General features: G+C 37.0%; 1 protein-coding gene and 1 long non-coding RNA gene across 3 annotated transcripts in view; one reads left to right on the forward strand and one right to left on the reverse strand.

Annotated features, from left to right (window-relative positions):
* Positions 1 to 17,198: 17,198 nt before the first annotated feature.
* On the reverse strand, positions 17,199 to 230,037 carry Fut9 (fucosyltransferase 9). Of its 2 annotated transcripts, none has more exons than XM_039110877.2 (3): positions 228,853 to 229,771; positions 121,677 to 121,761; positions 17,199 to 28,940 (listed from the first exon to the last, which is right to left on the reverse strand). In XM_039110877.2, exon 3 carries the CDS (start codon positions 28,930 to 28,932, stop codon positions 27,853 to 27,855), a length of 1,080 nt encoding a protein of 359 aa, XP_038966805.1. In that variant the 5' UTR covers positions 28,933 to 28,940; positions 121,677 to 121,761; positions 228,853 to 229,771; the 3' UTR covers positions 17,199 to 27,852. The 2 variants fall into 2 exon arrangements, with proteins under 2 accessions (XP_038966805.1, NP_445917.1); NM_053465.2 differs by lacking the exon at positions 228,853 to 229,771 and adding an exon at positions 229,785 to 230,037 and having other exon boundaries at positions 27,128 to 28,940.
* A 56,099-nt stretch (positions 230,038 to 286,136) lies between these two features.
* The window catches only part of LOC134478953 (uncharacterized), a 16,518-nt gene continuing 14,296 nt past the window's right edge, over positions 286,137 to 288,358 (forward strand). The window contains exon 1 of the long non-coding RNA XR_010051731.1: positions 286,137 to 286,242. This is a non-coding gene — a long non-coding RNA (uncharacterized LOC134478953). The remainder of the gene's footprint in view (positions 286,243 to 288,358) is intronic.

Raw genomic sequence — 288,358 nt, forward strand, 5'->3', positions numbered from 1 at the left:
AACAGTTCTCTGCACCCAAATCCCATGAGAGGGAGAGCTAAACCTTCAGAGAGGCAGACACGCCTGGGAAACCAGAAGAGACTGCACTCTGCCCACATCTCTGACTCCAGAGGAAAACACCAAACACCATCTGGAACCCTGGTGCACGGAAGCTCCCGGAAAGGGCGGCACAGATCTTCCTGGGTGCTGCCACCATGGAGAGCTCGTAAGCAACACCTCATGAGCAAACTTGAGCCTCAGGACCACAGGTAAGACAAACTTCCTACTCCAAGCGACCTGCCTAGTGAACTCAGGACACAGGCCCACAGGTACTGTGTTACAGCTGAAGACCTGTAGATAGGAAAAACTACACGCCCGAAAGCAGCACACTCTGTTCCCATAACTGGCTGAAAGAAAACAGGAAAACAGGTCTACAGCACTCCTGACACACAGGCTTATAGGACAGTTTAGTCACTGTCAGAAATAGCAGAACAAAGTAACACTAGAGATAATCTGATGGCGAGAGGCAAGCGCAGGAACCCAAGCAACAGAAACCAAGACTACATGGCACCATCGGAACCCAATTCTCCCACCAAAGCAAACACGGAATATCCAAACACACCAGAAAAGCAAGATCTAGTTTCAGAATCATATTTGATCATGATGCTGGAGGACTTCAAGAAAGACATGAAGAACTCCCTTAGAGAAACACAGGAAAACATAAATAAACAAGTAGAAGCCTACAGAGAGGAATCACAAAAATCCCTGAAAGAATTCCAGGAAAACACAATCAAACAGTTGAAGGAATTAAAAATGGAAATAGAAGCAATCAAGAAAGAACACGTGGAAACAACCCTGGATATAGAAAACCAAAAGAAGAGACAAGGAGCCGTAGATACAAGTTTCACCAACAGAATACAAGAGATAGAAGAGAGAATCTCTGAAGCAGAATATTCCATAGAAATCATTGACTCAACTGTCAAAGATAATGTAAAGCTGAAAAAGCTACTGGTCCAAAACATACAGGAAATCCAGGACTCAATGAGGAGATCAAACCTAAGGATAATAGGTATAGAAGAGAGTGAAGACTCCCAGCTCAAAGGACCAGTAAATATCTTCAACAAAATCATAGAAGAAAACTTCCCTAACCTAAAGAAAGAGATACCCATAAGCATACAAGAAGCCTACAGAACTCCAAATAGATTGGACCAGAAAAGAAACTCATCCCGTTACATAATAGTCAAAACACCAAATGCACAAAATAAAGAAAGAATATTGAAAGCAGTAAGGGAAAAAGGTCAAGTAACATATAAAGGCAGACCTATCAGAATCACACCAGACTTTTCGCCAGAGATTATGAAAGTCAGAAGATCCTGGACAGATGTCATACAGACCCTAAGAGAACACAAATGCCAGCCCAGGTTACTGTATCCTGCAAAACTCTCAATTAACATAGATGGAGAAACCAAGATATTCCATGACAAAACCAAATTTACACAATATCTTTCTACAAATCCAGCACTACAAAGGATGATAAATGGTAAAGCCAAACATGAGGAGGCAAGCTACACCCTAGAAGAAGCAAGAAACTAATCATCTTGGCAACAAAACAAAGAGAAGAAAAGCACACAAACATAAACTCATATCCAAATATGAATATAACAGGAAGCAATAATCACTATTCCTTAATATCTCTCAACATCAATGGCCTCAACTCCCCAATAAAAAGACATAGATTAACAAACTGGATATGCAATGAGGACCCTGCATTCTGCTGCCTACAGGAAACACACCTCAGAGACAAAGACAGACACTACCTCAGAGTGAAAGGCTGGAAAACAAATTTCCAAGCAAATGGTTGGAAGAAGCAAGCTGGAGTAGCCATTCTAATATCGCATAAAACCAATTTTCAACTAAAATTCATCAAAAAAGATAAGGAAGGACACTTCATATTCATCAAAGGAAAAATCCACCAAGATGAACTCTCAATCCTAAATATTTATGCCCCAAATACAAGGGCACCTACATACGTAAAAGAAACCTTACTAAAGCTCAGAACACACATTGCACCTCACACAATAATAGTAGGAGATTTCAACACCCCACTCTCATCAATGGACAGATCATGGAAACAGAAATTAAACAGAGACGTAGACAGACTAAGAGAAGTCATGAGTCAAATGGACTTAACAGATATTTATAGAACATTCTATCCTAAAGCAAAAGGATATACCTTCTTCTCAGCTCCTCATGGTACTTTCTCCAAAACTGACCATATAATTGGCCAAAAAACGGGCCTCAACAGGTACAGAAAGGTAGAAATAATCTCATGCGTGCTATCAGACCACCACAGGCTAAAGCTGATCTTCAATAACAGTAAGGGAAGAACGCCCACATATACGTGGAAGTTGAACAATGCTCTACTCAATGATAACCTGGTCAAGGAAGATATAAAGAAAGAAATTGAAGACTTTTTAGAATTTAATGAAAATGAAGGTACAACATACCGAAACTCATGGGACACAATGAAAGCTGTGCTAAGAGGAAAACTCATAGCGCTGAGTGCCTGCAGAAAGAAACAGGAAAGAGCATATGTCAGCAGCTTGACAGCACACCTAAAAGCTCTAGAACAAAAAGAAGCAAATACACCCAGGAGGAGTAGAAGGCAGGAAATAATCAAACTCAGAGCTGAAATCAACCAAGTAGAAACAAAAAGTACCATAGAAAGAATCAACAGAACCAAAAGTTGGTTCTTTGAGAAAATCAACAAAATAGATAAACCCTTAGCCAGACTAACGAGAGGACACAGAGAGTGTTTCCAAATTAACAAAATCAGAAATGAAAAGGGAGACATAACTACAGATTCAGAGGAAATTCAAAACATCATCAGATCTTACTATAAAAGCCTATATTCAACAAAACTTGAAAATCTGCAGGAAATTGACAATTTCCTAAACAGTTACAAGGTACCGAAGTTAAATCAGGAACAGATAAACCAGTTAAACAACCCCATAACTCCTAAGGAAATAGAAGCAGTCATTAAAGGTCTCCCAACCAAAAAGAGCCCAGGTCCAGACGGGTTTAGTTCAGAATTCTATCAGACCTTCATAGAAGACCTCATACCAATACTATCCAAACTATTCCACAAAATTGAAACAGATGGAGCACTACCGAATGCCTTCTATGAAGCCACAATTACTCTTATACCTAAACCACACAAAGACCCAACAAAGAAAGAGAACTTCAGACCAATTTCCCTTATGAATATCGATGCAAAAATACTCAATAAAATTCTGGCAAAGCGAATCCAAGAGCACATCAAAACAATCATCCAACATGATCAAGTAGGCTTCATCCCAGGCATGCAGGGATGGTTTAATATACGGAAAACCATCAACGTGATCCATTATATAAACAAACTGAAAGAAGAAAACCACATGATCATTTCATTAGATGCTGAGAAAGCATTTGACAAAATTCAACACCCCTTCATGATAAAAGTCCTGGAAAGAATAGGAATTCAAGGCCCATACCTAAACATAGTAAAAGCCATATACAGCAAACCAGTTGCTAACATTAAACTAAATGGAGAGAAACTTGAAGCAATCCCACTAAAATCAGGGACTAGACAAGGCTGCCCACTCTCTCCCTACTTATTCAATATAGTTCTTGAAGTTCTAGCCAGAGCAATCAGACAACAAAAGGAGGTCAAGGGGATATGATTGGAAAAGAAGTCAAAATATCACTATTTGCAGATGATATGATAGTATATTTAAGTGATCCCAAAAGTTCCACCAGAGAACTACTAAAGCTGATAGATAACTTCAGCAAAGTGACTGGGTATAAAATTAACTCAAATAAATCAGTAGCCTTCCTCTACACAAAAGAGAAACAACTGGAGAAAGAAATTAGGGAAACGACACCCTTCATAATAGACCCAAATAATATAAAGTACCTCGGTGTGACTTTAATCAAGCAAGTAAAAGATCTGTACAATAAGAACTTCAAGACTCTGAAGAAAGAAATTGAAGAAGACCTCAGAAGATGGAAATATCTCCCATGCTCATGAATTGGCAGGATTAATATAGTAAAAATGGTCATTTTACCAAAAGCGATCTACAGATTCAATGCAATCCCCATCAAAATACCAATCCATTTCTTCAAAGAGTTAGACAGAACAATTTGCAAATTCATCTGGAATAACAAAAAACCCAGGATCGCTAAAACTATCCTCAACAATAAAAGGACTTCAGGGGGAATCACTATCCCTGAACTCAAGCAGTATTACAGAGCAATAGTGATAAAAAACTGCATGGTATTGGTACAGAGACAGACAGATAGACCAATGGAACAGAATTGAAGACCCAGAAATGAACCCACGCACCTATGGGCACTTGATGTTTGACAAAGGAGGCAAAACCATCCAATGGAAAAAAGATAGCATTTTCATCAAATAGTGCTGCTTCTACTGGAGGTCAACATGTAGAAGAATGCAGATCGATCCATGCTTATCACCCTGTACAAAGCTTAAGTCCAAGTGGATCAAGGACCTCCACATCAAACCAGACACACTCAAACTAATAGAAGAAATACTAGGGAAGCATCTGGAACACATGGACACTGGAAAAAATTTCCTGAACAAAACATCAATGGCTTATGCTCTAAGATCAAGAATCGACAAATGGGATCTCATAAAACTGCAAAGCTTCTGTAAGGCAAAGGACACTGTGGTTAGGACAAAACGGCAACCAACCGATTGGGAAAAGATCTTTACCAATCCTACAACAGATAGAGGCCTTATATCCAAAATATACAAAGAACTCAAGAAGTTAGACCGCAGGGAGACAAATAACCCTATTAAAAAATGGGGTTCAGAGCTAAACAAAGAATTCACAGCTGAGTAATGCAGAATGGCTGAGAAACACCTAAAGAAATGTTCAACATCTTTAGTCATAAGGGCAATGCAAATCAAAACAACCCTGAGATTTCACCTCACACCAGTGAGAATGGCTAAGATCAAAAACTCAGGTGACAGCAAATGCTGGCGAGGATGCGGAGAAAGAGGAACATTCCTCCATTGTTGGTGGGATTGCAGACTTGTACAACCATTCTGGAAATCAGTCTGGAGGTTCCTCAGAAAATTGGACATTGAACTGCCTTAGGATCCAGCTATACCTCTCTTGGGCATATACCCAAAAGATGCCCCAACATATAACAAAGACACGTGCTCCAGTATGTTCATAGCTGCCTTATTTATAATAGCCAGAAGCTGGAAAGAACCCAGATGCCCTTCAACAGAGGAATGGATACAGAAAATGTGTACATCTACACAATGGAATATTACTCAGCTATCAAAAACAATGATTTTATGAAATTCATAGGCAAATGGAGGGAACTGGAAAATATCATCCTGAGTGAGGTAACCCAATCACAGAAAAACACACATGGTATGCACTCACTGATAAGTGGATATTAGTCCAAATGCTTGAATTACCCTAGATGCACAGAACACATGAAACTCAGGACAGATGATCAAACTGCGAATGCTTCACTCCTTCTTTAAAAGGGGAACAAGAATACCCTTGGCAGGGAATAGGGAGGCAAAGATTAAAACAGAGGCAGAAGGAACACCCATTCAGAGCCTGACCCACATGTGGCCCATACATATACAGCCACCCAATTAGACAAGATGGATGAAGCAAAGAAGTGCAGTCAGACAGGAACCAAATGTAGATCTCTCCTCAGAAACACAGCAAGAATACAACAAATACAGAGGCAAATGCCAGCAGCAAACCACTGAACTGAGAACAGGACCCCCGTTGAAGGAATCAGAGAAAGAACTGGAAGAGCTTGAAGGGGCTCGAGACCCCATATGAACAACTATGCCAAGCAACCAGAGCTTCCAGGGACTAAGCCACTACCTAAAGACTATACATGGACTGACCCTGTACTCTGACCTCATAGGTAGCATTGAATATCCTAGTAAGATCATCAGTGTAAGGGGAAGCCCTGGGTCCTGCTAAGACTGAACGTGATTGTTGGGGGGAGGGTGGCAATGGGGGGAGGATGGGGAGGGGAACACCCATAAAGAAGTGGATCGGGAGGGATTAGGGGGATGTTGGCCCATAAATGGGGAAAGGGAATAACACTAGAAATGTAAATAAGAAATACTCAAGTTAAAAATTAAAATAAGGGGCTGGGGATTTAGCTCAGTGGTAGAGCGCTTACCCAGGAAGCGCAAGGCCCTTGGTTCGGTCCACAGCTCCGAAAAAAAGAACCAAAATAAATAAATAAATAAATAAATAAATAAATAAATAAATAAATAAATAAAATAAAAAGAAAATATCATCCTGAGTGAGGTAACCTAGTCACAAAAGAACACACATGATATGTACTCACATATATGTGGATATTAGGCAAAAAGCTCAGAATACCCAGAATACAACTCATAGACTATATGAAGCTCAAGAAGATGGAAGATCAAAGTGTAGATGCTTTAGTACTTTTTAGAAAGTGGGACAAAATACTCACAGGAGGTAGAGTGTGGGAGAGACTTGGGAGTTAAGAGAGGAGAGGAAAAAGGGGGGCAACATGTATGGGAGAAAATAGGGATGATAGACAGAGGGTCAGAAAATTGAACAGAGGTGTGTAGCAATGGGACATGTGGAACTGGGAATAGCCATTAGAAAGTCCCAGATTTCAGGAAATCATCTGGGACCCAATGCAGATGACATTAGCTGAAATACCCAACAGAGGGAAGGGAGAACCTGTACAGACCATATACAGAGGTTAGGCAAGGCCCCAGGTTGAAGGATGGGGCCACCCCCTCATCTCAAAATTTTTAACCCAGAATCGGTTCTGTCTAAGAGAAATACTGGGGCAAAGTGTGGAGCAGAGACTGAACGAAAGGCCATCTAGAGACTGCCACACCTGTGGATCCATCCCGTATACAGACAGCAAACCTAGACACTATTGTTGATGCCAAGAAGTGCTTGCTGACAGAAGCCTGATATAGCTGTCTTCTGAGAGGGTCTGCCAGAACCTGACAAATACAGATGCAGATGTACGCAGCCAACCATTGGCCTGAGCATGAGTCCCAGTGGAGGAGTTAGGGAAAGGACTGATGGAGCTGAAGGGGTTTGCAACCCCATAGAAAGAACAACAATATCAACCAACCAGACGCCATCAGAGCAAAGAGTACACATGGAGGGACCCAATGCTCCAGCCCCATTTGTACCAGAGGATGGCCTTATCTGGCATCAATCAGAGGGGAGGCCTTTGATGCTGTGAAGGCTCGATGCCCCAGTGTAGGAGAATGCCTGGGCGGTAAGGTGGGAGTGGGTGGGTGGAGGAACACCCCCATAGAAACAGGAAGATGGGGATACATTAGGGGGTTTGCAGAGGGGAAATCAGGAAAGGGGATAACATTTGAAATATAAATAAATAAAATAACCAATAAATAAAATATGGGGAGTAAAAGAGTTCTCTTCAATGGATTTCTGTTTAAGTTGCTACTTTTTGTGGGGTTGAGAGGTGAGGCAGGGCTAGGGGTGTCACAAAAGCCTTCCATATACCCCTCTCTTCTCTGTGTGTGCAATCAACAATATCACAGCATAAGTAGCTTCCTTGCTCCTTACAATCAGCAGGAGCATGGTTCACGGACTTCTTCCACATCATTTCCCGTAACAGCACAGACTAACAGACCCTAGTCTCAGTAGACCCACAAAGCCAGACAAGATCATTAGTGGCAGTCTGGATTGTGGACATTACCATGTTCTCAGGTGACAGTGCGGGCTATTCACACCAATATGGACCCCAGAAGCAGTAGGGCCAAGAGCCATCAACATGGTTTCAAGTGACCTGCCCAGACTATGGACCTCAGCATGGCTTTTGGTCCCACAGACCATGGACATCCACACAGACTTCTCAGACTATAAAGATTGAACTGTCCCCGCCTCCCAAACAGTAGAATTAAAAACTTGTCCTATTTATCACACCCGGACTTACACTGCAAATTTTTTGTGAGAAGGGTTTAAGCTATAAACAGAAGCTCTGAAGTGCATCTTGAAATTGTAGATTGTTTTTCTCCCTTGGAACAATTTTTCTGTATGCATTTTTAAGTAATTTATTCATTTAATCTAAATAGAAAACTTTAATGATATAAAGCTGTTTATGATATCCCATGAGCAGCTCACTGATGACTCTGGGGACTTTTAGCTAAGTTTTCTTATTGCTCTGCTTTACATTTTTTGAGACCCATGAGTACTGTGATTATATTGTTTTCTCCTCACACTACTCTGCTGCCTCCAGGTCTTCCCATGATCTTCCAACTCCTTCCCAAATTAATGACTTCTTGTTCTTTAATTACCATTATTACATTTATATGTAACTATATGCATAACTAATAATTACATATCCTGTTAAGTATATTTAGTGTTGCCTTTTGAATATGGGTTGAGGGTTAGCCACTTGGATTGGGTGTCCTATTATGGGGCTCACTCTTGTAAAAAAGACTTTCTTTTAATTATCAATCATTCATTGTCTGTAGACCTTCTGCTAGGGGTAGGGTCTTGTGAATACAGCCACTCCATCCATATTTAGATACAAATGCAATTGTGTGGAGGTCTTTTTGAGGGTATTATATTGTTAATTTGTTGAATGCTTTCTTTTTGTCCTGGTACTGCTTCTGCCTGGTATTGCATAAGATATGAGTAGTAGGATATATAAAATATATATTTATATTCATAAGACAGATATCATAAAATAACATGTTTTCTACAGTTTCTTAAGTCATATTGTTCTTTACCCCTCTTTCCTCTCTTTCCATTTCTGATGCCCTTCCTCTATCCCCTTAGAAAACTTTCACCCCAGTTTTCCAGTTTTTCTCTTCATAGCAACTGTGTATTATCCCCCTCTTTAAAGATATTTCTTCTCAACACCATTGAACTCTTCTTTTTATCTGGTTTCTGTAATTGCTTCAGGCTATATTAGGATCCCCAAAAAATAGATTATGCAGTGTTTGTCCTCTGTATCTGGGTTATCTTACTCACTAACCCAGTATTACTTTTCTGCTTTGAGCCATTTACCTGAAAAATTTATTAATTCATTGCTACTCTACAACTGAACAGCATTGCATTATGTATAGGCATCACTTTTCCATTATCCACTCCTCAGTTGAATATTTAGGCTGTGTCTTTTTCTTAGCTATTGTGAATACATGGGAATGAACATGGCTGAGAAAGGTGCCTGTAGAAAGAAGGTTGAGTGTTTTGAGCATATGCAAAGGAGTGCTATACCTGTTCATATGGTAGATAGACTTCTACCTTGTAAGAAACATTCAAGTTGATTTCCACAGGGGCTGCATTAATTTACAGTACTCACCACAGTGAAGGAAGGACTCCTTTCCCCCAACATTTTCAACAGCAACTGCTGCCACTTGTTTCCTTGCTCTTGGCTATTCTGTCTAGCATGAGATGAAATCTCTAAGTAGTTTTCCTGTGCATTTCCCTAATGACTTGATTTTTTGTTTTCTATTATTATTTTTCTTTGGTTCCCATGACTAGTGTCATGGATATTTTAAGTCTCTCTCTCTCTCTCTCTCTCTCTCTCTCTCTCTCTCTCTCTCTCTCTCTCCAGCCAATCAACTTTGCTTTTCCAGACTAGCAACTCTTTCCTTTCAGCTCTAAGGTTGTTCATATCTGTTTCTATTTCCTTTTGGAATTGGTTGTACTTTACCCATTATTTACAATTATTCTCCTGTTTTAACTCTTTATTTTTATGTAATAGCCATTCTCTCAGGAAGATTGTTGTATGAATAGAGGGTATCTCACAATTATTTCTTTATATTGTTTCTGCTGACTCTCATGTTACTTGGTTGTAAAACTTGAATTGAGTATTGGTATGATATAAGATAATCTGTTCAGGTGGTCTGACTGTACTCTTTACATATAATTTTTGTGACTTTTTAATGTATATATATATATGACTTTATGGATTCCACTCCAAAATAAACAGTAAACTATATATGGTTTTCACTGTGAATTGATACTTAGGGATGATTTTTTCACCCCAAATTTTGATGACATTCAAAGTATGTAAAATACAAGGTGACTTTGCTTTTGGTGACAGGCACTTTAATAACAGTGCCATTCCTTAGCAGATTTTTCCAATTATCATATTAAAATAATTAGATTTATGTCATTTTTATCTGAATTTCTTATAAAATATACTAATGAACCAGTAAGTTATTTATAGTTTATCCAGATTTTTAGATCTTTTCTGAAGAATTTTCTCTATATTTACACCATGATTTCAGAAGCAAATAATGCGATATTGTCCCTGAAATTGTTAATAAGCAGTGCATGGTATCAGTGATGCTCTTCTTAAATCTTAAGTGTATTTATACTATAAAATTCTAAGTTACTGTAAAATTAAATACTACATTAAAACACAATTGAAATGTCTCATCGATTTTGCATGACCTGTAGGAATAGAATCCTGTGGTTGAGGGCCATGGCTGTAGAAGAGGTGAGCTTGTTCTGGATTTGCAGACATGTTCATAGACTTTACACCATGCTGTCTACGTAAGATGCCCTGTCTCAGGGTCATCCTTTGCCTGCCAATTGTCTCATCCTATTCCTTTCTCAGACACAGCATGGAATTAGAGTACATTTTATTCTTCTCTATATTCTCCCATCCCTATACTGCTTAGTATTCACTACTATCTTATGCTGATGTCTAAGCCGAAGATCATGCTCTTTTTGTGAGTCTTCCTAATTGTTTCATGCATTTCTCCCCCTGCTGAAATGAGTTTCTTCTAAGGCTAAAAATCAGTTTGAGAATAAAACCTTGAAATATGTGAGGACAGATTTACATCATAACAGTCTACCATCTTCTTTTTTTTCTTTTTCTTTTTTCTTCTTCTTGAGCTTCATGTTGTTTATTAATTGTATCTTGGGTATTATGAGCTTTTGAGCTAATATCCACTTATCCGAGAATGCATACCATGTGTGTTCTTTTGTGAGTGGGTTGCAAAACGATGATGTTTTCTAATTCATCCATTTGCCTAAGAATTTCATGACATCATTGTTTTTAATAGCAATGTTTTTTTAAATAGAGTTGTTTTGATTTGCATTTCCCTGATGACTAAGGATATTGAATATTTCTTTAGGTGTTTCTTGGTCATATCATCTTCTAAAGATGCAGCTGAATTCTATGCCTTTTAGGAACTCGGTGGGTGTTTCTGTGGACAATGATCATCACTTGAAGTTTTCAAAAAGAACTGATTCCTCGGTTTTATTTTGAATTCATAAATAATATCAAAAATTTATAGTAAATTAAAGTCTTCTTAAGCTATTATTTACTTTTCAATGAATTCTTAGAGCACCACACCCCACATTAAAACTACTTTTTTTTCATGTTTTTATTTATGCGTCTTGGTGTCTCTGTGTGTATGTGAATGTATATATATATTTTCACAGCAGGAGCTGTGGTGGTCAGCAAAATATGTTGTTCAAGTGGTTGTAAATTTTCTTTTGTTTTTTTTTGTTTTTTATTTTTTATTTTTTTATTGGATTTTTTAAAATTTATTTAATACTCCAGTTTCTTGCTTGTGTTCCTCATGAATGATGGCATTTAAAATTTATTGGAGGAAATTTGTTTCATGGATGAAATTTGATCTTATATACTTATGCTGATAGATTTCCTTTATAATATATATTAAGAAATATAAAACAGTATGTTGGTCCATTTTTTTGCTATTCCTGCATAATTGTGACTGCAATTTATTTAATAATGGAGTTCCTTTTGTGTCAAGGTTCAGAGCCTGGCACTGGGATCTGGTAGGCATCTAGTGAGTCTTCTTGATATATCATGCCTGGTGGAAAATATCACATGACAGGGTAGTGTGAGTCCACTCTGATATTCCCTTCTCTTATAAGTTCAGGCCCACCAGAAGCCCACATACATGTGAAAAGGGCACATTTACACGCACCACTCACATACAGGTGACAAAACCCATCAACTCTCCACCATACAGAGGAGAGGCTTCTGAAACTCCACCCTTGACTTTGGGTAGCTAACGATTACAGAGAGCATTGTCATTGTCTTCACTGAAGAACAGTCCATGCTCAAGCATGTAACTCCCTACTTCTCTTTATTTATCTAAACATAGATAAAACACTGTGGTTAAAATAAAAACAAAGTACAAAAGCAAGTCAGGTGTGGAAATAGAAGGATGACTTGTTGTGAAGAAAAATTCAGTAGAAAGAGAAAGGGATAAGAGAACCATGGGGGTAGTAATAAACAAAACACACTATATATTATTATTAAAAATTATTAAATAAAGAGTTGGGCTGATCCCAAGGTTGGGCATAGAATATTAAATAGTGTCACTGTGACTTCTTGAGTCAAGAACAATCAGTGTCTATCATACTTCATATTGGAATATGACTGTCTTAGTCAATGTCTTATGAATTGAAACCAGAGAAGAAACAGCAATGGGCTTAAGAGAAGGTCTCAAGGGGACTGATTTGGGATCATATTTTTCTGAAATGTTAAATGACTTTTTGAAAAATTAAAATCTTATGAATCCCTTTTGAAAATGTTTTTGACAACTATTGCATTTTCACATACAATGAGTAACAGCAAGAATGTCGCACATTCAATATACAACATATATTATAAATGATAATTTACAATATTGTCAATTTTTAAGTAAATACCAAGTGTTATCCATACAGCAATAGCCATATAAATGTTTTTAAAATTATGTTTCTGAAGTAATAGACTATACATGTGTTGAGGAACTTACAGTTTGAATAATTAAAATCTTGACTTGTAAATCTGATTGTGGGTCTTAGACTTAATATTTGGTATTATGGAAGAATCTGGCCCTTCCAGGCACATAATATCAAAACACCAAATGCAGAAAAATGAAAGAATATTAAAAGCTGTAAGGGGAAAAGGCCAAGTAAAATATGATGACAGACCTATCAGATTTACAACAGACTTCTCAGCAGAGACTCTAAAAGCAAAAAGAGCCTGGGCAGATGTCATACAGACCCTAAGAGAACAAAATTGCCAGTCCAGGAAAACTCTCAATTAACGTAGACAGAGAAACCAGGATATTACATGGCAATAACAAATTTACACACTACATTTCTTCAAATCCATCCCTACAAATGATAATAGATGGAAAACTCCAACACAAGGAAGGAAACTACACCCTAGAAAAAAAAAACAAACCCAAAAGAAGATTTCCACACAAACATAGTTCCACCTCTAACAACAAAATAACAGGAAGCAACAATTACTTTTCCTTAATATCTCTCAACATCAGTGGACTCAATTCTTCAATAAAAAGACATAGACTGACTGGATATGTAAACAGGACCAGCAGTTTGCTGCATATAGGAAATGCACCTCAGAAACAAAGATAGACACTACAGAGTAAAAGACCAGAAAAAATATTTCAAAGAAAATGGTCCCAAGGAAAAAGCTGGAGTAGCCATTCTAATATCAAGTAAAATTGACTTTCTACCAAAGGGTTTCCAAAATGATAAGGAAGGGCACTTTATATTCATAAATGGAAAAATCTACAAAGATGAACTCTCAATTCTGAATATCTAATGCAATGACACCCACATTTATGAAAGAAATTTACTGAAGTTCAAAGCCCGCATTGCATCTCATACAACAGTAGTGGGAGACTTCAACACCCTACTCTCAGCAATGGACATATCATGGAAACAGAAGTAAAACAGAGACACAGTGAAACAGAAGTTATGACAAATGGTTTAAGAGATATCTATATAACATTCCATTCTGAAACAAATGCACCTCATAGTACCTGCTCCAAATGGACCACATAATTGGTCACAGAACAGGCTTCCAACAGATATAAGAAGATTAAAATAATTCCATGCATCATATCATATCACCATGGACTAAGGCTGGTTTTCAAAAACAACAAAAACAACAGAAAGTCCACATACACATGGAAACTGAACAATGCTGTACTCAATGATAACTTGATCAAGGCAGAAATAAAGAGAGAAATTAAAGACGTTTTAGAATTTAATGACATACCCAAACTTATGGGACACATTGAAAGCTGGGCTCTGAGGGAAATTCATAGCTCCGAGTGCCTCCAAAAAGAAAATGGAGAGAGCATAAACTAGCAGCTTGATGGAACACTTGAAAGGTCTAGAAAAAAAGAAGCAAATTCATCCAAGAAGAGTAGGCAGGAAATACTCCAACTCAGGATTGAAATCTACCAAGTAGAAACAAAAAGAACCATACAAAGAATCAATAAAGCCAGAAGATGTTTCTTTCAGAAAACCAACAAGATTCATAAATCCTTAACCAGACTAACCAGAGAACACAGAGATAGTGTCCAAATTAACAAAATCAGAAATGAAAGGGGAGACATAACAATAGAAAGTGAGAAAATTAAAAAAAATTATCAGATTCTACTACAAAAGCATATATTCAACAAAATTGAAAAATCTGGAGGAAATGGACAATTTACAAGAAAATGATTAGTACAGAGGCAAAAACATATATTTGTTTCTTAAGATTATCATAAAATGCCACAGACTGAGTGACTTAAACCACAGACTTTTTTTTTGTTCAAAATTCTAGAAGTCTGCAATTACGGCTTTTGCAGGCTGGTTCATTGGTAGAGGTTCAGAGTATCTGGCCTCCTGGTTAGCGTCCCTTTATACTGACAAAGTCTACCTTGTCACATGTCACCCTGTTAGTGAGTTTTTCTCTGTGTCTCAATTTTCCTCTTTTATAAGGGGACTGGCCCTATTGGATTTAGGGGTTTAATCTGACCTCACTGTAACTCAATTCCCACTTTGAAAATCTTATTACATTCACAATAGGAGGAGAGGCTCTTGGTCTGGTGAAGGCTCTGGGCTGCAGTATAGGGGAATGTCAGGGAGGCAGGAGGGAGTGGGTAGGTAGGGAATCACCCTCATAGAAGCAGGGGGAGGAGGGGTTGGATAGGGGGTTTCCTGAGGGGCAGCTGGGAAAGGGCAGAATAATATTTGAAATGTAAATAAAGAAAATAGTCAATAAAAGGAAAAAAGTAAGAAAGAATCTGGCAATATAAAAGAAATACTGATCTTCTAGTAACAATCTTTGTCCTACCTTTCCAGACTGTGCTGCGGACTTCTATGTCCTGCAGGCTTCTGGAAATTGGGCTGTAGACCTGCATAGTGTCAACATATCAACACTTGAATATATTGCCATTTCTAGATCATTTTTATCCTTCAAGATAGAGAAAAAATAAAGACCATTACCTACCTGGTAAAAAGTTCTTAGGCTTTCACAAACTGATACTGTGTCACCAAAGTGTTGCCTATATGCCTATAAATGATAGTTACCACTATCACCAGATTCGTTCATATGTAGAAATTCCCAGAATTTCAGATGGGTTCCCAGCTTTTGTTGTTGTTGTTGTTTCAGGTATTAGACCACTGACTATAGGCTGTCAAAATTCAACATTTTTCTTGATCCTCAGCAATGTCTAGTGAAAGAACCTTCACTGTCTACTCAAGAATAGAAAAGTTATTGAGTAAATATCCTAACCAGCATTTTTATATTTGCTAGCTAAGTACTTTAAGTTTGAGCTATGATGCCCACTCTTCAAGACATATAAATAGTGGGATAATGTTCATGAGCTTGTCATTAGAAGATGGAGAACTGAGAGATGAACATGAGTAGTTTATCTCCAGGACCCAGATATTTTGGGCTTTCATATCATGAGCTTCTTTTAGCAAAGCAAAGACATTGCACATTAACATACCTTGCATTTCCATACAAGAATGACTGTGACATTTAACTGATGGGTATATTTTAAATGATGTATATGATCATAAATATGCATATTGTGGTTTCCTCATAATGTACATCTGACCATAAATTTTCAAGAACTTTTGACGCTATAGTATAAATCAAGTCAAGGTAATCCAGCCCCCATATCCTAGTCTACTTTTAATTTGTATGTCACGCTCTTCATATTCTCATCTTTTATAAATATAATATTAAAATTACAAAGCTTATTTACTGTGTTCTCTCCCCAAGACTTTGCTCAGCTCTCCACTGACGACTTGCTATTGGGTATTCTGAAACATTTTATATCTGTTGTATATGTTGGATCATAAGATATCTTCCTTTGAATCTAATATTTAGAATGCTAGAATTTCTCCATGAAGAAAAATTGCCTGGGAAATGGATGACATGGTGGGTGTCAAAGGTGGCCAGTTAGAAAAGCAAAGAAGAGTTCAGAATATTGTCAGAATACTAAATACTAAAGGACTTAGCTGACCTGCTACAAAACTAGGAGATTGACTAAAAATGGACAAATTCATGAAAGATCCCATTAAATGTGCGAGTTTTGCATGGTGAGGCAATGGAGATTGCTGGTTAGCCACACTCTAGTTAAATTTTTCCTGTGTCATATTTTTATTTATTTCTATAAATAGTGATAATATCAAGTACATATTTTGAAGCTTTGAGAAGTTTTTCAGTACAGATAAAAATTGTTTGAAGTTATGTTCTCTTAATGAAATCAATGGCAACACATCAGAAAAGAAATGCCATATTTAGGAGATTTTTTGTGATAAATTCACCAGAAGGAGAAAGAATCAGGTTTTGACTCAAAAATGCAATTTATACCAGTACCATTGCATAAAAGATTGGAGAAGAGAGATGTGTTGATATCCGTTCACAGTGGTGTTCAAGTTATTAGATGACAGAGGACAATCAGAAGCTAGAAACAGATGTCTGAAATGAAATATACACAGCAGATATACATTGAGATTGTCACTATTGTTGACTCTGTAGGTTTGAATTAGAAGACCGAGGGACTGTAGAGAATAAGTGAATGGAAAAAACAGAAAACAAGGTCTTGAAAGTTAGGATCAGAACAGAAAAATATTTTCCTGATCCTCCTGCACAGAAGTCCAGTTATTAAAGGGTTCTCTCTTTTTTGCATTATTGAACATGATAAAACAATGCTTACAACAATCTCTGTGTGCCCACTGGTTTTGATGTTTGGTTTGATGTGTATAGTGAATGTGTAACCTGGCAAATATATTTATTTCAACATTTTAATTCAGCAGCTGCAAATCTAGTTTTGCATGTGAGTGAAAAATAAATTCTGAGGGGATGAGACAGAATGCAATCATTATACATAACCAAAACTATTGTGCATTTAAATTGAATTCCTTTATTTTAAATATTCACATTACAGGAATGCATTAGGCCCAAATAGAACATAATTATTTACACATCCACTGGCTCCAGTGTTATATCCGTGAGGTATTTACATTGAATACAGTAAATCTGACATAAGGAATAGACTTTTTACAAACAGGCTCAAATTCCTTATGTATTTACTTCTGCCTTGAAATCGTTGTTCAGATTGTTAAAGTCATTAATTGCTAAACAAAATTTCACAAAGCTGTAGTAGTCACATCATGTATTTATACGTCTGAAAAGACAGCGACGAACATACAGTGTTACAGCATATTTTTAAGGGAAGGAAATTTCAAACGGCAACTCCACTTTAATTTATGGAAGGTACAATTTTTTTCCCCAAACACCTGAAAGTACAGATTTCTTATATCATGCCTTTCATGGCTTATTAAAATATTCGCTTAGCTGCCACAAAGTGATGTTATTTACAGGTTATTTAAATGAAGGGATGCATGCAGTACCAACCGAGAGCCCAGATCAGATGTTTGCTGAGTGTTACACATCTATAGTATCATGAATGGTGTAGAACGTTCATACACCTACAATGTCATGAATAGTGCAGCAATTCTTTCTGCTGCTTACACCTATGGTATCATGACTGCTATAGTTGCCCTCTCTAAGGCCGGGCAGGCTGCTCATCATTTGACTCAATGTTTTATTTTGGATTGCAGCAAGACCCAGCTTCAGGATTGTGACCTGAGATCATAACCAGAGTCAGTTTTCTTAGCATTATATTAACTCATTTGATGCTGTCAACATCAGACTTGAAAGAAGCAATTTTCTATAAATAAATACATGAGAAAAATGAACGAATAACTAGGGTTTCCATTGCTCTCATAACATCACAGTGAAATCACCTTCTAACATTACGAATGTTTATACTGGTGATTTGAGTAACTGACTGAAAGCTATGTTCTACCCATTACGTGTTACAATAAATGACTTATCATTTGGAGAAGGAACAGGTGGTCTACATATATTAACTGTTTGAAATCCGAGCTTTCAAAAACACAAGTATATTTCTGAAACAAACAAAAGACCTGGGCATATCTTTTCCAGAATGGAATGAATTTTATTTAAAATGTTGCTGTGAGTTAACAGCATGTAAAGGCATGTCTCTGTTGCCAAAATTTATATTCCTTATACATTTTCCAAATGACTAAGAAACAAAGGAGTGGGTCTGTCCCTCTAATTTGCTGTACTGATTGACAGTCTACACAGTCTGGATAGTCTGCTATTGTTCAGGTTAATGTAATGCAGGTCTGACTTGGTGTTCCTCCCTTTTGGCAGTATTACTGACTTTGGCAGTGTTTTGAAAATGATAAACTCTTCTTAATTATACAAAAAGATGCCAGAATATTGTATTCATAGAATGGAATTAGTAAAATGATCTTTTCACATCATGCTTTGTAACAGTAAGTTGCTGTGCAGTCACTTGTAAGATTTATCAGCAAATTCTTTTTTTTTTGTTATAGTTTATTGCCAACAACTTCAAGAAAAAGTTTTCCGAGAAAATTTACAACATAATAAGTTTGAAGAAAAATGAAAGCAAAACAGTATTGCATCTTGGCTCACTGGCTTATCGGCACTAAAAATCACATATCACTTTGTAAATATTAAAAAACGGACTCTGGAAAGCATGTGAAACATGCACACAGATTCAGACAAAGCTTGCATATCAGGTGGCAGTGGAAAAAATATGCCACCAAAGCTGTGTGATTCATTAGAGCATGCACTTTCACTTACAAACACAATCTCACTATTGTCATATAATATTTACCATCTTATTTCAAACATGCAGTGGCTACTAAAATAAGATTTTAAAGAAAACTGATGTTTGATATAAAATAATCATGTTTTTTTTTCAAGTGTGGAAAAATACTCTACAAAAAAATAAGTAGAAAAGTGATTTCTGATCAATGTATGATTTTATCTATAAAACCCCAGATGACTAATTAGTGTGCTTACAATAACCCTGTTGGATCTGCATCATAACAACACACCCAGGGTAAGTTAATGGTATTAAACAACTGGAACAATGCAATGAAACACTTATAAGAAATAACACGAACCTATGAACTGTACATTTGGCATTAGATTTCAGAGTATTTTAGTTTGTCCGAACATAGTAATATCATAGTGCAAATTACAATACTAAAATATTCAATTGCTTTCAAAGTAGTTTTATGAATTACTGAAAGAATTGGCACATTTTGTTCCAGTGTGATTGCTTTGCCCTCAATTCTTTGAGTATAAAACCCTTTATGAAAATTACTTAAACTCCTCAGCACAAGCATTGGTAATGGCCTGAATGGAATCAAGATGGTAGGCACATTCTCTGACCTTGCTTTGTGATGCTTCACTCACTACAACTTTCTTCTTTTGCAGCACTTAAAGTTGTATGGAAATTTCCCCTCACCCTTCCCTACCACTCATTGAACAAAGCCACCTAGAAGAGAACATGGAAGAAGAGCACGGAATATATGGCAGACCATATACTTACACCAGAGTTTCAGGTCAATGCCAATATTTTGAAGACGTTCTTATGTGGATCTAATGTACAATCTATCACCTGTAGATAACACATGAGAAATCTGTGGCTCAGAAATGCTAGTAAATTACACTACAGATGTTGAAAGCTAAAAGGATGGACTTTGATCATGAGTCTATTTCACATTTTCTTGTTTCTTCTTCATGCTTTCTTCTTTCTGAGTCTTGGTAAACCTATTTAGACTTTTAAGCCTTTATCATGTATCTTAAGAAAGCACTTCTTGATCCCATGCTGGTATAGATGCAGAATAAGCCACATTACTACTGAGAAGATAATTGAATTTTAAAAGTGTATTCAACATATTTATATCTTATCCCCATTCCTGCTTTGATTCTTAAGGAGTCTACAAAAATATTATTTTTATTACATTGTTATACTCTGTAATTCCTGACTCCTATCATACTTGATTTTAAGGGATAGAAAGAGAAAATGAGGGAAAACATAATCCTAGCCCCTTGGTTATTTTTATAAAAAAAATCATGGTATTAGAATCTGTGATAGATCATGTTTCCTTATAATGTAGATGGCTTCCAGTGTTATGTAGACAATTGGTCTTGACCCTGGTCTTGACCATGGAGATACATAATATGTGAACACACAGGAGCATACCTTTGCTGATTTCATATTGACAAAAATGGCATCTCTAGGATTGTCTCAATCCTGGGCTGAAGGGAGCTAACGAGACAAGTCTGAGATGAGGGATGGATTGGAACCTGCTCCTATGTCTTATATTATTAGTAGTACTGAGTCTTGAATGCTAACTGAGTCTTAGCAAACCATTTTTCCCAAGCTTGATTGTCTAGCTGCTACAACCTCATTAATGAAATGGAATGTAGGCCTCTGTAGAAAATTTAACATGCTTCTGCAATTTTAGATTGTATAGAAATCACCTGTAAAACCTTTTTTTTAGTAAAATCTGAATGTTTTTCATAATGAAACTCCAAGTCTATTGTTGCATGTCCTGTATAGGTTCAGCTAAATTAAAAATATTTGATTGCCTAAGAATTCAGTAAACCAATTCAATTTTTGAAGTTTTGTGATGTTATAAACTATGGCTTTTCTAGCATCTTTTAAAGAAACATAATTAAAAATAATTAATACACTATTTTAATTACTACTCATTTTTTACCTGTGAAACTTTTTCTTAAGTGTTCCTTTTTTTGGGCCATTCAACTAATATATATATATATATATATATATATATATATATATATATATATATATATGCTCAATTGAGATTACTCATTGGCTAAACCTTAATTTTCATAGAATTCGTGGAGTCTTAATCACAGCCTTCTTAGTTTTTCTGATTTCTGTACCACTGAAGAAACTATTTTTAGTTTAACGAGTTTATATCTTCACATTTTGACTTCTTTCTTTTTTAAAAAAATCTCTAGGAAAGGTTAAGGGAGACTCAGCTCTCTTATAATCTACCCTTAGCTGGTTCTGTTCCTGAGCCAACAGTTGATTTGAAATACTTAGTCGGGTTGATGGATATGTCTAAAAACAATTTCTTCATTAGAAAATTATCTCTGAGGATCTTTCTGGTATTCTGTCTGTGGACTTCAGCTGTATGAACAGCTAAGAAGCTAAATTAGTAATAATCTACTGATTTCTAATAACAGTGAAGAAAAGTTAGACCTGCTTATTTTAGGAAATGCTCAATGCAGTTAGTGAGGTGATCAGTGTCTCCATTTCACTGCCACCACCCCCACATGCCTTCTAATACTTTCTCATTGTGGTAGATGTTACTGCATGCTTCATCAGTATGTTTATGCATATCCCTTCTATTGAAGGTTAGCTCTTTTAATTTCAGTAATGTCATTCTTCCACACTATGTTTATTTGTTTCTCTTCTATTGCGAGAACAACCCTTCAGCTTGTTTAAATTTTCAGCAACTTTTTATGAGCAGAGATGCCAACCTAACATCAATAGATATTAGAGCTGAAATTTTTATATATTCTAGATTTTTCTTATTTTCATTTTTTACAACCAAAGACTTATCTCAGTGGTTGAACACTCACACAACACACATACATATAATTGTCTAATGTTTTAGCGATGCACTCATTTGTTTTCAAAATAGGCTACCCATACTATACACATACAATCATGATACTAAGAGAGATGAGATCAGGCACAGAGAGTGATCTAGTGAGTGTATAGCTCACCTTTAATATTAAATTCATGATTGTGGACAATCTAAAGTCTTATAACATGTAGCCATATCCTACCTATCAATTAAGCTGCTGAGATTCAGGAAAGCAATTGATCTTATGTGTGCAATTTTGATGGCTCCTAGAAATCCTAATAACTGTCTACTTTTGTTTTGTATTTAAAATAGAATAAATGCATTTAAAATCTAAGGGAGGGGCTGGAGAGATGGCTCAGCCGTTAAAGGCTAGGCTCACAACCAAATATATAAAATCTAAGGGGGATCATGAAAAATAATTTCCAGGAACTGGTGAACAGTTTGACAAAATTATAGCTGAAGAGCAGCACCATGTACAAGACATAACTAGGCTTACCTTGGGTTTTGAAATATAGTAACACCTACAGATATATTTAAGAAGATCCCAAGTGAGCTAAGGAAAGGCAATATCTCATACCTGTAATGTTTAAGTATAGATAACTTCTATTTAATAGACAGGACCCAGACTTCCAAAACAAGCAGCATGTTTGAATTGCCTATGGATTCATTAAAAATACAGACCTAGGTCATCATATGTATTATAATTATAACAATCTTTCAAATGATGTAAATAATTGTTATGCTATTGATCTAGGAAGTCCTCAAGGCAGATGTGAGTCTGAGAACATCTGGCAGGCATAGGATAACTTTGTACTAACACCATGTTTTCTGTCTTCTTTTATTGTTTTTTGATTTTTGGTTTGTTTTCTTAGTTGAAAAGGTTCCAATTACGTGGAAAACGGACCAGGTGTAAGTATTATTAATAAATATCTCTGCAAACTCTAGATTTCATGGCTTAGGAACAGTGCCTTGAGTAATGCTCTAAAAATTAGTGGTATGGAATTTGCTTTTAAATGAAAATATATCCAAAGTATATTGAATGAAAATAAATTAGTCTTGAGTCAAAACAATAAGTTTTCTAAATATAGTCAATCTTATACACTCAAACTCTATATTCCTGTTGATGAAGGAACTCACGTGCTTCTGCTAATTTCCCAAGTTTTTCATCAATAAATAGTGTAGATTATTATAGTAAGAATGTAGATAGTATAGGAAAGTCTGAAATGTCTTAGAATAGGGTTCAAAATATGGTTGTTTGGTATAGGAAACTAAGGGTAAGCGACAGTATGTTACAACAGACCTAAGAGGAAGAGAAATATAAATGAGGAGGGTTAGTTAATTGGGCACTTGCTGTCTTGAAAGGTTCAGTAAAGTACCAAGATTATGTTCTTTATTGTTCTATAGAAAAGAAAGGGAATTCTATTTGAAGTATTAAGTTTCCAAAATATTTTTAGATGGACAAGAAAATTTGAAATGCAAATTTATGCACATATCAATTTAGGCCTCATATTATCGAGCAGTGGTGCTGAAGGAATCCTTACTAACACAGTCATCCAGAGAGGTCAAGTGAGTTCCTCAAGGCTTCAATTTGTTGCAATGATAGCCTAAGGTACGATTACTCATATTTCTAGTTTAACAGTGTGTCTACCATTTAGATTCTATTAGCTGCTTATGAATATGGATGGATTGAATGTAAATTACAAGGACCATACTTTGGATAGTAGCAGAGCTTAGCCATTTTTAAGGTGTCATAAAGACTCCAAAGGAGAAATGCCCATCAGCAAAAATTACCTGATTGACTGGTGTTTGCAGTATATTCACTATGCAACAAATCCAATTAGCAAGAACGATGGGCAAACCTCTGTTTCCTTCCCCACAGTTTGGTAATACACATTTGCCTATCAAGGTGCTCCATATTTTATTCTCCTTACATACTGATTTCATTTCTATTAGACAGTTAGTGAATGCTTAATGTTAATATAGAATCCCAAGAAGTTCCAAATCTAGTTTAATCTTCCATAACATTGAATTCTTTTGGTTTTTTAAAAAACATATGATACTAAGAACTTAAACTGTATTCTGTTTGAATCTGGGAGCAATGTGAACAGAAAAGATTATCCACATTTAGAGTGGAAAAGCTGATATTTTGATTACATTAAAAATATTTTTCATGTCCACTAATTTCATCGATGTAACTATTTACTGAGCATCTTTCTTTGTTTTTTTCTGGAGCTGAGGACTGAACCCAGGGCCTTGTGCTTGCTAGGCAAGCACTCTACCACTGAGCTAAATCCCCAACCCCTACTGAGCATCTCTTAATAACCCTTCCTGTATAAAGAACTGCTTATCCTTTAGTTTCTAAAATTTCTTATATCTAGATCTTGATTACAACTTTTAACAAACCCCCGTTCTTGAGATTAGAGTTGAGGAGAGCTGACATCAAGCACACACACACAACAAACAAACAAACAAACAACAAAAAACAAAACAAAACAAAAGCCATGGAGAGCTAGAATGTTTTGAAACGTTAGATCATACAAATACTTTCTTGGTGAGTAACAGCCATGAAATCTACCCTGAAAAAAGTTCAGTAAAAAACGAATTTAAGTAGCTTCTTTTATGTTTCTGTTCTTTTTTTTTAAATTTAATTTCCAATTAAAGGCAAGCATTTAAAGACTCAGCAAATAACTCCTTAAGTATTCTGTCCATTTTCACCTCAACCATTTTGGTTCAAACTTTATACACTCTAGGACTGAGTTTTTTGGAGTAAATATGAACTTTGTAAGCTGATACTGGTTTTCCACTAAGATTATTTTTTATACTTTCACTTCAACAGGTCATGGCTGTCCTAAAATATATGGCAAACATGATCTTCCTTCTTTAAAATACAATACAGCTAAATAGATAAGCAAAAACATTTCTCTTCAGTAAGGCTTAGAATAATTATTTTTGTATTCCGACTATTGCGGCCTGAAATACTTATTGATTAAATACTCAGAGCCCTGATGATACTGACTTTCTGCACTTTTAGATGAAAACTTGTTCATGACCTTTTCAGAGACATCATTGATCTCTAGGCATATTAATCTGCTTTTATTATACCCACAACAAGCCAATTTGGTTGAATCCATCTATCTTTCATAAAAGATATCCTTACAAAAAGTGTGAGCCACAGGATTTATTAACAGAGTGGCCAGTGGCATGTCTTTTCAGTGGTAATTTCTCACTTACACATATTAAAGCTCGTTCTTTCTGCTAGAGTGCTAAAACAATAATATCAAAAAGAGTGTCAACATCTCAAAGCTCGGTTTACTATATATTCAAAAGCTGAAGTCCTCCCAGAACATACTGTCCTACGAGCACTAAATAATTCCAAGGTGTTATTCACATTTATAGGAATTGAGTTATATTCATACAATAAGTTATGGATAGGGCAGAGGAAACAAGATTCACAGCAATAGGATCCTTAAATTCTAATCTCTGCTATCATTATGTGTGGGGTTGACATGCCTGTCTCTCAACATATCAGAAATAAATAGGTCATAAATAAATAACTAGCTCATTAGAAAGGAAAAAAAGCTTGACTTATGTATATTCTTGTATATTCTTCTAGTTAAAAGCTGGTTCATTGTCTGTGGACTTGAAATTCAGACATTTTCTGTGGCTTGGCATTGGGCAATCAATATACGGATGTACCTGTGGAATACTTGATACCCTTGCTAGGCATGGTATCTACTGATACCCTTACTATTGGCATTTAATTGTAGTTCAAGTCTAAGAATGAGCTCAATAAAAGAGGCAACTGCCTTCAGGTCTCTTGGCATCCGAATTAGCAATGAGAGATGAAAGTCACATAGAGTGTGTTCTATCTTTCCATGACAGTAAGTTCTAAACGTAGCAATGCATGTTTAGGTGTCTACAGTTTATGGACTAAAAACATAACAAGTAAATGCATAAAATTGACTTTTAAACAAATAAATATATGAATAGAGCCTTTACAAGAGTATCTATGTATATATACTATTTCTTGATATACATATAAAAATGATGTGTGGAAAGAAATAATCTAGAGAAAAATCTACATTGGGTCAACTTAGTAGAAAAGGCTTGCAACTCTAAAACATGTTAGGTAGTTAAACAATGGGGGTAAATTTACTGGTATTGTTTAGTACCCTTTCCCACTAAATCATACAACCTTCATTGAGAGTGGTACAAGATGCAAATTATAGGAAGCTTTATTTCACAAGCCCTTAAGTGATGACCATTTTCATTTTGACTTCTGTGGCAATTTAGGACTGACAATATCACCTGTTTGACCATATCTTTAAAAAGTTAAAAAAGAACATGGGATCAAATTCTGTTTAATTCTGTGGTCTTTCTTTGCTCAAATATTTCCCATGCTGAAGTAGCTTATCTCTCACAAAGCACATAATGCTTGCTTATTAAACTGAAATGCATCTTCTCTATAGGTAAGAATAAGCCTGAGTTCTGTTGACTGAAACACATAATAGAAAAATGTAGCGAGCCACAAAGATTCAAATAGATGTCATTGGAACATTATTCTTTCTATAGGGTTCAAACAGAATAGAACGCAGGCATTAGAAACCCTTTGAAGAAAAATTTTCTGTAAGAGTCTCCAGTCTCTAGTTTTTTTCTAATCTATTGTATTTGCATATGCCCACATATCTCCTCTAAATTTATAGAAGAGACATTTGCAGGCAGATGAAAGTTCATAGATAACATTCCCCCAAATTCAGTGCAACAATAAGTTTACATTGGTTCTGTAAAGCCCTGAATATATTAGCAATATATGCTAAGTATGGATAATATTTTAAATGGAATATAAAAGATAACTTTCAATTAATAGTTCTAGGCTAGAAGTGTTCTTTTATCAAAAAAACAAGAATTTATCCATGTCTTTTGTAACACTTAATAAATTTACATAATAAAATCTTCACATTGAAATCTTACTCTGTGTCAGTACTGTGTCTTCCCTGTAGGTTTCACTTTTGTGTTTCATGACATGTTTGACTCATTGCTAAAAATTTTAAATGATATTTTAAAGGATCATCTAGGTTTTTCAAGTTATTTCTATTTATTACCAAATATGGTAAAATGAAACTTGAATAGGAATACTTTGGAAAAATATTTCAAATGGATAGAGTAATTAAAGTTCTATAAATATAATTTATAATATATATGTTTATTTATAGTGCCAGGTATCATTTTTATTGTTATAGGGGATTTATTTAGTTTTACAATAATGATTTTCCTCATGATATAAAAGGGAACTGTTAGAAGATTCTCTCATGTATTATTAGGCAAAAAAAAAAAAAAACAAAAACAAAACAAACAGCCTCCCCCAACCACATAAATTGTATTTCTTGCTTTCTTTAACTTAAAATATTGAGATCTGCATTTGTAAAACAACTTAATGAAAATGAGTGTGGAGTCTACTAACATTTCTGCTTCCTGCCTTTCTTCTTCACTACATCAATTAGTCCACCATCACAAACATGGTACAGGTAAAACCTACATCAATTGTGAGTAGTGTTCAGCTCTGAAGTCAGAGAGATTAAGAATTAAGTGGTTCAATAATCCTTTTTTGTTAGCATTATACAAGTTAGAATCTAAATTTCATAACACTTGGCAAAGAGTCCTTCATATTTTAGAATATGTATTTTCATTTCCCAAGTAGATGAAAGATCTGATTGATGTGGAAACAATTAAATCACAAACTTACTTTACAGTCAACTATAAAATGTAAAAACAGAATGCTTCACAAATGAGAATGATGAATAAATTATTTCCAGTGCTTGTTATCACATATATACAGGATAATTTAAAACCAAATTGAGTGATTTGCTGATTCTGGTCTCTTAAAAATTTCATCAAAATATACATGGTCCTCAAGGGAGAGCAGGAAAAATAAACTGTGACCCAAATGCAGCGTGTTTCTTCTTATCCTGAACACTTGAATGGTGTCTCATTAATCTATTTCACTGTGACGATGATGGACATTTTAATTCCAAAACCATTTCTCTAAATTGCCAACAGACTTATATTCTTGATGCCTTTTTACATGATCGCATGCCAGGCATGCATGTGATTCCCAAAACCGTGGGAGGTTTACAGTAAAATCCTTCCTCCAGTTGAAGTAACTAAGATATAACTTATTGTTTTTGTCAACCTCCTTCAGATATTTTGCCAACTCACTGGGTGAGTTAAAATCTTCCACATGAATGAATGAATCAGCTGGAATATAATTCTCATAGTTTTCCCTAGATGGTCCCAGGACAACAGGTACCGAACCAGCCAAAAATGCATTGTAGAGCTTTTCTGTGATGTAATCTTTGTGAATTGAGTTTTCAAAGGAAAGATAAAATTTACAAGTAGATATGGTGGGAATCAGATTTTTATCATTCACATATTCTCCAAATGCTTGCCCATAGGTGTGGATTTCAATACTCTTGCTGAGCTCGTTGTAATACTTGACCCTGGCATGCTCGGGATTCCAGTTACTCACAACCCAGCACACTAACTTCTCTTTGCTTGGCACTTCAAACACAAAGGGGCTTGTGCTCACCGTCAAGAAGCCGTAAGGCACTTGTATATCTGAATCACGGCGATAAGTTAGAGTCAGGTTGAACAAGTGCTCAATGCCACTCTTTTGGGGGGTGTGAGTGGGTGACTCTAAGTTCATCCAAATCCATTTCTGAAAGGGCGGCCTGGCCTGCTGAGGTAAGTTAGTCAGATCCCAGCTGATGTCTCTGTGGTGTATCAGGACCGCATGGGATTTGTTGTACAACGAGCGGTCCGTTGTGAGATGGCACCCTTGGATGTTGAACATGGCTTGGCAGGATGTAAGGTCAAAGGTCTGCCCAAATGGCCACACCCAAACCAGAATAGTAGTTTCATTAAAATAATCAGTTTTCCTGGAGAAGAAATTTTTCATTTTCAGCACAGAGCTTGCAGACTCCATTGGACTGAAGACCCAGCTGTTGGTGGGCTTGATGTAGATAAGTAGACATGCCACGAAGCAGCCCAGGATAATGCAGACGATTAGAAATGGGCGAAGAATGCCTTTGGATGTTGAGGTCATAATTTTTCCTGGGGAAGAGAGAAAGGTAGAAGAAGATAAGTTTAGAAACAAAGAGGAAATTATAAATACAATGTAAGAGAAATGGTAAGACTACTTTAATCGTGAAACCAATTAGAATTTCTTTTCAGTTTTAATAGCCACTGTGAGAAACCTGTTTCATCTAGACCTAAAGCGACTTTTAAATGGAAGTTTCCAAAAGATTCTGGCCTCGAAAGAATACATCGGAATCCACTCTCCACATCTTTGAGTTAGATTAACCACTTCTTCAGGGTCCTTATTCTGCTTTGGTTAGTTAAAAGCTGACAAAACAGACTGTCATTATTGAAAGCCATGACTGAATTTAATCACTCAATTGTTACTGTATAAATTTATAAACACGACATTTTTGCTTGTTCACAACAAAACAATGTTTAAAATCTTTCCATTTTAAGAAACAGAGATAACATGGAATTGAGCTTATGGGCAGAGAGTTTTGGAGGGGTTTTGGAAGGGTTAGAAGATGGAAAACAGTATGGTAAAATATTCTGTTTGAAATCTCAAGGAATAAATAAAAAAATAAAAAGATTGTAGTATACTCTGACCATCAGAGTGAAGTTAATAGAATATTAATATTTTTGAAAAGTTAATGTTTGTTTCTGGAAAAACATTTATTTTCATGATTTATATATAAATGCAAGATAGTCATGTGAGGAAAACTATAGCCCTTGACTTGATGTCTCCCTTTTGTAAATAACCTCGTTAATAAATCTGCTGCTGCATTTATCAATTAATACATTCACATTTATCTCACAATTTTATTTCAATAACCTGGTAGCGTATTCAGTCATTAGCAGTATTTAATAATCAACACATTATTGGCATTAGAACCAACTCTGCCTTATCAGGATTAGAGCATTAAGCTAAGTTCAGAATTAAATGTAATTAATATCCTTAAGATAAAGATAGACATCATGGAGAACAGCAGCAATCAATTGAATTTTAATAGTTTATGGCTAAAGCAAAGAGCTGCTTTGGTTTATTGTGTGTCTTCTAAATTTTTCTTTTATATTTGTGTTTCTTTCTTTTATTTTTTTTCTTTTTCACAACTGAGATTTTACTGGTCAAGGAGCAGAGTACACAGATATTCCAATTCTTATCACACGCACCCAAACTCTGAAGAGCCATATAGTGTACATGTACTCAAACACTGTGTTCATGTATGCAAACGAAGAGCTACATACTGTTTTTGTTTGAACTGATTCCAGTGATGTTCCAGCCTTAAACTTGGCAAGTTTCCCTAAGACCTCTCATAACAACCGAATGCTCCTAATGCTCAGTTCCAAGTCACACTTTTATGTCACGCACAGAATATACTCAAAATCTCCATCTTTCACAGCACATTATCACAATTGTTAGGAGAATAGACTACCATGACTACAGACATCACAGTTCTGACAGGGCGAGAAGTAAAGTCCTACTAAGCATCCATGATGTCTGTTAGTGGTCCCTGCCTCCCTTCTTGTACAATCCAGAGGAATATTTTTATCAACTATTTTGTAAATGCAAGCTTTTTAGTAGCTCTAGAAACATTTTTAAAAGGTGAGGGAATTTTTTTAAGTGTAAATGGATTTTTTTAAGACGTTAAATCATTTGCTGGTTGTTTTTTTTTGGCACAACCAGAAAATAGCAGGATACTGCATCAGGAGAGGTTGTGTCTGTCACAGGGGTCACCATAACATTCCATAGAGGAATTTTATATTCTACAGTACAAAGCATATTAAATGGCAATTTGGGGTCTCAAGTCATGCATTCATGTCTGGAATATTTTCAGTTATATTTGGTCCCATGTTTCTAGTAGAACCATTTTGTAAGAAAGCCAATTATGAATATGAACATACACAAGATTCTTTTTAATAGAATTTTTGGTGGTCCTTTGAAATTTGTGTCATCTTCCCAATGTTAACATCACTTACAAATTTCAGATTAATGACATATCTTAAAATCTCAGTCAAATATAGTGTATGAGATAGAGAGTACTCAAAATAAGAGAGAATTACCCTTTACTTATCAAACATTACGTGAAAGTTTGAAATAATTTCATATACACATTTTCTTCACAACCTTTAATAAATTATATGTATGTACTATAAACCTAAATTATCAGTATGCAAAAATTGTAGATATTTAATACTAGAACATTCCCTGTACCGAATTGTTATAAAAACAAAAGCCTCTCAAAGAAACATTCAGTCTCAAACTCAGTAAATGAAGATCTTGATAAAAAAGAAAACAAAATCTACAGATGTTATATCTAGAAAAATGCTTCCTTTTTTTCAATGAATGATTTTGGCTTCTGTGTCAAAAATGAAGTGTCTGTAGGTATGTAAGTTTTTTTCTGGGTCTTCGATTCAGTTCCTTTGATCAATGTATTTGCTTCTACAACAATACCATGCAGGGTTTTGTTTGTTCGTTTGCTTGTTTTGTCTTTTAACTATTATTCTATAATACAGCTTGAAATAAGGGATGGTGATTCATACAAGAATGCAAATAGATCTATATTTATCAAAAGTCCAAGTGAATCAAAGACTACAACATAAAACCAGTTATACTAAACCTAGTAGAAGAGAAAGTCGGAAATAGCCTTGAACTCACTGGTACAGGAGACAGCTTCTAGTACAGAACACCAATGGCTCAGGCACTAAGAGCAAACAGTAATAACAGAGTGGGGAAAGAGGAACACTCCTCTATTGTTGGTGGGACTGCAACCTGGTACAACCACTCTGGAAATGAGTCTGCAGATTCCTCAGAAAATTGGACATTCCACTACCTGAGGACCCAGTTATACCTCTCTTGGGCATATACCCAAAAGATGCTCCAACATACAACAAGGACACATGCTCCACTATGTTCATAGCAACCTTATTTATAATAGCCAGAAGCTGGAGAGAACCCAGATGCCCTTCAACAGAGGAAGGGATTCCAAAAATGTGGTACATCTACACAATGGAGTACTATTCAGCTATCAAAAACAATGACTTCATGAAATTCATAGGCAAATGGAATGAACTAGAAAATATCACCGTGAGTGAGGTAACTCAATCACAGAAAAACACACTTGGTATGCATTCATTGATAAGTGGATATTAGCCAAAAATCTAGAATTACCCAAGATGCAATACACAGACCACAGGAATTTCAAGAAGAAGGATGACTGAAATGTGGATGCTCCCACTCCTTCTTCAAAGGGGGCAAATATCCATAGGAGGGGATATGGAAGCAAAGTTTAGAGTAGTGACTCAAGGAATGGCCATTCAGAGCCTGACCCACATGTGGCCTATATATATACAGCCACCAAAACTAGATAAGGTTGATGAAGCTAGAAAATTCATGCTGAAAGGGACTGGATATAGATCTATCCTGAGAGACACATCCAGAGCATGTCCAATACAGAGGTCAATGCTAGCAGCAAACCACCGAACTGAGAACAGGACCCCCTTGGGGGGAATTAGAGGAAGTATTGAAAGAGTTGAAGGAGCTTGCAACCCCATAAAAACAACAATGCCAATCAACCAGAGCTTCCAGGTACTAAATCACTACTGAAAGACTGTACATGGACTGACCTAGGGCTCCAACTACATATGTAGCAGAGAACAGCTTGTTGGGGCAACCAGGGGAAGGGAATCCCTTGGTCCTGCCAAGGTTGGACCCCCCAGTGCAGGGGAATATGGGGGGGGCAATAGAGGGAATACCCATATAGGGGAGGGGAAGGAAAGGGAATGGGGGTTTATGGATAGGAAACTGGGAAGGGGAATTACCTTTGAAATGTAAGTAAAGAAATGTATCTAATAAAAAATTTAAAAAGTAGAGACTTCATTAAACTGAAAAGGTTCTGTAAGGCAAAGGACACTGTCAATAGGACAAAATGTCACCTACAGATTGTGAAAGGACGTTCACCTACCCTACATCTGTCAGAGGGCTAATATCCAAATGTATCAAGAACTCAAGCAGTTAGACACTAACAACTCAAATAACCCAATTCAAAAATGGGGTGCAGAGCTAAACAGAGAATTTTCAACAGAGGAATCTTGATTGGTTGAGAAGCACTTAAAGAAATGTTCAAAGTTCTTAGTCACCAAGGAAATGCAAATCAAAATGACCCTGAGATTCCACTTTATACCAATCTGAATGGCTAAGATCAAAAACTCAAGGAAAAGCACATGCTAGTGAAGATGTGGAGCAAGGGGAACTCCATTGCTGGTAGGAGTGCAAACTTGTAGAACAACTCTGGAAATAAATCTGGCAGTTTCTCAGAACATCAGGAATAGTTCTACCTAAAGATCCAGCTATACCATTCCTGGGCATATACTCCCTATGTTCCAACATATGTTTCACCATATGTTCCACTGTACCACAAGGACACATTCTCCCCTATGTTTATAGCAGCTTTACTTGTAATAGCCAGAAACTAGAAACAACCTTGATGCCCCTCAATCTTAGAATGGATAAAGAAAATGTGGTTCGTTTACACAATAGAATACTACTCAGCTATTAAAAACAAGGACTTCATGAACTTTGCAGGCAAATAGATGGAACTAGGAAATATTATAAGTGAGGTAACCCAGACCTCAATGGACACCTATGGTATCTATTCACCTATAAATGGATTTTAGGCAAAAAGTACAAGATACCCATGATACACTCCACAGACCCAAAGAAGCTAAACAAGAAGGAAAGCTCAAATGCGGATCTGGAATCTTACTTAGAAGAAGAATAAATAGACAAGGGAGGCAAATGGAGGGAGGGAACTGTGTGGGAGAAGGGTCAAGGAGGGTGATGGCAGGTGTTCAGGATCAAATCTGGGGAGAGACAGGAGAAAGGGTCAGAGGGCTAGAATGAATGGAAATCAGAGGCCAGCAGGGGACAGGGGATGACTGGAGAGGCATCTCTAGGACATGAAAGAGACCTGGAATGGAAGATACTCCCAGGGGTCTATGAGGGTGATTTTAGCTGAGACTCCTAGCAGTGAGGATATGGTCATCTCCTGTAGCAAGGCAGTATCCCCCACCAGCCAATCCACCCAGAGAACTTCTGACTCTAATGTTTTTCTGTCTACAAAAAAAATAATGCAGGAACAAAGGTGGAACAAAAGGTGAAGTAATGGCCAACCAATAAATGACCTAATATCAGAATTATCCCAAGGGAAAGCATCAATTCCTGTCACTATTAATGATATTCCAATGCTAGCTAGGCTAAGAGCCTAGCATAACTATGTGCAAGCTTCCACCTAGCAGCTGACTGAAATAGATGTAGAAGCACAAAGTTAAGCCCAGGAGACTTATGGAAGTTTGGGGTAAGATTGAGGGGCCTGGAGAGTATTGGAACTCCACAGGAAGACCACAAGTGTCAACAAACCTGGACCCTTAGGGGCTCCCAGAGAGTCAACCATCAACCAAAGAGCATACATGGCTGGACATAGACTCCCCACACATATGTAGCAAATGTGCTGCTCAGTCTTCATGTGGGGTCCCCAACAACTAGAGCTGGGGCTGTCCCTAGAGCTGTTGCCTGTCTGTGGCTCTCATTCTCCTAACTAAGGCTGCCTAGTCTGTCCTCAGTGGGAGAATATGTACCTACCTCTGCAGAGACTTGATGTGCCAGGGCAGGATAAGGGGAAGGGGACGCCATCTTCTCATAGGAGAAAAGGAGGCATGCAGGAGGGACTGTACATGTGTGCGTGTGCGTGTGTGTGTGTTTGAGAAAGAGAGAGAGAGAGAGAGAGAGAGAGAGAGAGAGAGAGAGAGAGAGAGAGAGAGAGGAGAGAGAGGGGGGGAGAGAACAGGGAGGGGACAGTGATTAGGATATAAAGTGAATAAATAAGTAAATTGAAAAAGAAAACACACACATATATCTAAGAATTATTCATTCACCCTTGGTCTACAGAAAAAGTCGGGAAGGAGTTATAAAGGAAGTCTCAATATTTACAATAAAGTGATATAGCAAGTACTCTGTATATGTGGAAAAACAATGGTACTTAGAAGTTTAGAGCTACAGTTTATTTGATTAACCAATTATTTGATTAACCCAGGAATATCTTCAATGAACAATGAACAAAGCTAAAGAAAAGAAAAACCAAATAAACAAAACAACAAAAGAAGTAGAAGTAGAATAGACAAAGTCAGTGAAGTTGAGAGCTTAAATTTGAGTTGATTAGAATATCCCAATGTCTGATAATATCAATAAAATAGACAAGACAGAAAATAAGAAATCTAGGTTAAATATGAGAAGGGTAAACAATGGCTGAATTAATGTAGATTAAAATTAGGAATGATTATTAGTGTTTATAAAGATATATAAAAAATTTTGATAAAGTAAATGTGGTTTGGGCAAATGGAGAAAAACAAACTGCCCTATGGGGAGGGGGAAACACTAACAACGGAATTTATTAAAGAAATGAAATTCAAGCAACAGCAGCAGCAGCAGCAACAGCAACTGCAACAACAACAACAAAAATTAAAAAAAAAATAACTGAGAGCAAACACTAAGCCTAGATGGTACTGGAGCACCCAGAATAGTAATTCAACAAATGAAGATTTTTATGACACCTTTAAAAACAGAATTATTTTAGAAAATAAATATTAAGGATAAATTTTTCAACCACTATACGAAGCCACCTCTAATCTTGTTAAAACAATATATCAGAGGAGATATTTTAAAAGGCCAGTTTTACTTAAAATTACAATAAAAATTGCCCAATTTAGCAAAAATAGATTTGTAAAAAAATATCAGAATGCTGACCCAGAATAAGTTTACGAAAGTCTAGTTGCATGAAACTCTGTAGACATCATGGAGTCAGTTCATATTTAAGAGTTTGAAGAAATTTTTATGAAAGTCATGTTAAACTATGTTAACGTGCTCTTCTGTGCTATTACAATCAGTGCTACTGGCTGTATGTGACCAGGTTACAGTGACAGCAGCCACCACTCAAATAACTGCTGTTCCTGCCCATTTTAGTAGAGCGGCTGTGGAGAAGGCCATCTGTCATCTCTTCTTCAGAGATGAGCGAATGAGGGCAGAGATACAGCCAATGAGCAACTAGCTTAGCCACTGACCTGCTGTCTTCAGTCAACACCGAGCAAACAATACCTCCAAACTCTGTTCGTAGTTTTACAGTGGGTTTCATTGTCCTGATTTCTCTGGCATCACTGTGAGCCATTTAACATTTTAAACGTAGATCGGGTTCTCTCATCAAACAATACCTCGCACTTACATGGTGCTCATTATTGCCAGAAACGAGCTGAGCCCTTTCACTCACTCATACACATCAGCGTGTCTATTACTTCATACTACCATTTAACTAAAAAAATAACTGAGGAATGAAATAGCTAATAAGCAGCTTGCCCAAGGTTAGTCGGCCAAGAAGTTGCGGGACATTCTTTCCAATGCAGGTTGTTGGCTGTGTGCTATGAACACTTGACGATTGTGTTGTATGGCCTACTCTATGCTCACTGCGGGTAGAATTTGCAAGCCAAGCAGTATAGTGATATTTGTTTTCTTCACTGACATACCATTACCATCTGAGTACAGTAGGTGCCACATAAGTGTTTCAAGAGCTGTGTGAAGGAATCAGTGAATGAAAAAGCTTCAGACAAGTGTAAGGTCCTGTGTCAGTAACTTCAAACACAAAGTGTGAACCAAGTGTAAATTTGTGTTCATTTGTTTTATCTATGAGCTTATCATATGCTCGTGTAGACAGTGAACAGCACTGGAGATGATAAAAAATATATGGGTACAACTGAGCCTTGGGTTTTTCTCCTGTCTCAAAGTTAGTGTACATGCAGTCAATTTTAGCAACTCTTTGTTTTACTTTCCATTCTCTCTCAGCATCCCTCCTCCTTCCTCCCTCCTTCCTTTCCTCTTCCTTTCTTCCTTTCTTCCTTTCTTCCTTTCTTCCTTTCTTCCTTTCTTCCTTTCTTCCTTTCTTCCTTTCTTCCTTCCTTCCTTCCTTCCTTCCTTCCTTCCTTCCTTCCTTTCTTTCTTCCTTCCTTCCTCTTGTTTGTTTCAGTCAAATGAAAAAGATTTTTGGTACTTAGGTGGAAAAAAAATGTTCCTTTTGCTCTGTGTTCAGTTTTCCTGTTCCCTGGGCATTTGGTCTTGCTTATACTTCTTTTTAGATGTTCTACCTCTAATCTTCACTGCTGCCAGGGTTAATTACTAAACAGTGGGGTAGTTAGTCAATGAACCCTACCACACTCAGAAGTTGTCAGGAATGTTTGCCTCCTAGAGCCAAGTTGACATTTCTGTGACAGGAACCATTTGACGTATTCCTTAGAACTGAAATTCAGGTGAAAACCCAACATGTTTTGATCTATCAATCACTCCAACCTATTTTTTAAAGCCCTTAAATAGAGGTGCTATACACCTCTCTCCAAAGACAGCAATGAATGTGTAGATAAAGGGGAATTGTAGCCATACATAGACTAATAAGAACTTTTCATTTAGTCTAAATTGCCTTATAGAGTATGAGAGATGACAAAGACTTAAGGTTTAAAGAAAAGAACAGAATCCTTGGTAAAAATAATGCTTGCTCAGATTTGGTATAGGAAAATATTGTGTAATGAGAAACTACTATTTTTCAATAGTGCTGTAATGCATGCTTTAAAAAATGAAAGTAAACTTTAAAATACAAAACATTTAGAACTGTATTTGCAAATGATAGACTCATGTCTGGATACTTGTGAGAGAAATGAGAAGCTAAGGAAAATGAGAAGATTCTTCAGAGACAAGTAATTCCCCTGTAAGTCTCTGTGCTGGTGGTGCTGTTCAGGATATTTTCAAGCAAGTTTTCACCCTTGTTTTAAAATAGAGATAACATCAAGTAAACTATAAAAGAGAACTCAGTCATAGCATGAAACCGGGAAAAAGCCAGCTTCCTGCCATGTAGCTCAGTCCTTGTGCATCATCTCTCTTCGGTGGCTACTGCAGCGTATTGCCTCTCCCACATTACATCGCAATGTCAAGTTGGAAGACAGAACTAGTCAGATCGATAGAGGTTCTTCACTCCACATGGTTTGCTATTACTGTGGAGCCACAGTCACTTTACAGTGTGTGTGTTTCAACTTTTTGTCATTGGGTAAAGAATAAAGTTGAGGACACCAAATCAAAAAGTCAAGAGTGAATTTTAGTGGAAAATTGATGGTATGTTAAATTAGAAATAGTTTAAAAATAGTTGTCAAAAAGTGATCCTTTGTCCTAATTCTTTGAAAGTAAAGTGTGATAATTACCAATTTATTGTTATTCTACTAATCTGTGGTAACAGATCAGGAATTAGTGCTGTGAGCAAAAACTCCTGCAAAAGTAGATCTTTTCTGTAGATCTCCGTAATTGTCCTCTGTAATTAATTACCCATTCACATACTATTCTTCTCTAAAGTTCAAAGTATAACTCATTAACTATTATATATATATATGTGTGTATATATATATATTTATGTATCATAATACATTCCTAATATATACAATTCTGCAATATAATTGGGCTTTTTTCTTTTTATAGTTTATGGAAACTTCCTTTTTAAGAGACATTATCCTAAATGTTTGTTGGTTTTAACTATGTTGATAAAACTCTTGTCTCTCTCTTCTCATGTAACCCCCCCCTCCCTCTCTCTCTCCATACATTGAATGATTCAAACTCTTGTGCATGCTGTGTTTTTCAGCTGGATCTTCGTTTCATAATGGGCAATTACCTCTGCTGGGAAAACCTGTAGGGACAATAGAAAAAAGTCCCCCCCAACCCCAAACAGTGTTGATCAGGAAGTCAGATGGACCATGGGGATTTCTAGGTCTGATGACCCAGAATAGGGCTACCTGGTAAATTCTGGATTAATGGAACTATTCTGGGCTCATCTTTCTTTGGTATTCTTCAATTCAAGAACTATACTATAACCATCTAACAGTTTCACTTGCATTATATTAGTTATAACTGTTTTATTGATTGAAATAGACAAACAAAGGAACAGAACAATTGTTCTAAATAATCAGAAAAAACAAATTATAGAAACTAATATTTAAACCAATTATTTTCTTTTTCCCTGAAGACTCAATCTGTTTTTCTAGAACCCTTCAAAAATATATAATTATCCTGATTAAAACTTTATAAAGTACAGAATATACATATATATGTATATATATTTAAAACTGGAATAATTATATTACTTCATATAAATACCTGTATGAACTTTAGGTGATGTTTAGAAACTTGCCAATGCTTTCTAAATGGAAACCATTATGTTCATGGTAAGTTCAGAGAACTACTTTCTTCTAGGATGATCATGATCTATTAACGGCATCATATTAGTTTGGAGTTACCCAACCTCCAAAGAATACAAACACTTATTAGTATTTGTTTGCTTGCTTGTTTTTCTTATTTTGTTTTTCTTGCAGTTTTACACCAAAAACATTTAGACATTTTAAAACAAAACCATATTCCGTCATTCTATACCATAATATACTGTGTCTTATACTATAAAGCTGCATATATTCATGACTTCTTTTTCAAGGTCCTTTGAAACTTATCTTGGCCCGTTCTCATGGGCTTTGCTGGTTTTAGTTCCCACAGTTCTCTACAATTGATGCTGAGCTGTACACCTCCTGTCTTGGGAGAGAAGCCATTTACTTTTTGGCAAGAAGACACTTGTTGATTCCTGGAATGCTCTCAAGTTTGTGTCTCTGATCCTCTATCAAAGATTCTTAAATAAAATGTCTGGTGTTTCCATGAGTAAACCTTTGTTTTACTTCCTTGGACTCTGGGGAACTTTCTACTAATGTACTCTAGTACGGACAGGGTCACCTGGTCTTCCCCAGGGTCATTGGTCTTTTCCCTGAGTTTTTTCCAGAATGGTTTCCATTGGAGTTCTGCCTTTAGGCAAACTAGTGAAAGTTTTTTTTTTACCCTGCCTTTCCTTTCCTTTCCACTTTCAAATATTTGTTTCCATTAATAAATGTGCTACCAAATGCTGTTTTTCATGCACTATTGACTCTTTTATTTCAGTGCTTTTTTATGTTCATTCCCTTTGAATTTTTGTTTTAATTCAGGGATTAACCTCTTTTTCTTTGTTCTTTCATCTGATCTTTCTCTTCTATCAGTAGTTCTTAATCACTGTCTTTATTCACTGTAGAAGCTCTATTTACCAGCTTGAGCTATAGTCACAGGAATCAGATTTGACACGGAGCCCAAGTATAGTCTGGCTTATACTCCTTAGGGATTGCTGTAGACAGGATCCACGATCCCTTCATGACGTTTTCCCCCTAGAATATGCTTTGTGATGCCCCTGGAGGCCAGTGGTCTTTCATAACTGGGTTGTCGGTGCCAGCATTCACTATGATTACTGACAGGTATTATATCAGAGCACATAGTCCATGAAACACAAGGAAATATTGTGTGTGTGTGTGTGTTTGTGTGTGTTTTACTTTGGTATATTAATATTTCTTCTTAGTTTAAATATGAAACTCCATTACATTCAAGTGATAAAACAGAGCAACCAACTCAGTCAATTCTTTTTGGTAGTCCTGCATCATTTAGGTTTACACCAGTCCCCCACCTAACGTTATGTTCTAGGTACTCATTGCATTATTTGATTATTCTTCGTTTATTTAAGTAAAACACCTGCTGATTCTTGGATAGAAAACTGACATTACTTCGAAGTCATCTACTTGGAATTAAGTTTTTAAAATTTTACGTTAAATGAAAAAAACCCCATATATTTGTACATGGAAATGGAATACCTACCATGCAGTGTTCAATATGTCGTGTAATCTTTCAATCAGATAAAACTATTTTAAACATTTACCATTTCTTGACACGAAAAAGCTTTTTCTGCTTTGTCAAATGTCCAGTATATAATTAACACACTTGAATGAATAACCACACTGTACCTGAACTACATATTACAATAGTGTCCAGTAAGATAATAGCTCTTAGCAACTTATTTTGTAAAGCTTACATATTTTGCAGTAACTTCTTAGCTGTGAATTAGCCTTTTCCCATTTTTCTCACTCCTTCTCCCTTCGGTCTCTAGGTATCCTAAGTGGCCACCATGTGCTTGTCTCCTTCTAGGAGTTGGATGCTCCTTTATTCTCTCTCTCTCTCCATATATATATATGTATATATGTGTGTATAAGATCATACGTTATTTGTCTTTCTGCTAGCCCTCACAATTAACCTTTGAATTTGTTCACATTATTAACACGTGTAGTCTGTACGACATGATCCCAATACCAGAAAATATATCCTTAGCATTTTGACATTCAGAAAATAGCACACCAATGAGAAGCTCAAATTGGTCTCAGAAAAAAAGCTTTTTTTTTTCTGACCTCCTGTTCTCTTCCTGTCTCCTTTGTCTTCTCCCTTTAAAGCAAGCTAAGCTATAGGAATTGCCATTCTTTTTCCTGGAGAAAAGTTATAGAAACTGGAAGCCCCTTTTTCAAACAAAGCTGCACTAACCTTCCAAACACTGCTTCACTATTTCATGCCATTCAATCATGGAACTGGTGGTGGAGAAATTCTTTGACCTACCCTGTCGTTTAGCAGGTCAGAAGATCCTTATTTCAGAAGGGTCCTGGTTTATGATGTAGAGGCCATGCTTCAGAGGCTTAGATGAATCTGAATGGACTACCCTTGCAGGGTTCCTGTGTAGTCCAGGTATTAGATCATAATCTCTTGTCCAATCAGGTTTCTGATGATGCCCACGTTTTACAAATCTATACATAAAAATGGGTTCCTTATCATGACCGTCTATATCCATATTGCCAGATTCCCTTGCCTTACACAGTCAACACTGGGCACGAGGTTTGGAACTTCACTGTTCACCATCATCTTTCAGGATGTCTATTTCTACAGAAACACTTGGGATATGGTTAGAAATGCATTATTTTCCCAACGAAACACAGTTATGTGAAATTAGAAACTAGAGTGAGGAAAAGCTATTATTCAAAGACCCCTGAAGGCAATCATGGTGGACACAGAAGTTCAAGGACTCCTGCAGATGAATGACACCTCAACTCTACTCACAGGATACTTTTTGTTTCAGGCTTCTTCATTTTAATGGCATTTCCGATGGAGTTTAAAGCAGACATATGAGACATATACAGATCCTGATGATGGGGCCCTGTCAGCATCTTTAACCTCATTTTTGCTACATTTACATTGGCATGCTCTTGCTTGTCCTTGGTACACCAGTTCTCATCTCTGCCTGTGAGGTGAGGGTTTCCTCCCTCTACTTTTGAGTTACTGCTCTGCAGGCTTGTGTTCAGATCTACCTAAAGGTTCTTATGGAACAGACTGCTAATGATCTTCCCCAACATACTGCAGAGTCCCTAAGCACATGGTGCTTTTTCTAATTTCTGTTATCACCACATAATGTATTATGAATATGCTATAATGGCATTAATTAATTAATTAATTAATAACAACAGCTCTGGGACTTGAACTCAGGGCTCCATAGTCTATCACTGAGCTATATCCCTGAGTTCTCCTTTAGCTTTTAAAGACAAGATCTCTTTAGATTGTCCAGGCTGGCCTCGAGCTCATTGTGTAGTGCTGTCATTTTATCTCAGCCTATCAGCTAGCAGAGATTATAAATATGTGCCACCAAACCTAATTATCATTACAAATAGATTTTAATAACTCAATGACACTCCATCACATGTGCTTTCTCATAGCTTTCACTGTTTGATAGGAGCAAGTTCTCACATTTGTATATTTGACATTGCTTCCCCTGTTAACTGAAAGTAGGCTCATAGAGTAGAGATATACCTATACTTGGTCTTTATCTGTATCTTACAATAGAAGGTCATATATTTTAAAAGACAGTATCATGGTGGCTCAATCCTCAGCAGGCTGGCTGAAAGGAGATCAGGTATGTTCCCCAGATGTTGTCTTGTATATCATTTGACTGCCATTAATTTGTAAATTCATATGCTCAACTTCATCCCTGTTCATATCCTCTTAGTACTTAGAGCCAGAGTCTTAAATCCAGGTTTTGACTGAACTCTAACCTCTCTGCTGCTAGTATCTAGGTGTCTGCTGCTATTGCAGAATCTGTCACCTGAGTCAAATGTGTCATTGACAAAGCAGCTTTGAGTCTACTGAGGTGATCACATTTCTCTCAGACTTTTGATTTCTAATCCAGTTCTCAATGGAAAGTAGTGAAACCATGTGAAACTGCCTGCTACATCCCACTTGGCTCTTCCCTGGAGTACTCCTGGACACTCTTTTTCGTGTGCAGGTGTTCATTTTTGTTTCCCCTGTTTCAGCAGGAAAGTCTGCATAGGCTTTATTACTGTGTATATCTGGGAGGGTGTCTTTGGTGCCAGGGTAATATGTGTAATAGGTAGTCTGAGTAAATAAGTGATCCTCTGTGTGGTTTGGGAAATAGAGGAAAAATCTAACTTTGCTTTCTGCTTGGCTGGCTGACTTGGAGTATGGTCTTTCATGTTCAGACCCTTAAACCTATAATGAAACACACACTACTGAACATTGTCTCTTAGACATTATGTTTTTCCAAGGTGTCTACTTTGCAGGCGGCAGATTGGGAAACTTCTCATCCTTTCAAACAATGTGAAACAATGTCTTATGGTTCCTTTCTATTATATAATATATATATATATATTCTATTTATAATATATATATAATATAGTATTATATAATACTAATAAATAATAAATATTATTTTGTAAAATGTGTGCAGAACTCTGCATGATACACAACTACAAAAGAAACACTATTGTGTTATCAAAAGCTAACCGATCTAAGAGTAAGTGGTCTAATTAAGGCCATCTACCTGCAGAGATAAACATTTTATCACAGGAAGCATAGTCATGACAGCATGTATGGATCTGACTAAATTTTTCAGGCTTAAAACCAATTAGCACCAGTTGTATAGGTCTTAGGAAAGCATATCACTCTAGAAAACAAGGAGCACTTGAACCTCCATGTAAAAGTTGCCAGGAGAAAACAAGATAGAAGGAACTGAAATAGGAAAGATGAGTCATCAAGAAGTCCAAAGACTAAAAAGACAATGTGAGAAATGCAAAGCCAAAGAAATTTTTATGAAATGTAAGTTTAATTAATGCATAGCTAAATAATCAGAAGCAATTCACATATTTGTACTTTTGTGGGTGTGTACGGGTAGGTGTACAGTGTCACCTGTGTCTTCATGTGTGGAGTTCAGAACTCCACATCTGTTGTCTTCTTTTTGTAATTTTTTGATAATACCATATTTCCTACATTATGGTAAGACACTGCTAAATTTTAAACCTGAGATTAATTTTCTCCCATTCACAGGTAAGACTCTGATTTGAGGTCAATCTTTCTCCCTCCCACCCCCCTCCTCTGTGTGTGTGCACGTATGTGTGCCTGTCTGTCTGTGTCTGTTTCTCTCCTCTCCCTTCCTCCCTTTTTTCCTTCCGCCCTTCTCGTCCTTTGTTTTGATTGTATGTGCTTGCTATGTAGAATAGGCTGGCTTGAAATTTGTGATCCTTCCAACATGGCCTTAAAAATAGGGTCAAAGGCATGCACTATCACGCATGGCTTCTTTGGAAAGATTATAATGTGAGGAGTTACAGTATCTACTCTTTGATTTTTTCTGACTACTAAAAAGAACGTCTGGGAGAAGAGAGAAGAAAATCTGTGACATGGTCTAATCTACTTATAAACAGACAGAGATGCAGGCAAACATACTAATAAGGTGTTTTGGAAGGAGATTCCTATCCATTTAGAACATTTTTACAGCTTTCTAAAGTAATTTATATAATTCTCAATTGCCAACTGTGTAAACAAATGGAATAAATAAAAATCATTGGGAGAACTAACAGATGGAGCAGATACAAATATTTTGTTTTGTTTGTTTGTTTAGTTCACATTATGTTGTGACTGTTTGTCACTGTGTGTGATGTTTTAAATGTCTGGATAATCTCACGACACAATGTGACTAATTTAAACATTCATATACTGCCACTCTGATGGTTATTTTCCATTTCTGCTCAATTTAAATGCTACCACAAGTGCAATTATACTTCATATCATTATCTTTAATGTTGATACAGAGAAAGGAATACAACAGAAAGCCACTGAAATTTCTACAGTAAAGATGTAACTTTATAGAAGTTAGTGGAACTCATCATGTCTTAAAAATGAACTTTTAAACTAGAATGACAACTTGTTTGATGTTTATGGTGTGTACTTTTTCTGCATGTGATGAATCTCATACTTTTTAAAGCTGTTTGATAGGGTTTTGTGGCCGACTAGTCCCTTTGCTATTGGGTCAAGAAATCTCTCTAAAACCACACTACACAAGAGATTTGTGGGAGGGTGGTATGCAAAAGGCTGCCTCTGAGTGGGGATGAGAGAGAGGGAGAAAGGGCAGGCTGTCATAGCAGGGGTTCTATAAGTGGGCATGGAGCATGTACATAGGGAAAACATGGGAGAGTGGTGATGGTAGAAACAGTTTTAATGGCCTTTAGTGGTGAAGTTGTTGATGACCCTTAAAAGCATCAGAAGCCTGGTTCTAGAATGTGGGCAGGAAGGCAGGGTGGATCCTGGTGCTGGAAGGTGGGTGGTTCTTAGTTGACTAACTTTCCTCCCCTTGTTTATTATAAACAGTAGGGAATCAGAAGGGGTGGTTGGTGAGGCTAGAGTGAGGGCAGCCCCACTCTCCAGATTGCTTTATAGTGTTTCTTCAGTTGTACATTCAGTTGAGTTGTATAATTAGATCACTTATTTGGATTCTTTCTGATTTCTTTAAATGTAGTCAACTTACAGCTAAATTTCCCTCATAGGACTGCTTTTAAGATGTCCCACAGGTTTTGAAGTATTGTGGTTGTTTTCCTTTATTTCTAGGATTTTTTAAAAAACAATCTGTGGATTTGCTTTTCTACACAGAACTAATGAATTAATTTCTATCTATCTATCTATCTATCTATCTATCTATCTATCTATCTATCTATCATCTCTCTATCTCTCTCTCCCTCCCTCTCCTCTCACTCTCTCTCTATCATTTGTTCCTTTAGATTTGCCTTGTGTCTCAGTACATGTTCTATGCAGAACATTTCATAAATGCTTGAATAGAGTGCATATACTTTTGGTCTGGGTCTATTTGTTCCTTGTAATGTATGATGCCATTTAATTCTAATGTTTAGCTCTTTATTTTTAGTCCAGATGACCATGTCTTAGCAAAACATGGGGTGTTAAAACCAACCCCTATTATTAAAATCTGTGTTTTTATGATCAGTAGTGTAATTATTTCTGAAATTAAGTACATCACAATTTGATTTATTTATTTTGAGGATTTTGGTAATGTTTTTCTTGGTGAATTGTCTCCTTGATTAGAATTAAGCATCCTTAGTGAGAAGTGAAATGTTTTATTACACGTTTGCTGTGAGCTTTATTTAGACAAATCACATAATCGTTAACCCTGAATTTCCTCTGGTTTCTAAATAAGAACATTTACTATAGACTTGTTTTGATGAATCCATGTAAGAACACATTTCAATACTTGATCATATTTTTATGATTATATGTTAGCTACATGTTTGATGCTACATACTATATAAGACTTTTGTCTAGTAATGATTTACATCCCGTTGACTTAACCTACTCAACTGTGACAGTTTTTAATTTAGAATAAACATCAGATATCATCAGGAATGAGCTATGCCACACTGTCTAGTTTTTAAAAGATAGATTTCAAATCAAAGGAATGATCTTTACAAACTGATTTGATGAGGATAAGCACAATTATAGTGTCTTAAGTAGGCATATTTTGGTATGAATTAAAAGCAAGGAAACTGAAGTAAATATAATTGTCATCAGTTATATAAGGAAGCACTGACTTATTAAATTATGGGAATAATCAGAATAAATTTTATGATATTATATGCAAAACTTTGTCACATATAAATATTTTATGGGTCAATAACAATGATAGAATGATAAGTGCTCTTAAATGTTCAATATGACATAAAAAAACTTCTTTCTTTTTTTTTTTTTTTTGCCCATGTGTTCCAGATGCTTCCCTAGTTTTTCTTCTATTAGTTTGAGTGTGCCTGGTTTGATGTGGAGGTCCTTGATCCACTTGGACTTAAGCTTTGTACAGGGTGATAAGCATGGATCGATCTGCATTCTTCTACTTGTTGACCTCCAGTTGAACCAGCACCATTTGCTGAAAATGCTATCTTTTTTCCATTGGATGGTTTTGGCTCCTTTGTCAAAAATCAGGTGACCATATGTGTGTGGGTTCATTTCTGGGTCTTCAATTCTATTCCATTGGTCTATCTGTCTGTCTCTGTACCAATACCATGCAGTTTTTATCACTATTGCTCTGTAATACTGCTTGAGTTCAGGGATAGTGATTCCCCCTGAAGTCCTTTCATTGTTGAGGATAGCTTTAGCTATCCTGGGTTTTTTGTTATTCCAGATGAATTTGCAAATTGTTCTGTCTAACTCTTTGAAGAATTGGATTGGTATTTTGATGGGGATTGCATTGAATCTGTAGATTGCTTTTGGTAAAATGGCCATTTTTACTATATTAATCCTGCCAATCCATGAGCATGGGAGGTCTTTCCATCTTCTGAGGTCTTCTTCAATTTCCTTCTTCAGTGTCTTGAAGTTCTTATTGTACAGATCTTTTACTTGCTTGGTTAAAGTCAAACCGAGGTACTTTATATTATTTGGGTCTATTATGAAGGGTGTCGTTTCCCTAATTTCTTTCTCGGCTTGTTTCTCTTTTGTATAGAGGAAGGCAACTGATTTATTTGAGTTAATTTTATACCCAGCCACTTTGCTGAAGTTGTTTATCAGCTTTAGTAGTTCTCTGGTGGAACTTTTGGGATCACTTAAATATACTATCATATCATCTGCAAATAGTGATATTTTGACTTCTTCTTTTCTGATCTGTATCCCCTTGACATCCTTTTGTTGTCTGATTGCTCTGGCTAGAACTTCAAGAACTATATTGAATAAGTAGGGAGAGAGTGGGCAGCCTTGTCTAGTCCCTGATTTTAGTGGGATTGCTTCAAGTTTCTCTCCATTTAGTTTAATGTTAGCAACTGGTTTGCTGTATATGGCTTTTACCATGTTCAGGTATGGGGGCCTTGAATTCCTATTCTTTCCAGGACTTTTATCATGAAGGGGTGTTGAATTTTGTCAAATGCGTTCTCAGCATCTAATGAAATGATCATGTGGTTTTGTTCTTTCAGTTTGTTTATATAATGGGTCACGTTGGTGGTTTTCCGTATATTAAACCATCCCTGCATGCCTGGGATGAAGCCTACTTGATCATGGTGGATGATTGTTTTGATGTGCTCTTGGATTCGGTTTGCCAGAATTTTGTTGAGTATTTTTGGGTCGATATTCATAAGGGAAATTGGTCTGAAGTTCTCTTTCTTTGTTGTGTCTTTGTGTGGTTTAGGTATAAGAGTAATTGTGGCTTCGTAGAAGGTATTCGGTAGTGATCCATCTGTTTCAATTTTGTGGAATAGTTTGGATAATATTGGTATGAGGTCTTCTATGAAGGTTTGATAGAATTCTGCACTAAACCCGTCTGGACCTGGGCTCTTTTTGGTTGGGAGACCTTTAATGACTGCTTCTATTTCCTTAGGAGTTATGGGGTTGTTTAACTGGTTTATCTGTTCCTGATTTAACTTCGGTACCTGGTATCTGTCTAGGAAATTGTCCATTTCCTGAAGATTTTCAAGTTTTGTTGAATATAGGTTTTTGTAGTAAGATCTGATGATTTTTTGAATTTCCTCTGAATCTGTTGTTATGTCTCCCTTTTCATTTCTGATTTTGTTAATTTGGACACACTCTCTGTGTCCTCTCATTAGTCTGGCTAAGGGTTTATCAATCTTGTTGATTTTCTCAAAGAACCAACTTTTGGTTCTGTTGATTCTTTCTATGGTCCTTTTTGTTTCTACTTGGTTGATTTCAGCTCTGAGTTTGATTATTTCCTGCCTTCTACTCCTCCTGGGTGTATTTGCTTCTTTTTGTTCTAGAGCTTTTAGGTGTGCTGTCAAGCTGCTGACATATGCTCTTTCCTGTTTCTTTCTGCAGGCACTCAGCGCTATGAGTTTTCCTCTTAGCACAGCTTTCATTGTGTCCCATAAGTTTGGGTATGTTGTACCTTCTTTTTCATTAAATTCTAAAAAGTTTTTAATTTCTTTCTTTATTTCTTCCTTGACCAGGTTATTATTGAGTAGAGCATTGTTCAATTTCCACGTATATGTGGACATTCTTCCTTGATTGTTATTGAAGACCAGTTTTAGGCCGTGGTGGTCCGATAGCACACATGGGATTATTTCTATCTTTCTGTACCTGTTGAGGCCCGTTTTTTGACCAATTATATGGTCAATTTTGGAGAAAGTACCATGAGGAGCTGAGAAGAAGGTATATCCTTTTGCTTTAGGATAGAATGTTCTATAAATATCCGTTAGGTCCATTTGGCTCATGACTTCTCTTAGTCTGTCTACATCTCTGTTTAATTTCTGTTTCCATGATCTGTCCATTGATGAGAGTGGGGTGTTGAAATCTCCCACTATTATTGTGTGAGGTCCAATGTGTGTTTTGAGCTTTAGTAAGGTTTCTTTTACATATGTAGGTGCCCTTGTATTTGGGGCATAGATATTTAGGATTGAGAGTTCATCTTGGTGGATTTTTCCTTTGATGAATATGAAGTGTCCTTCCTTATCTTTTTTGATGAATTTTAGTTGAAAATTGATTTTATTTGATATTAGAATGGCTACTCCAGCTTGCTTTTTCTGACCATTTGCTTGGAAAGTTGTTTTCCAGCCTTTCACTCTGAGGTAGTATCTGTCTTTGTCTCTGAGGTGTGTTTCCTGTAGGCAGCAGAATGCAGGGTCCTCGTTGCGTATCCAGTTTGTTAATCTATTTCTTTTTATTGGGGAGTTGAGGCCATTGATGTTGAGAGATATTAAGGAATAGTGATTATTGCTTCCCGTTATATTCATATTTGGATGTGAGGTTATGTTTGTGTGCTTTCATTCTCTTTGTTTTGTTGCCAAGACGATTAGTTTCTTGCTTCTTCTAGGGTATAGCTTGTCTCCTTATGTTGGGCTTTACCATTTATTATCCTTTGTAGTGCTGGATTTGTAGAAAGATATTGTGTAAATTTGGTTTTGTCATGGAATATCTTGGTTTCTCCATCTATGTTAATTGAGAGATAAAAAAACTTCTAATGTGCAATCAAAAGCTGAAAACTTTGTTGACTTCATTGTCTCCTAAGTTATCCCTAAAGAATGCTTAATCACTTCATTGTACACTATAAAGTTAATCAAAAATGGGAAAGATGTATGCTTTCAATATAATGTAATCATACTTAGAAAAAATGGAAGAAATATTAATGATTTATACTATCCTTATATTTTAAGTAATTATAGCTCAGAATCTAAATTCTACTTTGAATATAAAAGATCACTTATCATTGTGCCACTGTTCCTTAAATAGTCTCTTAACTGTGTCACAAATCATTGAAACTAAAGTAAATTTTATTTAGAAATTGCTGAATGGGACATATTTGTTATATTTGAGGAAAAAGCATTATCACTAACCATACGAATTGTTCATTTTGCAGATGAGAATATTAACACTAAAAATGTTCTGTGTTTTCTGGGAGTAGCAGAACCAAAAGGGAAACTATCATCATCTTTTCTTTCATGTTCAGATATAAAAGACAATTGAAGCATAAATGTTTATACTTACAGCTTTTTATTTTATTTTATTTTTGTTTTATTTTATTTTTATACATTTCACTTCCATTTTGTGTGCATGTATGTGTGTGTGTGTGTGTGTGTGTGTGTGTGTGAGAGAGAGAGAGAGAGAGAGAGAGAGAGAGAGACAAGCATGTTTCTTGCTAAAGAGAGTATCAGATCCTTTGGATCTGGAGTTATGGTTACTTGTCAGTCATCATATCAATATTGGGAATTGAAGCCACACTCTCTGAAAGTTAAATAAGTGCTCCGAAATACTAAACCATTATATTAGGCCCCAGAGTGTCTATAAAAGCAGAAACAAAAACGCACAAAAAAATTAAACCTTAGGAATCAAATCAGATGAGGGGTTGGTAAGGTCATAAAACCAAAGGAACTGCAAATTTGCTGTGAGATTGTGCATCCTAGGAATCTCATAAACTATACCTATACTGTCTTATCTAAACATAACCTGAGTAAGGACAGCATCAATAGACATCCTAATGTGAATGAGAGAAAGCTTAGGAGGCCTCAACTCCCTAGAAAGAACTATAGGTACCTAAGAAGTGCGGACAGTAGGAAGAAGATAAATATATACAATAAAAGGAGAGGAGGTTATACATTTGAAAGAGAGGAAAGATGTTAGACAAAAGAAATTGGGGCGAGAAAAGAAAAAAGGGTATATTGATGTAATTATGATACACTCTCAAATATTAAATTCAATATGCTAGTGAATTTACTTAAAAGTTATTAAAATATTAACAGGTCTTTCAGGAAGTATTTTTGAAATGTATACGGCTCTCATGTAATAAGAGCAGACTGCTTAGCATTTTGTATAGGAAAGTAAGTATTGCTAAGTAAATACATTAATATTTTGGTGATAGATCATATTAGGCTAAAAATGTTGCCCCAGGAAATTTTATCTAGTATTTTGACGCAGTATATTCTGGCCTTCAACAGAAATGTTATTGTCTCATAAGATGCAGTAAGACATGATTCAAATTATATTAATTAAAATACAATTATCTTAATATGTTTTTGAGTGAAGATGCAGTCATTACATAAAAAAGTTCTCATTTTCTCTTGAAAAACAAACAAAAATAAAAAAGGATCCTTTACTTCTTTTTATTAGTTTTAGTTTGAAGTCCCTTCCTCCCCCAGATTACAGTTGTAGCCTTTGATTGCTTTCTAGTTCTATTTGCTTCAGATATATTTTTCTTCATTTCAATTAAAGGTAGTTCCTATCTGTAAAAGTAAGATGAGTTTCTATTAGATCAAGATAGTTGTTTTTTTATTTTTAATTCATTCAACTAACATGGTGGTTTTGCTTGCACAGTTGAAGCTTGCTATTAGCCACACTCAGATCTTCTGCAAGAACAGCAAGCATTCGCAACTGCTGGGCCTATTGCACTGCCTGAGGACCCAGCTATACCTCTTCTGGGCATATACCCAAAAGATGCCCGAACACACAACAAAGACACGTGCTCCACTATGTTCATAGACGCCTTATTTATAATAGCCAGAAGCTGGGAAGAACCCAGATGTCCTTCAACAGAGGAATGAATACAGAAAATGTGGTACATCTACACAATGGAGTACTACTCAGCTATCAAAAACAATGAGCTTATGAAATTCATAGACAAATGGATGGAACTAGAAAATATCATCCCGAGTGAGGTAACCCAATCACAGAAAAAATGCACATGGTATGCATTCACTGTTAAGTGGATATTAGCCCAAAAGCTCGAATTACCCAAGATACAACTCACAGATCACATGAAGCTCAAGAAGAAGGATGACCAAAGTACAGATTCTTCACTTCTTCTTGAAAGGGCGAACAATATATATTCATAGAAGGTGATATGGAGACAAAGTTTGGAGCAGAGACTGAAGGAAGAGCCATTCAGAGCCTGCCCCACATGGGTATACAGCCCATATATATATATATATATATATATATATATATATATATATATATATATATATATATATATATATCCATCTAAACTAGATAATATTGATGAAGCCCAGAAGTACATGCTGACAGGAGCCTGATATAGCTGTCTACTGAGAGGCACAGTCAAAGTATGTCAAATACAGAGGCAAATGCTATAAGCAAAACATTGAACTGAGAGCGAGGTCCCTGTTGGAGGAGTTAGAGAAAGGATTGAAGGAGCTGAAGGGGCATGCCACACCATAAGAACTACAATACCGGGGCTGGGGATTTAGCTCAGTGGTAGAGCGCTTACCTAGGAAGCGCAAGGCCCTGGGTTCAGTCCCCAGCTCCGAAAAAAAGAACCAAAAAAAAAAAAAAAAAAAAGAACTACAATACCAACCAACCAGAGTTTCCAGGGCCTCAACCACTACCCAAAGACTATACATGGACAGACCCATGGCTCCAGTTGAATACATAGCAGAGGATGGCCTTGTTGGGCACCAATGGAAACCCTTGATCCTGCCAAGGTTGGATCCTGCAGTATAGGGGAATGTCAGGGGGGCACGGAGAGGGGGGTGGTTGAGGAGGGGCAGCATCCTTATAGAAGAAAAGTGGATAGGATGGGGGCTTATTTCCTAGAGAATGGGAAAGGGAATAACATTTGAAATGTAAATAAAAAATATCCAACAAAAAATAAATTTAGTGTCCTGGCATTTATTGCGGTAATTTTTTTGGATAGGATTTTCTATAGGACTAGCAGAGTTTTTTTGGGGGGTGGGGGTGGGATGGGGAGGCACTTGGGAGTACAGATTCTGTCTTGGCCTTTCATACTATTTATGCTTTTCAATGTGACCTGAGAATGTCAATTTCTCTCCTTGCTTGTGTAACTGAAGTGGGATTCTAGTCTACCTGAGGCCAGGCTGGGGAAGAAGAAAAAACCAGAGAGTGAGCTGAGTGACCAAATATAGGCTGGGAATATGGTACACATAACAAGAACAGACTCCTAAACTTTTATTGAAGTGTGAGTACATCTTTTTCTGGAGAAATTAGTACTGATTATTAATTTGGCTATAGGAACTTTTACATACATACCCAGAGTGATATAAATTTGTAATTTGCTACAGAAGTTCTTTTTTGTTTGTTTGTTTTTTATTACTGCTAAGATACCTACATAAACAGTTATATGCAATATTGTAGGCATCATAATTGTCCTAGCAAATTGCATGTTCAGCATAAATGCTAATATCAATTTTAGTATTCACTTTATGTAGTAGGTAGTAATTTGTTTCACAAAGATCACCTTTCCTTTAGAGAAATCTTGACTGGACCTGATCTTCAATTTCTAGTGCATTTAATGGTATTTCTACAAGAATTTTATTTTTATATCACTTGAGTATACTTTAAAAATTTGATTTTGATAATTATTCATAGTATCAATTTTAAATTTTTACCATTGTTTATATCTGCTTGCATATCTGCTTGTATATAGTACTTGGTAAAAAGTAACAGGGAAAGCCAACACTAGCTATGTGCTCTGATTTGTTCCTATGCCAGTTCTCCTAGATCTCATTTTGTATGTTTTTTTTCTTAAAGGTATCAGTTGCAGCACTATTTTCTGTCATACAGAAGAGGAGTGTCCATTCACACATTAAAAATCAACTTTCGCTGGCTGTATTTGTGGGTTGGCCTTGAAAGAAGTAATTAAGGTTAAATGGAGCACGGATTCAATAGAAAGCTTATTAACCACTCCAAAATGAAGTGTTCATTGAACATGTAGACAAAGATGTGCTTGCTAGACCATTGTATATAAAATGAAATGTAACAATAACTAATCTTGTACAATTCCAAGCACAAAGTAAATACTCGGTAGTAAATATAGACACTAATCAGAGTTACATGTATATACAGTGAGCTTACGAAGTAACGATATTTTATTCTTGAGTATAAAATTGCCTTTATAGCAGTAGCAATCTACAACCCTGCACTTCCCCTGAGACTGACTCACAGGAAATTTTATCACAGTTAACCTCGCCACTTAACTATGAAACAGTAAAAGCAAGTGCTACTTGCATCATTATGGTGTCATTGGCCACGTGAAAAATCTAATTTGCTCAATTTGAATTTGATTTTGTTTCATCTTTTAGAATAATTACCAGGCAATTATTTTGTCATAAACGGCATGTTCAGATGGCAAATCTGGTGCCATGAGATTAAGAAACTAATTTCCTCTGATGTGGTTTGCTCAGCTTTGACCTCCCTCAAAGATGATGTTCTGAGTAAGTAATTTTCCATTTGTTTTCAGAGTTCTTAAATACTTTTAATATTTGATGACTATATTTGTTGTCTATTTTCAAAAGACCCTGTTCATCACATGTTGCTGAACAGACAATGCAGATGGTAATGCACTCAGCTAAATTAAAAGGTGAAAACAGCATAGAAGGGAAACAACAGTGTTATTGCCTGCCTTGTGCTAAATAGGGAAGAGCCACCTGGTTAAGTGGGAGAAGTAACCAGGGATTGGGACCAGCTAGAAGGGGGTCTTCCTCTTTGGTGAACTCCAGATTTACCTCCTTTACTGTAGTCTCTTGGAATTAAGACCCAAAGGGGGCATTCTTTAGTTTTAAAAGGCACCCCGCCAAAAAAAATCAAGGACAATTTCTCAGTCTGGTTCCAGGAAGGAGAACACCATTCAAACTTCCTTTGAGCAGGCAAGATCCTGTTTGGCAGCTCCTGGTGAAGAGCAGTATTGACCTTACCCTCCAAAAACGTTCTGTAGTCAGCCACCCTTTAGACCAAATGAATAATTTTGAATTTGATGAAACGAAAAAGGCGTATATATGAAATCATTTGCACTGAATTTTAGAGAACTCTGTTGTGGAGTTGGGGTTCCACGTAATTCCTTTTGGACATTAGAAACAAGGAAGCATAAAATTGTCCCTGGGTCAGCTCTTGCTCCTGGGTCACTTCGCTCAAGAGTTCTTGTTTCTATTTTCCTCAACCCCTGATATGTGTTTACTTGATTTTTTTTTACCATGTCGTTCCAAATGAAAGCATGACAGTGGAAAAAAAAATCAAAGCATAGCTATCTTGTTAACATGGCAGCAAACAGTCTGCTGTATTGGGAGAGCTATGAACCTTTTGCTGCCAAGGGAAACATCCTGGCAGCCACTAATCTCTTCATCCTTTGTCTCATAGCTCTAAAACTTAATCAGTAGAAGTGAAAGATGAATGTCCCATGTCAATGGCCTTCTTGATGGTCGAGATCTCTCTCTTTCTCTTTTTCTTTGCTTTTTACTTTTGGTTTTGTTTTTCACAGACAATCTTACTTTGCAACTGTCACTGACCCTAAATTCCTTCTCTAGTCACAATTGGCCTTTTCTCCTTTTTGCCTTTACTTTGTAACATACTGCAAGTTGCTTCAGTTTATTTTCATTCTCTCCCATGTATGTGGAAAATGGCTGGTCACTCCTAAAAGGAGCATTGTGTGTGCTTAAAAACAGTTATAAGCAGCACTCAGCTGCCCTGTCTTTAAAAGCAGCATTAAGCGTCTTTAATATCTGTTTAAAACAATGTGCTGCCCTTTAAATAAAAATAAAAATGTGCTGGGATTAATTTTGCTTCTTTTATGGAACCAGTGAAGAGATTACCCATAGTCACTTTTCTGTTACTTGCATCTCTTATATGTTGTTTGTAAGTTTCAAAATGATGAATGGTGCTGTCTCTCTGCACACATGCATGTGGGAATTACTGGGCCTGTAGAACCCGTAGAAGATATTTTTTTAGAACCCCCATTAAGTTCTTATTTCTCAGAATCTTAGATTGTACAATAAAATTTCACATCTGATTTTAGAAAACCTATACTATGATCAGGGCACATTAGTAACCATTTTGCTAAGCAAAGGATTTCTTAAAAGATGTTTAATGACAACCATCTGGCAATCACATTCGTTTGAAAACTCTTACCAGTGTTATAGCAAGACAGTAACTATTATGAAATGGTAAAGTATACAGAACAAAATCTGTAGAAATTTTCTTTTAAACATCCATAATATATGTTAAATTATATTGTGCATGTAAAGGTCCAGGTGCATCATTTGACAAATTCATAAAATAGATTCAAGATTATTCGATCTCAAGAAAAAAAGCAGTTAGAAATTTTGTATTTTTTAAACGTAGGCATCAAATGAAGCAAAAATATGGATCAAGAAAAACTCTAATGAACTGATGGAAGAACATGACCAATTCCAAAGTCCCAGGAAAGGAGAAATGGTCATCTGTCATTAAGTGACTGGTTACAACATCATTTCAAACACTTAAAAGATTAGCAGGCAAAGAAGAAAAACAAGTTCTCATTTCTCAATGGAAGATGGCAAAAAAATGTAATGAAGTTAAGTGTGTAAATCTATAACATTAGCTCAGACAAATTCTGAGAAGGAAATAAAGCACAGTGTGTGAGAGATTGACTCTTGTTAACTTAAATAGCATGGTAGGGAGAGGGTATTTAAGGAAAAACTTTAATTGTGCTTCATAACACCAAGGAAGAAGTAACAGAAAAACTGAGAGGAATGAAAAACATCCTTGTCATGGGGCAGAATGATGTGTATCTGTGCAACTCCTTGTTCATTTTTCCCAACAAATGATGCTTTTTCCAAACCTGTTTTCTGCCATTCAAACTCCCCACATTTTGTGAGACCTTCTCCAAATTCAATCAGTTATTTTGAACATAAGTTCATTAAAAGAACCCCATTTAAATTAAAAACAATATTTCAACAGTACTCAGAAACTTCACATCTAATTTTGTACATGAGTCTTCTGTTGCAGCATGAGAATTGGGTTCTTTATTTTGCTTTCCATCATGTCAGTTTCTTGGAACAAATATTATTGACAATATAGGAATCTTCAGTGTTGTGAAAGACTAGGAATCAGAAGCTGTCTGGTAGTCAAATAGAGAAAAGAACACTAAGGAAGATTAATGTCTTTTTCATTTAAACATTTAAGATGGAGATGTTCCAGGATTTTATTCTTTAAGGGAAAAAAAACCTGATATCCTCAACCCCCAGGAGTTGGCTAGACTCCAAGGCTAGTCTTTCAAATCTTCCACTAGAGACCTGCTGTTGAGGTAACCAATCATCTTCTCTGTCTTTGTCTAGTTTTCCAAATCCCTGCTCTAGCCCAAAGCAGCCAGGTCTGTGGGAAAAAAGGAAATCATTCCTAAGCCAAACACAGCAGGTTTACTATTGTCCAGGCAGACTCAGAGACCATCTTGAAGTTGTCTGTCTACCTGGGAATCAATTTATTTCTTGAGTGGTTTGCCCCATACCCCTGCTTGTGGCGTGTGTGTGTGTGTATATGTGTGTGTGTGTGTGTGTGTGTGTGTGTGTGTGTGTGTGTGAGAGAGAGAGAGAGAGAGAGAGAGAGAGAGAGAGAGAGAGAGAGAGATTCACATTCAATAAAACTTGGTTGACTGATGAGATGTTTCCCTATCTTCTTATTCATTAAAAATGGCAGAGAAAAGGAAACCCTTTCCCTCAAGAATAAACAGCATCACCCCGGCAGCTGTGGAACTGACTCAGATATTCTACATTCAAAAAGAGGTTTAATGAAAAGAAAGGCAGTTGAGATGAATAATTGACATACCTTAAAAAATAATCATAAAATAAGGTAAGCAGCAAAGAAAATGGTGGATCCTATCTATATGGATATGGTGGTGCATGTATGTAATTCTGGCATACTGTAGGTGGAGACAGGAGGACTGGAGGCTTGAGACCAGTTTTGGCAATAGAAACTTTAAGGTTGGTAAGACTTAAGGTTGGTAAGACTTAAGGTTGGTAAGAGTTGTACAATGAACTGTCTTGGAAAATCAACCCCCCAAGAAACAGTGAAGTAGCTGATCTCTAGCTTCACTCTGCTGCTGTGATGAAGAAGAGAGCAATATTAATTTTTGTTTGCTGGTTATAGTCTGCCATTGAGGAAAGTCTTAGGAGAGATTCAAGCACATACTTGAGGTAGAAACCATGGAGGAACACTCCTTTCTGTCTCACAGACTCATGCTTAGCTAACTTCCTTATACAGCCCAGTAGCACCTGACCAGGGAATGGTGCCCCCCACAGTTGCTTGGACCCTAGTACATCAATTAAGAAAACAACCCCCTTGCTATGTCCACAGTCAAATCTGATCTAGAAAATATCTCATTTGAGATACCTTCCTCAGGTGACTCTAGCCTGGGTCAAATTGATCGTAGAAACTAGCCAGGGAAGTCCATCTCTCCTTGGAGGGGGAAGCTTCAATCCTTCATTTTGATGAAGAGCTTGAGTACTTTCATTCTTAGCCTTAAGTATCAGATGACTGCTCACTTTAACATTCAATGATTGCTCATTTAATTGTCTCTGACAGCCTTCTCTGAAGCACACTAACTAAGGCTTTATCTTCAAGAAAGAGCAGAAAATAATTAAGGTTTCATTAGCTAATTAGCCACGTGAAGGTATATTAAATGTCAAAAAAAAGAGTTTTTAAAAAAGTCACGTGAAATGGTCTTTAAAATTTGCACACCCTAAGTAGTAGGCATTTGGGAAGTAAGAAAAAAGAAGCCAATGTTCTGGTGGAACGTGAAGCCACTTCTACAAGATGGACCTCAAACCTAGTTCTGCAAACCTTCTGAAGAGCCTTTAGCTGGAGAGGTCATAGGCCATGGGGGAGTGGGGACTGGGGTGGTTGCTGCTATGTTTTTGATAAATGCTCGTATTTTCCAGCTGATTTCTAAACACACTTGCTTATAGATGAGTGCTGGGCCAAGCTTTTATCAGGAAGTTTCTTACCAGAGTGGGAGGTGCTTAATGCAGAGACTGGCAGATCTGCAAAGGTAAGAGATGAGAGTGCTCTGCTATAAACAGGAGGGGTATTTTGTCCTCTGCCCCCAAGGTTCAGAAAACATATGGAAGTTGCGGTTGTAAAGAATACAAGAGACAGACACTCAGAAGATGCAAAATGTCTCTGAACACAGAATAACCATTGCACTAGTGAACTGCATGCAGCAACGATTACGTGCCAAGACGTTATGGGTGTTAAACTCTAGGGCCTCTTTTGGCTACACTCTGAACCCCACCTCCAACCTTAACTCCCAATTTAGTAAATTGGCAGGCTCCAGCTGTGGATTCCAGGGTGGATTACTTTGGGCAATGTGTCAGCTCTCTAGTTTTCTTTGATTGGTGAATATGGGATAGTCTTGGAATCTTCCCAAGTATTCATTCATGAGCAAGGAAAAAGTGTTGGCCAGTTAATACCAACTTCCTTAGCCTTGGCTAAATGCATCTGGGAATAGATAGTGAAATGCTCTTGTCTTTGATCCCTTGTAGCACTCATAGTGATACAGGCATGATTTGCCACTTAAGTGTGCTTGGGCCAGCTTTTTCCTTTTCTCTTATAGGATTTTATTTGCTGCCACCCCAACTGATGCCAAAAGAGTAAGGATTTAAAGAAAGAAAATGCCAGGAGAAATGAACCATATTTAACACCCTAGCACCTCTGGCACATCCCTCCCTGCACAAACAAAGGTTACTTCATTTATCTGTTCAGTTATTGCTTTGAGTTACAGGCATGAGTACAAGGTTTTCAGATCCCTGGAAATTTCTGTTTTCATTTGACTTGAAATCATTTCCCATACCTCATCCCCTAGTGTTTAGAATATATTATATGAATAGACAACCAGAAAAAACTGTTACATCTTGCAAAGACTGCTTTGCAATTATTATAGTTTCATTGGCTTTTAGCAGTTCAAAGCAAATATTTTCAGAAACCATTATTATGAATCTATAAGGTGATGATAGATAATGTAGCAATGGTCTTGATGCGTTAAAGTGAATTTTGTTTTTCAGGTTTGTGGTTAGTACAAACAACTAATCTTAATATTAAAACTTACACAATGTTCTTTTTTAAATTCTAAAAATCAAAACTAAGTTTTTATAGTTATCAAGCAAGAAACACTTAAGTCTCAGGGATCACAAGATCTATTTGATCTGCAGCTAACATTGTAAGCTATTTATATTCATTTCCCTTGAAATGTCTTAATCCTGTGAGATTTTGGATAAACTCATTTTTTCCTGCATGATTTCATACCACTGGCTTATGAATAGGAGACACTTCAAATACAAAGTGATTCTGTTATGCTGGGCACATATATTTTCTTCTCTGAAACATGTAATTCTATTAGACACTCTGAAACCTATCTGAATGTAAGTGTTTTTCAATATCAAATTTAATTTGAACTGCAGATGAGTCCTATGTGTTTTCGGGATTTGTTTTATCTCGTTAGTCAATAGTATTTGTTCTATGATTATATGCTGAAGTAAATAGCCTTTCACAGGCTGATGCTAAAATGTTGTAACTTGTTTTCAATATATTTGGTTGGCAGGAAAATAAATCTCATCATTGCCTTATGCTATTAATTTCCTTTCTACTACAAGAAAAATTGAGTACTACAAAAAATTACCCCAAAGGAGATAAAGTAAGAACAATTTTGAAAAACTAAAGAAAAATACTAAAGAATTCATTGCATTTTAGAAAAGATGTGAATATTAGGGTGAAAAGTCTGGTTTATAATATCTGGACACTTTAGAATAGTTACACAGTTAACTAGCAAGCCAAGATGAGTTAATGAATACCACATGAAGTGAGAGACCCTGTCTCAAAAAATAAGAAATCAATGACTGAGGAAAATATCCATTATTAGCCTCTGACCTCCACACACTCATGCACAGATGTGCATACACACTCTCATGCACATATACCTATATACCAAATACACTCAATTGGAAATGAAAATAAATTGAAATTTGTATATTACTTCATAGTTTTCAGTTCCCATAATCACACCAGCTATTTATTCTCTGGTGAGTCTATAACAGATATGTTAGGAACACTACACAAATACCTCTGCTTTGACTGTGATATTCATTTGTTTCTCTAGGATTATACATTATGCATGTTTTTCTGGGGAAGATTTGAAAATTGTCAGTATATCTCAGATAAGAAACAGTGACAAACCAAAGATACAATCCCATGGTACATCATGCTGGATTTCAGGAATTACTTTCAGAAGCATGAACGACTAAAAGCAGAATCATTGGAAAGTTGAGAGATCACATCTTGAAAACTGCAAGGATGAAACAGAGAGGGACAATGGGAACTAGGGGGTTAGGTTGTGCACTCTCAAAGCACATTCCCAGTGGAATGCTTCTAACAAGACTGTATGTCCTAAACCTCTCCAAACAGCACTACCAACTGGGAACCAAGTGAACACATGAGGGGCATTTCTCATCCACGGTTAGCATGCTGGTTCTGTAACATTTAGAATCTAAAAACTAGCAGGGCTGCCAGCAGCAGCTCTTCTCCAGCAGACTGTATACTTCATACCAGTTAGGGAAACCATACAAGAGGAATCTATCTTCCAGCACAGACCTTTCTTGCTTTCTCCATGTCCTTTAGCCAAAAATGCCATGTGCCTAGAAATAAAGTACTAGCATCAAATTCTGGCATAAACTAGTATCAATACATTATCTAAATGGTTTATAAGGGATTGGCAACCACCCTGGCCAGAAAGTATTAGGAAACTATTCCAACCCTGGCATTGAACAACCTAATGGCTCCTGGGAGTGCTATTTCCCATGATCATCGGAAGCTTTCCTTTAAACATTCAAGTCTTGACATTACATAGAGCATTTTTTTTTCATAGAGGATTTTGGTAGGCACCCTATTGACCACTCCAAATAAGTGCCAATTATTCTTGTAGCTGAAAAGATATGCTAAAAGACATGTCAACATGGCCTAACAGGGTGGGAGAGGATTTCATCATTTATATCAATTATTTCAAAATAACTGTATTGACACAGTAACATGGATGGAGCTATTACTCCAACTGTCATTTCATTATCCACAGTTATTTTTCATAAGACATTCAGTCTCCTCAGTTTTAATGCTGCTGTTCTTCAACACTGCTGTGTATTTTTTGCTAACCCTGATAGTCCTGGCACAGCTTGGCCTCACTCAGGTCCAGGGTTGTGGCTGACCCTTCCAGCTTGACAACTGAAAGGGCTTTTGGTAGTGTAAACAGTCCACATTTGCACAAACTTAATCTTTTGAACTTAAACAGCTTTGTCACTTACGATTTCTTGGGCTTATTAGTTTAATATATGGGTTTCCATTCAAATTTCCTCTATGAACTCCAAATTAACACAAATTTAATCACATTTGTCTTTAAATGACTTGGTCGGGCATTTAACTTAAAACATAAAACAATTTTGCCTATTTCTCATTCCTCTTCGATTACTTCACTAATTTCAGAAGATAATTTCCATGCTGTTCCATAAACTCTTCTACTCATAGATCATTTCCCACCATGCCACTCAGATAAGTCATCAAGCTTTAGGCAAGTCCTAAGGGCCCTGATGCACCTTCTTCATTTTGAACTCTCCTGTGAAAACAGTCCAAGTCATCTCCATTATGTCTGCCCCGCTTCCTCAAAAAAAAACAAAAAACAAACAAACAAACAAACAAAAAAAAAAACAAAAAACCACCAACCAACCAAACAAAAAAACCTGGCTCACAAGAGCTGGACTCAGCCAATGATGAACAAGTGTCCTTAATTTTTCATATGAATCTGTTCATTGGGAGCACTTTTCTTACATTCCTTCAAGGTTTTCATCTATACTTCAAAGAGAGATGAGTGGTTTTATTATCCAGTTTTTCAGTTTTCACAACCTCCTTGACCCTGTGTCCCATAGCCTCTGGAGCCATTCTGTAAAAGGCATTAGTTAAATGTCTTTTCCAATCCAATAAGTACAGCTGCTCAATATTCTTTGGGTTTCACAGTTTCCTTTATGAAGCCATTATTCATGGCACCTTCATCACCATACATACTCTCACTCATGGATTTTAGCTTTCTCTATATTAGAGGTTAGATCTGAGGATCGCTTCTATCATTTCTATTAGTTGTTACTATTATTTATTATTATTGTCATTATTATTCTTAATCTTCTCAGTACCTTGGTTTTCTACTCCAAGGATTCCAAGATTTGATATGCTATTAAGAGACTTTTATTTTATACTCTCTTTCCCTTGTATCTGGGTAACATTCAAAAATGCTAAGCCAACTCTTCATCCCAATCTTCTGTGCACTTGTCAGGATGAGTCAGAGGCAAATGCAGTGGATAGAATCTAAGTTTTTTCTCTTGTATATGGGCTTTTTATTCCCTTCTGGAAGATGGCTGAGCCTGAATTCTTTGTCTATTGTCCTCAACAACAATGAGGACAATGATGATGACGAAAAGGCATGCCCTGGATTTTGCAGTCTGCTTCTATCAGTTTTTATACATGTAACTTTCAGGACTCAGAATAAATACTTTCAAACATCAGATTTGATGCCCAAGTTATATATCTCATTCTCCAGGCATACATGCCCCTCTGCCACTACCACATAGAGAAAGAAGGCTAATCCTTTAATTCTCCTAAAGAACATTCCAATCGCAGATACATTGGTTTTGATTACATATCTTAGCATCCATTGAAGGGAGCATGTAACTGCTTCTACATTTTAGAATTCCCTCCACAGGAATCTCTCTTCTCAAATAAATCATCCTGACTTGCAACTCTTATTCCTCATTAAATGAGAGATATAACTAAATGTCCAACTAATCTTTGGGTCCATTGGTTCAAGTTTGCATACTAACTGTGCCATGTAGCTTTTCCTAGGGAGACATGAACTCAGTCTAGACAGGGTGCTGATGAAAGACCGACAATTTCACCCACGTGTAGCTTGGTGAATGATTATGTCCACTGTGGTTACTTAAAAGAGCATGTCTGACTCAGAGGCAGCTGCATCACTCCTACATGGGTGATGACTCATGTAAGTTCCATTGCATTTCTTAAACTTCCTGTACCAAGTGCAGGGAGCTTGCCTAGTCAGTATGTCTCTACATCTATTGTTTACTTCTATGACCATGGGTGGGCCTTTCCATAGCTTGTAAAGTTCAATAGGCTTCCAGGATCTAATAAATTTCTTTACCTCCTGAGATCCATGAATCCTCCTGTTCTGTCCATAGACAAATGTTTTGGTTCAAAGGAAAGAGCTCCACAATGCTGGATGAAATATGTACACAAAAAACTCACTACAACAACATATTAGTGTACTTTACCTCTTTGTAGATTCTCCAAAGTAATCTTTATTCATATGAAGGACAATTATTTAAATAGACTTCCTCACCTTTCCTCAAATAAACATTGTTCTCACTGCTCACACCACTTATTTTTTTTAAATTTTTGATATTATCATCAAAATACAAAGAGATCCCCCATTTAAAGTAATCAGACACGTCTGTCCTGCTTGGTGATTCATTCCTGTATTGTACCTTGCAGTCAACCCAGAACTATACTGCATGGTTTTCATATTCTTCATTGGTTTTGCTCCCATTGTTCTTTGAACCTATTGTAACCTGGCATTTTTCTTTTGCTTCTTCATTAAAACTTTTCATTCCTTTGGTGAACCAGTGATCTCTCTTCATAATCAATCTTTTCATTTCCTGACTCTATAAGAATTTGGGATATTGACTTTCCACCTCCATCGCAAACTGTCCTCCAAGAGACCATGTCTGTTTGCTGTTTCTATTTTCTTCTGTACTAGTCACTTCTGTTCTGGCCATCTAAAGACCTGAAGGTTCATGTATCCCCAAAATAGTACCTACCATTTACTGTTTCTTCAGTCAAACCAACATATTCACAGTGATAAGATTTTTTAGCTCCAGGTCAGATCGTTCTGAATACTATCTAGTCTCAGCTATGAAGATATTCACTTGGTCTTTCCATTTGTCTTTTCCATAGAAAGCTCATATTCAATTTGAGATTAATAAAAATGCAACAAATAAAAAAAACCCATCAAATACTGACTCTGTTCAGACATGGACGAAAATGTGAAATCCTCAATTACTAAAATTACTCAATCCATTCTTCCTGTCAACCCTCTACCTTACTGCGTGGTCATCTCATCCTTTGAGAATACATACTTCAATTTATCTTTCATGCATACTCAATGAACCAAAAACTCTTTTTCGCCATATATGTATATGATATTTCAATGATTTCACACACACACACACACACACACACACACACACACACACACACACACACACAAAGCTGTATTTACCTAAGTTTCTTAATTAATGATTCATGTAGGAGAGTCCTGCTCAGTGTGGGTGGTTACATCCCTGAGCAGGTAATCCTGAATAATATAAGAAAGCAGATCGAACAAGATATGGTGAACAAGTAGTAGGCATCATTTCTCCAAGGTCACTCATTCTGCTAGAGTCCTGAGCAGGTCCCTGCCTTGAGTTCTTGTCCTGACTTCCCTTAATAATTAACTGCAGGGTGAAAAAGAATATAAACTCTTTCTTTACAGTGTTGCTTTTGGTAATGATCATTCTTACAGCACTAGAAAGCAAAGTGGGATAGAGATCTGTACCAAAGTGACTACTGCTATGACAAGCTTGATCATGTTGATGTTGGAAGGATTGGAGAAAGTTATTTGCAAATTTGGACTTGAGAAGCCACATCAGGATGTGGTGCTGGATCTGTAATTAGAAAGAGACAAAATTGAAAGTGTTTCCTTGGGTTCAGCACACAGAAGTTGTGAGGTGGGACTGTTTTTGATTAATCTGGTAGTCAATCTTGATTATGTGTAGGACTCTCCCAGGCGGTAGCAGTGTTCATGGAATGGAAGCCATTGACAGGTGAACAGGTTCTATATTATAGAGTTTGTTCTATATTGCATGGTTGAAAGGTTCTATATTATGGTTGAACAGGTTGTGGATAGCTGAGACTTGACACCATGAAAGGCTGTGAGAGGGCACTGGTCAAAGTGTAGTCTTACTTTCAGTGAAAACTTATCACACTGAAGATTTCAGGACTGTGGAGGAGTGATTACCACGCATGATGGATAGCAGATGCAGAATTAAGAAAAAGCCTGGGATAGAAATCAGGCTATGGGATCTCTAGGTGACAAAGCTAGGGAAACAGAGTTACCTAAGCCTTTTGAAGTCCAGAAAATCATAAATTCAGGTATTTTGTTGCAAAGTTAAATTTACACTGCTTGAGTTATGTTTTGTTTTGATTTTTTATATCTGTGCCTTTATTCTTTCTTCTTGGCAGAACTATGTAACATTTTTGATTTTATAGATTATACAGGGAGGCTTCAGACTTCAAAGTGACATTAGATACTATAAAGAGACTGAACATTTAATATTTTTGAAAATTTAAAGACTCTGGAGCTATTTAAATGATGTTATGGTTTATATTATGATATTAATATGACTTTGGGGAACAAACAGGAGGAAAGCTTATGCTTTAGAGTGATGTATTCGGGAGTCAGGATGACAAGACATTAAGTGTGCTAGCTATTTTTACTTTTATTCTATTATTATTATGACTACTATTACTACTACTATTATTGCTATTACTACAAATAGTACTACTACTAATTAGCAGTCCTATTATTAGTAGTACTATTTTGTTAACTTGGCAAATACTAGGATAATCTGGGAAAGGGGAACCTCAACTGAGAAAAAGGTTTCCATCAGATTGGCTAGGAGATAAGTTGTGAAGCATTGTCTTGCTTATGACTGATATGAAATCTCCTGGTAACTATGGGTAGTGTCAGCCCTAGGAAGGTGAACTTGGGTGGTGGACGAAAGCAGGCTGAGCAAGCCAAAGAGAGTTAATGAGTCTGCATCATTCCTCCATGCCATCTGCTTTAGTTGTGGCCTCCAGGTTTCTGCTTTCAGTTCCAGCCCTGATTTTCCTCATAATAGACAATAATTTGTAAGATGTAATGCACTTTCTCTTCTCCAAGCTGTTTTTGAGTCATGGTGTTTATCATATCAATAGAAATCATACCAGAAGAGTATGTAAGAAAAGTAAGACTTTTAGATCAACTATGAAAGTTTTTAATAATTAAACATAGTGTAACAAATGCATATACTTTGATTTTTAATATTTAATTTACACTATGATGTGTAAATATTGAATAAAGTGGTAACATTTAAGTGGTCAATAAAAAATTATAAAGATTGCAGGTGCTGATCTTCCATCAGAGGAATGAAAAGTGCTTTTGACACACTCTCCAGCAGATCGCAGATTGGAGAGGAAAGAATCAATGAATCTATAGACAAATAAATGTCTCAATCAGAGCCAGACATTAGAGTTATGTTAACATTCCCAACAGTGGAAGGCAGAAGCATATGAATGAGGAATTTGAGTCTAGCCTCAACTGCTGTAGCTTCTTGTCGCTGCAATAAAAAACCTGACAAAAGCAACTTGAAAAGTAAGTCGTGACTGGAGAAATGTGTTAGCAGTTAGGAGCATGTGTTGGCCTTGCACAGGCCTTTGGTTCACTTCCCAGCACCAACATTGTGTCTCACAACCATCTCTAACTCTGGATATATGTTTCAGGGAATTTGGCACCCTCTCCCCATCTCTGCAGACACTGGGCACACATGTATAAACATGGAGAAAAAACATTGGTAAAGTAAATAATTATAAGTTGTAAGGTACAGCCCCTGAAGGTGGAGATTCCATAGTGTCAGGAGGTTGAGGTTGTTGGTCACTGTGCATACTGAGTCAGGAAGTAGAGAGAAATGAAAGGCAGGGCTCAAATCACTTCTGGCATTCATGCAGTCTTAGTCCACAGAAAGGCGTTATTCACATTTTTGGTAGGTAATCACATCTTCATGAACTTAACCTAGAAATATTCCCTCAGACATTCTTAGAGGTTTATTAACCTGGTGATTCTTAAATCCCATCAAATAGACAAGATTAATTATAACAGATACAAAACAAGTGCCCAATCATTCTAGACAATATGAGAACCCATCTCAAAAAAGAAAAAAAATAATTTCTGAAATTGAGGACTTAGTCTCATGGTATATATTAGCAATTATGATACATAGGAGACTGAGTCAACAAGAGAAAAATTTGAAGTCTGTAACGCCCACCTCGGCCAGCAAGGAAGAAGCAACACTGTTGGATTCTTCTCAACAGCCTTTATTTCAGGAACATCTCATTGTTGATACGGGGACCCCGAGCAACAAAGGCACTAGCCTTATATACAAAACAGGCTATGGCTATATACTTGTCCTCTAGTGATTGGTGGAGCATGAAATACCTCATTAGCATGAATATCACTCCAGCCTGATAGCTGCCGGAGAAATGCCAACACATGCGCTGTAAGGTTTACCACAAACGACCACCGGATGTCAGCGCCATCTTTTTATCTATATGTGCCGCTCCCTACAGAAGTCTAGGAGGCCAACCTTCTTAAATAATCAACACACACACACACACACACACACACACACACACACACACACACACACGGTGGGGGATGGAGGGAAGGAGAGAGGGAGAGAGAGAGGGGGAGGGAGGGAAAGAGGGGGGGGAGAGAGAGAGAGATTTCTTAAATTGAAACACAGAACAAAAAGTAAGAACAGAATATCAAGAATTATGGAGCAACATATTTATAACTGGAATAATGAGTTAAATTAAGCAACATGAAAACATAAACAGTTCAATAATAGACGATTTCATGCAACAATAAAAAATAATTTACAAAATGAAAGAAACAAAACCAAAACTCCAGAGAACACCAAGTAACATAAAGGTCAAAAAACTGGAACGTAAGTGCATTGTTTTCCAATCACAGAAAATTAAGCAGAGAAAGAAATGCCTTGAGAAAAGCTAAAGGTTTCAAAAGTTACCTTAACATTTCCTAACTTGTCCCCTTCCACTCTGAACTTGCAGGCTAAGATCGGAACAAAGCTCCATCTCCACTGCCGGGTCTTGACTAGGAAGATGCAGACCCCTGCCTGTGCTTGTTGTCCATTCACTGTTCCCTTGTGGAAGCAACTCAAAGCTACATCAACAAGCTCTCTTGGTTAGTTTTACTTTTCCCCTTCTTCCCACATCACCCGTCTCCAGACCCTGGTCTAGCTATGATCTGCATTTGTGAACCATTACTTTATGCTGCCCATCAGTGCTTTCTTCCAGGCATAGACTACACCCAGATCATTGATTTCTCTTATCCCAGGCCCTGGTAGGACCCAAATTTGAGTGTTCAGTTGCTGATCTAACTCAAGCCCCTGGATACATGCTGTCCTCCTGATCCAAGCATATCTGAGAGGATATTTGAGTTCTTTTTAAGGATGCTATTCCTGGCTCCTTACCCCATGCTGCCTTTCTGCTTTCAAGTCCAGTTGGGAGCCTTATCAAGAGTCTTTGTTGGATTTTAACAAAGCAATCACACACAAGATGTAGGACACACATATCACCTTGGTAACCAGTGAGTTGGAATTACTCTACTCTCTCTAATCATAGTCAGTATAGCATCTGGAAGACTGAGCTGACAGGAAACCAACTAAGTGCAGATATCAGAAAAAAATCAAAAAGAAAAACAAAACAAAACTTTCACTCAGTACAACCAGGCTAGAATCTCACATCAGAAACACAACCAGTGAAATAAATTAATTTACCTATGTCCTGTCATAAAATCAAAAATGTAAAAATCCTTCCCCATGGATTCTGAGTCCTGTACAAATACAAATGCTCCCCAATGTAATTACTGCATTATTTATTGTTCTATTGTTGTGATAAAACATCTTGACCTCAGGAAGTTATAAAGAAATCATATAAACTGGGTTTATTGGTATGAAGAATTAGAGTAGATGATTGCTCAACAAGAGTTTGGTGGCAGGGATAGCTGAGAGCTCACATTTCTACCTGTAAGTAGGAGGTAGAAAGACTAAACTGGGAATTGCAGGATAAATGTTTTAAACATCAAGCACCCCTAGTAAAATCCCTCCTTCAACGGGGTCACAATGCCTCATCCTTCTCAAACAGGTCAACTACCAGGGAACCAAGTACTCACATATATGAGCTTATGAGGGCTATCTTCATTCAAACCAATACAGTCAACTACATGAAGACACACTCACAACACAGAATTTAAAAGAACTAATATATTCATATTCAAAGAATTCAAAGAGGACATGTGCAAACATCTGGAAAAATGTAAAGAGGATGAACAAATTTAAGTGAAAGAAAACACAAATAAATGGGTGAACGGAATGAAGAAAACCAATACAAGACCTGAAAACTGAATTTGATAAAGACAAATGGCAAACAAAATCATGAAAAAATGAAGAGAAACTGAAAATTTTAAAGACCCAATTACAAAATTTAGGGAAAAGTCTTATCAGTAGAATGATCATAGCAGAATATTAGAACTTAAAATAGAAAAATTGAACCAGTCAATGAAAGCTACAAATTAAAAAACAATAAAATAAGCAACATAAATGCATACACACTAAACCCTAGCATATCCAATTTCATAAAAAAAACACACTGTATGTTATTGTATGTGCATAACAATGATAATTATAGAAGCAGAGGTCCTGACTTGACAAAGAGTTGGGGCATAGTAATAGCAAGAGGGAGATTGGAAATAATATAGTTAGAATACTCATGTATGAAATTCTTACAAAAATAAGAGTTTAACTTTTTAAATCCTAATTTAGATATACATATCAGTGATTTAAAACTAAAGGTATAGAGAAAGATATGCTATGTTAACTGTGATTAATGTGAGTCTGAAACAGCTATCATTGTGTTCATGCTTCAAAAAACAAAAATATATAAAGCAGAGTATTAACATTACACAATAATATACAGATCAACTCTCAACTTAAATAGAAATAATTATCACATATGACAACAGAGCATTGTAATACCTAGAAATTCAGAAAAAATAGACACATCAATGCATGTAGTGGGAGACATTAGCATTCCCGGTTCAATAACTGACAGATAAAAACAAGTAGAAACTTGGAGGAATGCAATTGACCTGAATAGCATCAGTGGTTTCTGTATTGAGCAGTAAGGTCTTAGTTACTTTCTTCACAAAATGTGGTATTGGAATTAAATCTCATCCTATAGTCCAAACCTACTGAACCATATTTCTACCATGTGCAATACTTTAGTTATCTCCATGAGTAGCAAACTTTGAAAACTATTATACAATAGCAGGAGACCTAAAAATCCACATGATTGATAAGGGTGTCTATTGATGTTAACTTTTTTCTTTAATCACTAACCTTTATTACTACTACATATCACTGGATTATAAATTGTTACACAATATAACATCAGTGATATTAGAATTCCCTGCAAGCTGATAAGAGAGGCAAATACTGTTTACTCCTAATGGCAGTCGATACTATCAAGTTTCTAAACATATGTTCCACCAAATGTTACCTATAGCCATGTGTATCAAAATTATGAACAGAATTTGTAAACATCAGTTGCTAGATTCACAGATTCTACACTGTGTGGTGAACCAATCAGCATTAGAAAATCCTTGGAAAACTTGCATCTGTACTGGACATATACAGATAATGTTCTTGTCATTGCTACATAAATATCATGTGACAATGACATAGAATGTATTAGCTATTAATAATCCAGGTATAACTAAAATGTAAAAGACAATGAGCATGGGTAATATATAAATACCACTACATTTTTTTATAATAGAGATGAGCAATTATGGGTGTTACTATCAGAAAGGTGGCCCTGGACCTAATTCTTCAGGAATAGTTAGGTCCAAATGGAAGAGTTTAGATATGAAATGTTTCTTGAAGCCTCTTGGCTTTGTATCCAGCTGGTAGGGTTATTGAGAAGGATTACAACTTGAAGTTATTGAATAATTCAATGTTGATCTTGTGGTGATGACTACCATAACAGGTAGATTCTAGATTGCTTTCTTCATCAAATATTTTTAAGTCTCTTTTCAAATCAGAGACCTTTGGACTCAGTCTTTAATTTATTAGATCCCCTGTTTATCATCAGGGCAGTTTTGCTACTTAGCTAATGTTCTCAAACACCCTTAGAGCTATCTTTCTTCAGTGTGCACTGCTGTCCTATCCTAGAAAAGGGGAAACACTCATTTTTTTTCTAATGACTCCATTCATTCTTGTCACTAAAGGTTTTGGTGCTTAATTCATAAGCAGTCACTTTTAAGGTTAGAAGTTGTTCATTGATAGCCGATTATGACACCATGTGGGCTAATCAGTCTTCTATGTTTTATTTTATACATAATCTCATAAATTGATACCTACTATTTTCATTCCCTCTTCCCCCTAAGTTTTTTCTTTGACTTTGATGTCATTCTGCATACTGGAAATGGACATGATGATATACAAGGGCCATGTTGAAGGCTGATCCCATGATCATGCAATGTGGTACTGCAGTGCAGTCCTGGGAGAGTATCCCAGTGTGTCCCTTGTTCCATACTTTCTAACACCAAAAGCTTTAAATTACTTCTCTTAGGTGAACTCTACTACTATTTGGTAATAAAAAGTAGCCTATTATATTTATAATTAATAATCCATTAGTCTATTCTCTGAAAGCTTGGAAAATTTTATGTTCTATATTGAGACATCCTATAGATTGTTATAAGCATCTGCTGAGAAACCATTAGCATGAATATACAGAATTATATTAAGGATGCTTGGACAAAACATTTTTTAAGGAAAACCTAGGAATATAATGTCAAATAATAAAATCTGGAAATATAGCTTTTATTTAAGTAAATATTTGTGAAGCAATTCCAAGTGTATTCAGAAAGAGGACTCCTGGTTTAACATGTGCTGATCTCTGTAATCTCAATGATAGGAAATATTTTATCCCACTGAATTCCTGGCATATATTTTATATGAAGCATAGTGCATATAACCAGACACCGTGAAAGATAAAGACACTGTTTTACAGCTGGTATTTGAAGTTGCTTATGCCCCAAACAGGATTCTGTCATTCTGACTCTCTCACTCTCGTTATAACCATTGATGAATATATCCCAAGGAAACACAGTACAATGTTTCATTGTTTTGTTGTACCATTGCTTTTCAGGTAACTCTAGTGTTTGGATTGGGCCCAACACTTATGTTGAGTCCCCAAGATTGTTTGAGAATCCTCATGTGAGATTCTGAGGGTCCCTGCCCCTAGTTGGTTTTTTTTTTTGTTAAACAAAGTTTCAGGTGGCCAGTGGATTGGGCAGGGAAACAGATGCAGGACTTTAGGATTCCTGGGCAAGAGGAGTGAGGGAGGAAGAAGTAGACAGAACTCTATACTAGGAGAGGAGTAAAGACCAGAAGGGAGAGCATATCAATCATGTTAGAGATGGGGAAGAGAGGCCCCAGAGGGCAGGAAAGATGAAATATAGATTTTAGTAAGTAATTACTCAGGCATGTTGGAAAGGAAGTGAAGGTTTTAGAGTGGCCCAGCCTTTGAACTGTTTAAGGCATATAAAATATAAGGCTGAATGTGTGTGTCTTCCATTTAGTAACTCAGAACATTGGGGCATATAGAAGGGAACACACCACTATTGCCAGGTCGATTTGAGGAGAGGATAATTGGTAATTGCAACATTCTGGAGATCACTGATATTATATAGTAATGAAAAAAAGTTATAAGGAGAAAGAAAATTCATTATTAACTAAAGAAGCAAATGTATGTACAGTGTTATATTCTTTAATTTTGTTTTTACCTCAAATTGTTTAAAGGTAAATATTAAATGGCTGGAGAGTCTTGTGATCTCTTAGGCTCTCAAGTATATTATCACTTTTATGATGAAATAAACTAACTGCCTATCTAACCAAACACCAAGTGAAAAGATATAAAACATAAATAATTATATAATATAAAAATGAACATTGTAGATACTATGTAAAGCTAACTGCTTATTTAATGTGTTCAAAAGTAGGTTTGATTTAGGGTAGCTTGAACCAGGAAGTCAAAATCCACTAGTGCAAATTCTTGGGGTGGCATATGACCTCCTTTCCTGCCTGTTAATTAAAGGTTGTGTTTGGATCTCTGTCTCTATCTTTCTCTGTCTCTCTCTGTCTCTCTGTCTCTGTCTCCTCTGTCACTCTCTGCCCCCTCGCCCCCCCTTGTGTGTGTGTGTGTGTGTGCGTGTGTGTGTGCGTGTGTGTGTGTGTGTGTGTGTGTGTGTATGCCTGTGTGTCTGTGAGTTCATCTATTGAATAGGACTGACTTAAAATTATACAAAGGAACTTGTATTGAAAAGAAAAGGTGACTTCCTAATTTAAAAAATGAGGCTGATTTCTAAATTCCATGGGTATTTTTTTGTGTGAATACTCTTGTTCATCATCAGGAAACATCTCTAATATTTAACTTTGTATGTATCGAAGTCTCTACACTTATTATTCTATTCGTCTGAACTTACAAAATAATCTAGGTTGAGTGGCCTAAAATCAAACAAAATTGTTTCTCAGTTTTGGAAACTGAAAAATCCAAGATAAGAGGAACCATTGAATTCTGTATCTGAGAAGAGGTATAGGAACCAGACTGGAGTCTTCCTATGAGAGAAGGATTTACTGACCCTTTTGATCTCTTTTATAAAGGCAATAATTCCAATTAAGACATCTCTGGCTTCTTGGTGAATTTCTCCCTGAAGGCTCCATTCCTTACTGCTTTCATATTCAGTGTTAGGAGATCATAAGCAAAATCATCACAGGAATTCTCTAGCTATAAAGTCTTCATTGAATTCAGTTCTGTATTAATCTTTCTACTTTCCTGTTTCAAAATTTAAAGCATCTACATTTTCTCTATTCAAGATGGATCTGCCTTATTTTACAAAAAAGGAGTGTACATCATTCAGTAATTAGTTTGCCTTTTTGTAATGATAGCTTAGGAATATTCTGTCTTACATTCTCTTACCCAAACTCACTCTTTCTCTCATCAGCATCCAATCAAATTACTATTATTTTTACAATAATAAATAAGTAAATAATATCAGTATAAAATTCTAAACATAACCATTATTATTAGCACATTTTCATTTTTGTTTCCATGGTGTCTAAAAAATCCATAATGACAGATACTCTGGATGTACAATGGTAAAATTATTCTATGATCTTCTATTTTCCCAAATTTCAACTGATATGCTGCAATTGAGAAAATCAAGAGCTTGAACAACTTTGTATCATAACTTAAGGCTACCCAATGAAGCCTAAAACTTTATAAAACCTTTACAACTTCATAAAAGCTTTCAGGCCCAGTACCCCACTTACACTGAACTCCAATTTTACTTACTGGGTGGACTCTAGTGACTATAACAGAAATCTCAGAAACTTTTATTCAACTAGAAAGAGCCAGGATAGGAATTCTGCAAACACGGACAGTTCAAATATCTTCCATCAGCACAAAAAATAGTTACTGAAAGGATTGGGCAAGCCAAGATCTCTTTCAAGAGCTCATCATTGACAGATTTCGGGATTTCCAATGAAATATAATATGCTAAGATCAATTCGTGTGGTCCGTAATATTAAGAAAATTGAATTAACCATTAAATTGGCATCATAGAATATATGATCTTTTAAAGAGATCAGTCAAAAAGTATGATGGGCAATATTCTAACCAGCCCTTTCATCCGTTTGTAGCTAGGAAGCATGCAGGTGCTTCTATTCGGCTCTGAATGTATCTGTTGTTCAGCCAAATACCTCATGAAGGTATTTCCTTCATGAAGATTGTCTGATTCCCACTACTTTTATATCATAGAGTCATTCTTTGAGCTCTTAAGATGATTAAAAGCCATCAACCTGATGTTCTATTTTAAAAAATATATATCATAAGTGGAGTCAGTGAGAATATGCCCATTAGCTTTTTGACTTAGAAAGATGTTTACATAAGATAAAAACTTTTAGAGAGAAGCTTAGATAAGCATTACTGTAACCGCTAATTTTACTATCTTCATAATCACAGGTGGCAAAATAGTATATAAATGTTATCATTGATGAGACAATCTCTAATTGTTCTTTCTAATAATATTTGTTTTATTACTAATAATTGGCCATTGTAATTGATACTGATAAAAATTTAAAGCATAAAGAAAAAATACCTCTAGGTAAATTTTATTTTTTATAAATATATTTTGCTCATTTATATTGCCCTATTATAAAAATTACCTATATTTCTCTGTAAGAGGACACTGATAGATTGAAGGCTAATAATCTCTGAATTGTAAGTGGAGGCAAATATAAGGAAAGGCTCTATTTGATAATCAATTACTGATATAAATTAAAATTCTCGGACTGAGTAATTTTCACACATATATTCATTCCTGCTTTTGAAAACATTTATAAAAAAGAACCACCATTAGTATTTCTTAGAATTAAATGTTTAAATTACTCTGTAGTGTTTTTGTTTTAATTAATTTACTAGGACGTCAACTACTTTTAAAATATCCTTACTCTTCCATAGTAAATTCTTTGCTAGAACTTTCAAAATATCAAATGTAAACATCTCAAAATCCTCTGACACATGTTTGCATTCTATGATCTCATGTATTCTCTTCAAAAATATAAGGAAAACATACTTTGCAAAATAATGTAAATTTTAGGAAAAGAGCCAGCATCTTTGCATGTCACTTTATTTAATAAAGTGTTTATTTAATATATTCTGAGGCATACAAGGTGCTACAGTCTTTTCAGTGGTTTTGGTAATTGATCTGGAAACACAGCAGATATAATTATTACATTTCAGAAACACAAGAGAAATCCTAGGTAAAATTATTGATCCTGTTACACATACAATAGGAATCATAAATGAAATCATGTCTAGTTAATCTTTTCAGTCAGTCATGGTTGCTTGTTTGTCTCTAGGGTTGGACATTTCTCACTCAGTTCCTTTGGGGAGAAAATTTAGTTGAAGTCTTCGCTTTTTACAGTCTTGGCTTTTGTTCTAACAGAGAAATGGAATTTTAATGGGAACAGAGGGAATAAAGAACATTTCCAACCACCATTCTCTGACAGGCATTTTATTTAAAGCATACTTTGAATTGAGCCTATTTCAATTTTTTAGATTTATAAGCAGTAAAATTTACACATTCAAGTTCTAACTCCCAGCACACCTGAATGAGGGGCAGTTTCATTTACTGGATGAAAAGACAGGAATGTCTTGAAGGCAGAAGATAATTGTAATAAATATCAAAAATATTTGATTAGATCATTGTTATCAGATCAAGTGTGCTGGCCTCTTCATATAATTCTTATGGCTGTTCAGGTAGAAAGAGAAATTGGTTGGACTAAAATTGTACAAAACTTCACACATTTTCTTCCTGTGCTGTATAATGAGATGAAAATTAGATTGATCTCACTTAGTGTAGGGAATGGTCCTCAAACACCGGCCAATAATTATTTTCTTCTGTAAAATCAGTTCTCACTGTAATCACAAAATCTTGACTTAAGCTTAAAAGAGAAAGTTTTATTTTGCTCAGTGTGCGTATGTGTGTGTGTGTGGTGGAGGGGGGATAAAATGCATAAAAAATATACTATACTTTTCTTCTAGGACTCTTTGCCTCACTTAGAATGACTGTTTCTAGTCCCATTCATTTACCCGCAGATATTAGTTTTCAAAACTAAATAGTATTCCACTGTTTAAACATAGCACATCTCATTAAACACTAATCAGTTGATGGGCATCTAGGTTTTTTCTTGTTTCTGGTTATTATTCACAGAGCAACAATGCATGTGGATAAACAATTATTTTTGTAATTAGATGCACTGTCCTTTGGATACGTCAAGAGTTGTATAGCAGGATTTTATGGTAGATCTATTTGCAGTTTTGGGGGAGCCTCTACATAAGATTCCATACTATATGTACCAGCTGGCTCTACTTCCTGCAAGGAATAAGTATCCCCCTTCCCCTACATCCTCACCAATGTATACTGTCACTTGTTATATTAATCATGACCACTTCGATTAGATTTAAAAAATTTTAAAATTATTTTAATTTACTTTTCTATGATGGCTAAAGATGCTGAAGTGTTTCTTCTTTATTTATTTTCCATATATTTTAGGACGCTGTTTAGTTGTACGCACTGTTTTTTATTATGTCCTTTGTTTTCATGTCGTTTAGGGGTTTTTGTTTGCTTGTTTGTGTATTCTGACGCCAACCTTCTGTTTTTAAAGCTTTCCCCACATTTCGTATGCCGGAATGGTGATCTTCTTTGCTGTACAGAGCTTTTCAGCTTAATGGGTTCCAATTTGTTAACTATGCTATTTATGTACTGCTCAGAAAGCTTTTTCCTGCCTTCTTTGATATAGGGATGTTAGTTTTAAGCTTCAGATATGTGTGTTTTAATTAAAATGGCCACAGAAGTTAGGTAGCTAATAAAGGACCAGGAAGGAGGAGGGGATCTTCCAAGGAAGTGTAAATAGAATATGGTGGTAGAAAGAGATGAAGGGAAAAGTTGAATAGGAGAATAGAGCAGTGTGAAGATGGGACTATAAGAAAGGCAACTAAAACTAAAGCCCCTAGGAAGCTTTTGAAAAGCCACTACCATAGAAGTTTCTTAAATCATATATGCGTAAGAACGGGATTTAAATGGAGTCACTGTGTCAGGAAGAACACAAAGCCCTAATGTGATACTTTACAACACCAAATAAAATCTCCTATGGTGGGAATGTAATTCAGTCTTGTAATTCATTGTCCAAACGAAGCCCACAGATCACCTGACTACTGCCAAAGCCCTTGCTTACTCTTCACAACCTAATAGCAATAGCCTGTTGCTAAATATACTATTTATCTATGTCATTGGAGATGAAGAAATTGTAATTATGTAAAAAGAAGAGGTGGAAAGATTTTAAGAGCTGGTAGTAGTGGGTAACTCCAAGGACATAATGTCTTTCAGACACAACAAGGCTAATAAACATATAGAGACTGTGATAGCTTGCTTAAGACCTGCCTAAATTCAAACCAGACCCCCCAAAAAATACTTCGAAAAGAAAGGAGAGATAAGGATCCAAGTTTATACCAAGAATATATTTGCAATTGATAATAGCAAAGGTAAACTCTGTTTCCTACAATGGAATTTCACCAACTATATCAATCAACTTCTGGGGAGGCCTCATACACAGTAATAAGTTGGGCAACACAAAATAGACTTAGTATTTCTGGTGTAGTTTTTGTCTTATTTTGGCATTTATTTTGTCTTATTGGATGTGTTTATTTTTCATTTTTATTTCTTTTTTTAGTGAAAGAACATAAAATTGAGTGGGGAGGGACTTGGGATAATCTGAGGATATTGAAGAATAGACAAAATAATATATATGTATAGATATGTAATGAATTTTTATAATATTTTTATTGATTATTTGGGAATTTCACATAACTTCCCAGTCCTTTCACATTTGCGGCCACCCTGTGAGCTGCACCCCCCAAGAAAAAGCAAAATAAAAAACAACCAACTCCAATTGTGTTTCCCATATACTCACTGGAGCAGGGCCAAACTCCACCTTAAAGAAAACTGAGTTCTTCCCCCACCCACACCCCTGCCAGAAACCATCAGCTGTAGAGAGCTACGCTTCAGCATCCTTACCCCAAGTTTTAAGAGGTCTCTTTCACACCTCTCCAAAAACATAACAGACTAGACAGAATATTTAAAAAAAATAGTAAATAACAGAAAAAGTATAATCAGTTACAGGAGAAAATTATACATCAGAAATAGAATGTACTTGCCAGAGATATGTCAAAAAAAATCTAACAATAGACCAACAGATAAGATATGTGGCATATATAAAATGGAATTTTAATCAGCCATAAGGAACAGAATTATATAATTTGGGAGAAATAGATGATAATAGAATGATAATAGAAATCATCATATTGGGCAATCTGCACACACACACACACACACACACACACACACACACACACGCACATACACACACAATGCTTTTCTCTTGATGTGGTGATGATATACACACCATGAAAAAGAAGGGGGCTGCCCAGGGTAAAGAAAGAGAGATATGAGAGGGAAGAGTGAGACAAGAGAGTAATGGTGATGACCATGAGCAAAGGATAATAGTATGCATATATATAAATATCTTAATAAAATTATAAATTAATTAAATGAGATCAGAAATTAATTTAGCCAATATTCAGATATTTCACATTATAAAAATGTACAAAAAGCTGTATTTGTTTGAAAGGCTATCTATAACAAAATACCAAAGATTAGGTTGAGTGAACTACAAAAAATAATCTTTCTCAAGTTTTAGAGGTTGTCAGTCAATCATTAAGGTGTGATCAGGGTAGACTTTTCTCTGTGCCATCTCTGCTGGTTGGCTAATGGCTTATGAACTCTTCTTATGGTCTTACCTTCTCATAATTTTAAGCATGGTCTCTTCTTGAACAGTTACTAGATATATTATATTAAAATCCCTTACTACTGGACTCATTTTATTTCACTCCTCTTTCAACATGATTATGTACTGGAGGTTGAGATTTCCACATATGAATGGAAAATTAGGGAGACGCAATCCAGTCATAATACAGCCTCTTCAAAATGATAAAAAAAGTCATTTGAAATAAGTCAATTGCTGCGATGTATATTTTCTCCACTCTGATTCCTACATTGTAACTTTTTTTTTTTACATTTAAGAGTAGGTGAATACTGAGACATAACCTTTAATTGACATAAAGTTTAAAATTCTTTATTGTTTTTATAAATATGAGGGCCATGGTGGTGGTAAAGAAAGGAACAGGAGAGGGACTGGAGACAGGAGAGGAAGTGAGTAAATTAAATTTTAATTTAAATGTATTTGAAATATTTTTAAGATAAATTGGTGCCTCTGCAGATTGTAGGCAACTTTTATATACAACAGAGAGTTGTATATTGAAATCTAGTGAACTGTTAAGAAAGACTGGATAAGCATGAATATTTTCACTGACAACTCATCATGCCCTTTCAAGGATGTGGAAGACTGACCCTACCATGACAGACTTTTTATGAGGCTTTCCTATTGAGCAATGTGCTCTCAGCGACTCGGCACCATTAGTATGTCATCACTAGTCTCCAATCCCTTAAAAGGTGCTCCCACACCAGTTATGCTCTCCCTTGCTCTTTCTGTTCTTCTCTCTGTCTTTCTGTCTTTCTATCTCTCTGTCTTTCCCTCATGTTCCTGCACTAAAGGAGCCATTCATTCTCCATTCCACATCCAATAAATTTCTTGTCTAAGAAGTGGTTTGCGGTGTGACCTGTTTGTGGCATGTGTTGGTCTAGATCATCAAGGTACTGTCGCTAAATCCTAGTATTAGTTCTGATGACTCCTGCACACCATCGGTCTAAGCCAGCAATTGATCAATACTCTTTCTCAGTTGGTGTAAATACTTCCCCAATCTTCAGTACTCTTAGAGGCAGTGGTACCCACCACTGACCCTTTCCCCTGTGTGAGGCTTTGATTTGAGCACACTTTTCACCTTCAGTTTTCATTCAAAAGCCCTGTTACCAGTCTCTCCTCTGGGCCTCCCAGCTGTGATGTAATGACTCACTGGCTTGTGCATTTTTCATTTGATCTCCCTAAGTCCTTAGACACCTTGGACTTCAGGCTTTGGACCTCCCCTTCATCTCTCCCTTCTATAAGAACTTCATCACCCAGCTTCTTGCTCCCCTTTGGTATCTTTTTTGGAGAATCCTAGGGCTCTCCATCTAATGCCCAACTTTCGGGGCTTTAAACATTTCACTGGAATCTGGCCTCAGTGACCTTCAGATTATTCAAATATGGCTGACTAGCAATACCATGGATCCCAATATTATCTGAGAACCTTACAAATGTTGGAAGTGATCTGAATGTAGTGGGGGGTTGGGGTTTGGGGCAATGGGAGGTAGAGGTGGCAGAGGTCTGGGTGGCACAGGAGAAGGCCAGCTGCTGCTTGCACATATGAAGCACACACACCTCTCCCCAGACCAAGCATCTGCTCCAAAACAAGCTGTTGATCTAACCCTCCTAATTTATGTACAGATCATTTGTTTGTGAATTTGTTTCCAAATTCTAGTGTCTGATTCTTCAGCTGCTGCTTCTCTATGGCCAGCTGTGCCCTTCCTGTAGCTCTGGCTCAGACTCCTGCTGCCTTCTGCACCCACATGGTTATCTTCATTCTCTCTTGCTCTCTCCTGGCTATATCTTGCTCCGGCCTGCAGTCCATTAACTTCATCTCCCAGATACCCTCTTGGAGCTTGTAGGGATACACATTCATAGTGTTCAAGTTCAGAACTTCCTCTCTCTGTGTCTGTGTCTGTGTCTGTGTCTGTGTCTGTGTCTGTGTCTGTGTCTGTGTCTGTGTCTGTGTCTGTGTCTGTGTCTGTGTCTGTGTCTGTGTCTTTCTGTCTGTCTGTCTGTCTTTCTTTCTCTGTCTCTCTCTGTCTCTGTTTCTCTGTCTCTGTCTCTCTCTGTCTCTCTGTCTCTCTCTCTCTCTCTTTCCCCCTCCCTCCCTCCATGGACTCAGATATTATTACAACAGCTTGTCCTTGGTATAGCTCAATAGATCAATAAATAAATAAATAAACAGGTGAAATTGATTTCTAAATTCTCACAAATATCTTATATCCAAATTGCTCTCCTCTATACTTTACTTTCCACTCTTAATTTATATGATTTCTCTGTGTTCTGCTCTACAAAAAAATGTAAAATTTTGCTATACAGGGTTAGGCTCATCTTCTTGGGAAAGGGGCCATTGGATGGAAAACAGCCCTTTAACCCTTCACAGCTCCCAGGGAATGGTTCAAAGCTTTGAAAAGTAGGACACTTGGGAGTTGATTGTCCTACTTTGACTAGCCAAGATAGGCCAAACCACCCCCCCACCACCACACACACACATTTCTACTGGAGGAGAAAGTCTGTCAGATTCTCTGGATTTGACAGGCAAAGACTATCTAGGTCCTTGGTCCCCAGTGACCATGAAGGATTCTAGGGTGGTTGCCCAGGTAGCCTGTAAGTCTCCACCATTTTAATAGATTCAGAATATGCTTGGTCTTCACTTCCTGCTTATTCTGTAAAAACTTACTTTCTTCACATCTTTAAAGGTGTTGATGAGGAGGCTAGTGATAGTTTCTTTGGTTTAGTAGCAGTAACAAAGGCTATAGCAGCCCTCTAAGTTCTCTTCATATGTAAAAAATCAGACAACAAACTTCATTTCCCAGAACTAGATATAGACCCAGCTGAACTTGCAGCCAGACTTTAAGAGGGAGAGGGAGAAGGGGATGGGGAAGGGGAGGGGGAGGAGGAAAGGGAGAGACACTCACAAAATAAATTTCAATGTAATTTTTATTCTTCTTTTATTTAAAGAAACTCACTTTACAATGACTGCTCCCAGTAATCAGCCACCAATTGTCTTCTGGTGAATGAATAGGAAAAAAGGGTATAAAGTTTATATAAGGTCTGAGTGTGTAAAAGCTTACATTGTGATAAGAAAGTAACTTAAGGTATATGAAAAAATTTAAAAAATGCTTCAGATTTCTTTCCCTCGGTATGGTCATATTAAGACTTCACGAGTTCTGGGTTTTAGCATTCATCAGTGGAGTTCTAAGAAGCTATTAATCTAGCTCTGGATGGCAGTGATTGCTCTTAGCATAGTCACAAGCTCAAGATTCTAAGTATTGATTGTCTTCTACGAACAGACATAAAAGTGCTTTTTCTTGTGCTAAAGACATCTCTGTCTATTCTATATACACCCAGGCTTCTGGCTAGAGAAATGATGGCCTGATTTTATTGTCACTCTTTGTGCTGAAAAATCAAGATCAAGCAAGCTTTTGCCCTTCTGCTCCATAGGAGATTTCTGCTCTCCCTGAGCTCACCTTAAAGGTTGATCATGCTTTTAACCCAAAGCTACTTCCAAAGCTTCTATGACTTAAAGGTATGAGTCTACTGCCTTTTAGACAATGTGGATTTCAGTACAGATTACAAACAATGGAAATGCTAGTAGCCTGTCTATAACATTTCTTTTTGAAAACTTACAAAAAATATTCTTGTAAGATTCAGGGAATTGGTTTTTTGAATGCACCTCGTACAGGGCCAATAGACTCCAGGTAAGTACTTCTGTCAGTCAACAGCTTGTTTTCCACCTGCCTTTCCTGCTTATTCTTGAGGATGAGAACTCCTTACCTTTTCCCTGGTCTTTGGACATCACTCCATCAGCTACCAGTATCATGGGCCTAAAGGTTTCAAATGTACACCTAAGAAAAATTTAATCCACTGCCTCTAATTTATATCTGACTCAGCATCTTGTCAAGTCCTAGTATTCCTTGAAAATCAGCATCGTGGACAGCTTCAAAGCAGCTGGCCCCGGGTGGTTTGGCATCACAGATTGCTTCAACTAGGCTTGTCCTTCCCTAGACACAGATGGTCCTATAGATCCTGGGCAGCAAATGGAGCAGCATGCTTTTCGAGAACTTGGCCAGCATCCCAGTTTTCCTGTGTCCCAAAAGATGTGGATGCCCTCAGACCTCAGGAAGCAGTGTAAAAGTACAGTGCTCTTTACAGTGTCCCATTAGTGCCTCACCACCACCCCTTCCTATTTCCCACCTTTTATAATAAGCAAAAGAAAGGATTGTTACAAATCAGAATCCCCTTTAGTCAGCCCTCAGGGACTCAGTGCCAGAGCTATGGCATCACTAATCACCAACCCTTTAAAAGCTCCCATCATGCTCTCTCTTGTCCCTTCTCTCTGGTCTGTCTCTTTTTCTCATGTTTTGCCTCTGTGGTGGCCTTTTGATGCCCTCCTCCTCCCAATAAATTTGTTGTATGAGATCTGTTACTTGCTGTGATCCCTTTGTGGCATGCTTTGCCTCAGACCCACTCTGCACCTAAATTCTATCCTGCTAAACAGTGGAAAATTCAGAAATCAGTGCACAGTCTTAGGATCATCCCAAAGCCAGATGTCTAGACTTTAGTATAAAAACACAATTAATAACAGCCAGTGCAATATGTCTCCACTGCAGCTTAGCTATCTTATCACAACAGATGATGGAAATTCCAACACACATGAATAGATCTCTTAATGAAATCCAGGAAAAATAAACAAAAAATGGAGAAAATGAATAAATCTTCTAAAGAAATTCAAGAAAATACAAACAGCAGCTGAAGGAAACCAATAAAACTGCTCAAGAACTAAAACTAAAAATAGAATCAATTCAGAAAACATAAACTGAGTGTATTAGTCTGGGTTCTCCAGAGTCACAGAACTTATAGAATGTGAGGAAACCCAAACCCAGAAAGAGAAGTATGTATGTATTCAGTCATAAGTCTATATCAGCCATCAAGAAAATTATAAAACCAAGTTTCAATCTCTAGATCCAGAGAGGTTAATTAACAAGAAGTGGGATACATGGATCTTCCTGGCTGGGGGGGGGGGTAGATTGGATTTTATGGGTATACGGGGGATTGATTGGGAAGTAGAGCTGAGAAATCAGGTTGTTGGGAGCTGGTATAAAAAGAGGGAAGGCAGAGAAAGATGGATAAGGGGTGCTCTGAGAAAAGGTGTGGAAAACTATTGAAATGGAAATTTTGGAATATTTGAAGGGGATCCTAATGAGGAATACTAGTAATGGTGGATATGGCATCCTAACAAGCCATGTTTTGTTGTCATGGAGACTTTCAGTGGAGGAATTAGGTTACATTCAAATGAGTTATGGGCCAAAGGGGCCCTATTGAAATCCTGGAACAACCCAGGCTGTTGCTAAGTTAATGGGTTGCTCTATGCAAACTGACAGTTGGGCCTCATTGCTGAGGACAACACCCACACAATTCATTGAACACAGAGAAGTGCAGCTGGTGCCCACATTGAGCCTTTAGCCATACATCCTGGTCTCTTTGGTGAAGGAAGGGACTCAGCAGGCTCTAGAATGGGAAGCATGGAAACTTACCCAGCCACAAAGCCTTTGACCTACAATTTGTGTTTCCTGCAAAAGATATGTTTGGGCAACAGTGACATAGAACTTGTGGAAGTAGCCAGCCAACGTATCATTTGACTTAGGACCCATTCCTCAAGAAGGAATCCATACCAGAAACTGCTTAGGTAACCAAGAACCAGAGACCTGGTAGCCTGTCTTCCAGTCTGACAATGTGAAGCAGCAAGGGAATGGAGAACCAGGATCTGTGCTCAGATGGACAATACCAACAGAATCAGCGGTGGTCAAGGACTACCAAGGCTGAGGCAGAAGATGGGATTTCATGTGGAAAAGCCTGACTCTGTGGGGTGTGCACAAATGCAGTTCTGGTACCTAGCAATAGGTAGTACAACAGGTACTCTGTCAGGGACTTTTAAAACCAAACACTACAGGTCTTAAAAAAGTATCCATAAAATGACTCCTAATAATATTATTCTATACTCATAGATCAGTGCCTTACGCAGCCATTATCAGAGGATTATCAGAGAGGCTTCATAGGGCAGCAGATGGGAACAGATGCAGAGACCCACGGATTAACATTGCATGAAGAAAGTGTCTGAATAGGAGGTCTCCATTAAATCCCCTACTGCAAACTTCAGGGAATCTCACAGAAGAGGAGGCAAAAAGATTGTAACCGACAGAGGGGCTGGAAGACACCAGGAGAACAAGGAACCCGAATCAGCTAAGCACGGGGCCAACATGGATCTGCACTTAGTATTTTTATGTGAGTCTTGACTCTGAGAGCAAGTGCCTCTCTGACTCTTGTTCCCGCTCTTGGAATTCTTTTCCTCCTGCTTGGTTGCTGTTTTAGTAGGTGTTTTCAGTTCATCTTATTATTTACATTGTTATGTATGATTGTTGTGGCTTAGAAGCCTGTGTTTTTCTAATGAGAGACAGAAAGGGAGTAGGTATGAAAAGAAGGGGAGGTAGGGAGGAGCAGGCAGGAATCTGGGGAGGCAAAACTAGAATCAAAATATATGGCATAAGAAAAGGCTCTGTAGAGGGGAAAATTAGAAAAGAAGATGCACCAGTTTGTTTTTGTTTTTTGATTTTTTTTTGTATGCCATTCACACACACACACACACACACACTAATACTGAGAAAAGACAATGCATTATATCATTTTGTGTATTCAAAAAGGGGGAGTCAAGGAGAAGTGGAACAGTATGCAGTGAAAGGTCAGAGTACATCAGTGCAAAGGAAGGAGTCAAGCTCCTGATGGTGTTTATATGTCTTACTCTACAGAATTGAAAATACACCATGTCAGTTTACAACAGCACTTAAATTGTTTAAGTAGCTCAGTTTAGAACCCATGTATAAGGCAGTAAGAAAAAGATGGGTTTATTTGAAGGCACCCCAACTCCTTTTCTGATAAGAATGAATAGCTTCTCTTTTATACCTAGAGAATTTGTGTGTACCAGTGCTACTCCCAAATGGATGTCTACACTCTTCTCACTGGCATCCAGATGTGCCACGCGTGTCCTGTGTGAGGTAAAGCTTGGCTTTCACTTAGTTGCACATACGGGAATAGAAACACATTTTGAGTTATGATTTTTCAGGTTTTTGAAGGTGCATGCATTTTTAGAAGCATTCCTCTGCAATATTTACAATTCCATCAACGGGGTGGTCAGAGATACTAAATGACTAATACTTAGCAGAATACAAAGATCATGCACAAGCACGAAGCAAGTGGATCGGTGTTCTGTAAGCCTAGGCAGAAAGGTCTTCAGATCAGTCCTAGTGAAGTCTCTTCCTTTTAGACATGGTGTTTCGTAAGAAGAGTGCTTGAGAAGGATTTTATGAAATATAAATACCCAGAATTATCTGAGATGCATTCTATTGATTTATTTATTTAAACATATTTAGTTTTGTTTCAAAAATCAGAGCATGCCAAGAATAAGATGGACATGGCCTCCTGGAGCTTTTGGACCATTGGGTGAGTGGAGAGAAATACATGCTGAATGGTTCAAGTGGGACAAAGCATCCCAGAAGCTAAGGTGGGTGCCAGATGCCTTAGGGGTGATGCCCATCTGCAAAATTTAGGTCATTATTCAAATTCAAGCTGCAAGATGTCTTGGCTGAATCTGTTGCATTATGTTACATTACTAGCATCGAAATGATCCAGTGAAAGGTGAACCACTCGAAGAGTCAGTGGCTTAGATGAATATTGGGTAGTGCCAGTCTTAAAGTGGCAGGACTCTTCTGGGAGTTCACACTATGATAGTGACCTTGCCCCATGAACACTGTTTTATTGGTAGTAAATATATACATTTTTTTCCTTACAGGCCCTGGCATTAATTGGACATGTGAAAAAAGTGTCTTCCCATTCCTCCGTTTAATGTTTCTTAATTTCATCTCTCTAAAAATCCTCCTATTTATGAAAGTCTATTTAAGTTTTAAGGAAACTTTCTTGAGGTTTCTTATTGTTTTCTACCTCAAACTATGGACACTGAGAGTTCATCTTATGAGAAGAAGCCTATCCTGGTGATTTAAAATAGCCTCCAAATGCACAGCTATGTCTTTATTGCATGACTGCTCTTATATTTATACCATTTATGTTGGAAGGTTGCCCTCTGAAGAAAGAGAAAACATAATATATTCCTTAAGCCCAAAATATCCCAGCTAGAATTCAAAGCCCACAAGAGACGTAGACTGTGGATCGGTATGGAATGTATCTTTGCTCAGAGCTCTCTGTCTCCTGAGACTTAAGGGGAGCTTTGTTCTGCATAGGAGTGGGGAATGTTTCTTCCAACCTATGTATGTGCTCTGGGGCCATGCATACAGAACCGTGAAGGAAGTAGAAAGTCAGGGCTGATGGGAAAGTTGGTCCCTCTAGGTCTGTGCACTTCGTCTGACATCAGACAAAGCATTTCCATTCTCCTTGAGCAGTAAAGAAAGAAAGTAGAATTTTTTTTTACATTTGCCTTGACAGAGTTTTTTTTTTTCTTCCCTGTGTTGAAATAAGATTATCCCCTTTGGACAGTGTAACGTATTTGGGAGAAAATTCTATTATATGTAATTATGATGATCTGCCCTATGAAGTAGAAGTGACCCTAAGGCTAACAGTACTATAAAATTTAATCAAAGCAGTTTTGCCTCAAGTAGAGTTCTCCTTACTTTTCTTTATAGCCCAAATTTAACATTTATTTAAGTATCATTCCAAAATGACTCTATGTTAAAACCTTCTCTAGCTGTTATGAAGTCTAATAACTTAGGAAATCATATTTGCAAAACATAAATTAACGTTTTATTTTCTAACTGCAAATTTAATTATTGAATCACTTTCTATACTTTTCTTTCTGTATCCAAATGGCATAGTTCAAAGCTCAGTATGAATCATGTAGCTTTGAAAATTTAAAGTAAAGCATAAGAGAGAACACACTGAGAATTTGGAGGTGGTATTTGGCACTCTGCTGGACTCCAATGTTTCTCTTACAGTTATCTATAGCAGGCCAATCCTACCCAGTTCCTGGTTCCAGAAGTTCCTCCAGAATGAGGGAGTGGTCTTCAAGTCCTGTGCTTGAGGTAAATGACGGATCTACTTGTAGTGGCAATTGAGTTTGCTGCTGTAACTTTTTTCCACTTTAAGGAGTTGTTGAAGCAGCAGTGTCTCTTTCAATCCATGTGTAAACACAGTTGCCAGAATTAATCTGAAATACAGTCTTTGCTATCCTATTCCTGTAATAAAATAAAATCCTTCAAGCCTTCTTTATGCCTGATGATTAAAGTTTCCCTCAAGCCCTCAAAGCTGTGGCTCTCTAGTGCTTAATGACCAGTATCCGTTGGACACGTTAAAAGTCTTTATTGTGTGTGCACCTTGCTCACTCTACCCGGAATATGCAACTCCTTATTCACTGCTCTTGACTTCCACGTTTTAATGTCCAGGCATCATAGTCATGCGTTCTCTATGATCACTTCCCTAGCCTGACACTTTGTGAGAAATTATGACCTGAGGATCACTAGCAGGACTTTATCTGAGGTCATGATTTTTTACCATTCTCTGTGTTTTTATTCTTGGTCTTAGGTATACAGAGAAGCAGGGTCCATATGAAAAAAAATCTAGCTTTTGTTTGAGACATGTAATTATTAAAAATTAAGGTAAAAAACATTGGCTGTTGATAGAATTCAAAGTTATATCTTTTTTTTTAGCAATGCTATACTTGATTTGATCTCTACTGCAGTGAAATGAGAGTAGGAAAAAAAATCCTACTTGCTTCAAGTATTAAATAATACCCAGTTTGTGTTCAAAGAGTGGTGGACTAAATTTTTATTGTTTACACAAAATGTTCCATTGTATGTGTTTATGTTCATTTTTATTATTTTAAAACTTTGCTACATATCATCTAAGTTAATAATCACGTTCCTCATTAGAATGTATGTATTCTAGTGATAAAGAATTATATTAATTTAACAAAGTCTGGAGTACTAGCCCTATAAGATGTTTGTAGGGAATTTTGTAATGAAAGTAATCTATCCTTTCAAGTAGTTCAAAATCTAATGCTCCATGCTTTAAAGCACAGTCACTTAAGAGCAGAGAATGATTATTTTAGGGGGGGTTTATGTCTTTTTAAAACTCAGAATAAAAATACTTGTTTAACATTTTATTTACTTATACAAGAATGTAAGTGGTGACTTGCATGTTTCTTGTTTTAATATCTACTCAGTCCTTTAAAAACTATAGTCCTGGAATTGTATAAACATTGAACAATATAAGTTTGGTTTATTTAAATGCACTCCTAAGGGCAATGTAAATGTAGAAGTTTCAGGGATAAATAGCATACATTTCTAATGCTCAACTTATCCTACTATATAAATTTAACTGAAGCAAAACTATAAAATTTGAAAGCTTGGGCAGGCAGAGTTAGTTTATTGTCCTATATTCATTCATTTAAACTCTGCCTCCCTAACAGAAACTTTGGTGATTATTTACTTATACTTGGTCTAGTATTAAGGACAGCTATTAACTATCTTTTATCATCCAATTAACCCAGAGCTCTAGAGTGTGCACAAAATATAAAACAAAACATGACACAAAAAACCTGCAACAGCAAACAAACAAAAGGAAATATAAGAGGCTCTCTCTAGTTGTTCACCTGGACCCAACTTCCCATTCTGTAGTTAAGGTAACTGAGTCCTAACCCAGGATAGCTAAAACTATCCTCAACAATAAAAGGATTTCCAGGGAAATCACTATTCCTGAAATCAAGCAGTATTACAGAGCAATAGTGATAAAAACTGTATGGTATTGGTACAGAGACAGGTAGATATACCAGTGGAATAGAACTGAAGACCCAGAAATGAACCCACACAACTATGGTCACTTGATTTTTGACAAAGGATCCAAAACCATCCAATGGAAAAAAAGATAGCATTTTCAGCAAATAGTGCTGGTTCAACTGGAGGTCAACATGTAGAAGAATGCAGATCGATCCATGCTTATCACCCTGTACAAAGCTTAAGTCCAAGTGGATCAAGGACCTCCACATCAAACCAGATACACTCAAACTAATAGAAGAAAAAGTGGGAAAGTATCTCGAATACATGGGCACTGGAGAAAATTTCCTGAACAAAATACCAATGGCTTATGCTGTAAGATCAAGAATTGACAAATGGGATCTTATAAAACTACAAAGCTTCTGTAAGGCAAAGGACACTGTGGTTAGGACAAAACGGCAACCAACAGATTGGGAAAAGATCTTTACCAATCCTACAACAGATAGAGGCCTTATATCCAAAATATCCAAAGAACTCATGAAGTTAGACCGCAGGGAGACAAATAACCCTATTAAAAAATGGGGTTCAGAGCTACACAAAGAATTCACAGCTGAGGAATGACGAATAGCTGAGAAACACCTAAAGAAATGTTCAACTTCTTTAGTCATAAGGGAAATGCAAATCAAAACAACCCTGAGATTTCACCTCACACCAGTCAGAATGGCTAAGATCAAAAACTCTGACAACAGCAGATGCTGGCAAGGATGTGGACAAGAGGAACACTCCTCTATTGTTTGTGGGATTGTAGACTGGTACAACCATTCTGGATATCCATCTGGAGGTTCCTCAGAAAATTGGACATTCCATTACCTGAGGACCCAGCTATACCTCTCTTGGGCATATACCCAAAAGATGCCCCAACATATAACAAAGACACATGCTCTACTATGTTCATAGAAGCCTTATTTATAATAGCCAGAAGCTGGAAAGAACCCAGATGCCCTTCAACAGGGGAATGGATACAGAAAATGTGTTACATTTACACAATGGAATACTACTTAGCTATCAAAAACAATGACTTTATGAAATTCATAGGCAAATGGATGGAACTGGAAAATATCATCCTGAGTTAGGTAACCCAATCAGAGAAAAACACATATGGTATGCACTCATTGATAAGTGGATATTAGCCCAAGTGCTTGAATTACCCTAAGTACACAGAACCCATGAAACTCAAGGATGACCAAAATGCAGATGCTTCATTTCTTCTTTAAAAGGGGAACAAGAATAACCTTGGGAGGGGATAGGGAGGCAAAGTTTATAACAGAAACTGAAGGAACGCCCATTCAGAGCCTGCCCCACATGTGGCCCATACTTCTACAGCCACCCAATTAGATAAGATGGATGAAGCAAAAAAGTGCAAGCTGACAGGAACCGGATATAGATCTCTCCTGAAAGACACAGCCAGAATACAGCAAATACATAGGTGAATGCCAGCAGCAAACCACTGAACTGAGAACAGGACCCCCGTTGAAGGAATCAGAGAAAGAACTGGAAGAGCTTGAAGGGGCTTGAGATCCCATATGAACAACAATGCCAACAAACCAGAGCTTCCAGGGACTAAGCCACTACCCAAAGACTATACATGGACTGACCCTGGGTTCCAACTGTATAGGTAGCAATGGATAGCCTAGTAAGAGCACCAGTGGAGGGGGAAGCCCTTGGTCCTAAGACTGAACCCTCAGTGAAAGTGATTGTTGGGGGGAGGATGGGGAGGGGAATGCTCCTAGAGAAGGGAAGGGGGAAGGGTTAGGGAGATGTTGGCCTGGGAACCCTGGGAAAGGGAATAACAGTTGAAATTTAAATAAGAAATATCCAATTTAATAAAGATGGAAAAACAAAAAAGGGTCTGAGTCCTTGAATGACTTGAGTTCAAGATCACTTAATCACTTATTGTAGAACTGAGATTTTTGCATCCCTAGCTCACTGAATAATTAGCTGCAATTTGCAGTTAGAAAATAATTATAATCATTACAGTTTGTGAGGTATTTGGAATGTTGAAAATGACTTCTAACGTAAGGCTCATGTTAAATTAAGTGTACTTGACTACTGTCTTTTCTCCCAAAACATAAATGTTTTAAGTTTTTGTTTTCAGCAGTTGAGTTTAAAACCAATTTTGCCAGTTTACTTTCAGTGATATTTCTCCAACATCCAGTGCTCCTCTACACTTGTCTATGTGTACAGCCGTATGAAATGTACTTTCTCCTTCTAAAATATTTACTACGTTTAGTCACTGCACATCATTTACTGACATGTCCTCCCTTTCTTCAAAGAACTTTTGGGGGTTAGTTAGGCAGGCAGATTCCACCTTAGCTTCTCTTCACCAGAAGTTGCTGCTGCACTTTGCACAAGACAATGATTCCCAGAGGTGGTGGTTTGGACAGGAAATGGCCCTATAGCAACATTATTTAAAAAATTGAACTTTAGGGAGTGGTTATACTTGACAGGGATTAGGACGTGTGGCCTTTCTGGAAGAAATGTGTCACTGGTGGAGGGCTTCGTGGTTTTGAAAGCACAAGCCAGGTCCAGGATCTGTCTCCCTGCTGCCTGCCCATCCTGACATAGAATTCTCAACTACCTCTCCAGCACCATGCCTGTCCCTGTGCTACCTTGCTTCCTGCTGTGATGATAATAGCCTGGACCTTGAATCTATGCAAGCTCCAACTGCTGTAGTAGTGGTGTCTCTTCACGGCAATAGGATACTGACTAGAACGTTAAATAAACTAACTTTCTCATTTCAATGAGCAAGGAAGAAAGACCAGAAATTCTCACTCTAGGTGCCTCAAATATCAAGCTTCATACTGATATGAAACCTGAAAAGACATATGTGAGTCTTTAGGCTTAAGGCAGATAAGCACTAATAACTTTAATATTTTTGTATCCCATGCTGTTCTATCTCTTCCCCCTTTATTTAGAATAAACCTAAAAATGCTATGCATGTATGGAGGTTAAGAAAAGGATTGTGCTACTATAATACAGGATGTTGAAGAGGGCAGCATTTACTTCCTTTTTATGTGAGATGATAATTTTGTTTGAACTGAGTATTAATTTAGACTGTGAATTCACTGGCTTCTATTTAGTGTCTGAAAGAAAGACATTTGCTTGTAAGATTCTTTGTATTTATTATGAAGTAATAAGAGAGCTAAAGTAAGCCTAATTAAATTTCTGCCATTCAATGACAGTAAATTTTCAGCTCCAAATTTTCTGCTGTACAATTAGACTTTCAATTAAAAGCAATGAAAACCTTGGCTGGAGCAGACCTCTGTGCATTTTTACCTGGATTTGGATGCACTCTGCAATAAATTCAATATTTGTTTTACCATTAACAAGTAAGACTTTCTCTAAGAAACAATGCTATTTCATAGTAATGTGGAAAGAATGAGAAGATACTTAAATACAACAGTAGAAATATTTCTTTGGCTGATATCTTTAATAAAGTTATAGCCTACAAACAATTTGTTGTCTATAATATTAATTTTTAAAAGGGCAATATATCTTACATTCTTTCCATATGAAAGAAAATATAGAAAATATTATTTTCTGAGAAGTCATGAAAATATATCCTTATTTGTTGCAAATAATCCCATGCTAAGAATGTGGAATATTTGATAATAGATCTTATATGTGACATTAATTTGTATTTTCCTAGTTAGGTGCCTCCTATTTAGAGTCTTAATAACTGAAATGACAACTCATCATGTTCTCAACCAAATTAGTAAGCAAATTTCTTCCTTTATTACTCTTCTTTAAGAAAATTATTTAGCACACATAAGGATTTTTTGGCTTTGCCAGCTAATATTTGACTATTCACAGACTCAAGTGCTTCTAATAATAACCAATTTTTGGAGTGCAAAGCTGATTATATCTTCAGTTATAATTCAGTAGCCTGCTTTTCCAGTTGTTTCAATCTGACATATGTCTCTTTTTTCCTATCAGCAGGAAAAAGACATTTTGGTGTTGCATAGCAATGAACAAACAAACTTCTTGAATGAAGAAATGCTGTTCTTTGTAGACAATGTGGGAAGGCATAAATAGATACCATTCATCTAAGTAACTGAGAAAACTATTACTAAAAGAATTTTAAAATTAATTTCCTACAAAAGCGAGAGTTGTGAGTTCTCGCTGTTGTGTGTGCATGGTGTGTGTATGTGTTTGTGTGTGTGTGTGTGTGTGTGTGTGTGTGTGTGTGTGTGTGTGTGTGTGATACACAGCCTTCCAATCCATCTTGAGAACATGCTTTCAGATGACTGTTGAACATGAAGGGTGAACAGAGATGCAGTGAAAAGAAGAAGAGCAGAGAGTTGAGTCAGTGAAGTTCTCTTTACTAAATATGCTTGGGACACTGTTGGAGTTGGGTTTGCTTAGTCATGTACTCCTCTCTCCACATAAACAAACAAAACCTAGATGGTTGAGAGACACATAGGAAGAAAAATCTGCTTAAATAGGTCATGTGATTATCCTTTGTTCTCTCCTGCTTCAGACCCAGTTTATAGTGCATTGGAAAGCACTGTTCCCCTTTTGTGCAAAAAGATATGACTTGGCTCTTGGTTCTAAAATTTCAGCTCACCAACCAAGTTTATATCTTTATATTTTAAAATTACCTCATAGACAAATACTGATTGTTCCAACAATAGACATGTACTCAGAATATAGTCTGCCAGGGGATTTGTGATGGAGAAATGAAAAAAGTAAACTTTGAGCAAGAAAGGAGGAAAATGGAAGAAGAGAAAGTAGGAGGTGAGAGAAAAGTGGAAGAAATTGGAAGAGGAAGAAGGAAGGAGGAAAAAGTACGGAAAGAACCATGTGATGGATCCTTAAACAACCATTTTCTGTTCTAACAGTCAACATTTATTCTATTAGCATCAATGTTCTAAGCACATAAGATTTTCTCTCTCATTGCTTCATCTCATATTCTCCCTGTCTGGAGTATAGTATCATAAGTAATATTTCCTAAACCTATCGTATCCCCAGACCATACTTTTTTTTTGCTGATAATTTAATAATGGAATGCCATTTGGCAAGAATTATTGTGCATAAATAGTCTCATTCTTACGTCCAGGAAGCTCTTTGGGTTTATATTCTTGTTCCTTAATACCTAAGGCAATGCTTTGCTCACCATATACATACAGAAAAATCATGCTTGTGGAGGATTTCTTCAATGTCTCACATACATTTCTCACAATTCTAAAAACACAGGAGAAGTAACTGCAAGGAGCTTTGTGGATGATCTAATTTCTACTTAACACTGTGAAGATCAGTTATGATATTATTCATCCTCATAAAAATATGCAAAACATATCATATAAGCATCTGCATTTTTAGGTAGGTATCTCAAGTACAAAAAGGAAAGTAATTTTTTGGAGGCTGTGCAATTGCAAAGAATATGCAGTAAGTTAAAGCAGTACGCTCTAGAAAAGACCTTGTTATTTAGAGTTAAATGGTCAGGGCTTTCTTTTTACCTGACACACAGACAAGTTATGGCATTAAGGAAAAAATCCTTGTTTTAGTGTTTTTGAGCTGTTCCACAAAATGTCAAAAACATTGTTGCTTCTCAGCAAACAAGTTTATTTCTTATGGCAGAATTTATAGTCAAGAGCACGGCAAGTTAGGTATCCGGTGATGGTCATTTCCCCTTTATCTCATCACAGGACAGAAAAGGGCACAGTAGATCTTTGAGCCCCATCTTAGGGCTTCCTCTGAGCTCCTAGCCACACCCCCCACTCCCCAGGTTTCACTAGAAACGCCATGAATCATGACATTTTGACTTGGTTTTTAGTGTATTCACCAAATTGGCAGCATAAGCATTAGAATAAAGGACCTTGGGCATTTCCTTGAGATATTATTGTACTTTCTTTCTGAAAGGCAGGTAAAATATTTCCTTCCTCAAATCCACGATTGGTTTTGAAGATCACATTCCGCATTGTTTTAGCATGTGATTTTTAAATTATAATTGTGACCAAATATGGTAACTTTGTATGTTGCCCCCTGTAGATACCTTTCTTCATTGCTATTGAGACAGTGTCTCAGTATGTGGCACAGGCTATTCGCAACTCTTCTTCTTTTCAGTTCATTTGAAGATTTCATAAGTGAATATCCAGTAATTATTTTATTTTCACTTGTTTCATCTCTTCAACTTTTCCCATATCTCCTTTTACATGATTCTCAAATTCATGTTATCTTTACTGAAATTATCTTTCATTGCACACAAATAATGTATAGAAAATTTCCGTTAGGGAAAGAGAGATCTGATTGCGTTCAGTTTGTATTGCCACTATGTGAATGGGCTTAGGGTTGACCACTTAGGACTGGATTGTCAACACTCAAAGCAACGATCCTCCAGCTCTCCTCAGCTGCTCAATGACTCTGCTTCATCTAGGAGTCATGCCTTGTGAAATTTCCCTGCATCCATATTTTCCCAGGGTTGGTAGTACTTAAGCTTCCCATTTTCAGGAGGAAGAGAAAAAGGGTAATGGGAGAGGAATTTGCAGGGGTAGGAGTGAGAGGAGATGAGGGAGGGGTGCAATTGAAATTCATTGCGAAAAGAAATTGTGGGAAAAAAATCTATTCTAATACTATAGTAGTAGATTTTTCCTTGAAGGCTTGTGATCTTTCTAGCCATGAGATTTTTGCTATGGTCATAGTACCAGTAGGATTTTACATTTAATTAGACATCTATCAATTACCCATAGATACAAGTACTGTTGGTATACCATTGGAGAATCCAGGTTGTGTGGCACTACACTTGTCTAACTATGCTTTTTTTGTAGGAAGTGATAAATATTATTGATAATAAAAAGAAATCAGTGTCAACACAATGCAGATGGTTAATATGAAAATAGCACTTCTCATATACAGTGTGAGTATTTTAGTGAGATTTGAAGATTCATATAAAAATAATGTACTACAATTGTTCTAGTGACTTTTTTGGTAACACTATCTTATTAAACTTAAAAATTACTCCTTAGTACATTCAGATACAGTGAACATGAATTATTCAGGTGCTAGACAGACAAAGTGAAATTACAAACAGCCTGTGGTTTATAATAAGGCTCATTAAGTTGTGTTAAGTTCCCTCATGATTAACCTTTAAGTCATTCCTAATTCAAGTCTTCCCTGATTAGAATAAGTTCTCCTTACAAATATTCTGGTCTTTGGTTTCTTATTTACTTTTAATAGGATGAATATCACCTTTAATAATAGACTGCAAATATAGAATTTCACAAAGAGGGGCTGGTGGGTGGATAAGGTACTTGCCATCAAGCATGACAACCTGAGTTCCATTTCTAGAATTTACATTGGAGAAAAAGAGACTTATCTCTTTTCCTATGTAGAAAAAGAGAATTTCTATCTCAGAAATTAAATCTTTAATTTCTTTGAGGACTTTATCAATAAAGTATTCATGTATGTAAGCTGCTGTCCTTATTTTTAATAGCACCATTAAAATAAACTTTCATGAATATAACTATATAATATAAACAAATGTAGGCTAATCCCTGTGAAGAGCTGAAAGGTCAGGGAGACAGTCACTAGAAGTAGAAATGAAAAACAGTGTATCTGACAAACAAGGAGGACAGAATTATGAATTGAATTTCAGAAGTTAGCCATGACATGATAAACAAAGCCATCTAACAGGATATGGAACAGCAGAAATCTGTAAATGGATCACCTCCTAGCAAAAACTTCACATTCACATTCGATTCTTCACAGCTCTCGCAATCCCCTGCTTATCACTCTGCTACATTGTTTGAGATCTCTTTGCAAATACTCCCAGTTCACTATTAAATGCATCCTTCTGAGTCTTTACAGTCCTTCCACCTTGTTCTTCCTCTTCTGTACTGCCTCCTCCTCAGGGTCTCAAACTCGTGCTTCTCTGTCTATGCCTCAGTGACCCTGTGTTCTTTTGCCTTTGCTTCTTTGTCTTTTCTTGAGGCTCTTCAGTGTTCTATAACATCCTTGCCTCAACATTTCCCTAGACCCTTTCTCATGAATGCTTTGCCCTTGGGGAAATGACTCAAGCTTTGATGCTTTCACGATTTTGTTGGATTACCTTTGTTGTTGCTAATTTATCATCTGTTTTTTCCTGTGTTCTTGGTTGTCTATAATACTTGACGCCTGGTTATCTGCTTTCCTTTTTTAAGCTAATTCTTTCTTAATCAAAGACAATCATATAAGGCTCCAAAATAATGTTGGTTGCCTGAACTCCAATAATACCATCTTCCTCCTGCAAAGAGAATATACAATCTAGCAGATGGAAATGGCTCTGTATTTTTTATCTATAACCGTGATGGGCTTGCATGTGTTTTCATCAGCACCTTTTTGCCTCGGTCATCATGAAAGATGACTCTATATATTCATTTCTTATATTTCTTATGTTTCAGTGTTTCTCTGACATTCACTCTCTTATCATTGTACGTTCCATGAGTGTAAGGTTTCTGGAAATTACATATATGAATTATTTGAAATACATTGGCTTTCATCTAACTTCTTTACTTGGCGTTTGTTATGTTACTTCACTGAAAGTAAGTAATGATTTATTTAGCAATTAGTAAATCACTATTAAGCTTAATTCACAGTGTTTGATATATTTATATTACTTGATATTTCAGTAACATTGGTGTTTTCTCCCTTCTTATTTTCTTACTCTTACTGTGATGATTTGAATATGCTTGGCCAAGGAAATTGGCACTATTGGGAGATATGGCCTTGCTGGAGGAAGTGTGTTGCTGTGTAGGCAGGCTTTGAGGGCTCCTAGTTCTCAAGCTCTGCTCAGCATGAAGGAGAACATCCTCCTGTATGCCTATCAAAGACAGTCTCCTGCTTGAATGCATTCTGATCAAAATGTAGAACTCTTAGCTCCTCCATCACCATGACTACCTGCATGCTGCCATGCTTCCAACCATGATGATAATGGAATGGACCTATGAAATTGTAAGATGACCCCAATTAATTGTTTTCTAAGAGTTGTCTTTGTGATGGTGTCTCTTCACAGTAATGGAAACCCTAACTAAGACACTTAAACTCTATCTATACCATGATGTCATTTTAACTGTGAAGTCTACTTAGTTAAGTAGCGCTTGGCATTTAAAACTTCTTGCTATTTATTATTCTATTTCACATCCTCACTGGTGCCTCTGAGAGACCTCTCCATTCCTGTGACTTTAGTCACAATTTATTTGCTTGCATCAATCTGTGGTCGAGGTCTTTTCCTTGAATTACATGATTCTATATCCATAAGGTCCATAAAAACAAATTCTCTATCCTGTCTATTCCCTACCTTTCCTTTAATATGTCCTAAATTATTATGTAATTTGGACATTCAGCAAATGCACAAATTTAGTTGATCCTTGAATTCTTATCACTCAGTGTATATCCAAAATACTTTTACATATTGTTAATTCTACATGATAAATTTTATGTCTATTTTCTAAAATGTTCCTATTTACTTTCACTTACTTTAGATTGCTCATGAATGCCTTTAAATTCTACCCATTAATTGCCATCCAAGTGGCCATAGTAAGAAAAGAAACTTGGGAAAGCATTAGCTTTTTTGGCCAGATATCCCTTCTATAAGATTTACCAGAACATTTGGTTTGTTAGAAATCAGAAACTTAGCAATCAAAGTAGGTAATGTCTCTTAATCTTACATAACTATTGAATATTTTCTCTATCCCATGGAAGACTTGATAAGAAATTTAGAGCAGGCAACATTATAATATTAAGGAAATGATGACGTATATATGCTACCTAGATTTTATATTCAATATAGTATTATAAAAGTATGAACAACAACAATAAAATATATACCTTGAAAAATTGACATAAAAATTGTTTCCAGAGTATTTTGCATAAAACGTGGTTTAAATAATACATATTTAAAAATAATTTCAAAAGCATAAGTAATTATAATCCAAGAAATGAAAATAAATTAATGTATGTTTACATTTAACAAAAGATTCCACTATCACATAGAAGTTGGGGTGTTTTAAGCATTATATAATACTAAGCTCAATATAGGATATAAAAGTACATTGTCTGGGACCAGAAAGATGGGCCAGCAGTTAAGAGTACTTGCTGCTCCTTCAAATGATAGGTTAGTACTCAGCACCCACTTCAGATAAATTACAAGTGTGTGTCACTCCGGGTACTAGGGATCCAATACCATTTTTGTTTGTTTGTTTGTTTGTTTGTTTGTTTGAGTGAGTGAGTGATTTCTTGGATGTTCACACACACACATACATCTGTACAAACATAAATACACATATCCATACAAATGAAAATAAAATAAATTCTTAAGAATAAGAAGACAGACCAGTCACAAGCTGTGGTAAAAGTACTGGTGCTAGAGGGTAGGTCAGCTTCAAAGAATGTTGTGGAACCAGGCTGGGAACCAAATTTAGTCTAAGTAAGGGCTCCAGGTGGGGGAAACTGAACCTTCAGAGGGAGCTGATGACAGAGGTGACGAATGGGGAATGAGTATGAGAGTGGGTTCAATACACATCTCTGATTATACCCAGAAATGGTACAGAGAGTTCTATAACTCCCACAGGAAGCATCAGGCTCAGGTGGGATCCCTTACTGGACACTGGAGAAACCTCATTTCCCAGTGGGGTAGAATCTCTGACCTAAACACTGGTCTCATTGAAGAAAAGTGCACATCAACCCTAGCAGGACATAGTACTCCACTGAATACTGCAAATACCACCACTAAGATAAAAAGTGACTAGGATTTCATGAATGAAACATACAAAGAGAAAGATAAAAGGCTTTAAACAATAAACTCCAGGTATATAAGCCATAGTGCAGAAATAGAAACAATACGCAAAAGGAAGCCAAGGAGTGTCCTCTAAGATCACTAACACTACAATGAGGATGTCTAATTAATATAATTCAAAGAACTACAGGAAAAAGAATTTGAAAAATATTATAACTATGTACAACTAATCCATTTGTTATATAGAATGTGTTAATATAGTTATAAGATATATTGTATATATTAAAATAAATATGTTCTAAGAAAACAAAACAAAGACATGAATAAAGCGTTCAATACAAGATATAAAATTACAGATAGAATTGCTGAAGAAATTAAAAACTGAAATGGCATTAAAAATAAAAAATTCCTCTTCTATATAAAGTTTTACCAACAACAGATCACATAGAAAATAGATTACCAAACAGAAGAAAAAGTAGATTAATCAGATCACCCAGTAAAAGTTATTTGTACATTCTCTTAATTCTCATGAACTTAAAGGAAATAGACTGCAGAGCTTAAAAATCTGACCTTCAGATTATTAGAATAGGCTAAAAGACCATAGCAAATGCATAAAAAACATTTTTACTAAAACTATAGGAGAAAATTTATTAAAGACAACAAAGAGATGCTATTAGAGGTTTTGAAAACAATACCTAGATTAGACTAGGAGAAAACAAAGCAAGCAAAAAAAAAAACAAAACAAACACAACAAAAAAAACAAAAACAAAAAAACAACAACAAAAAACAAACCAAAAAACAAAAACAAACTCCCCACAACATGTAATTAAAACATGTAGTACACATAATAAAGACAGTGCTGAGATAGGATGATTAAGCCACTTATAAAACCCTGGGTCCTGCTAAGACTGAACCCCCAGTGAACTAGATTGTTGGGGGGAGGGCAGCAATGGGTGGAGGATGGGGAGGGGAACACCGATAAGAAAGGGGAGGGGGGAGGGGGATGTTTGCCCGGAAACCAGGAAAGGGAATAAACTCGAAATGTATATAAGAAATACTCAAGTTAATTTAAAAAAATTAATTAAATCATAATGAAAGCAAAAAATAAATAAAAGAAATAAAACCAGGCTCATCAGAATAAAACTTAATTATTTAACAAAAGCTTTTAAAACTTGAAGAGTTTATAAAGATTTATTATAATTTCTCAAACTAGTGAGATGGCCCAGTGGGTAAGGACACTTGTACTCTTCTGGAGGATACACATTCAATTTCTACACCTCACATGACAGCAAACAACTACTGATGACTTCATTTCCGGGGATCTCATGCCCTTTTTTTGGCCTCTGTTGCCACTGCATGCATGTGGTTCACAGACATACTTGTAGAAAAAGTATGAAATGAAAAATAAATAAATTTCAAAAATATATTTCTCGATTTTAAGAAACAATTGTCAACCTGGATTATTATAACTGGTAAATTTAGCTACTGAAATTAAAAGGGAAATAAAAAACTTTCCACACCACTCTCCTTCCTGACTTCTAGCACAGTCTCCATAGTCTGTGTGCTGTAGCAGACTTGTAAGTGCTTCCCCTCTCTTGCTTCCTTGATTTCCTGGAGACTCTTCTGAACCTTGCTGCTGGTCCAACTATTGCTCCATAGATCCCTTAGCCTTCCCTTCTAGCCTTTTTCCATTTCTTGGTGTCAGTCAATCATAGTACCTGCTCCCCAGTGAACACTTCTGGCTGAGAATCAGGTGATTTTCACTCTCCTTCCTATTCTTCATTGAAATCTCTCCATTCTTACATGCAGCATGTGGTCATGTGCTTGCAGGTACCCTTCTGTAGCTTTACCCCATTCTCTCAAACTTCACCAAAACCTTGGTGCAGACTCAGCTTTTCTTCTTATGTTTTCTCTCAGTCCTTCATTTTAACCCATGCTATTGCTTTGTGTCAGCTCCTGACACCTACAAACACTATCTTTCTGGAACACTAGTGGCCACATCAGGTTGAGACTGAAATAGATGATTCACACTATCCTTCTTGTCTTCCATTATGATCTCTATATACTCTCCTTATCCCTTCTTATTTCCATTCACTAGAGACTTCAACTCTTGTTATAGATCAAGAGTCTCCATGCCTTTCCTCCAGATTATTTTTGTCTTACCACAACCTACTTGCAAGATCTCCTTTTGTTACAACATTTCCAGTTCTCTGGGGACTACTAAAAGCCCAGTAGGATGCTGTTCTTGTGCTATTGGTCATAGGTATTCTAGACTCTTAAAGCACAAGAAAGTAGTCTCTGGGAACTACTGGGCTTTTTGTAGTTCCCAGAGAACTGGAAATATTGTAACAAGAGGGTATTGCCATTGCTCTTGTTTACCCACCAGAATTTGGGTTTTAGACTTTGTTACTGAAGACATCACACACATTGGTCACAGTACATGGAGAAATCAACTTGGTGGTAACCAGAAAGTCTCTTCTCTGTTGTTTAGTTTCCACAGTACTGCAAAGTGTTAGGAAGGTTGCTCGGAAAAACCGTCATCAACAATGTGATGCTATCTTATCCCGAGAACTCCCAGAACTGAAATGATGACAGGTGTGGTGAGATGTGATGATGGGTGTGATAATGGCCTTAATGTAATAAGAGATTTCTGCTTGGATTTAAAACCTGTTGGTTCTAAAAATAATCTAGCCAAGAATCCCAGCCTAAATAGATCTCAGACCTTGGGGTAAATCTACTTTGATTAATTTGTTAATGATGATTATCCAACTGCCCTCTAAATGTATTCCCTCTCTAACCATAAATATGTGTAGATCCCAGATCTCATTAGAGAAGAATCAGAGAAGATTTTTCAGTCAACAGATGGTGGTGAGAGCAGAAAAGCTCAACTCTTCTCAAAAAAAAAAGTGAATTTTATGCATTTAGCCAAATCTTGAACATTTAGATCAAATCCATGTCCAGATATCTCTATGGGTGGAAACAGAAATGCTTAGAAACCAATTTGACATTCACTTAGCATCCATTTAACTAAACAACTGGTGTGTGTATGAGTGTGTGTGTGTGTGTGTGTGTGTGTGTGTGTGCATGCGTGTATGTGTGTGCGTGTTTGTGTGCGTGTATGCATGTGTGTGTGTGTATGTTTGTGTGTGTGTGTGTGTGTGTGTGTGTGTGTGTGTGTGTGTGTGTGTGTGTCTGCATGCCCAAATTTGGGGCCTTTTGGAGATTGAGAAATTAAAGTGATTCTAGGTATAATTGTAAGAAATATAGTTAGTTAAAATCTAAGTTATTGATTAATTGTCTATTTGAAAACTAGTGGAATATAGTAAGGTTGTTGCAGTCTTCCAAACAAAGCACACATTGAAGGAAAAATAGGAGTTGTACATAAAAGAAAATAAAGACTCATATGTAAATCTTTGAAGAAAGACAATGAGTCTCATGGTTCTCATTCCTTATAATACCTCACATTGCTGAATTAATAAGTTCATGATAAATATGTTGACTGATCTCAGAACTCAAATTCATTAACTGCTGGCACTCCCTCCCCCCGTCCCATGCCTTTTCTTTTAACAGCTAGGACAATGGAGAAGAGAACAGCAGAGTTCCACCTTTTCTGGGTACATCCTTACATATAATATGAAGTATCCATAATCTTTTTTATATCACTAGTATTTAGTAATTTCTTTAATGGTGACTGATGAGCAAAATTAATTAGATTGGCCTGAAACTGGTTTCTATAGCTTCAAAGGACTCTGAGTATTGGTATATCAGGGTAGAGTCTCCGATAATAAAACACTGTCATTGAACAAAGTAAACGGTCTATTATATAAATATAAATTATTTCTGATCCAAGCAGAATATTGTCTAAGGCTACAATACATCCAAAAAATACTAAGTCACCATCCACATGTTTACTCTTGATTATATACACATCTGTTATCTTTTTATGCCTATTTATGACTATGTTAGTCAGAATGTACAAATCATTTTTCCTTCCACATTGACTTATTATTAGATATCTTATACTGATTTCTACTGAAACAAACTACTATTCATTAATTTTGAAATAGGTTGTGTCAGCAACAGAGCTGCTTATAGTTTTGTTTTGTTTTTTTTAAAAGGCATGAAATTTGAAAGTACAGTCAGCGACTGACAAGATTCCAAAGAAGACACTGTGTCGTGGACCAGGGATAAATGAGCTGTAGTTGGGGTCAAAAAATATGTTTTAGATTGTTCATTAACAGTTCATTTAAAAAATAATTTAGTAAGTGCTTATAGCAATTTAAACTGTAAAGAGATCAGGGAAATGGAACATGATTAACATAATGGCTATAAACATTTTTAAGAAACTCAGTTCTACTTTAATTCCATTATTTTATGGAATTCTGACACATTAATAAACTTTTTTAAACTTCTGTTGCTTGGCTTTTAAAGTGAGATTATTGTTCGTCATTGCCTCATGTGTTGTTGTAACAATTCCGTGAATAGTGTATAATAAATGTTCAACACTTTCTCAGATAAGTATTTCTTTGACTCACAGATTTCAGGTAAAGATGTGCACAAATCTCTAGCTTTAAAGAGCTATTTATATGAGAAATAAATTATAATACCTCTTTGTAAGACTGTGGTAATGGTAAAAATAAATACTGATTTCATGATACATTTGAGAATTAATCTAGTACATTATGATCACCCTGACCCTCCCATCAAGAGAAAGAGACACAGACAGAGACAGAGAGAGGCAGACACATACACACACACACACACACACACACACGCACACACACACACACACACACGCACACACACACACGCACACACACACATACGCACACGCACACACGCGCACACACACACACACACAGGCATGCATGTACATGCATTCACTCCATTCACTTTTTCATTTTTTTCTCCAGCTTATAGGGAATGGACCATAAATCTTCGGAAACACAGAATGAATCTTCTGTAAGGAGGTCCAGTGACAGGCCCAAATTGGGATCCAGCTCAAGGGGAAACCCCAAGGCCTAACAGTATTACTGACGCTATGGGGTGCTCACAGAAAAAGGGTCTATCATGACTGCACTCCAAAAGACCCAACAATCAGCTGAAAGATTCAGATACAGATGTTTGCACCCAACCAATGAACAGATGCTGCTTACCCTTGTGGTTGAATTAGGGAGAGGTTGGAAGAAGCTGAGGAGGAGGGCGACCCTGTAGGAGGACCAGAAGTCTCAACTAATTTAGACCCCCGCGATCTCTCAGACACTGGACCATCAACCAAGCAACATGCACCAGCTGATATGGAGCCCCCAACATGTATACAGTAGAAGACTGCCTGGTCTGGACTCAGTCAGAGAAGATGCACTTAACTCTCAAGAGATTGGAGGCCCCAGGAAGTTTAGAGGTCTGGTGGGGTGTAGGGGTGGGGGTCAGTGGGGATATCTTCCTGGAGACAGGGGAGTAGGTATGGGAAGTGGAGCAGTCCGGGGTGGACTGGGAGGGGGATAAAATCTGGACTGTGAAAAAAAAATTAAATAAAGTTGAAAAATGAGGAGAAATTTTAAAAAGAAAAGAAAAGAAAAATGACTTCTGTAATAGCTTCAAAGCAATTGGATACCTTTGCTAACCTTGACTTCTTAGGTGGGTTTGTGAGAACCATCCCCTGAGAAATCAGTAGATGAGCCTGTGGAAGCTGCAGTACCTCACCCAGTCAGAAGAGTCTGATCAGTCATGTGTCCCCTGAGCAAGCCCAGGAGCCTGAAATGGCAGACTAGAAAAGGTCTGTGCAAATCTTCTCAAACAGAGAAAACTGCAGCCAATGCTAGAATCCTCATTATCGCAGAATATTGATTAAAATCATCAGAGATTTTAAACATAGAGCTGTGTGTGGATAAGAGTGTGACCTGAGGACTCCTGCAAGCTGTACATCTTTCCCTTCAGGGCTACAACCACTTAAAATATAGAGATGAGCAAGAGGGAAAGAAGATTAGAAGCAGGAAAGTCAAACCTCTTCTTCACAAGGTAAATGTTACATAGCTGAAGGTTGGGCAACTAATGACCTTTTCTATGCATTTTTACTTGTTAATATAAATGGCATAGAACTGAAATTAAAGAGGGGGAGCTACAGTGATATATAAGAGGAAAAGAGCCATAGTAACTCAGAGGCAAAATGTTGCTGTCAGCTCAAATTTCCTAAGGACGCTGCATAATTCTGGGCCTAGGCATAACACAAACAGATGCTCTGATGTGGTCTGTTGGAATAGTAAATTGAACACAGAAAAGAGGATGGTTTTCTCAGCCATTTTATAAAGGTGGTACCAATACACACACAATGTCAGAGAGCAAGCTAGAACGGCAGGATAATGATTATTTCTGGCCCCACAGCATGTTTGAAAACACTCATTGTATTTAACTAAAATTGTATAAAGTGCTTAAGAAAAATGTGGAAAAAATGAGTTGGATATTGATTATTGTACAGGCTGAAGTGTCTGGGCTTCACCAGGCATATTGATAGCATCTATTCTCCATTACTTTAGTGTCTGAAAACCAATAACTCCTGAGGGTGTTTAAACTATAGACTACTTGTCCATTTGATTCTTAAAAGCAATTCTTAGATAAAATTTTGTGTTATTGAGACAGTCGAGATAAATGGTGGGCAGGGAAACAGAGCCACAGGAGAAAACCATGAAACTTTAATTTTCCCAACCTTCTTCATCCTTCTCCCATCTTATTTGTTTGGAAACATTTCACTTTTTACATGATTTGTGCAACTTAATTCTACTTGTATGTTCTAAGTGCCTCAGGCATATGTGTTTGCTTCAATCACCTACAGCTGTATAAAGCCTATAACGAATATTTCAGAAACAATGTGGTCTACAAAATAATTTACATTTTATTTCTTGTCTATTGTTTGAAGAATAGATATAAATTATCACACAAGCTGTCACGATCATAATTTGGAATTTGTAAAGCAAAGCGAAAAATAAATGATTTCTGTCCTCTTAATATTTCTTTAAAACTTGATTTACAGCTGAGATGTCTGTCACTCTCTCACAGTTTCCCGTGGGCTGTTGGGAAGAGTATGCCTTCTCTTATGTTGCATCTATTATTCCATAGAGAAGTTATAAATGTTTTAACCTGTGAAATGGCTTACATCTGATGTTTCTTTGTTGGATAACTGTGGATGTTTTAAGTAAAAATGAATGTGGAATACTAAAGTCACGACTAGAATTATATCAGCCCTGCCTGACTTTCTATGCTCATTAATGCTTATTTTATGAAATTGAGAACTCAGCATTTCCATTCATATATATATATATATATATATATATAGTTGTTAAATCTTCTTGATCCACATGAATATCTAACCCGTTTTTATTAGATATTAAAATGTGAATTAGAAGTCTTTGGCAATCATTTACTTGGTAAATTGACTTCCATTATTTGACTCTCTGTAGGTATTTTTACACATGAAGTCTATTTCTTGGAGACAAAAAAAACAGCTGAATTTAGTTTTTTTCATTCAGATAGATAGACTATATCTTTCTTTTGAAAATATTTCTTTTATTTTTTGAGATCAGAAATCATAATTATATCAGTTTCCCTTTCCGTTTCCTTTCTTGCTCTCACTCAAATTCATGATCTCCAACCATAAATTATCTTGTTGCTACTTCCCAGCTGTAATTTTGATATTGCTATGAATATAAATGTAAATATAAGAAATTGATCTTTCATTTATCTGTCATCTATCTAGCTATCCATCCATCCATCTATGTTTCTCCAATAATCCAATGATTGACACTTTCTTGGTTGGTTGAATTATCTGCTCTGTATTTTTGTTTGTTATTTTAAATTGTTAGTTAGTTAGTATGTGCTAGAGCAGTGGTTCTCAATCTTCCTAATGCTGCAATCCTTTAGTACAATTTCTCATGTTTTCGTGACCTTTCCAACTATAAATTATCTCATTGCTACTTCATAACGATAATTTTGATAGTGTTATGAATAAAAATGTAATATTATGTATACAGGATATCTGATATGCTACCTCAAAGGTGTTGGCATTCACAAGTTGAGAACTACTGCACTAGAGAGGCAGAGTTATAGAACAAACATGTACCAGCAAAGGACAAGGCAGATATGCAAAAATCCACAAATCACCCCATCCCCTGGATGTTTTACTATCTGAAGTATTTTTGAAAGCTGGGGAGATTTTCATTCCTTTCAGTTACTCTTTTCAAAAAACGCTTTTACAAGCCACCCAAAGGTATCTCTCTCACTTGACTCAGATATAAGTTGAGGGCAAAGATTAATCATCTTACTAAGATGGGGATGATGGACTCTTTCTCACTTCCTTTATTCATTTAGTACTCTTACGAAAACGCCTCCCTTTTCTTCTTCTGCTCTTCTGATTGAGAATGTAATTCTCCTCTGATAAGAATACAGCTGCTTTGATGATCATGAACTGCCTTAATTTGTGCTTGTCTTGAAATATCCTATAGCTTTCTTAGAAATAGTAATTTTGGTTCGCATGCTTTCAGTGTTTGAAATGTGTTGACCTATGCTTCTATTGTTTTATGTGTAGCTAATAATAGATCTGATACCCTCATGCATTTGCCTTTGTTGGCAAAATGGCTTTTTTTTTTTCTGGACAAGATTTCTCTGTGTGTTACTGGCTGCCCTGGAACTCACTCTAAAGACCAGACTGGCCTCAAAAGCAGAGCTCTCCTGGCTCTGCCTTCCAAGTACTGGGATTAAAGGTGTCAGCTATCACACCTGACCCCTAATACTTTTTGCTTTGTATTTCCGGTACACTGACTATGACATATCATGACTTTTTCTTCTCTGGTTATGTCTGTTTAGATTACTAAATGTTGTTTTTGTTTGTTTTTCTGCCATTCTCATCCATTTTATTGATGGTTTTCTCTGTATATCTGGCTTTCCTCTTCTGGTCCTGGATTGAATTTATGTACCTGTCTGTGTTCTATTGGTGGCCATGACTCATTTTTAAGTGTAAATTTTGAAATCTTCACCCAACATTTTGCCTATTGCATTGTCTTTGAATTCAGTAGTTGGGGAGTTAGGATCATTTGGAGTAATGCATTACTTTGCTTCTTAATGTTGGTCATGTCGTGAGCTGCACAGGTGGATGCAGAAAAATGAGCCCAGGTCGTCTGCAAGAGCAGCAAGTACTATTAACGACCGAGACATCTCACTAGCTTGTTGTTGTGGCAAATATTAACTTGGACAGTATAACTACAAATGTGTAAATTGTTTATAAAGAAAAGAAAGAAACTGTAATCTCAAGTGAGTACAAGGAAAATGTAAGTCCCTTCCTAAGCTGCATATTCTTGCAACACATAATAAGTGAGAAGATTAAATCTAAGTTATGTGTTTTTGAAGTTTAAATCCTGTTACTAACTTGCAGTACCTGCCTAATATACAGGTTGATATTGTTTGATAGTTTAATTTTTATTCATTGTTTTACTATTGTTGTCTTTCAGTTTAGAATATTATCAGTCTCAAGTGAGAATAAATAGTGACCCTGGCTTGAATGACAAGAGCCAGGTGGTGAGACAATGAATGTTTGGCACTAAGTCCCTTAAGTCCTCTAGTCATACAAACAAGATTTATCGTTTTTTCTCCCTGTGTTTTCTCCTATGTATGAAGGGGTGTGCTATATATTTTCTATATAATTTCACTGTGTCATAGCTATCTTTTAAAACAGGGTTCTTGTAAAGTGTGAATTAGGCAGAAAATGTCAAGTCAGCCAGTAAATAAGAGATATGGGAATCATTTATTATTTTGTCTAATCTTCAAATTCAAGCTTCCTTTCAAGGGTGACATTGAAGTGAGTCATCTGTTGATAGCACAGCAATTAGTTTTCAAAAGTGATAGAACAAGGCACATTACATCATGTGAGCTAACCATGGCCAAATTCATTGGCATATTTCTCAAAGAGAAAAGGAAGAGCCCTTTTTGGAAAAAGCAGTGAGAAGAAGAGAAGAAAATAATCACTGTATTATAGAACAACAGAAGGTTTCAAATACAGAAAGAAAAGCCAACACTGCAGTAAGAAAGTTATACTTAAAAAAATTAAGGAAGAAGGAAGAAGAACAAGATGACAAGGAGGAGGAGAATGAGGAGGAGGAGGAAGAGAATGAGGAGGAGGAGGAGGAGGAAGAGGAGGAGGAGGAGGGGGAGAAATTCAGACTGAAACTACGGTGGGCAAGGAAACAAGAAGATGACAGTCAGGAAAGGACTTTAGATCATTCTAGAATAAAGAATAAAATGTGTCATAGAGAAAGAAACTGCATAAACAAAAGTGTGAGTGTAGAACAGATCCCTTCAAATACCCCAATAGAGTATGTTTGCAGAGAAAATCAGCCGTACAATCCAAGATGGAAAATGAAGGCATTTATGATTACATCAATGAACATGATAATCCTAGATTTTGGGGTGGTTAAGAAGGGAAGATCTTAAAATGAAGGCAACACTGGGCCACGCAATAAAACCTTATCTCAAAAAAGTATAATTTCCAACTTATACTAAAGTAGAAAATAAGTTTTCTTGTGCAACTTGATTCATGTATATTCAATGTTTTTGCCTTTTTCTCTTATCTGCACTGTTATCTGTGGGTAGTAACTTCCCACATTCACCTCACTGTTTGATTTGTGCCATGTTCTTTCCCATCAGATAACTTAATGAAAAGCCTCTCTCCATTACTTCCAACTTTTGTTGGTAGAGATTGCTCCTTGGTTCTTTTCATCATTGCCTTCTCATATTCTAGTCATGTGTTTACTTCAAAGAGATCCAAAACAGAATGTCCTTATGTTTCCAGGGAACAATCCATTTTCTTTTCTGCTACTATGGTAGCAGTCACCTGCAGTCGTCTTAAAAGTAGTTACATAATCAATGACAATTCTGCACTCTGTCACAATGGATTTCTCATGAATGTCAAGGATGGATGGCGGTATACGTCAGTAAACACGGATTTGCAAGACAACCAAATAGGACCAAAATAAACTTCAAAAAGTCAGTTGATTCGAAGAACATACTTCTGAGAGTTCATCCATCAACGAATGGCATTTCTCACCTCAGGAACCATGTATTTACAAAGGGAGTCTATAGAATTAATTTCACAAAGTCCATTACTACAGGCTACTCACCCTCCAGAACCTGGACAATCCTAGCAATCCTGTTTTCTCTAATAATCTGTGTGACTGGTATATCCCCTCCATTCTCAAATAAGCCAAAAAATTGCTTAAAATTGAGGATTTCCAATATTGGTGACTGAGAGTTCTGTGATTAATGCTGAAGTGTAATTGTGGAGTAAAAGAAAAGAAACATAAACAATAACTATATAAATTTTGATGTGGTAGTATTCTGAATGAAATATATTTAGACTGTGGTTTTAATAACTCCCCAAAGCTGTCTGCTGTATCAAGAGAAACAAATTTCCAAATTTCAAACCTGGCTCATGCAACATAAATGTGCTTTTTCCTCTCATTGTTTAACACTGAAAATGAAAATTACCTGTTAAACTTTCTCCTCATTTTTTACCTTACACACTCGCATAAGACACATATAAAGTTAGCAGATGATCCCAAAGATTTGGAGCAAAAGATCTCATATCACAGCAAAGAAGCTACCTTGAAACATGTTCCTAAAGCTCTTCTTGTCTGCCTAGCATCTTTCATTTTCTGCTGAAAACAGATAGTCTCACTTCATGGCCTAAGTTAGTGTTCTGTCTTCAACATAGGCTCTGAGCATAAGTACAGCTTGGCATGGTGTTATACCACCCTACAGCAACATTGTGATTGACTCTGAAAATAGTACTCCAAACTAAGGAATGTAAAGTACACTATATTAAGGTTTTTTTTTGAAGGTTGTAGATTAATGACATTAATTTAAAAGTATAAATTTAGATTAGTATCCTTTACTTTTTGCTATATAAAATACAGTGAACTTAAAGAGTTTATTCATAAAAAATAATAAAAGTGAAGATTTTTTTAAGAGAGATAGAAGGAAGAAAAATGATGTTATTTATTCTGTCCCATATTTTCTCCTGTATGCTTTACTCTGCCCAAATTACAGTTTAAACTTTATCCTTCCATCATTTCACTTTAACCCATTAAAACAGTGTGACATATCTATACTTCTTGACCTTACCTCCTCATGGATTCTTGATAATTTCCTGATATTTATGTGTATTTTAAATAAAACACATACATCTGAAGATTCAATATTAACACCTATGGATGAGGGAAAACATGGGACATTTGTATTTTCTGGCTGGGAGTTACTTTGCTCAGAAAGATTATTTCCACCTACATCAGCTTACCTATGGTTTTCGAAATTTTATTTTTGGTAGTAGCTGAGTAATCCTCAGGTATGTAAACATACCATATTTCTAATAGCCATTCACGAGCTGATGAACATCAAAGCTATTCTCATTCCTTGCTGTGGTGAGTAGACTACCAAAGAACAAGGACAAGCAGATTTCTCTAGAGTAAGATATGCAGTCTTTTAGGTAAGAACCAAGAGTGATATAGTCCAATCATGTGATAGATGTACTCTTAGATTTTTGAGGCACGTGCACACAGATTTTTATAGTAACTACAATAAATTACATAATCACCATCACAAATAAATGTTCCTTTATCCCATAAGCAAACTAGCTTTCATCATCTTATATTTTAGCCTAGAAAATCTGTCTGGGGTATGTAAAGAACCTTTGAAAATATATTACAACCTTCTATGTTAGAAGATTCTTAAAATGCGTGCAAATATAATATATAATATATATGTATATATACATATATAAAATAAAATTCATTAGTTTGGAATTACAATATAATTACACCAGGTCTCCACCTTTTGTTTTTGTTTTTGTTTGCTACCTTCCACTCCTTCCATCAACTCCCTTACTCTACAAATACATAGCGTCTTTTACAATTGCTGTTACACATCTGTCTATCTCTCTATTTCTAAAACAAAGCAAAGAGTTCCCCATTTGATGCCAGAGACAAATGAATAAAACCAAGTTTCAGGAATGGGTCACTTCTTTTTGAGTCATCATTTAGTAAGGTACTATAGCTCATCAAACATCAGTGGCTATTGCCATTTCTCTTTGATTTTCCACAGAACTTGGCCGTACAACCTTATTATCAAAATATTAGAGTCATAGACTATTACTAACCTAAACAGATATGGATCTGAAAACTTATCACTACTGGCTAACTTTTATAGTTCTACAAGATACTAAGCATGCTACAAAAGTAAATTGTCAAAGGTACCTAACTGTGAAGTCTGTAAAAGATAATAATGAGTGACCTTGGAAGACATTCTCATTAGTGAAATAGTGGCAAAAATATGAGGGGAGTAACCAATTTCTTTCTAGTTAGATTTAAATCCTGCACTACGCTGAAAGAATAAACCCAGAGCAGTCACCATCTTTGATCCAAAAAGCTATGGATAGACAGGTCATAAGACCTAGGAAAGAACCAACTTCTATTCTTTTCCTAGATGGACATAGTATTAAACTTATTCCTAATGACTATTACTCTTACCTATGAATGTATAGATGAATTCTGATCTGAGAAGCGTATGTTTACAAATATATGGTGATTAACACAGAGAATCACAATTTACCAAGGTGAAGAAAGTAAGAAACCACAGAATGTTCAGCATTAAAAGGAATATATGTATATATACTGCCTTCCTAAGACTCAGGGATCATTGTAGAAAACAGGGCAGAAAAAAAAAAGATGTAGAGATATTAGATAATTACAAGGAAACAGTATCTTCTGGATAGGGCAGAGCATATGAACATATGAACTCACAATAATTTTTAACAGCTTATAAAATCAATAGTAATAATAAATACACTGTGCAGGACCAAATCCCAGCATGCAGAGGGGAGTTTGACAAGCATTCTTAATCATGGTCTATTGGTATTTGTTATCTTCTGGGAGAAGGAAAGACAGTTTTCCCTAATAGTATAGTTGCTGATTAAGCCAACCATATATTAGTGGCACAAATTGGTCTTCATGGATTTTAAAAACAGGATATAAAATTGGGTAAGTACACATGGGAGGAGTAATCAGGAAGCAATGGGGAAGAGTGTAAAAATGACTGAAATCCATTGTATGAAACAAACAAATAAAAATAAACCAAATAAATGAAACCAAAATAAATGCAGGAGGTAATGCTTGAAACTGAAAATTCATGAAGGATGTTTCATTTTCAAAAGTAGCTAGAAATGCACTTAACACATATGTAGGTTTTAAGTAAAAGTTGAGAGAACTTTTTCTTCTTTTAGTCATTCTAATCATTGCCAATGTAAATCTTCAGTTGCTTTGCTTTGCCTTTGAGGGTTTGATGACTGTGAAGTATGTTTTTGTCTCTTAGTAGTATAGCTACAGGGAAAACATAGGATTCTGTAAAAATTCACGGCCACCTCAAAAGAAAAAAAGCACAATTTAAAAACTATTTTGTTGACTAGGTCTTTCTTTCTTTTGACCTATTTTATAAGGCATAAATTTTGAGGTACTTATAGCTGACTATTAAAATAGTAAAATATCATTTGGATGCATGATGATTAAGCAAAATAGCATAATATCATACACAGTACTTCATAGCCACTGACTTTTACTCTACTATGTATTTTAGCATTGTTACTTTAAGTTCACTTTTCATATGTGGTTATGACCTGTTTGTGTTATGTTTGGTATAATGGAAGAATGTGTTATCTGTTATTTATCTACTTCTCCCCTCCCCCTTGTACATTATGTATCTTCCTGTATCTCCATCTACCTTTTCAAGTATCATATCATGAGAAATAAAGGACACACAGCATCAATCATGGCACTAGAGAGCCCCTCCCATACTCGAAGTCTTGGAAATTTCCCACTACTCCTGACATCGCTATCTTCTTTTGCAAGCATGTTTATGTTTTGTTTTATTTTAACTGAAAGCAAAATATGCCCCATCGTAATGTACTTAGAGTCGAGAACTAAGGTACAAAAGACATTAGAATAAACTTTTAATAAAACCAAAACAAAGTCATGAAAAAATGAAATAGGCTTTATTATTAAAACAGAGACTTATTGAGTAAAAACGAAAAGCACTGACAGCCCTAAACATTCAACTACTTTGCACAGTAGATTTAAGGCACTTATTTTAACAGCATCTTTTCTATTTGGCATATATTAAATGAAATTTGAATATAGGCTGACCAGACTAAATTTCTATATTAAAAAGCTGTGCTTGTTTGTCCAGAAGGATAATATTGTCAGAGAACAGAGCCAAGTGGAATACAGAGCAATGGAAACTGACATTTAGATAGCATGGATAGTGTGTGGTTAAAATCTAAACACATGAAAGTAACTTTAATAATTATCATATTGTAACCCAGAAAGGAAATCTATATGAAAGATAATTAACTACAGTAAACAAAGAAAAAGTCTAAATACATTTCTACAAAAGAGTAGAAAGCTTATATTTCACATAAAATAACCTTCTTAGTAGTAGAATTTCCATTTTTAATTTTAATTAAATGAAATTATGTTATATTAGTGTGATGTCTTAATTAGCATGGCGCATAACCAGCTATCGAGTGGATAATGATGAAACAGGGTCACTTACATTCCTGTCTCAGACACTTAAAAATATTATTTTGATTGTCACATAATAATTTTATGCATTTATCAAGCACAGTGTAATATCTCAGTGCAAACATGTAACATGTATTGATCAAGTAATAATTAATATCAGTCTTCTTATGATGGCTTTGCATTTGGACCCTATACATGATAGACTACAATGAACACTACTTCCCACACTGGGCAGTAGACACTAGATTTGTCATTTCTACTAAACGCTATGTTTATCTCCATTACCCCTATACATACGTCCACCTAGCTGATCTTTAGAAGACGTGTATTCACATCCCTTTACTCATTTTTCGGTGCTACGTTTTAATATCTCTATATTTACATATTAATTCTGGTCAAGTCATTTTGGAAGCAGAAACTTAAACTGAGAAAATGCTTTCACCCTCCTAGCAAACCTGTGGTGATTTCTTTTTTTAATTAGTGACTCGTGTGGGAGGATTCAGCCTATTGCAGGTGCTCTTTCCTCTGGGCTAGTGTTCTGAGGTTTTATAACATGGCAAGCCGAGCAAGCCAAGATGAGCAAGCGAGTAGCAGCACTCCTTCAAGGCCTCTGTATCTGTGCCTGTTTCCAGGTTCCTGTCCTTTCTGAACTTCTGTACTGACTTCAGTGATATCTTGTGATATGATATTGTAAGATGGACTAAACTGTATCCTTCCCAAGGTGCTTTTGGTCATAGTGTTAACACTATGCAATAGAAATCCCAACTCACATAAGGATGTATAGAGTATTATCTGTTCCCCTTTCTGGCTTCTTCCCTAGTTAACATGGCATAAACCAACTGGCAGAAATCAATTTAGACAATGACATTAAGCCAGCCCCAGGTCTCTGGCAGAATTTGTCAGCTGTATCTCTCTTACTCATTTCTTTCTTTCAGACCTAAACCCAGAATATGCCATTGAAATAAGTCACACTGTTCACTCGTGGTCTTCAGCTGTGATGCTCAATTCTTCCCATCATTACCCTAGAACATTCATGTGATTGTGTGAATCATTTCATACTTATTTCTTTTGATTTATGTTCCTCCAACTTGTTGTTGTGAGAAAACTCAGGATATGAGCACTAAGAGAGAGGGTATCACAGAACCGCAATGTCCTTACCTCTGCACCAGGGAAAAAAGTATCTCCAGAGTTTATGAATGGAGATGTTAATGGTGGTGGCACCACAAGGCTGCTGCCTGACAGGATCTCTAACACTTGTTTCCATATACTGTTCTCTATAAAAGAGTTGTCACATTAGACTACACTGAGGAACAGAATTAATCTTCCTTTTCAGGAGTAGAGGAGGGATCAGCATATAATAATTGCAGATGTTATTCAAAGAGTATTTGTCTTTACACTTATTTATTTGTACACTGAATTATGTGAGTATGAATTCAAGGGCTGTGTTTTCTCAGTCAAACTGTAGTCTCCTATTAGTTATTCGCAGTTGAGCATGAGTTACTGAAAGCTCAATGTTTCAGAATTGCCATGCATTTTTCTTGTCCTGATCAAGAATCAGCCATCACTTTCTGGAGGTCTAGTTGTGTTTTATGTGAAACTCAGACACGCAAAGCAGCTGTTGCCATGCATTGTCTCTGTTTCCAGAAATGTTCCATAAATACAGCTAGAGTTATAAGAGATAACCATAGGTACACATGGGTACATTTTCCTCCCTTTCCTATTTCCAAATACTTCTGTATATTCCTCATTGCTCTTTCTAAAATTGATAGCCTCTTATTTTATTAATTGTCATTATATGCATATTTCAAGGCAACCATTTCCATTTGTGAATAGCTTCTTCTCTTATGGAAACATTCTTCCTTTTACTAGTGGTTCATTTACTCACATATTTTACACTACATAGATAAAAAATGGTTTCAGAGTTGCTAATCTATACTTCATTGAGGGAAAACTATCCAGTAGAAGTAGAATACATCTGCTACTCTTTATGCCGTTAACCTTATTCTCTTAGATTTGAATTTGACAAAGTATTATTTTTCAATCTAAAAAATTGATAACTTCTCTCTGCTACACTCAATCATATCTTGCCTCTGCAATTAATTATAAAAGTTGTCAGTTTCCCCACTACCTGAGAGACACTTTGGTTCAGTTCCTTATTTCTATTCTGTATAACTCAGTGTTAAGAGTTAACATTGTTAATGTCAAAACTTAAAGAGTTTTGTGCATTTGATTCAATTTATCTAGCAATTGAGACCATACAGAACAGCCTTGTCATCCCCATTCTCCTGATGCAACCAGAAGATTTTGGAGCCAGTTATCCTGTGCATCAATCCCACATAACAATGGGTTTGCTCCTTCCTGTTTCAGTTGTGTCTTTTTCAGGAATTTAGATCCTTGGTATTAAATAATACTTAGACATCTGGGGCTTTCCTCTTCCATTACCAAATGGTTTTGGGATTTATACATGGGGGGCTTGGGTGTATAAATGGCTGAGTATTTGATTAGCAGGCACCAGGCCTTGGATTCATTCTTCAGTATTGAACAGAAAAAATATAGAATCTATATATTCATGAAATCAGTAACTTTTTTATTGTTGAATACTGTGGTACTGATATTCCAGTTTGTTTTTTAATTCAACAATTAAATACAAATTTTTTTGTTTGCATCTTTGAAACTGAATTGAACTGTATATTCAAGCTGCCTTTAAACCATTACACACTGTCCTCAGACATTTTCCCTTGCTTTGGTCTCTTCAGTGCAGGAGTCACAAGCATGTGTTACTGCACCCAACAATATTTTCATTATTTCCAAATTTTGATAAATAAATATGAAGTTAGTATAAATATTTATATTCATTTCAAGTAAAATGAGTTTTCTCTTCACTTGGGTAAATACATAGGAATGGAATTATTGGGTCATGTAATGTTGGGACATTTTTATTGAGCTATGTTTTCTTTGTACAGCTCTGGCTATCCTAGAAATCTCAGTAGACAAAGCTGGCCTCAAATTTAAAGACCCATCTCCCTCTGCCTCCTGATTGCTGGGGTTAAAGGCAAGTGCTACCACACCCTGGCTCATAAATTATTTTTTAATTTATAATGATTTCATTTGTGATCTTTGAAAGTTTATTGCTGTTAAAAACTAATATTCATATAGAAACTGTATTTCAAATGTTGACCAGGTCAGTATTACAAAAACACATTTTCAATAAATAGCTACTGGAGAACAAAATAGAAAGAAAGAAAGAAACTGACTCGAACTTAAAATTCCATTGCAAGTAATATCTATCAAACACATTTCAAGAACTTTTCAGAATGTAGCATAACTGTTTCAAAATATGATACTTATGATTTCCTAGGAATGCAAAGATACTTAATGATCATAGAAATTTAAAGATTTCACATAGGATTGAAGGCCAGCACATTACTTTACCATAACAATTACTTCATGCTGTAATGTTGAAATAGTATTAAGTCTAATACTGTAAAACTTCGTCTCAAATCAGATAATCTAAATTTATTATGAGTTGAATGAGTTTTAACATATAATTTTCCCAAACAATATACAGTCACTGTGAGTGCAGACTGAATGATATATTTCCACACTATCAAGCTGAGTAGAAAAGTGAATGTATACTCACACGGTAGAGAACATATCATGGAAAGCTGAGATGAGTGTTGAACTACTCCACTGTGTTCAGATACTTGACTTATCACATTCTAAATCTGTGAAAGGTAAATAAAGTAGAGATTAGTTAAATGTGTCAAGTGTGCCACACATACTATTAAATAACCATATGGCCAGAGATCATGTACCTCACCTCATAAACATGTACCTTTTTTCAAACAGCATTATCTCATGCCAATACATAGTTGTCTTTTTAGTTCTTAGGCAAATACTATCGAAACACAAGCAAAAATACCACCAGTCATTGGTTAATATATATCATTTAAAGAGTGGATTCTGTGAGACTCTAAGGGAGTGGTTAAATCTTGAGAGCCAAATACATATATTTCATACACAATACACTTTTAGTATGCATTTTATTTATATTATAAATTAAGTACACAGGAAAAAATATAATAAAAACTTACTAAACTTTCTGAATGCTTCAATTGTATGGATGGTTAATAAAATGAAGGTCAAAAGATGAGGTGACCTGCATAATATGTACATCTTTCATTTTCAAGTTGATATTTGTCAGCTGACATACATGGTTCATATAAGTAAAGAGAACTGTTATCACAATTTCTTGAATTATTCATTTTATTATGAATAAGATTACAGTTAATTAAAAGATGGGAAGTTGATGCCCTGGAATTCACTAGAGAGAACAAGCTGGTACAACCATTCTGAAAATCAGTCTGGAGGTTCCTCAGAAAATTGGACATTGCACTGCCTGAGGACCCAGCTATACCACTCGTGGACATATATGCAAAATATGCTCCAACATATAACAAGGACACATGCACCACTATGTTCATAGCAGCCTTATTTATAATAGCCAGAATCTGGAAAGAACACAGATGTCCCTCAACAGAGGAATGGATACAGAAAATGTGGTACATCTACACAATGGAGTTCTATCAGCTATCAAGAACAATGACTTCATGAAATTCATAGGCAAATGGATGAGACCAGAGTGAGGTAACACAATCAAAAGCACACATGATATGTACTCACTGATAAGTGGATATTAGCTCAAAAGCTCAGATTGCCCTAGATACAATCCACAGATCATATGAAACTCAAAAAGAAAGATGGCCAAAGTGTGAATGCTTCAGTCCTTAGAATGGAGAACAAAAATATTCTTAGGAGAAAATATGGAGACAAAATGTACAGCAGAGACTGAAGCAGTGCCCCACCTGGGGATCCAGCCCACATACATATAGCCAACAAAAGCAGAGAATATCGGTATAGCCAAGAAATGCAAGCTGACAGGAGCCTGATACAGCTGTCTCCTGGGAGGCTGTGCCAGAACATGACAAATACAGAGGCAGATGCTTGCAGCCAACCATTGAACTAAGCACGGAGGAGTTAGAGAAAGAACTGAATGAGATGAAGGGTTTTACAACCCCATAAGAACAAACAATACCAACCAACCAGAACTCCCAGGATCTCAACTACCATCCCAAGAGTACACATAGACAGACCCATGGCACCAGCTGCATATGTGGCAGAGGATGGCCTTGTTGGGCATCAATGGAAGAAGAGGCCCTTGTTCCTGCCAATGCTCTGCGCACCAGTGTTGGTGAACGTCAGGGCTGGAAGGTGGAAAGGGGTGGGTGGGATGAAACAGGGGTAGGGAGAGGGGGAGGGGAGTTTTATCCATGGGAAACCGAGGGATAACTTTTGAAATGTAAATATAAAAATTATCCAATAAGATAAGAGAGAAAGAGAGAGGCGGAGGGAGGGGCGAAAGAGAAACAGAGAGAGAGAGAGAGAGAGAGAGAGAGAGAGAGAGAGAGAGAGAGAGAGAGAGCGCAAATAGCAATGGTTTTTTTGTTGTTGTTGTTGTTGTTTTTTGTTTTTTTTTTTTAATTTAGAGACTGGCAGTGTCCTTAAGAGCAGCTTCAAATGTAATTCTTCTGCTTCAGCTTCCCACTGTTCAATCAGCCCTAAGATTACTGGTGTGTGTGACCAACTTATCAGAACAAACATCTTTATCTTAGAGAATACAGATTAAACGAGGAAAAGATTCAGCTATGACCTTAAGATAAGGCCTCCTGAAATCTCACTACATACACTTACATCCTACTTATGCTGATCATAGAATCACTAAATTCCATTCCCATAGAGGCCACTAAAGCTATTTGTTCGATGCCTTGCATGCACATATACACATATACACACAAATACATAGATACACATCATGCACATACAACTGTTACTTCATCGCCATGGTCATAAGGCTTTAAAATTTGCTACACTGGAATTAGTATATTTAAATAATTTTCTCTAATTTTAATAAGCAGTTAATGAAGTCTTCAGTTATGTATACTTGAAATAAAGATAATTTAAATCTCTGTCAATTTTAGTACTCCCTTTCTTAAAGTATACACTTTAATGTCAATTCAAACACATTTTAAGAAAATGCAAGTATGGATTAATGTTCTGCCTACTTATATAAATAAAACCATACCTATATGTTTTCTGGGCTTTTTTTCTTTCGGTTTTGTTTTGTTTTTGGCAAATGTAGCAGAAAATGGAGCTATGCTGCTTCATAATTTGCAGCCTTCATCATAGTATTGTGGGCAATGTGCTCTAAGTAGGACTTTGAGAATTGCTTTTCTCAGTTTTCACCTTGAAGATAATTCAAACCCCTCACGGGTACTGGGAGGTCCCCTTTTCTAGAAGGGGAGAAGGGATAGATGGACAGAAAGGCCTGGGAGGAGAGGAAGGAAGAGAAGCTGTAAGCAGGATGTAAACATAAAACTTAATTTTTTTAAAAAAAAGGGAAGTACCAAGGTGCACATGTCGAATGTCCATGTCACATGTCAAATGTAGCCCTGACATCACAAAGTCACGTTTCTTAATTGTTGACTCAATTGCACACGGCTTCCTTGGAAAAAATTTAAACATTATTCTACTTAGGTACCTATTTTCAATATTGTTAATTCCTCAATTGACAAAAAACAAACAAAAACAAAACAAAAACAAAAAACAAAACAAAACAAAAAAAACAATGAAAGTGCTTTAGTTGGTAGAATTTCTTCTGCTGAACTATGTTTCTCACATTTAGGTAAAACACAATTCAGCATTTATTTTCATGAAGCATATAATGTGCCATTTGTAATTCCCTACATGAAAGATATTAATAAAAAGGAGGGTGCAATCTGGGAACACCAGGCTCATGTGCATCACCTTACATTTTTGACCTTCGAAGATGAAAAGCAGACACAAAGATCACAGGTCAGAAACAAATAATGCATATTTAAGGGAAAAAAGAAACAGCCATTTGGAGCCTGCCCCACATGTGGCCCATATATATACAGCCACCAAAACTAGATAAGATGGATGAAGCTAAAAAGTGCATGCTGACAGGAACCAGATATAGATCTCTCCTGAGAGACACAGCCAGAACATGTCAAACACAAAGGCGAATGCTAGCAGCAAACCACTAAACTGAGAATGAGACCCCCTTTGGAGGATTTGGAGAAAGGACTGAAAGAGCTGAAGGAGCTTGCAACCCCATAAGAACAACAATGCCACCCAACCAGAGCTTCCAGGGACTAAACCACTACCCAAAGACTATACATGGACTGATCCTGGGCTCCAACTGCATATGTAGCAAAGGATGGCCTTGCTGGGCACCAATGGTAGGAGAAGCCCTTGATCCTGCCAAGGTTGGACCCGCGGTGTAGTGGATTGTCAGGGGTGCTGTAAGTGGGAGTGATTGGGGAGGGAAACATACTTAGAGAAGGAGAGGGGGAGGGGTTAGGGGGCTGATGGACAGGAAACCTGGGAAGGAAATAACATTTGAAATGTAAATAAGGAATACCCAATTTAAAAAATGGGTAAAAAATAAGACTGTACCTATAGTGGGTTCAGTGAGTGGAAGCAGGGCTTACAGACAGATTATACCTGGTTGGGCCTTGAAACCCATTCTAAGGAACTCAGATTATTCTCAAAGCACCATGGGATAGAAGAAGTTTCATTAGGGGACTAACATGGACTCATGAAAATCATAACAGATAATTGGAAAGCATCCCAAAGACTATTTTAATGGGGGCAGTTGAATTATTGGTAATCAGAAAGGAAATGTTTGGATTTGTGAGATATTTAAAATTTGATTAATTTTTTTAATATTCCTTTTTAAATATTTTTATGTGTATGAGTTTTTTGCCAACATGTCTATCTGCTCGCTGCTTGTTTACCTGTCAGCCACTGAGGCCAAAACAGTGTACTGGGTCCAGATATCCTGAAAGTGGAATTACAGAGGGTCATGCGAGTCCAAATAGATGCTGGGAATTGATAGTAAGTCTTTGGAAAACAGGTCAGTGCTCTTAAATAATGAGTCATCTCTCCAGCATCAATTTTATCGCTTCTTTAATGTAAATACATTTATGGTTTTAGATTGATTAAGTGTATGTGAATGTGTGTTTATATGCATTTCCATGTGTGTATGTGCATGTGTGTGAGTGTACTATAGAATGTGTATGGAAGTCTGCAAAAAATTTACATGGCCTGGTTCTTTGCTTCCACTATGCGTTTCAGAGGTTCTAAATCAGGTCTTTGGATTCGTGAGGAAACATTTCATGGATGTGACACCTCATGGATGCAAATTTTGATGAATCGGAGTATATTACTTTTCTGTATAGAAGCCTTTACTTGAGTAATATCAATGAATATTTGTACAGGACAACACTACAGTACATTTGAGTAAAAATTACCAAGGGCAAAAAATGGATACCTATTGGTTTTACATATTTTTTCAATTAATATTAAATTAGTTGATCAAAGAGACTGAAAATGATTAATCACAGTGCTAAATTACATTCACATAAAAAGAACAGAAAAATAGAAATAGAAACATCGCTTCGATAGAAGAAAACTTTAGAGGTCATGAAATGATGCTGCTAGTACCATTGTTGGTATATTTAAAACTTCATTCTGTTAATGGACACATGCCCCTTGGTTCAAGTCAGTAGATATGATTAAAGGACAATGACTTTTGAACAAATAATGACAATTACTTTATGCCATTTATAGCAATAAATTAGATTTGCAGCCAGAAGGGGTCACAGAGTCAATTCCTGTGACCACACTTTAAATAGAATTTTATGGCTTCACAATTACTAGACCGGGTCTTCATGCCCACATTAATTCAACATACAGTTCTTCTAAATGCCTTCTAGGTAGCTAACAGTGGCTAGATGCTATGAATACCAGAACTTCTAACACATTCTTTTCGTCCTTGAAAGGTTCATATCTAAAGAGAAAAAGAAAAGGAAGACTAATGAAGAACTTTGTACAAAATGTTTGTCTGGGGACACAAATGTAGCAGTGCTCCATTTTCCCTGGCAGGGGCTTAATAGAAAATACACTGTGCCTGCTGAATGCTAAATGGCAACCCACAGTGCAGCGTGCTCACAGACAAGAAGGGAGGATAATAGAGTGTGGAACTAAAACATCATCTGACTTTAGTGGAGCAGAGACATAGGAAGTACAACAGAGGCCATGCAGGAGGCAGGGAAGGTGAGTTAGGGCCTGGCAGTTTTATGTTCTATGTGTATGTACGGGTGAGTGAGAAAGAGATGAAGAGAAGGGGAAAGGGAAGCAGGGAGGGAGGAGTAGAGGGAGAGAAAGAGGAAGACAGTCTATGGTCTACATGCTCATTTAATTCTGTAAACAGTTCTATTTATTAATGTTATTTGCACATAAAAAGCATTGCATACTCAGAAGTTCAGTAGCTTATCCAAGTGTTTTAATTAGTGTTTCTATTGCTGTGCAGAGATAACTATGATCATGGCAACTCTTACAAAGGAAAACATTTAATAGGGCTGGCTTACTGTTCCGAGGTATAATCCATTTAAGACATGACAGGAAGCATGGCAAGCACAAGCTGACATAATGCTGAAGAATGAGTTGAGTTCTACATCTAGATTGACAGACAGAAGGAAAAGAGAACAACCGGACTTGCCTTAGGCATTTGAAATTCAAAAAAAAATACACTCCTATTGATACACTACAGCCAACAATGCCATGCCTCCTATTAAGGCCTCCTAATACCATTCTATAAGCATTAAAATGTAAGTCTATGAGGGCAATTCATGTTTAAAACACCACACCTTGGTCACGCAAGTATATCTTGTGAGTACACCCAAGTAAATGCAATCCAGAAAAGTTGATTCCAGAGGTCCAATTTTTACTTGTAGATTTGTATCATGATCAGCCTGTGATGCCCTAAACTTCAGGGCCTAAAGGGGTCCTTCTATATAATGAGCATGGACAAGCAAAGAAACATCAGAAACCATCCTCACTATATGGAAATGTTGGTTTTACCTTTATATTAAGAAAATATATGACTAAGATTGTGGGCTCTAATAGCACAAAAAAAAGAAACAAAAGAAAAAAAACAGGTGAAGAGGAAGAGGGAGTGAAATAATGCATGTTAATTCAGCATTCTATTTTGCAGCTGATAATCCAGCATTCTATTTGGAAGCTGATTTTGAAATGCATATCATTTCACTTGGTCCATAACTGATAACAAGAGAAGAGATGAATATGTAAGGCCTTTATGAATTCTAATAGCTTCACTTTTATCACTTGGAATTGGAATCTCTCTACAGTGAGATTTTCTTGTCCCTTCCCTATTGTCTACTTGCCTTGGTTGATCCATCTTGAACCTTATGAGCAAGGTAAATGTAGTTGATATGTCTATGAACTTCAGGGAATAGTGTTGAGGTTCCTCAGAAAGTCAGACTTGAATGTGGCTTATTAAATACTGAACTGTAGGAGTCAAGAATTAGCCACAATCATTAAGTTTCCAAGCATATTTATCTCTGGGACCTAAAATTCAATTGAGACAGGTGAGTGATTACTGCAATAAATATGTCAAGTTGATTCGTCTGAATTTGCACTTATAGTCTAGTGTCTCAACATGAACTTCAGCATAGGAGTTAGCAAATGATAGGGGTTCTTTTTTTGTAAGACCTCATAAGGAAAATTTATGAGAGTGCTGTCTAGCTTTATATCAACCTGACAAAAACTACAGTCATTTTGAAAGAAGGAAACTCAATTGAGAATATGTCCTCTCCAGATTTGCTCATGGGAAAAGTCGGTGGTACATTTCCTGATTTGTGATTGGTGTGAGAGAACCAGGTCACTGAGAGCAGTGCCATCTCTGGGGAAATGGTCCTGGGTGCTGGAGGAAATTGGGCTGAGGAACCTGAAAGGCCATGAAAGGGCAAGGAAGAAAGAAGAACTCGCCATGGCTTTTGTGTGAGTTCCTCCCTCTAGGTTCTTCTCATGACCTCTTGTTCTGAAGTCCCTCAAGACGGACTGTGATATGGAACTGTAATCTAAAGTAAATAACATTTCCTTCTTCAAGTTTGCTTTGGTCACAGCCTTTGTTTGTTTGTTTGGTTGGTTGGTTTTTGTTTCTTTTTGTGTTTTTTTCAAATCACACCTATAGAAACATTAGCTAAAACAAAAATTGGTGCTAGAAATTAGATTGGAAAAATCCTGACCATATTGTTTTTTGGAGGACTGTAAAAGTATTTTGAAATTTTGGGACATAAAAGCTATTGAGCATCTTCAGTGACGGAGTGTTACCAAGAACTGTTAGTTGAAACAGACCTTTCCTTGCCCAAGTTGCTTTTCATCATAGTCTTCATCACAACAATAAAATACTGAGACAAAGGGCTTCCCTACTCTGTGGCTTGAAGCATACTACAGGAATCTTTCCAAACCAGGTGCTTTGTTCAGATATCATAGGAAATGAATTCATTCTGAATCCATAGCACAGCACAAATAAAATATAAGACCTTACATCTCAAGGTCAGAAGTTAATTGGTGTATGTCTCAAAGCTAGAAAATAAATAATTTAGCATCACAGGTCAAGAGGCAAAGCTGAAGTTTTCCTATAGGGGCTCACATATAATTCATATAATTATTAACACTCCAGTATCTTATAATGTAGAACCTAATGTAAAAAATGGCCTATGTAGATGAAATTCTGGCTCACAGAACAGTAATGAACATTTTTAGTTTTAATTTCACTAACATAATCTAAAACAAATTTAATTTCTGGTCACTGTATCTTTGAATTGAATCAGTACAATTTAAGCATTGCTTTCCCTGAGTTCTCTGTCTCTGAGGTACTGCTAGGCAGTGACTAGGCCTAGAATGCTGGTGGAATGGCCTCTGGGGAAGTAGATATGTCTACATACTGGAAGAAGGTGAATGGGCTGATGGTCAAGCTGAGCCAAAGTGATTACCCACAAGGAATGAAATTCCCTTCCTCTTTACTTAGATGGTTCTTACATTTCTGATCTTTGGTACTGAGATTAACTCTGGAAAAAGAACTTGGAGCCTGGAAATAAGTGGATTCAAAATAAAGTTTGTATAGTGAGTCACTCAAAAAAAAAAAAGATAAACCTCTTGGAACCAGCAGTGAAAAGACAGGTTAGGTACAGATTGCTATGACTCTCTTGACTTCTTGTCTTGTCCATAGCAACAGCAATAACAATTAGTCATTTTATGTCAATATTCATCCATCTATCCATCCATCCATCCATCCATCCATCCATCCATCCATCCATCCATCTTGAGTTTATGTGGACTCTGTTGCATCCTGGTACCCAATGAGGCCAACAGGCATAGAATTCCCCTTGAGTTAAAGGCCACCGTGTGGGTGGTGGTAAAAGACCTTAGACCTGCAAGAACAATAATATTCTTAACGATGGAGCTCCATGCCCTTTGCTTTATTTTGTTTTGATTTTCAATTTACATTTTTGAGACTTTTGTACTGTATCCATGCTGTCATTTACATTATTTCTACTTCTCCCCTCTCAAACTTTTCTTGTTTTCTGAACTCTACCTCCAATTCAGGACCTGTGTTAATTAATTATCTAATCATTATGAAAAGACATCGTGACCAGAGAAATCTATATAAAACAGCATTTATTTGGAGTCTTGATTATAGTTTCAGAGGGTGAGTCCATGATTATCATGGCAGGAAGAATGACAGCAGGTGGCAATGCAAGGCAATGGAAGAGTAGCTAAGAGCTCACAACTGAGCCACAAATTGGAGGCAGAGATGGCAAGACTGGGTGGGTTTGGCATGGACTTTTGAAACTTGAAAGTGAACACAATGACATACCACCTCCAATAAGATCACACATCTTAATTCTTCTCAAAATAATTTCACCAACAAAGAACCAAACATTGAAATATATGAGCCTATGGGGCCTAACTTATTTAAACTATCACATGTCCTCTTTCTCCTCCCAGGATATACTTCTTGGTATATGCTTTTCATTGAAATAGAATCTCATTTTTTCTTTTTTCCCTTACTTCTTTATAGCCCCTTCAGTTACCCTCTCTCCAGCTTCTCACACCCCAACTCCATTCTCAAGTTAATAACCCCTTTTTTAATGTTACATAAAAATTGTTTATCTATATCTATCTATCTATGTATCTATGTATCTATCTATCTATCTATCTATCTATCTATCTATCTATCTATCTATCCCCATGCATGTATTTCTATGCTCACATATATAAACAAGACTTGCTGAGTCAATTATCAAAATATTTTATTTATTTATTAACTTATTTATTTAATCTGTCTCTCTGGTGTGCATAGATGTGTCATGTCTTATGTGTGGAAGTCAGGGGAGTTAGTTTTCTCCTATCATGTGGGTTAATGGGATCAAACTCATGCTATCTGGCCTAGCAGCAAATGACTTTACCCACCAAGCCATGTTTCAACCCATCCATCTCACTTATTTTTATGTTTTTCATTATGCAGCCTATGTTTAGGCAACAATATTGTTGGAATTTCCCGGGTACAACTTTCCAGTGTAAAAGACATTATGTCACAGCAGGTGGTGTCCTCTGGCTCTTACCATATTTCTGTCCCTGATTCTGTGATGCTCCCTGAGCCTAAGAGCTAGGGGATCTGTTATAGAGGCAATTGGAATTAGGCAACCTGCAATTACTTGCTCTCTGCATTTTGATCAGTTGTGAGTCTCATTAATGTTCTCCAACTGCTGCAAAAAAGAGCTTCTTTGATGAGTGGAGATAGCTATACTTATTCGTATATATAAAGTTCTTCAAATTATATTGATTTATGGCCAATGCCCAGAGTGGATTCTTACCTAAGGATCTGACCTTTTGAAAAACTGGTAGTTGGCTAGGTTTGCAATATCTAGCGTAAGTTCCTTCTCATTGAGCAAATCTAGACAGTTGTTGGTTATGCCCAAGATAGAAGGGCCACTATTTCACTTTTGGGGATTTTTTGCAAGCTGGTCATTTTGTAGTTCATAGGCTTTACAGTGTAAAGTTGTTGGTTTCCTCTTTAACAGCTTATTACTACGAGAGCTAATCTTCAGGGAGGAGTCTTGTAGGTTAGTTTCAGAATATGACATTTTCAGTAATGGGGTATTACTTTCCAGTTCTGGGAAGCAACAAAAACCAATAGTATAGGCTATAGTTTGTGTGTTGGGGTGTGGAGGGTGTGGTGTGGTGCTGTCCAGACCAACATCCAGAAGACAGCATGCATCTCAGATACATGGCATTAGCAATTTTGTTGGAAAGCCTTTGCATTTTCATGTCATTTAAAAATTAAAGGCCTTCATTTTAAAACCACCTGGTTTTAGAGTGTTTTATCACATTGCACGGGAACAGCGAAAGAGGACGTTTGTTTTGCTTTCTGTTTTGATTAATTGTGGTTATTTTTGAAGGATTACTCTCTCTACTTTTGGCAACAATGGGGTACCAATTAAGGAGAAGAAATAAGGAAGAAAGGAGAAATGATTTAAGGAAGGAAGGAGAAGTAGAAAAATTAGGCTTAGAAGAGGAGAACAGAGCAATGGGGATCCAGTGCTGTTGGCTTATGCTATCTGCTATTTTGAATAGGCTTCTGTAACACAAATTTTGGTCTGTCTTGTCTGAGAACACTGACAATCCTGAATAAGTTCTATCATCACAAGGCAGAACCTAGAGGTTACTATTGCTGAAATATTAGCATCTATTGGGTTCTCCTTTAATACTAACTTATCAAATTTGTGGTATGAAGAATTATCAAATTATAAAACCACAGATGCATAGAGTATGTCAAATGAGAATATGATTAGGTTGGGTGCATTGTCCATAATACCCATACCTAAACATTCCATATGTTCAAAGAGTCTTCCTTAAAGAAGTTTTTAGGACCGTGCTCTTAAAAAGTGTAGATTCGTTCCAGAGTATTGACAATAGTGGTTATTTAAACAAATATCTAAAGAATAACTGGCTAAAAGATTCATTTAATGCTTATTTATTGTAACATGAAACAAATAAAAATTAATTCAGAAATGTTTCATTTTAGCATTTTTATTTAGAACAAAACCCTAGGAAAGCATTGCATAATAATATTTAAGGTCTGTATTATACGATATATAATGCTCTTAGGGCTTTGAGTTCAATACTCAATACTATGAATAAGGGAAATAAACTCAAGATCACATCAAGGATGCTTTTGTTATTTACAAAAATATCTATACCAATCTTAACAGAAACTTTAATTAGATAATCTGTAACCCATAAGCAAACATGATTTGAAATAATGCTTTTTCTCTTGTAAAGTTGTTTTTCACTAATGGAAGATTTTAAAAATTGGTTTCTTATTAAATTATACATCTCAAATGAATACTGACCATGTGGGATAAAAACACGAAGCCAATCAAATTTCAGCTCTAATTTCATTAATTGCTTTCTGTGGTTTGAGCTCTGTGATTTTAATATATAATTTTCCTTAAAAGAAATTAAAATCCTGAATAGTGTAGTGTTGTTTATAATGTACTAAGCTTGCAGTAGTGACCTGAAGTCTAACCACTGAACATGAGAAAAGAAATACTTGTTTTTATTATTATTATTATTATTATTAGTAGTAGTAGTAGTAGTAGTAGTAGTAGTAGTAGTGGTGGTGGTGGTAGTAGATAAACGTTTAAAATATTTCAAATTTTAGATACAGAGTTTTAACATGCTAAGAAAAGGTTAATTTGGGCCTTAATTTTTCCAAGGCTCAGTGTGCCACTGCTATTAATGGATTTTGACTATTGATCAAATATTGAGGAACACTGGTGACCTGGTATAATCTTTCAAAAGACTAGTTTACTCTCGTAACTCATAAGTAAAAACTGTTCAGGAAAAAAAAAACAAATTTGACTCTAACCACTTATAGTACATAGTTTTCTGTTAACAATGTCCTTGCATGCATGTATATGTATGTGTATTGTACGTGTGTGTGTGTGTGTGTGTCTCTGTGTGTGTGTCTGTGTGCGTGTGTGTGAAGTATGTTCCACATACATTAAATATACAGGTATAAGTCTCCAACAACAGGAGAAAGCTAAAATGTAGTATAAAGGCACTCTACATCTGGTTAGATCAATTCATATTATCAAACATTTGTGATAAAAGTGAAAACATGACTGAAATAAAGAGAAGCATAGCACACAGTCTACTGTATTTTATATTATCTGGCAACCAAAGTACTGGGTATACAGCCAAAGAAGTTAGGTTGTATCCAAGAGATATTTGCACAACTAAAAATTACTGCAGCAGTGTTAACAATGGCTTAGAAATTTAAGCATCTTAGGTGTCTGCCAGTTGACAAATGGAAATAAAATCTGGTATTCAATCACAACAGAACACAATAGAGTGAAAAGGGGCAATCACATGATTTATAAATAACATGATATTTGCACATATATGCATATACACATGTAAATACATACAATCCAAAGGCATTATATTAAGTGCAAAAAGCTAAGCAGAGATAAGTTCTATATGATGCCTTCTATTTTCAAATTCTCAGAAATGGAAGTCATTGGCAAAGATAGGAGGTGAGAAAGGAAAGTTGTAAATCACAGCATATGCAACGTGGGATATGTATGATGAGTGTAACTGCTCTAACACACTGAATACTTCAACTTTATTATACATACAATTCTTACCACAAAAATAATAAGGTAAAGTGATAGTTTTGTGAATAGCTTATTTCTACAACTTGTGCATAGATGAAAACTTCAAATCATGCCCAGTGAAGACACATATTTGTTTATAACTTAAAAAGAGACTGAAATAAGACGATACAAGAATACCTTGGTCCCTGTGGTACACTATGTGCTAGGTCAACAAAGATCCTTAGATATATAATGAGCACTAGAGTTTTTTTAATTAAATGTAAATAGAAATTATAGTAACTGATATTCCAGCTAAATGTCAACATACAATTAGTGCCCTAATGTGGGTTGTTACATCTCATACAAATATCATGTTGAAATCTTCATTTGCAACCCAATTAACGAGGCTTAAGGTTTCTTGGGAATACAAGAAAGTTAAGATGGCCATGTTAATTAACTTGATTATGGTGCTTTGTTACAAAACATCAGGCTCTGTACCTTAAATCTATACAGGTTTCCTTTGCCCAGAAAGCATCAATAAAGCAGATGATGCAGCTCAGTGGGATAGCGCTTACCTAGCATGACTAGATCATGGTCTTACCCACTACAGCAAAATAATATAGAAACAAAATGACGTTAGTAAAGCTAAGATTATGATGAAGTCACACTAGATTGTTATGGCCCCTTAATACCCTATTTAGTGTTCTTGTAATAATAGATTTGGAAACATGGAAAGTGGATACATGAAGACAGGAAAGAGATGTGTAGTATACTACAGCTCAACAGTTACCTTCAGAAGCCAAGGAAAGAAAAAGGAGACTGCTCCTCGGGGGTGCTGTGAGAGCTGAGCCATGATAAATCTTCCATTTAAATTGTAAGAAAAATAAGGTCATTTTAATCTACTAAGTTCTGTTCTTTTATTATGGTACACCTGAAAATTAATTGGTCCCTCATGGATTTAATAAGGATTTATAAAATGATGAAGTGCTGTAATGCTGACTTCCTGCGCAGGAAAAAGGCAAGATAAGAATTTTGTCTCCAATGGAGGAGTTAAAGAAAAATTGAAGGAGCTGAAGGGCTTTGCAACTCCATGGGAAAATCAACAATATTAACCAACCAGACTCCACCAGAGCTCTCCAGGGAGTAAACCACCAACCAATGAGTACACAGGGAGGGACCCATGGCTCCAGCCATATGTGTAGCAGAGGGTGGCATTGTCCAGCATCGTTAGGAGAAAAAACCCTGTGAAGGCTTGCTTCTCCGATGTAGGGGAACTCCAGGGTGTTGAGGCGGGAGTGGGTAGGTGGGAGAGGGAGCATCTTCATAGAAGCAGAGGGATAAGAAAGGGGTATGAGAGAGGGGCGAAAGGGGGAAACAATTGAAATGTAAATACATAAAATATCCATGAAAATACAATTGTAAAAAATTAAAAAAAGAATTTTGTTTATCTAGAAGATGGAATCTGGTGAACGGGGAGAAAGGGTATATTTAACAAAGACCTCTATACCTACCCTCACGCAGATAAAAAATGATAGAGAAATGAGAGAGAGAGAGAGAGAGAGAGAGAGAGAGAGAGATTGCCACAGGTAAAATTTTTGTTTCTGACCATGAAGTCATTATGTATTTGATCACCTGTAGTATTTCTGAAAAACCTGATCTCCTCTCGCAACTTTTACGCTCACTGACAGCGTAGGTTGCCAGGCTGAGCATCAATAGCCTGAGCATCGCTTCCAGTTACTTTTCAAATGGACAAAGAGGAAACCTGGGTCCTGCCTTATATTCTCTTGGCCTTCACTGTGTTTACCATCACAGTCACCTGTCAGGTGTCAAGTGTGTTCCCATAAGGATGTTCACTGGCATATGTAATGACACCCACACTTTAGTGCAGCTGGATGAATATGAAGAATGTCAACTCTTCTCTTTGCTATTTTTTTTCTGGGCTATGGAACCAAAAATATCTGTCTATAACTTAAGATGAATTGACTTGGAACTCAAATCCAATGAGTCATATGTAATTATGACAAGTGAAATCTTAAAATGACTCTAATTTAAAGATGATTATAGCAAATGCATATTTATAAAGTAGATTTATAAGCCCTCTAAGAAACTTTGGGAAAGTGAATTTAAATAGCACTTCTTTCTCTTTAAGATTCCATTTTTAATCTGTATCTATGTGCACAGGTGTGTGTGTGTGTGTGTGTGTGTGTGTGTGTGTGTGTGTGTGTGTGTAAGTTACATGCAGAAGATAGACGATCCTATGACACAGGAGTTGATAACAGTTGTTAACCACTTGATCTGTGTGTTAGGAAACAGACATGCATTCTTGGAAAAATCCTCACATTTAGCAACTCAGCAATCTTCCAGCCTGAAAAATTAGATATTTGAAGAGAAGTACTTAAATATTAAATTCTGGCTTTACAAAACATCTTATGGCAGAAGATCCTAATAAAAGGAAAAATAAATAATCATCTATTAATTTTTTTCAGTAGGAAATAAAGGGTCCTCTCTTCTTGTTCTTGATAATGAATGTCTCATATAAAGCTTTGTTTTTAATTAAGACAATTTAATTTGTTGAAGTGCAATGTTTTGATGCATACTGATTTGCCATTCCAGTGGATAATGTCATACTTTGCACATGCAGGCAAATTAAAATATGATCCCTGTGATGAAACTTTCAGTTACTTCCATATAAATACTAAAAAAAAAAGTATTAGAAAGACTTTAAATACATGAAAAGAAACACGAATCAGAGAAATTTCATGACATTTTGTAGAAACATCCACCAACTACTGTGTAAAAATATATATTTCTTAATACAATAAATAAAAACATTCATGCATGGAAACAAATAAAACAATATCTCTGCTTATCAGTTATATATACATACATATATATATATATATGTCTTCATACTTGAACATTTTGATTTCATTGTGTCCTAAAACATATCTGTGTTCTTGTGATATTGATTAGGTAATAAGGGAGACTATGGAAGAGGAAATTTTTTTTCTCTCCAATGATAAAAATAGCCATCTTAAGAATGTAACTAGACATACAAGAAATGAGCATACTTGTTTTCTTAACATTTTCATTAGAATTTATTCTTGAATATTTGTTTGTGCGTGTGCATGCAGATGCGTGCTCACACACACATATTTGGCATTTTTCCAAACTAAGACTGTTCAAATTAAGTTCTGAGTGTAGCATGCCTTTAATTGCCAGACTCAGGAGGAAGAAGCAAGCAGATCTTGCTTGAGGCTAGCCTGGACTACAGAGTAAGATGAGGTTAAAATCTAATGTGGGTTGTCATTTCCATTGTGAGACTAGCTTTTGTGACTGAGCTATTTTATCAAACCCATACCTTCTAGACTCACAGACCTGACTCTGCAAAAAGTTTGTAAGAGCAAGAGGTAGCGGATGACACAAAGTAAAATGTCTTTTCAGACACAACAGGGTTGATATGCACATAAACTCACAGAGACTGTGAAAACACATAAGACCACAAGGTTCAACCCTAAAACCCTGTACTGAGAGGGAAAGCAGACAAAAAGTCCCACCCCTAACCAAGAGGCTATTTACAATTGATTACTGAGAAAAGGAAAGATCAGGGCTTTGCAATGGATTTTCACTTCATTTGTCATCCACATGCTAAGGAAGGGCCTATACCTAGGAGTAGATGGCTCCCACAAAACCAACTTCAGTTTTTGTTTTGTTGTAATTGTTTTTTAACTTAAAAATGTTTTGGTATCATAATAAAGCATATCATTTCTTCAAAATTCTTCCATGTGCCCCTCTTTGCTCTTTCAAATCTTTTTTTTGCATTAATTCTTATTACATGATTACATGGATATACATAAACATTTCTAAATGTAACTTGTTCAGCCTGTATCTTCTTATTGGGTTTATTTTGACTTTTGATTTTTGCTTTATTTCTACTTCTGTTCATTTGTTTTCTTTTCCTTTTTTTAAATTTTTTTGAGAGATGGAGATCCTCAAAAAAGAGAGATAGAGACATAGAGGAGGGGAGGAGAGAGACAGGGAAAAATGGATAAAGACAGAGAAAGGCTGGAGGGAAGAGAGAGAGAGAGAGAGAGAGAGAGAGAGAGAGAGAGAGAGAGAGAGAGAGAGAGAACCTGAAGAGCCTAAGTTGGTTGGGAGAAAGGAAGGAAGAAGGTGGGAAAGGGAAAAGAATAGGATCCTGTCATGCTATCCTTGCACATCCAACTTCACTTTCTTTTTTTTTTTTTTTTTTTGGTTCTTTTTTTTCGGAGCTGGGGACCGACCAACTTCACTTTCTTATAAAGGAAAATGTCAATTCTGACTTGAAATCTTGTAATACTTCTCTGGATTCCTTTCTGTCCCATTTTCACTGCCACTTCCACTTGGGACATTTATGTGTTTTTCACCATCTCTCTTTGTGACTGATATCTCCCAAATCCTGTTCTTACTTGGAAAACTTGGATGGACTCATGATTCCTCACTCCTAGGTCTAAAGTCCCAGCAGTTGAATTTGGAAAAACAAGAGTGGTCTTCAAACTTCAACTACCTAGGTCCTTTTCTTCCCGTCTTAGTTGCTACAAACACAAATCAATTACACAAGTCTGTCCACCACTTTAAATTATATCCTCAGGTATTTTTCGAGCTTTTGTTTGCATTTTTGCCCTTACTTAGTATTTCCTCTAAAGCTTATGAAATTCTGCTAACGATCCCTCTAATTTAGAATTAACTTGTAATTGCTTATTACATTTCATACCCCAAACCCTCTGTTCTTCCATAGTTAATTTCATATCCTGTCCAAAGATTTCTTATAATTAAGCTTGCACTAAGTTACTACATTCTCAATGCTATGCGTTACCATTGCAGAAGCAGGTTTTTAAGATCATGGGAGATTTAAATGAAGTAAGCATTTTCCTAATTTAAGTTAATGCTTAGGATATTTCATGATTAAAACAAAAATAAGAAATATGTTCAACTCCCTATATATCCATTACTTTTCTAAATGGTTCTTGCAAATTTCCTGGCAAATCTTTTTCCTGTAAATATAAATGGTTGGATGAGAACAAGTAATTTTTCCCTTTTATTGTATTGGAAATGAATGCAATCCATTTTCACTCAACATTATCCTTTTGAAAACTAATTCACAAATCCAAGAGGATTTATTGATATTCCATTGACCTTTTTCCTAGTAGACTGAATAACAATCTCAATCACTAGCTTACAGTTCAATTAGGAAAGATTCTATATAAAATTCAAGGCCGCTGTGTTCCATTCCATTGAATTCTTTAGTTTGCCACTGAAACTAATTACTCAATCTATGTGCAGGGACACTGACTATTTATTGATGAGCCTTTCCTTACAGGAATTTTGCTTTTAAAAGAAGTTTCTGGCCCTGAAAAGGTAGACATGAATGACCTCAAGATATTTATACTCCAAAAATTCACGATTTTACTGAACTTCGACAATTTCATTTGATTTTAAGTGAGGTATTCCAAGGTACTTCAAGTATTAGTTCTGTCTTATGAGTGCTAATGAGATGCTGTTCCTGACATTTTATAAAGAAATGCAAAGGTGTTTTGTAAAAGTAGGAACAGAGAAGAAATCACAACAACATGCAGTTTTGTTTGCAAGGCTGGAATTTTCTTTTGGTTACAAAACGGACACAGCCCATATGTTCGCAAAGCTAAAATAGCATTTTAAGTGAGGCACTGGCTTCTCTCTTCCCCCAGACTGTTGTGAGTCATTTTAGCAATTTGCTTCCTACAATAATTTCAGAGAAAGCTGTAAACTTTATGCCGAACTCCATAATTAAGGTGAAACTATGGGAATCTTCATTACTCATTAATTTAATAAGGATTTATCAAGTAACTTTTATGCGTGAGTTCTGATAATAGAGATAATTGAAGCCAAACTTATTCATAAAGGACTTCGCAAATGAGACAGATACAAGTGTATATTATGGGATATTTTAGTAAAGACCGTGGCAGGGATTTGTAGAGAAATTTGTGGGCTACAGTGGGGAAGCATGCAGTTCAATTTCAGGGAAAATGTTCTACAGACGAATCAGTGTTTTATATGAATCAACTGGATTTTAATAAGGTTTTTGTAAATAAATCCTAAGACATGCACATAGATATTAAAGTTCAGTAGTTTACTTAATATTGACCTAGGATTCTTTGGCTCTCAAAGGAAAGTGGTTAATGACTCAGGTTACGTGTTAAAAAGTCACAGCTATGTATTAGCAAACCTCTCTTTATAAGTTAAAAGTAAATAATTCAATCACACACAAGGCATGCTAAGAATGTCTTTACCGACTATATCGTATAATTTTCAAAAACACTGAAACACTAGAGCAATTTGACAAAACTGACAATGTATTTGGAAAACAAAAATACAGAGTCAATTTTAAAAGTTGCCAAGGAAATTGAGAAATGAAAGGATTCAGTTCATTATTCTTTGAGGTTACAAAAAGGAAACTGAAAGATTGTTATGAATCATGAGGGCAATATTATTTAAAACATTAATAGAACTTTGAGCTACGGCAAGAACTGGGTATTATGTAGTGAGTGTGACAAAAGCATCAGTGCGTCTTTGCTGAAACACTGACTACCAGCGAGTGTAATAAGAATGTGCGGACTTTGAAGCAGTGGTTTAAAAATACCTGGAGAAAATAGGTGCTTAGAAAATGAAAGACCTAAGATCCAGTAAGAGGCTCCTAGAGTTATTTATTCCTCTCAGTTATCCAACTTAAAATCGAATCTTCGCTTTCTTTCTTAAAGTACCAATGTGGTTCATCCATGCTGGGAACAGGAATTCAATTGGGTTAGTAGCATGCCTTTCAAGTTCACATTTTCATGTAGAATTCTTTAACCTGAGAATGTGCTTAGAAGATCTGGGTTGTAGTGGAATATTCCTCTACATTTTGGGGCGATTTTATATCTTTATTGGGAGGTGATTCTCATATTTTTCTGTATGTTCTTTTAATTTTTATCTCTTATTTCTGTATTTTAATTAATGTACATCAGTGTATGGATTCATGTTTACAGTGTGACCGTTTCATACATGTTGCTATCATGCTTTAAATACAGTCTCCTAACCGACTGAACTCTTAATTTCCCCTCTCTCTCCTCTGTCTGCTTATTCTTCTCTAATAATACATGCATGTATACGCACACACACACACACACACACACACACACACACACACACACACATACTCACTCATATATAAATATTTATTGTTGTTTTATTTCAAAATAGGGATTTACTGTGTAGCTCTGGTTGTTCTAACAGAGATCTGCATGCCCCTGCCTCCCACATGCTGGAGTTAAAGTTATGAGTCACTAATCTCAGATAGAAACACACACACACACACACACACACACAATATATATATATATGTATACATACATATATATAATTTATATATATTTATATAATTTGATTTCTTTTTTATGTATGAGTAAAAGCACAAGGTACTTGTCATTCTATATTTATGACCATGTTTTTCACCATTCTGTTTTCTACAAATATGTGTGTGTGTGTGTGTGTGTACTCCATTTGTACACAGACAACATTTTCTCAGTGCACTAATCTGTTAATAAAGATCCATACTGATTCTATGTCTTAGCTAATGTGTACAGCTTGCTTAGGACATGACTCAGGACTTAAATATCTGGATTCTCTAGTTTAATGTCCTTTGGTGTTTTTTGTTTTTAAAAACATTCACATAGCTCTACCTAGTTGTTCTACTACTTTACATCACCCTTAGTAATGTTGACTTGTAGCCTTGTTCAAGAGAATAATAAATTCAGCTCTGAATTTTGGAGGTAGGAAGTCAAAGAATTTAGCAAGCAGTAAAAATATTTAATTGAATCTGTCTTTTATATAAAAAGGTTTCTATAATGTTAAACTTAGGCAATACATAAGTTGAAGTATTTGATGGTTTAGATCATGAAGTAGTATAATTGAAGTAATAACTTGAAGGCAAAGCAACTTTGTATTTGATTGTTAATTGGTTGGCATTAAAAAATAATAAAGACGGATATGCTTCCAATTCTCTGATCATTTGCAACTGTATGTTGTTTTCATTTAGTGAGTTCACTGGATGGATAAAGTCATACATTTTATGAATAAAAGTTTGAAATACACATATATTGAAACTAAAGTAGAACACAGAGTCCAAATACAGGTGGTTGGATATTTGGTCCACAGTTTCATTGTGAAACTCTGGGCTGTTAGATTTTATAAGTCACTGGGGTATAGGTAATAAATCCATGCCCACATATAGTGTCGGTGCCCTTTTATAGGTATTAATTAATTCATTTAGTGTCCTGAAAGTTTTATTGCAGATACTGTTTCAATTCCTAGGTTGTTGATTTTTTTCCACCAATAAAGAAGCTGTGATAGAAATAAGGAGAGATGGATCACAATGCTCCACCCGCAACTATTGATTACTTCAAGGGTCTGTGGATTAAAATATGTGATCAATATAAATTATCAATGCGATAACCACAAAACCTAGGAAGGGCTACACTTTAGCAGATACAGATATTCAGATATTGAATAAATTAGAAAGGGGGTCAAAAGTGGGATCTAGTGACATGCCACAAACAAACAAGCAAACAAACAAACAAACAACCTATGGTGAATGGTGCAGTAATATTGATTGGAATAAATGTAAAAGAAATATTGACAAAAGGACTCAATCATAACGTGTAGACATCTGTTTGAAGGATTTTTTTTGAGTCGTTCGGAGGAATACTATATACTTTGGAGGAAAGCAAGAGTTATAATAATAATGACTTTGAACAAAAGAAACTCAAGACGGATGATCAAAATGTGAATGCTTCACTCCTTCTTTAAAAGGGGAACAATAATACCCTTGGCAGGGAATAGAGAGGCAAAGATTAAAACAGACACAGAAGGAACACCCATTCACAGCCTGCCCCACATGTGGCCCATACATATACAGCCATCCAATTAGACAAGATGGATGAAGCAAAGAAGTGCAGGCCGACAGGAGCCAGATGTAGATCGCTCCTGAGAGACACAGCCAGAATACAGCAAATACAGAGTCGAATGCCAGCAGCAAACCACTGAACTGAGAATAGGACCCCCGTTGAAAGAATCAGAGAAAGAACTGGAAGAGCTTGAAGGGGCTCGAGACCCCTTATGAACAACAATGCCAAGCAACCAGAGCTTCCAGGGACTAAGCCACTACCTAAAGACTATACATGGACTGACCCTGGACTCTAACCTCATTAGAAGTTAGAGGCACCAGTGGAAGGGGAAGCCTTGGGTCCTGCTAAGACTGAACCCCCAGTGAACTAGATTATTGGGGGGAGGGCGGCAAGGGGGGAGGATGGGGAGGGGAGCACCCAGAAAGAAGGGGAGGGGGGAGGGCGATGTTTGCCCGGAAACCAGGAAAGGGAATAACACTCGAAATGTATACAAGAAACACTCAAGTTAATAAAAAAAAAAAAACAAAAACAAAAAAAAACATAAAAAAAGACACGTGCTCCACTACGTTCATAGCAGCCTTATTTATAATAGCCAGAAGCTGGAAAGAACCCAGATGCCCTTCAACAGAGGAATGGATACAGAAAATGTGGTACGTCTACACAATGGAATATTACTCAGCTATCAAAAACAAGGCCTTTAAGAAATTCATAGAGAAATGTTTGGAACTGGAAAATATCATCCTGAGTGAGGTAACCCAATCACAGAAAAACACACATGGTATTCACTCATTGATAAGTGTCTATTAGCCCAAATGCTTGAATTACCCTAGATGCATAGAACACATGAAACTCAAGATGGATGATCAAAATGTGAATGCTTCGCTTCTTCTTTAAAAGGGGGAATAAGAATATCCTTGGCAGGGAATAGAGAGGCAAAGATTAAAACAGAGATAGAAGGAACACCCATTCAGAGCCTGCCCCACATGTGGCCCATGCATATACAGCCATCCAATTAGACAAGATGGATGAAGCAAAGAAGTACAGGCTGACAGGAGCCAGATGTAGATCTCTCCTGAGAGACACAGCCAGAATACAGCAAATACAGAGGTGAATGCCAGCAGTAAACCACTGAACTGAGAATAGGACCCCCGTTGAAGGAATCAGAGAAAGAACTGGAAGAACTTGAAGGGGCTCGAGACCCCTTATGAACAACAATGCCAAGCAACTAGAGCTTCCAGGGACTAAGCCACTACCTGGACTGACCTTGGACTCTGACCTCATAGGTAGCAATGAATATCCTAGTAAGAGCACCAGTGGAAGGGGAAGCCCTGGGTCCTGCTAAGACTGAACCCCCAGTGAACTTGATTGTTGGGGGGAGGGTGGCAATGGGGGAGGGTGGGGAGGGGAATACCCATAAAGAAGGGGAGGGGGAGCGATTAGGGGGATGTTTGCCCTGAAACCGGGAAAGGGAATAACATTCGAAATGTAAATAAGAAATACTCAAGTTAATAATAATAATAAAAAAAAGAATGGGGTTCCCCATTGGAGAAGTTAGAGGAAGGATTAAAAGAGCTGATGGGGCTTGTAACCCCATAAGAACAACAATACCAACCAACCAGTTAGCCCAGGGACTACACCACAATTCAAAGAGAACACATGGACAGACCCATGTCTCCAGCTGCATATGTTAGCAGAGGATGGTCTTATTGGGCATCAATGGGAGGAGAAGCTCTTGGTCCTGTCATGGCTTGACTCCCCCCCACTTACACCCCAGTGTAGGGGAATGTCAGGGTGGGGAGGCAGGAAGGAGTGAATGGATGGGTGGGGAACACCCTCAAAGAAGCAGGTGGAGGGGGAATGCGATAGGGAGATTATGGACAGGAAACCAGGAAAGGGGAGAACATGTGAAGTGTAAGTATAAAAATATCCAATATAAAAAGAAATATCTTCCTAAAACGCAGGTCTATGTTAAAATGAAAACTGATAAATGAAAACGAGGAAAGGAAGGAAGAAAAGTAAGAGATTAAAAAAAGAAAAGTAAAGACTAGGTACATTTATAGCTCCCTCTTGCCTGAAACAGTTTCCAAGAATATGCTACACTTTAAAAAAATCTGCTTAAATGTCATTCAGGAAGTGCTGAATTAAGCAATGGAAAGGCTTCTTTTATAAAGGTTTTCTTAGAACTCAGAGAACATGGCAGGACCATTTCGAAAACATACTGACCTTGTACTTTTCAGAGCACAGCACCACTTCTAAGGAAACAGTGGACTTGAAAAAGAAGACTCAACTAGCTTCTCCTGAATGTTCAACTGTTTGGCTACAGTTCACAAGACTATGGCCTTTGCATCATAAAGAAACATTTTTCTTTCTTTCTTTCTTTCTTTCTTTCTTTCTTTCTTTCTTTCTTTCTTTCTTTCTTCCTGTAACATTAAAGAAACATAAAATTTTCTTTTTCCCACATTTAATTTTTAATGTTTGTAAACTTGAGGGTAGGCAAAGTTTAGCTAGCTCTAGACCTCATGAATAGGAAAGCAGAGTCCCTAATGTTTGTTTTGCTTTGTATGAATCTAAAATACAAATTAAAATAAATGTAATCAAAGAATTTAGACCGCTAGTGTACTATTAGCCACTGTGCAGAAAAACACAATCATAGTTTCTTCTAATGTGTACATAATGTGATGTTGCTTTGTTTGCAAAGTAAAGAATAAATAAAACTCAGTAAGAATGTATATCATGCACAAGGACTCAAAAGATGCCGGATAAAACTCTAGGAAAAATAATCATCTAGATGGTAAAATAACCACAGAAAATGTCTCAATACTTACAATAAGACCATATTACAGACTGCTAAATATTAATTGATTGATGAGATAATATTGATTACAGAGCAAAGAATCATGTAAAAGCAGTGGAAATACATCTCCAGAGATCAATATACCCATCAATAGATACCATTATAGTCAGGCAATAAGGAAAAAAATCCAACAGTTTATCAAATGTTGAAAAGATACACCAAATATCATAGAAGGTGAATCTAGCCTTTGAATAAAGCCTGTCAAAATGACAGGTTCAACACTGTAATTGACTCTAGCAAGGAACCACACTAAAGAATTTATAGAGACATATAAATGTCTGTATGCAAAAACTGTAAACACACACTATAGTATGTAAAATAAAATAGATAGTCATGCAGGTACTTAAAATAACAGTTAGAAGAAGGAATGAAACATGTAGGACATTTTTAATGCTCTTATTAGTTTCTATATATAAGGTTATTGTCATTTCTAAATAAAAAATGTACCCCTTAAGATTGTCTATGTACCAGACAATACCAAAGACAATATAGTTAATGGAATATAAGACAATAGCAATGCTCTAGTTCGAAAAGAAATGCAAACAATAATCATAATTTAGCTTTAGAGAAATTTCAAGCCATGTGAAACATGTGTATTAAGAGTATGTAAGCATGCATATAAAGAAGAGGAAAACATTTCAATAGACAGTGATGAAAACTTTTTACATGTCGTAAATGTACAGAAGCAAGAAGTTCAAAATGTAGTATGTAGCAAGCACAATTATTATAAACAAACAAACAAACAACCAAATAAATAAAGGCATATGACTAACCAGAAGCAAGGAAGCAACTAACACTGGGTGTAACTTAATGTGCTGAAATCAAAATCCTTTTCCCAGTGAAAGCTTCTTGGCCAGTAGGGACACTTTCTCAGATACATGAAAATGGCAGTGGCAGGTACATTAAGGAGAGGGCTGCAGAAGGAAAGGGTCCTAGGAGGAAGCATATAACAAAGCAATGACTGCACGCCGCAAACAGTATGGAGAGATGATGATGGACACTTTATCTGTTCATTAAAACACCTGTCCTAGAAATTAACAATTTAAAAATAAAAACAAGTATTCTTGAGTTATAACAAATTTAAGAAGGAAAATGTATGACAAAAGCTTGAAGGTTTAAAAGGAAGATCAAAATTGTAATTTTTGATACCATATGTGAAGTGGCATAGTATCATTGGAAGATACGTTGTTATAAGCCATGAAATAATACCATAAACAAATACTTTTGGTAATCAACTAATAATAGAGATTCCCTCTCCCTCTCCCTCTCCCTCCCCCTTCCCTTCCCCCTTTTTCCTTGCCCCACCTCCTCCCTTCCTCCCTTCCATCCATCCCTTCTGTCTTGATTATTTATCGCTGTGTGTGTTTCCCTGCCAATTACTCAGGAGGCACGTATATAAACCAAACACATTCCAATGGCACTTTCCTAAACTGCTAGACCTAGTTTCTCTAAAAGTGGGTCCACATAGCTTCATGTGCTTCCTAAGACCTTACTATAGCTGGTTCTTTCCCTGTAAAGACTGACAGAGAGGGAAAGCAGGAGGAAATTAACGAAGGGAATGCAAAAATATTTGGTAGGCAAGTCTCAAGACTCTCTCCTCAAATGGGGCTTATAATATGGGAAAATTGATAATGTTGAGTTTCCATTTACTACTAGTCACCACATTAAAATTTAGTAGGGTTATATTCTACATTATATGAAGGAAAACATATGAAAGAACTTGTTTTGTTATCCTAAGTTTGGGAAACAATACCTTGTCAAGTTATATGCATTTCAACTTAGAAGATGAAAAGCTAGTTAATTCACTACATTAAAATTATAGATATTTTTAGTCACAAAGTAAGTTAATGAATGAAATAGCAGATAATGAGTAGGAATTCTCTTTCAATGAACTTGAAGATCAACCTATATTTACAATAGGGAAATGAACTAATGTTTCTCATCAAAAATGAAAAGTGGAGATGTATAGCTAACAAACAGGTAGACATACATAGAAGAGCAAGGAATGTTGCTCTTGCATTGTCATGATGGAAAACGAGGCATTTGAAGATGCATTGGGGAAATTGGAAAGGCATCTTTTTTTTTTTTTACCAAAGAGACAGCGTTACATGTATGCGTGCAATTCAAGCAAACATATACTGTAGTGTGAAATTATTAAAAAACAATTCACACTATTGCCACCTTGGCACTGATTGGTGGTCTCGGTCTGCTCCCAGCCTGGTACATAGCCCAAGATTGAGACTGTAGATTTCCCCTACCCAACACCTCTACCACCAATGCTGGCTGGCTCTGCCTCTCCAGAACTCCTAGATCACACGCTCGGCTGCCAAACAGTTCCAAAGTTAGCTGGGGGCGCACTCTCAACCCATGCTCTGTTGTGATTATGTTTCCCCTGGAGCTCAGTCCTTGCCCAATCTTCCTGTCCCAATTCCTGGCCAAATTCCACCTTGTCTATGTTCTTTCTCTCTGGCCCACTTGAGGTGCCACAAAATGGAAAACACCAGACAATCTTAGTTCAGAATCAACAAATAAAACAACCGCTTGGTGTGGAAGCTATTATCCTAACCTCAACAACTATTCTATGTTACATAGAAATCTTCCGGTGGCAGGTTCTGGTGGATTCCACTACCAGATCTAATAGACCCCCCTCTACATAGTGCTTCCTTTCGCTTTTCCTCGCCCAGTGATTAGCTTTTTGTCATCTTTATTATCCAATCAATTCATTAGGTGAACATTCCACCGAAATATACTTGTATAGATCTACGTTGCCATAGTTGTAGGATGAAAATTAAGGTCCTATCTTTCTCAGATAACTCAATTTGAATAAAATATTTCTTGTTTGCTGTACAGATCACACATCTGTGTTGCTCAAGAAAACCCGATAAAGCCAAGAGGAAACTCATGTGCAAGTCACAGTGTAGTTTGTGAAACTGGATTTAACACCAGCATTCACCTCTAGGTCAATTAAATGCTAAGTGAGCACAATGTTGAGTTGCTAAAAGGCAATTGGAAACAATGAATTAATGAATAAAATGTTAGAACATTATAATTTCTAAAGTACTTTTGGTCCTGTTGGGACTTTGGCTGGTTAACTCTAGTAGAATTTATAATATATTAGTTGCTTTGTTGGTGAACTCACTTTATCCACTGGTGTTTGGCGAATCTGGCATAATCATTTTTGCCAAGGATCCTTTTAAACTTGTGTTTTGATGTGTATGGCTTTTAACTTTGTTTCCTTACAGCTAATGTTGAATTTCTAACCTCCAAGATGATAGTATTATTTAAAAAAAAGACTTTGGGCAGTAACTAGGGCCCCCATCAATGTAATTTATATCTTTATAAGAGACCATGGCCAGGTAACTAGCTTCTCTTTCATATGAGGACCAGACATCCTTTGAGCTTTCCAAATTATGATCAACTAAATATGAAATATCATTGGGACTTTTCATGTTGCCAGTTCTCCATTTCCTTCACTATGTTGTGCATATTACATTTAAATAAAACACTTAGCAAGTGTGCTCTGTGGAGTCTGACGGTCCTCTTCAACAACGAATTGAAGAAAATGATTCATATATTAACTACTTGCGTAGAGAGCATTTAGTAAAACAGAAAATTGAGAAGCATAATATTTTATCCATCACAATACCCCAATATATACACTAAAGCTTAGGCACAAGCACTAAACAGATCATGCTACAAGGAAAAATATGTATATAGAGATAAACATCAAGCATCAGAGAAAATGTCAATGCATAATAGAAGGATTCAGTGAGAGTCTTTCAAAAGTTGAAGAGAACTCTTGGTATCTACATGGGAGTTCAGTGTAATTTTCATGATATACTTTTCAAGTCCTGTCCACTGAGCATACAATTATGAGTTTGATAGTTCCTCTCCCTATATTTAAGTATAGTCTGTAGAGATCGTTTATTCATGTTTCTCTAATTGGTCACTACATATAAGAATAACTTGTCACAAACAGATACACAATAAAATTAACTTCGTACTCTGAGAAACTTACTCAGCTGTAAGGTAAGTCATTGCCTTACAGCTTTGAGACATTTTGTTTTGCACTTGTAAACCTGCAGAAGAAGATTCCTACTAACTGGTAAATCTGTAGCACAAGTCTAGGATCCAAGGCTCAGAAATCACTTTTGAACAAGGGTTAGAAAATTTAGGAGCCAAAGGAAAACGAAGTTTGCTGTAAGACTGTGTTGTCCTAAAAATGTGGGAATCCATACCAAGGAATTTAGCATAGCTGCCTCAGCATGCACTGAACAAGTGTAATACACGTAGACGTGCTAACATGGAAATAGGAAATGTCATGGGGCCTCACATCTACACGAATAACCATAGATACCCAAAGAACAGAGAACCGGAGAAATGGCCATCCTCAGAGTAGCATACAAACTGGTTATTCAACGTCAAATGGCCAGTTCTGACAACATAACACAAATTACAGGCAACTGAACAGGTTATATTTATATATCCAGGAGTGTGGGAGTGTACATACTTGTGTGTAACAACAACTAATGAAAAGTAGGCCATTAATTTGAAAGAGTGCATTCGAGGGTTTAAAGGAAGGAAAGGAAAGGATAAAATTATATAATCATAACATGATCTCAAAAAATAAGAGTATCTTTAAAAAAAAGATTAGTTGGAGCAAAGTGGAAAAGTAAAATTTGATAGAACTCTTCGGGAATTTGGTTCTTTACCCCAAGTCCCTTCCTCTCTGTCAGAAAGCAATGTCTGTAGCTTGAAATAACACATCACACATTTGAGACAAGCCAGATGGTCTTTCCAGGAAAGTTGGGAACATCTTTCTTTTTCACAAAATTCTTTGGGAAATCAGCTCAAACTTATTTTTCCTGCTAAGAGGAAATAAAGAGCTAACATCTTTCAAGCTTCAGATTTTTTGGTGACATTAAACTTCAGTTGGTTATTTTTAAAAACGTTACGCACTTTTACTTTATAGAGGTATAACTCCAACTTTGTGGTTTAAACTCCACTGAGTATCTATTTGAGAATAGATATGTACCAGCAGGACTATTTTTTAAAAAATATTTTTATTAATTCTCAGAGAGTTCCATGCACTCTGTACATTTTCATAGGCTTCTGGTTTTTCCCAGATCCAACACCATTCCATACTCACTCCGTGTCATGTCCACAAGTCCCATTGGCGATTGTTACACAGTCTTTCTACGTGGCTAAGCACTGGAGCACGTTAGACCTACCAGTTACCATACCATTAAAGAAAACGAATTCTCCTTCTCCTGGAAGCTACTCATTACAAACAGTTCCTCACCACTAAACAAAAATCCAATCTATTTCTTATACAGTTTGGGGACTAAGAGTCTATGACTAGAGAGGTCATAGTTTCAGGGAAGAAACTCCTACTCTTAGGAGTATGGACTGACTTACTCTGTCTTGATGTAGCTACAGATTAGTGACTCTCTGAAAGCTCAATGGAGAAGCTTCAGTTTCACTAGCTGGCAATCGATGTGGAGGCTTACACTGGACAAGGAGAAGAAAATAGTAAGTATAGAGTGATCAGTTCTGAATGAGACACTTATATCACGTTCTCTTCTGCTCATTGCTCTGGGCTCACTGTGGAAGAGGAATCAGAATGGAAAGAGTATAGAGTGGTAGTAGATAGATACAGCAGAATGGTATGTTCATGACACAATGATACAGTTGTACCTACAAGTGCCTAGCCAGTGTAGCAGAATACAGAATACAGAATACATAAGAACCGGGTAACATCCAGCCAGACAAAATCAGATGGATAAGGTGGGTAAAGACATAATTAAATGTTTGGGAAATACTTTGTTAAATACTAATACTTACTTTACTTATGCTTTTGCCATGATAAAAAGCCAAGAAATAGTGACCAAAGAATATGTGTATGGAAAATAAAAGTAAAAACTGTAAAATAAGAGATTAAATATCTTAAGAGCTTTTTTCCCCCAACCCCCACTTTGGTTTCGTTTGGTTTACTTTTCATTTTGGTTTTCGGGGACAGGGTTTCTTTGTTGAGAAACCCATTTTCCTATTCTTTGCTGCCCTGGAACATAGAGATCCCTAAGCCTTTGCTGATAAGTGCTGAGTTTAAAGGTGTGTGCCACCACCACCTGGCTATAATTTTCAAAGATGTTGAGCATCTTTTATTATCCTTGAAGATCTTGCGGTTTGACCTTAGACCATTGAAAGGTAGTTCAGTAAGTTGAATTTAGTTCTGGAGGCATGAGCATAATTTAAACAGTGCTACGTGAGGACAGAAGGGAAGCACAGGGAAAGATCCAGCTGCTTCTGCAGATGACCCTCCAGAAGAAGTAATGGATGCTTGGAAATGCAACGGACACACTGGACACTTGGGGCTAACAGAGAAACTATGGCTCAATAGAACAAAACAAAACAATTAGAAAAATAAAGAAGGACACTGGTTAACTCAGGTTTCTTATTAAAGTCCCTTGAAGGGTAGGAAATACAGATCACATGAACATGATTCAATTTCTAAAGTGAATTCAACAACTGTGGCTTGCAGAGTGTTCCCTGAAATGGCTGTGAAAACTTACTGCTCGGGACACTCACAGGGAACATGTCATGAAGCCCAAAACATTGGTGTGATGAATATATTTCAGATTTTTATGTACACTTTTTGCCCTTATTTAAGTAATTTATTTTGTCCTTATGAAAGCAATATTCAGAGCTGGAGCATAGGTTCAGTGGTTAGTCACATTGGCTGCTTTGTCGGAGAACCTGGGTTCAATTCCCAGTACCCACGACAGGTCACAGTTATCTATAGCTCCAGTTCCATAGAGTCTGATAACTTCATGTAAGCAAAATGCCATGTACACGAAGTATGAATAAGAAAATAAATCATAAAAAGAAGACAATAATGTGATCATCTCAATAATTCCATCTTCTTAAGGAGAAGATCCCAGCCTATTACTTCTCTCCCCACACAGTGCATTGCCCAATGTATTTTTCAAATTTTAAAAAATATGGGGTAAAATTCCTTGAAATAAGTGGATATTTGTCTCATTCAATGAGGCAAGACTATAATTTATATTCACAAAGTAGAATAGACCAATTCAGTAGTCACTTGCAAGCCCCTCAGGTACTTGGCTCTTAACAAAACGGTTAAGTGGATCTGTTGTCCTTGTCATTTTTAAAGCTGACTTTCCAATCTCATTAAAACATGCTTACTTGGAATTCATCCCCAAAACAGGTTCTTATGTTTCCTGAAATCTCAACTTCATTTTAGAAAAATCAAATTCTCTTCGGCAATGTACAAACAGGCAAAAGTCTCTTTGTAGTTTTAGCTCTTAAAGAAAAGAAGCGGAGACCCTGTGGTTCGATTTCTGAATTTCATGGGCTGTTATCCACAGAGAAATTGAATGCCCTGAGACCCAGCCTTCCTCAGACCCCTTGCGCATTACTGATAGTAAATAGATAGGCGGTGAGAGGCTGTGAGCAGCACAGCTGGTGGACCAGTTCTTCAGTGGTGCATTGAAGAAGAAGAAAGGAGATGCTTTAGCAGCAGGCTCTTTGAGGCTATAAATACTTGGTAAACCTGCTATAAAGCAAGAAGGAGGCGAGAAGCAATGCTATCCTCTTATGCTTCTTAGCTCACAAGATACACACTAGAGTTCTTCAGGCCTTCCTCCATAACCTGCTGTCAAATCCCTTTGTAGAATTGAGATGACAAGGAATCAGCTAGTCATGCTCTGGATTGAGTTAAGTCTGAAACTTTGAGATCGAAGTTACTGAAGCCAACTTTAAAGTTATTATTAGTTTCAGCTGTACGTTTATATTACAGAAATATCACAGTGTATATAATATCTGTTCAATTAATTCTTTCCAAGTACAATAATTACATTAGCAAAAATTGTTAAAGTAAAAATATGTCACCTGAATATTTTTATGAGTCAAATCTGCTTTTGCAGGAATGAAAGCTAATTCCTTTTTTTGTCAGAATATAGACTTCAGGCCTGTCAAAGATGGATCATGTCCTATATCCCAGCTTTGGGAAGGTAGACCTCTGTGAGTTTGAGGACAGCCTGGTCTACAGAGAAAGTTCTAGTACATCCAGGGTTACACAGAGAAAGCCTATATTGAAAATACGATAGATAGATAGATAGATAGATAGATAGATAGATAGATAGATAGACAGATGATAGATGATAGATAGAGTGTGTGAGTGAGTCAAGAGCAGCTTCATTACCTGTAAGGGAGAGAGCTGAACTCCTAGAAGTACAGACAATCTTGAGCCCTCAGGACAGACCACCACTTCTGCCCACTTCTGCCTACATTCCTGGCCCAAGAGAAAACTGCATAGTGCCTCTGGATACAGGAATATAGGAGCAGTCAGCAACGGAACCTGCTTCTATCTGCCTGCACCTGGAACTGAACTGAACCAGTCCCACAGCTCCTTGCACCCAAGTCCTGTGGAGAGATAGATGGACCCTCAGAAGTGTGAACACTCCTGAGAACCCAGAGGAGACAACTACTTTCTCTCCACATTCCTGACCCAAGAGGAAATGGCATATGCCATCTGTGCCCCCTAGGCACAGAGACATAATAGTACTCAGCGGCAGGAACCTTCGGGTTTCTGCCTGCACCAAGAGCTGAAAGCCAGTAGTCAGGAGCACCTAGATACTGGAGAGAAGAGCTCTCTGTTCCCAGATCAGGCTGAAAGAAAACAGGTCTACAGGAGTACTTACACAGAGGCCTAGAGGAGGGTCAAGTCACTGTCAGAGACAGCAAGACAAACTAACACCAAAGACAACCTGATGGCAAGAAGCAAGCACAGGAACCTAAGCAACAGAAACCAAGATTACTTGGAATCATCAGAGACCAGGTCTCCCACAAAAGCAAATACTGGATATGCAAACACACCAGAAAGATTTGGATATAATATCACATTTTATGATGATGATGATGGAGGACTTTAAGAAGGACATAAATCACTCCCTTAAAGAAATACAGGACAACACAAGTAAACACATAGAAACCCTTAAATGGGAAACACAGAAATCCCTTAAGGAATTACAGGTAAACACAACCAAACAAGTGGAGGAATTGAACAAAACCATCCAGAATTTAAAAATGGAATAGAAACAAAAAATGTCACAAAAAGAGACAACTGTAGAGATAGAAAACCTAGGGAAGAGATCAGGAATCATAGATACAAGCATCACCAACAGAATACAACAGATAGAAGAGTGAATCTCAGGGGCAGAAGATACCATAGAAAACATTGACACACCATCAAAGATAATGTAAAATGCAAAAATCTCCTAGCCCAAAGCATCCAGAAAATCCAGGCCACTGTGAGAAGATGAAACCTAAGGATATTAGCTAGAGTAGACATTCTAATACCAAATAAAATTGAATTTCAACAAAAAGGTATCCAAGAAGATAAGGAAGGACACACCATATTCATCAAAGGAAAAATTCACCAGATGAGCTCTCAATCCTAAGTATCTATGGTCCAAATGCAAGGGAATCTACATTCATTAAAGAAACCTTTCTAAAGCTCAAAACACACATTGGCTCTCATAAAATAATAGTAGGAGATTTCAACACCCCATTCTCATCAATGGACAGATCATGAAATAGAAATTAAACAGACACATATAGAAACTACGATGGGCTGGGGATTTAGCTCAGTGGTAGAGCGCTTACCTAGGAAGCGCAAGGCCCTGGGTTCGGTCCCCAGTTCCGAAAAAAAGAACCAAAAAAAAAAAAAAAAGAAAGAAAGAAACTACGAGAAGTTATGAACCAAATGAACTTAACAGACATTTATAGAACATTTCATCAAAAAAAACAAAAAAAACAAAAAAAAAAGATATTCCTTGTTCTCTGCACCTCATGGTACCTTATCCAAAACTGACCATATAATTGACCACAAAACAGGTCTCAACTGATACAAGAAGATAGAAATAATCCCATGCAGCCTATCAGATTACTACTGACTAAGGCTGGTCTTCAATAATAACAAAAACGACACAAAGGTCACATATATATGGAAGTTGAACAATGCTCTACCCAGTGATAACTTGGTCAAGGAAGAAATAAAGAAATTAAATACTTTTTAGAATTTAATGAAAATTAAGATAGAGCATACGCAACCTTATAGGACACAATGAAAGCAGTTCTGATAGGAAAACTCATAACTCTGAATGCCTCCAAAAACAAACAGGAGAAAGCATACATTAGCAGCTTGTCAGCACACATAAAGCACTAGGACAAAAAGAAGCAAATACACCCAAAAGGACTAGAAGGCAGGAAATAGTCAAACACAGGACTGAAATCAACCAAGTAGAAACAAAAAGGACTATACAAAGAATCAACAAAACCAGGAGCTGTTTCTTTGAGAAAATAAACAAGATAGATAAACCCTTAGCCAGACTAACTAGAGGTCACAAAGAGTGTATCCAAATTGACAAAATCAGAAATGAAAAGGGAGACAAACAACAGAATCTGAGGAAATGCAATAAATCATCAGATTCTACTATAAAAGCCTATATTCAACAAAATGGAAAATCTGGAGGAAAAGGATACTTTTCTAGACAAATACACAGTAGCAAAATTAAATCAAGAATAGATAAACCATCTAAACAACCCCATAACTTCTAAAGAAATAGAAACAGTTATTAAAAGTCCCAAACAAAAAGAAACTCAGAACCAGATGGGTTTAGTGCAGAATTTTGTCATAGAAGACCTCAAACCAATACTGTCCAAACTATTCCACAAACTAGAAACAGAAGGCACACTGCCCAGTTCCTTCTATGAAGCCACAATTATGCTCATACCTAAATCACACAAAGACCTAACAGAGAAAGAGCTCTTCAGACCGATTTCTCTTATGAATATTGACACACAATTATCAATAAAATTCTAGCAAACTGAATCCAAAAACACATAGAAATGATCATTCATCATGATCACTCAGGCTTCATCCCTTGGATACAGGGATGTTTCAATTTACAGAAATCCATTAACGTATTCTACTACATAAACAAGTCAAAGGAAAAAAAAACTGCATGATCATTTCATTAGATGCTGAGAAAACATTTGACAAAATTTAAAAGTCCTGCATGATAAAAGTCCTGGAAATATCAGGAATTCAAGGCCAATACCTAAACATAATAAATGCAATGTACTGAAAACCAGTAGCTAACATTAAACTAAATAGAGAAAAACTTGAAACAACCCTACTAAAATCAGGGACTAGACAAGGCTGCTCACTCTCTCCCTACTTATGCAATATAGTCCTTGAAGTCCTAGCAGAGCAATCAGATAATGAAAGACAGTCAAAGGAATACAAATTGAAAAGGAAGAAGTCAAAATATCACTATTTGAGGATGATATTATAGTATATTAAGTGACCCCAAAAGTTCCACCAGAGAACTACTAAGCCTGATAAACAATTTCAGCAAATTGGCAGGGTATAAAATTATATTAAACAATCTGTAGCTTTCCTCTACTCAAAGGATAAATAGGCTGACAAAGAAATGATAGCCTTCACAACAGTCCCAAATAATATAACGTCAGTGTGACTTTCACCAAGCAAATGAAAGATCTGTATGACAAGAACTTCAAGCCCTGAAGAAAGAAATTGAGGAGGATCTCAGAAGATGGAAAGATCTCCCATGCTTATGGTTTGGCAGGATTAATATAGTAAAAATGTTCATTTTGCCAAAAGCAATCTACAGATTCAATGCAATCTCCATCAAAATTCCTACTCACTTCTTTATAGAGATAGAAAGAGCAATTTACAAATTCATTTGGAATAACAAAAAACCCAGGATAGCAAAAGCTATACTCAACAATAAAAGAACTTCTGAGGAAATCACCACCCCTGACCTTAAGCAGTATTACAGAACAATAATGATAAAAACTGGCATTGGTATAGAGACAGGCAGGTGGATTAGTAGAACAGAATTGAAGACCCAGAAATGAACCGACCCAACTATGGTCACTTGAACTTTGACGAAGGTGCTAAAGCCATGCAATGGAAAAAAGATAGCATTTTAAACCAATGGTGCTGGTTCAACTGGAGGTCAGCATGTAGAAGAATGCAAATAGATCTATTCTTATCACCATGTATAAAGCTTAAGTCCAAGTGGATCAAGACCTCCACATCAAACCAGATACACTCAAACTAATAGAAGAAAAAGTGGGGAAGAATCTCAATCATATAGGCACTGTGGAAAATTTCCTGAACAAAACACCAATGGCTTACGCTTTAAGATCAAGAATCAACAAATGGAACCTTATAAAACTGCAAAGCTTCTCTAAGGCAAAGGATACTGTCATTAGGACAAAATGGCAACCAACAGATTAGGAAACCATCTTTACCAATCCTTCATTTGACAGATGGCTAATATCCAAAATATACAAAGAACTCAAGAAGTTAGACTCCAGAGAGCCAAATAACCCTATTAAACAGTGGGGAACAGAGCAAAACTAAAAATTCTCAGCTGGGGAACATTGAATGGATGAGAAGGACCTAAAGAAATGTTAAACATCCTTAGTCATCAGGGAAATGCAAATCGAAACAAACCTGAGATTCCACCTTACTCCAGTCAGAATGGCTAAGATCAAAATCTCAGTTGACAACTGATGCTGGTGAGGTTATGGAGAAAGAGGAACACTCCTCCATTGGTAGTGGGATTACAATCTCATATAACCACTCTGGAAATCAGTCTGGAGGTTCCTCAGAAAATTGGACATTCAGTTCCTGACGACCAAGCTATACCTGTCCCGGGTATATACCCAAAAGATGGTCCATCATACAACAAAGACTAATGCTCCACTACATATTTATAATAGCCAGTAGCTGGAAAGATCCCAAATGTCCTTCAACAGAGGAATGGAAACAGAAAATGTGATACAACTTTACAGTGGAATACTACTCAGCTATCAAAAACAATGACTTCATGTAATCCATAGGCAAATGGATGGAACTAGAAAATATCATCCTGAGTGAGGTAACTCAATCACAGAAATCACATGGTATGCACTCACTGATAAGTGTATATTAGCCAAAAATCTTGAATTACCCAAGATACAATCCACAGACCAGATGAAGCTCAAGAAGAAGGTTGACCAAGGTAGAGATGCTTCACTCCTATTTAAAGGGGGAACAAATGTTTGCATAGGAGGGTATATGGAGGAAAGTGTAGAGCAGAGACTGAAGGAATGGTCATTCAGAGCCTGTCCCACATGTAAGCCATTTGTATACAGCCACCAAAACTAGATAAGATTGATGAAGCTAAGAAGCGCATTCTGACAGGAACTGGATATAGCTGTCTCCTGAGAGGCACAGCTAGAACATGTCAAACAGAAAGGCAAATGCTAGCAGCAAACCATTTAACTGAGAACTGGACCCCTGTTGAAGGAATTAAAGAAAGGATTGAGAGCAACAATACCAATCAACTGGAGCTCCCAGGGACTAAACTACTACTCAAAGACTATACATGGACTGACCCATGGCTCCAGCCTCATATATTTCAGAGGATGGCCTTCTTGGGCACTAAAGGAAGGAGAAGCCTTTGTTACTGCCAAGGTTGGACACCCAGTGTAGGAGAATGTAAGGTGAGGGTGGGAAGTCAGAAGTGGGCTAGGACGGGGAGGGGAACACCCTTATAGGTGTGGGGGGTGGTGATGGTATAGCGGCTTATGTCCGGGAAACTGGGAAAGGGAATAACATTAGAAATGTAAATAAAAAATATCCAGTAAAAGAAAAAGAAAAAATAACATAATAGAAAGGCTTCATTAATGAGGAAAGAGATCTCATCATTTTGTTACAGATGCAAAATATCAAAGGCAAATATGGAAAAGTTTGGGTTTCCTGCCTTTTAGTGGATTTTGCTCATTTGTTTGGCATCAATGTGAACAGTGCATTAATGTGACTAGCCTTTCAGTAACTTTTAATTGACCATTAGTCTCAAAGTTCACTCAACCTCAAATAGGTTTTCCTGAAATCTTCACATTCTTAAGAAAATATCGGTAACTAAAACTTTACAGTGTACCTTAAAATTTAGAATAGTAATTTCTTCTATATTTTCTCCCACATTGCTTTGGAAATCCAAGGTGTGTTGTAGTTTCCTATGAATTTCAGGGCACTTCCCTGTTTCTGTGGAGGCTGTATGAATTTTTAGTGGAAATGAAATCAATTTGGAAATTCTTGGTTGGGTGATCATTTTGACAATGTAAATTACTTCAGTCCACAAGCATGGGAGATCTTCATTTGTTCAGAGATTTAAAAGTTTTCCATGTAGAGTATTTAAGTCCTTGGTTATGTTTATTCCAGGGTATGTCACTGCTATGAAGCTATTATAAATAAGAGTGATAACTTCCTCATCATACTCATAAGTAGTGCAGAGAAAAGCTGTTGACTTTGTATCCTGATACTTTGGTAAAATTACTGATTATTTCTATGTTTACTGATGAAAATTTTTTGAGGCTGCTTATGAACAAACATGTCATAAAAATAAAATTATACTTATAACAAAGAACAAGTGTTTAAACCAAATGAATCGAAGAGCAAAGACGTCAATGTAAAGCCTAGAACAATGGAACATCTAGAAGAAAATATAGACAGTATTTGACAAGAAAAGTATAGAAAAGGACTTTCTGAATTAGGTACTCCGTTTGTCCAAGAAGTGAGACTACACTTGACAAGGGAAACCTTATAAAGTTAAAGTGCTTCTGCACAGCTAGAGAAACAATCAGTTAAGTGAAGAGAAAGCCCACAGAGTAAGAAAGACAGTTTTGAGCTGCAAATTAGACAGGAAATTAACATCCAGAATATATAATGACTCAAAAACCCAAAGATTAAAAAAAAGATAGCGGAATTTTAAATTGGAATATGAATCTCAATAAGAGTTCTCAGAGAAGAAATAAAATTATGGCTAAGAAATATTTTGAAAGGCATTCAACATTCTTAGCAATTAGGAAAATGCAAATTAAAACAACTCTGAGATTTCATCTTCACAGAATCACAATGGCTAAGAACACAATGGCTGACATCAACTGTGAGAAAGGGGAAAGCCTCATTTACTGTTATTGTTAGGAATGCAATTTTTATAGCTACTCTAGGAGTCAGCACAGAGAATTTCCAAAATCTCAAAAACATAATCTCCCTCAACTTGAGTACAATACTCCTAGGCATATCTGAAAAGGTCCACATCACAGATACTTGCTCAGACATCTTTATTCCTACTCTATTAACGATAGCAATAAAGAAATGGAATCAACCTAATTGTCTTGAATATGGTGAATGAATAATGAAAATGATGTATCTACATGATGGAATAATATTTAGCTGTATAGAAAAATGAAATCATGAACTTTTCAGGTAGATGATGGAACTGGAAAACATTATAATGAGTTTGTTAGTACAGACTAAGATAGACAAAAGATGAATATTGTCTCTAATTATTACTACTTCCAAGTCATTAGAGGTGAGCATATATCTGGGAGTAACTGCAAGAATAAGAAGAGTTGAAAGGGACCATAGTGATGATAGTGATGATGAGCGGAAAGTATCAGAGTATCAGTGCTATCAAAAAAGTTTTAAAAAATGTTTTCTTTAACAGAGAAACGGGATAGAAGGAAAATACAAGAGGAGAATTAAATAATACTAAGGATACTTGAAAAGTTGTAAGGAATCATATTATTTTGATCTAAAATTGCATTATATAAACATATAAATATATGTGTGTGTGCGTGTGTCCAAGTGTGTGTTATTGAAAACATAACACCAGAGGTTATAATGTTAATTAAAATTCCAGTACCAGGGATGAGAAATCTTCCTCTGAGTTGTTAGTTGGAAGACTTCAAAAGACACTAAAATAAGACAGGGTATTGCCATGTCCCTGACTTGACCTTCCCAGACTGGAGAATAAATTCTTATTGCTGAAGATAATATGCACTTTGAATACAGGATTTGGGGTTCTAAGCTTGATTTACCTGAAGCTTTCTCTCAAACCACTAACTATCATGGTATAGGAAAGTTCCATGCAAATTGTAAATGGAAACAATGAAAAAATAACCCCACCTAATTTTTATGTCTATTAACCTCAGCAAGAACTGACATAACATGAAACCCGAAGAAATACAACAGTGGCACTTATTTCTAAGCAGTAACCAACAGCTATCAAGTTAGACTGAATTCATGTCTGATACAGAGAACCTAGACAACTACCTACCCTGACTAGTTTGGCCAAGGAATACAGAAAGGAACTGTTCCTGTACTTTTCTACCACTATAATTTCTAACTGCACTCTAAATACTTATCTTTATATCTGCACATAAGATTATCTCTTGCCCCTTATCTGGAGACAGACAATACTGCAGAAAGCCACAACTTGTCAAAATACTAAGAACTACTGACCAAGGGATTTCTGTGCATAATTGATACATATACTAGAAAGCCTCTACTTCGAAGGCTTAGCAAATATCATGGAGAAGAAGGTACAAAGACTAGAGGACCAGGAAGTGTTATCTACATACACCAGGAAATCTGTACCAAAGAGTACAGAACAACATGACTGCATAACAAGACGTGAAAATGATAATAGTTAACATGTCAAAGCAATCGAGTGAAATCTTACAAAGACCTAAAGAAAATGACTTCTAGAATTGGAGAATAAGTCTTGCCCAAGGATGAACTTTGTAATTGTTTTTCTTATACTAAGTGGCTAGTCCCAAACTATATATGATAAGCATATACACAAAATGGACCCAGCAGATCATACTTATATAATCATTCTCTCTCTCTCTCTCTCTCTCTCTCTCTCTCTCTCTCTCTCTCTCTCTCCCTCTCTCCCTCTCCCCCTCTCCCCCTCTCTCCCTCTCTCCCTCTCTCCCTCTCTCCCTCTCTCCCTCTCTCTCTAATGAGAGACAGAAAAAGAGAAAATTATTTTGAAAGGGAATGAGGAAGATATTGGAAGGCATAGAAGTAGAAAATAGAAAGATGAAATATAGTAATATGTGAAATTAAAAACATTAAAAATTTAAGGTAAAAATACCATTTGGGGTTTGCAATATGAAAGCATGATTTCTGTAGTTTCGACTTCTGAAAAGCATGCACAATTTTAGTTTTTCTGACGTGAGTGATGTAGAAAGTATTTGCTGCCAATAGAGTTCCTCAAAAACACTTACATATGTGCCTATGTATGTATACAGAATTCTGTCTCTGCACTATCTGTGGTCTAAATTCTTCTAATTGATGCTTGGATGTTTTTTATACAATTTCATTATCTGATTTGATGATTCAATAAAATTTTTATTTCTTCTAAAAGAATGTGATTTCAGTGTTGGTGACTATGATTGCTTCCCATGCCCAGATTTTAAGACACACTGTTCAAAAATCTATCTATCTATCTATCTATCTATCTATCTATCTATCTATCTATCTATCTATCTATCTATCTACCTATCTACCTATCTAACTATCTATTTCTATATATATATATATGTATAATATGTAAAGCAAGAAGTAAAAATAATTGTGAATCCACATCTTTCACAAAGAAAAAAACTGATACATCACTGTGCTAAGTTTAGCTTTTATAATAAAGAATCATAATTAAATAAAAAAATTGACTCCCATGTAGATTATAGTGAAGTAGGTTTCTTGACAAAGTTTATATTCACTCATAATTTCATTATGTTAGATAATTTCCAGAAAACTCTCTGATTTTGCATACTGTATAACAATAGCAAAACAAACAAAAAAAACTGGTATCAACAGACCCAGTTGACAAACTCCATGCATGCTCAGATATAGGGATGGAATGACATATAATGTATGATAAACATTAGTAATGAAAGTATTAACTGAGAAAACAATGGTTTCCAACCATTGCACTGGCCTCACGTAACCCATGACAAATTGCTGTAAAACTTTGTAAGATTTTTATTTTTATAAAAGTAAATGTTATTATTTTAGTTATAAATTACTTTTGTTATGATAAATTACTTTCAGGTCCAAGGTTTTAAGGATGTAAATCAAGAAAGAGTGTACATTGCTGTATTGTAATATTAAACAATTGTGTAGAGTTTTTGTTAACATTGAGGAAAATCCATGCTTCGGTAAACTAAGTTGGTGGGGCAGTAGGTGGTCTCTGTCCACCTCTAAGGAAGACAGGAGTTGTTGCTACAGGGACTAATTGATCTATAGTGCTGCACTGAAGAATGTGAGGGGAGAAATTTCTTGAGAGAGCAACCTCTAAGACACCTCATTAGTTCATCTTCCCCACCAGACCACTTTTCTTCTGGGGGAGGGGGTAATTTTATTTCCTATCTGAATTACACAGTATCTGAGAATGAACATTTGTCTTTGGATCTGTGCATATCTGGCAAGCTGATTAGCTATCAGGTGATGGTGCAGGTCATTTAGCCCTTCTATTCTGCATGATTGAAGAGTCCAGGCCCTGGAGTGCCACAGAGTCTGGCACTCAAAATGGATCTGATCGCTGTGTTCCTACTGAGAAAAGTAGGCTCCCAAAGCATGACAAACCTAGTGGGAATGGGATGTGCGTTCCTAAAGGAGACAGTGTTGGAAGATTCTGAGTATGGTGTCTGTGACCAGACCACTTTTCTATTCTCTCCCCTCCATTTTCCTTTCTAGCCATTACTCCTCTAGCCCTGCTTGTTATTTTGTACCAAGATTCTAGACACTGATACTCTTCAACCAATTTCTCTTGTTTGGCCTCAGTCTTGACATTGAAACTTGAATTTTCTTTGACTTTTCTGTGGATTGCCAGTGTTACCATCCTTCATTTTTACATCTCTTCTCTATGGTGCAGTTCAGATCTCACTTTGACAAGAAGTCTGAGTTGTGTCTTCTACCACATTCAGGTAGAAATGACGCGCGTGTGTGTGTGTGTGTGTGTGTCTGTGCATGCAAGGTATTATATTTAGCTTCTTGTGCTTTGAGATGTAGTAGCTACAGAGTCTGAACAAACGCTAAGGTTAGGAAGAATCTCTGCTATATCTTTGTAATTTCTGTACCTGCACATGGCAGCACGGATGTATGTCTTATGTATAGGATATAATTATGATTTATCAATATGATTTTAAAATTTATCTTAATCAGAGTAATCAGGTACTGGGTGGTTACAGTGTGTATTTCATATTATAATATGTTTACTGAAATATGATATGTGTCATATTGAGGACTCTATTAAAGTCTTTCAATCATGGGTCAATTATTTTGCTTCCAATATTTCGATATTACAAATAAATATATAAAAATAAATGTCTTCTCTATATTAGGCATTTAGTACAGTAAGAACACATAAGATGATTAGTGAGACTAAGCATGAGCAACTGTTGACCATGTAATTATTTGTATCAAACATAGAACTGGTTTACCTTATATTAGTTAATCAAAGAGATATAAAAATATTTCTTATTGGCATTTTTAGACTTGCTTTATTTTGTGTAGGAGTGATTTGCCTGCATGCATGTATATGTGCATCACATACATCCTTGGTATTCTTGAACATCCTTGGATGTTCAAATAAGGAACTGAACATGCTGAAGCTGTGTTATAACAAGTTGCGAGCCATCATGTGGGAGACGGAAATTGCTCCTAGCACCTTTACAAGAGCAGCACATGCTCCTTATCACTCAGCCATCCCTCCACCCTCCATCATTCCATGTGTATATTCTCACATGCTTCCTTGTTAACAACATTAAATAGTCTGTCACTTGTGACCTTTTACATTTCTATATTTACAAGATCTATGGTTTATATATTGAAAACTCATAAATGGTACCTGTTGAGATATTTCAAATTGATTCCTAGATTTTAGTTTTTTGTTGTTTTGTGTTATAGATTCTAATAATTACTTTTGTCCACTCATATTTCTCAAAATGTCCTAGCAGAAGATGAGTATTCATAGAAACTTTAAGATTGTTTTTGGATTTCCTAAAGACATTCAATATTAACACATTTGAAAATAAACGTATTTTCCAGTTTTCTTGTTCGTGATGCCATGCATTCATTCTACAAGCCTAGTAAAACAATTTAAAATAATACAAAACTCAGAAATTTTATTTGCATTTATTCTAGCTATTATGTTTATTATTATTCTTTTAAATATAATAACTTTGTATTATAACTTCAGCAGAAATTACCTATTTCAGAAAAATCTACAGGAAATAATCTCCTTGCATTCAAATAGCCTATTTATCTGATTAACAATTTTGACTTTTTTCTCCAGTTAATTTTGATATTCTTTTCATCTACAGTAGACAGATATTAACATACACATGTTAACTATCTGAAATGCCATTAATAATAGTATGTGAAAAAACAAGAAGCAAGCTCACTTTGTATGCAGTTCAATGTAAAGAAAAATGAAAACTCCATTGTTAAAAATGTTCAGTGTCTGCCAGTGCAATACTGACACTATCACCCTTGGAGTGTAATTTTAATTCCAATCATTATTAGAACATTTATTTCCTACTTACTCTAATTAAGATAAATAAGACCATGAGGAGAATGGATTTTTATTCTATCAATTGTTTCTAAATATCAAGTCATATTATTACTTCATTAATAACAATTATTTTTGAATAACAATGAACTTAAGTAGCATAATTTTGATCATTTTCTTTCTTACTAAGTTGTATGATTTGATTACTATAGCCAGATTTCCATATTATTTCCTTGTATAGAGAATAATTCAGATGGACATTTTTGTAGATTTTACTTACAACATTTCCCCTTCCCTTTCCTCCTTCCATAGCCTCCAAATGCTACGTCCCTCTCTCCTTCAAGTTCATGGCCTCTTTTTAATCCATTAAATGTAATTGCATAATATTTGTATGTAAAACATATGTATTCATAAAGGTAACCAATTCCATCTATATAATGTTACTTGTATGTATATTTTACGCTTAGCACTGAAAAACCAATTGGTATGCTTATCCCTGGGGCAGACCACCCCTTCTCCTTCCAGCATTCCTCAGTTGCCAGTAGTTCTTTATGTATGTTTTAGATCTTATGGCTTTTATCTGATGCTTAATTGGTTAACTTTCTAAATAATTGTTTTATTTCTGTTTTTTCTTATATTTCCCTTTACTCATTCAAATTATTGCATAACCTCAAAAATGATTGCTGCCATGAATTTTCAATATTAGCCATAATATCTTCACAGAATTATATTAATATATTTTTATGTTTATGCATATGTTGGTGAAGAACTAAAGGTATTCTGATGCCCTGGGATGGGTATAAAGAAGTTGTCTGATGTCCTGGGAAGTAGAGTTAAAGGTAGTTATAAACCTCTGTGTGTATTCTGAGAAAGAAAAGAAATCAGATGTTCTCCAAGAACAGTAGGCAATCTTAACTGCTGAACAACAATTTTAGATCTTAAAATTTTACTTTTAGAGACTTGCTTTTTTGATTACTTTTATCCGGTTGTTTGCCTGAAATATTTGATTAACTAAAAGAGAGGTTCATAGAGCTGGACAAATGCTTCAATGGTTGGAAGCACTTGTTCCTCTTGTAAACGACCTGGGTTTAGCTTAGAATGCACATATGTTGGTGCAGAACCACCTGAAAATGTAAGACTGGAGGATATAACATGCTCTTCTGGCTTCCACGGACACTATACATGTTATACAGATATGCATTCCGGCAAACATAATAAAATTTAGAGAAATATTTTAAAAAATGATTTTCCTGCTCTACCAGGTAAGCCCATCAATGACTATAGACTTTCAACATTCCCTCAGTGCTACCAGAGGACAAAGCAGCCACCAGAACCCCCCCCCAAAAAAAAACAAACAAACACCCTGCTGATCAAGAAGTCATGCCAGCTACTAGAAATAAAGCCTTTTTTTTCATATTTTTTAACTTGGGTATTTCTTATTTACATTTGGGTTATTATTCCCTTTCCCACTTTCCCAGCAGACATCCCCCTAGCCCCTCCCCCTCCCCTTCTTTTTGGGTGCTCCCCTCCCCATCCTCCCCCCATTACCGCCCTCCCCCCAAAAATCACATTCACTGGGGGTTCAGTCTTGGCAGGACAAGAGCTTCCCCTTTCACTGGTGCCCTTAATAGAACCAAACACGACTGGCAATGGGGCAGAGGAGAAAAAGGAAGGCAGGAAGGGAGGGAGAGAGGGAGGGAGGGAGGGAGGAAGGAAGGAAAGAAAGAAAGAAAGAAAGAAAGGAAGGAAGGAAGGAAGGAAGGAAGGAAGGAAGGAAGGAAGAAAGAGGAAAGAAAAGGGGAACAAAGGAAGGAAGGACAAAAGAAAGAAAGAAGGAAGGAAGAAAGGAAAGAAGGTAGGAAGGAAGGAAGAGAGGGAGGGAGGGAGGGAGGGAGGGAGGGAGGGAGGAAGGAAAGAAGGGAGGAAGGGAGGGAGGGAGGGAGGGAGGAAGGAAGGAAGGAAGGAATGATATTCACCTATACTCATAGATTGGTGCCAAGCTCAGTTGCTGAACATCTGTTAGGAACAAATGCAGAGACCCACAACCAAAATTGGCAGAGCGATGGGAACCATACAAAAGGAGGAAGATGGATTGCAGGAATCAGAGGAGTTGAGGACACCACAAGAACATAGAACACAGCCCACAAAATCATTTAGGTAGGGGTCATAGGTGTTCATGGAGATGGAAGCCTCAAACATGGAGCCTGTATAGGTCTAATCTAGGTTCTCTACAAATATTATTGTTATGTAGCACGGTATTTTTGTTGGACTCCCAACAGTGTGAATTGGGTGTTTTATTCTTTTGCTTCTATTTAGGGCCTTTTTCCTCCTACTGGGGTGTCTCATCCAGCCTTGATACTAGGATTTGTGCTAATTTTTATACCATGTTCAGTTGAACATGCTTTCTTTTTGAAAGGAAATGGTAAGGGAGTGAGTGGATCTGGTGGAGAGTATATATGGCAGGGGAGACTGGGCAGAGTAGGACAGGACACTGTGATAGAGATGCAATGTATGAAAGAAGAATCTCTTAAAATACAGCCATCCAATTAGACAAGATAGATGAAGCAAAGAAGTGCAGGCCGACAGGAGCCGGATGTAGATCGCTCCTGAGAGACACAGCCAGAATACAGCAAATACAGAGGCGAATGCCAGCAGCAAACCACTGAACTGAAAATAGGACTCCCGTTGAAGGAATCAGAGAAAGAACTGGACGAGCTTGAAGGGGCTCGAGACCCCATATGTACAACAATGCCAAGCAACCAGAGCTTCCAGGGACTAAGCCACTACCTAAGGACTATACATGGACTGACCCTAGACTCTGACCTCATAGGTAGCAATGAATATCCTAGTAAGAGCACCAGTGGAAGGGGAAGCCCTGGGTCCTGCTAAGACTGAACCCCCAGTGAACCAGATTGTTGGGGGGAGGGCGGCAATGGGGGGAGGATGGGGAGGGGAACACCCATAAAGAAGGGGAGGGGGAGGGATTAGGGGGATGTTTGCCTGGAAACCGGGAAAGGGAATAACACTCAAAATGTATATAAGAAATACTCAAGTTAATAAAAAAAAGTGATTTTCATTAAATATTCTTTATAAACCATCTTCTTGGTAGTGCCACTATAATAATGACGTTACATGATAACAATAATGTATATTATATTATATGATATATGATAATAACAGAACTGTGAACATTTATTCATAAAATAAATTGAAAGCCTCATTTTAAGAATATTTACAAGGTATTCAGAAAGCCATTCATGTTGCATCTAATCCATGAAGTAATATTAAATGTCATACCCATTTTGTAGGAAACAAAATTAAAATAAGTAAATTGGCTAAATATGTTCTCATAAAATAGAGTGGTTAAGCTATTTAATCTCACCACAAAGTCTGTTCTCACTTCTATGTTTCCAGGCTAAAGAAAAGGAGAGTCCTCCATGAGTCATTCCTTCCTCCTCTCTCCTTAAATGCTTCACCAAGATGACAGTCTTCCAAAAACTGAATGATCTTTTATAACATCTACTACCCTTTCATTTTTCCAAAAATTTCAAGTCTCAAAGAATAGCAAATTTTTTCTAATATTTTGTTTCATTGCTATTTCCAGTATAAACAAGTAAGATGTATTACTCTTTTTTAAAAAATATTTCTGTAAAATCTCATCCCGAATGGATCCAAACATCTCAGTCTAACACAAAAGGTCTTTTATAGTCTAAAATATAGGGTCCCAATCATATCAAACTTCTATTTTGTGCCTAAATATCAAATCAGCAGATGCATGTATACAAGTATGCATACTTGTATATATATAAATATGAATATATATTTTTGAGATGGATATATATATATGTTCAAAGTTTCATGAATATATGGTGATTTATCCAGAGATCTACATATTGTTATATAAATATATAGTTATTTCCATTATATTTTATCATAAGAACACAAATACCTCACCTTCAGCAGTTCTTTGATAAGGTTTTCTGTTGAGAAAACAAATGAAGAAACAATAAAAGAAAGAAGGCAAAGCTTCTAAGTAGTTATATTTTATGAAGTTTATATTCTATTGCTTTTAGTCAATCTCAGTTCTGGGCAAGCCAGAGTTACTTGCAATTTGTATGGGAAGATTGAAGGAAAGTTTTGCTATACCATTTCTTCAGTAATGCCACAAAACATAGTTGTGACAATAATTAAACACACATTCATGTCTCAGTGTATGCGTACTTGCTGCTGTTTATGAATTTTTAAAATTTTTTCACATGCTTTATCAGTTTAGTACCCTAGCTCTAAATTTGAAGAAGCTTGCTTGAGTACTATAGTTTAAAGAAAGTCACTGGAGTCTGGATCTTTCCTCACAGATCAAAAGTGGGAAAACATGGTAAACTAAAAAAGCAAAATTTTTTTAATTGCTTGTGAACTGTAATTTTTAGAATTAGCTTGGAAGGCAAAGGACTGTCAATATCTAATAAAAATATCACATATTTATTTCAGTGACGCTTTTTAGGTATAAACTTTATAGAGCAATCAGTAGACTTAATTAGAGTCATAATCTTGTAGTAATATGAGTATAGTGTTCCTTGGTTCTAGAATTTATCCATTTTTACACTCTCTCTATTAAATATGCTATTGCATGTTAGCTATTCTGAGTAAATTTTTACTTCTTTTATTTTTGAGATTAAAATATAATTAACTTTTTCTTTTCTTCCCTCCAAACCCTAACTCCTTGTTCTCTTTAAAATTCATGGCCTCTTTTTCATTAATGGGAGAATGCATAAAATTTTATAGAAAGAAAATAGTAAACCTAAATTAAACCAACAATAACTTTTTAAAGATTGTTTTATAGTGCTAAACTTAATGATCATTCAAAAGTCAAGGTTATAAAATTCTAAATAATGCAACAGTGACCCGGTCATTTAGCTCCACACACACCTGGTAGGTAAAGTGACAGCATCTAAATCAAAGACTAGCTAGGCTAGGGAAATAAAACTTGCTTAGAGCAGGTGCTTGATAAATGCTTTCTACTTTCCTTCAATGTTTATTTTTGATAAATTGTCAGGTTGTGCCTTGACTTTGACTTGACATTTATCTCACAGTCAGCTGGCATTATCCTGTGACAAGCAATTTCATTCTTTTATCTCACAATGCATAATTGCTGAGTCTTCTCCTTGACTTTTCCTATAAATTTTAAAATCGGTCATATAAAATGCCAAACTTTCTGGGAAAATATTTTAAGACAATATAAGGATGGATAACTAGCACTAAAGACCTTTTAGAAAACGCATATGAAGTATTGTAATGGAAATCTACCACTGTAGAAGCTTCGTAAATTATATACACAAACCTACATAAAAGTATTTTAAATAGATTTACCTTAAAACATTGCAAAATGCTTCTACTGGTTATCATAGACTAACAAATGCAAATCCCAGTGCCAGAAATAAGTTACCTCTGTTGGAGTTATTGGACAATAAAACAATAGAGTTCCTAAAATTACAGATTACTGCCAATGCTCTTGACTGTAGTCTAGAAATGTTGGTAAGACCCGGGGCTAAAGACCCTACATATCTGACTCATAGAATGTGAACTAAAAGTCATTATGGGTATGGGACCTCAACTTATCCCTATTGGCTAACTTTCATTGTGCTGTACAACACTGCTTCTCTTTGCTTCAACTTTATATTGCTTTTCTATTGTTCCTGATTATTCAAATTTTGAGGGAATAATTTTTTAAGTAAATAAAAGGAAAACTAGAAGAGTCTGGTGTGGTGTGCATGCTAATGTAGTGGAGAAGTAATCATCAGTCTGATCCAACTGTAAAATCCCAAAAGGTAAAATATTAATGTGTCTGTCAACATATGTCCACTAGTAAAATAAAGGCATGAATGTCATAGGAGTTACTAATAGCCTCTATTATTGGGCATGAACATATGGGTCAATGGATCATGGATTCTGGAGGAGAACCTACATCTCTGTTAAGTGAGCATATTATCAAATTTACTCCTAATGAATTAATTATTGTCATGCCAACAGTGCCTCCCTCAACTATCATCAGAAGAGTTTTTGCTTTTCTTTCTACTTTATTTCTTTTACCACTCCTCTTAAAGCTCTAAGATCTCTGTGGAAGAAAGGCAGAAAGAGTATAAGAGCTATGAGCAGTTGGTAACTGAGTAAACTGTGTTTTGTGGACACAGCAGAGCAATTGTACATTTGAATCCACAGTAGTTACTACAACATGCACAAAACCTGTGAAAGTTCAAAGCACGTAAAATCTCAACATACAGAATGGGATGTGAGTGCAATGTTCTACCTTTAGCTAAGGAGATCGTAGGTGCTGGCAAGAGGATGGCCAGTTTTTTTCCAGTGTATTTTTCCACTGATTTATTGCATTTCACTGGAATTGTATACATCCAAGAGTGTATTGATGTGTTTAAAATAGAAAGGATGAAAAATGGTTGTGACAGAAAGGGGAGAAGGACCTTGGAGAAGGTGGTATAGTTAGCTGAAACAGATCAAAGCACACTGTATACAATTACTAAATAGCTAATTAAAAAAGGGAAAAAATTACAAACATAACATTTCCATAGTTAGTGTATATATGTGTATGATATACATAAGTATATATAATTTTTAAATGATAATTACCTTGCCATCCATATACTTGCATGAGAAGCTTCATATAATACTATTTCAGAGGCACAAAAATAACTTCATCATGAAAATACAGGACATTCTATTTTGTTAGGTGGTATAATGGCATAGCAAAAGACTTAGAGAACTGAGCAAGTTGCCAAGAACTTGGTTTTCCTCTGTTCAACTAGTTTGTGTTTTCTAAGAATTATTGTATTTGTGGCTGTTGAAGACATTGACACTTAAACAGGGAAAAGAAGAAGAGAGGCTATCTTCTAAGGTACTACTGTTTGCAAGGATACTACATTATGAACCATTCATACAGAACAGGTAGATGATGGATTACACTAATTTAACCTAGAATATTTAGGGAAATTCAATTTAGTGGTTTTATTTTGAAGATGAGGAAACTGAGGTCAATAAAGTTTTTATAATATACCCAAGGAAATATATACAGAAGAAAACTAAAACAAAACCAAAAAGCAGCCATATGACATTAGTGATCTTGCTGCACAAACCTCACGCAAGTCTTTTTTTTCAGTCATTATTCTCAAAACAAAAATAAAGCATTCATTTAAAAAAATTATTCCTTATGGTGGTAGAAAGATCCCAAGGTCTCTGAATACCAGGCAAGTGCCCTTCCACTGACCTACAGAGGAGACTTGAACTTTAAGCAACTGTTTTTCCAGGCAGCTGTAAAATCAACCAACGTTCTGAAAACCAGGTAAGAGCTCTTCCACTGAGCCACAAAGCAATACAGCTCCTGATCCTTTCCCCAAATCCAGTGTAAAATTAAGGAAGTCAGCAACTGTGCAGCTCAGAGGATTCTCATAGAGCTGACCTAGGAGAGTTCTTTGAGAAATAGTTCTGGATCACAGCACTTTAACAGTCATAATCTTCCTATTGCTTTGGTTATCACAGCATGCTAGCTTACTCAGTAATAGGATTTACTAGATTTTCAGCTTCAGACTACATACTGCAATGAGTGAAAAGTGTGTGTGTGTGTGTGTGTGTGTGTGTGCGCGCGCGCGCGCGCTTATTTATGTATGTACGTAAGTGTGAGCATCCACAGTAATGTAAAAGATGAAAATGAGAAAAGGATTGGATAGAACCTTGCTCACAAACCTGCCACAAACAAGAAGAAATCAAAGTGATTTAAAATGCAATTGTGTTTTATATATATGAGTTGTTTTGTGTGCTGCAAGCCAAAAGAAATTGGCAACTATGGCCAAGAGATTTTGTTAAGGACTGCAGTTCTAATCGAACATCTCTTTTTTGATGTGTTGCCTGATCATGTACTCCCATGTCAGTTATGTTTTATTGAGTATGGTTCTCAGGCAAGATTAATATGTGAAACACGTCACTCTCCCCAGCATACAGGCTATGCCTCAGTCAGGTGCAGTTATGAGATAACAAGTCAAATCGTTGCATAATAGGTTTGTCATCACAGTCAGCATGGAGAAGCATGAGCAACCCTTAAATAATAAAGCCAAGTCAAAATCTCCAGCCCAATGCCATTATTACTGCTGAGACATCACCAATCTGTACCTTTTGGCAGTGACTGTGTCATTGTAATTTCATAATACAACCTAACAATGTAATCAGATTTTTTCTAGTATAACCAATTCAGTCATTATTTTATTTGTAGACCTTTCTAATAACTATAAATAATAAAAATAATATGTCATATTTAGGTTTTCTGTACAGATGTTTTTCCAATAAATTGTTTGCCAGGTTCAATGGCTATTCACTGCTTTTATGGCATTCTCTTAATGAGGCTGATGGGAGACATTGGTGCATCTGCTTAAGTTTAAAGTATCAAAGGCATTGGCAAGATTCTTGCAAAAATTATCTTTCCCAGAGTAATTTGATTGGACCCATCTTTCTATAAACATTGGAATAAAACCATCCTCAGGAACCATATGATGTTTTCTTGCTGTCAAAAAATTTGAAGCATCAGTAGGGATCCAGTTTATTTGGTATGCATCTTTGATACACCAGAATATATGCAAACTTATAAGTTTTTTCATGTTCCTTCATTCTACATATTCTGGGATTATATACCAGAAACGACTCTGAACTCCATAGGCTAAATACTAGACCCATTCTGGAAAAGAGGTATCTCTTGCTTTACCATTGTGCAATCACCAGGAGATGTATTCTTCTATTTTTTGTAAGACTATACCTGATTAATTGTTTCACCTTCCTGTTGTTGTAAAAATATAAAAATAAAAATGTATTGTAGTTGGTTTTTTACCCCGCTGGGTCTACACCTCGGTGCCCCAGATATCTGCTAGATATCTGGGTGGAAACACATCCAGCCGCACACTTCCCTATACTCAAACCCTCACATAAAAGAACACACAAAACAATAATCTTTGACCCAATTGGTAAGATATAATTGCCCACTTAAACATACAAAGCCCAGTACCATCCATCCCTTAGGAACATTAATAACAACCGGTAAATACACAGAGCAGAATCTTAACATCACCTGCCATGGCTTCTCCCCTCTCTCCGTCTCCTGTGTCTCCCTCTCTCCCCTAGTCTCCTCCTCTTCCTTCAAACTTCTCTCCCGCCCATCCTTTCTTCTCCTCCAGTGACAGGCCTCCTTCTATCCTGTACCTGCCTCACCTGTGACATCATCCTACACCTGCCTCGGTCCGAGAACCCTCCCTGTTTCTCTCCAAACAGAGACAAGAAATAGATCGCCCTCTGGCTATATTATCCACTTCAATTCAAATACTACAACACATGATTTCCCTTGATGGCCTCTTGAGCACTGTTATAACACTAAAACAACACTTTCATAACTGAGGCGTAGTTAAATGTTTAAATATTAACTTACTTAACTCAGAGAGTCCACAAAAATGAGTAAGATCAATTTCATTGCTTCTATAACTCAATACAGGCATGTGTTCACTCTTTCTCCCTAGGGTCCAGTGAAACACGGTGCTTGGGGAACGCCTACGATCCAAAAGGAGAATGCTAAGAGATTTTTGTACATAAATGTGTTTAAACAACTAGCTCCTAAGAGGGGTAGATTATTGTATCTGGAATATAACAATATTGAAAATTGACCCTGTTAGAAGAAGAGGAATCAAAAGTTTATAAAGATAGCCTGCTCCAGAAACTGAAAGGTGCTCTGAAAGGTCAGAGACTCATGAGGTAAATCATCATAGCAACAACATCATAGTATGTCTGTCTGTCTGTCTGTCTCTTTCTATTTGTTAAAGGTATGGATAATAATAAAAATAAAAAGAGATAAAAGCTAGAGATGCTGGAATTACCTAGGGAATAATTAATGTCATACAGTATGATTATCAAACTTTACTCCCTCCAGAGGAAGCATATCTGAAATAATTCCTTGGGAGAGTTCATAATAATGATTCCATACTAAGCTCATTCTGAAATGTGGTTATATACTAGAGTTATATACATTATAAAATCTCTCATTTTTGCCATTGTAAAATTGATTATTTTATAGGCAAATTTTAAAATTATACAGAAAAATTATATGCCTCTTGTATTCCTATAACCCCATATTGAAAGCTCATAGGATTAGTCTCATTGCTAATATCAATCAGGTTAGAAATGCATTTTGACAGGCAGTCACAGGCAATATATGTATTTATTTATAACATTATTCAAAAAAAGCAAAGCAAAATACAATGATAATACATTTACTTTCTTTTATTTTTTTATTAACTTGAGTATTTCTTATATACATTTCGAGTGTTATTCCCTTTCCCGGTTTCCAGGCAAACATCCCCCTCCCCCCTCCCCTTCTTTATGGGTATTCCCCTCCCCATCCTCCCCCCATTGCTGCCCTCCCCCCAACAGTCTAGTTCACTGGAGGTTCAGTCTTAGCAGGACCCAGGGCTTCCCCTTCCACTGGTGCTCTTACTAGGATATTCATTGCTACCTATGAGGTCAGAGTCCAGGGTCAGTCCATGTATAGTCTTTAGGTAGTGGCTTAGTCCCTGGAAGCTCTGGTTGGTTGGCATTGTTGTACATATGGGGTCTCGAGCCCCTTCACGCTCTTCCAGTTCTTTCTCCGAATCCTTCAATGGGGGTCCTATTCTCAAATCAGTGGTTTGCTGCTGGCATTCGCCTCTGTGTTTGCTGTATTCTGGCTGTGTCTCTCAGGAGCGATCTACATCCGGCTCCTGTCGGTCTGCACTTCTTTGCTTCATCCATCTTGTCTAATTGGATGGCTGTATATGCAATACATTTACTTTCTTAAACTCTCTGGTTTGAAATCAGAAATTGACTTTTTAAAGTTGAATTTCACTGTTTAATTGCATTAAATCTCCAGATTTTTTACACTTGATCTTAGCCAAAAGGCCGAGAAGCGATCCAGATTTTTTAATATTAAAGATGTGATGGGTTTAAGTAGTCTTTATTACAAATTCAAAGCTAAGAGGTTATTTAAGTTATTATTTTCAAGGTATAGTGATATATTAATAACTTAAAATATTTTAATGTTTCTATATGTTATATGTTGTAAAATAAATTTAAATGAACTTTATATATTGTTATTAAATGATTGTTGGAAAGTGGAATGGTTTTGGGGAGGCAATCATGTTCGTTATATTTGGGAATATTTATTTATTGTATTACAGAGCTTATTATTGGGGCTAGGAAAGTTACTCCCACTGTAAAGTACTTGGCATGCACCATGTAAGTATGAGGACACGAGTTACATCACAGATATCGAAATAAAAAGCCAGCTGCAGAAACAGCATAGGCTTTTAATCACACCATTTGGAGATGCAGAGATAGCCAGGTAACCAAAGATAGATGGTTCATGAGTCCATGTCTACAGGCTCCAGATTCAGTGAGAAACTAACCCAATCACAGAAAAACACACTTGGTATGCACTCATTGATAAGTGGATATTAGCCCAAAAGCTCAAATTACTCAAAATGCAATCCACAGACCACAGGAAGCTCAAAAAGAAGAATGACCAAAATGCAGATGCTCTCACTCCTTAAAAGGGGGAAAATATCCATAGGAAGAGATATGGAAGCAAAGTTTAGAGCAGTGACTGAACTAATGGCCATTCAGAGCCTGCTCCACATGTGGCCCATATATATATATATATATATATATATATATATATATATATATATATATATATATATATATATATACACACACACACATATACAGCCACCAAAACTAGATAAGATGGATGAAGCTAAAAAGTGCATGCTGAAAAGGACCAGATGTAGATCTCTCCTGAGAGACACATCCAGAGCCTGTCCAATACAGAATTAGAGGAAGGATTGAAAGAGCTGAAGGGAGTTGTAACCCCATAAGAACAACAATGCCAACCAACCTGATCTTCCAGGGACTAAGCCACTACCCAAAGACTATACATGGACTGACCCAGGTCTCCAGCTGCATATGTAGCAGAGAATAGCCTTGTTGGGGCACCAAGGGAAGGGGAAGCCCTTGGTCCTGCCAAGATTGGTCTCCCAGTGCAGGTGAATGTGTGTGTGTGTGTGTGTGTGTGTGTGTGTGTGTGTGTGTGTGTGTGTGTTTGGGAGTGGTAAGGGAGGCTGATGGGGGAACACCTGTATGGGGGAGAAGGTGGGGATGCGGGCTTATGGACAGGAAATTGGGAAAGGGAATAATATTTGAAACATATCTAATAAAAAAATTACATAAGTTAAAATGAAGAGTAATTAAAGATTGTACTGAATATTATCCTCTGGCCTCTACATTAGACATGTATTCTCACATAACACACACACACACACACACACACACACACACACACATTTACATCTGTGAGAAAGCCCTCCAGATGTGTGTTTTGTTAAATTTGACATTAAACACTAAGATTTTTTATTCTGATCCAGCTCTTCTGTTGTATGCAGATAATTAATGATGACGAAGTAAAGTTTTATCAAGTATTGCATTTATGAAATGAGATCCACTAATAAAGTAGATTGTTTCTCCACACAAATAATAGATACATTTTGCTCCTTTGTATCCTTTTGGTATTACATGTATACTTGTTATGTGATTATAGAGAGGAGATTACCAAACAAATACAGAAACACTGAACCATTCACCCTAGGCTAGTGAATAACATAATGGGGCAGCCTTCCATTGTGATGTTGGTGGGTTGAGATAGCTGCATTAGATAACTGTTAAGTTCTTTCCCATGATAATAGTCCCGTGTGTGTGTGTGTGTGTGTGTGTGTGTGTGTGTGTGTGTGTTCGCGCACGTGTGGCGCGCGTGCATGCACTCAGGAGTCTAGTAAGCCCCACCTACCACTTTGGTCATTCCTTACTATTATAAAAAAATATATTCTAGGTAACCATCATCCTTAAGCTTGTTATGTTCTAGAGTGAAAGCCGTACCCAAAGTAAAACAATAGGGGGTAAAGAAGTGTGTATGGGGGGTTGGAGATTTAGCTCAGTGGTAGAGTGCTTGCCTAGCAAGCACAAGGCCCTGAGTTCAGTCCCCAGCTCCGAAAAACAAAACAAAACAAAACAAAACAAAAAAAAAAAACCTTCTTTCCCTTTCTACCTAAAGACTAAACATAGACTGACCCTGGACTCTGACCTCATAGGTAGCAATGAATATCCTAGTAAGAGCACCAGTGGAAGGGGAAGCCCTGGGTCCTGCTAAGACTGAACCCCCAGTGAACTAGATTGTTGGGGGGGAGGGCGGTAATGGGGGGAGGATGGGGAGGGGAACACCCATAAAGAAGGGGAGGGGGGAGGGGGATGTTTGCCCGGAAACCGGGAAAGGGAATAACACTCGAAATGTATATAAGAAATACTCAAGTTAATAAAAAAAAAAAAAAGAAGAAGTGTGTATGGAGGTGGTTAGTTTTATAATTCCCATGGATGCTACAGATTGGGTCACCACAGATTAAACGGAGAAATAGGCTGAAGAAAAGTAATATAAAATAACTACTGGATTTCTCACAAAATGCTCCTAATGGTATTTATTAAACATGTGACAGATTATATCCAATTTAACAGAAAACACAAAAGCTGTTTCCCCTTAATAAATCCTCAGAACATTGTACATGATAGGTCTCAGCCCTCACGGTCTTCCACACACATTTCTTTTTTTATTAAAATTCTTCAAATACAGATGACTCTTGTGCCTAAAGTTGATATAGCAAGAACATTCAAAACTAATAGAGTGCTAAAATGTGTGTTGTATATGGTTAAATCTATTTGTACTTTTTTCCAGGGAGATGAAATAACATTAGCTATTTCTTAAGTTATATACAATCGTTTAGTGCTGTTATTAGTCTCAAAATGAAATAGTGGAAATTTTTATATTTATGTCTATACCATTTTTCTTGTGCCCAAATTCCTATTTCAGTAGAAAGAAATTCTACTAAGCAGGCATCATCAAAAGAGATAATATTACCATCAAAAACTAAGCAAAGCACACGGGCAGCAAAAGAGCAACAGGTAAAACCTCGCTGGGTTCTTGATTTGTCTCTTCCAAGTAATAACATTGCTAACGCTTAATGTGCATTACAGAAGGGCGGGATTGCTTGGTCTCGCTACATTAAACATTTATAAATTCATCACTTAGCACTTAAAACACTCACTTATACTTTCTTACATGGAATAATCATGCATTTAGATTTTACTCATTAAAAAAAAAAAGTTCCACTGCATTAGGTCTTCAAAGAGATTTTCAACGTGTTCAATTACTTCTAACTGTGGCTTTTCTGTTGTTTTGGAGAAGAGCCAGGTTCCCAGTCTGCACTTTGGCTCTTACTCTCTTCGTCCATTTGTTCTATGCTAGTGAAAAGAGGTTTTCTTTCATGGTTGTCTCAACAGTGAGGGTTCCTTTCTAGCTTTAAAACAACCAAGCTTAAAAAAAGTAAACTGGCATCTTTACAACGCTGTGGTTTCTGCTCAGTGAGAAATCCAGCTTTTGGAACAATGGAGGCTTGTCTAAGGCAACTATTCACAGGAGGTACTGCCTTCTGGGGACTGGGCAAAGTTTTTACCTACTGACAAATGGGGGCAGCATAACAGAACGGAACTGTGCCCAACCCAAAATGTTTTTCTTTTTGTTCTTCTAGCTCAGAAGATCAGTTACAACCTCTCCACCACTGACCCAGGATTTAAAAAGGAGAGAGAGAGGAAAAAAAAAAAACCCAAAGACTATGAAGTACAATGGAATGGCAGTCCAGAAGAATAATGTGACAAGTTGTCAATGTCTTTAATTTACAGATTTAGAAATGTGCTGAAAGAGCACAGATATTGAGAAAAGTGGCTAGTGTAGGTAACAGTTTCCATGGAATTTATGTTTTTTTATTATTGGAGAGTCAATACGCCTACTTATATAGTAAATGACAGGTTTTACTTTGCCATTTTCATTCAGATGGGCAATGAATTTTGATCTTACCCATCATGCACTACTGGGCTCCAACAACCATTCATGTGTCAAAATTTCAAAGGCCACTGAACAGACTCCAAATATGCATTCTTTATGGCCAGCACTCATATTGAGCAATAAACAGAATCATTAAGAAAGAGCTGAAATGTGTTACATTTTTCTTTCTGGAAGATGGATCCAGTGTGGCCACTGTCTAGGTGTGATTACAGTTCTTCTTTTTGATCTAATTCTTGCTTCTTTTGGTGACAATAATGGGGGAAGGGCATGAAGAAACTGTGTCGAGTTCTCTGCACCCAAATCCCGTGGGAGGGAGAGCTAAACCTTCAGAGAGGCAGACAGGCCTGGGAAACCAGAAGAGACTGCTCCCTGCACACACATCTCGGACGCCAGAGGAAAAAGCCAAAGACCATCTGGAACCCTGGTGCACTGAAGCTCCCGGAAGGGGCGGCACAGGTCTTCCTGGTTGCTGCCGCTGCAGAGAGCCCCTGGACAGCACCCCACAAGCAAACCTGAGCCTCGGGACCACAGGTAAGACCAAATTTTCTGCTGCAAGAAAGCTGCCTGGTGAACTCAAGACACAGGCCCACAGGAACAGCTGAAGACCTGTAGAGAGGAAAAACTGCACGCCCGAAAGCAGAACACTCTGTCCCCATAACTGACTGAAAGAGAGGAAAACAGGTATACAGCACTCCTGACACACAGGCTTATAGGACAGTCTAGCCACTGTCAGAAATAGCAGAACAAAGTAACACTAGAGATAATCTGATGGCGAGAGGCAAGCGCAGGAACCCAAGCAACAGAAACCAAGACTACATGCCATCATCGGAGCCCAATTCTCCCACCAAAACAAACATGGAATATCCAAACACACCAGAAAAGCAAGATCTAGTTTCAAAATCATATTTGATCATGATGCTGGAGGACTTCAGGAAAGACCTGAACACACTTAGGGAAGCACAGGAAAAGATTAATAAACAAGTAAAAGCCTACAGAGAGGAATCGCAAAAATCCCTGAAAGAATTCCAGGAAAACACAATCAAACAGTTGAAGGAATTAAAAATGGAAATAGAAGCAATCAAGAAAGAACACGTGGAAACAACCCTGGATATAGAAAACGAAAAGAAGAGACAAGGAGCTGTAGATACAAGCTTCACCAACAGAATACAAGAGATGGAAGAGAGAATCTCAGGAGCAGAAGATTCCATAGAAATCATTGACTCAACTGTCAAAGATAATGTAAAGCGGAAAAAGCTACTGGTCCAAAACATACAGGAAATCCAGGACTCAATGAGAAGATCAAACCTAAGGATAATAGGTATAGAAGAGAGTGAAGACTCCCAGCTCAAAGGACCAGTAAATATCTTCAACAAAATCATAGAAGAAAACTTCCCTAACCTAAAAAAAGAGATACCCATAGACATACAGGAAGCCTACAGAACTCCAAATAGATTGGACCAGAAAAGAAACACCTCCCGTCACATAATTGTCAAAACACCAAACGCACAAAATAAAGAAAGAATATTAAAAGCAGTAAGGGAAAAAGGTCAAGTAACATATAAAGGGAGACCTATCAGAATCACACCAGACTTCTCGCCAGAAACTATGAAGGCCAGAAGATCCTGGACTGATGTTATACAGACCCTAAGAGAACACAAATGCCAGCCCAGATTACTGTATCCAGCAAAACTCTCAATTAACATTGATGGAGAAACCAAGATATTCCATGACAAAACCAAATTTACACAATATCTTTCTACAAATCCAGCACTACAAAGGATAATAAATGGTAAAGCCCAACATAAGGAGGCAAGCTATACCCTAGAAGAAGCAAGAAACTAATCGTCTTGGCAACAAAACAAAGAGAATGAAAGCACACAAACATAACCTCACATCAAATATGAATATAACGGGAAGCAATAATCACTATTCCTTAATATCTCTCAATATCAATGGCCTCAACTCCCCAATAAAAAGACATAGATTAACAAACTGGATACGCAACGAGGACCCTGCATTCTGCTGCCTACAGGAAACACACCTCAGAGACAAAGACAGACACTACCTCAGAGTGAAAGGCTGGAAAACAACTTTCCAAGCAAATGGTCAGAAGAAGCAAGCTGGAGTAGCCATTCTAATATCAAATAAAATCAATTTCCAACTAAAAGTCATCAAAAAAGATAAGGAAGGACACTTCATATTCATCAAAGGAAAAATCAACCAAGATGAACTCTCAATCCTAAATATCTATGCCCCAAATACAAGGGCACCTACATACGTAAAAGAAACCTTACTAAAGCTCAAAACACACATTGCACCTCACACAATAATAGTGGGAGATTTCAACACCCCACTCTCATCAATGGACAGATCATGGAAACAGAAATTAAACAGTGATGTAGACAGACTAAGAGAAGTCATGAGCCAAATGGACTTAACGGATATTTATAGAACATTCTATCCTAAAGCAAAAGGATATACCTTCTTCTCAGCTCCTCATGGTACTTTCTCCAAAATTGACCATATAATTGGTCAAAAAACGGGCCTCAACAGGTACAGAAAGATAGAAATAATCCCATGCGTACTATCTGACCACCACGGCCTAAAACTGGTCTTCAATAACAATAAGGGAAGAATGCCCACATATACGTGGAAATTGAACAATGCTCTACTCAATGATAACCTGGTCAAGGAAGAAATAAAGAAAGAAATTAAAAACTTTTTAGAATTTAATGAAAATGAAGATACAACATACTCAAACTTATGGGACACAATGAAAGCTGTGCTAAGAGGAAAACTCATAGCGCTGAGTGCCTGCAGAAAGAAACAGGAAAGAGCATATGTCAGCAGCTTGACAGCACACCTAAAAGCTCTAGAACAAAAAGAAGCAAATACACCCAGGAGGAGTAGAAGGCAGGAAATAATCAAACTCAGAGCTGAAATCAACCAAGTAGAAACAAAAAGAACCAGAGAAAGAATCAACAGAACCAAAAGTTGGTTCTTTGAGAAAATCAACAAGATAGATAAACCCTTAGCCAGACTAACGAGAGGACACAGAGAGTGTGTCCAAATTAACAAAATCAGAAATGAAAAGGGAGACATAACTACAGATTCGGAGGAAATTCAAAAAATCATCAGATCTTACTATAAAAACCTATATTCAACAAAATTTGAAAATCTTCAGGAATTGGACAATTTCCTAGACAGATACCAGGTATCAAAGTTAAATCAGGAACAGATAAACCAGTTAAACAACCCCATAACTCCTAAGGAAATAGAAGCAGTCATTAAAGGTCTCCCAACCAAAAAGAGCCCAGGTCCAGACGGGTTTAGTGCAGAATTCTATCAAACCTTCATAGAAGACCTCATACCAATATTATCCAAACTATTCCACAAAATTGAAACAGATGGAGCCCTACCGAATTCCTTCTACGAAGCCACAATTACTCTTATACCTAAACCACACAAAGACACAACAAAGAAAGAGAACTTCAGACCAATTTCCCTTATGAATATCGACGCAAAAATACTCAATAAAATTCTGGCAAACCGAATTCAAGAGCACATCAAAACAATCATCCACCATGATCAAGTAGGCTTCATCCCAGGCATGCAGGGATGGTTTAATATACGGAAAACCATCAACGTGATCCATTATATAAACAAACTGAAAGAACAGAACCACATGATCATTTCATTAGATGCTGAGAAAGCATTTGACAAAATTCAACACCCCTTCATGATAAAAGTCCTGGAAAGAATAGGAATTCAAGGCCCATACCTAAACATAGTAAAAGCCATATACAGCAAACCAGTTGCTAACATTAAAATAAATGGAGAGAAACTTGAAGCAATCCCACTAAAATCAGGGACTAGACAAGGCTGCCCACTCTCTCCCTACTTATTCAATATAGTTCTTGAAGTTCTAGCCAGAGCAATCAGACAACAAAAGGAGATCAAAGGGATACAGATCGGAAAAGAAGAGGTCAAAATATCACTATTTGCAGATGACATGATAGTATATTTAAGTGATCCCAAAAGTTCCACCAGAGAACTACTAAAGCTGATAAACAACTTCAGCAAAGTGGCTGGGTATAAAATTAACTCAAATAAATCAGTTGCCTTCCTCTATACAAAAGAGAAACAAGCCGAGAAAGAAATTAGGGAAACGACACCCTTCATAATAGACCCAAATAATATAAAGTACCTCGGTGTGACTTTAACCAAGCAAGTAAAAGATCTGTACAATAAGAACTTCAAGACACTGAGGAAAGAAATTGAAGAAGACCTCAGAAGATGGAAAGATCTCCCATGCTCATGGATTGGCAGGATTAATATAGTAAAAATGGCCATTTTACCAAAAGCAATCTACAGATTCAATGCAATCCCCATCAAAATACCAATCCAATTCTTCAAAGAGTTAGACAGAACAATTTGCAAATTCATCTGGAATAACAAAAAACCCAGGATAGCTAAAGCTATCCTCAACAATAAAAGGACTTCAGGGGGAATCACTATCCCTGAACTCAAGCAGTATTACAGAGCAATAGTGATAAAAACTGCATGGTATTGGTACAGAGACAGACAGATAGACCAATGGAATAGAATTGAAGACCCAGAAATGAACCCACACACCTATGGTCACTTGATTTTTGACAAAGGAGCCAAAACCATCCAATGGAAAAAAGATAGTATTTTCAGCAAATGGTGCTGGTTCAACTGGAGGGCAACATGTAGAAGAATGCAGATCGATCCATGCTTATCACCCTGTACAAAGCTTAAGTCCAAGTGGATCAAGGACCTCCACATCAAACCAGACACACTCAAACTAATAGAAGAAAAACTAGGGAAGCATCTGGAACACATGGGCACTGGAAAAAATTTCCTGAACAAAACACCAATGGCTTATGCTCTAAGATCAAGAATCGACAAATGGGATCTCATAAAACTGCAAAGCTTCTGTAAGGCAAAGGACACTGTGGTTAGGACAAAACGAAAACCAACAGATTGGGAAAAGATCTTTACCAATCCTACAACAGATAGAGGCCTTATTTCCAAAATATACAAAGAACTCAAGAAGTTAGACCGCAGGGAAACAAATAACCCTATTAAAAAATGGGGTTCAGAGCTAAACAAAGAATTCACAGCTGAGGAATGCCGAATGGCTGAGAAACACCTAAAGAAATGTTCAACATCTTTAGTCATAAGGGAAATGCAAATCAAAACAACCCTGAGATTTCACCTCACACCAGTGCGATTGGCTAAGATCAAAAACTCAGGTGACAGCAGATGCTGGCGAGGATGTGGAGAAAGAGGAACACTCCTCCATTGTTGGTGGGATTGCAGACTGGTAAAACCATTCTGGAAATCAGTCTGGAGGTTCCTCAGAAAATTGGACATTGAACTGCCTGATGATCCAGCTATACCTCTCTTGGGCATATACCCAAAAGATGCCTCAACATATAAAAGAGACACGTGCTCCACTATGTTCATCGCAGCCTTATTTATAATAGCCAGAAGCTGGAAAGAACCCAGATGCCCTTCAACAGAGGAATGGATACAGAAAATGTGGTACATCTACACAATGGAATATTACTCAGCTATCAAAAACAACGAGTTTATGAAATTCGTAGGCAAATGGTTGGAACTGGAAAATATCATCCTGAGTGAGCTAACCCAATCACAGAAAGACATACATGGTATACACTCATTGATAAGTGGCTATTAGCCCAAATGCTTGAATTACCCTAGATCCCTAGAACAAACGAAACTCAAGACGGATGATCAAAATGTGAATGCTTCACTCCTTCTTTAAATGAGGAAAAAGAATACCCTTGGCAGGGAAGGGAGAGGCAAAGATTAAAACAGAGACTGAAGGAACACCCATTCAGAGCCTGCCCCACATGTGGCCCATACATATACAGCGACCCAATTAGACAAGATGGATGAAGCAAAGAAGTGCAGACCGACAGGAGCCGGATGTAGATCGCTCCTGAGAGACACAGCCAGAATACAGCAAATATAGAGGCGAATGCCAGCAGCAAACCACTGAACTGAGAATAGGTCCCCTATTGAAGGAATCAGAGAAAGAACTGGAAGAGCTTGAAGGGGCTCGAGACCCCAAAAGTACAACAATGCCAAGCAACCAGAGCTTCCAGGGACTAAGCCACTACCTAAAGACTATACATGGACTGACCCTGGACTCTGACCCCATAGGTAGCAATGAATATCCTAGTAAGAGCACCAGTGGAAGGGGAAGCCCTGGGTCCTGCTAAGACTGAACCCCCAGTGAACTAGTCTATGGGGGGAGGGCGGCAATGGTGGGAGGGTTGGGAGGGGAACACCCATAAGGAAGGGGAGGGGGGAGGGGGATGTTTGCCCGGAAACCGGGAAAGGGAATAACACTCGAAATGTATATAAGAAATACTCAAGTTAATAAAAAAAAAAAAAAAAAAAAAAAAAAAAAAAAAAAAAAAGAAACTGTGTCAGGGTACTTTGGACTTGTGGGACATCTTGCTTGCCTTCCATTGTTCCCTTTTCCATCTCAGTCCCTCTTAGATCCACACAGTTTTCCAGAGAGAGAGAGAGAGAGAGAGAGAGAGGGAGAGAGAGAGAGAGAGAGAAGTAGAGAGAGAGAGAGAGAGAGAGAGAGAGAGAGAGAGAGAGAAACAGAGAGTGCTTAGGCAACAAAATGTTGGAGGAAAAGACTAGTACAGAGGGAAACAGAATCACAAAAAGGAGACTCAGCAGGATAGAGGCTTCTTGTGAGGAGACACCCAGGAGCTTTCAGAAGATACACAGAATCTTTTGCAATAGTATTTATCCCCATGTCCTATTGAGGTAAATCAGAAAGACAAAATAGGCATATTATAGTTAAAGGATAAAATGTACCTTCACAAGCTGCATTTGGACACAGGATCCTTGGTAGTAAGTTGTATTTTGGGAAGTTGTGGAGGATTTAGGATATAGGAGCACGAGAGTGACAACTAAATGTTAGAAGCTTGCCTGTGTCCAGCTCAGCTCTCTGACTTAAAACTGCCAACTAAGAGAGTCAGCTGACACAAGCTTACACCTCAAGGGATGAGGTGTCTCGGTTGCCAAGTCTTCCCTACCCTGATGGATCTTATCCTCTTGAACCTTGAGTCAAAATAAACACTACCTCCCATAGCTGGATGTGGAATCTGAGTATCAGGAAAACAGCCAGAGGGGTTGGGGATTTAGCTCAGTGGTAGAGCGCTTGCCTAGCAAGCACAGGGCCCTGAGTTTGGTCCCCAGCTCCGGAAAAAAAAAAGAAAGAAAGAAAGAAAGAAAGAAAGAAAGAAAGAAAGAAAGAAAGAAAGAAAGAAAGAAGGAAAGGAAAACAGCCAGAATTAATCAAGTGGGAAACCAACTTAGGCTAGACTACACAGTACATTTCACATGAGCTTAACTACAGTCTGGGACTTTATATCAAAGAATTTACAATATAAAATATTGTCTCTGTGAAGTTTCTTCTGTTAGGTATTTTGTTACAATGACAAGAAAGTAATTCATTCACGATGTCCACGTTTCCATAGAATTTGACATGAGTGACGCCAAACAAGGAGTTTGTTTTGCAAGAATAACACTTAATGGTGGGCTGGGAGAAGGGAAAAAAACTCACCTTGTTAAAAAACTCAAAAGCACTAGGCGATAATGAAGACAGCAGTTGTTCATGACCAGACCATTAATTCAGAACCTGAACACAGCTGAATCTGTGACTAGGAAATGACAGCAAGCGAACCACTACTTGAAAATATCTTTATCTAATTTAGGTTGGATGAAATTCAGACATAGATTCGTGGATATGCGAATTGTGCCTCTCAGAACTGTCTCACATGGGCTTGGCTGTACCCTGCCGTGCACTATGAAATTCTTGATAGCATTGCAGAGGTCATGCATGTGATGAGTATAGCCCCTTCTTGCAATCCTCTTCTTAAAGTCTTTCAAATAGCCGTATGGAACCAAAAGCCTCCTGAACAAGATTCGTCTAAAAAGTTCCTTTATTTATTAGATTCCCAGGTTTGGAAATGGACAGAACACCATCCCGATTAGTGATTTTGAGAATGATATACATATATATACATATATATACATATATATATATATATATATATATATATATATATATCAATGGACCACATCCATAACACAATAATGTCAAGACTTTCATACTTTATTATTGTTCGGTATACACAAAATTTCTGGTCTTTCTCATTTCTAAAGATAAAATTAGAGAAATGAACCAATATTTCTTTTTTTCTGTGTATGGTTTTTATTGGATATTTTTTATTTACATTTAAAACGTTATTCCCTTTTCTGGTTTCCCTTCCATAAGCCCACTATCCCTTTACTCTCCACCATTTTTATAAGAGTGTTCCCCCTCCCCAACCACACCCCTTTCCCACCTCCCCACCCTGACATTCCGCTACACTGGGGGGGGGGGTCCAGCCTTGGCTTCTCCTCTCATTTGTGCCCAACAAGTCCATCCTCTGCTACATATGCTGCTGGAGCCATGGGTCTATCCATGTGTATTCATTCCCACCTGGGGATCCAGCTTATACACATACAGCCACCAAAACTAGAAAATATTGATGAAGCCAAGAAGTTCATGCTGATAGGAGCCTGATATAGCCGTCTCCTAAGAGACTCAGCCACAGCATGACAAACACAGAGGGAAATGAACTGAAAAATAGGGTCCCCGTTGGAAGAGTTAGAGAAAGGATTGAAGGAGATGAACCAATATTTCAAAAGCCAAAAGGAAAAAAAAACAAAAGCTAAAAAAAAAAAATAGAGAGATGAACAAATATCCCAAAAGACAAAAAAGAAAAATATACATAGCCAAATTAAAAATCAAAATACTGACTCAACTATTTTAAAACTGATGGTACCAACATCCAGGTCCTAGGAGAACTTATTTCCAAAGTATCATGAAAAGAGAAAACATTAAAATAACACATTTTCTTCAAGCATCTGTATAAGATTTTTTTCTTAGCTGATTACATTCTTTTCAATATGATGGCCTTGTATAAATCACAGAAGAAAGAAAAAAATTGCAGAACGTCTGGGCTAGAATATAATTCCTCTCTTAGAACTATATATTTAATTTATACATAAATATTTCACAATTATCGATTTGAATAGCACAATATATTAATATTTTTGGACATTAGTTTTAAATTTTTCATGAGAATATATATTACTAACTTATATAATCTTCAAAAGAGATTCTAGAATCACAGCTTTGGAAGTAGGGTTTCTGAGGATCACAAACACATACACACACATAAATACACACACATGCACACATAATCTATATGTCCTTACAATGAGAAATATATATTTTTAAGAACCTCTGACTCCTACATGATTCCCTATGCATTACTTTCCAACTGACTCAACTTGACCAAAATTTTTCTTCTCAATTATTTTTACCATAATGGCTTCTTTGTTTGAACATTAATTAGAGTTAGTATTTATCTAAGTCTTTCTATATATCGGGAAATGTTTCATATATTTCACATGAACTAATGAACAATAAAACTATGAGGGTTGCATTTTGATTATGTGTCCTATGAAAAGAGGGAAAATGAAGTGCAGAAAGATTAGTCTGCTTCAGACTACCAAAAAGATGGAAATAGGAAGCTAGACTTTCAGTTCTTTTCCACTGGACTTGAGAAACCAGACACTGAATTATCTCCAATAACACATGACAACTTCTCCCTGCTTTCATCTTATGACTATCCCACAGTAAAGGTCTAGAAATGATTGATGAGTGAGTGATTATGTAAACACAAGCTTCCAATGCACTTCTTTTTCTGAACCTTAGGTTTTCAAGGCTGCATGTATCTCCTTTCAGATGAAGCATTAAGTATCAAAAGAACCGTAAGATACTATGACAGTAAATATTCATTAACTGTTATCTTTCTACTAGCTAACATCTACAGGAACGCAATTACCACTTACTCCTTTATGGAGTAGAATTTTCTCTCTCCTCACTTTCTATGCAAGTTTTTATTAAGCATCATACACATCGAAATTCCATTCTCATTCTATTAATATTTGCACTGAATTACAATAGTAGCCACTTAATTGATTTCAGTTTCAGTGGTATAGTTTTGACAGATATGTTTTCAAACCCCATTTATTTAATTAGCCACTGTGGTACACTGATTGAATCCTCTTCCCAAGACATCTAGCTAAAGAGACCCAAATCCTGTAAACATATTACCTGCTAACACGTGTGAAAAAAGGAGATTTTGAAAATATGATTAATTTAAAATCATCCAAGAAGATATTAGATTTTTTCTGGTATGCTAGTAGTCAGATAAAGTTATAAAAATGGAAATTCTTAACTCAAATAAATCAGTAGCCTTCCTCTACACAAAAGAGAAACAAGCTGAGAAAGAAATTAGGGAAACGACACCCTTCATAATAGACCCAAATAATATAAAGTACCTCGGTGTGACTTTAACCAAGCAAGTAAAAGATCTGTACAATAAGAACTTCAAGACACTGAAGAAAGAAATTGAAGAAGACCTCAGAAGATGGAAAGATCTCCCATGCTCATGGATTGGCAGGATTAATATAGTAAAAATGGCCATTTTACCAAAAGCGATCTACAGATTCAATGCAATCCTCATCAAAATACCAATCCAATTCTTCAAAGAGTTAGACAGAACAATTTGCAAATTCATCTGGAATAACAAAAAACCCAGGATAGCTAAAGCTATCCTCAACAATAAAAGGACTTCAGGGGGAATCACTATCCCTGAACTCAAGCAGTATTACAGAGCAATAGTGATAAAAACTGCATGGTATTGGTACAGAGACAGACAGATAGACCAATGGAACAGAATTGAAGACCCAGAAATGAACCCACACACCTATGGACATTTGATTTTTGACAAAGGTGCCAAAACCATCAAATGGAAAAAAAGGTATCATTTTCAGCAAATGGTGCTGCTTCAACTGGAGGTCAACATGTAGAAGAATGTAGATCGATCCATGCTTATCACCCTGTACAAAGCTTAAGTCCAAGTGGATCAAGGACCTCCACATCAAACCAGATACACTCAAACTAATAGAAGAAAAACTAGGGAAGCATCTGGAACACATGGGCACTGGAAAACATTTCCTGAACAAAACACCAATGGCTTATGCTCTAAGATCAAGAATCGACAAATGGGATCTCATAAAACTGCAAAGCTTCTGTAAGGCAAAGGACACTGTGGTTAGGACAAAACGGCAACCAACAGATTGGGAAAAGATCTTTACCAATCCTACAACAGATAGAGGCCTTGTATCCAAAATATACACAGAACTCAAGAAGTTAGACCGCAGAGAGACAAATAACCCTATTAAAAAATGGGGTTCAGAGCTAAACAAAGAATTCACAGCTGAGGAATGCCGAATGGCTGAGAAACACCTAAAGAAATGTTCAACATCTTTAGTCATAAGGGAAATGCAAATCAAAACAACCCTGAGATTTTACCTCACACCAGTGAGAATGGCTAAGATCAAAAACTCAGGTGACAGCAGATGCTGGCGAGGATGTGGAGAAAGAGGAACACTCCTCCATTGTTGGTGGGATTGCAGACAAAAACTAAAAATTATAATTTCTTCTCAGTATTCAAAAACGAACACAAAACAGGTCTCAACACATGTAAGAGAATTGACTATCAACAACAATAAAAACAGCAGAGAGTACCCTAATTCAGGAATGTTAGACAACTCACTACTGAGTGAAAATTGTGTCAAGACAGAAAACAAGGAGGACATTTAGAAGTCTTTAGAATTGTAAGAAAATAAAAGCAAAACATAATCAAACCCTTGGAATATTTTAAAGGCATACCTAAGAAGCAAATGCATAATACTGAGTACTTACATTTAAAAAATTAGAGAAATTTTATACTAGTAACATAATCACACACTTGGAAATATTAGAAAAACAACAAAAAAAATAACACCTCAAATGAATTCAGGGAAAGTAGTAAGCAAACTTTGCACTTAAATTTTATTTTTGTAATTGTTTTTATTAGATATATTTCTTATGTTTCAAATGGTATTCCCTTTCCCAGTTTCCTGTCCATAAGCCTGCATCCCCACCCCCCCATATGGGTGATCACCCCTCCAGCCCCCTAATCGGGCGCCCGCACATTCCCCTACACTGGGGTAGGAACCTTGGCAGGACCAAGGGCTCCCCCTTCCACTGGTACCCCAACAAGGCTATTTTCTGCGACATTTGCAGTTAGAGCCCTGGGTCAGACCACGTATAATCTTTGGGTAGTGGTTTAGTCCCTGGAAGCTTTGGTTGGTTGGCATTGTTGTTCTTATGGGGTTGCAAGCCCCTTCAGCTCTTTCAAACCTTCTTGTAATTCCCCCAAAGGAGGTCCTGTTATCAGTTCAGTGATTTGCTACTAGCATTGACCTCTGTATTGGACACGCTCTGGATGTGTCTCTCAGGAGAAATCTACACTGGCCCTTCTCAGCATGTACTTTTTAGCTTCATCAATGTTATCTAGTTTTGGTGGCTGTATGTAGGGCAGGTTCTGAATGGCAGTTCCTTCAGTCTCTGCTATAAACTTTGCTTTGATATCCCCTCTTATGGATATTTTCCCCTTTCAAGAAGGAGTGGGAGCATGTGCATTTTGGTCACCCCTCTTTCTTGAGCTTCCTATGGTCAGTGAATTGCATCTTGGGTAATTCAAGCTTTTGGGCTAATATTCACTTATAAATAAGTACATACCAAATGTGTTTTTCTGTGATTGGGTTACCACACAAAGGATGATATTTTCTAGTTCATTTCATTTGCCTAAGAATTTCATAAATTCATTGTTTTTGATAGCTGAGTAGTACTCCATTGCATAGAGGTACAGCATTTTTTTGAATCCATTCCTCTGTTGAAGGGCATCTGGGTTCTTTCCAGCTTCTGGCTATTATAAATATGGCTGCTATGAACATAATGGAGCATGTCTCTTTGTTGTATGTTGGAGCATCTTTTGGGTATATGCCCAGGAGAGGTATAGCTGGGTCCTAAGGTAGTGTAATGTCCAATTTTCTGAGGAATCTCCAGACTGATTTCCAGAGTGGTTGTACCAGTTTGCAATCTCACCAACAATGGAGGAATATTCCTCTTTTTCCACATCCTCACCAACATCTGCTGTCACCTAAGTTTTTATCTTAGCCATTCTGACCAGTGTGAGGTGGAATCTCAGGGTTGTTTGATTTGCATTTCCCTGATGACTAAGGATGTTGAACATTTCTTTAGGTGTTTTTCGGTCGTTCCTCAACTGAGAATGTTTTGCTTAGCTCTGTACTCCATTGTTAATAGGGTTATTTGCTTCTCTGGAGTCTACTTTTTGAGTTCTTTGGATATTTTGGATATTAACCCTCTATAAGTTGTAGGACTGGTAAAGATTTTTTTTCCCAATCTGTTGGCTGCTATTTTGTGCGAATGACAGTGTCTTTTGCCTCACAGAAGCTTTGCAGTTTTTTTTTCTTTTCTTTTTTTTTTTTTTTTTTGGTTCTTTTTTTTCGGAGCTGGGGACCGAACCCAGGGCCTTGCGCTTCCTAGGCAAGCGCTCTACCACTGAGCTAAATCCCCAACCCCAAAGCTTTGCAGTGTTATGAGGTCCCATTTGTCAATTCTTGATCTTAGAGCATAAGCCATTGGTGTTTTGTTCAGAAAATTTGCCCCAGTATCCATGTGTTCAGAGACTCTTCCACACACTTTCTTCTATTAGTGTGAGTATATCTGGTTTGATGTGGAGGTCCTTGATCCATTTGGACTTAAGCTTTGTGCAGGGTGATAAGAATGGATCGTTTTGCATTCTTCTACATGCTGACCTCCAGTTGAACCAGCACCATTTGATGAAAATGCTTTCTTCCATTGGATGGTTTTAGCTACTTTATCAAATATCAAGTGACCATAGGTGTCTGGGTTCATTTCTGGGTCTTCAATTCTGTTCCATTGATCTTTCTGCCCGTCTCGGTACCAATACCATACAGTGTTTTATAACTCTTGCTCTTTAATGTTGCTTGAAATCAGGGATGGTGATTTCCCCAGAAGTTCTTTTATTGTTGAGTACAGTTTTCACTATCCTGAGCTTTTGTTATTCCAAATGAATTTGCAAATTCTTCTTTCTATCTCTATAAAGAAATGAGTAGGAATTTTCATGGAGATTGCATTGAATCTGTAGATTGCTTTTGGCAAAATGGCCATTTTTACTATATAAATCCTGCCAATCCATGATCATGAGAGATCTTTCTATCACCTGAGATATTCCTCAATTTCTTTCTTAAGAGACTTGAAGTTCTTGTCATACAGATCTTTACTTGCTTGGTTAAAGTCACACCAAGATATTTTATATTATTTAGGACTGTTGTGAAGGGTGTCATTTCCTTAATTTCTTTCTCATCCTGTTTATCCTTTGAGTAGAGGAAGGCTACTGATTTGTTTGAGTTAATTTTATAACCCGACACTTTGTTCAAGTTGTTTATCAGGTAAAGTAGTTTTCTGGTGGAATATTTGGGGTTACATAAGTATACTATCATATTATCTCCAAATAGGGATAATTTGATTTCTTCCACTCCAATTTGGATCCCTTTGACTCTTTTCATTGTCTGATTGCTCTGGCTGGGATTTCAAGTACTATGTTGTATAACTAGGGAGAGGGTGGGCAGTCCCTGATTTTAGTAGAATTGCTTCAAGTTTCTCTCCATTTAGTTTGATGTTAGCTACTTGTTTGCTGTATATTGTTTTTACTATGTTTAGATATGGGTCTTGAATTCATGATCTTTCCAGAAAAAGGGGTGTTGAATTTTGTCTAATTCTTTCTCAGCATCTACAGAAATGATCATATGGTTCTTACCTTTGAGTTTGTTTACATAGGGGATTACGCTGATGGATTTCCATATATTAAACCACCCCTGCATTCCTGGGATGACACCTACTTGATTATGATGGATGATCATTTTGATGTGTTCTTGGATTCGGTTTTCAAGAATCTTATTGAGTAATTTTACATCAATATTCATAAGGGAAATTGTTCTGAAGTTCTCTTTGTTGGGTCTTAGTGTGGTTTTGGTATAAGAATAATTGTGGCTTCATAGAAGGAATTTGGTAGTGCTCTATTTTGTGGAATTATTTGGGCAGTATTGGTATGAGGTCTTCTATGAAGGTGTGACATAATTCTGCACTAAACCCATCTGGTCTTGGGCTCTTTTTGGTTGGGAAGCTTTTACTAAATGCTTCTATTTCTTTAGGAGTTATGGGGTTGTTTAGATGGTTTATTTGTTTCTGATTTAACTTTGGTACCTGGTATCTGTCTAGAAAATTGTCCATTTCCTCCAGATTTTCCAGTTTTGTTGAATATAGGCTTTTGTAGTAGGATCTGATGATCTTTTTAATATCCTCAGATTCTGTTGTTATGTCTCCATTTTCATTTCTGATTTTGTTAATATGGATATACTTCTGTGACCTCTGGTTAGTCTGGTTAAGGGTTTATTTATCTTGTTGATTTTCTCAAAGAGCCAGCTTCTGGTTTTGTTGATTCTTTGTAGACTCTTTTTAGTTTCTACTTGGTTGATTTTAGCCCTGAGTTTGATCAATTTCTGCCTTTAACTCCTCTTGGGTTTATTTATTTCTTATTGTTCTAGATCTTTTAGGTGTGCTGTCAAGCTGCAGACATAGGCTCTTTCCTGTTTCTTTTTGCAGACATTCAGAGCTATGACTTTTCCTCTTAGCACAGCTTTCATTGTGTTGCATGAGATTTGGTATGTTTTATCTTCATTTTCATTAAATTACAAGAAGTTTTTAATTTCTTTCTTTATTTCTTCTTTGACCAAGTTGCCATTGAGTAGAGCGTTGTTCAACTTCCATATATATGTGGACTTTCTTTCCTTATTGTTGTTATAAAGACCAGTCTTAGTCCATGATGATCTGATAGGATGCATGGGATTATTTCTATCTTCCTGTATCTGTTGAGGCCTTTTTTTGGACCAATTTTATGGTCAATTTTGGAGAACATACCATGAAGTGCTGAGAAGAAGGTATATCCTCTTCTTTTAGGATGGAATGTTCTATAAGTATGCGTTAAATCCATTTGGTTCATAACTTCTGTTAGTTTCTCCATGTCTCTGTTTAATTTCTGTTTCCATGATCTTTCCATTGTTGAGAGTGGGGTGTTGAAATCTCCTGCTATTATCGTGTGAGGCACAATGTGTGCTTTGAGTTTTAGTAAGGTTTCTTTTATGAATGTAAATGTCCTTGCATTTGGAGCATAGATATTTAGGATTGAGAGTTCATCTTGGTGGATTTTTCCTTTGATGAATATGAAGTGTCCTTCCTTATCTTTTTCAATGATTTTTGGTTGAAAGTCAATTTTATTCAATATTAGAATGGCAACTCCACCTTGTTTCTTCGGCCTATTTCCTGAGAAAGTTGTTTTCCAGCCATTTACTCTGAGGTAGTGTCTGTGTTTGTCTCTGAAGTGTGTTTCCTGTATGCAGCAAAATGCCGTGTCCTCTTTAGTATCCAGTCTGTTAGTCTATGTCTTTTTATTGGGGAATTGAGTCCATTGATGTTGAGAGATATTAAGGAATAGTGATTGTTGCTTCCTGTTATGTTCATTGTTAGAGGTGAAATTATGTTTGTGTGTCTTTTGGTTTCATTGCAAGGAGATTACATTCTTTCTTTCTGTATGGTGCAGTTTCTCTCCTTGTGTTGGAGTTTTCCATCTATTATCCTTTGTAGGGTTGGATTTGTAGAAAGATATTGTGTAAATTTGGTTTTGTCATGGAATATCTTAGTTTCTCAATCTATGTTAATTGAGAGTTTTGCTGAATATAGTAGCTTGGGCTGACATTTGTGTCCTCTTAGGATCTGTATGACATCTGTCTAGGATCTTCTGGATTTCATAGTCTTTGGTAAGAAGTCTGGTATAATCCTTATAGGTCTGCCTTTATATATCACTTGACCTTTTTCCCTCATGGCTTTTAATATTCTTTCTTTGTTCTGTGCATTTGGTGTTTTAACTATTATGTGACAGGAAGAATTTCTCTTCTGGTCCAATCTATTTGGAGTTCTGTAGGCTTCTTGTATGTTTATGGGCATCTCTTTCTTTAAGCTAGGGAAGTTTTCTTCTACAGTTTTGTTGAATATATGTACTTGCCTTTTAAGTTGGAAGTCTTCACTTTCTTCTATACCTATTATATTTAGGTTTGATCTTGTCATTGTATCCTGGATTTCCTGGATGTTTTGGGCTAGGAGTTTTTTGCAGTTTACATTATCTTTGATAGTTGTGTCAGTGTTTTCTATGGTGTCTTCTGCCCCTGAGATTCTTTCTTCTATCTCTTGTAATCTATTGGTGATGCTTGTATCTAAAGCTCCTTGGCTTTTCCTTAGGTTTTCTGTATCCAGGGTTGTCTCCCTTTGTGCTTTCCTTATTGTTTCTATTTCCTTTTTTAAATCCTGAATGGTTTTGTTCAATTCCTTCACCTGTTTGGTTGTGTTTTCCTGTAGTTCTTTCAGGGATTTTTGTGTTTCCTCTTTAAGGGCTTCTAATTGTTTACTTGTGTTTTCCAGCATTTCTTTAAGGGAGTTCTTTATGTCCTTCTTAAAGTCCTCCATCATTATCATAAAATGTGTTTTTAAATCTAAACCCTGCTTTTCCTGTGTGTTTGAATATCTAGTATGTTCTTTGGTGGGAGAACTTGGCTCTGATGATGCCAAGTAGTCTTGGTTTCTGTTGCTTATGTTGCTGCACTTGCCTCTAGCCATTGGGTTGTCTCTGGTGTTTGTTTTGCTGTTTCTGAGAGTGACTTGAACCTGCTGTAGGCCTCTGAGTCAGCACTCCTGTAGAACTCTTTCTTGTTTACTTTCAGCATTTCCTGAGAACAGGTGCTCTGATTTCAGCTGTATAGGTGTACCTGGAAACTGTCTTCCAGCTCTAGGCATGGGCAGGAATCTAAGGGTCCTGCTTGTGATTGCTCCTAGGTACTTGCACCCAGGATGCACAGTTGGCACTAGGCGATTCCCTCTTGGGTCTGGAATGTGGGCAGAGGGTAGTCTTCTCTGACTTCTCAGGAGTGTCCAACTTCTGAGGGTCCAGGTCTCTCCACCACGGGATTTGGGCTCAGGGAGCTCTTTGGCTGGTTCAGATCCGTCCTGGGTGCAGACCAGAACTGCAGATACGGGAGGCTGACTGTTCCTATATTCCTGTGTCCAGAGGCACTGTGCAGTTTCCCCTTGGACAAGCGATGTGGGTAGAGGTGTGCAGAAGTGGCAGTCTGTCCTGCCGTCTCAGGATATCTGCACCTCTGAGTGTTCAACTCTCTTCCCCACGGGATTTGTGCGCAGGGAATTGTGGGATGGTATCAGTTCCTTAAATTTTGAGTAGAGACAAAATATTATGAAGAATAAATGAGTTGGTTCTTTAGAAAAAAAATCAACAGGATCTGCAAACTATTAGCCATGTTGGTCAAAACGAACAGAGAAAATATACAAATAAATAAAATTAGTACAGGAAATGGAGACATCACGACAAAGAACATGAAAATTTAGAAAATTATAAGAACATACTTTACAAGTCTATTTTCCATCAAACTAGACAACCCAAAAGAAATAGATCAATTTCTTGATATGTAAAATAAAACAAAAAGCAAAGATAAATTACAATAAAATCAATGATTTAAGCATATTTATAATCCATAACAGTAGATATTTAGTAATCTAAAATCTTCCAGGAAAAAAGTTTTTAAAATGCTTAGGGAAAATTAATTTAGCACAGAATTTTACCAAAATTTCAAAGAACACTGACAGCAATAATCTCTAAATTATTCTATAAAATAGAAACTGAAGAAACAGGTAAGCTATAGTTTTTGGGGTAGGGATTTTGGGAAGGGAAAATACAGTATTGCATAATTGGAAAAATCAAAAAGAGATAAAATAATATTACTAGAATTGAATGAAAATAAAATCTATGTGATACAATGAAGTCTATGCTGAGAGGCAAACACAGAATTTTATACTTCTGTGTGCCCACAATAAAACCATCAGAGAGAATTCAAATATACAGCTTAATGATGTACCTAATAACCATGAAAAACAAAATCTGACTGGCCTAACTTAAAGCAGTAATTAGGCAGCAATAACTAAGGTCAGAATTAAAATTAAGTAAAGTTTAAAAAGCAATAAAGAGAGTCAATGAAATGAAATTTGGTTCCTTTAAAAGATAGAGAAGATTCGAAAATGCTTAGCCAAATTAATGAAAAAAAGAAAGAAAACCTAAACTAATAAAATTAAAGAGAGGGGAAATATTTCAATAAACATTAAAAAAAATTAAAAATCTTCAAAATCCGTACTCCATTAAATTGAAAACTCTGAAAGAAATGGTGAATTTCTAGCAGCAAAGAACCTGTGGAAAATTGACAAAGATGTGCTAGCTAGTGTGAAAAATGTAATAAACAACAAAATAAAGCAGCATTAAAAAATCTCATGATGTTTCTACATGCTTAGAAAGTGAAGGTTGGCTGCTCAGCCCTGAACATGATAGTTGTTCTACCCCCTCTATGTTTTATGTAACATTGATGAAGAGAGACCAGAAAGATGTAAGAACCGGATGTTAAAAAGATGAGCTACAAGATATTGTTTTGAAGGCATAAACTGTAACCATGATCTCAATGCAGCTTTGAATGCCTATAGAATATGGAGTATGTTAATAGCCAATCATGGATCAAAAAAGCGGCTTATGGGATCCTAGCTCTTCCTGCTAAACTACTGACTACTGGTAGATTCTGGAGAGGGACAATTTTTGTTTTACTGTTTGCAAAACTGTGAGTACTTTGGCTCCAAAGAATAACTCTTAAACCATGGCCCATATGTAAGGACCTGGCTAAAATTAATAGACCCAAAATGTCATGAATGTGGGAAAGGGATCTACAGGAAAGATGAAGGTATGTTGTAGAAGGGATTGAACCAGGACATGGGGGTAATGAGAGTAAAGAGAAGAAACTAAATACATACCAGAAATTTCCAAAGAACCAAAGCAAAGAAAAAAATTTAAATTATTATCCTTCTACAAGAGAGGAAAATTTAGTACCTGTTCATCAACGAAAAGTAGAAATGAATAGGAAATAGTAAATTATCAATTAGAGTAAATAGAAAGCAATCAATTACAGATATTTACATGGTTATATACAGAAATCTTTAATTGTTCTTTATAATGGTTCCTCACTAGGCCCAAAAATGGTGTCCCTGACTCCTGGTGTCCTGGCCTTTGGAAACAATTTGGCAGTCAATGAAAAAAACACAAAATTGATAATCAGTTTAAATAGGGATTGAGCATCACATGCTGAAAACCTGGTACTCTATAAATGTACATATACACCCACACACACATGCAAATGTTATATACACACATAGAAACACATATACATATATGTATACATTCACTCATACACATGGACACACTCACACATATATTAACACACACAGACATACCTACAAACATATATATATGTAGATATATATATATATACAAACATACATATATGCATACCCCCAAAGTTGGAGCCAACTGTTAGAAAAGTATACTTTTGAAAACTATCACCAGTATAATTTGAGGGCAATGTTCAAGAGAAATGGAACAGAACATTAGTTAAAAGAAGTTGTTATACTATAAGCTAACATATAAATTTTTGTCACAAATCATTTGATAAAGAGTTTTTAGTTGCATTTAAAATATATTCATGTATGAGTATATGTGAACATATATATTATGCATATATACATATATCTATAAATATACTGGATTATTTAAGGCTGTGTGGAGCCTTAAAGTTTCTGAAAGTTATTTTTATAATTCTAACATTCTCTGTAAAATCTCAAACAAAACAGAGTGAATAATTTACATTATATTCTTTTTATGGCTGTTTAAACCTTTTTTTGAGATTATAATGCAATTAAAATATTTCTCCCTTTTCTTTCCTCTCCTGGACCCTTCTATATACCCTTTCTCTTGTTCGAATTTCAGGAATTCTTTACACTTTACATCATTAATTGTATTTTACGGATTCGTTTTATCATTAACTGACTTTGGAATCATTAACAATAAACAAATTATTTCATGTGGCATTTGGCTAATGGACTCACACTTTGGGAAACAACTGAAAAAAATAATTATCCTTGTCAGAATTCACCAAGTTATATTTCAAAAATAACCTATTCAACCTATATAATGTTAATTGTGTTTATGTTTCCAGGGCTGACCATTGGGGTATTTCTTAGACTAGTATGGAATATCCCTTGATCTATCCTTGTTTAGCTCACATTTCAACAGTCATATTGATGAGACTTGGTGGGTGTGTAGCTTCTGGTGTTGCCAGTAGCCACAATCTCATAACCACCCCCTGACCTTCTAACTCTTACAGTCTTTCTGACCTCCTTTCTGTAATGTCTAAGCTTTACATGCCAGAGTGTTTTATAGATAGATGTATCTATTGGGCCTGGGCTTCAATATTCTGCATTTTAATTCATTGTGGTCCTCTGCAGTGGTATTCATCAGTTAGAAAGAGAAGGTTTTTCTTGACGATACATGAAGACTACACTTAGTACTGGGTATAAGATATTGATAGTATTGTCAGGTTTTATGCTGGATCATTGAAAGCAGTGGTTGTAGATTCTCTTTCAATACATGTGACTTGAGCTGTTGGTTATCATCAAGTTCGTGTGGCACTACTTCATGCTTAGTGCTATCCCGTCATGCTGTCATGTTGACCCAAAAGTATCACAACTGGATAGGCGTGTTGGTTGCATGTCTTCTTGTGTCATGAAAACTAGTCCTCGGGCACTCAGGTCAATTTCAACTCATGTGCTCTGGTTTTGAAGCACATTGCATCTCCAGTGATAGAGACTTATCTTCCACCTATGAAGCGCAACCAAGGTCAATAGCAATAGACTATATGTTTTGGGAGTCTCTTACATAAGAACTTAAACAAGGGCTGCTCATGTCTGATATTGGATTTTCTTTTTCTTTTTTTTTTTTTTTTTTTTTTTTGGTGAGGTAGTTTTTAGCTCTTGGAAGTTGCATTGTCAGCAGATGTGAGAAAAGTTCATTAAAACTATACATGTATGATTATACCCAGAATTATGTGTATTATAGAGTTCTATTGAGTTAAATGAATAAAATACATCCCTTGTGACCTTCTCAGACATCCTTAATGTTCTTTTCCTTTCCTCCCTCTTTCTGTATTTACCTCATCTGCCATCCCTTTCCCATGTCACTCAACAAATGATCACTTGTATCTTGATATTCCCTTCTCTATTGATCCCCAGTCTCCCTATCCTGTAAATGGTGATATTTTTGCACTGGTTTCTGAAGTTACTCCAGGATACGTTCTTTATTTGAACATTCGTAGCTTGAGATGTTATGCAATTAAAATCTAATGAATACTAATGACTGCACTATCACCAGAAACAGATTTTAGTTTTCTTTTAGAAGTAGTGAAAAAAATAATTCAAATATTTAAATATTGTAAGCTTAAAGGTGAGAAAAACAAGCTAATCAAGACACTCTCTGTCTGAAAAAATTCTGGTATGTTTTAGTGTTACATTTTTCTGGATACCAACTATTTGATGTCATTTCTTTAAACAGAGAAACAAAACAGAAAACATATTGATAAAATCATTTCAACCTTCCTCCAGTATTAAAATAAAAATCAAATTTAGCCAAAATTGAATCAGATTCAGTCATCTGCATGTTCACATAAAATATTTTATCTGAATGATATAAACAATAACCATTCTTATTGTGTATAACAGTAACATTAGAAGTAACTTAATTTTTTTCCAGAACTTTCCAGTTCGGTGACAGGAGTATTCAGGTTGTGAGGCTGCAGATAAATGGATCAGTAGATTGTTTTAGTGTGCTAGAGTTCTAACATGTATAGATCGTAGTATTTTGTTCAACAAATGTACTTAGAGATACATAATTATAAACAAAGGTTAAGAAGCCTTACAATCCCATCATTATGCTTCAGGTTAGCTTCAGGCAAAGCTGGCTGATTCAGGCAAGGCTGTCTGTTTCAACAAGGCTGTCTGGTCCAGCCAAGCCTAGCTAGCTCTAGGCTTTTTCTCCTGCACTGCACTTGGTAACTTCTCTGCAGAGTTGCCAGGCCATAGGTCTTTAAAAAGAAGGTGATCATTTACATTTAGAAAATAGTAAGCAGTTATATTCGTTTTGAGTTGTGTACATGCAATTTAAAGATACACATTTATATTATTATATATTAATTTATGTTATGTATATACATAACATTTACTTAAAATGTTACAAAACATAATAACTATGCTGTGTTTTTGTAACATAAAACTAAAACGAGAAGCAAAAACATACTAGCAAAATATGAGCAACACGAAGAGGGACGGTCAGTTACATGTGCAGTAAGAGTCAGGAAGTCAAAAAAAAAAAAAAGGAAGTAATCTGCTTCTAAACCTGAGCTCAAATGCCAGCCAGTCACATATTAGCAGGACCACACCCAAAGTATGTAGATGAGGTCTTCCCAAGCTCTCAGCCCAAGCCAATACGAAGTACCTGCTGTCAGACCCTGACCCATGCTGAAACTGTATTTAAGAATCCTATTCAGAAGGATTAAAGGTGTGTGGGAATCACTCCAGCATTTGAAAGCTTCTGTCATAAGAGCTGTAATACCGCAGCTTGGTGAAGAGATCTGCTCTTCCAAAATCACTACCAGAAGCTTCCCTGCACCCCTCACCAGCTAGTTGGTCCCCACTGCTGGCTCAATCCAGCCTGAGGTCCAGCAAAGGAAGCAGAGCCGCACCAGCAGCAAATCAGCGAAGCAGAACCGCGTCCCTACCCCAGTTCTCTTCCCCTCACCTGAACCCACACACCTAGCTGGACCAGAGATCTTCGTGGAAGGCCAACAATTTCCTATCCTAGACTGTTAATTTAGGGAATGTCCTAGAAGACAAAAAGTTCTGAGTTAACTCTCCAGAACTAAAACTGCTCCTTGAAGAGTGAAAACAGAAGCAGAAGAGAAAGAAAGAGGAACAGACAAAAACTCGTTTCATACAGATGGTGCAAAAACATTCTACTTGTCAGTTTACTAAAGTTTCAAGTATGAGCCACGGACCAGCAGGAAATATTCAAGAAACAACGAGAACGTAACTAAAACTAAGACTAGCTGTTCAAATGCTATACTGACATTTTAATAGCATTGGTAGGTATTGGGAATTGTTAGGAGCCAGTAAGACTTGAACGGTAAATAGATCACGGGCGTTAGATGCAAACACACTGGACTTTTTCTCCCTGCCTTCCATTCAAGTAGACACTTATTTTAACAATGTCAAATCATTGAATTTCTAAATAACCTTTAATCATGACAGTGCTATTACTGATATCACTTACGTTTTAGAGTCCACCACCAGTTGGCTTCCTGTGACCTAAATGAGGCAAGGATCCTCTGCAATGAATATTTACAACCCCTCTGCATAAGACCTGCACTCTTCTTATTCAATTCTATTTAAATATTTTGAAGTTAAATGGAAAACTATTACTTCTCATCTTTAAATCTTTCATCTCCGATTTGTGTTCCCTTTTTATTTCGTATCTAGTTACATTTTACAGATCGTCCTTGTGGACTACTGACCCTTGGCACTGTTTAAAACGTTTTTCTCTATTCTAGGCAGGAGCTGCTGTGAGAATCCATGTCTCAGGTCTCTGTTTTATCTCTAATGAGTTCCTTTGCCTGGAAACATCTAACAGTGTTTGGAATTACAGCACAGCTTGAAGTTTTTACAGGTATGCCTCAGGAGTCTGAAAAAAACAACTATTATAGCATCTTCCTCAGTCACCACCTGAGGAATTCTTTAAGAACACACTGTAACAGACGGTACAGAAGACCAAGAGGTGCATAGCTCTGGTAATTCCACAATACTTGTTTTCAAATTATACTAGAATACATACACGAAGACTTGGGCCTGACATGGTCATGTTAAATAGAATAAACTATACTTGAAAAGACAAACTTTACATGTTTCCACTCATATGCATAATCAAAACAAATTTTAAAAGGGAAATGGAGACAGGAGGTGGAAGGAAGAAACCAAGAAGGTAATAGGTATAATGTGTGTGTTTGTGTGTGTGTGTGTGTGTGTGCGTGTGTGTGTGTGTGTGAAAATATGTCTAATCCTATCAATTATACTACCGAAATGTTAAAAAGTTTTATTTCAAAGAATTTATGCTATTTTGTTTTCTTTACATAATCATGTTTATACATACATTTCTTTGGAATGGAGACACAAATTTCTTTTCTGTGTATTATTTAGTAAAAACTTTTCACTTTTTATTTAGACAGAGAAAGATAACTTGAGTTATTATATATAATTTCTACCCAAAGCATAAATGTTTTGGTTCAAAGCACATAAAAGAAACTTAAAATGAAATATTAGTTCTCAGATTTTAAATGATTTTTCCTTTCAGATATAAATAAAAGCTAGAATAAAACTTGAGGTTCCTGTGAACAAATGCCATATTAGTCGATAAAACTGTGAGCTTTTTTCTTCCTCATCTGCATCCTCATCCTTATCTTCCTTCAGTGCTTGGGAGTGAACTCTGTTTTAAACATTCAGGGAATATACTCTCAAAATTTACTTTGTCTTTGAACTCTGTTGCCTCTGCATTCATAGTCACAGTCTTTGTTTTTTTTCCTCCATTTTTTGGTGGACATTATTTATGCGTGACATCATGGGTACCTGACACTGTATCGGTTTCTCCATCTATGCCAAATGCCCTTAAACCTTAAAGGGCTCTATTGCCTAAGTGTGTTCTTACTCACCTGTTTATTTGTTCTTTATTATCATTTATATACTGACTTTTAAATTTGACCCACTTTTTAATCAAAAGACAGTCTAAGATTTTTGGGGTCCCAAAACAGTGGAGGCAAATCTAAGGACTGTGACTAACTGTGAATCTAACAGGTATCTCAGACCCCTTGGTCTTCAGTTTGCTGAGCTAAAATGGAAAGAACTGAATAGAAGTAACATAACTAAAGTAACAAGCTTCTCAAAGAATCTAACAATTAAAATTTATAGTCCAGAAAAATACTCATATTTATGTCTTGTGACTCATTGAATCAGAAATCCTCTGGTTAGATGCTTGGGATCCTCAAAGCCTTCCTTAAGGGCCACTGAACTAGATGCTTTTTGCTTTATAGTTTAACAGATTCTTGCTACTTAAAGCATAGTTCCTAGAACATCAATTTACCGGATTTCATAAGAAATCGTGTGTCTCACACAAGATTAATGAATCAGAGTCTGTTCTCTAATAGTATCTCGATGTGGTTCAGATAGAGACCGAATATGGCTAGCTATAAGGTGTTTTTTTAAAGACACTTCCTCTGAAAGAGCAGAATATTTGGGGATATTTGAAGATGCTCTTCTCTTGTCTCCTTCCTGTGATCCCATAATACAGACATACTACAGCAGTTGGTAAAGCTGGGTTTCTGGTTTTATGGTACAAGAACGAGCCTAACAGTGGAAAAAATTGTCTAGAACAAAACAAATCTTTCTTTGTAATGTGTTCTGCTTGACTTATTTATAATCATGATTAATTATGAATGGTATTAGCTGAAGATATCTCCATTAATGATCATATAGATGAAATGGAAAGGAAAATAAAAAAAAAAAACAAAATTACTTTGGCCAGGAAATTTTAATGACAGACACTTATGAGAAGAACTGATTTAATCATGCAGCACAATAAGGTTATGGCTTTCATAATAACTTCAACATATCAAATTAGCACTGTTCTAGATGTGACTTAATTAGGGAAACAAATTTCGGGATATATTCAGTCTTCAAAATCTATTACAGCAGTATGAGATTCTTCTAGGAACGTCTCATAATTAAAGCTAATGCTATTTTTAAAGGATATCTAATGATTCAATTAGGTTTCCACATTAAGCAACATAGTTCTTGGAATCTCCATTCTGAAATGTAAATGATCTGGCTTAAAACACACATGCAAAAGAATATTAAAACTGTAAGTATTCATTCACAGATGTTAGACTGAAATTTTTATCAGATATGGCTAAAATTAATTTTTCAAGTTTTTATTAAATACCACATCAGTCTATAAAAGTATGAGTCCCTATATTTCTGAAATTACCTCTTAAAATTGGAAAACACTAAATGCTTTTGGAAGTATATGTATCTAAGGTCAGATAGATTATGTGTGGATTAAGGAGTAAGTAAGCCATGAGGTAGAAAAATCAGTTTGGTAAAAGGTACCAAGACAAGAGGAACAAAGTGAATTGTCAGGGAAAAAATGCTTAGTGATGGGAAGTCACTATTTTACAGTGTTCCTAGACTTATTGTGACATAGTAAGAGTAACTCAATAATGTTTAATACATTCTTGGAATATTACCACTCTCCCTCCCTCTTCCTATTCCTCCCTTCTTTATCATTCACCTTTCCTTCCTTCCAACTCCCTGCCCACCCCCTTCATAATCTCTTCTGACAAAAGTAGAATTCCTTAGAGAAAAATGGGTCTATGACTCTCTTTCCCAGAATTATTTCTTGTCCTTTGAATCTCTGTGACTTTAATGAGTTGATATTTACATATCCTTCTTTAATTTCATTTTAAGAAAAATGTTCATTTGCCAGTGTTAAAGTCAATTGTTTTGTTGTTGTTGTTTTGTTTTGTCTCTTATTTAAGCCATGGGTGGCTTCTTGTTTCTGGTCCACACAGGGTGTACTTTCTGATTTTTAATATAAAGTTCTTTCTCCAGAACAGACCTTTCTTACATGCTTAGAAGTTGAGCAAAGAAAGAAAAACCATGGGTGATTTCTGTTTTTTCACTTGTCTTTAAGAAGTTTTGCTAATTTTCTCTGCGTCTCTTATAAAAAAAAAAAAACACATGTTCTTGCAAAGCCAGTATGAAAATCAATGTGGTTGCTCCACAGGAAGAGGGAATAGTTCAAGGTTCAGATATTCAATATTTGGGCATATTACTAAGGGATTCCACATTCTACTATAGAGACACTTGCTCAACCATTTCACTGCTGTTCTACCCATAATAGAATTTGGAAACAGACATCATATCTATATACAAATGAGTGCATAAAGAGAAGGTGGTACATCTACACAATGGAGTACTACTAAGCTGTTTAAAAGAATATAAATTTACAGGTGAATCTTGAAATAAATTACCTTTAGTGAGGTAAGCCAGACACAAAAGGGCAAATAATGATCTATATTTGCTTAGATGTGCCTGTTTGTGATTAAGTCTTTAATAAGCAGGATACAGTGCATATAACCACATAGGTTAGGTATAGAGTCAGGGGCTGGAAGAAGGAGTGAATCACATTAGGAACAGGAAATAGAATGATAGTTATGAATGGATGAGGGAGGCTCAATTACGAGGATCAAATAAAGAGGAGGAGGAAAGAGGGCATAATGCAGGAATTCAGGGAGACAGCTAAAACTAAGGGTCATTTGTGGGATTGTTTGGAAACCTAATATATATATATATATATATATATATATATATATATATATATATATATATAAAATGTGTGTATATATATGTATATAGGGTATAATGTAAATGTCATGCCAAGTGATGGGTACCAGCTGGACGTCTCTTATCCAGTCCTGGAAATTTCTTATATCTAATTAAGTAAATGGACAAAGGAGACTCATGAGATCCCCAAACATTCCAGGCTATTGCCAAAGTTATTTTTCGCTTTGCACAAACGGATAAGTTGTCCCTCCCTCTTACTGAAGACATCTACACAACTTTTTGAACATGGAGAAGTCGAGCTGGTGCCTACCTAGAGCTTTCACCTGCACTAACTGGTCTTTGTAGTACTATCAACTACTCTGCATACTACCAAAGAATAAAGAAAAACACCAAGCCACCCGTAAACCAGTCCATCAACAATGGACCTGCCTAAAACATGTGCTAGTACAGTAGTGGCACAGGACTTGTGGATTAACCAACCACTCTCTTATTGGACTTAAGGCTCACTCATGAGACGGACCTCACCCCTGACAGTGCTCAGGTGGCCAAAAACCTAGGACTAAGGAGGCCAGGGATTTAGGGGAAAAAAACAAATACTTTTGTTTTGCTTAAGTAACGTAGCAACAAAATGACTCCTAAGGACATTCTGCTATACATACAGATCAGTTTCTTCCTCAGCCATCATCAGAGCAACTCCTCTTTGGCAGTAAATGAAAATAAATTTAGACACCCATAGCTGCACAATGTACAAAAAGTAAGAGACCTTGAAACACTCAGTTCTAAGGAGATGTCTCCATCAAGTTCCTCCATGTAAGCGTCAGGAACGCCCAGGAAGAAGAGGCAGAAGATCCAGAGAAGATGCAGAACATCAAAGAAACAATGTACACACGATCTCATAGAGATTGTGGCAGCATGCATAGGGTTGCACAGATCTGCACAAGATTGAATCCCAGTGCTAAGAACGGAAGTGGAAACCTGCTCCTACCCCTAACCTCAAGGCTATCTTCAACTGACATACTTGCATAAAACAAAGGAACAAAACCAGATAAACAAGGAAAGAAAAAGAAAAACAAAATAAACAAAAAACCAAAAAACAAACAAAAAACCCACATGCATACAAAAAAAATTAGTTTGTTACAACAGAGTCTCATTGGGTACACAAACCACTCTCAAGGCCAGGCCTAGCAGTAGATAGCCAAAACAAAACAAAAGTCAATGGGTATTTGGGGATTTCTGAAGGTCTTCAAAACATTCCTTTGTTTGTTTGTTTGTTTGTTTGTTTGTTTGTTTCATGATGTCTTATATCAGTACTACCTACTTCCCCCCTTTCATATCCTAAAGGGCTTTGACTACATATAGTGGTTATTAATTTTGTGTCTTTTGGAATTTGTTAGTCAATATGTGTGTTCCATTTTCTACATCCTTGTGTGCCTTTTCTTTGGCTGTTCGATGGTTTGTTTGTTTGTTTGTTTGTTTGTTTGTCATACTTGTGTTTCTTTGCTTTTATTTCATCTTACAATATAAAAAAAACCATTTTTAATTCTTTAGAGATAGTTCACTGCCCTATGATTATCCTCCTCTTTGTTCAAACCTCAGGCAGTCAAATCTTTTCACTGGGTCCGTAATTTTACTATTTGCAGAATGGAAACCATTTGGTTGAATTTGTATGGTACACAAACTTTAAAGGCTAGGTTATTTCACTTAGCAGTATCCGGTTTAAGATCCTCTTTCACCTTTGTTAATGTATTTTCTTTTATTGCTGGTTGATATTCTATAGTCTATACATACTATAATTTATTTATCTATTCTCCTCTGCAGGATATCTTAGCCACCTTTGAGGTTTGGCAGTTGTGAAGAAAGCAGAAATACAGGTTTACTACTACGATAAATAAGATAAACAAACAAATAAAAACAACAGCTGTGTGTAAGTTTGGGACTCTGGAGAGACAATGCTTGGTAGAAAGATTTACAGATGGCAGCTCCTAATATCAGAACTAAACTGCCCTATAGTAAAAGTGACTAATAAACACATTTCATTCCATTGCTTTTCAAATTGATTCATGTCACTTAATTCATTTGATAATCGTGATCATTTATCTTATACTGAAAGCTCACATACAGATTAATAGCTGTTTGTTGAATAAGGTAGTAATTCAGGGAAATTATATTAGAATGCAAACCATTCTTTGCATAAATTGTATTTTACGGCCCATTTACATGATGATTTATTATTATTTTTTGCTGCCATTTTGCTCTGCAGGTTTGATTTCATGCTGAATATCGCTTCCTCTGTACACCAGAGAATAAATAAATGGGCATCAGGATTGAACAGTGCCTAATCATAGGATTATCTTGTGACAGGGTGATGCTGTCCTCTGTTGCGGATCACAGTGATGTAGTAAAGCCTCTCCCACAATTGTAGGTACCACCCTTTCCCTATTAAGAAATTACCTCTGCCTGTTCTTCTCATGCAGTGGATGATGTAGGAATGGAGAAGACAAAAGAGAGAGTGATATCCAAAGACCAGAGGTGAAGATGAAAATATACCAGAGAACCACCACTGACAGAAGCCAGTTAATCTCTTTTGTTTACGACCGTGTGGTTTTACATTTTCTGTCTCTGTGGTTTTCATTTCTATGTCAAAGTTCTTATTGTGATTATATACAGAAAATTTGGTTTTTCTGGAACTATGAGCATTTCAATAAGTTAGGCATAAGTGTATAAGTATGTATGTATGTATTTCTGGATATATTTACAAATATGAAGACCTATATGTAATTATGTATGTAATATATATATGCACATTTGAATGCAAGCATATTTATATATATGTTATACATTAGTTTTTGTATATCTATACATATACATAAATATGTTTACCTCTAATTGTATTTATATAAGCTCATATTTTGGAGGACAAGCAGAGGTCAATAAGTATATTGCTGATAATTGTTAGAAAATAGAATCTCAATTATTTCTACATATATTCTTGATTTATTTCAATAAGTTTTTTATGTCTCAAGAAAATCATTTTATGCAGCAAGGAAATAAACTTTGTACAATATTGTTGAATTTTCCTAAATTCTAGGCTATGTAAGTAACCGTGACTAGAATATTTATGAATACTTCAGTGGAATTAGGGGTCACTCCTGTATATGCTTATTTTCTACGAATGAATAGAGGCACCCTGTTTCACAGATGCATCCCATCAGCCCAGTATCTATTATGCAATAGCAATACACTATTTAAAAGTTGAATCAAAAGTTTTCAGCACTGAAGATTAGTACAATTATCTTTCTTCAGTAAAAGACAACATACATAAGCTTGGAACCTTAGAGCAAAGCTTAAAAGTATTATGGAAATGGTTGATAACATGTTTAGATTTCTTTTTTTACTTTTTGTAAAAGAAGTTTGTTTTTAAAATTTCGTTTTATCTCAATAACATCTAATAAATATACATAATTTCATCACTCATTGCACAGCGCTGGAAACCCCATGCCCTTAATAGACTTGTTTTGGGGGTCTTTTTGTTGTTTCTTTTGTTTGTTTGTTTTTGTTTTTTCCTTGTTGGCAACACAGAAACTTCTTTCTGAGAGTCAAACACCGTCATGCTGAGTTGAACAACATGCAAATTTGGCCTGAAGTTTCTCTACAATTGCTCGAATAATGTATATTGTTCATCTCTCCTCGGGTAGCCATGAGAAACAAAAGCATATTATCTCAACGGGATGCTCTTATCTCTCTGGTTACACAGCCTGCAATAGACAGAACCTGGCTGCAACAGGAATCTGAGCACTATGAAATGACGTGAGCACAGAGACAATAATAAAGCGACCGCGAGTTTTCATAGCTGGTTAGTAATAGGCATTTTGAACATAGAACGGATGGGTTAATTTGGTTGCCTATTTTCTTACCTAGAAAATTATATGAAATTTCTTCACTTCTTTTTACTATTAAAATTCTCACATATAAATGTAAGTGCTAAAGTTTCTTAAAGAATGCCATTTAAAGGAATGGTACACTCAGCTGTTTACTACACAGCACACAATGAATACATTGAGTGGTATGTATTTCTTCCTCTCTGTTGCCTTTTCTCTGGTGCTCTTTATTTCAGTAAACACTTGAATTTACTGTAGTGGGGCATTCTCTACTGATGAAATAGGCTTTTAACGATGCAACCCTAAGACCATGGCTGGATAGAATGGCATGTAAAAAGTGTAAGCCATGATTTCTCTATGCTCAGAAGGAGAAAATCAATCATTTAAAATGATACATAGGAAACTAAGTATGGCAGTTCTGGAGAACAAGTCCAGAAACGTTTTACAACTGCACATTATCCTAATACACGTCTTCAAAAACTTTTCATTTTAAACACAGTACTGTTCTTGAAGACTCGGTCCAATTCAAAACATAATGGGCAAGTGTAGTTCCTTAGATCAGTGGTGGAACAGGTTGGAAAAATGCAGTCTCGGGACACAACCTGCGATTTGAAATGTTTGAATAGTAAAAGAACGGATTGCAGACTGGCAAGCTGTAGGTTTGGTCTGGCTAAGGCAATTGTTTGGTTTGAGTGCATGAAGGATGTGTGGTTGACTTGCTATGGTACCATACAGGTTTGAGACAGTCAAGTGCAGGAAGATCAGCACGATTTCATCATCCAAAATTTTGCTCTCATCACTGTAGATTCAGCTTTAGCTTCGACCCAAAACCTAAGGAAATCACTGCCTTCCACTTTGTTCCTGTTTTGATTATTGTTCAAAAAGTCCATGTAAATGTAACTATAGCATGCATCTTTCTAGGAAAAACTTCACCGTACAACAGTTAGTTGCCTTTTACGGATGAATAACATGATATTGTGCGAGTACTTAGATTTCTTATTCATTTAATAATTTATGGGCACTTAGGTCCGTTTCCCTTTTTGCAAACTCTGAATATGTACATTCATCATAGATCTTCAACACACTTATGTTCATGTTACATTAGTGAATATCAGTTTAGACAAATGGTATTCCTGGGTCACAGGTATTTGCATGTTTCAATTTTATGAAGATGCTTTTACCTGTTTTGCCATTATCATTTTTATTCCATATAGCAATGAAGAACCTTAGCCCACCCTTGCCCTTCTCGATAAGAATCAGTGAGTGTATTGTTTTTGCTCTCTCTTCTACCCAGTGTACAATGGCATATTACTCTGATCTTAGTTGACAGTGCACTTTCCTTTTATTTTCTTCCGTTTTAATTAAATTGGGTATTTCTTATTTACATTTCAAATGTTATTCCCTTTCCCTGTTTCCTGTCCATCAGCCCCCTAACCCCTCCCCTTCTATAAGCATGTTCCCCTCCCCATCCACCCCTTATTACTGCCCCCCCATATTACCCTACAATGGAGGTTCAACCTTGGCAGGACCAAGTGCTTCCCCTTTCACTGGTGCCCCAACAAGGCTATTCACTGCTATATATGAAGTTGGAGCCCAGGGTCAGTCCATGCATAGTCTTTTCATAGTGGTTTAGTCCCTAGAAGCTCTGGTTGGTTGGCATTGTTGTTCTTATGGGGTCCCAAGCTCCTTCAGTACCTTCAGGACACTGCACTTTCCTAACTGCAGATGTTGAAGGTTTTTTTTCCCCACATACTTCTTTAACAATCATATTTAAATGAATTGAGTGCTCAGAAATCTGTATGTTTTTTTAAAATTGCTTTTCCCCATAGTGGACTTGTGATAGGTCTTTGTAATTCTGCATTTAGTTCATTATAATATGTATTAAAAAACTGTTCCAACTGAATGATATGTTCTATAAAAACAGTTTTGACACTGCATATATTCTTGATTATTTCTCTGTGATTACAGAGACAAGAGATCTGAAATATCAGGGACATTTGTAAATTTATCTGGGTCATCTAATTTGATAAATTTTGCTTCTTGAATTAAGGAATTCTTTAGCAGGGTACACATTGAATCTTGTAACTGTGTTATAAAATGTATTCATATGCACTGTCTGTTACTTAACTGATATTAACTAAAAAACTTCTGTTTAACTGTTTATTAAATAATGCTATTTTCAAGTAACCTATTTTTCTACATTTTATTCTCTTATAAGTATTATATAATTAGGCCTTTATATAGTTTTTCACCCAACATAATACTTAGTTAATAATTATGATGAATTACTTTTAACCCATTTTTAATTTTTATTTCATTAATTTTATAGCAACTTTAGGCTTGACATAAATTCACAACCATTATCAGTATACCCACAAGAGAAGAATATATTCTTCATAGTTGATTAATATTCACCGAGACATGATTGTTATCAAATAGTTTATAGTTTACATCATGAACTTCAAAAATCCTTGGCTAAATAGTGGTTCACTAGCTTCTTCCCAAAGCTCAAATGTGGCTCACTAATTTTACCCCACACTACACCAACTGCTTTCTATTTTTCCATCTTCTTTTTTTCCTGTTCACTTTTGTACTGGTTCCATTTTTATGATGCCATTATTTTTACCACTAGCATATTAGTTATGTGTCTAAAACATATATATTTACTTGACCTATATTTTGCAATAAATGGAAGAACTTTTCAGAGACTGAATCAAAATAATAAATATTATGTAAAATGAGGAAATTTATAATATATTTTTAAAAATCCAGGGATAATATACTTTATGTTTCCATAGATAAAAATCCCCTAATTTGTGTTCCTATTTTTAAACAATTAACTGTTACTTGGCGCAGCAGAAAATTTTTAAAATTCTTACACTTTTCTTGAGTTTACTGTTCCTAGAATTCTTTTTTGTTTTTAGGGAAAACCAGGTTCCTTCCTTTCTTTCTTTCTTTCTTTCTTTCTTTCTTTCTTTCTTTCTTTCTTTCTTTCTTTCCTTCCTTCCTTCTATTTTGCATTTTTCTACTGGATACTTTATGTATTTACATTTCAAGTGTTATTCCCTTTCCTAGTTCCCCAGTTCCCCATCCCCTCTCTCCCTGCTTCTATGAGGATGCTCCCCCTTCCACCCACGCACTCTCATTTCAACACCCTGGCATTTCCCTACACTGGTGAAATGAGCCTTCATAGGACCAAGGTCTTCTCCTCCTATTGATACCAGACAATGCCATCCTCTGCTACATATGTGGCTGAAGCCATGGGTCTCTCCATGTGTACTCTTTGGTTGCTGTTTTAGTGCCTGAGAGCTTTAGTTGGTTGACATTGTTGTTCTTCCTATGGGGTTAAAAACCCCTTCAGCTCCTTCAGTCCTTTCTCTAACTCCTCCATTTGGGTCCCAGTGTTCAGTCTGAAGATTAGCTGCAAGCATCCTCATCTGTATCAGTAAGGTTCTAGCATGAAGAAGAGGAGACATCCATATCAGGCTCCTGTCAGCAAGCACTTCTTGTCTGGATCTTATTTTTATCCAACAGGACACTTTAAAATATATATCCTTGTACTTTTTGTTCTCAAATTTTCTTTTCACATTTGATTTTATCCAAATGTAGAGTAGCATGTGTATTTTAATGGTTTGTTATTGTTGGTTATCTTGTTTTTAGTTCTCTTGAGTCTTTAAAATTATGGTTTGATTATTATCTTGCAGAACTTGAAAAAGTCCAGACTATTTCCTGTTTCTTTAAAGAAATTCCTTCTTCCTCTTCAGGGTTTCCTCCTTATTCTCTCTCTTCTTTCTCTGGAAATTCAACTGTAGGTTGTTTTAGTTATGGCTTCTAATGCTATGAAGAGACACAATGACCAAGGAAACTCTTATAAAGAACATTTAATTGAGGTTGGTTCATAGGTTCAGAGGTTCAATCCATTATCATTAATATGGGAGCGTGGCAGCATCCAGGCAGGCATGGAGCAAGAAGAACTGAGAGTTCTGCATCTTGTTGTGAAGTCAAAAAAGGCAAGACTACAATCCTTCAAGCGCTAGGAGGAGGTTCTCCAATCCCACCCAGACAATGACACACTTCTTCCAACAAGGCCACGCCTACTCCAACAAGGCCACATCTCTTAATAGTGCAGCTCCTTGACCCAACCATATTGAAACCACCACATAGCTTTAGTGGTTTGACACTGTCCAGGAGTTCTTGAAAGATACTTCTTGAATTTTTCTTTATGTGTTTGTTTCCCCCTTTTCCTTCTCCTTTTTTCTTCCTCTTTTTCCTCTTCTTCCTCCTCCTTCTCCTCTAATTCTTTTGCTAGTCTCTCTTCCTCCCTTTCTTCCCACCCCCATTGTTTCCTATCCCACTCCCACATGTTTTCCCATTAGTCACCTTAATGAATAGTCCAACTTCTGATATTATCTCCAAGTCCAATTTACTGTGTTTAGACTCTTGGCAATGTTTCTATTTCTTTAATTTCTCTTTGTTTTGTAACTATTTTATTAAATTTATAATGTGGGGTAAACTGAGATTTATACTAAGTATTTATGCCAGGACATGGTTTATACCTTTTATAGTCTAAGCCCATTTATTTGAAGAAGTGAGTTACTCTAGCCAGAAGTTGATCTTTTATGTACTGAAGGCTACATTGCATTGCTTTGAACTTCAAATAAAGTTTGGGGGAGGGGTCAGGGGCTTTCATGTTGAACCTGTATTAATAGACAGACCTACTATACAACTGATGTCTGAGAAATTTTTCTTTCTGGCTTTCAGATCACTTTATTATTTCTCACAAGCCAATACTCAGTTGATGTCCAATTAAAATAAGAATGAGCCACTTCAAGGAGCTATTCACAGGGTACTGCTAGAAATTTAATTCTCTCTCTCTCTCTCTCTCTCTCTCTCTCTCTCTCTCTCTCTCCCTCTCTCCATCTCATATTCATTTTTCAATTACTTGTCAAAACTTTAATGTATTGCCACATGAAATAGTGGTCGTTTTATCAGCAACTCTACTGTTGTCAGATCATACTATAAGCTTTTCAGACCTAGCAGAAGCTCCTGACTCATTTCTTCATGGATGAGCCTTTAAATAATTCTGAACTTTGGAGGCCCAATGAGCTCAGTGTTTTATTGGGTTCACAAAAAGGTTTGTATTTGTTCTTCCTCTAGCTATTATTGTTTGGGGAGGATTTACAGTCTTTCCAGAATTGCTTAACAAGAGAGGACCTTCTTCAGTTAATGAATTTAATAAATGTAAGAAATGTTGGGCCACAGCAGCTTAATAATAATTAAAAGAGCAAACTGCCTTTTCAAAGGCATACTTAATTTTTTCACAAAAATATGGTTCTAATTATATTTTAACTACTCACTACATGCTAGTTTTTATATTACTATATACCCATCAAACCCAAATATTCTTTTTAAGTTTAAACTTTAAGCTTCTTTATTTATTTTTATTTTTTATTAACTATATTTCTTTACTTACATTTCAAATATTATTCCCTTTCCTGGTTTCCTGTCCATAAGCCCCTATCCTCTCCCCCTCCCCATATGGGTACTCCCTCCATCCATCCCCCTTACTGCCCCCCCATATTCCCCTGCACTGGGAGTCCAACCTTGGCAGAACCAAGGGCTTCCCCTTCCACTGCTGCCCCAACAAGGCTATTCTCCGCTGCATATGCAGTTGGAGCTCAAATGTTCTAACCAACCCAAGAGTTGCTAATTATATAATTGTGTTATCTAGGTATCGTTTACTATTTTATCAAAGATTGAACCAGTTCATTTTACCTTAAATGAATGAGAATTTAATGTTATTCAGTATTGTAGAAGTTTCCAATGTTCTCTAATTGTACATTGCTAGTACCCAAATATTTTACATGAAGGAATAGGAGTCTTATAGACCCATAAAATTTGATGTTACTCTCTCAATTAGTAATTCTATGGGATTTTGAGTTCATAGAAGTCATACTTTAAAATAAAATAAAATTTAAACTGTTTTTTAAATATATATGCAGTAGTGTTTCTGTGGAGCTATATATGTTAGATTTTGTCTATATCATGCTCAAAATGGTGGCTTTATCACCTCTCCCCTCTGTGGAGCTTCTGTACTCCTTTTATGTTCAGCTACTTTTATTTTTCACAAGGTTATAACCATGTCCTCTAGCAAGTGAATTACTACCTCACCATTCATAGTTCACACAGAAACATTGTCTAATGATTCACTATGTATTTTTCTAAATTCTCTCATGATTAAGTAGCTTCTTGATCAGCTTGCAAGAAAGTAATGGGACAATGTAGAAGCAAAACAATTGACAAGGACATATTCATTATGAACATGATAATTTTTTTCAATATAATGTCAAGAACTTGCCGTTTTAACTTTCCTTAATACTGTGGAACAAAAAAATAAATATACAATGTGAATTGAAGTGACGACACAATCAAACCATAGCATCCAACCAAAGAGAACAAGAGACCATCACTACTTCAGGGCCTGAAGTCTTCCTTGGGTGTTGTTGTTGTTTTGGTTTGGTTTGGTTTGGTTTGGTTTGTTTTCATAGTTTGTAGAGTGGGAATGACCAATTCAAGTTGGAACAAGCTGGAAGACTGTACAGGAGAGAAAAAGGAACTGCTGATTCCAGAGTCAGTGCCTTGGTGATGGACATGGGGTGGGGAGAAACTGCAAAACCAGGTATGAGCAGCACGTGTCTTAGCATAAGAGTAGAACACAGTGAGAAGAACATGAAGAAAGAAACTATGCATCAGGACAACATGTGACGGAGAAGCATGTCATTGGTTTGCTCTATGGATGGAAAAGTTTCCAACTTTGGAATTTCCAGCTTGAGAATTCAGAAAACTGGCATCCATCCTGAGTAAGTCACTGGTTCCTAATCGCTCCGGTACTTTGACATTCTTATCTCAATTTTTAAAGGAACAGAAAGTGGAACGAAACTTTAAAATTTCATTGTGCCACAAACAAAAACAAGAATGAACACATTTAAATGACTATTGCTTGGGGGTCACTATGAACCCCAAGGCATTATTTAAATTCAAATATTCTTAAGTGATCACTAAAATTAAGCTTTTGATTATTTGGAAAACTTTTGTCTAATTCCTAAGGAATCTGATTAAGGAAATTTTAAAGACATGAGAGCAACAAACATCAAATTTTTGGTGAGTTTAATTTATAATCTACTCTATTATAATCAGTGGTTGGAGCTCAAATTTGTACTTACAAGTACAGTTATTTTCAATGGCTTGATGTCTATTTTATAATATACAGTCACTAGAAAATTATCTAAAATATGATTCTAGTTCAAATTCACCATATCTTTTTTAAAAGCTTAGTGATTCATAAGTCTCAGTTATCCCATGTTAAAAAAGCATCTTATCAGCACCAGTGGAAGGGGAAGCCCTGGGTCCTGCTAAGACTGAACCCCCAGTGAACTAGACTGTTGGGGGGAGGGCGGCAATGGGGGGAGGGTTGGGAGCGGAACACCCATAAGGAAGGGGAGGGGGAGGGGGATGTTTGCTCGGAAACCGGGAAAGGGAATAACACTCGAAATGTATATAAGAAATACTCAAGTTAATAAAAAAAAAAAAAAGCATCTTATCATTAGGATGCATATTTAGCATGTGGTAGAAAGGACCCTGATAAAAGCAGTTTTTGAAGTTCTTTGTTGTCACTGGGACATAATCTCTCACGAGCACTTCATGCTCCTATACATGGTATGAATCACTAACTAGCGTGCTTTCAAATGTTTTTTGGAGATGTTTGTAAATCAAACATTTTCAGAAGGTATAAATAGAATTTCATTTTGGAACAAAGGAAAGCATTGCTACTGTGTATAACAAAGGATTTACATACCTTTCTTCTAATGCATAGATCTGTGAAGATATGTGTGAAGTTATGTTTTGTGACCTATGGAAACTGTGACCTAAAACAGTACAAAAATGTTAATGCTCCTTGCAACTTCTGTGAATGACAAACTTAGAAACTCTATAGGCGTTAATAACAAACACACAATGAACAATAAATGATTCTAAATTTTTGTCTGTTTTTCACAGAAAAGCAATGATGTTATTTCAGTATAATAAATAAAAATTAGGTAAAATAAATATAACTCTCAGTTGTTTGTAATTCTCCAGTAAACAGAACTGCATCCTCTTCAACAGAAGGAGCAGTTACACATGTGCATCCCTATAGTAGCAGTTATTATTTGTCCTTCATAGGCTTAGGATTGTCAGGATTTCTGGGAGTAATTAGAAAAATAACATATGCATCCAGGGTGAAGGAGAACTTCACTATGTCAATCATTAGGACCTTGATTGTTTCCTGTGAGAACAATAGAATATATTACTTTCAAATATGTTTTCCAAGATGAAATGGCAAGCAATATACTGTTCTATGCTTAAATCCCAACTAAGTTTATCCTATCTTGGCAATCATAGAACTCTTGTATGTAACAATAAGGTTCACATAAGTTGCTTTATTTAATTATTCTGTGTCTGTTTCTCTCAGCACCCCCCCATTCTCTCTCTCTCCCTCCCCCCCCCCCTCTGTCTAGCAACATTTTACAATATCAATAACTTTAATCTTCTGAGGGAGAGTCTCTTGGGTTTAAAAAAGAAAACCCTATGGAAATCATTGGTACAAGACACATGTGCACTTGCACTGATATTTGTGTTCTTTGTCTTTATCTACTTGAGTTGGAATTCAGATAGAGGTGGCTCAATGGAAAATTAGAATGATGAAAGAAATCCAAATTTGTAGGCTCACTAACACTATGTAGAAATGATAACCCCTCTCTCTAAAACTGATGCTGGTGAGAACTTGAATGATATTTTCTACACAATGGACCAACCAATGCCATGTATTAAACAAGATTCTGCAAAGAAAATGACTATTGTATGAGTCTAGACTGCTTCAGTCAGAAGTATTGGATCCTGCATCTATGAAAATATAGCAACATGGAACTTGGGTCTGGTTCCCAATGCCTCCATAGCAGCCTTCTATAATGTAAGTTCCAGGAGCTCTGAAGATTTATATTTTCCAAAAGTTTCGACCTGTGTGTGATGCAAACAAAACATACACACACACACACACACACACACACACACACACACACACACACACACATATACAGCACTTAGACAGGAAAAGAAATAAAACAAAAATTAATATTTTTAAATGATATTTACATATTCAGGGATTTCAGGGAGGAAGAGGATTGGATCTGTTGGCTGTAGATACTCATATAGACTGTATTTGTAGAAAATAAAGGACCTTCATGGTTTTCAACAGGGATCACAGCAGGAAAGGTAAGGAAACATTTGGTGACAATGGTTTGTGAATCTGTGTGATAGTTTTGTATAGTAGAAAATAGCACTTCTCATGCCTACTCCATATTATCAGTTAAGTACCAGAAAAGAATATTAAAACTGGGCAAACACACATGTGACACATGGCAACAAAGTCAAAAGTAGCTTGCATGGTTTCTTTTTTATTTCCCATAACATCCAGTCAAAACTTCTTAAATATTATAAGAGAAAGTAATGACCACAGATCTGATTATAGAATTTAAGGGAGCAAGCAAGGCAATATCCTAATATAGCAGCTTTCCAGAGATAGTAAGAGAGTTAATGAACTTTACGAGCTCAGAGTGGATTATCTCTCACTGAATCCAGCTGTTGGTACCATAGTCCCAGCTGTTGATGCAATTGAATATACAGATTAAACTCCTAGAATGGCTCTTGGTTTCTGTCAAGGCTAGCTTTTGTCTATCTAAGACTCCTTAAGATAAAAAACCAAATCATACTCATGCAACAAAGTTACTAATAATTTTCCATGTGGTTACAACTTGCTACAAGAATTCCTTTGATTTGTTCATACATAGACACAGACACAGACACACACACACACACTTCTACAAATCAGATAGATTTTTTTTCTCTTGGGAAACTAAGAACAAATATTAGAAAAATAAATTCTTCAAGTGCATATGAGAATCTTTTTATATAAAACTATTCATGTATCCTAAGGAGCTATTACATACCAGTACTTTGCAATAACTACAATACTATAACAATACTATAAATTTTGATAACTGTGAATATAATCTTCCAGCCTATAGTCTATGTTATAAATCTCTCCAAATTATGTCCCAAGAATATATTTTAACATTTCAACAATGTTTTTCTAACTTTCAATTGTAATTATTCAGTAAATGCTCTTTATCAAATAAGACAGATTTTAATTACTTAAGTTTAAATATCTTTTATGAAAACCATGTGTAGACTTGTAAGCATTGAAGATACGATATAGGAAGTTATTTATAGCTCTCTCCCCCAATTTTGCTGACTCCCTTGTGAATGTTTGCTAAAAGAAAAAGTGTGCATTCTAATCTAATTTGTATACTTATTGAAAGTATAGAAAATTTCCCTTGGAAATTGACCTTATAACTCAATCACCTATTTTGCTTATTTGTAAGAATTCTAAATATGCAAGTATATTTATTGTAATAATACATAATAAAATTATCATCAGTATTTGTTTGGCGTTATATTTAAAGATAGGCAGCAACAAAATTGTATGCTTTTGAGAAATGGCATTAATTTCATATCAAGTCTTAGAAATAGCAAGACACCACAAATGAAATACAATGAAGATTTACCAAGGCTGTATTGTTATTGTTGTTTTCCCTTGAATCATCTGTTCAGGAAGTTTGGGCTGTCCTAGGTTAAGGGTAGCCTGTATTTCGTCACTCCTTTTCATTTATAAGCTGCCTATCCAGCATATCCAGCTAAACTGTAATGTGTTTGAAGTAAGTCTATATCATATCCTTTCATGTGTCTGTATTCATCATATCAGATCATACAGTATGGTAAGATCCCAGTTAATGAAGGCTGAATTGCACTGCAAAGAAATTAGGTCATGGAAACGTTATAGATGCAATCACATCTCCATCTTGAATGGCTGTAACAAGGAACCCTTAACACATGGTCCCTCATCTGTCTAGCAAGCTATGAAGCAATCGCCAATTCTCTTCACGACCTCCAATCCAGGCACATTTAGATAATGTAATATTGCTGTAAGTGATAAGACTCAGTTATCTACACACATTAATTCCTTCTGTTTCCCTGGGAAGATGGCAGTAATGAGCCACGGTGTCCAAGAATGCGTCTGGCAGTTTATCATCTAGCCACTAATGATGATGGCTCCTCATTGACATATTCGTTCACTTTTTCATGGCCCCATATCAATGAAAATAAATTTACAGGTGCCAGAGTTTACAGATATGGTCTTGAACTTTGAAACTGATTTTTCTTCCCCAACTCCCCAAGCTACTCAGTCTATGGACGACAAACAAAGGGGAAATAAGGGCACCAATGTGTAAAGTTTCTGTGTGGTAAAATAAAGATTAAGTGAACAGACAGATGAACTGCAAGTTCATTTCTGTTCCATGCCTAAAGAAGCCAACATTGCTTTGGGGAATGTCTTTCAATCCACTGTTTATAAAAGTTCAAATGAAAAATATCTGTGGTATAATGTTACTGTAAAAGCAAATTACATTGTATGATAAATAATAAGAAAAAAGAGAAAAGTAAATATAAATGTAATGGTGGCCTCGCAACTGTATGATTTTAAAATGTTTCCCAAGCTTTAACAAGAACGTGATCAATTAAAGTGTCAGGAAGACTGGTTACCATCAACTATGTTAAGTAAAGATTAAGCATTGAGGTGACGTTGAGTCAGTGCAAACCTTTTGCTGTGTTTATCTGTCTGTTTTCTTTCTTACTGAAACTGAGTTATCCTGTATTACCTTTCTCCGAAACAATGAGGGGGTTTGCTTTTATACCAGAGAAAGAGAGACAGCGTGAGGAGAGTAACCTAGGACTCTAATTCTGAGTCTGTTAATTACTTAGGAACCCTTTGGTAAATCATTAGTAAACTAATAGAAAGGGAGCATCCTTCAGATTCTTTAATCCATATGTAAATCCTGTGAGTCATCCCTTTGCAATTAAATGAATGTTCAAGAAGTCACAAGTCTCACCAAAAAATTTAACTGTCTTTTGTTGGTTTTGTGCTTTCCTTTTGTCCTCTCAGTCAGTGAGCAACTCCCTGTTTGTCCTCTCAGTGAGCAACTCCCTGTGCAGCCCAGGTTAACTTTGAATGAATAACCTTCCTGTCTCAGTCTCCCAGATACCAGAATTACAGTTTTGAAACACGAGATCCAGGGAAGTGTAGGAATCATAGTCACGTATGATAGCCACGCATATTTGAAAACTGTGAGACTTTGGTTGAGTCATGAAGCTAGTATTGAAATGATCACTCTTTGTTTTCTAAGAAGGCTTGTTGTTACATATTACTGTATATACTGAGGCTAGGGGAAAAAAACTACAAAAATCTTATACAATGGCTTGTTCTCCATTCTATTGGGTGCTCCTTCAGCTAAGAAGATTTGTGTGTTTTAATGTATAGAATATTGTGAATTAAATCATATTTAAATGTACATAAAATCCAGTAAGACACTCACCAAAGTAAATAAGACAGCATGAGATGTTTACCTCCACCATTTAGGTACATTTAGGTATTAGCTTATATATTCATTGTCCAACGTTTTGGTTTTAAATTTGTTTAGTACTTAGTTCATTTAGACAGATCATATGAGTTTTCCTTTGACTCTCAAATTTCCGTGAAAGAAATTAAATATTCACTTTACATAAAGAAGAAAATGTGTTATTTTTATTTCTGAAATAAAGTAGACTTCTGAAAAACCACGTCGGAAAACAGCTATTGCCTAAAATGCCAGCATAATAGGGATCTTATTCAGCTATCCCCCCTTTGAGTAAGTTTCAAGCCAGTATTCACAGGCTCTTTATTTTCCCTTTGTAAGTGTCACCTTCTCAGCCCTTATCTCTTCACCTTGCACTCTCAGGAAAATCAGTTCAGGAACTAAGGACAACTTGTTGATGAATTTTTTTACATCATTTACACAAGTGCTCATCTCCTTTGCCAAGGCAAATATTGACTTTACACCTGTCCTCTTGGTAGCGTATAAATAAGAGCATTACACACTTGACAATGCACCATTCCAATATTGGTGGTCCTGTCTCCTCATCTGCTATAATTGATTATTTTGCATAGTCTTCCTAACTCGAGAAACTTTAAATCCAGGAGGATCTTGAGTTCTACATAAGAATCCATAACAAAAATCTCTGCTATGCTTTATGACAAATTCATTTTCATGTTCATAGATGATACTTAGGCAATGTTAATATTTTGACATAAATTACAGTTATGTTAGAATACTTTGATTTGAACTTAGGCTTGCCACAAAACAGAACATTCAGCATTACTCCCTGCTCTGCTTCATTCAGCTGCGATATATCTATTCAGTGAAAACTCATTATTGTTAGATATACTCTACATACCAATTACCCTATTGCTAACTAAAAGATAAATATCTCTGGGGAAAATGTAAAAGATCCCTTCATTCATCTTCTAACTCACCTATTGTTCACACGGCATGGCGTAAGGGAATACCTGCAGCAGTTGCAAACTTAAATACATAGTTTTGAGTGTTTTCCCTAGTACCACAGGAAGGTTAATTAGGCAAATTTCTGTATTTAGAAAACCAACAGTAAAGTTAGTATACCTGGCCCCTGTGAATTTTGATGCAGCTGAACACATTTGCTGAAAACCACTGCTGGTCACTTTGTTCCTGCCCAGACTACGGAGACAAGGACCATAGGAAGCAAAATGAAGTCAAACGCTTGGTAATGGGAAAGGAGGAGGTTTTAAGGCAATCGTTGGTAAACAAACTCATCGTATATTTGATCAACTCTCCTTTCCTGTTTTATATAGAGGGAGAACTGCCTGTTCAAGAAGACTGAACACATCCTCTCCGTCAACTGCAAAGGGGAGGATGGCAAGGCAAGTCTCATTCCCCTTAAATTGCTTACAGTAATCTCAAAAAGATAAATAAATAAACTTATTCACACAGTCCATTCTTAAATAGGGCACCCTTCAAAGTTTCTTATATCTCTTTGAATACTCTGAACTGTATTCCTCCAACACTAGCCCTATGTTCAGTTCTGTGCAATAAAATGCCACCACAAAATAAATAATTACATGATTGTTTGAGTGTAAATCATAAGTTGTATGGGATCTTGTTTTACAATACAAGCACAGTGGAATCTTGAATACCAATTGTAGTATCTAAATTACCTTCTTTCCTGCTCACAGGTACCCTCCACTCCCTCCATTCATTGAATACAATGCCTATTTTTGTTCAGGCTTACCACAAACAATTGATAAGCTTGACTTCATCAGGAAGGACTGCTGCATCCAGGAAACTCCTAAGGGTGACAAGAGAGTACACCTACACCTCCCCTTAAGAGCATGATGCAGAAGTTTACTGTACAACGTTCCGCTCTTGGGCAATAAACACAAAGGAAATAAGAACTTTAGCTTACTGAAAACTGAAATCATAGCAATAATGAAAAGCTTGTAGAAGGTGTTTCTGGTGCCACCTCTCTCAAGAAAAAACTGCTTATCCTTAAAAGTTGCCGAGCTTTGGTGGCTAGCTCAGGGATAATCACAGCTGGGCTGTGTAGGTGCTTTGACTAGACCTGAAAAAAAAAAAAAAGAAAAAAAAAAAAAACAGATTCTGGGAAAACAGGTGAACTAAGGGGCCTTCCGTGTGTTCAGCCGACAAGACTTCAAACAAGAAGGAATCTAAACGTAAATAGTTGTACTCTTTGAAACAATGACAAAAAGTTAAGTCCCAAAAGATTGCCTGTTTTTGTCCTCTTCTCATGCCTGATCATTACTTAAATGGCCCAGGTGCAAAGACACAATACACAGGACACACCGCGTGTCAGTGTCAGTTTTGAGGTGAGTGTCAGAAAAGCTTCAAGACAGCATCATGTGGAAGGAATGAGGTCAGAATTCACTAAGCCTCTAAGGAGGAGCGGGATGGCAGGACAGATGATGACTATGTGGTCAGGTTTTGAGGGGAGATGGGTCAGGAAAGGACTTTGTGGAGAAACCTAGGTCCGCGTGATATCGCGCGGCAGAAGATGGAATTCAGAAAGACCTGGGGACGAAGAGGGCAGCAGTGACCCTGTTTGAAGTGACGCCAGGCAGAGGTTATCTGCCGCCGGAATGAGGGTAGCAGCGGGAGGGCAGGAGGGTGACTAGGGACTACGATGGAAAAGAAGCTATCTCTGGAAGAGAAAGGGTTCAAGTTCCGGGCTGATGGAGTTGAAAGCAAATGTCCCCGAGGACCTGCGGGAGACCCTGTGCCAGGAGGATACCCAGCAGGTGGCCGTGATGCCTCTCTCCTCTAAGGATGTTCGGTGGGCGCTCAGTCCTGTGACTGATCCCCAGAGTCTCTGGTACTCACCGATCCCAGCAAGGGAAAGCTCCATCCAGGGCGCGTGAGGGCAGAGAGGCGCGGGCGGGACGAGGGCTGGCGGTGACGGCGGCGCTGTCCTAGCAGCGTAGCGGGAATCGGTGGGTAGCCAGGGGGCGAGAGTGGCGGCGGGGGCTCAGGGAACCGGAGTAGGAAAGATCGGCGGCTCCAGAGGTGCAGCGCCCCGCGCGCTCTCTTCCCATCTCCCCGGCTGCCGAGGTTGCCGCTGCCCAGAGCAGACAGGAGAGGGGGAGGGGAGCAGGCACGCGGCAGGGAGGGAGAGCAAAGAAAGCAGGGAGGGGGGGAAGGGATGCGCGAGGGGAGATGGAGATGATCACCGAGAGTTGGGAAAAGAAGGGAGGAGCATAGCAGTCGGGTACAGGTTCCCACCAGAGGACCTCGGAAATGAGTCTATGAGTCTTGCCCCCAAAACCTGCCACTCCATGCTTCCCCCTTCGCGCCCTTTCCTTCCGCTTTTCCTCCGGTGTCTGTAGCTTGGAGTACCCACGCTGGGCTGCAGATGCAGTTTCAGCAAGCCGCCGCGTGTGTTGAGCCGGGAGGCTGCAAAGACACAGCATTGCTCGCCAGGCCTGTGGCACCTGTGCGCGCACACATTGCCACTGGTTCCATTGCTGCGTCTCCCAGATGCAGACTCTCAGCCGGCTACCCTCCTCCACTCTCCTTTTCCGTCAAATTGTGGTCCTAGACGTGCCGCAACCGCATCTGTCGAGTTCCTTCTTGCTGTTTTTTTTCCCCTAGGCGCTATTTGGCACGGACTGTCCAGCCAGAAGGCGCCAGCAGGGAGCTCAATGCGGGCAACCTTCCCCAGTCCCATGGATCTGCTGCTTGTGTTTGTTCTTGGCTAGGGTTGACCAGCTAAAGTCAGGAGGGAATTAAAATTAAAATAAGAAGGAGGGCACATTATCTGAAACCACATTTCTCAGTGATTTGGGAAGGTTGTAGGTGTGAAGGGCAGTGTTACACTCAGTATTGACTCTCCTCTGTAACCAATATTTAAATATAAATAGGTAGGTAGATACATAGGTAGATGGGTGGATGGATGGATGAATGGATAGATAGATAGATACATAGGTAGATGGATAGATAGATAAGGAAGGCTCCACTTTGCAGAGTTTTTGCTTCTTTTGTTGGACTACAAAGCAATCTTCGAAATTTATTTTTAGACTACAATGATCAAATACCTGCAGAAACTATAGTAAGTACCTCCTCTTACACTCAAGAATCAGGAAACGAACTCGCACATATAACAACAATCAGAGTATTGCCGACTGATTCCTATGAACCTTGATTTTGTCTCATAATCTTCTTGTGCTAATTGGAAATAGGCAGCAGGCAGGAAGCAAGTGGATGGTGTGTGTAATAATATAGGTAGAAACAGAAGCCTAGTAAAACTCCCTTCAATAATACAGGCGGTGTGCCTGTACTTCTTAACACAGCACATCAGAAAGGAGGTACGGTGTGTGTGTGTCTGTGTGTGTCTGTGTGTGTCTGTGTGTGTGTGAATTTGAGTGTGTGTGAGTGTGTGTGTGTATGTGTGTGTGTTACTTGTGTACCAAGCATGTGCACAGGGATCACATGCTGCTTTTTAAAAATGTAGTAATAATCTTCATCTGCTAAAAGAACTTAGTCTCTAAAATAATTTAGACATTTTACTTTACATAATTATGTCTTATATAACAAATGTACTCATATTAAAATAAATGCTTTCTCAGTTATGAATGCAGTGCGAAAAACATTTTTAATGCAACAAGCCAGCCTTAAATATTATCGAAAGCCTTCTATCTCTTCCTGTATTGTTTTACATGAAGAAAAATAAAAGTTAAATTTTAGTGATAAATTATTCTTTGACAGCGTCTTTTACTTGTTAGACTCTTTCTTGTTGAGCATGCATACCAATTAAAAGATTTGTTTTCATGTCTCTTTTGAAGATCAGAATACGAGGACCATCTATTCAGTAGGGTCAATGGACCAGAAACCCCAGCTTCAAAAAGCATATTCTGCCCTGCCCAGATATGCAGCAGTACACCAGATAAACCCACCTACTGCTAATTGCTTAAAGAACAGGAAAAGGTAATGACTGATGGAGAATATCCCACTCAGCACTCTTACTCAGAGGTGAACGTTTGCAAAAGGCAGTAACTGTTTAATCAAGTGCTGGTTATTAAGAATTAATAAAATTACAAATTTCTGGTAAAGCAGGTGGAGGGGGAGGGGGAGGGTTGGGGGGTGAGCAGAGAGGTGACCAGGAGGTGGAACATGTGAAATGTAAATAAATAAAATAATTAATTAAAAAATACAAATTTCTTCATATGTGATTAGGATATCCTTTGTGTGTTTTTTTAATTTGTAATATAGTGCTTTTTTATATAATTTTCATATAGCTGAGAATTTTGAGCTTCCATACATTTTGTTATCAACCGCCACCTCCTAACTCCATCCATAATCCAACCCTCCCTCCACTTCAACTTCATATCGTTTGAGTTTGCTTTTCAAAAGTGTAGTAGTTTAAGTAAGAGGGGCCTCTGTTGGCTCATAAATTTGAATACCTGGGCCCTTGTTGTTGTGTGAGGGGAGAATTAAGGAATTTGGCCTTTTAACATGAGGCCATGAGGTTTTAAAAATCTCTTATCATCCCTAGTGTCCACTCTCCCTCTTGCTTGTAGTTTGGGATGGTATTGTTTTTGAAGGCATAAAGGGGCCATAAAGAACACCTAAGTCCTGACACTGTAAAAGGCCAGGAACGGTCATTAGTAAAGGTGCAGCCTCAATTGCAGTAGATAGCCCAGGACTGAAGGAGTCATGCAAGTAACTTGAGGCTTGGCACCATGATGAGAACCAATGGGAGGTTTTTTGTGAAGTCTAGTTGCAGTAAAAGACCCTAGCATATTGTATATGCCAGTACCACGGGAAGCACAACAAGAACAGCAGCAGCATTGGAAGTGGAACCTAGAGTACTACACAGGACAGAGCTGGAGAAGTCACCCAAGCCCCCTTGGAGAAACCCAGAAGATTATGGGTAGGTTCAAGACAGAGGGACAAGTAGTTGTAAAGTTGAAATTGCCTTGGAGATACAAGATGTTGGTGGTGCCAGAGCTGTGGGAAACCTGCTGAGGAAAGCTGCTAACATAGTGTAGAACCAGACAAAGAGAAAGAACTGTGTTGCAGTCAACAAAGTTGAAAGGAGTTGAACATCAGAGATGGGTATGCAGAGTCTGGAGTTTTCCCAGCTGTTCTTTAGTCTTACCTTGGGCCAGTATTTCCTCACTATGATCTTTTGGAATATATATATATATATATATATATATATATATATATATATATATATATATATATATATATATATATAACCTGTGCTATGATATGTTAGAAGTATGTGATTTGCTTTTTGATTTTGACTTTAGAGACATTAACACTTAAAAGATTGCATGAATCTCAGAAGAGACTTTGAACTAGGGACTTTTACATTGTTGAGACTTGTAGACTATAGAAACTTTTGATGTTGGACTAATTGTATTTTGCATAATTTTATGGCTATGTTTGGCCCCATAGACTACTGTGTTTGAACAAGCATATAGGGGTCAGGATGTGGAATGTGGTCGTTTGAATATGCATGCAAGAATTACCAAAAATGTCCCAATCAGATGTAAATGTCACGGGAAAAGGGGAGGGTCACAATGACACTGTGTCTTATAATGTACAGACAAACCTGTACCTCAGAAAACTGAGAATTTCACTTGGAAATGGGAAATTTATTTTCCTTGGCACAATGTCTTCATGAGCAAGAAGTAGTTCATGACTACAAAAGAAAAGGGGAATGAAAAAGCACAGGTCTCACACGAGTCTGCTAAAGCTAGCTGGTCACATTGGTTGGAGAAGCCTGCATTTTTTCTTCCCCACAACTTCTGAGAGATGCCATACGGCTGGTAAATCTCTGGAAGATGTAGGATGTGTAATGATTAGATAGGAGCACTGACTCCAAGTAGTAGCTGTTTGTTGAGACTTTGGAAATCCTAGGATACTGCTTCCTTTTCTCACTTTGATGAAAAATATGTTGATTTAGTTGATGTTGAGTAGCTAAAAATGAACACAGTATCAATATAAAAACACGAAAATCCTTAAGAGGAGCTGAAATAAGCCAGTTGTTAAAAATGTTATACTATAAAAATGTTGCTATGGAGAAGTTGAAAAACGGTTTCAATATTCTGACATGAATCTTTATAAAGGCATAGCACTGGGCTTGACTCTAAGCATGAACCACAGGCAGAAAGGAAAGATGTCAGAGAAAGATACTGAGAAAATAGTAACTGGTGGCTTAGGTGAAGATGTTCAGAAAAGAAGTGGGAGAAAAGGACCAGTGACAAATTAGAACAGAAAACAGAAATTAGACAGAAGAAGGTTGATACTGAGGTAAATGGTAAGGGGAAGGAGGAAAATGGAAAAAAAAAACAAACAGTCAAAACCAGTGTTGTAATATACGAAAAGGATGAGGGGAAAGCAAGCCAATTTAGATAAAAGAAGCCCTAGAAAATTAAGAACCAGTAACAGAAAAAAACTATTTTTAAGAACATTAAGAAAACTTTCTTTAAAATGAAAGATTTCAATTTTTATGTTGGACATGAACTATGATTACCAGAAAAATTTCCCCAGAATGATGAATGCCAACTTCTAAGGAAAAGATATCCTCCTGCTCCTGCTCCTGCTCCCGCTCCCGCTCCCGCTCCAACTCCTGCTCCTCCTCCTCCTGCTCCTGTTCCTCCTGCTCCTGCTCCTGCTCCTGCTCCTGCTCCTGCTCCTGCTCCTGCTCCTGCTCCTGCTCCTGCTCCTGCTCCTGCTCCTGCTCCTGCTCCTGCTCCTGCTCCTGCTCCTCCTGCTCCTGCTCCTGTTCCTGCTCCTGCTCCTGCTCCTGCTCCTGCTCCTGCTCCTGTTCCTGCTCCTGCTCCTCCTGCTCCTGCTCCTGCTCCTGCTCCTGTTCCTGCTCCTGCTCCTCCTGCTCCTGCTCCTCCTGCTCCTGCTCCTGCTCCTGCTCCTGCTCCTGCTCCTGCTCCTGCTCCTGCTCCTGCTCCTCCTGCTCCTGTTCCTCCTGCTCCTGCTCCTGTTCCTGCTCCTGCTCCTGCTCCTCCTGCTCCTGCTCCTGCTCCTGCTCCTGCTCCTGTTCCTGCTCCTCCTCCTGCTCCTCCTCCTCCTGCTCCTCCTCCTCCCGCTCCTCCTCCTCCCTCTCCTCCTCCTCCTGCTCCTCCTCCTGCTCCTCCTGCTCCTGTTCCTGCTCCTGCTCCCGCTCCCGCTCCTCCTCCCGCTCCTGTTCCTGCTCCTCCTGCTCCTGCTCCTCCTGCTCCTGCTCCTGCTCCTCCTGCTCCTGCTCCTGCTCCCGCTCCCGCTCCTCCTCCCGCTCCTCCTCCTCCCGCTCCTCCTCCTCCCGCTCCTGTTCCTCCCGCTCCTGTTCCTCCCGCTCCTGTTCCTCCCGCTCCTGTTCCTCCCGCTCCTGTTCCTCCCGCTCCTGTTCCTCCTCCTCCTGTTCCTCCTCCTCCTGTTCCTCCTCCTCCTGCTGCTGCTCCTCCTCCTGTTCCTCCTCCTCCCGTTCCTCCTCCTCCCGCTCCTGCTCCTCCCGCTCCTGTTCCTTCTGCTCCTGTTCCTCCTCCTCCTGTTCCTCCTCCTCCTGCTGCTGCTCCTACTCCTCAGATTTTCATTTTCTTTCTTTTCATTTATTTTTTGTTCTTTTGTTTTGTTTTCAATATATCCTGACTGCAGTATCAACATTTCTCCCAGATTCATTTCGTCTTAGTTTCCCATCACAGAGGAGCAGCCCTCCTGAGGATATGAACTGAACAAGTCATAAACAATAAAATAAGACAAAAGCTCATATCAAGTCCAGACAAGGCAACCCAGTAAGAAGAAAAGAAGTCCAAGAGCTGGTGAAAAAGTCAGAGACACCAACTCCCACTGTTAAGGGGTTCCACAAAAATCTAATTTAACAACCATAAAATATATTCAGAGGACCTAATGATGACCCATGGAGGTTCTGGGATTGCAGCTTCAGGCTCTGTGAGCCTCTATGGGCTTTACTTGATTCTTTGGGCTGTGTTTGCCTGGTGTCCTCAACCTCTCTGGCCCCTATAATTCTTCTTGTATTTTTTCCATGGGATTCCTAAAGCTTCAAGGAAATGGACCCAGTGGAGATATCCAGTTTGGGCTTCCTTTCTCCTGTTGGGCTGTGACTCTCTGTGTCTATTCTCATCAGTCGCCAGGGGAAGCCTCTTTGGCCACAACTGGGCTAGGCATTGATCATATGTGTCTTTCTGGCTCTAGGTTACCTCCCTCAGGATGATTTTGTCTAGTTCCATCTGTTTGCCTGCCAATTTTATAATGTCACTTTTAAACATCTGAGTAATACTCTATTGTGTAAATGTACCAGAATTTCTTCATCCATTCTTCTGTTGAGGAATATCTGATTATTTCCAGCTTCTGGCTATTATGAATACAGTTACTGTGAACCTACTTAAGCATGTATCTTTGTGGTAGGAAGAATGTCCTTTGGTTATATGACCAAGAGTGTATAACTGGGTCTTGATGTAGATCAGTTCCCAGTTTTTTCTGGAACCACCATATGGATTTCAATAGTGGTTGTGCAAGTTTGCTCTTCTACAAGCAATAGAGAAGTGTTCCCTTTACTCCACATTTTTATCAGCATGAAATCTCACTTGTGTTATAGATCAGAACCATCCCAATAGGGCTGAGATGAAGTCTCAAAGTAGCTTTGATTTTCATTTTAAGGAAAACTTTAGTACTATTTTCAAAATGAATTCGTTTATTCTAATTCAAGTACTGAGGTACAGTCATCCAATATTAGTGGACAGAACCTGCAGCAGGTCTAAGAAAATAGTACCAGCTACAGTTTTCTTTTATTCTTCTCAGCTAAATGTCCTTTAAGTATAATGAATACAAATGATTGCAAATTTGTGAAAACTCCAGAAATACTATTCTTAGGAAACTATCTTTAGAGGAAAAAAATACTAAACTGGAAAATAAAATGCAGATTTCTAAGACAAATGAAAGAAATATGCTGGGTCAGAGGCTGATTGTTCGAATTAATAAACTGGATGCGGTTATCTATTGATATAAAACTTGTAAAACTGTGAGAAATAAAGGAATAGACGAGAATATAAGCTTCATTGAGCCGCACATTTTCACTTGACAGTTCCAAGTATACTTTGAAGAAACATGGAAGACGATAAGGTATAAATGTAATGGTTAATTGATGGGTAGAAATCAACATAAATCACTAAAGCAAAAAAAAGCAATAAAAATAATAGCAGAAGTATATATTGAAGAAGGAAGACATTGACGAATGCAAAACATTTGAAGTGCATACATTCTCCTACATATTAGTGGATTGTGTGGATGTGTGTGTGTGTGTGTGTGTGTGTGTGTGTGTGTGTGTATCACACACATTAATACATGTGCGAGTGGGGGGCTGTAAGTCAATGTCATGTACTTCTTCAATTTTTTTTCATCTTATTTTTGAGACAGGGTCTCCCACTGAGCCTGAAGCTCTGATGCTCATCTAGAATGGGTGTCATTCGTGTCCCTAGGATCCACAGAACCCCTCACCTCAGGATACAGGGATCACAAGTTTGTGCTACACAGGTATATTTTGAGGATGCTAAGGATCTGAACTGTTGTTCACATATGGGTGGCATGTATTTTAGTGGCTTGCTCAGGACAAAATTTCTTCCCCCAGGTCCAAACACTTGATATTTATCAGTGATTATTTTAGTAAACTAACCTATGCATTCTATAGAAACAGTATTCAATTTATAAAGGAGTAAAGTATAAATATTAAATAATAAAGTGTAAAATAAAAGTGTCATAAATGTAAAAATATATCTAAAGAAATAATAGAAAGTAAGCTACACTGTAAATAAAATTCACAGCTATAAGGAATAAAAGCAGCATAAAATAATATCAAATAATTAAGAGCAATTATACTGTCCATATCAATAAATATAGGTACATTTCTATATTTTTAAACAATGGGAAAATAAATATTTCTAGATTGGATTACAAAAGAGAGTTCTGTTATTTCTCCAGGAAGTGAATTCAAATAAATTACAAAGGAGAAGAATGGGCATGCGCCCGAGAAGTACACAAGAACTGCTAACAACTAGGGACAATGTTGTAGCAAGGCCAAAACATGATTAGCAAAAAGAAAAGTGCTTCCAGGAAATTAAATAGGCACCTTTTTGTTACACATAAAACTAATATAACATGAATGTTTATGTGCATCCTAGATAAAGTAACACTAATATTTCTACATAAGAAATTAGCATTCAGAGATGGAGGGATTCAGATGCAGAAGGTAGTATCAACAGAAACCATAAAGCTTTAATCTGTCCATATTAGGAGAAAATTAGAAAGGGTATTAAAGAGAAAATGTTATGTATGCAGGTATGTTCAATCTTGAAAGCATCAGTCCAAAAATTCTAGTTAAAATGTAATAGATGAATCACAGCAATACATGAATATATCATTACAGTGTATCTATTACTTTATCAAGAATACAAGGATACTTATATATCAAAATATATATTAATATGTTTCATCACACGATTTATCTATAAGACATAAAAATGTCTGCACTCAGCTTGCATAATTTTTCAAGTAATGATTGGTGTAGCTATCACATATTGAATATTTAGCAAGAAGGGTAGCATGGTGTAAGTCTCTGCTAGATGCCACCTGCTGTGGTAATCAGCATTCATACAATATTAAGCCACTGTGCTGTGATAGCAGGATCAATCCTTCCTTCTTTTCTTGAATAATGGACTCTTTATGCTGTTTTATTAATGTTCTGTCCTCATGTTTTTTCCTGTTTGCGTTTTCATTACTGAGCTTTCAGTTCTTTTGTTCTTTATTTATTTATTATCAAGGTTCTGCTTATAAAAAATAAATAAATTTGAACATTCAGGGTTCTTAAGACTATTTGACTTAAAATAATGTTAATTCACAATAGTAATATATGAGTGAATTAGGCATTTTCCTTTTCAGAACAGACTCCATCATTGGAGTGGCCATTGAACTGTAGCAATACTGACAGAGTTCACTCCTTCAGGTCTTCTCAATTTCCTTCAGGTCTTCTTGATATCTCCCATATTTGTGGACTACAATGACCCTACAATGGCACACATTGTCACTTCATGTAAACAGTCTGTTTTAGGATGGACAGTTGAAATCATACATTGTATTTCATGCATTTTGCATATTTATAGTGATATGTGTCCATAACAGTAATATCATAAAGATGACTTCACTGTTCTGAAATTTCTCTACTTTATCTGTTCATCTCTCCTTTCTTGCCAAACCTTGACAAAGTACTGTCTATTTATTAATGTTCCAAGATGCCTTGCTTTCCCCAAACTACTTTATATTTGAAATCATACAGGATGCGGCTTTTTCCAACTAACTCTTTTCTTTACTCACACAGATGGGAATTATATCCGTATCTTTCAGTGGCCTGATCTCATCTGGCTCCCATTTAATTTTCTGTATGCACCGCAGTTTGTTTAAACTATTCATGTAAATTATGATTGTGTTCAAATTTTAGGATTATGAATTTGTCTACTATAAGCAACCGTATTCAATTCCAGTGTGCGTATTGTTTCCACCCCCTTTATTACTATTGAGTGTGATTGGTGATTATATGGTAAGAATATGGTTAGTGTTGTAAGAAACCAAGGTGATTTCTAAATCTGCTGGCTAGCTATAGCTAATGGAGACTTGTTGAACTGACATCAAGCCAGGACAATGCATTTGCCAGATATCCCTTGCAGGGGAGGCAGGGAATGGTTAGCAGAAAATCTGCCTTCATACTGCAACTTGTATTTCCTTGGCTAGAAGTCATGTTCTTCACATTTATCTTAAGGGCAATGGTTTACTTAGTAACATATAAAAGACTACTCTTTGGCCAGTAAGAAAACAGACAAGCATCAGTAGACTGTTGTCTTACATACTATGCATTTTGTAATCAGAGCTGCAACAGTATAACAGGGCTAAGAATAAAGATCCTGCATTCTGCTAAGCAAATAAGCTGAGGCCTTTGAGGTTCTTTATTTCAGTGTCCACAGTATCCTCTACCTTGATCTTTCCCAGGCATCAGTGAATGTAAGTTCCACATCCATATCTTATTCTTCATCTGTGCTAAGATTTTCTGATGCTAATTTTGAATTTGGAACAGAACAACAATTACGTAGCAATATATCGTCACTACGTTAATTTCTATATCCTGATAATATCCAATATTTAGGGTTTGTTCATAGGTTTACTTTTTGTTTATATATCTTCTTTGTTGAACAGTCTGCTTATGACTTTTCTTATTTTGACAACACATTATTCAGTTTTTTATTCTGCATTTTGAATACTCACTGTGTGGCTTAGATAACAGTTTTTATCATTCGTTGCTTTTAAAAATGGTTTTACCCAATCTGGGATCTAGTTTACCATCGTCTCAACATTGTCTGTTACAGAGTAGAGGTTTTGGCTAATGTTTTTGGCTAATATTTTTAATCAATAATTTCTCTCAAGGATCATATTATTTTGGGCTTCAAATGGTGGCAGTCAGTGTCATCTATATTGCTTTCCAATGTACCCTTCTAGAAATGTTAGAGTAGCTATTTAACACTTATGCCCAGGATCTATTTTGAGTTGCTTTTTGATAAAATGGTCGCCTAAACTTTGTTATGATTGTGCAGCCGGTGTCTAGATTTCCTAATGTGAATGCAAAGCTCCTACAACATCTGTTGCATAGTAGTGGATGCCTGTGCTCTATTTCATTAGCTGTACCCCTGATCAAAGGTCAGTCAGTTAGGCGGATCTATATCTACATTGCATGATGCTATTTACATATATATATGTATATATATATATATATATATATATATATATATATATATATATACTTGTCTTTTCTCCAACAAAGCTATGCGAGTTCAGTTACTATACCTTCATAATTGTTGAGTAGTGTTCATTTTCTAATATTCTTATCAACCTTCAAGAGTGTGGCAAATGTTCTGAGTGTTTTCCAAATCATTTGTCTGTCTGTCCATTTGTTATTTGTATATAGAAGGGCTACTATTTTGTGGGTTAATTTTGTATCGAGTTACTGTGCTGAAACTACTTTTTAGCTGTAGAGACTTCCCAGTGGAACTTTAGGGTCATTCATATACGCAATCATATCATCTATAAATAATGATACTTAACTTCTTCCTTTTCTATTTTCATGCCCATGATCTCCTACAGTTTTCTTATTGTTCTAGGTAAGACTTCAAGTAGTGTATTGAGTAGGTATGAATAGAGGGGATATTCTTGTCTTGTTCCTGTCTTAAAATGTTAATTAGCTCCAGAAATTTTGTTTGTTTAGGTTTTGTTTAGATGACCTGTGTGTTGGTGAAAGTATGGTATTGAAGTTTCTGACTCTCAGTATGAGAGGGTCAATACCTGATATAAAGTGTAGTAGTTCTTCCTTTCTGAACTTGGGTACTGTTATGTTTATTACATACATACATACATGTGAAAAATTGCAAAGTCAGATAAGGTGGATGTGGTGACAGGTACATTAAATCCCTCAAGGCAGAGGCAGGCAAATCTCTGCACTTTGAGGCCAGCATGGTTTATTAATTGATTCCAGTCTATTAACTATTCCAGTATAGTTAATGTTACACAGAGAAACCTTGTTTTGAAAAACCACACACACACATACACACACACACACACACACACACACACACACACACACACACACACACACATACTCTCACAGAGAGAGAGGGAGACAGAGACAGAGACAGAGAAAGACAGAGAAAGAGACAGAGAAACCAAAACAGACACAAAACAGGGAAACAAATAAAAAATTCAGATAACAAAAACTAATAAAGAATTTCAGTAGGGAGAGAGTGGGCAGACTTGTCTAGTCCCTGATTTTAAAATGTGGGATTGCTTCAAGTTTCTCTCCATTTAGTTTGATGTTAGCTACTGGTTTGATGTATATTGCTTTTACTATGTTTAGATATGGGACTTGAATTCCTGATCTTTCCAGAACTTTTATCATGAAGGGGTGCTGAATTTTGTCAAATGCGTTCTCAGCATCTAATGAAATGATCATGTGGTTCTTATCTTTGAGTTTGTTTGTATAGTGGATTACATTGTTGATTTTTGTTTATTAAACCATCCCTGCACCTCTGGGATGAAGCCTACTTGATCATGATGGATGATTGTTCTTATGTGTTCTTGGATTTGGTTTTCAAAAATTTTATTGAGTATTTTTGTGTCAATATTTATAAGGGGAATTGGTCTGAAGTTCTCTTTTTTTGTTTGGTTTAGGTATAAGAGTAATTGTGGCTTCATAGAAGGAATTTGATAGTGATCTGTCTGTTTCTATTTTGTGGAATACTTTGGACAGTATTGGTATGAGGTCTTCTATGAAGGTCTGATAGAATTCTGCACTAAACCCATCTGGTCCTGGTCCCATCTTTTTGGTTGGGAGACTTTTAATAACTGCTACTATTTCTTTATGAGTTATGGGGTAGTTTAGATCGTTTATTAGTTCCGTATTTAACTTTGGTACCTGGTATCTGTTCATTTCCTCCTGATTTTCCAGTTTGGTTGAATATAAGCTTGTGTAGTAGGATCTGATGATTTTTTGAATTTCTTTGGATTCTGTTGTTATGTCTCCCTTTTCTTTTCTGATTTTGTTAATTTGGACACACTCTCTGTGCCCTCTGGTTAGTCTGGCTAAAGGTTTATTTATCTGTTGATTTTCTCAAAGAACCAGCTCCTGGTTTTGTTGATTTTTTGTATATTCGTTTTCGTTTCTTCTTGGTTGATTTCAGTCCTGAATTTGATTATTTCTTGCCTTGACCAAGTTGTTATTGAGTAGAGCATTGTTCAACTTCCATGTATATGTGGGCATTCTTTCCTTATTATTGTTATTGAAGACCAGTCTTAGTATGTGACAATGTGATAGGATGCATGGGATTATTTCTATCTTCCTATATCTGTTAAGGTCTGTTTTGTGACAGATTATATGGTCAGTTTTGGAGAAGATACCATGAGGTGCTGAGAAGAAGGTATATCCTTTTGATTTATGATGGAATGTTCTATAAATATCTGTTAAGTCCATTTGGTTCCTAACTTCTGTTAGTTTCTCTATGTCTCTGTTTAATTTCTGTTTCTATGACCTGTCCATTAATGAGAGTGGGGTGTTGAAATCTCCTACTATTATAGTGTGAGGTGTAATGTGTGCTTTCAGCTTTAGTAAGGTTTCTTTTATGAATGTAGGTGCTCAAAGTCCTAGCCAGAGCAATCAGACAGCAAAAGGAGGTCAAGGGGAGATAATGTGGAAGGAAAGAAATCAAAATTTCACTATCTGCTGATGATATGATAGTGTACTTAAGTGACCCCAAAAGTTCCACCAGAGAACTACTTAACCTGATAAACAACTTCAGCAAAGTGTCAGGGTATAAAATTAGCACAAACAAATCAGTAGCCTTCCTGTACTCAAAGGATAAACAGGTTGAGAAAGAAATTAGGGAAATGACACCCTTCACAATAATCCCAAATAATATAATATATCTTGGTGTGACTTTAACCAAGCAAGTGAAAAATCTGTATGACAAGAACTTCAAGTGTCTTAAGAAAGAAGTTGAAGAAGATCTCAGAAGATGGAAAGATCCCCCATGCTCATGGATTGGCAGTATTAATATAGTAAAGATGGCTATTTTGCCAAAAGCAATGTACAGATTCAATTCAGTCCTCATCAAAATTCCTACTCAATTCTTTATAGAGATAGAAAGAACAATTTGCAAATTCAGTTGGAATAACAAATAACCCAGGATAGTGAAAACTATACTGAACAATAAAAGAACTTCTGGGGGAATCACCATCCCTGACTTCAAGCAGTATTACAGAGCAATAATGATAAAAACTGTATGATGTTGGTACAGAGACAGGCAGATAGATTAGTGGAACAGAATTGAAGGCCCAGAAATGAACCAACACACCTATGGCCACTTGATCTTTGACACAGGAGTTAAAACCATCCAGTGGAAGAAAGATAGCATTTTCAACAAGTGGTGCTGGTTCAACTGGAGGTCAGCATGTAGAAAAATGCAAATTGATCCATTCTTATCACCCCGCACAAAGCTTAAGTCCAAGTGGATCAAAGACCTCCACATCAAACCAGATACATTCAAACTAATAGAAGAAAGAGTGAGGAAGAGTCTTGAAAACATGGGCACTGGGGAAATTTTCCTGAACAAAAAACTGATCGCTTAAACTCTAAGATCAAGAATCGACAAATGGGACCTCATAAAACTGCAAAGCTTCTGTAAGGCAAAAGTCACTGTCATTATGACAAAACAGCAGCAAACAGATTGGAGAAAGATCTTTACTAATCCTATAACTGATAGAGGGATAATATCCAAAATATACAAAGAACTCAAAAAGAAATTTAAACTCCAGAGAAACAATTAAGCCCATTAAAAAATGGGGTACAGAGCTAAGCAAAACATTCTCAATTCTGGAATATTGAATGGCCAAAAAGCACCTAAAGAAATGTTCAACATCCTTAGTAATCAGGGAAATGTAAATCAAAACAAACCTGAGATTCCACATCATACCAGAATGGGTAAGATAAAAACTCAGGTCACAGCAGATGCTGGCAAGGATGCAATGAAAGAGGAACACTCCTCCACTGTTTGTGGGAATCCAAACTGGTACAACAATTCTGGAAATCAGTATGGATGTTCCTCAGAAAATTGAACAGTCCACTACCTGAGGACCCAGTTATACCTCTCCTGGGCATATATCCAAAAGATGCTCCAAAATACAACAATGACACCTGCTCCACTATGTTCACAGAAGCCTTATTTATAATAGCCAGAAGCTGGAAAGATCCCAGATGCCTTTCAACAGAGGAATGCATTCAGAAAATATGGTACATCTACGCAATGGAGTACTATTCAGCTATCAAAAACAATGACTTCATGAAATTCATAGGCAAATGGAATGAAATAGAAAATATCATCCTGAGTGATATAACCCAATCAAAGTAAATCACACTTGGTATGTACTCATTGGTAAGTAGATATTAGGTCAAAAGCTCGAATTACCCAAGATGCAATCCACAGACCACAGGAAGCTCAAGAAGAAATGTGACCAAATTGCAGATGCTCCCACTCCTTCTTGAAAGGGGAAAACAATATCCATAGGAGGGGATATGGAAACAAAGTTTAGAGCAGCGACTGAAGGAATGGCCATTCAGATATATATATATATATATATATATATATATATATATATATATATATATATATATATATATCTCCACCAAAACTAGATAAGATTGATGAAGCTTAAAAAAATGCATGCTAAAGGGACTGGATATAGATCTCTCATGAAAGACAGACACATTTAGAGCATGTCCAATACAGAGGTCAATGCTAGCAGGAAACTACTGAACTGAAAGCAAGACCCCCTTGGAGGGAATTAGAGGAAGGATCAAAAGAGTTGAAGGAGCCTGCAACCCCATAAGAACAACAATGCCAATCAACCAGAGCTTCCAGGGACTAAACCACTACCAAAAGACTATACATGGACTGACCCAGGGCTCCAACTACATATATAGCAGAGAATAGCCTTGTTAGGGCACCAGTGGAAAGGGAAACCCTTGGTCCTGCTAAGGTTGGACACCCAGTGCAGGGGAATATGGGGGTGGCAGTAAGGGGGATGGATGGGGGGGAATACCCGTATGGGGGAGGGAGAGGGGATAGGAGCTTATGGACAGGAAACCAGGAAAGGGAATAACATTTGAAATGTAAGTAAAGAAATATGTCTCATAAAAAATAAACTAAAAAAAAGATTTTCAGTGTCTTTATGGTGAATTTTTTTCGATGAGTTTATTTTACCCATCCCTTTTTCTCCTGAGTAATTTTGGTTTAAAATCTACTTTGTCCGATATTTACAATGACTATAATTTATAGATTTTTTTTTCAGATTATCTTTTCAATTCTTTTATCCGGAGGTATTTTCTATCCTTGATTTTAAAGTGTATCTTTTGGAAGAAAGAGGAGGATCAATCCTTTGTTTGCATTTATTCTGTTAATCTGTCTTTTTATTGAAAAATTAAGACCATTGATGTTGAAAGATATCATTGAGCCATGTTTATCCATTCCAGCTGTTGCTATTGTTGTTGTTGGTGGTGGTGGTATGATATATGTATGTTTGTGTGCATGTGTCTATGTGTGTTTTTCCTCCTATGATTTGCTGGTCTGAGATCATCTATTTCTTGTGTTTTCTTGGGTTTGGTTAACCTTGCTACACTGGAGTTTTCCTTATAGAACCTATTGTCACGCTGGTTTTGTAGATAGATTTTCCTGAAATTTGGTTTTATCGTGCAATGTCCTATTTTCTCCATCTATTGTGACTGAAAGTTTTCTGGGTATAATATTCTGATTTGGCCTCTGTGGTCTTTTAAAGTCTGTACAACATTTGTCTTTTAAACTCTGTATGGTCTTTGGTTTATGCTTTAGCTGTGCTGCAATACTTAGGACAGTTCATTAAACTGTATGTGGATTTTTGGCCTTTTCTCTGGAATTTCTGCTTTTCTCCTTTGAGCTTCTTGAATATAATAACAATTGCTATTTTGAAATCATGGTCTTTTGTGTTAGCGAAGTTATGATTCTAAGAAGGATATTACAGTGGGATGCTGGTTCCTGGAGGAAGCATATTGCTTGTGATTCTGTTTTTGTAATGTGACATTGGAATCATGTGAGTTAGGACATTTGTAGTATTTCTCAGTTTGGATATATCGTGCCCCAGCTTTCTTGAGTCAACAAGTCAACACTGGAATCCTATCTTTTTTCTATTATTCTAACTTTGTAGGCCAACTGCATGCTGCTTGATGTCAGTCTTGGGGATACTCTAACCTTATGGCTTCCAAGCCTTTTCAGATTGGTGCTGTTAGGATGAGGACCAAATACAGATGTCTCTAACAGGGGCTCTGGGTTGGGCTCCATGTGGTCTCAGGACCCAGCAGTAGGTAGTCTGGCTGATATACTACCTTGTCATTGGTTGGCTTTGGAAGTTTCTTCCTAAATCTCTGGTTCATCTTTGGGTTTAATCATCTATTTCAAGCATTTCCAGATGGGCAGATCTGTGGTGTGGCTTATAGAATGATGTATTAACTGGCTCTGAAAATTTTTACCTGAGGCTCTGGTTCAGTCTCCAGATTTGGATGGCAAGCAGTCCTAAATTCATGAGGTGATGATAAGCAAGCGAGTGTTAGAGAAGCTGACTGAATACTGAGTTCTCTAAGTAGGATTTAAGGTTTAGCTCCACAAAATCCTTGGTACAGCGTTGTCGGGTTATCTGACAGTTTGGGCAGGTGAATGGGCTGTATGAACTCCTACCTGAATGTCTTTTTTAAATTCTGGGTTTAGACTCCACAAAGCGCTACACTAGTGTAGTAGATGACATGTTGATAGGGATAGAGTAGGGGAAGAAAACTGTCTCTCTGTCCAGCTCATGTGGCTTTGGGGCCAAAAGTGGATCATGTGACTGGCAGTCGTCCAGAGTGAGTCACAAAGATACATTTTAATATGCTGACATAGTGTGATGCATTTCGCTCAGTTTTATGATGTATTTACATTTAAGACTGTTTCTTTGCCTTGTTAATTCGTGGATGCCTTTAGTCTTAGTGATAGGGAGATACAGACTGAGACAGGCAGATTTTTGCTAGTTCAAGGCAAGGTAAGTCTACTTAGCAAGTTCTAGGCCAACTAAGGCTACATTGTGAGACCCTGTCAAAAAAGAAAAGGTGACATCTTTATTAATTTTAGTTGTGAAATCTGTATTTTGTCTTTTATTCTTTATTCTTATGTTTTTTTTTTGTTTCCCTAGGACAAAGAGGCTCTAAAACCAACGATGCTCAAAATGTTACATAAAAATGTAGGTTAAGCAAACATACATCAGCCCTACAAAGACAAGTATTATTTATTTCATTGAATAGACGGAATTTAAAAACACATAAAAGAAACAGGCAGGCAGTTAAGAAAGTTAAAAAAGGAATGACTGAGCAAAAAGGACAAAAGGCGGCCAGTGTGATCAGAATGTGTCGTATGTATAAATATTTTGTAATAAAACTTACTCCTTAACATACAATATTTTTGAAATCCTTTTAATTGTCTAATGGAGCTGGTTTTACACACAAACACCATATTCCGTAGTGTTTGTTTTGTTCACATAAGGACCTGAGTTCAGTCTCCAGAATGCTCTTAAGAAAGCCAGGTGTATATATCTGGCCTCCTAATCAAATACAAGGTGTTCACACATGTATGGACTTATGTGGGGGTTTTCAAATGGATTTGATTTATCAGTATGTCTGTTTTTGTGCCAAGAGCATGCCATGTTTATTACTATAGCTCTGTAGTACATCTTGAATCAAGGATGCTGATAACTCTAGTAATTCTACTATTCACTGTTTCTGTATGAGGCTGAACACTGTCCTTTCAAGATCTATGAAGAATTTTATTTCAGCTGTTGTTATGTATTTGCCTGTATGAAAACATGTTTTTGCCACATGCAGCTTGTGATTGTGTACAATTTGAACTCATGAGAACTTTATTCACGTGACTCTTCTTAACCCTTAGAATATAAATTGTCTGATGCCCTGAATAAAGTTGGATACTGCATGAGAAGGTAAAAAAGGAAAAGAAAAGAAAAGAAAGAAAGAATGTTGCGGTAAAAAATAAAAAAGCAGTGAAACCGACTCCCATATACCCTGGCTGTCGCTAGTTCTGGCTCCAGTGGGCCACTGGAACTAGTGCTAATTTATCTCAGATTAGTATCTCTTCCATCAGCTCTCTGCTAACCTTGAACTCTCTGGTTTCAGCTACCTGGTAAAATCATGGCTCTAGAAGTCCAGCAGGCTGGCCTATCGTGGCTCCCTGCCATGGACTCTGCTCATACTCCCAGCAACCACCCCCGGTACTTAAACTATAAATTCCAAACTACCCATAAAATCAAGACTCAACAAACTGTAACCCAACAATCAAATTTATATGTTAAATTCTCAATTCATAACACATCCACACAATGAATTCACTGCCAATTAATAAAGATAAAAACTGCCCACATAAACAAGATAAAATTAACCTAGTCTACCTGGATTTGGATCATCCTGCTCTGTTGTCTCCATCTTTTTACTTTTTAAAGATTATTTATTTATTTATTCATTTATTTATTCATTTATTTATTATAAGTACACTGTTGCTGTTTTTTTTTTTTTTTTTTTGGTTCTTTTTTTCAGAGCTGGGGACCGAACCCAGGGCCTTGCGCTTCCTAGGTAAGCGCTCTACCACTGAGCTAAATCCCCAGCCCCGACTGTTGCTGTTTTCAGACACACCAGAAGAGGGCATCAGCTCTCATTACAGATGATAGTGAGCTATCATGTGGTTGCTAGGATTTGAACTCAGGACCTCTGAAAGAGCAGCCAGTGCTCTTAACTACTGAGCCATCTCTCCATCTCTCCAGTTGTCTCCATCTTCATTCCCTCACTTCTCCTCTCTTCTTCCTAGACTTTTTCCCTGCCTACCCTTCCTTCTCATCAAATGATAGGCTTTACCTAATCCTGGAGCTGGCTTGCTGCATAATGACATCATCCTACAAAGGAAAGCAAGCCAGGTGTGTCAGATTTTGTGCTTGTTATCCAGATGCCTGGAGCTCACTATTAGTGTGATTAGCCTACTTAGTGAGCCCCTGGCTATGAGAGATTAAGTCTCAAAAACCAAGATGGATTGCTTTTGAGACATGAGAGTCAACACTGAATTCTGGGCCTTATGTGTACAAACATCCTCCTAACACCACATGCCCACCCCTCCATAGATACACAAATTCATCTGAAATAGTATTTATTGCATTTAATATCTGAAATTTGCTTATAGTAAATCATATATACATGTACCTTTAAATGTGTATATACTTGATATCAGAATTTTAGTAGTTTTCATCTTTTGTTTTTAATATTTACTAATGTTTTTATCAAAAAATCGATTCTGTTCCAGACTCTTTATTAAGATTAACGTGCTGGCTTAAATTGCCTTATAAAATATCTTTATTTTTACAAAGAGTTTAGATCATCAAGTTTGAGACTTACCTTTCTAAAATAGCTATTTCTGTTATGCAAACTGATTCACTCTCTTTGCTGTAGACAAATTATAACAGTTTGCACACACTTAGTTGCCAACCTTTGATTGTAGCAATTTCACTTTGACTGATTGCGTTGTGTCATATGCAGCTTTTATATACTTCATTTCCTCTTTAAAGAATTTTTCTGCTACATTTACTCCATTTTCCTCCCCATAGTTGAAGTCTGCTTTTACATTTTTCCTTCCTGCCATTGTCTGTCTCATTGTCTCAATCTCTTTGTTTCTTCCCAGGCAAATTCATTTAAATATATTTTTCCCTGCAAAGTATGAATGGGGCACAAATGCATTCCCTGTTGCTGCCTATCTTTTCTTTTGCTATTCTATGTTCCAAAGAAGTATCATTATTTGTGAATCTTAATTTTCGGCATTTGAATTGAAGACAATCTGTAATTTTTCAATAAGTTAGAGCTGGATATTTTGTCTCTTATACGTCATTAATTTAATATCTATTGTAGTGTTTTTGGCAAATAGCTTTTATGTGATCATTTTTTAACTGCTGTGGATAAAACATGACTCTATTACTGAGTTATTTTTATGTCTCCTAATTTTATTTCCAAATGTAGCATTTTTCTACATGTTTCTCCACATGTTCTTTGTGGTAGGAGTTTCTTTGATAGAAAACATTCAATCAACATCAGCCATTCTCTTTCAAGCTATCTAAAATAAGAATTGTTGTTAAAGATTTCTTAACTTTGAAGCTGAGTGATAAAAGCCAATGATAATCTAATTCCCATTAAAGAGGAGTCAAGTAATATAGATACTCACAATGTCATATTTGTTGAATAAGGAAAAAAGAAACCTTTTCTTCTGTCTTATTAAAAATGATTTTTTATACAACATACTCTAATTATAGTTTCTGTTCCCTCCAATTCCCCCCAGGTCTTCCTTAACTCCCCACAAACCCAAATCCACAACTGTTCTTTTTCTCATTAGAAAATCAATAGACAGCCAACCATTGAACTAAGAATGGGATCCCCAATGGAGGAGTAAGAGAAAGGACTGAAGGAGCTGAAGGTGTTTGAAATCTCATAAGAAGAACAAACTAGACCCTCCATAGCTCCCAGGGACTAAACCACCATCACAAGAGTACACAGGGATGGACCTATGGCTCTAACTGCATATGAAGCAGAGGATGGCCTTGTTAGGCATCAATTTGAGGAGAGGACCTTGGTCCTGTCCAGACTTGATGGCCCAGTGTAGGGAAATGTAAGCGTGGGGAGGGGGAAGGAATTGGGTGGGTGGGTAAGGTAGCACCCTCATAGGAGCAGGAGGAGACAGCTGGATTCTTGAGCAGAAACAGGAAAAGGGGATAATATTTGAATTGTAAATAAAAAATATCAAATAAAAGAAAAAAGTCAAAAAAAGCAAATAGTTACCTAAAATAATAATAAAATAAAATAATATAATATAAAAACACACAACCAGAATAGGGTAAAACCAAACAAACAAAGAAAACCAGAAGGGAAAGTACAAAAAATACATATAAAGGCAAAAATGAAAAGGGAAGATAGTCATTACAAAATCTAGCAATTATTTTCTTAATTTTTAACCAGTTTAATTAAAAGCTCCACACATACAAAACCTTATGTATAAATATTTTTAGAAACTTTATTCATAAATGCTAAAGTCTATGGCTCCCAAGATGACATATATTAACAAAAATACTGCAAACAACATCATCCTTATAGGAAAGATATTATTAAATAAGAAAACAATGTAGATCATCAAACTATTGTAACACACAGAGAAAATAGAATGTTTTAAAAATAAAAAAGGATAGTTTATGGGGGTGTCTTAGTCAGGGTTTCTATTCGTGTACAAACATGACTGAGAAGTGAGTTGGGGAGGAAAGGGTTTATTCAGCTTACTTCCACATTGCTGTTCATCACCAAAGGAAGTCAAGACTGGAACTCAAGCAGGTCAGGGAGCAGAAGCTGATGCAGAGGCCATGGAGGGTTGCTACTTACTGGCTTGCTTCCCCTGGCTTAGCTTGCTCTCTTATAGAGCCAGCAGCCCAGGAATGGCACCACCCATAATAGGCTGGGTCCTCCCACCTTGATCACTAGTTAACAAAATGTGTGACATAAAGGCATTTCCACAACTGAGGCTCCTTTTTCTGTGATAATTCCAGCTTGTGTCTAGTTGACATACAAAACTAGCCAGCACAGGGTGTGAGTCTAATTATATTCTACATTTCAAAAGAAAAAATGTTTCCAGAGTAAAAAGATTGTTGCCTTTGGTTTGGGCTAAGTTTTCAATATTTAAGACTATGAAATTATGCTGTTTGATATTGTATTATACATTGGTCAGAAAATACCCTAAGGAGAGGAGATGTGTCATTTTGAATTTTAGACTGTCTTTTGCAAAGGACTTTATCTTACCAGCGGAGGGTGCCGCCCAGACATTATTGTGTAGGCCAATCTGGTCTAGAATTCACAGAGATCTGCCTGTCTCTGTCTCTAGTGTTTGCTGTGTTTTGTAAGGGATCATGATTTTCAGAAGAGTGACATCCTGGACTCGATAGTCTGTAAACTCAAAGAGTGTTTTATTCTGAAGTCTAGCATGCTGGGGGTCTCCTCATTACCAAGACAGAGAGACATCCAAGTGAGATAGTGGCCCTGATTTAAAAGCACATTAGGGAATTCCGTGTAGGGCTGGAAACTTGCTGGAGGCTGGAAATTGTTAGTTGAGGAATTCTGGAAATTGCTGCTGACTCATTGTCCTTGCCTCAGGCCAGGTGGCTGGTCCATTCCAGTATCTGGGAGTGAAGCCTGGAGCCTGGGTTTTTTCTACTAGTAATTGACTTTCCTGGACTTGCCCATTTTTTTAGGGCTAGTCTCCTTAACTGCCAATTTGAAGTCTGTCATGGAATCGGCCTAGTGGTCTCAGTTTTAGCTCAGATGTTTTCCTATGCCTGGCCATGAACACCCCCTTTACTTCCTCCTCCAACCTCCACGCCCTGCACCTCCTTTGTTTACAGGGAAAGGAAAATTGGCCATAGCAGTCAACCTAAGGCTGCCTTATTTAGATCTCCACCTCTGTATCACTACATTCATTTCACATGTAAATGGGAGCCTGGGTAATCCCTCCTCAGTGGCTCTGCCCTTGGAGGAAGCTCCAAGTTCTGTGTTCTGCTTTCAAGTTTAGTAAGGGGTTCTTTAAAAATCCACCTTCTGTAATATCTCTCTGTTGGTTCCTGATTCTTGCCTAGAAAATTCCTTTCTAGTTGTTCTTGTGCTGTTCTGCAAAGTTTTGGCTCTGATCTGGTTTTGTTTGTTTAAGAGACCAGACCTCTTGTCCTGCTAGCCTGACTTAAAATTTATTTTAACCTATATTTCATTTATTCTAACCTATATTTTGCCACATGGCTGGTTACCTGTGTTCATGTACCATGTGTCCTTTCTGTCACATCTTCTGCGGAATTCCTCGACTGACTCTGTCCCAGAATTTTTTCTCTTTCCCAGATATCCCACCTTTATTTCCTGCCTAGAACATAGGCAATAGCCTTTTTAATTGACCAGTGTTGCATCTGCACAATGCACATGATATTCTCTTTGCAGATGCTGTCTGGTGGACAGAGGCTTCATATTTGTCTTCTAAAATTATTTTTAAAACAACTTTTATGCTGCAGTCCTTGTGTTTTTACCTTAACTGTTTAAGAATTTCTCTTGCCTCATCCGTGAGAGATTCTAGAAAGAATGAAGGATATAAATGAAGGCTACTAAAGGCTATCTAAGTGTGTTTGATTAAGTTGTGTCTGGTCAAAAGATGTGGACAAAAGTAATTTTTGTGGGCAGAAGTCATACTAAGTGCTTGTTTACTTATATTACTTTCCTCTCTTTTAAAATTTAACTGCATTATTTATTTTACATGTGATCACAGCTTCTCCTCCCTCCTCTCTTCCCAGTCTCTCCTTTCCCCCTCCCTTCCCACCATTCCCACCTTCTCCCTTTCTCCTCAGAAAAGGGTAGGCCACCCATGAATGTCAGCATGCCATGGGATCTCAGTATTCAATAGTACTATGTTCATCTTCTATTAAGCCTAGATAAGGCAGCCCAGTTAGGGAAAAGGGGTCCAAACTCAGGCAACTAAGTCAGAGACAGCCCCTGCTCCTGCTGTTAGGAGTCCCACATGAAAACCATGCTACACAACTGTTACACATGTGTAGAGGGCCTAGGTATATCTCATGCATGCTCTTTGTTTGATGGTTCAGCCTCTAACAGCTCCTAAGGGTGCAGGTTACTTGACTCTGTAGGTTTTCTTATGGTGTTCCTGACCTTTCTGGATCCTTTAATCCTTCCTCCCACACTTGTACAGGTTTCTCCAAGCTCCACCTAACCTAATGTTTGGCTGTGGATTTCTGCCTATTTTTCCATTAGTTATTAGGTGAAGCCTCTCGGATAACAGTTATGCTCCCCTCTTGTATGCAAGTATAGCAGAGTGTCATTAACAGTTTTGGGGATGGGCTCTCTCTCAAGGCATGTGTCTCAAGCTGAGCCAGTCATTACCTGGCCATTCTCTCACTTTCTCCATCTTCACCCCTATGCATTTTATGGCAGGACAAATTGTAGGTCAAAGATTTTGTGGCTGGGTTGGGTTCCCAATTCCTGCATGGGAAGTTATTTTCTGGTTACAGAAGATGGCCATTTCAGGTTACATATCCCCATCAATAGGAGTTTTAGTTCTGGTCCTGTTAGCATTCTGTCTAAGCTCCACCTCTACAGTTAACTGGCAACAGCCAGTATGCCTGACACTATAAAGGGGGCTGCTTGCCTCCTCCTCACTCTCTGGCTCTCCTGTTCTCTTGCTCTTACCCTCTTCCCCCTTTGTCCCTTCTCTCCCCATTCTCTTTGCCCCCCTCTTTCCATGTGCTGCTGCTACTGCTGATCCTCCTCCTCCTCCTCCTCCTCTTCCTCCTCCTCCTCCTCCTTCTCTCTTTCTCTCTCTCTCTCTGCTCCTACTTCCCTCTTAACTCCCTTCCCCATGCCCTGAATAAACTCTATTCTATACTATACTATACTATACCATCCTGTGGCTGGTCCCTCAAGGGGAAGGGATGTCTTAGCATGGGTGCACAGAGGCACACCGTTTCCCCACACCTCCATAGAACATAACCACGCCCCCTTTAACTTTTTATAAACACATCAGGTCCCTCTCATAGATTCCTGGGAATATCTATTTTCCAAGGATTCGAGAGATGCACACACACACACATTCATTCTATATCTCAATCCCAGTACTCTCTCCTTTCATCCTCCCCCTACTTGATCCCTCCTGTTCCCCTACTTAACACATCCCCATCTAGTCCCTTACTTCAATCAACCCCAGTGTTTCTTATATTTCCCCTTCTCAATGATAATCAAGCTATCATGAATGTGCCTTTTTTTTCTCATTTAGCTTCTTTGTGTCTGTGGATTGAAGCATACTTACTCTATATGTTAAGGTTAATATTGAAAATTCAAAGTTTTAAAGTTGCCTCCATAGACACAAAGTTTTGAGCAGAAGAAAAAAACAGGTTAATCCCCAGAATTGTATGTTCCAAGAAGCCTCTTCTAGGGCTATAGAATGGGTAATTACATTGGCCAGCTCAACAGCTTTCTCAAAGAAACAAGCTGACCATAAAGTTAAACAGTTTTGAGAAGCAGGAAGCAGTTTCTCCTAGGAAACAATCTTGAGAAACAGAGAGTTTGTCCTTGTGATTTCTCACTGGTATTCTTCACACTTTCCAATGACACCATCATTAACCCCTCGGATTGTGGTTTCTCCCTTTAAATACCTTTTCTCCCAGGCTCTCAGGGTCAAACTCCACTGCCCTGTGTGGGATACAAGTCTTGAACCCAGTGCACTGGTTCCTATCCATAAACATCATGTGATTACAACAAAGATGGTCTTGTGTGAGTTCTTGAGGGGTCCCGTCATCCCGAGACTTGAGTGAGGGTCTTCCCGCTCTGGGGGTCTTTCATTTGGGGGCTTATCCGGGATGGGTGACCACCCTCATCTCCAAAGACCCGCTTGGAGGTGAGATAGCATCTGAGTCTTTGTCTGTGTCTGTGTTTTGTGCAGGCTAAACTCTGGGTCTGTATTTGCACGAGAGTTCTGGAGTTCTGGTTTTGCGGTAGCTCCCATCTTGGGCTGAGAGGGAGGCTCATGCCTCAGGAGAGATGTGAGTGTGAGTGGTAGATGTGCGAGGGGCTCACTGATTACACTGCCCTGAGAGACATCCTAGGAGGTGAGGAGGGACTCCAGAAACGACTGGGAGATTCCCATGTGGGTGCTGATGAGAATTCGGTGATTCTCCTGGGTTGGAGAAGAGACCTGCCCTCCCAGCCGTCTGTATTTCCAGAGTGGTCTTTGTCTGTGTGTCTTAGGTCTTTTTTTGTGTTACTGAAGTTAGGACTAGAACACACAACTTTGTTAGTTGAGATTCTGATTGGGAAGGAGGAGTGATGTGAAATCTGCTCCCCTTAATCTGTTTTTGGTGAGCTCTCAGAAGCTCCCATCTGAATCAGTTCAGTTTTGTGGTGATCTTGCGGTAGCTGCTTGTTTTTTGTTTTTGTGTGCGCTTCTGTTTTTTTTTTTTTTGTCTGTTAATCTTTTGATTGTCTTTCTGTGTGACTGAATGCTTTCGTCCTTTTCTGCAGACTTCTATTTTCTGGACTCTCTTCTTGTTTTCTCACCATCCCTCTTGAGATGCTTGTTAGTAGCTGTTACAGGAAATACAGAATCCTACTAGAGGCCAGAAAAAATGTTCCAGACATGGATGGAAGGCCCTCACTTCTGCCTGTTGACTTCAATATGACACTGGGTCAGGGACTGCCCCAAGATAGAGGAGGAGCCCAATCAGAGTTTTGTGGATACAGGGACCCAACTCTCTGTGATCCTATGCCCCAGTGGGCCAGTGTCCCTCAAAAGACTTTGGCTACAGGGGGCTACCAGAAACAACCAATACTCATGGCCTACCCGAAGAATATTGGACCTTGGTGTGGGCCAGGTAACCCACAAGTTCATGGTACTCCCTGACTGTCCCTATCCCTTGCTCATGAAAAATTTCCTCTCCAAAATGGCTTGCATGGGCTGAAATGGCTGGGTGAGGCCATGTGCATGTATATCTGCAGACTGTGTATGTGGAACTTAAGACTTGTCTCAGTGCACCAGTACCTGATGCTGGGAGATGTGTGGCTTAGTGCCATTCTACCTGGAACACATCACTCCTGCCAGCCAGGCAGTAAAAATGATCACCCAAACCAGGACTTAAACTGTGGTAGAGTGGCTGATGTTTTGCCTTTGAATAAAGTGTCCCAGAGGATGGGTCCACTGGTCAGCTGACATGGACTAAATTCTCCACCGGTTGGGGGCAATCTGGTCACCTTGCTGCCCAATCCTGACCTGTAGCCACCACAGTACAAGTGTCAAGAACTAGTAGAAGCCCATGAGTAGAGGGAAGACCTCTGTGACTAGCTGATCAACCCCTGCTGAAAGCCGAGTCTTCCTTGTCTACAGACTGGAACAGCTCTTCTTGATGAGGGTCAGAGATAAGTGGGTGGTGCCATGGTGGACAACACAATGGAATATGGGATGGTTGAACCTCAACTTGTCTAGCAGGTCAGTGCTGGAGATGCCTTTGCCATCTCCTAGATGCCCTGATAAAGCCAGCAACTGTAAGTACTATTCACTGCCTGGGACAACAGGAGGGAAGAGATTCAGTGGCATGGGGCAATAATGAAACAGGTCAAGTGCCTCGAAAAGTGGCTATGCAGGAGCCTATCCTGGTTGCAGGCCTGCAAGAGACAGCCACTGGGACCTGGGATCAGACTAAGGGATGGCCTCACTTAGAATGTACAACAGAAGAAAAGGCCCAAATTGCTTCAAAGAAAAAAAAAAAAAACAAACAAAAATACAATGGCACACTTGAGAAAAACGGTATTCCCCGGAGAGCAAACAAGAGACTCACTTTGCCAAATACAGAAATGGACTTATTTAGGAGATAAGAAGTTTGTCCAAGTAGTTAAAGTATATGTAATAGACTTCAAGATTTTAGCCAAGAGAGGCAGTAAAAAATATAAGGTATGTCAGTAAGTGAATGCTTAACAAATAAACAGGGCAAAGAGACCTAAAAAGTTTAGTAGAAAGTCGAAGTGAATTTCACTTAGATAAAACCAGGAAAATATGGTCACAAATATCTCCTAGTGCTTGTAGATACCTTTCCAGGAATAGATAGAAGCTTTCCTCACCAAGCAAGAGATGGCCTCGGTAGTCATCAAGAAGATACTGGAAGAAATCTTCCCCAGGTCTGGAGTACCCAAGGTAATCAGATCAGACAATGGCCCTGCTTTTGTTGCCAAGGTAAGCCAGGGTGTAGCCAGGTATTTAGAGGTTGATTGGAAGTTACATTATATCTACAGACCTCAAAGTTCAGGACAGGTAGAGTGAATAAATAAAACTCTTAAAGAGACCCTGACCAAATTGACCATGGAGACTGGCGCAGACTGGATGGCACTCCTTCCCTCTTGCTCTCTTCAGAGCAAGAAATATCCCTTCCAGATTCAGCCTTACCCAATTTGAGATCTTATATGAGGCCCCAGCTCCTCTGACTGTATTAGATGATGTTATTGAACCAACATGTCCTAGTAATAATGATTTGTATGCCAGACAAAAAGGCCTACAGGTGATACAAAAAGAAGTCTGGCCACAGCTGACAGGAGCCTATACCCAGGGACCCCTGAGACATCTCATCTGCTACATGGGACGATACCAAGCCCAGACACTAGAGGCTTGCTGGGAAGACTGTACCTAGTGCTGCTGACCACCCTGACAGCTGTCAAGTCACAGCCCTCACCAGCCACGTACTAGCTGTTGGGGCTGAGAGCCAGGACCTATAGGGACACTCAGATCTTCAAAAAAGCTCCCTAGACTTGCACATCAGATAAGTGGATACATCAGAGATGTGACTGGGAAGTTGCTATAATGTTCACTTGATGAGTCTGCTTTAGAAACAAGAATTTCATGTTTGCCCTGGGTTCCAATGGGATAGGTGTAGGGATAGGCTTGATTTCTATTGTAAATGATGTAATATTACATATGTTAGTATGCCTAACACTTCTTGGGACTGTGCCTCAGGGATCACAACCTGTATTATTTAGAAGTTTTAAAATTCAGTCATGACCTTCCATGTAGGTTCAGATAGTGTCCAGATTGGAATCCTGATGCTAAAGACTTAGTAAGACAAAAAAGAGAGTTGAGAATTACTTAGGGCTATCTTTAAGCTGAGTGTAAGTGCTACAAGGGCAGCTACAAGGACATCTGCTGTTGCCCTGCAACACAAGGCTTATGGAGAATTCAGAACTGCCATTCGCTTAGATATAGAAAAAAAAGACTTAGATATAGAGTAAAAAAGACTTTTTAGCTGGCCTCCAAGAATCCCTCACCTCCCTCTCAGAGGTAGTCCTTCAGAATAAGAGAAGATTAGACCTGATATTCCTTAAAGAAGGAGGTCTGTGTGCTACACTAAAAGACAGAGAGATAGAGAAGCACATCAGGGATGGTTCGAGAGCTGGTTTAGTGGATCTCCTTGGATGACTACTCTGATATCTTCCCTTGTGAGACCCTTCTTAGTTTTGCTTCTGCTTCTGATTATAGGTCCATGTGTGTTAAATAAACTAGTTACCTTCATTAGAGAAAGAGTGAATGCTGTTCATATTTTGATGCTACGCCAACAATATCATGCTTTTAAAAGATAAAAATATAAATATTCCAAAGATACAGAAATTTAGTTCTATGATTAGCAGTAGCCACTAGAAGTAGTGGGCAATGAAAGGTAAAAGTTTTAGAGTTGTCCCCCTAGACACAAAGTTTAGAGTAGAAGAAAGAAAACAGGTTAGGCCCCAGAATTGTATGTTCCAGGAAGCTTTAACTAGGGCTATAGAATGGGTAATTACATTGGCTGGCTCAACAGCTGTCTCCCAGAAACTAGCTGACCATAAATCTTAGAGAACAATCTTCAGAAGCAATAAGCTTCTCCCAGGAACTAGCTGATCATATAGTTAAACAATCTTGAGAAGCAGGAAGCAGTTTCTCCTAGGACATAATCTTGAGAAACAGAGTTTCTCCTTGTGATTTTTCACTGGTATTCTTCACACTTTCCAATGACGCCATCCCTGCCCCGTTGGGTTGTGGTTTCTCCCTTTAAATACCCTTTCTCCCAGCCTCTCGGGGTCGAACTCCACTGCCCCTGCGTGGGATGTGTCTCGACCCCAGTGCACTGGTTCCTACTGATAAACCTCATGTGACTACAGCAAAGATGATCTTGTGTGCGTTCTTGGGGGCTCTTGTCATCCCGAGACTTGAGTGAGGGTCTTCCCGCTCCAGGGGTCTTTCAATATCCACTGATTAGTGAATATATACCAAGTTTGTATTTCTGGATCTGGGTTACTTCACTTAGGATGATTTTTTTTCTAGTTCTAACATTGTCTACAAATTTCATATCATTATTTTTAATACCTGAGTATTAAATCTATTCCACTGTATAAATGTACCATATTTTCTTCATCCATTCTTTGACTGATGAACATCTAGGTGGTCTACAGATCCTGGTTATTATGAAGAAACCTGCTCTGAGCACAGTTGAGGAAGTGCCCTTGAGGTGTGTTAAAGCATTACTTGGCTTTATGCCCAAAAGTGGTATAGCTGGGTCCTGAGTTAGAACTATTCCTTATTTTCTTAGAAACCTCCAAATTGACGGTACAAGTTCACACTCCCACCTGCCATGGAGGAGTGACCTTTCTCTACAGCCTCGCCAGCATAAAATGTTGCTTGAGTTTTTGATCTTGTCCATTGTGACAGGCATAAGATAGAATCTCAGAGTTGTTTTATTATTGCTATTGTTTTTGTTGTTGTTGTATATTTTATTTATTTACATTTCAAATGTTATCCCCTTTCCCAGTTTCCCCTCAGGAATCCCCCTGTCTTATCCTCCCTCCCCCTACTTCTTTGTGGGTGCTCCCCTACCCACTCATCCACTCCCACCTCCTTGTCCTGTCATTCCCCTACATGGGGACACTGAACCTTCACAAGACCAAAGGCCTCTGCTCCCACTGATGTCTAACAAGGCCATTCTCTGCTACATATGGGGCTGGAGTCATGGGTTCCTTTATGTGTATTCTTTGGTTGGTGGTTTGGTCCCTGGAAGCTCTGGAGGGTCTGGTTGGTGGATATTGTTCTTCCTATGGATTGTAAACCCCTTCAGCTCCTTCAGTCCTTTCTCTAACTCCTCCATTGGGGACCCAGTTCTCACTCCAAACGTTGGCTCTGAGCATCCACCTCTATATTTATCAGATTCTGGTGAAACCTCTTAGGAGACAGATATAGCAGACTCCTGTCAGCAAGCACTTCTTGGCATCCACAATAGTATGTGAGTTTGGTGTCTGTATATGGGATGGATCCCGTATTGGGGCAATCTCTGGATGGCTTTTCGTTCAACCTCTCATCCACACTTTGTCTCTATATTTCCTCCCTTGAGTGTTTCATTTTTATTGCATTTCCCTGAAGACTAAGGATGTTGAACTTTTGTTTAACTGTTTCTCAGCCATTGGAGTATCCTGTTAGGAATTCTCAGTTTAGATCAGTGCCTTAGTTTTGTTATATTTGTTTGGTTTGTAGATGTCTAGTTTATTGAATTCTTTAAATATTTTGGATATCAGCTCTCTAACATATTTATATCACTTTTAAATTAAAACAGAAACAATTCATAGCTTAAACTAAAAAAAATTATTCCATCCATAAATCAATGACCTAATGGGGTGGGTATATAAAATAAGATAGTGTTTCTTTCATGAATAATTGCAGAATCTTTAAATAAAATCATCAATTTTGTGCCTAGCAAAAGATCAAGTAAAACATAGTTATAGTGACAAGGGAAGAGTAAAAAGAAAGAAGGAAAAAAGCAAAGCAAGGAAGATAGAAGAAGAAAACAGGAAAATAAAGGAAGGTGTGAGAATTAGATTCAGTGAAATTTAAACTAGTGATGACATTTTATCCATTGCCCTTGTCTTCTATTTTAATTGCTGTTCTCTATTAATTTTTCCTACTTAAAAATATGTCACAGTATTTTAAAAATTCTCTTAGAATCAAATATCAACACATAATTACTGAATAATAATTATTAATGTAAATTTAAGAAACATTACTATTTTTAATTATATCTATTTTCTTTTTGAAATTATATTGTCATAAATAATTTCCCCCTTTTCTTTCCTACCTCCAAACCCTCTTAAATATATTTTCTTGTTCTCTCTCAAATTCATGGGCTTTTTCATCAATAGTTATGAGACTCACACACACACACACACCCACACACATATGTATATGTATATATGTTTATACTTATTTATTATGTTTTAGAAAAGGTATTTATATTAATTGAAAATATCAAACATTCATATTCATCAATCCCCTTCTTCTTCTAACTCTTCCCATTCCCCCTCCCTCCTACCAAATTTTATTAGAGTTCCCCTCTTATAAGTAACTCACCAAGTTTGTTAATATGCTCATGAATGGTCATTCACTAGGCCATCATGAATCTACCAGAGCACATACACTTAAAAAAAATGAACTTTCTCTCCCTTGGAAGCTATTGACTTATAACAGCTAGTTAGCTAGTTTTGAGAAATAATGAGCTTCATCCTTCCATGCTGAAAAGTTAAGATCTTGAGAAGGTAACAGTGGCTGAGTAGTTCTCAGACTATAGTTATATATTACATCATTTCACACTACTATACTTTCTTGTGTATACATTACTTATTGATGTTTATTATTTTATTTATGTATATCTTAATGTATCATGAGATCAATGAAAGTATTACTTAATTTTGATCTAAACTTCTTCAAATAAATATTTACTTCAAACAAAATTGTTGTCATGGTTTGGAAAATCTGACCACAATATTTGTGAAAGAATTTTTTAAAATTATATTATATTTCTTATAGATTATGTAGAATTCCACTGTTATTTCTTTATTAAAAAAGCACATGTCTTAAAAATGGCAAAGTAATGCAAGACAAAGACACATATATTCTTATTTATAGATTATAATCATAGACAAGTACAAATCGCATATTTTCTAATGTACAAATCTCAGAATAACCAAACATAGTAAACTAAGTAAAAATATGTCTATGTCAATGTTCACTAATTTCAATTTTCAAGTATTTTGTTGTAGTAGAATATACAACAGAGCATTTAACATTTCAGCCAGTTTTAAATAAGCAATATGGTGGCATTAGCTTGTGAGGACAGCTATATATTTTCAGAAACTTTCTATAAACTTCTACAGGAAGCTCAGAAATACCTGTCATTCTTTCTTCATTCTTCCACATAGGATTTGCACCTTTACTCTACATTTTGTTTCTATGATGTCTTCTTACCTATATATTTTATATAAATAGAATCAAGCAAAATTTATATTTTGTGTGATTATATTTTATTTATATTATGGCATGCATTATAGATATTCTCATTTTATTTAATATTTATTATAAGGTTAAGAATAAAATAGTCAATAGAAATTCTAAAAAGAAAATCTGTGATTTGTGAAAAAATAAAATTCTTCTTTTGTAGTTGAATGTAAGTGAGAAATAATGAAACCCATTTGTTTTTAATAATTTGTGATTTTTTTAAAACCTGGCATTAAGATTTTAATCTAACAGAATGCTGAAAATAAATTGCTGCTTCTATTGTAGTCTATTGTATCAGTATTGCCTTCCTGATATACCTGCTTTTGAAGCACAGAACATCACAATTCAATAAAAATAAGTCAATGAAGCATGTTATCAGGTATTTCCTAAGTTAAAGCTTTTTATGATATGACAACTACTTGTGGCAAATTCATAAATTTTATACCTGACAACAACACAAAAATACTCTAGATAAACATATATATATATATGATTTTTTATGTATAAAGATTTTACACACACAAACACTCAGACATACATTTGAGATCTATCACTGTATATAGTTCAATATATCAGTTAAGATAAGAAATATCTCTTAGGCAGAGAATACATTTCAATGATTGACACATTCATGAATAAAAACATTACTTGTTTATTGCAATAAGTTCAATGCAAAGAGTGCCTGCAGAATAAAAATAAACTTCACATTAAGTATTTAAAGTTTGGACTTATTTTTCCAATAGGAAAAATTACTTGAAAAAGTAGAATTTTCATTGATTTTTTTCTTTATAAGTATTCATACCAAAGATTTAAAAATTAGCTTTTTTTTCTATTTATTTCATCCATGACTGGTTTTTCTTGTCACTAGCATCTAATTTAATTTTTAAAGCAAAGGCATCAAGGAATAGAACAGAAATGTTCATAGAAATTGAATGTTTGAACAATAAATTCCTTTAGAGCAAATATCATTTATGTATTTCTTGTGTAAGAGCAACACAGAATATAAAGACAAATGAAACACAGCCCCTAACCTCAATTTAGGAAAGAATATATGTGATAACAATATCCCCATTACAAAACAACTGATTAGAAATCACCAGGTACAGGTATTAAAAATGATATTTTCCAGTTGTTATCCAATACCAGTAGCTGTATCTAGTTAGGGTTTCTACCACGCTGAAGACACACTGTGAGTGCAGTGACTCTCATAAGGGATAATATTTAACTGTAGGTTGGTGTACAGGTCAGAGGTTTAGTCCATTATTATTATTGTAGGAAATACGGAGATGTATAGGCAGACAGGATGGTAGAGAGAGCCTGAGAGGTGTATTTACATCTGTATCCTCACACAGCAGGAAGAAAGAGTGAACTATTGGCCTAGATTGAACTTCTCATACCTAAAACTCACCTTCAGTCATACACTTTCTCCCAAAGCTTCTCATGGGCTCATGGTGGTCATTTTTCCTCAACCACCACAATCCCCTCCCTGTCCCCCATAACCTTGTAACCATATCATAATTCAGAAATGCATTAGATCCAACTTAAAAGGTTTCTATCCATAGTCTATGGGTCTCAATATTGTCTAAAAACTATAAAGTCCAATGTCTCTTCTGATACTCTGATACTCTTAACTTTAACCCCAAAATAAAAAAAAAATACAGATCATATATTATCCGACATTCAGTAGCAGAGGACATACTTTATCTTCCAGATGGGAGGAAGGGAACATAGTGGGAAAATATTAAACCGGAAAGAGACAAAACAAACAAACACAACAACAAACATACAAACAATAGCTGGTAAAACTCCAAACTCTGTATCTCCATGCATGATGTCCAAGTGGTCTTCAGATCTCCAATTCCTTGAAGATTTTTTGATGGCAACACTGTACTTTATCTAGGCTGGCTCCATACCCTTTAAGCAGTTCTCCTTAGGAGGTATCAAAGAACTCTGGCTTCTCTAACATATTGGGGTGTCCAAGGAAATCTAGGCTTCACTTCCATAACTTTTCATGCAATGGCTTCTCTAATCTTCCACGCGGGGCCAGCCCTGACACATGCTCCACCTCAGCAGCTTCCTTTAATCATGGAGGGAGATTCCACAACCACTCTTTAGGACAGAAAAATGTGCCTGAAGCTGCTAAGTTCTGTTGCTTGATGGGGCTGGGACATGCTCGACTTGTTCAAATTCATTTTCACCAGTCTTTTGTTTTCATGGTTTTCTTCACTGCCTAAGCTTAGCTGTCCTCAGAATTGCTCTGTACAGGAGACTGTCTTGGAATCTGAAATTTACCTCCCTCTATCTCCCCATTCTGGCTCTAAGCTTTTCTTGAATTTCTTTTTCATAAGTTTCCAGCTTAGTTGGGTGAGGTCTTGTTTTGAGTTCATCATTCCCTTCATTCCTTCTAGTTTCATGCTTTTCTTTAATCTTTTTATCTCCTTTTACTCGGGTCAATATCTACACCAATAACAACAGGTAGCATCAATTAATGAACAGGTAACAACAAGTAATGGACCAGAGAGCCCAAGAATTTGAAGACAGCAAGGAGAGATTTATGAGAAATTTTCCAGAGAAGAAAGGAAAGGGAGGTGGTAGTGTAATTCTATTATAATAAAAATTCTTAAGAAAAGAAATAATAAAAATTTCTCAATGGCAATATTTACACATGGATGCTCTCAGAGCTTAGAATGACAGGGTGGATCTTTGCTGAGCTAAGAACATTTTAAAAGGGCAAAAATGTTGCTAGAACATCATCTTCCAGGATCAAGTAGCTTCAATTCAGGGATGCAGGATGGTTGAAAAGCAATCAATGTAATCTTCAGTTATCTACAGGATTGTCTCTGCCATGGTGCCCAGTTGAGGTGAAGGACCATTACTCTCAAGTGCTACAGCTGGTCAGGGGCAAGGCTAGCTCTCCTGAGTTCATACTGGAGATAGAAGGGGAGGCAACAACTGTGCACTATGCCGATGCCACGCCCTGGCAGATAAGTGGCAGGGTTAATATCCTATACTCATACCCTTGGGCCAGCTTGCTCATACAGCCGCCACAAGGATCAGCTCCAGTGTAATGCCTGGGCAAGGCATTGGACCCATTCCTGAGTGCTGCCAGGTCTCCAGAATGCCACATTCAGTGAGGGGCAGGGCCAGCTATGCACAGCCTCTCAACATTTACATGGTCCTTGATAGCTTCCCGACTGGGATGTTCAGATGTTCTTCAGTGGTAATAGAAACCACAGACATCAACATCTATCCCCGCTGCTATGTAGTCAGGGACCTAGACATGACACTCAGGGGCACTTTGGGCTGTGACTTCACCATGGCCTCAGATGGCAGAGCTCACAACAGGCTACTCTTCTCGACCCTTGAGTCTCCCAGTTCCATCTCTCTTCATAATGCTTAATCTGCTCCAGTTCTTTTTCTCTCCCATTTGACCGCAACATACTCATACATTGTAGTGGCTTCCACTTCAGGCTGGGCAGGTGGCTGGTCCCCTTGGGTGACATTTTCCATTTCTGCTATGTGGCATGGTACCAAAGAGATGTCTATGGCCCATCTGTGCTGTGAGTTGGAGGGCAAATCTATGGGTGGCAAGATGGTCTGCAAGTCTTTGTCTGTCTTCCTTGTCCTGAGCTGTGCTGCCTGGATTTGATTTTTATGAGTCATGGGCATGAGACAGTTTTAGCAAACAAGCCAGGTATGATGGAACGAACAAAGCACTGCCATCTGTTCTGCCCCTGACAAGAATGTCACCACAACCGAGGTCATTTTTTTATCCATTGCCTGGGATTGGAGGTGGACGATTATGATTTTTAACAATTATTGTAGTATGCTGGGTTTTGTGGTTTTATGTGTGTAATAATTTTTCTCAAAATTTATTGTATAATTGAAACAATTTACAATTAGCCATGTACCTGAATAGTCATGTCGTATTAAATATATTCTACTCCTGTTTTCTTAGATCTTAGCTTATAGAGAAAATATTTAATTCAATTTATCTCAATATTTAAAAGCAACTGACTGGGACCATTCTTTGCTATTTATATTTGCAGATTGCTTTGGAAGGTACATTGTAACTTTTATTTTCTTGGTTGACTAATTTCTTGGTTGACTAAGTTTGTTTCTTTGCCTGTTGACACTAGAATTTCGAAACATAGTCAGTAGTATTTTGTGTGTGTGTGTGTGTGTGTGTGTGTGTGTGTGTGTGTGTGTGTGTGTGTGTGTGTGTGTTTGTGTGTAGGCATCCTGGAGTGATTTTATGACTTTTGGAAAAGGTTCATACTATAAGGATTAAAATGACCCACTTGAAAGTAATACTGCCAAGAAAAGAAATAAACACCGAAGCCACATAATTTCCAACCTAAAAAAAATCCTACAAAACAAAAAGCTAACATCTTTAATTTAATTTAATTTGATTTTAACTGGAAAATAGTAATGGTATAATTCTACATCTGAATGTATGTCCAAAGAAAATGAAATATGTTCATTGAAAATGCTCTGCCCTCTTGCATCCACTGTATGATTTTTTTCACACTAGTAAATTAGTGCAATTGTAGCAGCGATCTTATGTTTTCTCTGATTATGAAACAAAACCATGAAAGAATATTATTTTTTCCTAAATGGATTACTATCAACTCCACAGCCGAGTAAAGGTAATTCATTGAGAGCTGGGTATGTTTTATTATGAACTCATCTGTGATGGCTATTCTTAGCTGTCAACTACATCAGAAATTAACTAAAACCCAAACTGGAGAGCATACTCTGAGGGACTTTTGCTTAGTTTGAAGTGTGAAGACCCACTTTTAATCTGGATCTTTGATGAAGGAATCCATGCCTTTCATCTAGGTCTTTTGAGCTAAGAAGACCAACCTCTAATCTGGGCCATACTTTGTGCTAGAACTCTATATAAGAATGCAGAAGAAGGAAGTTTTATTCTCTTTGCCTTCTTGCTCTCATCTTACTATCAAATCCTTTTCTTTGCTGGCATTAGAGCCTACTTCTTTGGGACTCCAACATGTAATGAAGACCAGCTGAGACATCCAGTCTTTTTACTGAGCAACTCCTGAATACTTGGTCTTTCTGCTTACTGAAGCATGAAGGCCACTCTAATAAATCCTTTTTTCTAAATGCACATAGAGAAACTCATCCTATATATTTGGTTACTCTAGAGAACCCTTACTAACACATATTTTGGTGCCGGAAGTGGTTCTAGAGCAAGAAAAGTATAAGGATGGATCTCTTAATCATCTGGAATAATTCCAATTTCTATTGGAATTTTTAATTTATTAACATTGAAGCCCTTTCTATTACTGAAGCCCCTTTCCTGGGAGTTCAGAGTGTACTTAAAAGCATTAGTGTAATTTTTTTTAAACAAACTTAAGGAGACAAGTACATTTGTTTATCCCAACTTTCTAATTGTGAGAAGCAAGAGCTTTGTTGATTTTATGTATAACTGTTGACAGTTTAGGGTAAAATAAGAACATGACGATGGTTGTCAGTTGTTTTTAGCATCTCTGAATAAATTGACAAAGAGTAAGGATGCGCTCTGTGATAAAATTAACCATTGTCTAGCACCTCAGAATATTGTGAACAAAAACAATGAAATCAGTGATAAAACCCACTGTTTCCAGGTGGACACAAACAGTGTAAAGATTTCTAAGAGTGTACTAGAAGAGAATCTTCTTTCCAGAAGCCACAGAGCTCAACATGTGGAAAATCAACCCAAATCCTTCACAATAAGGTTGGTTGAATTGTAGGAAAAAATCGAATCCCAGCCTTTGATGGTGTTTCTGGTTAAAGTAAGGGCATTTTTGGTGAAGGATGGGATACTGTAACTTAGAATGGAGATGTGCTGAAGGACTATATTGAAGCTGAAAACTTTTTAAAATTATTTTACTTATTTACATCCCAATGTTTTCTCCCACTCCTAGTCCTCCCTCCCACAGTTATTCAGCCCATCTACCCTCCCCTTTTTCTCCCTCCCTCTTCTCATTCCCTTTCCCTGGGGCATTGGGTCTCTACAGAATTAGGTGCATCATCTTCCACTGAGACCAGACAAGGCAGTCCTCTACATATGTGCAGGGTACCTTGGACCAACCTGTGTATGCTTATTGGTTGGTGGCTTAGTCTCTGGGAGTTTTCAGAGAGTCTAGGTTAGGTGACACTGTTTGTCTTCCTATGGAGTTGCTATCCCCTTCAGTGCCTTCATTCCTTTCCCTAATTCCTCTGTAGGGGTCCCCAATTTCAGTCCAGTGGTTGGGTATAAGTATCTGCATCTGTCTCAGTCAGGTGCTGGTAGAGCTTCCGAGAGGACAGTCATGCTAGACTGTAAAAGATGAAAATGTTAAACCCTCCGATTTATCTCAGCAGGTAAAGACTCAAGGATTTATCTCATGTGAGTGAGTACTCTCTCTGCATCTTGAAATATTGCCATTTTCATCTTTGACAGAGGAAATTAATCTTTCATTGTCTGCTGAAACAGCAATGACTTTCTCTGAAGGAAATGGTAGCTTAGACAATATTGATGCCCATCAGGGCTTACCAATAGTTTCATTTTGACCTGTGACCAGAGTTAAGATCAAGAAAGGTCTTAAGGCACAGCAGAAAATGGAATCCATGGGAAGTACACAACACTACTAAAGAGCTTAATGAGTTTGTTAATTCATTTAAGAAGAAGTCTGGAGAATATATGTGGTAATGGATTTTAAGGGTATGGCATAATATTGGAAGGAATATAAAATGGAAATCGGTCTAAGTTCATTGGACCTCTGAATGGAGATTCTAGGTTTAATATGGAAGCTTGAACAGCTAAATAATAATAATGTGTCAAAAGTTTGTTTAAATACTTGATTAAAACATTTGCCAAACAATGGCATACTGAAAAGTGTTTGGAGATGCTGATAGACTTTGACTTAGTGTTGAGGAAGGAATTTTAAAACTCAAGGTAATTGGAATACTAGGGTGGGTATGCTTTGTAAAATCTAATCCTCCACAAGAGGAAGGTCCATAGGACATGCCCTTCACAAATCTTATAAGATGCAAAATGGTGAGAGTGGCTCCAATACATTTGAAGAGCTTAACTGTTGTTCTTTTTCTTGTGCCAGAACTTAGGGATAGAGCTACTGCTTCTCAGTTGGATCAATTAGATACAACAGGCTTCATTGGACCCCATGATGTCAGGGCCTGCTAGCCAAACTGAATTGACAAAGGCAAGGTGATCATAGTTATTGTCATGTGCAGCACAGACAAAATAATGTCCATAATGGCTCAATTCATAATTTTCATCACAGGTATAGTGGATTTTATGGTGCCATGACACATATGGACACTTGAAATTGGCTAATTAATCAATCATGGTATTTCAGGCATAAAATAGATAACAAGACTACTGAATTTTTGTTTGATCTTCAAAATTGGAAAAGTTCTCAAACTAATGGAAGAATGACCATATTGGATTTTTGCAAAGGGAATATTGCTGTGAATCAGTTTTCAGACTTGAAACAGTTTGTGGACCCAGAACCCATTGAATGAAAAGATGACCCATGTTCTCCCAAGGATAAAATACTTAAAAGTTTTACTGTTATCTTTTCTTCAGTCCTTCCTCAGAGGTGCCAAGACTCATGTAGGAGAAAGGACAAATGGCTTTAGAACTCATGGAGTGCAGTCCATGGTTTACCATAGCCACATGGGTGGGCCTTGTGGCGCTGCCCTGAGGACTATGTGTCCTGAGGACTTTATGCTGTTATGGAGTTCTGCTCTGCTTATTGCTCTTCCTTCTCTTTTAATCTAAGAATTATATAAAACTCTAAGGAGCTTCCAGCCACTCACTGGGCAGCATCTCTGGAACTCATAATAGTGCTTGTTCTCTCTTTCAGGTGTTGCTGCCGGAGCAGACTTATGATTCAATTACTACTCCAGGAAAGAACTTAGAAAGGTAGATTGTTAGTTGTTACCACTGGCCTTAGGAATCATTTCAAAAAAATAAATCATTAATGAAGCTATGTTTAGATGTTTTTCCTACTGGTTCTGATGCAGAAAATTCTAGGGAACAATTTCAAGTTCATAAAGGCACACTCTTATTAGGCAAGCTAGGGACCTTTTATGGTCAGGGAACAAGAACAATGACAGCACTGGCTGATGTGACTCTTACTGAGGCTTGACTGGTAATGATTGATTTCTTATACCTATTTTGCCCTAAACTATCTGATGTCATTTAATAAAAATTGCCAATGAGGATTTTAATAAAAATATGCATTCTGAGGATTTAAATTAGATATGACTGATTTTTATATAAAAGTTCAGATTTGTGACTTTTAAAAAATTCTTATAAGATTAATTTTAAAGATAAATACTAACATCATTAGTGTTTGCTTTGTAACTGCAAATTGCTGCTGGCCAGTAAGAGAAACTGGCTGTGAAAACTACTTTGCTTGCTCATAATTTGTTAATCTATAACACCTTGCCTAGTTACAAATGTACATGGGTTCTTGGGATTAATTTGTTTTCTTTACCTGTACTACGTGATGTTATTTCTTGTAAAGGTATTGAGAAACATGCTGTTTTTTCCATAGTCATTCAGTAGAAAAAATGTAGAATGTAATCACATTGCAATTATACACCTTAAAAGATTTTGCTGGGATATATATGCCATGAGAGAAAGAATAGAGTTGTTGAAACTTAGTCCCTTCCACCCTCCAAGTATGTATGTATTGATATATACATGTATGTGTATGTATGTAAAGTTTGTGTGTGAGTGCTTTGATACTTTGTTCCACCCATCAAATTTGAACATAAATATATGTATGAAGCTTGTGTCAGTGTGTTGGAGCTTGCTCCATTCACCAATTGTCTGTATATATGCACATATGTGTTTGTGTGAAATGTTTGGATCCTGGTAGCTGGAGGCTTGCTCAATCCATTCTATGTGTGAATATGTATATGTCTGTCCATATGCACGTATGCATGTAAAGTTTTTGGAATCTGCACACACAATAATGCTAACACAAATGACAGGTCAATGTTTCCAGTAAACCAGGATTCAAAATTTTTCATAAATTTCTTGAAAATCAAATTCTGCAACATATTTTAAGGATTGTGTCCCCATGACTGAATTGACTTCATTCCATTCAACATATGGAAAACACAGAAATAGGTAATAAGGCTCATGAATAGTTCCAGAGATATAAACAATGTGATTATCTCACTAAATGTAGATCACATATTTCCTGATAAAAGCTTAACATCTCTTCTTGATAAAATCCCAGAAGAACCAAGAAATAGAACAGACATTATCCGTTAGATAGAAAGGATTTGTTGACATTATCGTGGGCCTATATGACTATCTTATAGCCAGTGCTAAATGGAGATAAACTGAAAGCATTTAATTTTGAATCAGAAATTAGACAAATGCACCCATTCTTCCTCAATATAGTGTCTGGAGACTAAACTACAACAATAAGGCAAGAGAAAGAAACAAGGCATACAGAATAGGAAGGGAAAGTCAAAATATTTCTATTCACAGTCATTAAGTTCATATATTTAAGAAACCCCAAAGACTCACTACAAAATTCTTAAACTTGACTAATCTTTTAAGTAAAGTATTAAGAGATAAACAACTTAAAAATATAGCTTTTCTATATACCAATAGTGAAACTGCAAGAAAGAAATTATGAAAAATATACTTCACAATTGTCCCCAAAATTCCATAACCAAGGAGAGCAATCTCTATGCTATTTTTTTAACTGAAGAAAGAAACTGAAGAGAGTGGATTATGAAAAGAACTCCCACCTCTGGATTGGTCAGATAAATATTTCCTGGCAATAATACTAAAGAGATTTTTTTTTGGGTTTGGTGTAAGCACCAGGAAAGTTACAATAAATTTTTACATAAATAATAAAGTATGTCTAAAATTTATATCAAAGTATAAAAGATCAAAATAGACAAACAATCTTGAGGTCAGAAAGATCAATGCTGGGAGAGGCACAATCCAAGATATCAATGGCTCTGCCGAACTACATCAACACAAATAGTATGACACTGGCAAGTGATCCTGAAAGAATGACATATACTTTAGCACACAGAGATAAATTCAAGTGGCTATAGCCACAGGATTTTTAACAAAGACCAGGACAAAGCAACTTCTTCAAAACCCAGTTATGGAAAACTATGTACCTATGTATCTATGCATTATCTATGTATATCTTTGTATCTATGTATGCATGTATCCATCCATCCATCTATCTATCCATCCACCCATCTATCTATCTATCTATCTATCTATCTATCTATCTATCTATCTATCTATCTATCATCTATCTATCATCTATCTAAAGTGGATCACTAAGTTTTAACCTGAAGAAAAGCCAGATGAATTAGTGAATTAGACTGAAGATCTTCATATGAGACTTGAAACACACATTTTAGAGAAAAACCTAAGGCAATAATCAAGACAGAGGGATAGACAAGTGCTTCTGAGGAGGACTCTTACAATTTAAGAAATAAAGCAAGAACTTATCAAGAGAAATATATTGAGTTAAAATACTTCTGTACATCAAAGGAATCAAATAGCTGAAATCAGTAAGAGTCTACAAAATGGGAGAGGAAAAAAATTTCCAGGTATTCATTTGACAGGAGACTCTGTAGGTAACTTTTTTTAAAAATTAAAACAACACAACAGAAGTGACTTTATTCATAACATCTACTATATCTTATGAATGTTCTCACCATACGCAAAGGGATATAATCATATAAGTAGAGGTGTTTTACTTCCGCTTCCTTCCTTACCCTTCCTCCATCCTTTCCACCTTCCCTCTCCCTCCATCTCTCCCTTCTTCCCTTTCTCTCTCCTTTTCTTTATTTCTGTGTATTATACATATATATGTACATATGTTGATATATATGTTTATGTATGACTGGTGTCCTTTTCAAACATCCATTTTATTTATTTTAGGAAGCAGTGCTTAGCATTGAACCTAGGGCTTCAAATGTGCTTGTCAAGCATTCTCACTGAGGTCCACCTCTAGTTCTGGAAACCTGAGTTTTTGAGACGGAGTCTCTCACTTAATCTGGAGCTCATTGATTTAACTAGGCTGGCTGGCTAATAAACAATCCCAAAGGACGTGCTAGTTTCAGCCTCTACAGTGCTAGAATTATAGACATGTCCTTGGCTTTTTATGTGAGTGCTGGGGGGGGAGCATCCAATTGCAGGCCCTTTGGCTTTTCAGCAAGCATTTTTGCAGGTTTTTTTTTTTAAATCCAAAAATACAGAGGGAAAAGCAATAAAGTGAATACATGGTTCTCAAAAGATGAAGTGTAAATATCCAATAAATACATAAAAATGTTCAACATATTTAACCACTATTAGAATTCAAATCAAAACTAGATTGAAAAGTTATCATGCCTCTTTCATTTTAGTTGTTATTATGAATACAAGCAATCCACCAAATTCAAGAAGGTTAACAAGCAGAAAAGAAGAATGGCCCAAGGGAGGATGCATCAATACCACTTGAGAGGGAGAAGAAAAGAATTATGGGAGTCAGAGGGAGGGAGGGATCAGGGTGGGAGAGGGGAGAGAAAAAAAGGGAGAGTATAATCAGTTTAGGAGGGTGACAGGAGAGAAGCCCTGGGGGCTAGCAGAATGAAAGGAAGTGTGCAACCTGGGTGGGGGGTACTCTAGAAAGTACCAGACACCTAAGAGGTGAGAGACTATCAGGACTTAAAGGAAGGAACCCTAGATAAAATACCTAACAGTGGGGAGACAGAACTCATAGAGTCCACCTCTAGTAGAAAGACAGGGTACCAAGTGGATGGATGGAGTTGCCATCCCACAGTCAAAAAATCTGACTAGGACTGCAGGGACAAAGGTGGAGAAGAGACTGAGGGAAAGGAGATCCAGTGACCAGCCCAACTCAAGGGGAGGTTCCAAGGTCTGACACTATTACTGATGCTATCGTGTGCTTATAGATGCCTAGCATGACTGTCCTCTGAGAGGCCCAACAAGCAGCTGACTGAGACAGATGCAGATACTTATACCCAACCATTGGACTGAATTTGAAGAACTGTGGTTGAATTAGGGAAAAACTGGAAGAAACTGAGGAGGAGGGTGGCCCCATAGGAAGACCAGCAGTCTCAATTAACCTGGAGTCATGAGGTCTCTCAGACACTGAACCACCAACCAGGCAACATACATGAGCTGGCCCAAGGCCCCCAACACATATACACTGAGGACTGCCTTGTCTGGCCTCAGTGGAAGAAGACTTGCTTAATCCTTGAGAGACTTGAGGTCCCAAGAAGTAGGGAGGCCTGGCAGGGAGGCATCCTCTTGGAGTCAGGGGGAGGAGGAATTGAGTGAGGAACTATGGGAGAGGGACTGGGAGAACAGCAATGCCTGGACTATAAAAAAATAAAAGTAATAAAATAATAGCAATAGAAAGTATTATGAACAGTTGTTATATAATTAGAAGATAGAGTGGGTTAGAATCATAATAAACAGGGGGGAGTTAAAAAAAGAATACAAACAATAGTTGCTGTCAAGGGGAGATGGAGAAAAAATGTTTTGTATATGTTGGTGGGTTGACAAGATAGTCCAGTGCAGACAAAAATCTTGTGTGTAGGAATTTTCTCAGACACTAAAACAAACAAACAAACAAACAAACAAACAAACAAACAAAACTAGAAAAGCCAAAACTACCATTTGATCAAGCTACAGTACTCCTAAGAATAGTATCAAAAGACTCTAAGTATGGATGCTACAAGGATTTTCACACATCCATGTTTATTATGACAAATCAAAATAATCAAGTTATAATACATCTTAAGAATGAACAACAGATGAATGCATAGAGTATAAAATCTGTGCACAATGTGGCTTTACTTAGCTGGAAATAAAAATGAAATTATGCCAGTTGTGGTAAAAGGAACATAATTGGAGAGTATCATGTTAACGAAAAATAAATTTAATTAGGTAAATATCACCTCTATTCTCCTCTATGACATCCAGATTCATATATCTATATTAACATACCGTCTATATATCTATCGTTGTCTACTTCTATCTATCTATCTATCTATCTATCTATCTATCTATCTATCTATCTATCTATCTATCTATCATCTACCTACTTTACATGTTAATATGAACTTTTCTATTGTTTTTCTTCCTAAGGTCTTTCTCTGAATATTTCCTTCTTTTGTCAAGAATGCATTAAAGAATATGTAGGTTTCTTTCCTTCTGTCTTAATTTTCTGCCCTTTCTAGAAAGCCAGTCCCAACAAGGTTTAACCATCTTTATTGTCTCTATCTATTGTAGTTTCCCAGGATTGTTCTGACAGATTACTATAGGTAAGTCGTTTAAACTAGTTACTGCCTTGCAATTCATTCAGCTTCTTGGGCTTTCAGTGGGTAGTTGGCCATACTTCATGTCTCGATCCGAAGATGCATAATTTACAACTTTGCTTCCAAAGTCATATATTCTCTGTGTCTCTGTTCCACATTGCCACGTTTTTTTAAAAAAAATAATGACACTAATAATGTTATGAAAAGTTTATGCTATTTTTACAAATTTTGTCTTACATGAGGGAGTGTAGTATAACTTAATCTGTAACACTTACAATAAACTGTAAACACAAACACAGGATCACCAAAACTTTTTTTTACTTCTCAAGTTAGGTACAGTTTTTATGATTACATTACTTTCCAATCAAAGCATTGAAGATTTTGCAAAATATTTAAACCTCATCAATTCATATACTCAAAATTAAATTATGCCTGCTGTGAATTTATGTAATATATATATAAAATTTGGCCCAAATATGCTAAATTTAATACAGTCTCAGTTTAATAGTTTTATTTTAGCAGCAACAAATAACATAACACTTTGTTGTTTACAAACTATGTTATAAAAATATTTTCAGATAGGCTGATAAGCATAAAATCTAATCTTATTTTCATTACCAAAATATGAATCACATAAGTTCTTAGCTTTATTCATATGAGACTCTCCTTGGGGATATATGCACTTCTCCTGATTTACTGATGAAATTTCTTTTTTTAAAAAAATTTTTCTATTTTTAAATTTTTTATGTTTTTATCTTTATTAACTTGCGTACTTCTTATTTACATTTCGATTTTTTTCCCCTTCCTGGTTTCTGGGCCAACATTACCCTAACCCATCTTCCTCCACTTCTATATGGGTGTTCCCCTCACCATCCTTCCCCCATTACTGCCCTCCCCCCAACAATCACATTCACTGGGGGTTCAGTCTTGGCTCTTTTTGGTTGGGAGGCCTTTAATGACTGCTTCTATTTCCTTAGGAGTTATGGGGTTGTTTAAATGGTTTATCTGTTCCTCATTTAACCTTGGTACCTTGTATGTGTCTAGGAAATTGTCCATTTCCTGCAGATTTTCAAGTTTTGTTGAATATAGGCTTTTGTAGTAGGATCGGTTGATTTTTCGAATTTCCTCTGATTCTGTAGTTATGTCTCTCTTTTCATTTCTGATTTTGTTAATTTGGACATACTCTCTGTGTCCTCTCGTTAGTCTGGCTAAGGGTTTATCTATCTTCTTGATTTTCTCAAAGAACCAACTTTTGGTTCTGTTGATTCTTTGAATGGTCCTTTTTGTTTCTGCTTGGTTGATTTCAACTCTGAGTTTGATTATTTCCTGCCTTCTACTCCTCCTGGGTGTATTTGCTTCTTTTTGTTCTAGATCTTTTAGGTGTGCTGTCAAGCTACTGACATATGCTCTTTCCTGTTTCTTTCTGCAGCACTCAGCGCTATGAGTTTTCCTCTTCACACTGCTTTCATTGTGTCCCATAAGTTTGGGTATGTTGTACCTTCATTTTCATTAAATCCTAAGAAGTCTTTAATTTCTTTCTTTATTTCTTCCTTGACCATGTTATCATTGAGTAGACCATTGTTCAACTTCCATGTATATGTGGGCGTTCTTCCCTTATTGTTATTGAAGACAGCTTTAGCCCGTGGTGGTCTGATAGGACACGTGGGAGTATTTCTATCTTTCTGTATCTGTTGAGGCTTGTTTTATGACCAATTATATGGTCAATTTTGGAGAAATACCATGAGGTGGTGAGAAGAATGTATGTCCGTTTGCTTTAGGATAGAATGTTCTATAAATATCTGTTCTGTCTATTAGGCTCATGATTTCCCTTATTCGGTCTATGTTTCTGTTTAATTTCTTTTTCCATGATCTGTCCATTGATGAGAGTGGAGTGTTGAAATCTCCTACTATTATTGTGTGATGTACAATGTGTGCTTTGAGCTTTAGTAAGGTTTCTTTTATGTATGCTGGTGCCCTTGTATTTGGAGCATAGATATTTAGGATTGAGAGTTCATCTTGGTGGATTTTTCCTTTGGTGAATATGGAGTGTCCTTCCTTATCTTTTTTGATGACTTTTAGTTGAAAATCGATTTTATTCGATATTAGAATGGCTACTCCAGCTTGCTTCTTCAGACCATTTGCTTGGAAATTTGTTTTCCAGCCTTTCACTCTGAGGTAGTGTCTGTCTTTGTCTCTGATGTGTGTTTCCTGTAGGCAGCAGAATGCAGGGTCCTCATTGCGTATCCAGTTTGTTAATCTATGTCATTTTATTGGGGAATTGAGACCACTGATGTTGAGAGATATTAAGGAATAGTTATTATTGCTTGCTATTATATTCATATTTGGATGTGAGATTATGTTTTTGTGTTTTTCTTCTCTTTGTTTTGTTGTCAAGACGATTAGTTTCTTGCTTTTTCTAGAGTGGAGCTTGCCTCCTTATGTTGGGCTTTACCATTTATTATCCTTTGTAGTGCTGGATTAATAGAAAGATATTGTGTAAATTTGGTTTTGTCATGGAATATCTTGGTTTCTCCATCTATGTTAATTGAGAGTTTTGCAGGGTACAGTAACCTGGGATGGCATTTGTTTTCTCTTAGGGTCTGTATGACATCTGTCCAGCATCTTCAGGTTTTCATAGTTTTTGGCGAGAAGTCTGGTGTGATTCTGATAGGTCTGCCTTTATAACTTGACCTTTTTCCCTTACCACTTTTAACATTCTTTCTTTAATTTGTGCATTTGGTGTTTTGACTATTATGTGACAGGAGTAGTTTCTTTTCTGGTCCAATCTATTTTGAGTTCTGTAGGCTTCTTGTTTCTTTATGGGCATCTCTTTCTTCAGGTTAGGGAAGTTTTCTTCTATGATTTTCTTGAAGATATTTACTGGTCCTTTGACCTGGGTGTCTTCACTCTATTCTATACTTATTATCCTTAGGTTTGATCTTTTCATTGATTCCAGGATTTCCTGTGTATTTTGGACCAGTAGCTTTTTCTGTTTTACATTATCTTTGACAGTTGTGTCAATGATTTCTATGGAATCTTCTGCTCCTGAGATTCTCTCTTCAATCTCTTGTATTCTGTTTGTGATGCTTGTATTCTCTCTTCTATCTCTTGTATTCTGTTTGTGATGCTTGTATCTATGGCTCCTTGTGTCTTCCTTTGGTTTTCTATATCCAGGGTTGTCTCCATGTGTCTTTTCTTTATTGCTTCTATTTCCATTGTTAATTCCTTCAACTGTTTGTGTTTTCCTGGAATTCTTTCAGGGATTTTTGTGATTACTCTCTATAAGTTTCTACTTGTTTATTTATGTTTTCCTGTGTTTCTCTCAGGGAGTTCTTCATGTCTTTCTTGAAGTCCTCCAGCATCATGATCAAATATGATTTTGAAACTAGATCTTGCTTTTCTGGTGTGTTTGGATATTCAGTGTTTGCTTTGGTGGGAGAATTGGGCTCCGATGATGCCATGTAGTCTTGGTTTCTGTTGCTTGGGTTTCTGCGCTTGCCTCTCGCCATCTGGTTGTCTCTGGTGTTACCTTATTCTGCTATTTCTGACAGTGGCTAGACCATCCTATAGGACTGTGTGTCAGCAGTGCTGTAGGCCTGTTTTCCTGTTTTCTTTTAGCCAGTTATGGGAACAGAGTGTTCTTTCATGCGTGTAGTCTTTCCTGTCTACTGGTCTTCAGCTGTTCCTGTATTTCTGTGTCCTAAGTCCCCCAGGCAGGTCACTTGGAGCAGAAAAGTTGGTCTTACCTGTTGTCCCGTGGCTCAAGTTGCTGGTGGGGGGCTGCTTTTGAGCTCTAGGTGAGGGCTGCAACCAGGAGGGCTTTTGCTGCCTTTTCCAGGAGCCCCCTGTGCACTTGTGTCCCAGATGGCATTGGGTGTTTTCCTCTGGAGTCAGAAATGTGGGCAGTGTGTAGTCTCTTCTGGCTTTCCAGGCGTGTCTGCCCCTCTGAAGGTTTAGCTCTCCCTCCCATAGGATTTGGGTGCAGAGATCTGTTGATTCAGTTCCTTTAGGTCCTGGAGGTGTCTGGAGCGCAGGGGACCTGAAACTTAAGTGCCCCTATCTTCCGGTTCCCAGGGGCTGTATACAGTTTATTCTTGGGCCAGGGACTAGGGCAGGGATGGTCAGTATTTTGGTCTCTCCTGCTCTGCCGTCTCAGGAATGCCCACCTCTCCTGGAGGTGAGCTCTCTCTCCCAAGGGGTTTGGGAGCAGTGAGCTTTGGGCCGGGATCAGTGAGGTTGGGGCTCCAGCTAAAAACGGGAAGTGTCCGGTCCCAGAGGAATTTTGTCTCTGTGTGAACTGAGACCACCAGGCAAGTTGCTTAGAGCATAAAAGTTGGTCTTACCTTTGTTCCCATGGCTCAAGTTTGCTTGTCGTTGGTGGCTGCTTTTGAGCTCTCTGTGAAGGAGGCAACCAGGAGGGCCTGCGCTGCCTTTTCTGGTAGCCCCTGTGCACTAGAGCCCCAGATGGCGTTAGGTGTTTTCCTCTGGAGTCAGAAATGCGGGCAGAGTGTAGTCTCTTCTGGCTTCCCAGGCATGTCTGCCCCTCTGAATGTTTAGCTCTCCCTCCCACCGGATTTGGTGGCAGAAAACTGTTGACCCAGTCCCTTTAGGTCCCTGAGGTGTCTGGAGTGCCCTATGAAATTTCTACTGCCTGGTTTTGGAACTCTTCCTCTTGTTTGGTCACTATGTCTAACTTCAATTCAATAGTTTTTGCTTCATTTTATTATATTTTATTTGGTTATGTTTGGTTTTTTATCTCTTCTCTTTAAATAATCGATGGAAACAGGTATATTCAGAAGACAAGGGAGGCAAACAAGAACTGGGGAAAGTAGAGAGGAGGAATTATAATCAGGGCAGTTTGCATTCCTGATTAATAAAATAGATATTGAATCTGTTTTCAATAAAACATGTCAAGATCTGAGGGTGATGATGAGGGTGACGATACATGCTTAAAGCCCAGGGAGTGATTCTCAACACTATAAACAGATAAACAACCATCATAATCACAACTTGAGATCCAGGTTGAAAAATGTCATAGTAATTTCAGCAAAATGCCACTTTGAAATCATCCATGGAAGATGGCCAACAGACCTTTCCTTAGATTTAATAGATTTAATACTTTATTTTGATGTTTGGTTGTTATTATCTTAGAAGTGTTTTGAGTATGATACAGCATACACATACACTCCCACCCAAATATCTATTGAGATATGTATGTATGTATGTATGTATGTATGTATGTATTTAACAGGAAATCCTCTAAATGCCCTTGTTTTTAGACTGTCAGTGTTCGAATAGCCATGCCAACTCTGCTTAATAATAAGATAAAGAATAAAAAGAAGTGTATAAAAAATAAATTACATATTAAATTGACTGATTATATTTGATCCTGTAACATTCTAGATCCTGATATTTTACTTTTGAGAACTTGAAAGGTAATATAACAAATTACAAAACCAAGACTACTGATTTTCCTTTTGGTGACAAATATTGTGTCATAATCCTGTCAATGAATGATATTTGATGGGTGACTTACATACCTTCTTATGATTGCATAAGGCCCTATCTGAATGACTCTCAATTCTCAGGAAATCATCAGTGAGTACAGGAGGCAAGCAGACAAGGAGAGTCAGATTCCTTCACTGCAGACCTCATTCTCAGTATCAACACCTACAGCTTTGCCTCCTTTTCTTGTGGACAACCAACAATAGAAGAGCAGTTATAACTTTTATTAAAAAGAAATCCTTGCATTTTTCCCCCGTGACTTTATTCCTCTCAGCTGGATAATGGATAATTTTTTTTCTTTTCACAGTACACTCATCTGTCTCTCTAAATCTTAGTGCCCCTCCCTAAAACATCCTTCTCACCTGGCAATGATGACCTTTCTGTGTCATCCTCTGGCTCGATGCTACTTTTATCTTTATTGTCCTACACTTCACTATCCACATCTTGATTTTCTTTATAACCCAAGATTTAAAAAATTACCCACATTTATTATCTCTATTTTTAAAACTTTTAATGGGTATTTTATAAATTTCACATCATGCCCTCCAGTCCTACTTATCTGCCTATCCCTTCATAGTCACCATTTTCCATGGCAACCTCCACCCAAATAAAGCAAAAATAAAAACAAATAAAAAAGATAGGAAAACAAACAAACAAAAAGAAACAACAACAATAACAAATAATCTTGCCATGGAAATTGCAGTGTGTCATTGTCATTGTATGTCACACAGCATACAAATGTTTACGCAATGCTGGTTTAAGGCCTGTAGCTTGTGCTACACTATCAATACTGGATCCTTAACAGGACTCCTTTTCAATATCCTGTGTCATGGAGATCCTTTAGTTTTGGATCTTCAGAACTGGCCCCTGGGCTCTAGCAGTTCACTGGTGGGGATAATATTGGTGTAGATCAATTCAATGCCTTGCATCTAGCCTGGTTGGTTGCTGAGTTTGTCAGCTCACACCCTTAGGGACCAGCTCACTGATGCTTCCAACCCCCATGCTCACTGCAAGTTCAGATCACACACATACAGATGAGATGTCTAGGAACTGCTCTCCCTAGTAGTGCATCTGGGAAGGGGTGGGGACAGCTCTCCAGAATGCCTGACATTTCCAGTGAGGGTCTTGCCCAGCTCTGTGCAGTGCTTGACATCAACAAGTTACCAGACAGCAGTGCAGATCAGAGATGTTTGCCTAGCTTTTGGTAGCAACACGGGCCACAGACATAGACCCAGACCCCTGCTATTGCATGGTCATAGACCCAGATGTGGCCCTCAGCAGTAGCACAGCCAGCATTTACCATGGCCTCAGGCAGCAAGGCAGTCTACTCACATCAAACTATTGATTACCCTGTCATCTTCAGGACTGTCTTGCTTTATAGGGCTCAATCCATTCTGCTTTTCTCTTTTCTATCTCTCCATCTCACACTTGGGCATTATACTGGCCTCCATTTCGGCCAGGCCATACAGTGGGCAGGCTTCTGGATGTCTTCTATTACCTCCATTCTTATCTCTAGTTTATAATTCTAATTTTTCTTCTAATATTTTGAGGTGTATATATGACAGTTTAAAAACTTGCACACTAATGCTATATAACATTACTTAGTACATTAAGGCATCATATAACAATTATTTCAATCAAACTTATTATAAGTTAATTAACTTATCTGTCTTCTAACATGTACCTCTCCTTGTTCTCTTTCAACTTCATGTCCTCTTATTATTGTCATGATTTTATTGCTTTTTACATACATACATACATACATACATACATGCATGTGTGCATACATACATACATACATACATACATACATGCACTCATATCTGTAAGATACTCTGTATGTTTTAGGAGTTTGCTGTGCAACACTGACCCAAAGATGGCTTCTAAGATTAGGGTTTAGGATTTTGTTAGGTAGTCTTTGGTTCTTGGAGGGATCATTGTCTGCCCATATGAGAAGTTTTTATTTAAATTTCAAATATATTTGTACACATAGATTTACATGTACTATAGGTTCTTTTAGATAAGTAGTTAAAGATAATTCTTTATGAGTGTTTTAGACATCTTTGCTATCATTTTTCGCATATTCTTCCTTTTCCAATTTTTCACATTTTCATTGTGAGTTTTCTAAGTTTACTTTCATAAATGTTTAAACAAATTAAGTAAGGAAGAAAGACTGCTATAAAGGGAAACATTTGCAATATAATAGTAGATGGAGTTCTTAGTTTGGATTGAAAATTTTAAATTAGTCTGAATGATGTTGAATCTGCTCTGAAATTAAAATGCTTGGTTGTCATATTAGACAGTTTTCTTCACTTCTACATTGAAAGAGATCTTACATGAAGGTAGAAGCAAGCTTGTAGTTATTAATTTTAGACAAACTAAATAATTTTGGAAGACCTAAGGACTCTTTATGTCAAGTTTTATTGGTACTTACTAAACTTATGAGTACTGAGTTTAATCTCTACTTAGTAAGATAGGTATTGTGGATTACATTTAAAATGATCAATTTAGCAATGACAATTTGTAATAGGAGACTGTCAATACTGATTAATATCAATTTTTTCTTTTTAAATGACTCAAAGTATCTGCCATCCTTTGGCACAATATCTTTCTGTTGGAAGTCAATGTTTTTTTTTTTTTTCTGTGACATTGAATGATTTGGACATGATGCATTAAAATATGTATCATCAGTATTCTTCCTCAAATAGTCTTATCTGCTGTGTTTCATTTCCACACAGTGCACAACATCCAACAACTGCCTTACTAGTCAAATTCAGTTACTAAAACACAATTGTATACATGAATCGTGCTATTGTAACATTGAAGTCTGCTCCAGCTGTTCTGGAGAATGGCTATACTTGTTGAGATACACAGAGCCACTCAGTGGTACGCTTTGCCTGTACCAGTTCTTTGAACTCCAAAAATGATCTCAGTTTTGCCCTGCAGTATACAATAAAATACATTGTAGATGCAAGTTCATGCTGTCATCTGGTCAAGTAAACTGTAAAAACAGAGCAAACACAGTCTATAACTATCAAACATTGTTCTTGGCAAACTGAGTTTATGACAATAACTAGTGAGCTTTATTTTTTTGGCTTTTTTCTCCATTAAATAGTTTATTTATTCACAGCCTAATCACAGCCCAGCATTCTACTCTCCTCCCAATCCTACCCTTACACACTCTTCCCCTACCTGACCTTTCCTTCTCCTTAGAGAAAGGGAGGCTCTCCCAGTGTACCCAACCACTCTAGTACATCAAGTCATGGCAGAACTAAGTGTATCCTCTACGACTGAGGCCAGACAAGGAAGCCTAGCTATAGGACAGGTGGCCCAAAGGCCCCACAATAGAATCAGAGACAGCCCAGTGCTAATTGTTAGGGGACTCACATGAAGAAAAAGCTATAGATCTGTTACATATATGTAAGGGGCTGGATCTAGTCTTCTTTATGTCCTTTGGTTGGTGGTTCAGTCTCCGTGAGTCCCCATGGACACACTTTAGTTCACTTTATAGATCCTCTTGTAGTGTCCTTGACCCCTCTGGCTCCTTCAATCCCCCCATTCTTCCACAAGATTCTCCAAGCTCTCCCTATTGTTTGGTGGTGGGTCTCTGCATCTGTTTCCCTCAGCTTCTAATGAAGCCTCTCAGGAGACAAGTTATGCTAGGATCCTGTCTGCAAGCATAGCAGAGTATTATTAATATATCAAGACTTGACTCTCTCCTATGGGATCTCAAGTTAGGCCAGTCATTGACTGGCTATTCTCTCAATTTCTTCTCCATCTTTGTCCCAGAACTTATAGGTAAGACGAATTTTGGGTGGAAGATTTTGTGGATGGGTTGGTGTTCCCTCCCACCACTGGAAGTCCTACCCGGCTACAGGAGGTGGCTACTTCAGGTGAGTTTTATTTTTAACTAAAGAAAATTGATGACAAATATAAAAGTACAAAATGATGCCTAAATTACTTATTGTTTTCAGGGTTGTTCATATTTCAGGAACACTGCTAGTAATAGTATTGCTAGATCACAAAACTCAGTACTGTAGTTGTTATAAATGGCTGAAATGGTTACTACTTCCACAATTGTGATGTGAATATAATTATAATATTAGGACACTTTATCATATGTTATAATATGAATTTACATGAGCATCTTTACTTAATTTAGATAAACAGAACCTCTTTCCAATAGTATGGATTAACCTGTCATATCTACAATATTTGTCTAGATGCTTTTCTTATAGTGTTTGCCAAATGCCACTTTCCTCTCCGAAAGGAGCACACAGTGTCTCCTCTGCTATCCACTTAAGCAAGCATGCATTTAATGACAGGGTGTAACATAATAATGAAAAGTTTTCATCAGTTCTCAAAGAACTGGAAGCTATTGTTATTGGTCAAAATAGATAGCTTTGATCATAGTAGACTCAATTTACAATAACTGATACATTGAGATCAGTGTGGTGGCACATACCCTGCTGGAAAGGCTGATACACAAAGCAGGAGAATCATAAAGATAAGAACTGTTACAACTATATATGCATATTGAGTTCCAGGAGAGAGACAGGGGAGGGAAATTAAGCAATAAAATTTATCTAAACTTTCATGTAAAGACTGGGATCTAAGTGAGTCACCAAGAACAAAAAAATTACCAGTGGTCTTATCCAATAGTAGGCCCTGCATATTATAATACTGACCTAACTGGATTAGAAACCCATTCCACAGAGCATTCATTCCTGGGATTACCAATGTGTGGGATCAGGCCCAGGTATTTTCAGGATCTTGGCATAATAATAAGAATGAAGTTGAAAGCCCACACAGAGTGCAAAGTAAGAAGGAATATTTATTCAAAGCTTAAGGCTTTATTTTACAAGGCGTATGAAAAAGAGAAATGTGATTACTAGAGGCACAATTGGGGTAGGTCTCAGATCTGATGCACAGATTATGTATACTTTTGCTTATGTCCTTCCTCAAAGGCATCTGTTTTTTTTTTTTTTTTTTCTTTTTTTTCGGAGCTGGGGACCGAACCCAGGGCCTTGTGCTTGCTAGGCAAGTGCTCTACCACTGAGCTAAATCCCCAACCCCTGGCATCTGGTTTTTAATACTACACAGTACCTATTCTCTTTTCATCTATGTATCAGGCACCCATGTAGTTCACAGATATACATATTGACAAATGACCCATACAATGGAAATAAATAAACGAATGAATAAAAAAATAGGCAAATAAATAAAAAATATAATGGTCAGGTTATTAGTCTTAAGAAGGAACACTCAACAGTTTTTGATGAACATGAACATGTCAAACTGCCTTGTAAATATTCATGTTTATACTGACAGAATAGTATTGTTCCCAATGTTAATCAGAGAAAATGTTAGTGCAGTGTACACCAGTTATTTAGGAGATTCACAACCTTAGGTGGTTGTGCTGAGAGTGAGTTATTGTTACACACTCAATTCTAAGGGGATCGTCTATATCAACATTTTTTCTGCCTTGATTATCAAGTAAAATTATGGAAGACAGGATGAAAAATATGAAATCCAGAGGGTGGGGAGGAGTGGTGTAGATACAGCATTATGGACATGATGTGATTGGCATATTCGTGAAAGGACAGCAGATAGTTGTTAGCAGTCTACTAGTTTTGCAGCATGGCTAGTGGAAGGGTGCATTAGACCACACATTAAGCTAATGAAATACAGAAGTTAATTGATATCTAATCACAATAACTGATTTTTACATTCTTTTTGATTTTATTTTCTTTTGAGAACTTCATATACAAGCACTGTAATTACATTATCTCCATCTCACCCTTTCCCTCTTCAAGTCTTTTTTTTTTTTGCTTTTCATTTCTTATTGGATATTTTTATTTAAATTTCAAATTTATCCTCTTTCCCAGTTTACTGTCCATAAGCCCCCATCTTAACCCCCTCCCCCTTCTTCAATGAGGGTGTTCCCCCACTCAACCAACCACCCCTTCCCAGCTTCCCATAATACCTGTATCCATTCCTCTGTTGAAG

The sequence above is a fragment of the Rattus norvegicus genome, chromosome 5 (assembly GCF_036323735.1).
Source record: "Rattus norvegicus strain BN/NHsdMcwi chromosome 5, GRCr8, whole genome shotgun sequence".
In the NCBI taxonomy this organism is placed as follows: domain Eukaryota; kingdom Metazoa; phylum Chordata; class Mammalia; order Rodentia; family Muridae; genus Rattus; species Rattus norvegicus.

Excerpts from the sequence above, each read along its gene's own strand:
- Fut9 (XM_039110877.2), bottom strand. The coding sequence starts at position 28,932 with ATGACCTCAACATCCAAAGGCATTCTTCGCCCATTTCTAATCGTCTGC.